The sequence below is a fragment of the Heterocephalus glaber genome, unplaced genomic scaffold, assembly GCF_053883595.1.
Source record: "Heterocephalus glaber isolate CG9 unplaced genomic scaffold, H.glaber_assembly_v1.0 deba00001781, whole genome shotgun sequence".
Classification (NCBI taxonomy): domain Eukaryota; kingdom Metazoa; phylum Chordata; class Mammalia; order Rodentia; family Bathyergidae; genus Heterocephalus; species Heterocephalus glaber.
In genome coordinates, this window is record NW_028258467.1 from 9,544,971 (window position 1) to 9,833,328 (window position 288,358).

General features: G+C 44.0%; 2 protein-coding genes and 1 pseudogene across 5 annotated transcripts; 2 read left to right on the plus strand and 1 right to left on the minus strand.

Moving 5' to 3' along the window:
* The first annotated feature begins 55,397 nt into the window (after positions 1–55,397).
* Hapstr1 (HUWE1 associated protein modifying stress responses) lies at positions 55,398–82,401 on the plus strand. Its single transcript, XM_004864873.4, has 4 exons — positions 55,398–56,033; positions 56,740–56,820; positions 68,648–68,923; positions 81,497–82,401. The coding sequence occupies exons 1-4, from the start codon at positions 55,808–55,810 to the stop codon at positions 81,739–81,741; spliced, it is 828 nt and encodes a 275-aa protein (XP_004864930.1). The 5' UTR covers positions 55,398–55,807; the 3' UTR covers positions 81,742–82,401.
* Positions 82,402–86,016: 3,615 nt separating this feature from the next.
* On the plus strand, positions 86,017–187,930 carry LOC147820979 (uncharacterized). 4 transcript variants are annotated; one of them, XM_087202938.1, is made up of 6 exons: positions 86,017–90,478; positions 100,566–100,695; positions 109,788–109,902; positions 154,665–154,745; positions 187,415–187,478; positions 187,658–187,930. In XM_087202938.1, exons 2-6 carry the CDS (start codon positions 100,625–100,627, stop codon positions 187,663–187,665), a joined length of 339 nt encoding a protein of 112 aa, XP_087059064.1. In that variant the 5' UTR covers positions 86,017–90,478; positions 100,566–100,624; the 3' UTR covers positions 187,666–187,930. The 4 variants fall into 4 exon arrangements, 3 of the variants coding, with proteins under 3 accessions (XP_087059064.1, XP_087059066.1, XP_087059065.1); XM_087202940.1 differs by having other exon boundaries at positions 109,788–109,878; XM_087202939.1 differs by lacking the exons at positions 187,415–187,478; positions 187,658–187,930 and adding an exon at positions 179,026–187,405.
* Positions 187,931–214,519: 26,589 nt separating this feature from the next.
* Positions 214,520–216,757, minus strand: LOC101704892 (mitochondrial calcium uniporter regulator 1-like; annotated as a pseudogene).
* Positions 216,758–288,358: the final 71,601 nt, after the last annotated feature.

Consider the following 288,358-nt stretch of genomic DNA (forward strand, 5'->3'; position numbering starts at 1 on the left):
AGAGAAGCTCCTTTCAGCCCCTCTGGAATAATGTCCCCTTGATGAACTCAAAATAAACTCATTTCTGATGTAACTAGATTAGCAATGCCATATTCTATTGGCTAGAAGCAACTCTCAAGTTCTGTCTACACTCAAGCTTGCTCTGTATGTATTAGGCAGGGTGTGACCACCAGGTGGGAATGACTGAGGCTTAGTGAAGCTCTGTCCACAGGGACCAAAAAGGGGATCTTGGCTGCAAATCCAGGGCTCTGCCCAGCAAGCCTCACATCCTTCCAGGGCACATTTGTCTTGCTCTTCCTGCTCGGATGCCTCAGATAGCGATTGCCATCGCGTTTTTCTTTCAACCACGTGTGTCTTGGGACTGACAGGTCTGCAGAGTGAATGAGCTATTGGTTGGCCATGGTTGCTCCTTTCTTTTCCATCTCTGACCATGGAGGGATCCTGGACAGGGCATTACAGTGGGAGGACAGCCAGCCCTGGGGCAGCCATTGCCTTGGGGCCCAAGTTTGGCCACATCACCAGGCCCCAGATAGAACCAGGACACAGTGTGCATGACACAGGGTGGGACCTACAAGAGGAACGCTGGGGGATTCCCCATCCATGCGTCTCGGCCAGTGGAGGGACAGGGCAGGACATGTGAGTAGCGCTTATCAATACTTCCTGTAACTCAGATACCATGCTGAGCACTTCCTATGGGTTATGTCATTTAACCCTTGAGAGCAGCTTCCATCACTGTTCTTGTTTTACAGAGGAGAGCATGGAGGCCCAGAAAGGTGAAGTAACTTGCTCTTAGTCACACACCTAGGTGTCCTTCCTGGCTAGTGCCCACCCTGCTGCATGCTGCTGTGGTCTGGGTCTGGATTGAGTGTGTTCCCCAAAGGTCGTGCAAGGAAGGCTTGAGGTCCAGTGTGCAATGCTGAGAGGTGGTGGAACCTTTAAATGATGAGGTTTAAGCTGGGTGTGGTGGTATGTACTGGCAATCCCAGCACTCTGGGAGGCAGAGACAGAAGGGTTCCAAGTTCGAGCCCAGCCTGGGCAACTTAGTGATTTAGTGAGACCAAGACCTTGTCTCAAAATAAAAAATAGAAGAGGGCTGGGAGTGTAGCTCAGGGCAAAGGCTCTGGGGTCAATCCCCAGTGGGGAGAGAGAGAGAGAGAGAGAGAAGAGAGAGAGAGAGAGAGAGAGAGAGAGAGAGAGAGAGAGAGAGAGAGAGAGAGAGAGAAACTAGCTGGGTATGATGGCACATGCCTGAAATTCCAGCTACTTGGAAGGCTAAAGCAGGAGGAGTTCAAGTTTATGGAGAGCCTGGGCAACTTAGCAAGACCTTGTCTCAAAATAAAAAGGGGCTGAGGGATGTAGCTCAATGTGAGTTCCTGGGTTCAATCCCCAGTACAAAAAAAAAGATAAGGTACACTGATTAAAAGGTATTAGGTCATGGAGGTATGCCATTGGAAGGGATTAGTAATGCTTTTGAGTGACAGGTTAGTTCTCACCAGAGGACTGTTAGAACAAGAGGAAGCCTGGTCCCTGGGCCTCAGTGTGTTCCTGTCTCCCTATGTGATTGTGCGGCCCTCATCAGAAGCCAACAGAGGAGGCAGCCTGATCTTGGACTTTCAACCTCCAAAACTGTGGGCTAAATAAACCTCTTTTATTTATAAAGTACTCTGCATCGGGTATTCTGTTATAGCAACAGCAAACAGACCAGTATACAGTCCCTTCTGTGTCTTCAGTGAATGCCTTTGCAGGTCCCTCTCTCTTCACCTATTCACATTTTGGGGCTTTGCCCATGAGGCCCTGAAGGTGTAATCCTCAGCTCAACACCTTGGGGCTCAATGCTGGGGAAAGTCTGTGACCCCTGAGAATTGTTCTTGGCACTTTCTTCTGAGCAAGAGTCTTTTTCCTGCTACTGTATGCAGTGGTGGGCTGGAGCCACCAAGGCCAGCTGTGAGAGCCGATTGGTACATTTTCAGGAATTTTGTTCTATATTATTTTTAACAGCCAAAACGTGAAAATACAGAAATGTCCGTCAACTGATGAATGGATCAAAGTATAGATTTTCAAACAATGGAATATCCCTTCGTCATTAAAAGGAATGAAGTACCAATTCATGCAATAATGTGAAAAAAGCCCATTGCAAAAGACTGTATAATTGTATGATTCCATTGATGCGATATACCCAGGATAGGCAAATCTATGGGCAGAAAGTAGACTAACTAGCCAAGTAGCCCGTACAGTGGTACACAGCTGTAGTCCCAGTTATTCAGGAGGCTGAGGTAGGAGGATCTCTTGAGTTCAGGAGATCAAGTCTAGCCTGGGAAGCATAGCAAGACCCTGGATCAAAACAAAAATGAGAACAAAATAAATTAGTGATGACCAGGGACTGGGGGTGATTATGGGTAGTAACATATGAGGAGGGACTACTAATGGACATGGAGTTTCCTTTTTGGAGTGATGAAAATGTTCTGAAATTAAATAGGTGAATATACTAAAAAAAGACAACATTGAATTTAGCATTTTGGAAGAGTGAATTTTATTGTTTATGTATTATATATATCAATAGAGCTATCAATTGGGTTTTTGTTTGTTGTTTGTTTTGTTTTTTGAGACAGGGTCTTGCTGCATAATTCAGGCTGGCCTTGGACTCACGTAGCCCAGGTTCACCTTGAACCTGCAATGATTCTCCTCCCTCTGCATACTGAGTGCTGGAATTACAGGCAAGCACCCCACACTCAACTTCAATAAAGCCTTTGTTAAAGAATTATGTCATATAAATTTATAGTTAAAGTATATTAATTTGAAGGCCCACCTCACCATAAGGCTTTGTGGATTGTTATGTATTATAAATGTTCTATATGAGACAGACTACTGTGCTTCTTCCCATTTGTTAAAAGTCAAGTAGAAAAAAAAAGGTAATGCCAGGCATAGTGGTACATGTCTGCGATCCCAGCACTTGGGAGGCTGAAGCAGGAGGATTGCCATGAGTTCCAGGCTAGCCTGGGTTACATAGTGAGTTCAAGACTAGCAAAAAAAAAAAAAAAAAAAAAAAAAAAAATACTAGTGTCAACTACACAGTGAGACCTTGTTTCAAAAAAATGAAACAAAACAAAACAAAGGTGAAGGTAATAAACATTCAGAACTCATCACTGGGCTGGGCATGGTGGTGCACGCCTGTAATTCCAGCATTCAGGAGGCTGAGGCAGGAGGATTGTTGTGAGTTCAAGCTGAACTACATAGCAAGACTATCTCAAAATAAAACAAAACAACAAAAACAAAAACAAAACCCCCACATCATCATGTAATTATTTTACTACATTATCTTTTTTTGTTCCTTTGTTTTATTTATTTATTTATTTTTGGAAACAGTGTCTTGCTATGTAGTTTAGGCTGGCCTGGAACTCACAGTGATTCTCCTGCCTCAGCCTCCTGAGTGTGGGGATTATAGAGGTGCACCACCATGCCTGGCCTCTATTGCACTTTCATATGACCCATCCTTGTTTGTTTTTTTTTAATAGTTTTGAGGAAGGTTCTCATTAAGGTACCAAATTTCCTAGCTGGGATTGAACTTGGGATATTCCTACCTCAGCCTCCTGACTGCTTGGGATTATAGGTGTTTGCCACCACTCCCAGCCCTGACCCATGCTTTTGAGGTTAGCTAGATCTATAATGGGTGAAAAGACTATATGATGGTAGTATGGCTTATATCTAGAGGTTCCCCCAAAGCCTCATGTATTCATAGGTGGAGCTTTTTTTTGGTACTGGGGACCGAACTTGGGTCCTTGCGCTTGCGCAGCAGGTGGCGAAACCACTGAGCTAAATCCCCGGACCTAGGTGGGGCTTTTGAGAGGTGACTGGATCATAGCTGTGTGATACTGGATCATGGGTGTGTGGTACTGGATTAGTCCACTGATTTATATAGCACAATTCTGGATGTGGGTGGTACATTTACCAAAGAGAGAAGACCCAAAGGGAGGTGACACCAACCAATAGGCTTGTAGCCTGGATGGAATAAAAAAGGAAAATAGAAAAAAGGCTCATTGCTTTCTGCCTTCCCTGATATGGACTGTTTCTCCTCTGCAACACTCCTCTGCCATGTGCCACCCTGCCTTGGGACCAGTCAACTATGGTCTAAACCCTCTACAAACTGAGCTAAAATAAACCTTTCCTCCTTTAACTTGTGGGTGTTGAGTACTTTGTCCCAACAAAAACAGAAGTAGCTAGGACACATGGCACGGCACTGGCATCTCTTCCCAAGGTCATGGTCCCACCATGTCATGTTGGAGCTTAAAATCAGCCATGGTAGGGGCGGGGATTTAGCTCAGTGGTTTTGCCGCCTGCTATGCAAGCTCAAGGACCTGAGTTCAATCTCCGGTACCAAAAAAAAAAAAAAAAATCAGCCATGGTAGGAGTATTTACACAAGAGTAATAAGCACATGCTGCAGATGCACCTTCATTTGATGTTGTGTTGATTGTCTAGGTTTAAAAAAATGGTAGACAAAATGCAAATAGAGCAGATTAAAGTTAAAATGTGTATCATCTCTGTAATTATTGCATTGTGAATAGCGCAAGAAATTGAGGCAATTTTGCAGAATTCCAAATCTATCCCCCGGTTCGGCAAAGAAGCTGTTCACGTGGACAAATGAGCAGATCCCAATCCACACCTTCATTGCTGCACTTTTACCTTGCCTGTTAATACAAACTTAAATATCAGCTAGCATTTGTCTGAACTCTGTGGAAGGCGGGTGGTACACACTTACTAGGGCACCATGAGCAGTGTGGCCTTCGCAGGCTAATAGTCCCTGAGATAAAACCATCACCTAGAACTTGTTTGCAGGAGGACCATGAAAAATCCACTTAGTTCTTTGAACTCCTTCTTCCTTTATTGTAACATTGACCTTGCAGAGTTAACATTTACTGGAATTAATATTTACTTCATCCTATCATATGCTTAGTGTGCTAGGCATTCCACACCTACTGCATTTTTGCATTTTCTCAGTCATCTCAGGAATGAGCCCTTACTGATCCCACTTCGACATGAGGAAGTGAAGGCACAGAAGGACTCCTAGGCTAGTAGTACCAACCTGAGAAGTCTAATTACTGGGCCCATTGCTGCAATATATTGGCTGCAGGCTCAGGTGTGTATGCGTAGACTTTCTTAGCTGTCTAGAGGTCAGGTTCCTACCTAAGCTGTCACCGAATGGTCTAAACCTACACCCCAGTCCTCCCTGGGACTTCCACCCCTTTCCACGGTTGTGTTGTGCTCCTGGAGTTTTGTCTAATACAAAAGTATTTATCACTGGACCATAGCAGTTGCCATGGAAATGTCCCATCTTGGGCTGGGGATTTAGCTCAGTGGTGTCACACCTGCCTCACAAGTGCAAAGTCCTGAGTTTGAGCCCTGGTACTGGGAAAAAAAAGCCCCATCTTAGCATATGTGGCCTCTTAGGTTCTCAGATTCTCTGCTGCTTCTATATCCTGCTCAGGGGTCGAAAAGCCAGGGTACAACCTTAGCTCAGCCCTTTGCCAGGCCCATCACAGCTCCTGACCTGAAGGCACTGAGTGCTCTTACTTGGATACACCTTCCAGCTGGGCCCCCAGACACCATGCTGCCTGCTGGGGAACACTCGCTGCTCAAGGTGCAGTCTCGGCTCTAGGTCACAGACATCTCTGCCCTGCTTTGCTCTTCTCTACCCTCAGCAAAAGGAACTCTCTATCCACTCTGTTGGGAGAAGCCCTTCTCCTGCTTCTGCCTATGGCAGTGTGACTTCACTGGCACATTTCGTCTTTTTCATTGTTGTTTTTTTAGTGCTGGAATTTGAACCCAGGACCTTTATGCATGCTAAGCAAGACCTCTACCACTGAGCCACATGCTAGCCCTCCTTTCACCTAAAAAGATGAAGGGAGGACATTCATCGGCTTGAAGGAAATCACATAATATGCAGTGAAGTTTCCTCCTTTGCCAGTCTCTCCCCCTATTCCTCCCTTCAGATGCCAACCTGGTTACTGGTCCCTTTGTCCTGGCAGGGAGTGTTTATGTGTATCCTAGCAACGAGTTCTATATATTCTCCCCCTTCCCACATAGACACTGCTTTTTAATTTTCTGAAGAAAAATTCCAAACATATGGCAGGGTAGCAAGCATAGCATGATGGCTCTGCCTGTGTGCCGCCATCCGGCTTCCACGCCTGTCAACTTGTGATTCTGCCCGAATCCACTCCGTCCCACTCTCACTGGGTTAATTTGAAACAAATCCCACACAGTTGTATTATTTCACGCATAAATATTTCAAGATGTACCTAGAACACAGAAGAGTTGGTTAGAAAGCATGGTCACAACATCATCATCTCATGCAACAATTTTAGCAGTTTGTCTTCATCGGTTTGTGCTGCTGTAACAAAATGCCACAGATGGGGTAATTAATAAACAATAGAGGGCTGGGGATTTAGCTCAGTGGTGCTTTGCCTGTCTCACAAGCACAAGGTCCTGAGTTTGATCCCCGGTACCAGAAAAAAAAAACCACAAAAAACCAAATAATAGAGATTTATTTCCTCCCACTTCCAGAAGCTGTGAAGTTCAAGATCAAGGCACCAGAAGTTTTGGTGTCTGATGCAGGCCTCTTCCTCAAAAATGACATCATCTAGGTTTCTTCACTTGGCAGAGGAGACCAAAACCCAAGTGTGGTGGCACACATCTGTAACCCCAGTGTTCTGGGAGGCTGAGGCAGGAGGATCACAAGTTCGAGCCTAACTAGAGCAATTTAGCTATTTAGTAAGACCCTGTCTCAAAATTATATATATATATATATATATATATATATTTTTTTTTTTTTTGGTACCGGGACTTTGAGCTTGTTAGGCAGGCAGTGGCACCTCTGAGCTAAATTCCCAGCCCTCAAAATAAAATATAAAAAGGGCCAAGGATATAGGATGTAGCTCAGTGAAATCCCCAGGACCACAAATCACAGACACACACACACACACACACACACACACACACACACACACCAAAATTAAAAACAAAAACTTAATCCATTCATGAAAGGAATCACCATTGGGATTAAGTTTCAATATGAATTTTGGAGAGGACACAGTCGAACTGCAGTACAGTGTCTTAGTTACTTTCTCATTGCTGGCACAAGTTATCCAACACCCACAGGAAAGGTTCATTTTGGGTCACACTTTGTAGAGGTTTCAGTCCATAGTCAGCTGGCTCCAAGGTAGGGCAGCATGGCAGAGGGATAGAGCACAGGAGAAACAATCCATGGTGTGGCCGGCAGGAAGCAGTGAGACTTCCTTCTTTCCCTTTTTATTCCATCCAGGCTACAAGTCTATCAGTTGGTGCCACCCACACCAAGGGTGGGTCTTCCTTGTTTAGTAAATCCATCATCCACACCCAGAACTATGCTAAACCTATTAGTAGACTAATCCAATATCACACACCCATGATCCAGTCTCTCTGAAAATCTCCATCTATGAGCACGTGAGGCTTTGGGGGAACATCTAGATATAAGCCATAACACACATTGACATAATAAAATATCCAACTAGGGTTTAAATCTCTCAGTTGTTTCAAGTAAGAGCTGAGCATGGTGGCACACATGCCTATAATCCTGGTACTTGGGAGGCCGAGGCAGGAGGATCAGAGAGTTTGAGATCAGCCTGGGCTACACTGAGTACAAGACCAGCTTGAACTACATAATGACATGCTGTCCAAAAAAAAAAAAAAAAATCCAAATAAGGCCAGTATATTACAATTGGTGTTGCTAAATCTTTTTAATATTGGTTTCCTCCATCTCTCACCCTGTACAATTTTGCTGATTGAATTCTTGATTGTGTCATTTCCTATGTTCCTCTGCCCCCTGTGCTCCTGTGGCATTGACGCTTAAGAACTAACCTGTATGATGAGGCCCCTAGTATTGTAATCCATCCTGGGCTCTTGAACTTTATAGATCCAATGCTGGATCAGGATCATATTCCACTGTTTGGGTTAGATACTTTCATTGGGGTGTTGTGTATATTTGTATCACAAGAACACAATTTTGGATTGTGATGTTGGCTGCCCTTCCTCCTTTTTGTAGTACTGGGGATTCAAACTCAGGGCCTTCACACTGAGCAACACACCCAACCCTTTGTCTTCATTTTTTATTTTGAGACAGGTTCTCACTAAATTGCTAAGTTCACTTGATCTTAGCCAAAAGGCCGAGAAGCGATGCTAAGTTCAAATTTCCAATGATGAATGTCGTTATACTGTATACCTAAAATGTACCAATAAAATAAAATTTCAAAATAAATATATAAATAAATAGCTAAATTGTCCAGGCTGGGCTCAAACTTGTGATCTGCCTGCCTCAGCCTTCCAGAATGCTGGGATTATAGGCCACACCACCACTCCTAGCTTGTTGGTTGCCCTTGATGCTCATTACTTCATTCTGTTAATTCATTAGGGGTTGCACTGTGGTGATGCTCTAGTTTAATCTATTCCTATGTGTATTAGGTGGGATTATCCTATAAGGAGAAACTTCCCTTAATCAACTCTCTGGTCACCCATAGGCACCGTGCAGAGAAGAAAGGCAGAGTGCAAATCCTTGCTGCTTTCTTTTGATGGACTGGTTTGCAAAATTTGCAAAAATATTGCAAAATAACTAACTTTTTCTCTAGCATCCTCCAAGGTGACTGATGAGATTATTTTTAAGTATATTTATGAGTTCATAAATTTATATATGTTTCAACCTATTTCAATTATTATCTTTATAGATACTCAAATTAAGCCCTTTGGCCAGTGGAAGCTTCTTCACACTGGCACCTAGCTTATTAGATAAGACTCCAGTAGTCTTTTTTTCTTTTAAATCCAAAATGTTCCTATGCGAATGTTCCCCATGCACCTTCGTTCAAATGCTTCGGTGTGATCTACTCCTGCAGGAGCATCCTTCTGGAAGCCTGGTGTCTTAGGCACTTTCCCAGCCGCTGGAACCAAATACCAGACACCTGCAACTTAAAGGAGGTGAGATTTATTTTGGCTCACATTTCAGCCCATAGTTGGCTGGCTCCAAGGCAGGAAGAGGTAGAGGAATGGTCTGGCAGAGGAAAGCTGCTCACTTCATGGCATTGGGGAAGCAGAGAGTGGAGGGAGTTGGGGAGAGAGATGCACCCTTCTGGGTCAGCCCCCAGCGACCCACCTCTTCTGACCAGACCCCATCTGGTAACAGCAAGCCAGCTATACAATCCCACAAGCCAATCGCCTTCCACAAGCCCTACCTTTGAATGCAAGAGGCTTTTTTTTGGGTGGGGAGGGGGACATCCAGATAGAAACCACAGCACCTGGATTTCCCTCCTGCAGACTGGCAGAGGGCAGTGGAGCCCTCAACACTCACAACTACTGTGTGCACACGTGGCTGAAGACCTGGTGATTTTCTAGCATCTTGAACATTCCAATTCAATGAAGTAGGAATTAGGCTCTATACCAGGGGCTCCTTCCTGTATTTCTTCTCCTCTTTTGGGGAAGGAAGAAGGAGAGCCATTGTATCTTGGTTGGTAGCACATACCAGTAATCCCAGCACTCAAGAGGCTGAGGTAGGTGGATTGCAAGTTTGAAGCCAGCTTGGGGTATATGGTGAGTTCAAGGCCACCCTGGATTATATAGTGAGATTCTCCCTCAAAAATAACGAAAACAAAGCAAAGCAAAGCAAAACAAAACAAAACAAAACAACGACAACAAAAAAGGAGAGCATTTGAGAGAGGCATGTTCTCGTGGGGAGGTCACCACTACCAGGTTTTTTTTTTTTTTACATTCTGCTCCTTTTTCCCCATGCCGCCTCTCCTCTTAAGGACTACCAGGTTTTAGTAGACTTATTTATTCATTTATTTTTTATAGTGCTGGGGATTGAACTCAGGCCCTTCACACTGAGTTACTTCCCCAGACCTTTATAGTTTTTTGTTTTGAGACAAGGTATTTCTGTGTTACAAGTAGCTGAGGCTGGGCTTGAACTTGAACTTGTAATCCTCCTGCTTCAGCATCCCAGAGTGCTGGGATTACAGGCATGTGCCACCCTGCCCAGCAGGCGCTAGTAGTCTTTGATAGCTGCTGGTATTGTTATTGTGGTTGATGGCATCCCAGGACAGATTCTCCAGTTCTTGCGCATGGCAAAGAATGGGACAAGGAACAAGACGGTAAGAAAAAAACAGGTAAATTTTGTGAAGTTTAAAGGACAAAGGACTGGGTGTGGTGACGCATGCCTGTAATCCTAGCACTCAGGAGGCTGAGGTAGGAGGATCACTGTGAGTTCGAGGCTGGCCTGAACTACATAGCAAGACCCTGTCTCAAAAAAACTCCCCTAAAACAAGCAAATAAATAAAGGGCGAAGGTACACTCAAATGAGTAGGTTCGCACTGGCACAAAGGAATATGGCACCAGTGCTGAACACTCTATGTTGAATTTAAGAATTTGAAATGTTGCAGTGGGACTAAGGCGCCTCCCATTGGGTCTTTAGAGCATGATTGACAGCGTGATTGACAGGGTGTTGAGTCATGTCAGTTGTGTCTACTGTGCATGTCATTTCCCATAATTCACTCTGTTATAACTGGATATATGAGAAGCAGTCAATATGTATGAATTTTGTTTTTTTTTAGCTTTTTTTTTTGGTACTGGGGATTGAACTCAGGTCCTTGCGCTTGCACAGCAGGCGGCGAAACCACTGAGCTAAATCCCTGGCCCAATATGTATGAACTTTGAATAAGCTCCAAGTGAAGAAAGGTTGTTGTAGGTCATGCTGACAGATATGGTATGCATATGTCTTGGTTTGGAATTTCAGAATTTCCAGGGTTCTTTGTTGTTCTTGTCTCTGCCTCTAGGTATTGGGCCTTAGGATAAAGGTCAAGGGGTTGACCTTGGGGCATTGTCCAGGTTCAGGTTCCAGAGCCCCAAATACACTATCTGTATTAGTATAGTTTGGATCTTGAATGTCTCCCAAAGACCGATGTGTTAAAAGCTTGGTCCACAACTTGGTGCTATTGACAAGTGGTGGAACCTTTAAGAGGTGGGGCTTGCTGGGAGGTCTTTAGGTCACTGGGCTCTTGAAGGGGATTGTGGGATCCCGGTCCTTCCTCTTCCTTTCATGCTCTGCTCTCCCTCTTCTTCCTTCCCGGACCTCAATTTAAACATTTCTCCCAGGGCTCCCTGGCTATCAGGGCTGCACAGTTCTCTTTTTATCCACCTCATAAACTTTGGCAAACTGAACAGGGCATTCTGTGTGTTTCTTCCTGTAAATTCCTGTCTCAGATGCCATTCCATACAATGTGCTTTAGACCATTGAAAGCAAAGCCCAAAGATGATTTCTACTTTATCCTCTGCTCCATCCCTCCACTGCAGCAATGAGCACTATGTGACTCCTAGGTGCAGAGAAGGTGGGCGAACTACAGGGAAGATTTCAATAAACATGAAAACACAAAGCACAGCAGCTAAGGAATCGATAAATCAGAATCTATTTTTCATATTTTTTCTTTGTTCATATCTTTTTTTTCTTTTTTCTTTTTTTTGTACCAGGGATTGAAATTAGGACCTCACGCTTTCCAGGCAGGCTCCATATGTAGCTCAGCAGCACAGTGCCTGCCTGGCCACTGTGAGGTACTGAGTGTGATCCCTGGTACTAAAATAAACAAACAAACAAACAAACAAATAAATAATAATAATTTTTTAAAAAACCCCACCTAGCCAGGTGTGGTGGCCTGTACGTGTAGTCCTAATACTTGGGAGGCTGAGGCAGGAGGGTTGCTTGAGCCCAGGAGTTGAAAACCAGCCTAGACAATATAGCAAGACCCCATTACAATAAAATAAAATAATCTTTTTTCTCTCTGTCTCTTCTTCCTTCCTTTCTTTCTTTCTTTCTTTCTTTCTTTCTTATCTTCTTTCTTTCTTTGCACCAGGACTGAACTCAGGACCTTGCGCTTGCAAGGCAGGCACTGTGCCACTGAGATAAATCCCCAGCCCATTCTTTTTTTCTTTTTTTCTTTTTTTGGATCAAACTCGCGTCCTTGCGCTTGTGCAGCAGGCAGTGAAACCACTGAGCTAAATCTCCAGCCCTCTTTTTTTATTTTTGAGATAGGGTCTCACTATGTAGTTCAGGCTGATCTTAAGCTCACTGTGTAGCCCAGGCTGGCCTTGAACTTGTAGTGATCCTCCTATCTCAGCCTCCCAAGTGCAAAGATTGCAGATCTATGCCACCACATCTGGCTTAATTTTTGTTTTTCTTACTTTGTGTATGAGTGTGTGTGTTTTGTTTGTGTTTGTGGTTTTGAGACAGGGTCTCTCTGTACAGTCCAGGCCAGCCTTGAACTTGCTACGGAACCCAGGCTGGCCTTGCATCTGAGATCCTTCTGCCTCAGAATCCTGGGTGTCGGGGTTACACGCAGGCACCACCATGCTCAGCTTTGAATACCTTTTTTTTTTAAGGCAGGATCTCACTATGTAACTGAGGCTGACTTTGAACTCATGGCAACCCTCCTGCCTCAGCCCCCCTCTGAGTATCGGGATTACAGGGATGTGCCACATGCCTGGCAAAAGTAGTTGTGTTACTACTCCTAAGAATTATTGAATTGAAAGGTGCTTTTTAAAAAAAAGGTTATCAAAAAAAAATTCAGGCTGGGGATTTAGCTCAGTGGTTCCACCGCCTGCCTCACAAGTGCAAGGTCCTGAGTTTGATCTCTGGTACCAAAAAAAATTTTAAAAAGGTTATTTTAAGAGATCAAGCATGGTGGTGCCTATAATCCCAGTACTTGGGAGGGGTAAGGCAGGAAGATGGCTCTGAGTTTGAGGCCAGTCTGGGGTACATAGTGAGATCCTGTCTCAACAATAAAAAACAAACAACAATAACAAACTACTTTTTTTCTTCCTCTTTCAGTGCCAGGCATCCTAGGCAAGCATTCTGCCATGGAGCTATACCCCTAGTCAGATCACAACTGCTGCTTGCTTGGTTGCTTGCTTTCTCTCTCTCTCTCTCTCTCTTTCTTTCTTTCTTTCTTTCTTTCATATGGAGACAGTGTTTCACTAAATTGCTAAATTATCCCTGCTGGTCTTGAATGTGCATTCCTCCTGCCTCAGCCTCCTGAGAGCTGGGATTAACTTCATTTTATTACAGACAGAAACAGATGGACCAACATAAGTAGTTACATTTTAATGCACATTGCTCAGAAACCCTTCTCTTGTCTTACAGAAGCCTTACTTGGGAATTCAAAGAAAACTGCAGGGTATCCATCTCCCTTTTCCTGGAGCCTCATGGGGCTGTCTCTTCCCTGAACCCTGGGACTGTAGAGAAGGTTCAACCTTTGCTAGGATTCCAGAGACTTCTGTCCTCCACCCTCCCCTGCCACAGCCAGCCCCGCCCTTCTCCCTGTCAGCAGCTGACAGGTTTCATCAGGCATCTAAAATTCAAAAAGTTAAGTTCTTGAAACTAAATGCCAGGAATATTTGAGCAATCTTTCTTTGCGTAATACAGTACTCCATTTCACATGCCACAAAGCCGTTCCATCTCTCTTTCTTTCTCAATTTTGATAGAGACGTGGGTACTGAGAAATACTGCTTTGCTGAAACCAATAAAAACCAGTAGGTCTAATGCCTTGGCGTGTTTCAATTTCAGCCTCAGGCTAGGCATGGTAGTGCACATTCCTCTGATCTCAGTACTCGGGAGGCTGAGACAGGAGGATTGCTGCAAGTTCCAGGCCAGTCTGAGCTGCATAGTGAGTTCAAGCCCAGGTTTAACTACACAGCAAGACCTTGCCTCAAAAAAAAATTAACAACAACAGCAAAAATTCGGGGATTTAGATCAGTGATTCCGCTGCCTGCCTCACAAGCACAAGGTCCCGAGTTTGATCCCTGGTACAAAAAAAAAAAAAAAATTCGGCCTCAGTTTTTGGAGGGGTGAGTAATAGGGAGGGAGGAGGAGACTGTGGCAAAATAGAGTCCTATACCCTTTCTTTTTCTTTTCTTTTTTTTTTTTTGGTGGGGGAAGGGTCTTGCTATGTACTTCAAGCTGACTTTGAACTCACTATGTAGCCCAGGCTGGCCTCTAACTCATAGCAATCCCCTGCCTCAGCCTTCCAAGTCCTGGGATTATAGGCACGTGTCACCATACCCAATGATATCCCTTTTTTAAAAAATTCATTAATTTGTTGGTACATTTTAGGTATACAATATGCTGGCATTCATTATTGCGAGTTTGTACTTTTACATGATGTATGTTGGTTCTTATTTTTTCCTCCTTCCCCTGTCCTCCCTTCACCCCCTCCACCCCTCCCTATTTACAAAGACTTTGTTTCCATTTTTTCCCTTTCTCATATTTATTCCTTTCCCCTACTCCTCCTACTTCTCCTTCCCCTTGGACCTTTTCTTCCTATTATACATTTTGATCTTTATTTACACTTTCAGTTTCTCACACACCAGAGAAATTATTCAGTATTTACACGTCTGACCTATTTACTTCACATAAGACTATGGCCTCATTATGCATCCATTTAGCTATAAATGTCTCTAGTTTTTCATTCTTTATGGCTGAATAGTACTCCATTTTATTAAAAAAAAACCCTCACATTTTCTTTATCCAGTTTCCAGTTGATGGGTACTTGGGGTGTTTCCAGGTTTTAGCTGTTAAAAACTGTGCTGCTATGAACATGGGTGCACATATATCGCTGTGGTATGATTCTTTTAATTCTTTGGGGAAGATACCCAGCAGGGGAATAGCTGGGTCAAATGGGACTTCCAGTTCTAGTTCTTTGACGTATCTCCATACTGATTTCCACAGTGTTTGCACCAGTCTACACTCCCACCAGCAGTGAAGCAGGGTTCCTCTTTCCCCGTATCCCTGCCAGCATTTATTATTGGTTGATTTCTTGATAGCAGCCATTCTTTCTGGGGTGAAGTAGAATCTCAGTGTTGTTTTCATTTGCATCTCTCGAATGACCAGTGATGTTGAACATTTTTCCAAATGTTTATGTGGTTTTTTTTGGTACCGGGGATTGAACTCGGGTCCTTGCGCTTGTGCAGTAGGCGGCGAAACCACTGAGCTAAATCCCCGGCCCCAATTTTATGTGTTATTTCTACTTCTTTGTCTGAGGATTGTCTGTTCATTTCAGATGCTCATTTTTGAATTGGGTCTTTAAATTTGGGAGGTCTGATTTTTTAAAGTTCTTTATATATTCTAGATAGTAGACCTTTGTCTGAGGAACAGCTGGTAAAAATTTTTTCCCACATTGTGGGTTGTCTCTTCACTCTGTTGGTGGTGTCTCTTGCTGTGAAGAAGCTTTTTAATAAGAAGAGATCCCACTTGTTGAGTGTTTGTCCTAGTTCACATGTGACGGAGGTTTTGTTCATGAAATCTTTTCCTACATTAATGTCTTCAAGAGTTCTACCTAATCTCTCTTCTAGCTGGTTTAGTATTTGTTTTAATGTTTTGCTCTTTAATCCATTTTGATTTTAGTTCAGTACATGATGAACATACAGGTCTAGTTTTAATCTTTGGCAAGTTGAAACCAAATTTTTCCATCACCATTTATTAAAGAGGCTATCTTTCCTCCAGTGAGGATGTTTGGCTCCTTCGTCAAAGATGAGGTGGCTGGGCCAGGGATTTAGCTCGGTGGTTCCAACGCCTGCCTCACAAGTGCAAGGGCCTGAGTTTGATTGCCTGGTACCAAAACAAAACAAAAAAAAAGATGAGGTGACTGAGTGTGTCTGGAGTTGTTTTTGCATCTTCTAATATGTTCCATTGATCCTCAGGTAAGTTTCTTTGGCAGTACCATGCTGTTTTTATCACAGTAGCTTTGTAGTATAGTGTCAAGTTGGGGACTGTGATACCCCCTACCTTGTCTTTGTTGCCTCTAATTGCTTTTACTATTCTAGGGCTCTTCTTGTTCTAAATGAATTTTTGAATTGTTTTCTCAAGGTCTATGAAGTATGCTGCTGGAATTTCAACTGGGATTGCATTGAATCTATATAGCAGTTTTGGGAGTATGGGCATTTTCACTATATTGATTCTTCATACCCAGGAGTCTTTCCATTTTCTGATATCCTCTTTGATCTCCTTCTTCAGAGTGCTATAGTTTTCAGAGTAGAGGTCTTTGATTTCTTTCATTAGGTTGATTCCTAGGTATTTCATTTTATTGGATGCTGTTACGAAAGGAGTTGTTCCTCCAGTTCATGTACAGGAAGGCTGCTGATTTTTATTTGTTTTTTGGTACTGGGGATCGAACCCAGGACCTTGTGCTTGCATGGCATGCACCAGAACCACTGAGCTAAATCCCTGGTCCAGGCTGCTGATTTTTGTATTTTTTGTATCCAGCTATTCTACTGAATTTGGTTATTGAGTCTAGCAGACTTTCGGTGGAGTTCTTGGGGTCTTCTATATAGAGTATCATGTCATCTGCAAATAATGACAATTTAACTTCTTCATTTCCTATCTTTATTCCTTTTATTTCTTTCTCTTGTCTAATTCCTGTGGCTAATGCTTCCAAAACCATATTGAACAGGAGTGGTGATAGTGGCCATCCTTGTCTTGTTCCTGATTTTAGTGTGAAGGATTTCAGTTTTTGACCATTAAGTATGATATTGGTTGTTGGTTTTTCATAGACAGCTTTTATCAGGTTGAGATAGAGACTGTCTATTACAGTTTTCTGTAGGTTTTTATTATGAATGGGTATTGGATATTGTCAAACACTTTTTCTGCATCTATTGAGATGATCATATGGTTTTTGTCCTCTATTAATATAGCATATTACATTTATTAATTTTCATATGTTGAACCATCCCTACATCCCTGGGATGAATCCCACTTGGTCAGGATGTATGATCTTCTTGATGATCTTCTGCATTCTGTTTGCCAGTATCTTATTGAGGATTTTTGCATCTATGCTCATTAAGAAGATTGACCTGTAGTTCTTTTTTTCGGTTGGGTCTTTCTCTGCTTTGGGGATCAAGTTGAGGCTTGCTTCCAAGAATGAATTCAGGAGTATTGCTTCCCTTTCAATTTCACTGAAGAGTTTAAACAGTGGTGGCAACGGTTCCTCTCTAAATGTCTTGTAGAATTCAGCAGTGAAGCCATCAGGGCCCAGACTTTTCTTCGTTGGTAAGTTTTTAATTACATTTTCAATTTCATTGATTGATATTGTGTTGTTTAGAATTTTTAGGTTTTCTTTGTTCAACTTTGGTAATTCATACATTTCTAGAATTCTGCGCATTTCTTCTGTGTTTTCCATCTTATTGGTATATAGCTTCTCAAAGTAGGTATTGATGATCCTGTGGATTTCTGCTAGGTCCATTGTAATTTCACCCTTTTCATTTCTAATTGTGTGGATTTGGGTCTTTTTTTGGATAAGGTTGCCTAAGGGTTTGTCAATTTTGTTTATTCTTTCAAAGAACCAACTGTTTGCTTCATTGTTTTTTTGTATCGTTCTGTTAGTCTCCACTGGATTGATTTCTGCTCTGATCTTTATAATTTCCTCCCTTGTATGAGCTTTGGGTTTGCCCTGCTCTTCTTTTTCTAGAAACTTGAGGTTCAGCATTAGGTTGTTTATTTGAGCTTGCTCTGTTTTCCTATAATGAATATTCACTGCAATGAATTTTCCTTGTAAGACTGCTTTTCTTGTGGCCCATGGATTCCGATATGTTGTACTGGCATTATCTTTTAATTGTAGAAATGGTTTGATTTCTTCTTTAATTTCCTCTGTGACCCATTGGCTGCTCGGGAGAGTGTTATTCAATTTCCATGTGTTTGTGAAGTTCTTGCAGTTTGTTATGCTATTGATCTCCAGTTTCACTGCATTACGGTCTGATAATATACACGGGATAACTTCAATTCCTTTGCACTTTCTTAAATATGTTCTATGAGCAAGTATGTGGTCTGTTTTGGAGAATGACCCATGTGAAGCTGAAAAGAATGTGTATTCTGATTTTGTTGGGTGGAACACCCTGTAAACATCTGTTAAGTCCTTTTATTCAAGAGTTTGATTGAGTTCTAGCATTTTGTTGTTTATTTTTTGTCCAGTTGTTCTATCTATTTGTGACAGTGGGGTATTGAGGTCCCCCTCTACTATTGTATTCGTGCTTATTTGTTTTCATGTCCATTAGTATTTGTTTTATATAGTTGGGTGCACTAGTATTTGGTGCATATATATTTATGATCATCATCTCTTCCTCTTGGATTATTCCCTTTACAAGGATGTAGTGGCCTTCTTCTGACATCCTTTCTTAAAGGACAGATGTTGCTGCTGATTTACAGCTATTGGTTGCCAGGGGACATATGGTACAATGTTGCCCTATCTTAACAGTTACCTACCTCCTCACATATGAGACAGTACTCTCAACCCTTTAAACCATATACCTGATCAACTCTGTGGCCAAGAGGAAATAAAAGGTGGCATGGTAGTACACACCTGTAATCTCAACACTTGGGAGGGTGAGATGTGATAAAAAATATGGTGAGGGCTGTTGCCAATCGCCATGCAATGGAAAGGCAAGCTCATAAAAACATAATTGTGTGTCCCCTTCCACCTTATTACTGGATCTGGCACCATGTGACTTCTGGCTCTTCCCCAAAGTCCAAATGACTGTGAAAGGTAAACATGTTGAATCAGTTCAGGACACCAAGGCAGGAACAACATGCTATTAAAGACATTTACGAAAGAGGACTTCCAGAGCTCCTTCCAAAAGTGGCAAGAACAATGGAGTAAGTGTGTTTGAAGAAAGGGGTACTATTTTGAGGGGGCATTCAGTGAAAAATGTCTTTTATTATCAATAATTTATTTAAATATCCACCATATATTTCAATCATGCTTTGTATATTCTGTACAATGGTCCACAGTGAGTAGTTTTTTGAAGTTATTTATTTTGAATAGTTAAGATGGCACCCGGGCCACTTGTATGCTAAGCATGTGCTCAAAACACCGAGCCATATCCTTAGCACCAGCAAATAGTTTAAATCATATTTATGACCTCCCAAATAATCTACAATTACTTTTAAATCCATAAAGTACACATTTTGTTTTGTTGAACAGGGTTTGCATCCTGATTGTGGTAGTGTTCCCAGTTGTGGCAGGACTCAGCTTGCACGGAAAATCTGGCAAAAGTGAATGAGATTTGTGGTCTAGTTAATTTCATTGTGCCATTGTTAATTTCCTGGTTTTGATAATAGATTGTGTTTATTGTGTAAGATGTTTTCAGTCGAAGAATCCAGGTTAAGCCAGGTACAGTGGCACTCTCGTCTGATCCTAGCAATTTGGGAGTCTGAGGCAGGAGGATTGCAAATTTGAGCCCAGCCTGGGGCCACTTAGTGCATTAGGAAGACTTTGTCTCAAAACAGCAAAGTAAAAAAAAGGGATAAGGATGTAGCTCAATGTGAAGGCCCTGGGTTCAATTTCCAGTGCTAAGAAGGAGGAGGAGAGGAGAAGGAGGAACAGGAGGAGAAAGAGGAGGAGGAGAATGAGGAGGGAAGGGGGAAGGGAGGAAGAAATGGAGCAGGAGGAGCAGAAGGAGAAGATGAGGAGGAGGGGGAGAAGGAGATGAAAAAGAGGAGGAGAAGGAGGAGGATGAGGAGGAGGTGAAGAAGAAGGGGAGGAGGAAGAAGGAGGAGGAGGAGAAAGAGGAGGAGAAGGAGGAAGCTGCCATCAGGTGGGTGAAACATATGGGAGCTCTCTCGTTGTGGCTGTGTCTAGACGTCCTCCCAAAGCCTCATCTACTCATAGGTGGGCTTTTCAGAGGTGGTTGCATCTATGGTGTGTGATGCTGGGATTGATTGGTGGTGCATGCTAGGATTAAGGCTGCCCCACCTTGGGTGTGCATGCTACCCAGCCTAAGGATGGGTACCTTGGATAAGATATAAGGGGCAGAAAGAAGGTCTTCACTTGTCACCTGCTGCTTGCTACTTCCCTGCTTTCCTGTCTTCCTGAATTCTGCCCACCATGAACTGCTTCTCCTCTGTGATGCCAACCCTGCCTTGGAGCCAGCTGAATATGAACTGAAACCTCTACGAAGTGTGAGCCAATGAAACCTTTCCTCCTTTGACTTTGGGCGTCAGATATGCTGTCTCAGCAGTGAGGAAAAGTAATTAAGACATCTCTACTGCTTCTCCTCCTCCTCTCGCCCCTGCCTCCTAACCTTTGGCAACCAGCAATCGGTATTCTCTCTATAGATTTACCTATTCTGAGTATCTCATGAATGGAATCAAATATATGTGATCTTTCACATCTGGCTTCTTTTACTCAACACAGTGTCTTGCAGGTTCACCCTGTCTAGCGCGGCCACACCTGTGGCTGAGTAGGGCCCCATGGTCCCCGGGCCGCATGTCCTGTGTATCCAGTTTCCCTCGGTAGACATTTAGAGAGTTTCTACCTAGAGGCCATTGTGCATGGTGATCTCTGAACATTCATGTGCATGTGTTTGTCTCAGCGCCAGCTTCTAATGGCTTTGAGCACACACCTAGGAGTGTAGGAGCTGGGTCCGGTGGCTGTTGTTTCCTTTTGGCAGAAGTCACTGAGCTGAGCCTCCGCAGCTGGACCCCTTACTTCCTGCCAGCGAAGCACAAGCACGCCAACTTTCCCACCTTCTCGGCAGGACTTTCTTTCTTTCTTTCTTTCTTTCTTTCTTTCTTTCTTTCTTTCTTTCTTTCTTTCTTCCTTCCTTCCTTCCTTCCTTCCTTTCTTTCTTGTGGGGGGAGCATATTGAACTCAGAGTCTTTGCACTGAGCTACATCTCCAAATTTTTTTATTTTTATTTTTTGAGACAGGGTCTTGGTAAATTTCCTAGGCTGGGCTAAAACTTGTAATTCTCCTGTCTCAGCTTCCCAGAGTGCTGGGTTTATAGGCATGTGCTATCATGCCCAGCTGTTGTCTATTTCATTTTATTTCTTGTATTTTGTATTTTTAAATAAAATTTGTAATCCAATGGACACACAAAACACAACTGTGCTGAGAAAAACAGTTCCCTAAATTAATAAGTGTTAGGGAGTGTGAGAGAGGTGTGGGTCACAGAAAGGAGGTTGGCCGGTCTCTGTGTGCAGGTGCTGCAGGACACTTCTGTGTGGCCGTGCTGTCATGCAGGGCACTTGTACAAACGAGTGACCATACCAAGTCTGAGTATGAAAGCAAGATTTTCTCTGAAAACACATTTTTGGGACATATTAAAAAAAAATGTACATCAGGGAAATTTGATTTTTCAGTGAGTATTATATATATTTATGTATATACACATCCCAAGTTCTGCATATCCCACCAAGAAAGGAAATTCTGTTTGCTCCTGTCCCACTGTAAACTGTACATCCTGGTGCGTCAAAGGTGGTGGCGGCGGGAGAGTGAAAGGTGACATCCAATGAGCAAGGGAAGAGAAGGTGGGGCCAGAAAACCCAGTGAAATGTTCCTTGACCTCAGGGTTTCAGCAGAAGTTCCGGGTCCTGCGTCAGCTGGTGTTCACACACACCAAGATGTCTGCCAGAGTGTCACAGAATGTCTTCACTGTGCAAAAGGCCAAGTCACTGATTTAGTGCAAAGGCAGTCCTGTTTTCTTATTTCTTAAAAGCAAAAACAAAAATTCCACTGTCCTATTTCTTTCCTCCAGCCCCAAGGTGTCGGTGAGTCACTTGGTCGGTGGCATGTCCTGGGAGGCAGCGTCGTGTAAATGTACAAGGCAGCAGCAGCTGGGTTATTGTCTATTCTAAAATATTGCAGTCACCCTAGTGGGCATGAAGTGGTACCTCACTGTGGTTTCGATCTGCATTCCCCCCTCTTTCTTTTTGCAGTACTGAACCTAGGGCCTTGCACATGCTACACAAATGCCCCATTACTGAGCTACACCCTCAGCCTAATCATAACTCTTTGATGACAAAGTTTAAGCCTTTCAGGGATCAAGCCTTTGTGTTCCACAAACAGACATGGAGACTGTCCAAGGCGGCTACAGGTCCAACTCCATCCCACGTCTCACTTTCTTGCTTAGGAAGGGAGAGTCCCGTCCCTCTCGGGGCTTTGGCTCAGCTTTTCCCATCCAGTCTGTGGCCCTGGCCAAGAGCCTGAGGTCTCCAGAGATTTTGTTAGTGTGTCGAGCGAGGTCAGGCGACCCTCTCGCAACAGGGAGGAGAAAGGAAGGAGAGATTGGAGATGGGTCTCTGGGATCCCAAGAACCCTGGTTCCTTCAGGGCCTGATTCAGCAAGGGAAGCAACGTTGAGTCTCAGAGCATCCTGGGGAGGCCCTGAAGCTCTGGGGCAGCAGCCGCTGACCAGTGTCCCCACTGTGGATGGTGATGGTGATGATGATGATGAGGTACTCACGTGAGAAGCTGGGAGCCTGCCAGGAGTCATAGCGAGCAGACCTCTGTCGAGAGGAGAACACCTTCCTCTCAGGAGACAGGCTCTCTGACCCGGGGTCAGGGGACGGGGTCCCCCAGCTGTGCTACATCACCACTTTGTATGATGCAATTTGTGGGAGCCCAACAGGGAGCTGGAATGGCACACAATGAAGCCGGATGTCATGTGCACACCTGTAATGCCAGCACTCTGAGAGGCTGAAGCAGGAGGTTCTTGACTTTGAGCCCAGCCAGAGCAACTCAGTAGTTTAGCAAGGCCTTTTCTCAAAAGAAAAAAGCTGGCCGAGGTGGAACACACCTGCAATCCCAGCACATGAGAGGCTGAGGCAGGAGGATTACTGTGAGTTTGAGGCCAGCCTGGGCAGCATAGTGAGTTCAAGCCCAGCCTGAACTACATAGCGAGACCTTGTCTCAAAGAAAAAGAAAGCAAACAAACAAAAAACAAAACCTCTGTGGTTCCCCCAGGAATGCTTTTCCCACCTTTGTCTGTCTGCTGGGTGAATTCCCAGTTGTCCACTGAAGCTCTGCTTCAGAGCCTCTTTTTCCAGGGAGCATCTCACAAGCTGTCTGGCTGCATCTCCAACCTCTAGTGCATTTCATCTGTTCAGATTGTCTTTCATTCGTCCATGGTTTATTTGAAAACCTACCATGTTCTAGGCCTTTACTGGGGATGAGCAAGAACCTGCCCCTCAAAAACCATAAAGCCTCAGGGCTGGGGATTTAGCTCAGTGGTTCTGCCACCTGCCTCACAAGCTCAAGGTCCCAAGTTTGATCCCCCGGTACCAAAAAACCAAAAAACCAAACCAAAACATAACCATAAAGCCTCATCAGGGAGACAGATGCTTACATAAGCTATCAAACTATAGTGTGAAGAGTGACAAGAGAGACAACCCAGAGTGCTAGAAGAGAGGAGGGCAGATCTGCTAACCTGGCCTGGGGAAATCAGGGAAGGCTTCCTGGGGATGTAAATAGGTTTGAGCTGGCTTAGAAGGAAGATGTAAGAGATAACCAGAGGAAGGTGGGGAAGGATGGAGAACGAGATGTTGCTGGGAGGGGCAGAGTGCTGAGACAGAGGGTAACAGGAGCACTGCTTGGGAAAAGAACCATGGAGTTCAGAGGACAGGGACATGGGTCTTGATTATTACTATTATTATTGAAAAACCATGTAATCCCAGTGCACTAGGAGGCTGAGGCAGGAGTATTGAAAGTTTTAGCTCATCCTGAGCAATTTAGCAACTTAGGAAGACCTTGACTCAAAAATGTAAAAGGGGGTAGGGGGCTGTGGATGAAGCTCATTTCAAATGCCCGGGGTCCAATCCCAGTCCCGTTAAAAAAAATAGAATAACCATGCTTGGTTAGTATACATCTGCACAAAAGTCTGCATATGTAATGTCTTGGTCTATGTTGTGCTGCTGTAACAAAGCACTATAGACTGGGTGATGTTTAAAAAGTAGAAATTTAGGGCCAGGGATTTAGCTCAGTGGTTTCGCTGCCTGCTGCGCAAGTGCAAGGACCCGAGTTCGATCCCCGGTACCAAAAAAAAAAAGTAGAAATTTATTTCTCACCATTCTGAATGCCGGGATCTTCAAAATGAAGACATTTGGTGTTTTGAAGCCCTTCTTGTTGTGTCCCACATGATGGAGGGCAGAAGGGGCCATGGGGACAAATATTGTGTGTTCGTGTGGCACAAGAGCTAGAGTGAGTCTATTCCTACAAGCCCTTTTCACAGCAGCACCCCTCCATTCAGGGGGCAGAATGCTCAGGACTAAACTCCTCTCATTAGGCCCCATCTCCCAGGGAGGACAAATCTGGCACTAAGGTTCAACATGAGTTTTGGAGGCAACAAAAACATTCAACTCCCAGCAGGCAAAAATAAGGAGGTAAATCTCATCTGTGTTCCCACTCTCCCGAGATAAGTGTTAATGTTAAAACATATTCATTCCAGGCTTTTTTCTCTCTACAATATGGCACTGGATGTTCTTGTATTTCTCCTGTTACCAAGGAGAGTCTATTGTATGCGAGATTGTATTTGTATTATTTGCATGCCATCCGATATTCCTCCATGACAGGGGTCAGCCAACATTTTCAGGAAAGGATGAGATAGGACAAATATTTGGCTTTGCAGGTCATAGGATCTGTGTAGCAACTACTGTGTGAAAGAGGCCGCAGACTAGACGTACATGAGTGAGTGTGGCCATGTTCCAGAAGTTTATTTATGGTGCCTTAGATTGGAATTTCAGATCGTGCCCACATGTCTTTTCATTTTCCAGCCATTTGAAAATGTAAGAATCATTCTTAGCTCACAGGCTGCGTGGAAACAGGTGGCGGGCCACATTTGCCTCTAGGATGCTGTTGGCCAGCCCCGCCCTGAAACGATGCTTCCGGCTGCGTTGTAGTGCATTGCATCGATGCACCGCTGTTTACCAAAGAAGCCCTTCTGCCAGATCATTTGAATCGCCCCAATATCTTGTATTTCTAGAAAGCTAGGGCAACAAGCACCTTTGTATTTAAATCTTTGCGTACATCCTTGACTATTTACTTAGAGCTAAATTCCTGCATGGGTAATTGATGCTTCAAACAGTAAATACGATTTAGCACAGTTTTGATGCCATCATCCAAACTTGTGTGTAGAACAGATGTCCAAGATTTGCAAAATGAAAAAAGACCTAAGATCCCGGAGCTCAGCAAATGCAGGGAGGGACTTCTCATCCGAGGCAAACTCCTTGTAGTCCCTTGGCTCCCCCTCGAGCACCCCCTAGTGTCAATCAGCAAATTGGACCCCTCCCTCCTCCGGCATCCGGAAGTGGGGAAAAGTCCTTCACTGGCTGGCTCCATCTGTGGCCGCATCCCTGGAGTCGTAAAGACGTAAAGACGTGACTCATCATTGCAGCTCTGCTGTGGTCTGGGCAGCCATATTCCAACAGCGCTGGCCCCTCCAAGGCGTAGCAGAAGCCAAATTCCTTTGCAGGACAAGGGAGCTCATTGTGCTCAGAAGGAACTTGCTCTGCGATTCCCACTCACACTTCCTCTGAGAACAGACAGAACTGTCACCCTGCCACCTTGTACTGGGCCTCTGCTAAACTGCCTGCAGGGGCACGGATAGATGGATGAGAGATTTTTCTGCCACATAGGTGTCCAGCCAAGGATCTACCCAGAGACACTCATTTTACAGTGCTCCCTACAGTCCTACCCTCTGCATTCCTGCACCTCAGTGGCCCTTATCTGGTCCCTGAGATTTGTTAAATGAATAAGGCAAGTAGTAAGAGTGTCCACAGTATGATGTCAGAGATGAAAAAGACACACTGTGCATTTATTTTGAAGAACATGTGCATATGCAAAAAGTATTATTGAACATGTTCAGAGAAACACGTAGAAGGGTAGATACCAAACTATTAGTGGTGTTTATCATGGCAGAGTGGGATTGGGGATTGTACTTTTAAATTTATACTCTTTGGTCTTGCTTTTTGTTTTACTCATAATCCTATATTGTTTTTGTTATAATAATGTAAAAGTAATGTTTTTGACCAAGAAGAAAATTAGTTGGGAGAAACTGAAGGACAGGTTGGGAACGCCCCTCAGGACCCAAAAACTTAAAAATGAGGTTCATAATTAAGGGTTATGTTGGCATCACAGACTTGAAACATACAGAAGACGATGGATTTTTTTTTTTAATACTGAAAATGGAATCCAGGCTTTTTGCATTGAGCTACACTCCCAGCAATTTTTTATTTGAGACAAGGTCTTGCTAAATCACTGAATTTCCCAGGCTGAACTTGAACTTATGATCCTCCTGTTTCAGTCTCCCAGAGTCCTGGGGTTGCAGGTGTGCACCACCATGCTTAGCTATGTATTTTAAAGTCTTGTTATATGTAAGTAACAAAGCATCATCTCAGGCTGGCCATGGTGGTGCATTCCTGTAATCCTGTAAGCACATGGGAGGCTGAAGCAGGAGGACAACTGCAAATTCAAAGCCAGCCTGGGTTACATAGTGAGTTCAAGGCCAGACTGAACTGTATGGTAAGGTCTTATCTCAAAACAAAAAACAAAAACAAAAAAAATTTCTGCCTAATGAAACACTGCCCATACCTCCTAGTGATTATTCCCCAAAATTCTTGTTTTGCAACAAGGGTCAGAGAACTTGCAATTTTTTCCACAGGTAGGGTGAATTTAGGTTCTCTAACTCTGCTTTGGAGACCTCCTTGGACCCCATCTGGTGACAGTGAGAATGATAGGATATGTCCATTCAAAGGGAGAGGGAGTATTTTGAGAAGGATTAATGGCAATGTGTCTTTCCCTGTGCTGATTTTAAAAGATTTAAACACACACTGTATTTTTCCATCACACTTTATACAATCTCCCTGGATTCTAACAAGGCCTTCTCAAAACTGAGGCTGGGGCCATGCCTGCCTGGCAAGCACAAGGTCCTGAGTTTGATCCCTGGTACTGCAAAGAAAAAAACAACAAAAAACTAAAACTGAGGCTGCTCCAGCCAGGCATGGTGGCACAACATTTGGAGGCTGAGGCAGGAGGACTGCCATGAGTTTGAGTCCAGCCCAGACCACATAATGAGGTCAAGGCAAGACCTTTCTCAAAAAAAACCAAAACAAACAAACAAACCAACCAAAACCAAAAACAAAAAAAAAAATCAAAAGTGAAAAACAAAACCCAAAAAAAAACCCAAAAAGAAAAAACTGGAGACTGCCCCAAGCAGAAGCAAGCATCTTAAGGCGCCTGGAGTAAGTGATAAGGGTTTTGCATAACCAGAATGAGCTAATAAGTAAGCAGACACCCACCCACCACAGCTCGTCCCAAAAGCTGGTCCTGCTCCCCTCTGAGGGCTCAGCCTGGTCCTGTCCCGGAGCTACGCTCCCTCAGCTGCTCCAGCTGAGGCCTCTTCCCACGTTCTCTTCCTTTCTGCCTCTTAATAAATCATCCCTTGCCTCTCATGGGCACACCCTGAAATGCTTTCATACAGCGACACACCAAGAGCCTACTGACTGCAGTAAGGTCCCCAGTGCCTCTTTGGGGACCTCCTCGGATGCTGTGCAGTGACAGTTTCATTCAGGTCAAAGGCTATGACTTTGGCTCTACAAGAGGAGGGCACACAAGTACCGTAAGGGCCTGTTGTCACACGAATGGGAAGAGGACTTGGGCGGCTGTTGCAGGATGCAGTTGGGGTGCACTGAGAAAGTTCATTAAATACCCACAGCTCTGGCAGGCTCTGGCAGGCCATTTGAGGAGAACATATACAAAAGGTCACTCTAAACATCTGAAAAGTTGTGTGAGCTCACTGGTGATCTGGGAAATGCAGAATGAAACATCTATCAAGAAATAACTTTCCCAGGGCTGGGGATTTAGTTCAGTGGTTCTGCTGTTTGCCTCACAAGCACAAGGACCTGAGTTCAATCCCTGGTGCAAAAAAAAAAAAAAAAAAAAAAAAACCCCAAAAATGTTTGATGATCTAAAAAAAGAAAAAGAAATAACTTTCTCATTTTCCCTTCTGAGTGGGAGAGAGTGAAAGTGATGTCCAGGGGCAGGTGTACAGGTATTGGGGGTCACACAGGTCATGGGGTACAAGCTGTGGCATCTGGGTGGAAAGCTAATCTCTTTCATAGAGACTGAAGCCCTTACTTCTAGAAATCCCTGGAAAATGGTGAACAAGCATCCAAGGATGTTACGTGCAAGTGATGACTGACAAGGGACAGTTCGTAAAAGTGAAAAAATAGAAAAATCCCCAATGGTCCATCGATGATGGTGTGGACAAATAAATGACAGTAACTTTGCCCTGTGGGATGTCACACAGGTCCCTGGCTCAGTTAAAGCAAGAGAAGTAGTCCTGCTTGGACAGAAGGGATACTTTCTGAGATAAAATAAATTCAATAAGCAACATGCCAAAGATGCACAAAGTATGATCTCCATTATTGAAAAAAGGAAATATGAGAGAGAGAGACAGAGAAGTGCAATGGTTATTAATATGGATTCTGGAGGGCTGGGGATTTAGCTCAATGGTACCGCCTCCTGCCTCGCAAGCACAAGGTCCTGAGTTCTATCCCCGGTACCACCAAAAAATATATATATATATGGATTCTGGAGCCATGCAGCCTGGATTTTAATTCTAGATCTTCCTTTCTGATGCTATGTGGCTTTGGGGAAGTTACTTCATATCTATAAGTCTGAGTTTCCTCCTCTGTAAAATAGATATCATAATAGAATTTGATCCATAGGATTTTATGAATATTAACCACATTAATCTATGCAAAGGGCTTGCTTGGAGCAGTGCCTAACATGTAATAAGCACTCAATTAGTGTTAGCTATTAGCGTTGTGTGTGTATATATGTCAATGCAAAGAAAAGAGACTGTAAGGATGTGCTCCAAACTGTGGATAGTAGGAGCTGGTGAAGGAGGACTTCACACTTTGCATACATGCAGACTGCTAAACTCGTGTATAACTTAAGTAATATTTCTAATTTCCTCCACATGAAAATCCCCAACCATGAGGTGGATTAACATTTTCCTTTTGTAGACTATTCTTGTTCTCACAAGACGCCATATTCTAATTTCTTATGGGACAGGGTGGGGTCTAACATTAAGCCAATGGAGAAGGAAAAAGAGAAGCTACCAAAGGTTAAGGCATTTGTCCATCCTCAGCCTCAGACTAATTGTCTTTTTTTGGTGCCAGGGATCGAACTGAGGTCCTTGGCTTGCAAGGCAGGCGGCAGAACCACTGAGCTAAATCCCTGGCCTAGGACTAATTGTCCTGCAGCCCCATACCCAGAACCTTGTTTTCCTCCAACCCCATCCCTCTCCCATCTTCACCACGGGGTTCAGTCCTTAACAGTCCACTGCCTTTAAGAGTCTAGAGCACGTTTTCCTCTTTCTTTAGGCTGTTCAAAGAGCTCTCACCCAAAATTTCCTGTTCCTTTCTTTTGCCAGCCAGTGAAAGGCTCATCTCATTTCCACATGAGAACACTGAGGCACAAGAGGGGTGAAGAGGCAGCTCTAAGATCACAGAGCTAATAAGTGGCAGAGCTTGCCTCTTTCTGATGCCAAGGAATGTCTCCTTTCCTTTCATTTTCCCTTTCCTTTCCTTTCCTTTTTCATTTCCTGGGCTCAAGCAATCCTCCTGCTTCAGCCTCCCAACTGCTGGGATTACACGTATATGCTACCACACCAGACCATGTTTTTTCTTAAAATGGAAACGTGGTGTTTTAAGTAAATTGGGTGTGCATGGGGTTACTCCTGGTGTCCATCTATCTGAGAAAACCTCACTGTAGAAGACCTCCATGAGGTCTCATTGCTGTCAATGCTCAGATTTTGCAGCAGCCTCAGACTCTTGCATCTGGGCCTGCTGGCCTGGACCACACCTGCAGTTGTGCCTGGGTCAGACTGTCCCAGCCAGAAGGGCAGCCTGCAGGGTCAAGAGGGAAAAGGAGCCAGGGATAAAGCAAGCCCCTGACCTCACCACAGCAAGGAGCTCCAGGAAGCCAAGAACAGAGCCCAAGAGTGAGTCAGCATAGAAGGAAGCAGAAATGACGACTGAGCTCTGATCATGCTTTGCCTCTTCTTTGCCTAAGAGATGAATCATCACCTTTATGACTTTAATTTTCAGACTGTTACTCATCCAAGCAGGATATAGGAAGGTGATGAAGGAAAACTCCTTGTAGCACGGGCCCTGCTCATGGAAGGCCCTGAGTTCAAATTCAACCTCTGTTGATAGTCTTGGCAGAACCTGGAATCAAGACAGCTGGAAAACAACAATGTAGTAAAGTGAAAAAGAAGTGGAGCTCCAGGAGTCAAGAAAGAGCTAACAGGAAAACTCAAAATCCACAGAGAACCTGGAGAAACTGAAGGCAACACCGAGAAAAGAAGGAAGCAGTCTGGACTGCTAAGGCTGGTTCCTGGGTGGAGGTCCCCTCTCTGCAAACAACCGTTTCCTTCTGTCTGAGTGGTGCTGGGTATCCAGCACCAGGAGAAGGTTGGACACAAAGAGCCTCAAATATGCTGAATAGGCCGAAAAGGGCATAAATGCCAAAACACAATCAAACTCCAGGACACCTCACAGGGAGACAGAACCTAACTAAAGAGATCATCACAGTAGTGGCAGAGCTTTTCTACCCTAACCGATCTTCAACCACAGTGAAAAAGTAATGAAACCACAATAAAGCAAGGCAACAAGATGCCCCCCAAAACCATCCAAAGGCTGATCTCATGGGCAGTGAAGTACAGCAAACTATAGGCAAAGAACTCAAAAATAAAATGGTCAAAATGCTTGAAGTGATAAAAAGACATATAAACAAATGCATAAGATGTTTAACAAGCTCAAAGAGAATTTAATTAAATACATAAGGGATTTTATTAATAAAAAATTCTATGAGCTTAAAGAAGAAACAAACAATAAATAAACTAATTGAGTTAAGTAAGACAATACAAGACATGAATGATCACCTTAGTAAAGAATTGCTGGGTGTGGTGGCTCATCCTTGCAACCACAGCACTTGGGAGGCTGAGACAGGAGGATCAATTAAATTTGAGGCCAGCCTGAAAGACTCTGTCTCAAAACAAAACCAAACCGGGGGGTGGGGGGTGGGTGGTGGTGGTGGTGGTGCGGGATTTATCTCAGTGGTTTTGCTGCCTGCTTCGCAAGAACAAGGACCCGAGTTCTATCCCTGGTACCAAAAACAAAACAAAACAAAACAAACAAACAAACAAACAAAAAACAAAACCAAGAAAGAAAGAAAGAAAGAGAGGGTTGGGAGCCTGCCCAATGTGAGGACAGAGTGTCAGACATAGACAAGGTGGATGTAGTAGATCATAAGCTCAATGATACCCTAAAAATGCAAGCCACCATGCAAGCTGGATACAACATTTGCAAGATGACTCAGAAAAAAAAACCCCTCAGAATTATAGGATTAAGGGAAAAAACTGGAATATAACTCAAAGGATCTAAAAATTGCTTCACTGAAATTGAGAAAAAAATTCCCAATCTAGAGAAACAGTTCAATATTCAAGTAAAAGAGGCATATAGAACCTTAATTAGCCATGACCATAAAAATTCAACAAAAGGAGAGAATACTAAAGCTGTTAGAAAAAAACAGCAGTAACTCATAAAGGTAAGCCCATCAGAAAAATTGCGGATTTCTCAGCACAAATCCTAAAGACCAGGAGAGCTTGAAGCAACGTTTTTCAAGTCATAAAAGAAAATAATTGTCAACTCAGACTTTTATATCCTGCAAAATTAGCCTTCAAAATTGAAGAAATAAAGATTTTTCCATGACAAAGAAATCTTAAAGAAATACATAACCACTAAACCAGAATTACCGAAAATACTTAAGGGAATTCTAGACAGAGGCAGGGAGGGCACAGCACCAAAAAGCTCAAAGGAAAGTGTACATTTAACTGAGAGAGTAAACAAAAGGAAAAAAAAGAAAAGAAAAGAAAGAAATCAGCACTGGAAAAACAATGCAGTTATAGGATTCAATAAACACCTTACCATAATAAGTCTTAATATCAGTGGTCTCAACTTCCCTATCAAAAGACATAGACTGATAGATTGGATAAAATAAATGTAACCATATATTCCCTGCAAGAGACACATCTCATCCAAAACAATGTACGTTGAAAGTGAAAAGATGGAAAAGGATACTCCATTCCATCAGAGCCCCAAAACAAGCAGACATAGATATCTCACTTTCAGACACAGCTGACTTCAAGTTGAAGCTGATAAGAAGAGAAAAAGAAGTTCCAGGAGCTGGTAAAGGGAACAATTCAACAGGAAGAGATAACAGTTGTAGATATCTATGTACCAAATGGCAGCACATCCAACTCCATAAAACAAAAACTACTGGACTTAAAAGGACAGATAGACACAAATACAATCATGGTGAGAGACTTTAAAACTCCACTCTCACAATCAGACAGGCCAACCAGACCAAAAAACCAACAAAAAAATATCAGAGTTAAACTACTCCATTGAACAAGTGCACTTAACAAATATCCACAGTGTTTCATCCAACAAGAGGACACACATTTTTCTCAACAGCACAAGAAACTTTTTCCAAAATAGACCATATCTTAGACCAAAAAGCATGCTTAACTAAATACAAAAGAATTTAAATAATCCCCTGCATACTATTGCAGCATAATAGAATGAAGCTAGAAATCAACAGCAAAAGAATCCATAGAAACTATACAAACACATGGAGATTAAATAATACATTATTGAACAATCAGTGAAGAAAATGATATAGACAGCTAAGGTAGGTAGAAATATTGTGGGCAGTCAGACAGTCAGACAGGGCTGGGCCCTGAGGAAGTCAATGCAGAGGATGAGAACACACGGTAGCTGTGGCTGGAGGTGCATCAGAAGAAGGTTAGAATCACATGGCCAGATTTGCACACTTCCCTAAGGGATGAATAGAAGCTTGAGATTATTTGAACCCCCCCTTTTGGGTATAGACAGACTATTATCTCATTGAGGGTGGGCCATCTTCTCCTACCCAGTAAGACCAAGACCACTAAGACTAAGACTACAGATTATGGACCAATGTTTATGATGTCATCCACATGCCCTTGTTTCTACTGGATCAATATTACCTAAGCGACTATACTTGTAATCTTATTGGTTGATTATAGTTTTTACCCACATTGTACCCACCACTCACAACTTTGCTCTATAAAAGTTCCTTTGAGAAGTGGTCTCCTTGGTAACCCATTTGGGACCCCTCCTGTCTCTCAGGAGCTATTCTTATTCTCCATTCCTATTCTCCATTCATATTCCCCAGTAAATTTTCATACTCTTAACCTCTGTTAAGAGTTCCTTCGAATTCATTCTTTGACGTTGGGGAACTTGAACTCAGTGTATCTGACATGTTGGGAGTTACATTTATTTCCCTTATATGATTCCTTCATCAAAATCAGAGAAGAAATAAAAAAGTTTCTATAACGAAATAATAGAGGCACAACATCCCAAAAACTTGGAGACACAGTAAAAGCACTTCTAAGAAGGAAGTTAATAGCTATAAATGCACACATGAAAAGAATAGAGTGATCCCAAATGCCTAACCTAATGATGCATCTCAAGGTCCTAGAAAGACAAGAACAATCTAACTCTGAAACTAACAGGAAGAAAGAAATTATAAAGATCAAAACCAACTAATGAAATTGAGACTTCAAAAGCAATACAAAGGGTCAATGCACCAAAGAATGACTTCTTTGCAAGGGCGGGAAGAGGATGTGGGAATGGTGGAGATAATCGGTGGAGACCGGAGGGAGGGAAGGGAAGACAAAGTGAAAAGCATGGCGATGTGATAGGGATCTGGTTAGATCCCCACAGTGGATTAATTTACTATGTATTGCAAACTTAGGCGAATCAGCAAATTGAGAAAAAGAATCCAATCCCCACTGCTTACTGACGTAACAGTAGGACAAAGATGTAGGATTGTTGAGCCCTGCTTTCTGGATCGGTACCCTGGGAGTGTGTGTGAATGCCTGTTCTCCAAGGTGCGTTCGACATTTCCAACTCAGTGAGGCATTGAGGACGCGGATGCGGCGGTAAACAGAGCAGCAAAGTGAGGTGTGTGAGCTCTCTGGGCAGGAGGATTGTAAATTTGAGCTCAACCTGGGCATTTTAACCACTTAGATTCTGTCTTAAAATAAGAAATAAAAACTGAAAGTGTTGGTCCCGGGATTTAGCTCAGTGGTTCCGCTGCCTGCCTCGCAAGCGGAAGGACCCGAGTCCGATCCCCGGTACCAAAAAAAAACTAAACCAAAGAAACCTGCAAGTGTAAATAAGGATCAAAATGTACAATAGATAACATGAAATAGGAAGAAAAGGTCTAAAGGGGAAGGGGAACTGGGAGGGGTAGCGGAAAGGAAAAAAGGGAAGGAATAAATATGAGAAAAGGAAAAAATGAAAACAAAGTCTTTGTAAATAGGGAGGAGTGGAGGGGGTGAAGGGAGGGCAGGGAAAGGGGGAAAAAATAAGAACCAAAGTACATCATGTAAGGGTACAAATTCCCAAAGATGAATGTCATCATATTGTATACCTAAAATGTACCAATAAATTTAATGAAAAGAAAGAAAGAAAGAAAAGAAATTTTTATTTTCACTCAAAAAATAAATAAATAAATAAATAAATAAATAAATAAAGAGCGGGGATGTAGCTGAGTGCAAAGGCCCTGGGTTCAATCCCCAGTCTCACACACACACACACACACACACCAAATTCTTGCCCTCCTGAAACTTACATTCTAGTGAGGGAAAGGGACAATGAACAAAGACATATGTGTTATGCTTGGCAAGTGCTCTACCATTGAGCCATTTCCAGCCTTTACATAGATACTATGTGACATTAGTTGGTGACAAGCAACTAACTAGTTGGTAAAGAAAAAATTAAATGATGAGCTGTAGAGGCCACAAGGGTAGGAGGATTTGGTAGAGAGAAGCCCTATAAAGGGTCTAGTACAAGGACCAACACAGAGAAGGGCCTCAATAAAGAAAATATGTGAGCTGGGCATGGTGGCGATGCCCGTAATCCCAGTATTCTGGGAGACTGAGGCAGGAGGACTGCAAGGTTAAGCCTAGTCTGAGCAATTTAGCAACTTAACAATATCTGTCTCAAAATAAATAAATAAAAATAAAATAAGAGCCAGGTGTAATCCCACCACTCAGGAGGCTGAGGCAGGAGGATCAATGCAAGTTTAAAACCAGACTGGGCTACATAGTTCAAGGCCAACTGGAACTATATAGAGAGTCCCCACTCCCAAAATGAAATAAGAAAAACATCTGGGGATATAGCTCAGTGTGAAGGCCCTGGGTTCAATTCCTAGTACTGGGGGGAAAAAAGAAAATATGAATTCTTCTCCTCTCCCTGTAGTTTAGGAAGGAAGGACCAGGTGTTTTTTAAGACTGAACAGATCTCCGCTCCCTGGGGGACAAGCGTATGGCTGGTCCCTCCCAGGTTTCCAGACTGGGCCAGCATTCCCAGCCTCAAGGCAGCAGAGAAGACAGCCAGTTTAGGTTTTGCAAAGAAACAAACAGGTGAAATTCACATAACATGAAATTAATCATTGCCATGTTAAAATGAACAATTCAGTGGCACTGAGCGCAATCATGATGGTGTACAATCACCACCTCTGACTAGTTCCAGGCATTCTTAGCGTCCCAAAAGGGAGTCCTATACCCATGAAGCAATCACTTCCCATCCCCTCCCACGTCCCTGACAACCACTCATTCACCTGCTATTCTGGGTGTTTCATACAAACAGTGTCAGACCGTATGAGACCATCTCTGTGTCTCCTGTCACTTGCCATCTGTTTTTGAGGTTCGCTCACATGGCAGCATGGCATGCATCTGTGCTGCCTTTCTTTCTGCAGCTGAATCATAACCCATCATCTGGAGACTGCCTGTTTCTCCACCCACCAGGTGAGGGGCCTCCTTAAATATTACCATCTCAACCCTCTGCTTTCCTGTCCCAGTCCCAGGCCTGGGACATGACTCTAGGAATCTCTCAGAGGAAATGAAGTGGGACGGAGAAGATAAAGAAGAAATGAAGTCCGCCTGGTGGAGCAGCATATAACCCTGGCACTCTGGGAGGCTGAGGCTGGAGGAACCCAAGTTTGAGCCCAGCTTGGACCACTCAGTGGCAGTGCTTCAAAATAAAAAATAAGTGGCTCAGGGATTTAGCTCAGTGGGGCTGCACCTGCTTTGCAAGCGCAAGGTCCTGAGTTCGATTCCCCAGTACCTCAATAAATAAATAAAATAAAAATAAAAAAGATAAAAATAAAAAATAAAAATGTCTGGGAACATAGCCCAGAGCAAAGGTCCTAGGTTCAATCCCCAGTACCTCTGGAGGTGGGGGGAGGGAAGTAGCCCCTTCTGCTACTTCCTTTTGTCTTCTCATAATGTGTAACACTTTGGAATGCTTTTCTGTTTACTTATCTATCATCCATCTCCGCACTACACTATATGCTGCACCAAGGCAGGGCCCCTCTTCCATATTGTATTCCTAGTCTCTGCCTCAGAGCTGGCTGATGGTAGGAGGTTACTTAATAAATGTTAAGCGTGTCTGGAGTGTAGTTGAATAATTAAGTAAATCCACCCAACATACAAAAGATTCTGATGTCATGCTTCTGTAGGCCTGACGTACACAAATTATACTGTTTTCCAAATATCAATTAATGAAGTCTTTGAAATTTCCCCTAGGGTTGGCTGAGGGTGATTTCATATGATAGATCCAAGACACAAATAGAGCAAAATGATTTATTCTGGGTCACTGTTGACTCAGAGTCTGGGAATAGAAACATACTCCAAAACCTTTGCTCTAATTAGTCAAGGTAATTATTAGGAACAATAATTAGGCACAAATGACCTCAGCCAGGCTGTTGTGTAACTTCCGGAATTTAAGACCTATACTAATTTTGCTTTAATGACACTATTTGTTGTGGCTTGCCACCCCAAACCCTTTTTACCTTTTCTGAGTAATCAAACATTTGCCTCAAAATACAATATTTTCAATAATAGGTACTTTGATTCACTCATTATCATATTCTGGAGTCATTCCTCCAGTTACTTCCCGCTAACATAGCTCTTGTTTTTGTGGGGATTTTTAATTGTTGTTTTGGGTTATTTTTAGAGGTAAGTTCTGGTTCCATTAGGAACTTCTCACTTGGCCTGCTTATTGATTTATTTGTTGTGCTAAGGATCAAAACCTGGGGCTTCCAGGATGCTAGACAAATGCTCTACCACTGAGATACAGGCCCAGCCTCTCATATTTTTCCTGAATCAATTTGTGTTGTGCCCTCTACTGTGAGTGGAGCTCTATGCACCGAGCTGAGGACAGGAGGAATAAATAAGACCCAGTTCTCTTGCCTAGCATGCCCAAGGCCTTGGGTCTGATCCCTAGCTCAGCAAACAAAACAAGACAGGACAAGACGAGACAAGACAAGACACACAGTTCTCCCCATGAGAAAAACTCTCTCTGTGATATTAGTAGTTCAAGGAGGGTTTGCAAATTTTTTTCCTTCTTTTTCTTTTTTTCCCTTTCCTTCCCCTCCTCTCCCCTCCCTGTTCCCTTCCCTTCCTTCCTTCCTTCCTTCCTGTGGGACTGAGGATTGCCCAGGGAGCACCGAACTACATTTCCATCTGTAGTTTGTTTGCTTGTTTGTTTGCAGTACTGGGGGTTGACCTCAAGGCCTTCACACTGAGCTACATTCCCAGTTCTTTCTATTTTTTATTTCAAGACAGGGACTCACCAAATTGCTAAATAGCCTGGGCTGGGATCAAAATTGTGATCCTCCTGCCCAGCCTCCCAGAGTGCTGGGATTACAGGCATGGATTACCATCATGCCTGGCTCCCTTTTTATTTTTTTGTTATTATTCTTATTTTGAGACAGAGTCTTGCTAAATTGCCCAGGCTGGGCTCAAATTTGTGAAACCTCCTGCTTTAGCTTCCCAGAGTGCTGGGATACAGGCATGCACCACCACAACCAGAATGAATTGTAGCCATGACTTTGTCTCATTCTGACCCCTAATAATAATTAGGGTTCCCCATGGTTTACTTGGTGTGAGGCAGAGCCTTACATGACGTTACTTGTGTAATCTCCAGCATAGGCCTAGGAGACACTTACTCTTTTTTGTGTATTGTCATCATCCCCATCTATAGATAATGAAACTGAAATATGGGGAGTTGGGTGACTCGCCTCAAATCACTCAGCCGGTAGGTAAGTGAGGGGTGGAATGGAACCTAGGGAGCTGACAGCAGTCTGTGCTCTGACTCCCTACCCTAGACTCGATGTAGTACAATTGCTGATTATCCAGGAAATCCCCCAAATCCTTTGCTACTGCTCATCCCCCGATATATTCACTCAGTAACATTTGTGGGGGCTGCTCTCGCTCTGCAGGGACCCATCAAGGGACATGGAGATGATGTAGGGCTAATTCTCGCTGAGTCAGAGGGACAGTCGGGAGGAAGGACTAGCACTTTGGAGCAAAATCCTGGACTAACTCCTGGCTTGGTCAGGCATGGCGGTTGCAGATTTGGGGAAGAAAAATAAAGATGACCCAGTTAGAGTTAAATGTCAGACCGACCAATAATCTTTTAGTATGTTTTATGCCACGTTTTATTGTATTTCATTTTAATTGCTATGTGGCCTTGAGTACATCCTTCAACCTCTCTGGTCTCAGATTCCCAGTATTCAAAATGAGAATAATAACCCCCTATCCTATTTCACTTGGGCATGATGGCACATGGCCGTAATACCAGCACTCTTGGAAGCCGAGGCAGGAGGATCACCATAAATTTAAGGCCAGCCTGTGCTACATAGTTCAAGGCCAGCCTGAGCTATATAGCGAACCCTGTCTAAAACAACAAACAAACAAACAAAACACCAGAAAAAAAAAAAAAAAGAAAGGCTAGGAATGTGGAGATGTAGTTCAGTGCAAAGTCCTGGGTTCAATCTCCAGTGTCGGCAAAACAAAAAAAACCCCAAACAAACAAAAAAACTCAATTCATGGGATTGCTTGGAGAAATTAAATGAGCATATTAATAAAGTTCTTGGAATGGCTCCATACCTCCTCTTTTCCTAGGATCCTCTTTTCCTAGGCAGCCCACTCTAAATGGCTGAATGCTAGCTGGGCTAAACTGGGCTTTTAAAACCAGTTCATTCTGGATATGGTGGCCCATGTCTGTCATCCCAGCGCTCAGAAGGCTGAGGCAGGAGGATCACTGCAAGTTCAAGGCCAGCCTGGGCTACATAGTGAGAGCCTGTCTAAAACAACAATAAATAAATAAATTAATTAAAAAAAAACTAGTTTAGGCTAAAAACCCTTGGAAGCTCTCATGTTGCCTAAAGTCTAGAGAGTACAGCAGACCCCTTGGAGGTGAAAGAGCCAGGAAGACGGACGGAGATGTAAGACCTGAGATGCTGAAATAATGGAGCAGGAGACAGCCAGCTGTCTCTGGAGTCCCTCCCTGGCTCTCCCCCTCCATCCCCTTCTACTCCCGCTGTCAGCAACCATCATCCTTCGCCTGCATGGCCAAAAGAACCTTCTCCCTGGTCTCCTGACTTCCATGTTAAAAGTAAGGTTTCTTGCCAGGTGTAGTAGAGCACACCTGTAATCCCAGCACTCAGGAGGCTGAGGCAGGAGGACTGCCCCAAGTTCAAGGCCTGGGGTACATAATGAGCTCAAGGATAGCCTGAACTACAGACCAAGACCCTGTCTCCAAAAACAAAACAAAACAAAACCAAACCCATAAAAGCCAAACAAAACCAAAAAACCCATCAGCTCGGTCAGTTCTAGTTTTACTCCCTCCCCATCCCTCTGGAATGTTGGAATTCCTCCTCTGGAGAGTTTATTCTTTCATTTTGAAAAAATTCTAGTCTTGGAATGGCTAATCTGACTTTTCTTCAGTTCCTGTGCAGCAGATCTGTTGGTTGTTGTGGTATAAACTTTATTCCAAGATTCCTTCAGGGCTTTGCTTTGAATCCAGAGTTTTGATACTTAAAACCAAGTTTAGAGAACTAAAAAGAAAACAGAAAGAAAAAGGCCAAAAAACCAAAAAACACTTCTCTCTTACAAATCAAAAAGCTCTGGCTTTCAAAATTATTATCTTTGCCATGAATTTCAAAAGCCTGGTGGGGAACTTGTAAGCGGCAAGAATTTGACTCTTTCTGTTTTTGAATTGGTTTGGGTCAAGCTTCTCCAAGGGGTTTCTATGGGATGATTCAGCCTCAATACATGATTTTACAGGAAGAGGAGGCAAAAGGGTTTTTTAGAAAAAGGAACAAACAGCATTTCTACCTATGCAAAAAATGGAACTCATTACTCTCTCCTTTCCTTCTTTTTTCCTTTCTCTCTCTCCCTTCCCCTTCCTTCCTTCCTTTCCTTCCTTCCTCTCTCTCTCTCCCTCCCTCTCTCTCTCTCTCTCTTTCTCTCTCTCTTATGCGGTGCCAGGGATCAAACTCAGGGCCATGTGTATGCTACATAAGAGGTCTGTATCTCCAGCTCTTTATTCTGTCTTGAGATAGGGTCTCACTACATTTCCTAGGCTGGCAGTCCCGGTGGGATTGAGGCAGGAGGAACTTGCAGCCCACCTGCCTCAGCCTGTCCAGTAGCCACTGCACCAGGTCCCGTTATTAGGAGGTAGGGGTGTAGCTTAGAGGTAGAGCATGGGCTTAAGCATTCTTGAAGCCCAGGATTCAAGACCAAATAAATAACAATCTTTAAAAAATGTAAAAAGAATTTTAGCTACCTCAAATTATTTCCTGGAATGTTCACGTTATTTCTCAGAAGGTTTTTGCTTGCACCTTTAACCTACAATTTCTCCTAATATAGTTTCTAAAGCTAACTCTCAAGTCTGGGGCAGTTACTTTCTATCTAATGTAGGACTAGCCTAGGTGCTTCTGCCAGGCAGTCTCAGCCTCTGCTGCTACGTGTATGGAATCCAGTGTTCCGGATGTCACCAAAACCCTTGGTCAGGAAGTCTGAAGTTGCTGCTTAGTCTGGCATCATCTGATCCCTTAGTCACAAGACCTGGCATTAGGTTCAGGCTATGACCTGTTAAATCCAAGCCAGAGTTTTCCTTCCAGGCACATCCATGGAACATTCCCAATGTTAATCAAACCTAACCTCTCTCCTAGAATCAGGATTCACCCAGGCAGCAAGACTGCCCGACGTGCTCCGGCGCACTGAAAGGGAAGGAAGGGTGGTTAGTGGTTAGAACCATGGACTGAGAATAGAATTGCTGGTGTTTATCCTCAGTGTGGCCAACCGCCTCCCTGGCGACCCAACAGGCCACAGCCAGGCTCAGTTTCCTCGTGAGCAGCTTTTCTGGTGATAAAATCAGAATAGCCTGTGTCCTAATAGCCAGAGGCAAGAACACTTGTGTTTTTTAAAAAGTGGCTGCAGTGATCATGATGGTGTGTACCCTGACTGTGGTTTTCAATGTGCAGTATTTTAAACTGCTTGTTTCCAGACAGGACCTCACTATATATTTCAGGCTGGCCTTGAACTCACTGTGTAACCCAAGCTGGCCTTGAACTCACAACAATCCTCCTGCCTCAGCCTCCCGAGTGCTGGGATCACAGGCATTCACCAACATACCCGGCCAAATGTACTTTAAACCTTAGGATGGTTTTAGAGGTACAGAAAAGTAATGCAGACAGTGCAGGAATTCTCATATCCGACACATCCAGTTTCCCCTATAATTTTTCCTATGTTATAAGCATCTTACATGATTATTGTACAGTTGTGGTTTGGTTTTGTTCTTTTAAAATCTTATTTATTTATTTAGTTATGTATTTATTTTTTAGACAAATCACTAAATTGCCCAGGCTGGGCTCAAATTTGTGATCCTCTGTCTCTACCTCCCAGCATGCTGAGATTATGGGAATGTGCCACCATGCCTGACTCTCTGATCAATTTTTATTCAGTGCCCATTGGCAGTCCCTACCCATTGCCCCATCCCATCCCTCGGCCTCTGGCAACCATTAATCTTGCTATGGATTTGCCTATTTTGGTCATTTCACATAAACAGAAGCACATAATCTGTGGCCTTTTGTGTCTGGCTTCCTTCACTCTCATGTATTTGACATTTGTCTGTATTTAGAGAGTATCAGTGCTTCATTCCTTTTTATGGCAGATAATATTTAGACCACACTTGGCTTATCTGTTCATCGGAGTGACCATAGCCACTTTGGGGCTATTCTGATTTTCCTTACTACTTTAGATCAATACTGGTCTCAGGCATTTGTAGAATGTCTTACAATCGGGATTTCTCTGACCTTTTTCTCATGGTGAGGCTGGAAATGCAGGTTTTGTTTTGTTTTTGGTACTGAGGATTGAACTTGGGACCTTGTGCCTGTGAGGCAGGTGGCAGAACCACTGAGCTAAATCCCCAGCCCTGGAAATGCAGGTTTTAAAGAGGAAGAACATGGAGGTGAGGTGCTCTTTTCTATTCATGTCCAGGGTAGACGTCTGGCTACAGCACCATGATTGATCAGTGTGATGTCTATGTATTTAGCCACCTGGGTAAACTTTAGGAAGAAATGTGACAGATAGCTGTGTCATGGAGCTAGGGTATTGCTGGCTCTGCTGCTTGTTATCCACATCAGCCAGGATCCCTGTAGGAGAGGGTCAGCCACTCCAACTAGGAGGGAATGTAGTCCTCCCTCTGCTCCCCATGGGCTGAGCCTGGGCAAACCAGAGGTCGGGGCAGTCAGTGGAAGTAGGTGAGATACTTTGGCCTCCTGGGACCAAGAGAGCAGAGGGGGCAGGTATGGAGGGGCCTGGAGGGATGGGTGGAGGACATCCCATGTGTGACCTTGCCCATGTTCTTTAACCTCTGTGGCAGACTGTTACCATATTTGATTTTTATCCTCAGTGCTGTTGCAGCTGCTGAAACTCTCTTATTGGGCTGAGGAGGTGGCTCAGTGCTAAGACACTTGCCTAGGAAATGTGGGGCTGTATATTCTGTCCCCAGTCAGAACTGCCAAAAAATAAAATAGAGTAATAAAAAAATAAAACCCTTGCATTTCCTGAGTGACAGATGTGGCCTGTCATTCATAGCCAGCCCCTTTGGATCACACATGAGTTATGCTAAGGGTGTAACTTGAAGTAGAGCCCTAAATGGCCTCAGGAGGGAGCTGGTCACCAGCAAGACCAAGGGAGCTGAATGAGAGACCTTGAGTTCCGCTCACTGATGGGGAAGGAAAAAGGTTGTTGGAGGTTAAGCTTTATAAAAAAAATTTTTTTGGTGGTAGTGGGAATTGAACCCAGGGGCATCACACTGAACTACATCCTCAGCCCTTCTTATCATTATTATTTTTTGTTTTGAGATAAGGTTTTCCCAAGTTGTCCAGGTGGGACTTTAACTTGGAATCCTCCTGCCTCAGCCTCCCAGAATGATGGGATTACAGGCTTGCACTACCATGCCTGCCTAAGGTTTTGAAACTGCTTGGACAGAACTCTTTCTTTCCCTCGGCCTCCAAACTCTTGAACATGGAGATTTGATGAGTCAAGGTGGCTGACACAGCTAGGTGCTAGAGAGGGCATGGAAGTTCTATGCCCGCCCCCTACATCTCTCCCGTGGGGCTGTCCCTGAGTTCCTGAGTTCTGAGAGATTGTTCTAGCAAATTCTCAAACCCTAGGAGGGAGTTGTGAGCACTCCTGATCTGTATCTGGACGGTCAGAAGTATGAGTCGGGCTGGGGCTCAGTGGCAGAGAGAGAGCAAGAGAGAGAGCGAGGGGGGGAGGGAAGGAAGGAAGGAAGGAAGAGGAGAGGAGAGGAGAGAAGAGGGCGGTCTGGACTTGTGCCTGGCATGTGAACTGGGGCCCTCTTGTGACCGAGCTGTCAGCCTGTGAGGTCTGAGGCAACTCAGGTAGATGTCATCAGAATTGAACTGAATTGTGAAACACCCAGCTGGTGTCCAGCGGCGGCTGGCGTGGGAGAACCCCACACGTTTGGTGTAAGCAGTGTCCTGTGGGTAGAAACAGACCACAGGAATCCCTTTGTGCCCTAATTCATCCTCTGTAAAGTGGAAATAAAAATATAGATCTCACTGGAAAAATTGTGAGTATCGGCCAGGTGTGGTGGTGCACTCTGGAGTCTGAGGCAAGAGTATTGCTGCGGGCTCAAGGCTAGCCTAAGCTACATAGCAAAACCCTGTTTCAAAAAAACAAAAAAAAACAACCAAAAAACAATGGTGAGGATCAAATGAGTCTTACCATAGATTATGACATGTGGAACTGTGTGGGTGGCAGGGGTACTTCCCGTTAAAATGTTATTTTTATTCATTTCCAGGCAGTCTGCTCCCCACCTGTTACACACTGATAAAGATACTTCCTCATACTGGGATCTATGTTAGAGCTCCTCCCTGCTACCTGCAGTGACTGATGTCTCCAACACGCACTGCTCTGCTCCTTTCAGGGTTTAGGTACTTACCCATCCAGTCCCCGGAGTTAGGCAGGGCCATGGGAGGCCTTCTGACCATGGAAGATGAGCAGCAGGGATGTGTCACTTCCTTCCGGAGGCAGCAAAATGCTCCCACAATATTCTCTAGGCTTCCAAGCTGGGTAAGGTGGCGCATGCCTGTCATCTCAGCACTTGGAAGGCAGAGGCAAGAGGATCACTGGGAGTTCGTGGCCAATCTGGGCTACGCAGTGAGTTCAAGGCCAGCCCTGTCTCAAAAACAAAACCAAGCAAAAAATTCTCCAGGTTTGGTCCAGGTTTGGCCCTCTCCCATGTTCAGGGTTCCACCCTCAATAACACACACACACACAGACACACACAGGGCTGGACAATGGGGGTGTATACTTCGGTGATCTTGGCAAGACCAGTTAGTGCAGACTGTCCTCCATATCTCTGTCTTCAGAGACAAGGACTCCTTTTCTGATGGTTACCTTTCTATGGCCTGTTTTAGAGGAAGGTCAGAAAACTCTTTTTGCGTTTTGTGACGTCCAGTAGAGGAAAAAGTAAGGAGAAGGTGACAGTGACCTTCCTGCTTCTGCTGTCTTTTCCAGTGCCAAGGTGCCATATATTAGGGTAAAATTGTGAACCCATATTCTTTTTTGGTAGGAGTTTCTTTTTTGTTTTGTTTTGTTTTTGTTTTGAGACAGGGTCTCACTATGTAGTTCAGTCTGGCCTTGAACTCACTGTGTGGCCCAGGCTGGCCTGGAACCCATAGTGATCCCCCTGCCTCAGCCTCTGGCCGGTTTTCATTTATTTATTTATTTATTTATTTATTTATTTATTTTTGGCACCAGGGATCAAACTCAGGACCTTGTGCTTCCGAGCCAGGTGGAAGAACCACTGAGCTAAATACCCGGCCCTATTTATTTATTTATTTATTTATGTACTAGGGATCAAACTCGGGTCCTTGCACTTGCAGGGCAGGCGATGGAACCACTGAGCTAAATCCCCGGCCCTCTATTTATTTATTTTTTATTAGTACATGTTTGCAGTACACAATAATTACATTCACCATGAGGAGTCGATACATGTACATAACACATGTTCATTCTTCCAGCACTGGGGATCGAACTCAGGACCTTGCATTTGCCAAGCAGGCAATGCGATGCTGAGCTACACCCCCAGCCCGGGAACTGGGGTTTAAATGCAGTGATGAATCACAGTGTGGTGGTTAGAGTAGAACCGGATGATCTGTTTGCTTTCTATTCTTAACTTTCTCTCTGGCACTGAGCCTCCCAGAACTTCCTTGGGGTAAAAATAAGTGGTGATTGTTAATCCTGAGCCCAAATGTAGTACTTTGGTCGAAAGCCCATCTGCACACAGCTAATTTACACTGATCACCTGCAACGGCGGTGCATCAGCCAGCAGGGAAATCCTCCTCCTGACATGTCCACCGCTGCACAGTGCAGGTCTACAGCAGGTGCGATCTGGATTTCCAGTCTCCTCCCAGGCCCCTAACACTGTAGTTCTCAAACTGGAGTGTGCATCCAACCCCCTCTGAGGGCTCATTAAAACACAGATTGCTTGTGCCAGCCCTGGAGAGTCTGGTTCCACAGGGCTGGAGAGGGCTTGAGAATTTTCTGTGTCTACCAAATTCCCAGATGGTGCAGATGCTGTGTGTTATGTCCCCCCAAAGCCTCATGCCAATGGGGTGGGGCTTTATTTTCAGAGGAGGCTGAATCTAGACTGTGTGGTGCTGGGATTAAGGCTGTGTGATTACTAAATCAGTCGACTGATTGGTTTGGCACCACCCTAATCCCAGTAGCCTGGATAGACTATAAAAGGGACAGAAAGAAGCTGCTAAGGTCCCTTGTTGCTTTTGCTACCTTCCACCCACCACTGAACTGTTGCCCTTCTGCCAGGTGCCACTCTGCCGTGGAGCCAGCCAACCATGGACTGAAACGTCTACACACTGTAAGCTAAATAAACCTCTTCTCCTTTAACGCTGGGTGAGTGTTGGGTATTTTGTGTCAGCAACAAGGAAAGTAACAAGACACTGTGGGTCCCGGGGTTGCTCTCTGAGCCTCTTCCCAGTTGGACCTTATACAGGGATCCCTTGGTATCTGCAGGGCTTGGTGCCAGGACCCCTGAAGGATGCTAAAATCTTCAAGTGCTCAAATCTCTTGTAATGAAATGGCCCAGTCGGGCACGGTGGTGCACACCTGTAATTTTGGCACTTGGGAGGCTGAGGTAGGAGGCTCTCCCCAAGTTCAAGGCCAGCCTGGGCTACATAGTGAGTTCGAGGCCAACCTAAAATGCATGATGAGACCCTATCTCAAAAAACAAAAAAACAACAAAATAAAAATAAAATAAAATCAAATCATGTCTGCCCAACGATAGCCGTGATCCTCAACTGGGTGATTCCCTCCTCCTAAGACACTTCTGGTTGTCATACCTGGCAGAGGTGGGCTGTAGATAGGGGGAGTGTTACTGGCATCTAGTGGATAGAAGCCACATCCCATAATGCTCAGGCCAGCTCCCACAAGCAAATCTTTGGTCCAAAATACTAGTAATGCTGAAGTTGAGAAATCCTGAACCACAGGCAATTGCTTCAATAAAGTAAAGATTATCCTAATAAGGAATAAAGATCACACAGTCCTTAAGAGTGCTCCTTGAAGCTGGGCGTGGTGGTGACACCTGTGGACCCAGGACACAGGAGGCCGAGGGTGAGGATCACTGTTAGTGCGAGGCTGGCCTGGGCTACATAGGGAGACCCTGTCTCAAAAAATAAAAATAAAAAAGAATGCTCTTGGCTAGGGATTTAGCTCAGTGGTGCCCACGCTTGCCTCACAAGCGCAAGGTCCCGAGTTCGATCCTCAGTACCAAAAAAAAAAAATGCTCTTTAAGTCTTTTTAAAGCTTGAGGAAAAATGCTTATGATGTAATGTGGGGATAAAAAAGGACAAAAAGTACATTCAACATGTCATCTATTTCACATATTCATACTCTATCGTTTTAGGTACTTTCTCATGGCTGAGACACAATATCTGACGTGTGTAGGGGCCGGGGATTTAGCTCAGTGATTCTGCTGCCTGCCTCACAAGCGCAAGGTCCTGAGTTCAATTTCCGGTGCCAAAAAAAAAAAAAAAACAGGTAATACCTGACGTGTGCAAAATAAAGGAGGAGAGGTTTATTTTGGCTCGTTTTGTAGAGGTTTTCGGTTCATGGTCGGTGGGCTCTAAGGCAGGGTGGTGTGGCAGAGGAGAAAGCAGGTGGTATGGCCCACAGGAAGTGGGAGGGGACAGACCCTTCCGGGCCACGCCCCCAGTGACCCAGCTCCTCCCACCAGGCTTCACCTCCCCACAGCACATTTAGCTATAACCTTATGTGTGGACTAATCCACTGGTGAGTATCACACACCCACGATCAATCATCTCCCAAAAGCCCCACCTATGAGGACATGAGGTTTCGAGGGGACATTAGATATAAACTATAACAATTATCTTGCTTTTTTTTTCTTGCTGGGGATTGAGCTCAGAGCTCAATGAACTGAGCCATACCCCCAGCCCCCGCCCCCCTTTTTGAGACACGGTCTTGCCAAGTTGCCCAGGCTGGGTTTGAATTTGCGACCCTCCTGCCTCAGCCTCATATTTTGCTTATTTATATTTTTGCTAACATTTCATCTACCTCCATTAAGTAGGGTGAAGCTCCTGGAATACTGGAGGGGCACATTAAATTGTTGGCACAGGCTATCATGCCTCTTCTTGATAACCCTCCCTCATGCTGTAGGGTGCATTTCTTCCTGTTTCTTTTTCTACCTTTCATAAAACTTTGCTACCATTAAAAAAAAAAGTTGTTGGGGTGGGCACAGGAGCGGGTAAACCCGAGGTCTTGTAAGTGAAATCCATGCTGTGTCAGTAAATGTTTAACAACTGACTCTGAAAACAAAATTCCTGATTTGTAACGTTCACCGGCTCCCATTGGACACCCACTTCCATGGTGGCTGATTTCAAGCCACAGCATGGCGGCCCTGGATGGGGAGTTGGGAGGGATATGATGGCTGTTTTGGCCCATGGCGGCAGCTCCAGGACAACACCAGGAATCTCTGTTTACACAGGAGACCAGAAGGCAAACTGCCTATATGTGAAGATAGCGCAGAGGGATCTTGAGTGTGTTAGAAACCATTAACTGTTAGCTTAATAAGAAGTGACTCTCAGGAGATGCTCCTGGGCTAGTTTATGTTCTGGAAGGGTGGGCAGAATAGTCTGGCTATTTATAGGACAAACCTTGAAGCTGGGATTGTCAGGACACACCTCTGATTCCAGTACTTGGGAGGCTGAGGCAGGAGGATCACAGTGAGTTGGTGGCCAGCCTGGGCTATACAGTGAGTTCAAGGCCAGCCTGAACTACGTAGGGAGACTCTGTCTCAAAAAACAAAAGAAAGCCAGCCCCAAAATCAATCAATCAATCAAGCAAGCAAGCAAGCAACACCCAATTTCCAGCCTCAATCCAAATTCCAAATCCATGGCTGAGAGAATGAGCTGCAGCTTCTGTGTCAACTGTGACAGCAGCAGGGAAATGACAAGCACAAGTGATCTGGGGTTGGAGGCTCCCTGGTGCAGGAGCCCAGGCTGTGAGCTGCAGAAGGAGCCACTGGGAGGTGCCACTGACGTCACAGACACGCAGGAGCACCTAGGAACGAGTGGGAGGGCAGGGAGATTGCTGGCTGCTCCACCACTGGATCCTGGGGCAGCGGGAACCCTTCCCACGGGCCCTGTTCACTTCATCTCATTTTTTTTCATTTTTTTTCTTTTTGGCTTTTTGAGGCAGGGTCCAACTCAAAATAGATATAAGAAAACATTTGATCCGCCACCTGCCTCGAAAGTGCAAGGTCCCAAGTTCAATCCCTGGTACAAAAAAAAAAAAAGAAAGAAAGAAAGAAAAAATTTGAAGCCCGGTGTGGTGGCATACATTTGTAATCCAAGCACTCTGGGAGGCTGAGGCAGGAGGATCACAAACTTGAGCCCAGTCTGGCAACTCAGCAACTTAGGGAGGCCCCGTTTTAAAATTTAAAAAATGGGCTGCAGATATAGCTCAGTGCACAGGTCCTGGATTCAATCCTCAGAACCATCACCACCATCACTAAAGAAAAAAAGGGAAAGAAAGAGAAAGGAAGAAAGCAGTTGACACCTTAAGAGATTGCAAACACAGGAGCTTGTACACACGTAGTAATGGTGCCCTCATTGGTAACAGCCAAAACAGGCGACAACTCCAACTTCTCTTGTGCATCAAGAGAAGAGTGGATAAACAAAGGTGGTCTCTCCAAATGCTGGGATTACAGGCATGCACCACCACCCCTGGCTGGAGGTTTTTTTTATAAAGGTCATGTGAATTGTGGGGATGTAGGTCAGTGCTAATTAGATAGTGATAGTTACACACTATAGTAAATTTATGCATTCTTTTTTTTTTTTCCATACCAGGGATTGAACTCAGGACCGATCCCTTGTGAGGCAGGCGGTGGAACCACTGAGCTAAATCCCCGGCCCACTATAGTAAATTTATTAAAACCACTGAACTAGCCAGGTGTGGTGGCATACGCCAGCGCTCTGGGAGACTGAGGCAGGAAGATCCCAAATTTGAGCTCAGCCTGGGCAATTCAGTGACTTCGAGCCTCACCCACTGACATTGCAAGACCCTGTCTCAAAATTAAAAAAAAAAAAAAAAAAAGGGCTCAAGGGCTGGAGTCATAACTCAGTGTGAAGGTTCTGGCTTCAACCCCCAGCACCACAAACCAAACCAAACAAAAAAATCCCACTTAGACATATACTTCAAAATGATGAGTTTTATGGTGTGTGAATTATGTCTGAATTTTAAAAAACAATTTGAGGAGGGTGTAATTTGTCTAGTTTGCCCACTAGCTTGAAACTTAATAGCTGGTGTCTGTTCCCACAACATGGCTCCTGGGGGTTCATCCTAGTGATCCTGGGCATGAGATTGTTAGCAAGCAGGCAGTTCCCAAAAGAGAGGGCGAGTTTCTGTCTGAGTCTGTTTTCTTCTCTTTTTCTATTTTTGGGTCTTGCTATGTAGTTCAGGCTGGCCTCAAACTCGAAGTGATTCTCCTGCCTCAGCCTCTGAGTGCTTAGGATTCCAAGTAGGTGCCACCACACCCAGCTTCGTCACTGCTAGTGTAGGGTGTAGGTGGTGGTCAGACACACTGTGGGTGGTAGGTAGATCTGCTCTCAGTGCCGAGTTGACCTCGGGATGCCCAGGCTGACTGGTGGACCTGAGCTTTTGCCTGTCTTCATAACCGTGCCTATTTGAGAACACACTATCTTCAGGAAAATCATTTGGGTGTCACAAGCGGACGCCTGAAAAACCATCATGAGGTGTGTGGCAGCAGAGCTTCCTCCAGCTCCAAGGCCACCTCCAAGTGGCCAAGTAGGGAAGGCCACAGGTAGGCTCAGAGAAATGCACTTAACTGCCCATGACTCAGCCCCCATACATCAGGCACTGGTGTTCTATGTACTGTCACTTCGCCAACACCCCGAGCTGCTACTGTTCTGGCCCAAGGACCTGGCATGGAAGGAACACACACCTATAATGGAGAAAAACTACATAGACTCCATGGGCAGAGCAGAAACAAAAACAAGCTGCAGCCTCGAACCTCTCCAAATTACGAAAAATCACATTTTTTTTTTTTTACCAATCTGCAAATAACCATGCTATAAAAAATAATTACACACTATAAAAAATAATGAACCACATTTAGTTACTATAGATACCTGACCACTGTTGCTTCTACGTATAAGGTTTATTGTTCTCTACTTAAAAAAGAAAATAAGTCTAGAGGTAGGTGGCCCGGGATGTCTACAGACTCGTTCATCAGGGACTTCCTCCTTTCTACTGCACCATTGTTAGCACACAAGTCCTTCTTTAATGTGACCTCATGACCAAAGATGGCTGCTGCAGCCAGGTGTGGTGGCACTTGCCTGTAATCCCAGCACTTGGGAGGCTGAGGCAGGAGGATCACTTCTAGTTCCAGGCTAGCCTTGTCTAAACATGAGTTCAAGGCCAGCCTGAACTTGAGACCCTATCTCAAAAAACAAAATAAAACAACAACAAAAAGATGGCTGCTGCAGCCCCAGATATCTTGTTTGTGTTCTAGCAGCAGGAAGGAGGAAGTAGCTAGAGCAAGAGGGCAAGCTGTCAGTTGCTTTTAAATACTTTTTCTGGAAGCTCCACCCAGCAACTTCCTCTTACTATTTCATCATCCTCCCTTAGCTGCAAGGGAAGCTGGGAAATGTAGTCTTTAAATCAGGTACATTGCCCACTGGAATAAAATTTAGAATCAGTTAACAAAGAATACTAGTGCAATGGATACTGTGAAGGAAGCAAGTGAGTGGACTCCACTAGTATATATCCCATTACATGGTCAGTCGTTTTTGTTTTGTGGTACTGGGGATTGAACCCAGTGCCCTTGCAGTGAGCTATACATCCCCAGTACCCACCCTCTCCTTTAAAAAAACTTTTTATTTTGAGACAAAGTCTTTCTAAATGGATAAATAGCCCAGGCTGGTCTCCAATTTGTGATCCTCCTGCCTTAGCCTCCTAGAGTGTTGGGATTACAGGCATGCACCACCATATCTGGTTTATTTTCAATTTTTTGGTTGCTGGGGATTTAGCTCAGTGGTTCTGCTGCCTGCCTCTCAAGCACAAGGTTCCAAGTTTGATCCCTAGTACCAAAATTAAAAAAACAACAAAAAAAGTGCGGTATTTTCAATTTTTTGACATAAGTCTATACTATCTTCATAATTTGACAAATGTTAAAAAAGAAAACATATATAAAAAAGAATAAAACAGGGTTGAGGGTGTGGCTCAGTGTTAAAGCACCCCCTAGCATGTACTAGGCCCTCTGTGCAGTCCTCTCCACTGAAAAAAAAATTTAGCCCAGTGGTGGTTATATAAAAAAATTGGTGAGCTGAGTGTGGCAGCACATGCCTGTAATCCCTGCGCTGAGGTTGAGGCAGGAAAATAACTGAATTCAAGGCTGGCTGGGTTACCTAGGGAGACCCTGTCTCAAAAAACAAATAAAAACAAAAACAAAACACAAGTTTCCATTTGAAACCAGGCATAGCCAGGCATTGTGGCACCTGTGATCCCAGCACTAGGGAGGCTGAGGCAGGAGGATCGCCATGAGTTTGAGGCCAGCCTGGGCTACATAATGAGTTCAAGGCCAGCCTGCACTACACGGTGGGACCCTGTTTCAAAAAAACCCCAAAAAACAAAAAAGGGCTGGGATATAGCTCAGTGGTGTTGCGCCTGCTTGTCAAGTGCAAGGTCCTGAGTTTGATCCCCTGTACTGAAAAAAAAAAAAAGAAAAAAAGAAAAAGAAACCAAATGTGGTAGCACAGGTCGATAATCCTGAGCACTCTGGGAGGCTGAGGTAGGTGGATCCCATATTCAAGCCCAGCGTGGGCAATTTAGGAAGATCTTGGCTATAAATATATAAATAAATAATAAATAAAATAAAAAGGCCTGGAGCTAGGTGTAATCCCTGCCCTCGGAAAACTGAGGCAGGAGGATCGCCATGAATTCAAAGCCAGTCTGGGCTACATAGTGAGCTCAAGGACAGTCTGAACTATAAAGCAAGACCCTGTCTCAAAACACCAAAAAACAAGAGGCTGGAGCCATGGGTATTGGCACATCTATGTAATTCAAGTATTCAGGAGGCAGAGGCAGGATTTCAAATTCAAGGCCAGCCTTGACTATATAGTGAGACCCTGTCTCAAACCAAACCAAACCAAACCAAAGGCTTGTGTTGCAGCTCAATGGAAAGGATTTGGGTTCAATTCCCAGTACCACACACACACACACCTGCACACACGGAAGAAAAAAAGAAAAAGTGCTGTTTTGAAATGTGGATCACACGGTGGTCTGGGAACCTCACCAAAGGCAGGAGAGCTCTCCTGAGGAGCAGTCATCATGGACAGAAGCCTCCAGACTGTGTCCTCTACTTGGTGACTGCTGGCTGTAGCATGTGTTGTCACTTTTTTTTTTGTATCCAGTATCAAACTCTGGACCTCACGGTTGCCAGGCAGGCACTGTGTGGCTGAGCTAAATCCCTGAGCTGTTTGTCATTTTAACATTATGCCATTCCCACGTGCCATTGGTAAGGTTTTCATGGGTAATAAGATAAGCTAGTAATAGCTCAAAGACTCTAAAGTTATCAAACTTCACAGTTCACAAGATTTGAGAGTTAAAAATAAAGATCTTTAATGCTTAGGGTCGTGGTAATGAAGAAGATAGGTGATATTTTTCAATGCTGATCACAGACCCAGAGAGGCAAGAAAGGCATAAAGAAAATTAAAAAAAAAAAATGACAAACTAGAAAGCTACTCAGCATAACCACAAGAAGACACACTTTCCCCCCTCTAATTAATTTGATCTACAGAGGTGAGTTTTTGTAATACTATTGACAAGACTGGAAAATTTTTTTTGGACATCTTGCTGTGTAGACCAGGCTGGCCTCGAATTTCATATCCTTTTGCCTCAATCTCCCCAGTGCTGGGATTACACGCATGCACCAACAGACCCGGTTTAATTTTTCATATTACAATTTATTGTTACAATTTAGTATTTTTTTGGTATATTCGGTGCAAAATAGGGTGACTGTAAAGCTGACTGAAGTGCCCTGCCTTCCATCTCCTATTTTGGTCGCCTGCCGGGCTTAGGATTCTATCAGACCACTCCCTGCCTGCATACCCCTGCTCTGGCTTGGCACGTCCTTGGCACCATTGTCTCTGTCCCCCCCCCCCCCAACCCCCTTTTGGAGGCAGGGTCTCCCTGTGTAGTTCAGGCTGGTTTTGAATTCATTTTATAGCCCAAGCTGGCCTCAAACTTGCAGCGATCCTCCTGCCTCAGCCTACCGAGTGCTGGGATCACAGGCATGCGCCACTATGCCCGCCCATCCTCTCCTTTCTTCACTTCACCTATCTTTGATGATCCTGCTAGGAACAAGACTGATAAGACCGCTGCCCTCTTAGAACCGATTAGACGCATAACGGACAGTCAATAGCGGACCGTCGCAGGCAGTGGTAGACGCTGTTTTGGAAACACAGCAGCGACAGAGTGGGCTGGGCCTGCGCTGGGCCCGGTGTCCTCTAAAAGCACGGGGCAGGCCGATGCAGGTGGGAGGCACGGGGCCAGGGCCTGCGGGGAGGCGAGGTCGTGCGTGACGCGGACCGACCGTGCCCGGGGCCTCTGTACGGTCAACTCTTACCGCCAGCCGCCCTCGCAGAGCCGGGCCGGCCCGGGCGGAGACGCGCGTGACGGAGCACATGCTGGCCGGGCGCGTGCTCGGGGCACAGGTGCAGGCGCGGCCCGGCCCTCTCTCGGGGCTCGCCCGGACCTCTCTCGGGGCTCCTCCGGCCGTCCCACAGCCGGCGGGAGGAGCCCTGAGGGGTAGCCGAGCCGCACCTCGGCCTCCCCTTCAGGACCGGGCTCCCGAGGTGCTTGTAAGAAACAGGCAAAAACCACTGGAATAAAAAGATGGGAAAGCGCTCTGCAAATCTGGACACAACCTGAGGGGTTTATTCACCTTCTCCAGCTCCTCTCCCGGCCTTTGGAAGCCCAGGGGGTCGGACTAAGCGCACTGTGGCCCAACCTCCCCTCCCCGCTTCCCCCTCGCGGAGTTCGCGTCCCCGGGGTCTGGAGCTCCCCCGATCCGCACTGCATCTCCCGTCCCTGGAGCCTGGAAACAGCGGAAAAACCCTCGCCGGGCGCGGTTGCCCGGTCGCATCACATGACTCTGGCCCAGCGCCCCTTGCCGGGCAGACAGTAATACGCATGCGCTTAACCTCTAATCCCCGCCCCCCCCCGCCCACACCCCTGCTTGGCTGGCTCCTCCGCGACCGCTGTCAACTCCTCCCTCTCCTTTCTGTCTTCATCCTTCCTGACATTTACTCCCTTCCCCCGCCCCTTGGTGATGTCAGGCAGACAGCCTTCCCAGCCAATCAGCATGCTGTGTTCAAGGGTCGGCACGCGGAACCGGTCGGATCGAACCAATGGGTGCCCTCAGAGCGAGGGGCGCCCCAACCGCCCCGAGGAGCCGCGGCCGAGGGGCGGTGCTTCCCAGTCAGCATGTGGGCGGGGGAAGGGGGGGCCAGCAGCCGCAGAGGCGTAGACGGCGGCGGCGGCGGCGACGTCGCTCAGTCTTCGGGGTGGGCTCGGCGGCTCAGGCCGGGTGGTGCGGAGGGCACGGCGGGCTACAGCTGCCCCGGGGAGGCCACAGCGCCATGGGCGGGCGGTAGCAGAGCTCCCGAGGCCGAGGCGAGGGACGGCAGCGCTCAGTCCGGCTCGGCGACCGCCGGCGGGGCCCGGGGGAGGGTAGGCCCGGGGCGGGGGTCTTCCGGGGCTGCGTGGGGCCTTGGGGCGGGGTCGTAGGAGTCCCAGGCCGCCGCGAGGCGCTGCTGCCGGCCGCCGCCGGGTTCCTCCTCTGGGCCGCTCGAGGACGACGCTCCCGCGGAGGCCTCGCCTGAGGAGGCCGCGGCGGCGGCGAGGCCGCGGGAGGCCGCGGGGGATGGAGGAGCGGAAGGAGGAGGGCGAGGCGGAGATCCAGGAGCACGGGCCAGAGCACTGGTTCTCCAAGTGGGAGCGGCAGTGCCTGGCCGAGGCCGAGCAGGACGAGCAGCTGCCCCCCGAGCTGCAGGAGGAGGCAGCGGCCGCCGCGCAGCCCGAGCACAAGCAGCAGAAGCTGTGGCACCTCTTCCAGAACTCGGCCACCGCCGTGGCTCAGCTCTACAAAGGTGAGGCCGCGCCGCCATCTTGCCGCCGCCCGGCCCGGCCCGGCCCGACCCGACCCTACCCTACCCTGTCCCGACCCTACCCTGTCCCGTCCCTACCCTGTCCCGTCCCTACCCTGTCCCGTCCCCGTCCGGCCCGTTCCTGCCGCAGCCTCCCCTCGCCCTACTGGAGCGCGTGCTGGGGGCGGCGGCCTCCGGGTCTGGTGGTCGAGCTGCTGCACCCTCCTTGCCCGGAGGCGCCGCTGGGGAGATCCGGGTAGGGCCCCCCTGGGGAGGGGAACCCCCGACGGCGCAGCCAGGGAGGAGGGGGGTGTCTTGGATCCCCGGGCAGGGCTACGAGGACCGGGGAGGAGCCCCCGCCACAAAATGGCGAAGAAGGCGGCCGGCCGGCCGCACTGTGCCCCGACCTGGCCTCGGGGCGGGGACTGCGAGGGGCGCCTCCCGGTGCCGGCCAGGCCCTCTGCGCCCCCAGCCCCGCGCTGCCTTCCGCCCCGCCGCGACCCCTTGATCCTGGCCCCCCGCTCACTTTGGGATCCCGAAACCCTTGAACAAAATGGCGAAACCTAATATGGCCGTTCCGGAGTGATTGACGCCCAAATAACATTCTCTCTCCCTGTCTCTGTCTGTCTCTCTCTCTCTGTGTCCTTGTGCGTGCGTTTGTGTCCATTCTGTCCCCCCGCCCCCTCTTTTTTTTGATGTTTGTTTTCAGACCGAGTGTGTCAGCAGCCAGGACTTTCTCTCTGGGTTCCCTTCCAGAACGCAGCCACCGCTGTCACCAACCTCTACAAAGGTAAAGATAACCTTGGTGTATTGCTGGTGAAGGGGAGGGGCAGGGTGTGTGTCCTGCGTTCTGACCGTGTTTTCTGCTCCCCAGTGTAGCCGCTAACCTTGAATGCTTTGCAGCCTGAGAATCTCAGTGATGTTCTAGCTAGATCAACTGGAGGCGATTTTGATACCCGCAGCTCCTTCCTCTTCCTAAGGAAACACATGGCAATGTCTAGGGACATTTTTGATTGTCTTGATTAAGAGGGGGGCTGCTATTGGCATCTAGTGGGTGGAAGCTGCTCCTTATCCTTCAGTACCCAAGACAGCCCCTCCCCACTCAGCCAGGATTTACCCAGCTCCAAAGTGTTAAGTACCCGTGTTAAGAGGCTACGTAGGAACTGGAACTGGAAGATGGGTGAGACCTGCTTCTCTTGGAAAAGACAGCAAGAGAAAAAGTTTGTTTTTGTACCACAGAAGTGGAACAATCTCAGGGAAGATTTTTGGGTCTAGCCGCTTAGAGCATGGTGTGCATATTAACATCTGCACTCCTTTAACGATTTCATCATTTTCCTCCTTACTCCCTTGTAACTGGTTGTAAGTTGTTGCTAGGAAATCTTTAGTTTTGAATTGATGTATATGTGTTTCCTCCCGGTGCCTTCTGGGGTTTATTTTTCCTCCTCTGTGATGATGAGAGATGTGTTTAATTGTTCTTTGCCCATTGAGCTGTCTTGCCAACATAGGTTGAGATTTTGTGCCATGCAGATAGGGAAGATTTGGAAATCTGGGTTTGATTTTTGGCAGGGTTTGTATGAAAAAAAGATTTGGACCTGACTGTTAATCTTAATAAAACATGTAATTAAATGTTTTAAGAAACTTAGGAGCTGTTAACAGTAATGGAATTTTGTGTGAATCACAAATATCAAAATAGGTTGAAATGAACTTTGCAATCTCTCCTTGATCTTAGACCCCTATTTTTGGTTAAGAATATGCAAATGGCCGGGCTGGGTAACACAGGCCTGTAATCCCAGCACTCAGACTCAGGCTGAGGCAGGAGGAGCCCTGAGTTTGAGACCAGCCTGGGCTACATAATTGAGTTCAAGGCCAGCCTGCACTACAAAGCAAGACCTTGTCTCAAAAAACCAAAACCAAACAAACAAGTATGTGCAAAAAAGTGGCAGCATTCTGTAAGACATATCCCTTATGAGATTTCTTGAATAAACTGTACTTTTGGGGGGAGGGTTTTTTTTTGGCGGGAGGACATAGGGTCTCACTGTGTTGGTCAGGCTGGCCTCGAATTCATGGCAACCCCCCCGCCCCCATGCCTGGCTGGGGGGAGTAATTTTGAGAACTGTTAAATTGGTGTGAATAAGAATGCTAATTTAGGGAATGAAGAACTAATAGTTCCTCCTTATTGAGAAAAGGGAAACAGATTAAATGGTGCCTCAGTGGTCAGCTTTGATTTTTCTATGTGGCTGAGTTTATTATATATTATAAATGACTTTTTTATGTCATAGATGTTTTTGGGGTTTTTAGCATTCTCTTTGAAGTGGTTTTAGGGAAATAATACTTGAGAAACTCAATTTTTTACAGACTCAAGTTTCTTGGAGTATATATACATTAAAAAAATCACTTTTTTGGGCCGGGGATTTAGTTCAGTGGTTCTGGTGCCTGTCTCGAAAGCACAAGGTCCCGAGTTCGATCCCTGGTACCAAAAAAACACGAAAAAAAACACACACACAAAAATCACTTTTTTTTTGGTTTTGTTTATTGTTTTTGGTACCTGGGAGTGAACAAAACAAAAAAATCACCTTTAAGATGTATAGTTTTTTAAAAAAGTGTAGTTTGATTTTGGCATATACTTTTAAAAGAATGTTATCTGTCTCCCCACTTTGTTCCTGTCAACCACTGATCTGACTGCAGTGTACTGTATGTAGGTTTCCATTAAGAGTTTGTGGTCTGTATCCTTTTGTGTTTGGCTTCTTCCCCTTAGCATGATGTTTTTGAGGTAGATTCATGGAGTTCACACTGCAGGTATTAGTGCATTTTAATGCTTTGTAGTCTGTTGTATGGAGGTACAAGTATAAGGTTTATCCTTTTGCCATTGTTGCAGTTGTTTGAAGAGGAAAGCAATATATTTTTAGTGTTTTTTATGTGCCAAGATTCTTTAGCCATGTACAGTACACATATAAATGTCTTTTAGTTTTGGTGCTGTTGTGTATTAAGTAGATTATATCCCTCTAGGATTTAGCAGTTTTTTAGTAATCCTAACTCTTTAAAAGAAGGTAGGTTTAGAAGCTGAATTCTGAAATAATCCTTAATTTGACTATTTCATTTGAGATGTGTGTACTAGTTTTCTTTGTTCAGAAAATTTAATCAGGGACATTTAAGTGTTACATGTAGTTCTTGGATTGTATAGTCTGGTCTAGTTTTTGTGTTTGTGTTTTTTTAGCAGGAAACATCCCTTCTTAGCTAATAGGAATGGATAAATTGTGTTCTGTGGAATTTGGTAGTGTTGGGAGAGCTTATTTCTATTCCTATCTTTTTTTTTTTTTTTTTTTTGAGACAAGGTCTCACTAGGTAGTTCAGGATGGCCTTGAACTCACTATGTAATCCAGGGCCTCCCAAGTGGGATTACAGGCATGCAGCATGGCCGGCCTCAGTTCCTATTTGTTGTGAGGAAACTAAATAGTATTCTGCAAATCCTTATACCCTTCCTCCTTTTCAGGGTGTGGTCTTTAGAGAACAGAAGTACAACTGTAGGAATAATAGGTTGTCTTAAATAGAGCCAATGAAATTAGCAAGTGCATGTGGCATTAAGTAGTGCTAAGTTTTTCAAAGTTCTGATGAAATATTTAAGTGTAATTTACAGAGGGGAAGATTTTGGAGGATCCTTTAAGAGGGAAACACATCTGTATTTTGTATATGTGAGTACTTAATCTGGAAAGCTAAAAATGACAAATTTTGCAGTCTGGGGATTGTTTAGCACCCATATCAGCCTTTTGATAATTCCTGAAATCAGCACATCGGAAGGTCAGAATTGAGGTAAAAACCTAGCAGAGGGCTCCTTTAAATTGCCAGTGGATTTTTGGAGAGTAGAATGGTGATTGACTCAGTTAGAAATGTGACTGGAAAGAGTTACAAAAGAATATAAGTTGACGTTGTTTTCTCAGTGGGAACAGGATTCAGAAAAATGGAGTGCATGGTCCTCCTGTTTAGATAATACGGGTCAAACTTTGGCTTCCTTTTTTGGAAGGGAGAAAAATCCTCGATGCTAGTCATGGATTTGATTAATACGAAGAGGATGGTATTTCTTTGCATTGTTGGGTCCCTGCCTGAGTGTGTGTGGTTTTTTTGTTTTTTAGTACTGGGCATTGAACTCAGGTCCTTGTGAGTGTGTTTTTTGATGCCTCTAACCAAAGAAGTGAGTGAAAAGTTACTGAGGTGGTTTTAATCTTAGTCAGGGTTGATGCTTACCTGGGAAATACTTGGCCAAGTCTGCACCTTTCCCTCGCCCGCTGGATCTCTTGCATGGTTGGCATGTGCTTTTTAAATTTTTTTCTGGTACCCTGGATTGAACTCAGGACCTTGTGCTTGCCAGGCAGGCGAGGAGCTACTGAGCTAAATCCCTGGCTAGGCATGTGCTTTCTACCATTGAGCAGCACCTTTAGCGCCAGATTGGTTTTATAAATTCACCTGTCATCTCTGTTTTTCTTTTTGGTACTGGGGATCAAACTCGGGACCTTGTGCGTGTGAGGCAGGTGCTGGAACCACTGAGCTAAATCCCCGGCCCACCTGTCATCTCTCTTTTTTTTTTCTCTCATCTCTTGGTGACTGGTTTCCATCATGGTCTCTTGATTTCTCCTAGGAAAGCATTGTGTACTTTGAATGCTCCTGAGAGTTGGGACTGGTGGTTGTCCTCCAGGGCAAAGATAACCTAGGTAGCCTCACAGGGCAGCCTGAAATGGGAGCTGGTGCCCTCATGGAGCCAGTGCTTGACCATCTCCCTCACCCCCCCACCTTTGGTATGGGATTGAACCCTGGGCCTTCACATTGATCTGCATCCCCAGCCCTTGTTTTATTTTTTATTTTGAGACAGAGTCTTGCCAAGTTGCCCAGGCTGGGCTCAAACTTGTGATCCATTTGCCTCTTAGCATGTGCACTACACTAGCTTCATTTCTTTTCTTTGTGGTTTTTTGAGACAGGGTCGCTGTGCAGACTGGCCTTGAACCCACTACGTAGCTGGGATTATAGCCCCCCCCCCCTTCATTGCTTCTCAATGGCTCTTTCTCAGCTTTTTAATGTTTTTCTTCTTTGATTCTTGTTTTTTTTTGCTTTACGTTTTAGCAGTGCAGTTGAACCATTGGTTGAATGGAGCCGAGAGCTTTCCCTTAATACTGCACACACTAAAAGATATTTCTCAGATTCTTCTAGAAGGGTGATGGCAAACCTTTTAGAGCTTTCAGTGATAAAAAAGCCGACTATGCATGCTGTAGGCTCACCACCCCTGCCCTAGAACATCATTTGCCTCCAGGTGTCTGCTCTAGTAGTACTTGCACAGGCCTAGTTTCATTGTAGTCAAGGGTCTTGGAATCTATTGCCAGATCATCCGGTTTCAGACCTTGATGCTGTTACTGGTTACCTGTGTGGCTCTACAGGCGTATTGGAGCCAGGTGCCAGGTGTTTTACCATTGTGCTTCTTGGTTTTCTTAAGTGAGTTAATATCCACTAACTTCAGTGCAAGCTTTTAGTTTTATGCCTAGCATATAGTGAGTTCCCAAGTGTTGATTGTGTTGATGGTCAAGTTTTAACTATTTTTTGCATGTTTTTTACTATAGGCGGTGCTTACTATGGAGGGAATAATTCTAGTTTAGTTTTTGTTTTTAAATTTTTTTGTGTTAAGTAAGCACTATGATATGTACTTTTCTTCCTTACCTTCCTAAAAGGGGGCAAACATAAATACAATTGACAGGTGAGAAAAATAGTGTGATGTCACATTTGCTTCTTGCTATGTTGTTTCACTTTAGTGTGGCCATTTTGGACCTACATAGAAGCTAATGGTGGATTGATCATAATGAAAATTGTTGAACCAAATGGGTAATTGTAAACAAATGGTGAGAGAAAGCATAGGATCAGAGATAGATGGCACTGGGTTATTACTCTCCATGGTACAAAAAATTATTCCTGAGCATTGAAACTGTTAAATACCTCAGTGTAGATTATAGTTAGAAACCCTAAGACTTAAATTTTCTTCTTCACCTTCAATTATAAGGAGGATTAGCCCTGGTTTTTTTTGTTTGTGTTTTACTTTTTGTTTCTGTTTTGAGACAGTCTTGCTATGTAGTTCAGGCTGGCCTTGAATTCAGTTTTGTAGCCCAGGCTGGCCTCAAACTCACAGCAATATTCCTACCTCAGCCTCCCCAGTGCTGGGATTATAGGTGTGCACTACCACACCTGGCTAGCCCATCATTTGTAATGCCCCATTTATAGATTTAGTCTGTAAATTTTTATAGAAAATAATCATTTTCTGCTGTATAACTTTTCTGTAAAAAGGATATTTTGTTCTAAGCATGGTGGCACGTTATAATCCCAGCTACTTGGGAGGTTGAGTCAGGTGGATTACAAGTTGGAGGTTACCCTGGGTGATTTAGTTGAGCTCCTTTTTCAAAAAGAGGTTTGAGATTGTTAGAAATGTTGCTTAGTGATATAAAGCCTCTATGTTCAATCCACAGTTGGGGTGGTGGTGGTGGAGTCCTTAAGAGGAGGATATTTGGCTGCAGGACAAGTCAGGCTGTCTTGAGTGGTATGGACTCCTTTCTAACTTGGATGCTGGAGATAGGGATGGATTTAATTTGGTGGTTCAGGCTCCTGCTTTGCAGTTCTCTCCCCTTTGCATGTTCATATACATGTGTGCACTTTGTGTTCAGACTGGTTTTATCATGGTGACAGGACAGGTAGCTCACCTCTTTGAGCTCACCTCTTGAGATTGCTCCTGAAGCTTAGAAGAACCCAGTTTCTTGCCCAGAATAGACTCATTACTTACCTAGCATAAGTACCTTAATCAGAATGTGGGAATACACAGAATAGTTGGAGGGAGTGTGGAGCAAGCTTCCCTCAGCATGTGCTTGGCTATCCAAACAAAATACTTGAGGCCAGGGATTTAGCTCAGTGGTTTTGCTGCCTGCTGCACAAGCCCAAGGACCTGAGTTCCATCTCCAGTACCAAAAAAACCCATAATAATAAAATAAAAACAGATCCAAACAAAATACTCTAGAGCTTTGTAGACAGGGCAGGACAGGGATTCAAGGCTGGGCAGGCAACACACAGTGGCTGCTATGATCTTCCTGGTGGATGTCCTTTGTTCTGTGTGCTAGGTGAAGATTAAGCTCACATATAAGAAGTGAGAAGGTAGTGCTTAAGTTTCCAACAATTCCTTAGGGGATACACAGACATTATTAAAACAGTTGGAATACAGTTTTGTTGGCTTTGACTCAGATCCTCATGTTCCTAATACAATAGTACATTTTTTGCTTCGCCAGACTGGATGATTAATTATGATCAAGTGTTTTGTAAACAGCAGTATTCCTTAAAAATGTTGCTCTGGTTTAGAAATGTGCTCTAGGGCCAGGGATTTAGCTCAGTGGTTCTGGCGCCTGCCTTGAAAGGACTGGAGTTCGATCCCCGGTACCAAAAACAACAACAACAACAAATGTGCTCTAATGACTTCTGGATTTTCTTCAGGAGAATGAGAGACTTTGTTTTGTGGGGAAGAAATGGCTTGCAGGAGAAACTGTCACTTACCCAAGTTTGGACAGACCTTTGAGCCTTACTTTCTTGTTTACAAAATTGGAATACCTTCTCACATAGTCTTTTTTGTGAGACTCAAGAAACATTGCCAGATGTGGTAGTGCATGTTTGTAATCCTGGCACTTAGAAAGCTGAGGCAGGAGAATTGCCATGAGTTTGAGACCAGGCTGAACTACGTAGTGAGATTGTCTCAATAAAATAAAAAGAAACATTGAGTAACTCGGTGGAGTACATGGAATCTTAAGTTCCATCCTTAGCACCAAAAAATACAGCATTTTGATTAATTTTGTCTGTATGTATCGCTTAAGGTTCTGCGTTTGGTTTTCACCTCAGAATCAGTATGATTCTGTGTATTCTCCCGACCCCCACCACCACGAAGAGTAAACCTAAAATTTTTTGAATACAATTTTAGATTTATACAAAGACATTAAAAAATTAAACATGGATATCTCGTGTGACTATTGCATGAATCAATTTGCTTTTTTGAAAAAGATTACTGTTGTGGTTAAAGGTTAGATCTAACATTTCAGTGCACCTGGGGACTCATTTGACCTTCACGTTTATGACCCTTTTCCAGAATAGCTTTGGTTTTGGTAAAATAGTGTTGATCCCAAGACTGTCTCACAGTTTCTGTACCTAGGTGTTTTGGGCCAGGGGCCCAAATTCCAGAATTTGGGTGTCTAGTTGTCAGGGTTCAAAGCAGTGTTTGGCTCAGAGCCTTCATGAGGCTGTGTGTGTGTGTGTGTGTATGATTATTATTCAACGGACACTATGTTGTTCAGAAATTATATTAAAATGTAGTCTCTTTAGCTGGGCTAAAGGCTGAAGCAGGAGAGTTGGAAGCCAGCCTCGGCTACAGATTAAGACTGTCTGAAAAAAACAAACAAAATGTAATCTCTTCATATCTAAGGTTTTCCAGTAAGCATGCAGGTTTTTCCTACTTAGTTCAAGGTTTGAGGAAGGCTTTACTTTTTTTTTTTTTTTTTTTTGTACCGGGGATTGAACTTGGGTCCTTGCACTTGCGAGGCAGGTGGCCGAACCACTGAGCTAAATCCCCGGCAAGGGCTTTACTTTTAACCCAGCAGCTAGAAAGTCCTACCTGTAAGATGTGTGTTTTAAATGCCCTAGCAGTAGTAGGAGACTTTCTTTTTAGGGAAGTAACTGAGGTTGTATTAATTTTGTGATACATTGGACCTGGCTTTCAGAGTAGGTTATTAATGGTATCAAACCAAGCTATGCTCAGGTCATGGGAAAACATGTACCTGAAGACCTTAAATGTATCTACTTTTTTCCTCTTACTCCTTCTAGTCTGTAAATTAGTGTTTGCAAATTTCCCTTTTTTTTGAGACAGGATCTTACTATGTAGTTTAGGCAGGCTGTGAACTCACTGTGTAGCTCTGGCTGGCCTCCAACTCATGCCAGTCCATCTCCTGCCTCAGCTTCCTGAGGAATGGAATTACAGGCATAGGCACCATGCCTGGCTAAAATACCTGATTTTTATCAAGCTCTTAGTTGTTTCTGATGTTGAAACTTGGTCAGAAATTCTGAGGTGTGGTTATTGGTGAGCTGCATATTTTTTTTTTATAATTTCTTAAAAGAGGTTCACAACTTGTGTAACTTTCTGCCTTCTAAAACAGTATGTATTGAGTGTCCCAATGTGTAATTTAAATGTGTGAGAGCATTAGTCCCTTATGTATCTGACTGTTGGGACTACTTCTCCATCCTGTCCTGTGTCTCACCCCACAAGGACCAGTCAAACCAGGGCCTCCTGCATGCTGGGCAAGTGCTTTTCCTGCTGAGCTACATCCCTAGCCCTGTTGGGACTTCTTGTGTCCTCAATCAAAACCACTCGAACCTTAACCAAGCTCCCCCGCACCTGTAAGTTAAAAAAACAATCACCTCATATGATCCGTTGTCTAAGGTGTTTTGTTTCTGGAGGTACTGGGGATTGAATTGAACCCAGGGAACGCTTGAGTTTCACCCACAGCCTTCCCTTTTTTTGTGGCACTGAGAATTAAGTCCAGGGGCTTTTGACCACTAAGCTACATCTTATCCCTTTTTATTTTTTATTTTAAGGCAGAGGTTTGCTAAGTTGCCAATGTGGGACTTGCAATTGTTTTTTTGTTTTTTTTTTTTTTGGTACGGGGGATCAAACTTGAGGCAGGTGGTGGAACCACTGAGCTAAATCCCTGGCCCAGGACTTGCACTTGTATTCCTTTTGCCTCAGCCACCCTCTGTGCGACCCAGTCCTTTTTTTTTTTACTTCCTGTTGAAACTTGGGCTTGCAAAGTTGACAGCATTGGCCTTGAGCTTGTGATCCTCCTGCCCCAGCCTTCCAACTAGCTTATATTCCAGATGTGTTGCCCACCTTTGTTTTTTTTAATAATTTTTTTGATCTTTTATGTGCGCATTTTTATTTTTAAATTTTTATTTATTTATATATTTGTTTTTTTGAGGCAGGGTCTCCCTTTGTAGTTCAGACTGCCCTTGAACACTGTGTAGCCCAGGCTAGCCTCGAACTTGAGGTGATCCTCCTGCCTTAGCCTCCCTAGTGCTGGGATTACAGGTGTGGGCCACCATGCCCGGCTCCTCTATTTTTTTTTTTTTTAATTCTAGCCTTACCTTCATTTAGCTCTAGAAAGATAAAATTACCTCATTATGTTTGGAAACAAATTACCCCAGTTATGACTTTGATTGAAAATAATTCTTTTGGGTAGGGAAGATTTATAAAAACCACATTGCTTCTAGGTTTGTACATTTTACCTTTATCTTTTAAGCCCATGGGATATAGGCTTAGCTTGCTCATGACTTGATTTCCCTTAAATGACTTCAGCTCTTTTAGAATTGAAGATCTAGATACAACTTTTCAAAGTTACCTTAGGTTTATCTACCCTCTTAAAGTTGACTTTCCTGAAAGTCTTCTGCAGGACAGGAAAGTGGTGTATGGTATTGTCCTTATAAATGCTGTTTAATTTTAAAATGGAGTTCATGCCTGCTTTGTGTATGATGAAATGAGAAGTCAGCAGATACTGACTCATTTTGTGTGACTGCCATTATCTAATAGTGAGATACTGCAGAAATGACTTCACTTGACCTATTTTTAATAAATCTAGCTGCAAGATTAGACTAATCTGCTTTCTCAAAATTATAGTGGGATTTAAATGAGAAGATAGGAATACACTGTATGGCCTACCACAAGTTCTCAATGGATGTTGAATTTGAGTCCTAGTCCTTTTTATTTTAAAGTATGTTTAAGGGAAATGACCTATTCCCACATTCAGCTTCTCATTTTTCTATTCTTTGGCAATAAAGACAGGCCATTCACCAAGGAGTATTCCTTGTTTTATAGTTCTGTTTGTGCACCTGTACCCTTGCCCTTTATTTAAGGGTGGAGGTGGGAGAGGTACTGGAGAGTGAACCTAGGGCTTACTGAGTGCCAAACACAAGAGCTATGGAGCTGCTGCACCTGTAGTCTGTCAGTTTTTGAATAAAGCAGATGCAGCTTGGGATCCTTGGGGGACCAAGCTCATCATTCATTGTTTGACTATTGCTTTTCCTTTTTGAGTCTACTCTGGATGTAACAGACACAGAATTAAAATAATCACAGCCAGTAGTGATGATAATGTATCTCACTGCTTTTTGTTTTGTTTTATGTTTTTGGTACTGGGGATCGAACTCAGAACCTTCTGCTTGCAAGGCAGATATGGTGCCCCTGAGCTAAATCCCCAGCTCCTGTTGTTTTCTGAGACAAGGTTCCGTGAAGTAGTCTGGGCTGGCCTTGAACTTGTGATCCTCTTGCCCCACCTTCCAAGAGGTGGGATTACAGGCATGCAGCACCATGCCTGACCTTCCCATTGCTTTTATAGAAGGTCTAGGGATAAAGATGTACTAGTGATTTTCTGCTAGTATGGCAGCTAACTAAAAATAAATTGCAGTGACTTAAATTTTCAAATTTTTTCCAACTAGATAAAACCACTGAAGGGCGGGGATTATTTTACTGAATTCTGATTCAGTATATAGGAGGAATCTAGTCTGGGGAATTTTAAGTTAAGGGAATGGTAGTGAAGTACAAGAAATTGTTCAAAATTAGAAACAATGGAAATAAATTCAGGGAAATGAATGAAGCACCTGTTTGTTTTTCATGTTGTATAGAATTGATTTTCCCTTGTTAATTTCTAAAGTTTGCTGCAGCCTTGTGCATTTTTAATTGTTGGTGCTGAAACTGTCAGTAGGCGTGCGTCTCTGAAATGATAGGGTAAATGCAGGTAAGCATGGCCTGAGTCATGCTCAGTATTTAGGCATCTGTTGAATGATGTGTTGTGTCTATTTTAGAATTTGTGAGAATTCACCTTTCTGAAGGAGAGTGATATGGCTTAGAGGTTAAGGACCAGCAGGGTGTGGATAAAATTCCAGCTCTTCTGTAGGTACTGGGACCTTGAAGAAGTTAACTCTCAGTACCTCAGTTTCCTCACTTGTAGAAGAGAGTAGTAGTACCTGTGTAAATGTAGATGGTTACTTTAATCTTGAATCTTCACTTGATCTTAGCCAAAAGGCCGAGAAGCGATTTTAATCTTGAATCTTAATAAAGCAGTAATAAACACTTGATAATTTAGCTACTGTTAATACCATTAAGTGTAGCACCTTATTTTAGGGATTTGGCTAATGATAAGTAGCTCCTCTGTATGTATGTGTGTAGTTTTTTTTGGTACTGGGGATTCAACTCGGGACCTTGCATTTGTTTTTTTTTGTGGGGGGGCTTGCATTTGTGAAGCAGGCGGGAGCACCACTGAGCTAAATTCCCCGCCCTATGTATATTTTTTTTTGAAAGGACAGATAGGCTCTAGGACTATGTATGAACTCTGAATTTAGACCACTAAGATTAAATGTATAGTATTTCTAACAGGTTTCAGATTATTAGATTACTTAAAGACTTAGAGGCCTTATATTAATGGTATAATTATATTTGGTAACTTGTAAAATAATTTTCTTTACAAGGGAATAGTATGGCTCTACTGATCATGTATCTTTTTTCGTTTTCTTTCTAACAGAAAGCGTGGATACCCATCAGCGAAGTTTTGATATTGGAATTCAGATTGGCTATCAGCGACGCAATAAGGATGTGTTGGCTTGGGTTAAAAAACGCAGAAGAACTATTCGCAGAGAAGATTTGATCAGCTTCCTGTGTGGAAAGGTTCCTCCACCTCGAAACTCTAGAGCTCCCCCAAGACTGACTGTAGTGTCCCCTAACCGAGCTACTTCAGCGGAAACTAGCTCCTCTGTAGAGACTGATTTGCAACCCTTCCGGGAAGCCATAGCTCTGCATGGTAAAGCCGTTTAAACATATTTCTTTGGAAAGATGGTTAAGAGTGTGCCTGTGGACTCATTTTCATGTTTAGGCATAGATCCAGATATATTGTCTGCTTTTTGTCTATTACAGTAAACACTCTAGAAATGTTTGAACTAGAATGTAAGTTAAGGGCAATTTTTGACTGTGAGCTAGGCCATCCTAAAAATGTTTTTAGAAAGTTAGCTCAAGCATATTGATGTTATAGTAACAGTCTTTCTGCAACATTAACTAGAATTTGTTGCTTTGCATTATATGATGTACATGTCTTCTTACTCTTCTGAGTTAAGAAAGTTCTTGTGTCTTAAGAATTCTGTTGCATTTATAGCTGCTTGGAGGGCAGCCTGGTCCACAAGAGGCAAGTAAAGCAGGTAATTGTTGGGTTAGTTCTCGGGAACTGAGAACTGCTGTTGGGACCCTTCATTATCTTCTTTGCTGTAGAGGATGGGCATTGATGACCAAGGGGTAGAGGCGATAGGAGGTCCTTTTTCCTCTGTCCTGCTGTCCTTTTGGTCCTTCTTGCTTTGATAGGATGATCAGAAGTGCAGCTTGTGGGCAGATCCATCACTACCTTCCCAGGCTAGACTTGTCATCAGAAGGCATTCTTGGATGAGGGGCTTTAGGATTAAAGGAGAAGCCTGAGGAACAGGCTTCTTGTCAGGGATAAGTCTATTGTTGCTTGCTCTCTAATACAGACTTCCATGTAGAGAACTGGGAGAGTTGTCTGTATGACAGCATACAATATTGGAGCTAAAAGAAAAAGCAACAAAATAATTAAGAAATGATTGAAACCAAGTTGAAAACATGGGTCAAACAGATGATTAAGCAAGAAGTGTAACTACTGAGAAGTAACTAGTGAGTTAGATTATGAATCCTGTTAAAAGTTAACATCTGTAGGCTATAGAATAGGTCATCTAAAAGTTAACCTGGTAATAAAAATGTGACAGATACACATGCACACAAACACACGTGGTCTTTTATATCATTGAAACTTTAATGCCTATAGAAATTCTTACTCTCTTTTGGCATACTTTGATTCTTTCCTATACTCCTAATCAGAATATGGAGTTGGAAAAAGTATTTTTGTTTTTTGTGGCTTACAAGTTTATGGCAAGTTAAAAAATTATTCCCAAGAAGGCCCATGTTACACGGACACAGTATTTAAGACTCTAGACTATTTTTAATATGTTAGAATAGTTAAGCTGTTCAGAACTTTTGGAACTCAGGCAAAAATATGATTGGTCTGCTCCTACTGAATTAGAGTTTGAAATTTACCCCTTAAGTTTGCAAATAGAATTATAAGAGGTACGCCTATATAACAGATTTAGTTTATGGTAGCATGTCTCAGGTTTATGATTCATTCCATACTTATCTTTTCTGTATTATACTACTGTCTTGTAGAAATAGTTTTTAAGCAACAAATGCCAGCTTGTTAGATCATAATGTACTTGTGTACATAGTAAAAACAACAAGCTAGTCCCTCTCTTTGGGAAACTACTCTAACTCCCAGTGTATTTTCTCAAGTTGAATCTTTTTAACCTGTGTTTTATTATTTTGAACTTTGGGAGTTTTAGTGATGATGTAGTTGCACAAGGGACTATTTATAATTTTGACATACATTTAAATTGTTAAGAGTTTTGCAAAGCTTAAATACAATACTTTGTTGAAAAATAATTTTCCCTCAAATGATTTATAACAGCACCAATTCGGTAGACAGGAAGTACACTTTACTCTTTGGAATCATACCTATAATTTATGTTAAGTCAGTGTTGCATGAATAATAGGGCCCCTTGAAAGAGTCTATTGAAACAAATTGCACTGAGCTTTATGCTCTAGTGGTTTTCAGGAACATAAGTGTATTGAGAATACAAGTCTCATGTGAATCTGTAAAAAAATTTGAATTGTAGTAAGAGCATTATTAACTAGTATTGTAGATTAACTACCTTATGTAAATTCAAGTAAAAACTGTCAAGGTGATCTTTTAAAATGTACTTGGAAACATCTTAGGGTAAATACTAAGCAAGATTTCAGTTTTGCATATAATTTTTTTTTAAGTCAAATCTGTAGTTAGAAGTGAAGTCAAGGGGTGGGGGATTTAGCTCAGTGGTTCTTCCCCCAGCCTCGCAAGTGCGAGGGCCGGAGTTCGATTCCTGATATTCCGCCCCCCCACCCAAAAAAAGAAGTGAGGTCAAATAGAAGTTTTTGTAGTTTTGCTTTGGAGAGTGAGTTTAAATTTGTGAAATTTTTGTAGAGCAAGAGACATGGGAAAAAGAGTTTGTTGAGGCAAACTTGAGTTTATAATTTAAGCAAACATCATGTTCTCATGTCCTGTCTTTATAAATAGGACACTTTTCCCCTATATTAGTTTTTTTCTAATCACTTCCTAGACACCCACCCCTCCAGTACCTCCACCAGATACACCCATGGATACCTAAAATGTACCAATTTGAGGGAAAATGGCAGACTTGGGACATTTGCAGAGCATTTCAGGTAGAGGGTGTGACAGATGAGTAAGATTCAGTGTTGGATAAGCCTCACTAACCTTGAGCCCACTTTAGCAGGAGAGATTTAGATAAACAGCTTCAATGAAAAGTACATCAACTAATGGTTATCCGAAAGTTTCAGTCAAAGGTCCTTTAATAGCCAGGCTTAAGACTAATCCAGTGCTTTATTTTGACCCTTGTCTATAATTTATTGTTTGTTTTTCTTGTACTATGGGAGCTAGCCATTGGATGTTAGACTCCCACACACATGAATTGATTTTAGTCATTTCCTTGTCTTAATGCTGAAAATCTACTGAGAGCCAAATTAGCAACTTGTTTTTTGTGTAAACAGTATTTTAGGTGGACTAAATCACCTGGACTACATTATAGTTCTCTGCCTACCTTTCCATTGACTCTTTTAGTAGTCCTTTCTCTTCCAGAGCCTTTTCTATTCTGCTACTTTGGCTCTAATCTTCCCTTAGGTTCTTTCACTGATCTGAGTTAGATGTCCCAGCTATCTAGCCCTACCTGCTGCTTTCAGTAGGCCCTGCAGGGTCATCTCTTAATTCTAGATGGCTACTTCTCTTTTAGACCTTCTCTCCAGGGTATCAAACATAAGTGTCCCGTACATACTTGTTTCAGAATATGGTTCAAACCAGACTTGACCTTCTGCTCCCAAAACAGCAAATACATGGCATCTTTTATAGCCATTCAGCAGTCTGTGCAGTCTCAAGAAATAGATAAGCCAATAAAGAGTGCTTTATTTTTTTTCTGTTGAGGCAAACATATAGTAGGTTGACTTATTCTATTGTCTTGAAGATGACATGTGTAAGACATTTGGGGGATAGAAAGAAGCATCTCACAGTGCAGGTTAGCATGGGCTGAGGAATGGCCCTTGGTAGGAACTGAGCTTGGGCTTGGGATAGTTTGTGCTTTTGGTTCTTATTTCTGAGCTGACTTGGTCACCAGTCTGTCTTTGCATGAGTCCTCTGTATCTACTGGAGCAAGTGCAGACTCAGCAGGGCACTGCAAGGCCCTTTCTTGACCTGGGGTCCAGTATCCTAGCCATACTGTTTAATTTTTTGAATAACTTCATGCTGTCCTTACAAGCCCTCCTACCCTACCTCTTCATCCTGGAAGGTTGATGAAATGCCACTTCTGAGTCAGCTTTTCTACAGTTTTTCCTGTGGTTTTTCCTATTTGCAGTCTTCCTTGAATGGGGCTTGTTTATTTCCATGACTGTCTTTTGGCTGTTACTTCAGCAAAGGCCCTCTCTTGTTCCTTTAGGCTTTTACATAGTTTCGCAAAATATCTGATACAGGTGTATTCAGAATTTACTACAGGGGTTAACACAGAGTTCTGAAAAGGGAATATAGCACAGTGAAGACTGAGAAACCTCTGGAAATGGTAACGATTATTGTCCCCAGATGACTACAAGTATAGAAGACTACAAGTAGGGGAGAACGCAACCTGTGTGTCTAGAGGAACTAGCAGGAATCTTGTGTTAAAACAACTGGGATTTGCTGGGACCTGAGGGTGATACCATTAGAACTATTCTTTTATGTATACTTTTGTACCATGGTAAGGGGAGTCTCATTTAATCCATACCCTGGATTATTACCATTTTATTGATGAAGGCTCATTGGTTAAGATGGTGCAGATTAGTAAGTAGTAGAATAGATTATCTAGATTTATCTGGCTCAAAAAATTTATCCTCTTTACCGCTATACTGCTATGTTTGTAGATTTAGGGTGTCTTTACTCCCACACCCTCCTTTTTGTATAACTTGGGGTTGGGGTAAGAGGAGAATTTTGTTTAAAGACATTAGGATCCTGGTGGCATGGTGGCACATGCCTGTAATCCCAGCACTCAGGATGCTAAGGCAGGAGGATTGCCGTGATTTCAAGGCCAGCCAGGGTTTACACAGAGAGACCCTCAAAAAAACAAGATACTAGGAAATACATGAGATTTGTGTGTGTATAGGGTGTCATGTCATGTGTGTGTGTGTGTGTGTGTCCCAAATCTGGATAAGCAGGCTTGAAGATGGATGATTTGGGACTTGCTGTGAACCCTTGGCTTGTGTGGTTGGAAGAGTGGCCAGACTTTGCCATAGGCCACATTCCCTATATAGTCTTGGGCAGTGTTCTTTAACCTTTCCAAGCCAGTGTCCTTTGTGCCAGTGATGCATTTTGTTTATAAGGTGATATGGGAAAACCTAAATAGAACACGTAAACACAGTGTGTTTTTCCTGGAGGGAAGGAGGATTGCTGGTTAGAAGTCCTGCCTGTGAGTGCCATGCCCTTTTTGTCCTGTGGCAGCCCAGGTGCAAAAATAGACCTGTGGCCCCAATCTCATGGTCCTACATGGCCTTTGAGGATCCTTCTTAATTCCCTGTTTAAATTGGCAGATATTTACTCCAGAGAGCAAGTTAATTTTAAACTTGATTGTTACTTAAATACTGCTTGTCAAGATTTTGAGCTTGTTTAATGTTGATAAACTGATGAAGTTGGTTACATTCTCCACTGCCTAGAGAGAGGCTCTGACTTGGCTTCCCCAAGCTAGTGCTGTCTGGAAAGCCCTGTATTTGAAGTCTGTTCTCCTTGTCCTGAGTTCCGTTGTCATTGTGAGGATTGATTGGTGGCAAGGGTTGAGTAAGAAGGGGTGTATCCTCTTGAGTGGCAGAGCCAGGTAACAGGTGTTACATGTGACTCACTTGATAACTTCATTCAGAACCTCATTCATTGTCACTTCATACGTGGTCTCTGTAGGTTGCTCACCCTGTCACACTGTCCCATAAAAAACAAAGATACTTGGTTTCAGTTGCAACCAGTGACAACTGATGACATTCTTGACTGCAGTACTTGGAGTCAGCCTCATTGGGCCTGGGTTATCCCTCTGTAAAAAATTATGCATCATTTCAGACTCAAAGGTTGTAGCGTGCAGGTCCGGTGACACCATAGGCACTGGTTGGTGGGAACCATCGCTGTCATTGGCAATTGGCTTTAAGATACCATCTTGTCAATTTTAAGTGTCTCTCATGTTGAAAGCAGATTTACGGCATAGTGGGCTGTCACATTTGCTAGCATAAGTGCTGAGAAAGGACTTGCATTCTTAGGCCTTTAATATGACACTAGAGAATTAGAAAAAGCAAAGAATCTAAAGGAAAGATAATCTTTTATTTATTCTTTTGAGATAAGGTCCCACTACCTGGCCATCCTCCTGCCTCAGTTCTCCACCCTGAATGTTGGGACTAGAGGTGCAGGTTTGACTCTGGTGGTGCTGGGGATCCAACCCAGGTGGAGAACTTGTAATTCCAGCACTCAGGAGGTTGAGACAGGAGGGTCCTTGTGAGTTCATGGCTAGCCTGCGCTACATCTAAAGGACCTCTCCCCCGCCCAAAAAAACACAAACACACAAAAAAGAGAAAAGTACTTCAGGAATTAAGACAGCAGCTCCTTAGTATTGGAGGCTGAGCACTTTTGGTTTGAAAGCCCCTTGTTTTCTTGGATTTGGTGTTAAGAGGTCTGATTTCTGCAGTTAAGTCCTGCTGAAGTTGTGGTTGGTGTTAAAATGAAGGTATATACTGTCATTCTATATTCCTTCTTAATAGTTCATTACTTACTGAACACTGCTAATTGGAAGTAGAGGCAGGTGACTAAAAGATGAATAAGTAGTCTCAGGCCTAGTGGATTTATTAGACAGCCTAAAGTATATACATCCAGGTAGGGCTGGGGATTTAGCTCAGTGGTTCTGCCACTTGCCTCTCAAGCGCAAGGTCCCAAGTTTGATCTCTGGTGCCAAAAAAAAAAAAAAAAATGTATATACATCCAGGTAATTGGGTTGGGATACAGTGTTACTGCTTGGGCAATTCATAAGCTCTATTTCTAGCATTTTTCCCCTTGTGCCTAACAGTCTGTGGGCTACATGGGAATTCTTACTCGGTTAAATCCTTGACAGATTCTTGGGTCTGAAGAAGCTGGATGTAGGACCCTATAAGAAAAATGTAGTCATTTGAAAATCAGGTTCAGGAGGGGGGGTATAAGGTCAGAAAGTAATTTTTACCTAGAAAAATAAGGTAAATTGCGAATTTTTCAAAGTATAAAATGGTTACCTTCAACCCACAGTTTATAGAGAGCTGTGATTTTAGGTAGCCTGAACCAGTGTATTTCATCTGAGCGCAAGCTTTTGAAGTGTTAATTCCTCCCTCAAAACATTCTTTGCAGTGTGCCAGAGTGATATTGAAGGGAAGTTACCATGCCTAGACAGTTGACATTTAGCATATGTAAGGAGGAATTTAATTACTTGTATTTTGTCACCCTTCCTCCCCTGTCACTCCTCTGTCCCTTACATTAGTATAGCTTTATGTTTAGAAATTTCTTCTGACAGCTAACACAGGTGTTAGGTTAAGGATTCTGAAACTGATGGGATAGTATAGAAGAAGGTCCTTGCAGTTTTCTGTGGCTGGCTGATTGGAACCAGCCTGTGAGGGTTTAAGTCCATCCATCTTTTAGAGTTATTTTCTCCTTGGAGGAAACCCATACTCAGTGGTGTGTGGAACTCGGTAGGTTTTTAGGAAATGCTTGCTGAAAGTTGCAGTCTGCATCTTGAAATAACAACTGTTGATGGCTTTTTAGCAGTAAAATGTTATCTAAAAAGCTTCTTTGGAAATTAAGATGTAAGAGATTAATGCACTGAAGCAATCTCTTAGTTGCTTAAAATTCACTGTAATATCCCCAGATCTGTAATTAAATTTCTTCTGAGGCTGGAACTTTTAAATTGTGCCTTTTCTTCAAAACAGCCTCTGAGAACAATTAAAGCAGTTATAATAGCATTAAAATTTCTGATGAAAAGTTGGTGTTTTCTGCATATGAAGGTTAGATATTAAATGCTGAAGTGTCTGGAGGTAAGGCTTTAAGCATCAGGATTGCCTTGGATCTGTGATAAAATTTTGTTGGACCTTTATTATTTTTTATTGCAGTGAAAAAAGAGGCTATGTAGCCACACCTCAAAGCCAGTTTACTTACCTAGGATTTAACTAATAATCTACTGGTGGTAGTTGTGATGCAGTTTTACATCTGAATTTAATTTTCTCTGACTTAATATTAATTTCTTGGAAAATTTGAAAATTTCCAAAAAAATAAAAAATTAAGTATCTTGTGATTCCATTACGTAGACATAAATGCAGTTAAATGTTTGGCACATTTTCATTTTAGTCTTTTTCAATGTATAAATATTAAAATTATTTCATAGTTGAGATCATTCTGCATATATGGTAACTGTATTTTGCATTTTTTTTCACTTTTAACGTCGTGAGCATTTTTTCCCATGGCATTAAAAACTGTCTTTGAAAATGGAAAGCACTTTGGGCTGTCAGCATAACTGAAAATGTTTTCTTGGTGTGACACATGTATCTTTGTAATTGGTTTGATTTAGTGTGCTTTACTTCAATAAAAATTCAGTGTTACATTTTACAGATTGGGGTGGGGAGTGGTATCTACTTCAAATGACAAATCTTTTAGTAGAATTCCTTTTTAATTGATTAAACTCCCCTGGTACATCTGAAACACTCCGTTGACACTACAAGTGCTTGCCTGGCACCTCAGCACATGCCTTGGAGAGTGCTGCACATCTGGATAGTGAAATGCATTTCCAAGGCAAGAATGCCAGTTCTTAGGGCTTCCAGACAGGAGGTTACCCATTTTGTTCCAGTTGGGTTTTCAGATCCGCCCCTCTCCGGGAGACGGTGACATTGGTGGAGCAGATCTGCAGAGGGCCCTGAACTGTGCTGGTGGATCAACAGTGTGCCTTCTCACCTCCAGGGCTAGCCCTCTTCACAGGGGCGCAAGGTGCTTGGAGCCAGTAGAGAGTGTAGGCGAAGCCTCAGGCCACTGGCTGCTGGACACGGCAGTGAGATTGACTGAGCCAGCATTTGCTCTTTCTCTGCCTTTGTATGACCAGACTGTGTGTTGGGAAATTGGAATTACATGTAATGAATTTTGCAAACAGCATTTTCTTATTACTCTAAGCATGGACTTGAAATGACAATAATAGCTGTGTGCTACTTTTAATAATTTGCCATGTAACTTGGATTCCTATAACCTGGACTGTAAACTTGTTTTAGTTCCAGTGGGAGTTTTCAAAGTATGATTAAATCATCTTAAACCTTTTCCCACTCCTGCACTAATTTTAAGTGAATGCAGAAACTTTAAAGTTGATGAGTTAATTTATCTTGTATTAAGTGCTTGAGACTTCTCTGTCTAATCATGCTACTTGTTCTACTGCTTTTTGTCAATTGATATTCCCTTTGAAAAAGTGTTTTTGGTAGAAATTAAGTTGTATGCCCCCTGGACATACAACTTAGTTTTTTAGTTCTGAAGCATGTTTAGATATTCTGTACTTGTATAGGTCTGATTGTTCATGTGGCTTAGCTAAGGTTTTCCAAAGCATCTTTAGTAGCTGTCATTGGTTTATAAAATAAAATTTGGGCTGTTTAAAATGCACATATTTTTTGGTTGTTAATATTTTTTTGACACTTGTGAAGTTTTGGGGGGAAGATGAATGAATTCAAACTTTGAAAAGATTCTCACAGCTGAGAGTAGGTAATAGATAGGTAATGTTGCACATTGTGATTTTACTTGTGCTATTCAATCAAACAAGTCCTACACCCAATGGAGGAAGACTCGTTCTCTAGAAGTTACTGGGGAATTTTCAGATTGGCCAAATAGATGCTTAATGTATTTTCTTTCTTTCTTTCTTTTTTTTTTTTCCCTCAGTACTGGGGATTGAACTCAGGATCTTGCGCTTGAGCGTGGTGCCGCTGAGCTAAATCCCCAGCTTAGTGTATTGTCTTTTTAATGGAGAAGTTGAAACTGTAAGAAACATTGGCTACAAGTGCCTAATCCACTTGTGATGGAATGCTTTATGAGCCTTTGGCATTGGTCATTACTGCCACAGGACCCTATAGTTAACTGGAAGGGAATCTGGGATGAGGTTTGTTGAAATTTTCCTGTAGTTTTAAATGATAAAGGGGATCCTGAATTTAATGAGATAGACCGGTTAATTGCCAAATTCCAGGTTTTGCAGTATTACAGAAAACGATGACCTGGTAGTATGTTATGGGCTGTGGAATTAGGAAAAAGGAGGGTACAGCTCTCCTTGCAAGTTCAGTTTATGTGTAGAGCTTTAAAAAAAACTGCCAACAACTTGGGGATCATGGAACTGTAAATATGATGGTATTGATTTTAGGTGAAGTGAGCTGCCAGCAGCCTGAATTCATTTCTTAAAATCCACTGATTTCAAAATGTGGGGTGGGACTTTTGAGACATTCATTTTCAAAATTCAGTTAGTGTTATGTACAGACACTGTTCAGTCCATTGGAGATTAAAAAAAACCTGTCTATAGGAAGAGATGGTTGATAGTGTTGTATAAGAATAGCCCAAGGTGTTTAACTATTTTTTTTTTTTAAAGAAGTCAGTGTGTTGGGGAGGAGGAAGTATGGTTCTTCTGATGATAATTCTGAAATGTCCAGTAGGGAGCTAGAAATACAGGTCAGCCTTGAAGTCCTGGGGCTGGGTCCATTTCTAAGGTCCAACCTTGGAAAACATTGCCTGTGGGCAAACTAAAGCAGTGGAGAAACTCACTCTTGGTAACAATTGGCTGTCCGGCAGAAGAGAAGCTGGGCAGAGGAGACTTGAGGAAGGAGCTGGCAGGTTGGAGAATAGGAAGGAGTAGGTTTCAAGCAGGAGGGAGAAGGAGCCAGTGAGAGACTTGACGAGGAGAGGTAGGAGAAGCAGGCAGTGGCCTCTGTGGAGGTGCCAGAGGAACTTGTGAGCCTCAGGCAGCTGCAGTGAGCCTTGGAAGAGAAGCCCAGACCTGGTTTTGGAAGGAACTGCAAGTTATTGGTATTGGCAATGAATGATTTAGTCTTAAGTTGGGTGAAGAGGACAGAAAGGGAGAGCAACTAATTAGACTAGGCCTTAAGAGGCAGGCTGGCCCTAGACCAGCGGTGGTGAACCTATGGCACACGTGCCACAGCAGGCTATTTTTATCATTGGAAGCTCTAGAAAGTTCGCCATCACTGCCTAGACTCTCAGTCCACTTCCTCACTAAACCAATTCAGTCTTTAAGAGGAGGCAGCTTACAGTGAATAGGAGTGTAGATTGCGCTTGAGTGCTTGTCTCAGCTCTTGCTTACTACCTGTTGAGCTTGGGGTGGATTAGTCACCTTTTAAAATTTGGCTTTTCATCTGCAGAATGGAGTAATATAGATGTCATAGGGTTACTTCAAAGATTAAATTAAAAAGTACTTAGTATAGTGGCTGATGTAGGAAATATTCCAGCATTTTAATTTTTTTTTAACAGGTGCTGGCCTTTGAAAGGTCAAGAGGTAAAGAAAGACTAGTTAGAATTTCTCAGACCGAATGGGAGTGGGGTGCCTCCTTGTCAGGGAAAGCTGTGAGGGAGCTGGTTGGATTAGTGCAGATAGGGGTGTGGGGGGCACCTGGAGGCGGGAGTTGAGTTCCAAGCAGTTGATCCAGGGAGATGTGGGCATGGAATACTGTCAGTGATGAAAGGTAGTTGGGGTCTATGGGTTGAGAACATTGTCCATGGTTGTTGATGAAATGAAAATGATGTCCAGGGGATTTAATAAATTTGATGTGGTATGAGTTAGCATATTTTATCAAGATTATATTTATATTTATATTATGTATTTTCAGAACTCAGAATGGGTCCCCACCAAATCAAACCTCTAAGCTTATTTTGAAACCTAAGATAGAAGTCTTGTTCTTTGGAAACTTTGATTAAACTAGATCATATTATAAATTTCATCTAATGGGTGAGGAACGTGTAAGGGAGGGGAATAAATGGGATGGATGTGATGAAAATACACACATTGAAACCCAGTGTTCTATAAAATTGACATGCACTGATAATAAAAGCAAAAAAAGAAAAATGTCAGTTTGGTGTTAGGAAAATACCTAGGTGAGGCTAGAATAGTGTTAGGCCAAATTGATGTCAGAAAGTCCAACGTCAGTGTCACTAGGTTTTTAAAATTTTATTGCTGATTTATGTGTGCTGCCCTGACTATGCCTTTCCCGGGTTCATCCTGAACATTAAGAAGTAGAATACAAAAAAAAAAAAGAAGTAGAATACAAATTGGTTCCTTAACTGTTCAAGATTTAAACAATGAATATTCAAACCATAAATGCTGGAGTATGTTCTAGATTTAATAGCTTGGAAGCAAAGCAGAAAGATTTTTTACCACACCCCTACATTTTCCTTCTCTAGGGATTAGAAACAATGTTGCCCCAGGCTGTCCTTGGGAATCTACCAAATATATATATATATATATATATATTTATATATATATATATATATTTTTTTTTTTTGGTACCAGGGATCGAACTCAGGACCTTGCACTTGGGAGGCAGGCAGCGGAACCACTGAGCTAAATCCCCGGGCTGAATCTACCAAATAGAGTCCAGATCTTGGGTGATCATACTGCCCCATGTGTCCAGGGTATATCCACTTTGGGCTCATTGTCTTGGGGTAATTTTTAACAGTGACCCCCTTTCAGGCTTGACACCTTATCTAAAGAGGGGATGTTGGACTAAGTCTACTTAGGCTTAGAAATGATGTCCTGCCTCCGGTACGTGCACCATACACAGACGTGTACCAGAGAGATCTGTTGGAATGATTTGGATAAACAATGTCCTGTTTAAAGCAAGCATTTTTTGTCTTTACTATGTGTAAATGATGTATGCTACCTACCTAGCAGAGAAGTAGATGGGAGGATTTCTTGAGATATTTGTACACTTGGCACAGTGCTCAATACACAGCATTCTGTGACTGCTAAGCGACCAATATCGTAAGTATCAGTAGTATTACCAATAAAACATTGCCAAAGCCAGGTGGTTTTTTCAGAATAAAATTTAATTACTCAGTGGTGGCCTCTTGCAAAGAAAATTGGCAGACACCCTTTTACACTATGGCAACATGGAAAGTAAAGTGGGTTGCTTTCAAAAGGGTTAAATAATTGAGCAACTCTAAAACCTCTTTTCTTCTTCCTAGGTCTTAGTGGTGCAATGGCTAGTATAAGCGTGCGTTCGAGTACCCCAGGCTCTCCTACACATGTAAGCAGTGGATCGAATGCTAGTCGAAGGAGAAATGGACTCCATGATGTCGATTTGAACACTTTCATATCAGAAGAAATGGCACTCCACTTGGACAATGGTGGAACTAGAAAGCGTACCTCAGCCCAGTGTGGCGATGTCATTACAGACTCACCAACCCATAAACGCAACAGAATGATCTAAACTGCAAACATTTTCACACCCACCATGCTGCTTGAAAGCCACTTGATCCTCAACATATACTATTATTGCAAAGGAAACATGAGGCCATCTTCCCCTGTTCACTGTTTAAGACAAGTGAATTCTATAGTGGTTGCCATAAAAGGAAATTCTAGGAATTTACAGTAGACGCCTCTTGTAACTATGGCTTCCTCAAAACTATAACCCTAGCAGAGGACATCAGATACCGTGTAGTCATTAGCGAGATCATCATAGGCAAACATACATCCGTTCCAAGGCTAAAAGTGACCTTAACTGTATTTATTCTCAAAGGGAAAGGAAATAATCAGATTTTTATTTGGTTATAGAATGTTTTTTTTTCCTGGTCCATTTCCTGCTGTGTTGAGTAATTTGCTTCAACAGTATTGCCAGGTTCCTAAAATTGTCTAAAAACATGATTTGGCTCCCTTGTCAAATCTGCAGGCTTCCAAATTTGGCAGCTGCACTCTACCATGCACCTGGTTTCTATTTAGTAACAGTGTGCAACTTCTAATTATCAGATTGTGCCCTGTTTTTAGTTTCCAAAGCAGTTTCTAATTCTGGTGATTGTGTGATGTAAAGAGGTGCTATGATGGTCATGCAATTAATACTTAATATTGAAACAATACACAGAACTTTATTGGATTCACTTTGTGTGTGTTTGTGCTCTAAAGATAGCAATATTATTAAACTGCCCCCAAGTTAATCCTGTAGGCTTCAAATACTCAATTTTAAGATAAGTACTACTTTCTGAGGTACTTTCCTTATGGTAAATGTAAACGTGTAGACTGTATTCAAGGTGACCGGAAGGAGGTCCTAACCTGTGAGAATGGGCTTCCTGAATTTCGATTCAGTATTAGGGAGGTGATGGTGGGTAGATATTCTAGTCCTTCATATCCTGTGTTAACATTTTTCATGGTTGCCCTACTTCATGCAGTTTTCCTTATAGTGGGTGGAAGATGATAAAGCTCTGTTTTATCAACTAATAATGTGATCACAAATAGCAAAACCGAATTATTCTGTCCCTCCATTCCCTCTCCTAAGAAGTGGTTTGGAATCTCATTCTAAAAAGGATGGAATCGCATGGAGGTTCTCTAGATGTTAGGTAGACCTAAATAAAAGTTCTCAATAGAGTCCTCTGAGTAAAATATAAGACCTCTGTAGCTACAACTTTTTAGAGCATGTTTCATCCTCATTTTTAATATCTTGAACTGAATGATAGTCTTAGATGAAGAACTGATGTCAGCCTGCCAGGTACTGTAATTTATTCTATCCTATTATATATCAAGTAGGACAGTGAAAAATGTTTCCTTGCAAACTTGTAGTCCAGTATCAGTTACTTTCTATTTTTATCCTTAAATGACCATTGCAAATCAGTGTAAGGGTTTTTCCAGTAATTACAGCACTTTGTTAAAGTTTGCAATTTCTTCAGCTATTTGATAATATGTTTCTGTGAAGAAACTTTGCTAAGTTAACCATTATTAACTGGGTGGGATGTGATGGAATGTTAGAAATGTGTGAATTGAAGTTCTGTATTCTTTATAGATATAGCCCTTATTTAAAACAGTGAAATCCATATTCAAACTAGGAATGAAAGTGAGATATTTCTAAATTCTTGCAGAAGTGGATTTTTGTTTGTTTGTTTGTTTGAATAGCAGGAAGAATTATAGCAATCTGTCATTTTACCTGAAATGGGCAAGCCTATGTATTATGAATATTTTCCAGCTTCCCTTTGGAATATACCAAGAAATGCACTTGGAGTTAATCTTTGCTTTTCTATCATTGTAAATTTAGATTCTGGAATTGGGTTTGGTGGTGTGAAGCATTGCTCACGAGAGGCCAGAACTCGGATTTTGAGATGGAGGAACACATTTAATCTCCCCTTTATGCTTTGGTTCTAGTTCCTCTTTCCAAGTTGAATAACAATATTTTTGGTTGTTTTGTTTTAGTTGGTGCTCTGAAGCTTAATCTTAATACCCTTTAATCTCAGTTGTCAAATTTTGATAACACATGTGCCATTTTCTTTGGTAAGAGAAAGCAGGTCTTAATGTCTGCCAGAATACAATTTATATGCCTTATTGGCTCCATTAAACTTTTTAAAAACTTTAGCATTTGGTACGTTTTTCCATTGCATTGAATCTCAAATGCTACTTGTCACCTAACCCTAACCTCCTCTCCCTCCTCTGACCCATTGCTCTCTCCTGTGTCCTCCAGAGACAAAGGGAAGTGATTTCTAATCTTAGGAAAATGTAGTTTTCAACTTAGTTCAATCTTTTGGAAACTTTTCTGTGTGCCAGTTTAGATGTGAAACAAATCATAGAAGATTGCTTACCTGTATGGTACTTAAAAAATTACATTTTTCAGTCTCTTGAGGACAGTGTAAGCTGAACTTAAAAACCTAGCAGTTTAGTTCAGGGGAGCAGAACCTTTTAGTCTTAAGATGGAGTCTGACTCTTTCAGGCCACTCATCAGCTCTGTTCCTATTGCCCCCACCTTGGTACAAGCAGGTTGAATTGATCCATACACTGTTCTGAGCATGGCTGAAATATTAAAAACTCTATTATAATGTTTAATATTTTACAGACCAAAATTAATGGGGACAGTATTTGGCTAAATCTAAAGATACAAAGTCACGTTCTTCAATGTGGCTTACCCAGCTGAAGTAGTGATACACACCTTAAATCATAAAATGAATAAATCATTTTTAAAAAACCCAAAATATGATGGGGCTTGTCTGCAGTTTTGTTTTGGTCATTACATCTGAATAATTTTGTCTTTTTTTTTTTTTTGGTGCTAGGGATTGAATCCAGGTCCTCAGCTGAGCTAAGCAAGCACCTGTACTTTACCACTGAGCTACATCCTCTACCCCTGAATAACTTTTTGATAGAATTGTCAATGAAGTTTAGATTTTTGAAAAGCAGACTTTTAGTTTTTTCCCCCCAAGGGCTACTAGAACTCATTCAGTTTGCGTAATTGTGACCGAGGGCCTGAAGATTTTCGTTCAGCAGTGTTTATAGCAAGGGGATGGCTACCACCTGACCAAGGTGCAAGATACAGAGAGATGATTTTGAAATAGGCCCTTTAGCTGGGGATATGGGCCACACAATTTTAGGAAATTTTTATGAATGTGAATCATGTTTTTGGCATGACTGTATTGCCTGCAATTTTTGAGTTACATCGTAGTGACTGTTAGATTAATCTCATGGGATTTCATTTCATACCACCTGACTGTTCATCCATTAGATTGATTACTGAGGTATCTGGATATGGTGAGGTTGGGAATCTCCAGAGGTATATTTTGCTTGGAATGAAGTGCCCTGAAGCAGTCTGCCACAGGAAGCCCATGTTCAAAGTTAAACAAGATTATTTAACCAAAGGAGGTTCTAACCAGGTGTGTATAGCACCCATTTTCATCCCCCTTCTTGAAAGTGGTCCCAGCTTTGACCTTATCTCATAAAGCTGGCTTCCATACTCTATTCTGCAGCATTTGAAGTGTGTAAGAAGACTTGGGCCAGAGTCATACATACTATATGAAACACCAGATGTGGCGAGATTCTAGGTTTGACCTGTGAGGGACCTGGTTGTTCCTTGGGAAGTGCAGTAGATAGCAGTTTGTGACATGAGTGAGTTTTTAGGTTCTAAGGTTTTGAGGCTCTTAGCAAAAGTTTCTTTGGGAAGTTTCTTTGATGCTTTTCCAAGTTTCCAATGACCCCCGTTTTATTGGCATTGATTCAGTTCCTTAAAGATTTAAAACTGCAAAATTCTAACCACATATGTTTATACTGTGTGAAGTTCTGTCTGCATCAGAGTATGGTGAATTTGACTGAGTAGCATTCCTTTGAATATATGGGTCTTTATTTAAGTCCTTGTTTTCTATAATTAGTAGTAGTGCAGTGGTTACTATTTTTTTTTTTTCTTACGGTATAATTTTCTTTAGATGAAGTAGCTGGTGCAAAGGAGTTCATATTTATTTATTTTTTTTGGTACTGGGGATCAAACTTGGGACCTTCCACTTTCGAGGCAGGCGGAGGAACCACTGGCTAAATCCCCAGCCCAGGAGTTCATATTTAAAATACTGATAGGACCTACCAGACTACCTTCTACAAAAAACCAGTTAATACTTCCATGGTCATGCCAGGTGTGGTGGCACATGCCTGTAATCCCAGCACTTGGGAGGCCAAGGCAGGAGGATCACCACGAGTTTGAGGCCAGCCTGGGCTACACAGTGAGTTCAAGGCTATCCTGGGCTATTAGTGAGACCTGTCTCAAAAACAAAAAAACAAAAGAAAAAACCCCACAAAACTTCCATGGTCGTAAGAGCATGGGTCAGTCTGCAGCTTAGCCTGTGTTGGGTATAACACTTCCTCAGAAGTGATTAATTTGCTTTTTGCTTTTTTATAGGAAGAAAGCTATTTTTCTTATACGAGGGTCTGAATGCTAGCTCCATCATATAGGTATGAGAATCTGAGTAAGTTTGCCTATCTGGCCTCAGTTCCATCATCTGTAAAACAGGTACAGAGAAAAAGATGGGAGCTTTAGCGGCACGAATTAGTTGACAGTTGGATATGCCTTCCTATGAGTGGAGCAAGCCTGAGAGAATTCTGGAATGTGGCTGAGAATTGATTTCAATAATGTGCCATCGATTTCAGTGTGCCATTGAAAAATTAACACTCGGATTTTTGTGAAGAAAATGAAAATGTCAGTGTAAAGGTCCTTTTAACTTGCCCCTCTTGCCTTCCCTTCCACAAGGGCAGAAACATATTTGGAGAGTAATCTTTCAAACAATGTTCTATACATTTACAAGTCTTTCATATATGTAGCTATTGAAATAGGATACTTGGTGGTTAGGTAGGAGTTAGTGTTCAATGAAGCACTTTAGTATGAAAAGTCATCATGGGAGACTGGAACTTAGGAGCTCTAGCCTTGAAAACTGCCTTCACTGTATCCTGGGGGCAGTTTGAAAGTGGCAGTGGGTGGACAACAAACGTGGAGAAGTTTGTGTGTGCTGCAGAGTAGCTAGATTTCAGAGCACAGGTTTGTGTACAGGTGAGTGAGATCTTTCAAATTGAGCTCAAGCTACCTTGGAGATGTCACAGGTGGGCAAGTCCAAGCTGCCCTGCCCCTCTTTGTTGTTCTTCATCTCGGGAGGGAAGCCATGCCTCTGACCCAAGTCGTGCCTGTTGGTGGGTTGGCTGTGTGCTGCCAGCCAAGCAGCAAACAGGTTTTCTTGTTACTTGAAAACCTGCACTTGTTTGTGAGGGCTGAGGCGTTCCTTTGCATCAGGTCTGGCAGGCAACAGCGTGTGGAGAACTCTCTGATCATTTATAGAACTGCCTTGGAGATTTTCAGGAGGCCTGGGGTTTATCTAGCTTTTGCTACCAGAAGAGCTCTGCAGGTTCAGAGTGGAATTTTGCAGCCTGACCCAGAAATAAGGGCTTGGAGTAATTGGGCTGCTTTTAGCACCTGCAGGACCCAGTGGAGTCCATACAGAAAGAGGTCCTCGTAAGTCCACCAAGGTGTGTGCCATTTGTAAGTTGGAGCTTTGAGGAAGGATTCTCAGACTGTTCCTATGTGTTTCTTAGGATTGATATCCAGGGTGGAATCCTGGAGGAGAGCGATCCCTTGTCAAATTGTCTGAGCTTGGAAGGAGGCTGATGGAGCTTTCCCAGTCTCTTCTCCCCATGCTGAATTTCAAGATCACACTGGTGGTGTCAAGTGAATGTGTATCTATCTAATGCTTGTAACCACCAAGGGGTTTTGATTTGCTGTTTAGGGCCACTCAGGCTAGTATAAATGCTGTGTAGAACTGTGTTTTCACACAAGGTCTTGTGGTTTATGAGGGCTGGCCTCTTGCCCAACTTGGGGTTTCTCAGACATTTTGGATGACGATCTATGAGGAGAAATAACTCCCATCGAGACCTGTTGTGAATGTATACATACACAGACACAAAACTGAATCAGGAAGTCCCCACAGTTCCTACCTTTTTGCCTATGATGCACTCCATTTTATGATTTCTTGGTGTTTTACTAAACATACTTTCTGTGACCATGTTCATCTCACAACTACCTTGAAAAGTTGGGCTCTGAACTTCAGCTTCAGTCACAGGATAGGTATCTATCTATCTGTGTCTCTTGAATGAGTATAAAAAGGCTGGAAAAAGTTTTCACAAAATCCCTTTTTTCCTCCTCCTTGGGGCTTAGCCTGAGGAGTAAGGGTGTGATGGGGTTGGGACATAACAGATGAGAATCCCAGTTCACCACTGTTGCCTGACTCCCCAGCCCTGACTCAGGTCTGGAGTGACGAAGATGACTGACTCATGGTTAGCACTCTGTTGTAGATTAAATGTGGTTTTTGTCACCTGGCTGGGTAACATTCCTGGGTTCTGTGCCAGCCTTCAGCCTCCATTTTTCCCTATCCCCTCCATCCTGCAAATTGCACCGTTTTTACCCTTCCCACATATGGAAAGCAGCCATAGCCAGGCTGTACCCCAGAAATATAGGTGGGACTCCTCGGGATAGAGGTACCATGATTGGGATCCAGGTACCATGATTTTTCAGGTTCTTGGTAGAGAACCACTGTCCAAAGGCCTGTGGTACAGTTTGTTGCTATAGTGTCACTGGCTTTGGGGGCCAGCCCTGAGGCAGAGGGCAGCTGGTGCTATCAGAAGACGTGGCTCCACCCTCAGGCCTCCAGGCCTTGAGGAAGTCAGCGTGACCAGCAAGTTCTCTGGGGCAGGATGTTTTACTGGGCTTGGCAGGAGGAACTTGGCACCCACAAGCTGTAGGGCATAGTGAGTCATGGCTGACCAGGAGTGACCTGGCCTGGTGGAGCTGTGTCACCCTGGGGTTGGCTTCAAACAGATTCCTAGACTCTCCACCTACACATGCACTGAGTCTAAAGGTCTGTGGTAGGACAGGCTATTTTCTTGTTTTGTTTCTTTTTTTTTTTTTGGTACCGTGGATCAAACTCAGGACCTTGCACTTGTGAGGCAGGCGGTGGAATCCCCGGCCTGGCAATTTTCTTATTTAAAAGGTAAAGTAAACAACAGGATTCTGAGTCCCACCATTCATGCACTGTTTACGTTTTTAGTTTCATTCTTTCTGGGTTTTTTTGTCTTCTTTGGTACCGGGTATCGAACTTGGGACCTTGTGCTTCACAAGGCAGGCAGCAGAACCACTGAGCTAAATCCCTGGCCCCTGCTTATGTTTCTAAATGACACTAGTAATCATGTACCAGAGTGTGGGGTTGTACAGAAAGGTACTGTTGCTGCCTTCCTCAACTGTCCTGCACCTGCGTGTCTGCTGTGCAGGTAAACGCGGAGCCACCCAAGCTGCGTGCAACGATGAGGGAAGCTGGAGCAAGGTGAATGCTGATGGATGCAGCAGAAATTGCAGAGACCCTCTGCAGCATGTCACCCATGGCATAACTGGAACCTGTTAGCTGGAGGAGTTTCCAGCCCATATCCCCCCAAATCTTCCTTTAATCATGACTTAGTAGTTGCACCTAAAGCGTGCATACAACATTTCCAGAAGAACAGTGTACAAAGGTCATATACACTGCACTCAAGCTAGCCTGCCTCAGTTTCCCCCTTCTGAACAGGAGGGGATAGACTTGTAGGAGGGAATGAGGTACTGTCTGAAAACTCAGGTACCGGTGAAACACTATTCAAGCTGCCAGGCCTGGTAACCTGACTGCTGTTGGCCCATGGTAGTGGCTGATGCCTTAGTGAGGGAAAGGAGTGGAGTGTGCTGAGGTCAGCAGGAAGCTTGATGGGTCACCCCAGGAACTAGCTACGAAATGCTCACTCATTTTGCATGCTCCTACCCCCAAGGAGTTGCTTGTCCCGAGCTTAACCCGCGCACAACCTGAGCGCAACAGATGGGCTCGAGAATCTCCCTGTGGCCTGAGATCTGACATGGAGACACGACACCAAAGCAGGCGGATCCGTCCTCGTTTAAGTCAGTTCCTGAGACTTGGTTTCCGTCCTTGCACCGGCCCACGGCGGGGGGGCGGATTTCCAGGGGCCAGTTCCAAGAAACTATCTCGCAGGACCTCAGGTATATAAAACGTTGAGCTCAGGTGAGCTGTGGTGTATGCTCACCTTTTGCGGCCCTGGTCTGGCCCTTGAAAGAAGCCAGAGGGACCTGGTGGACCTTGGTCAATTCAGACGCACCTGGATTGAGCCTGTGACCTTCCCACATTCACCCTTCTCCCCACCCACAAAGGGGTAATCCTCACGGGGGCTTCCGAGGTTGGCCTTGAGCCCCCTAAGGCTAGGAAGCTTACATTCTCTTAAGGTGACTCACTTCCTGTTTGGGCTGAGGAATGTGGCGCCTGGGTACTCCGAGCCGGCTCCTTGGAAACGGCTGGACCCGCCCACCAGAGCCTTAAAGCAACAGTGCTCCCACGACGGGCTTGTCCTAGTGGTCCTGAGGAACGGTCCCAGAATTCCTGAAGGCAGAGGTCGGCTGCCAAGTCCCACAGTCCACATGCTCCCTCTTCCTCACTCGACTTTAAGTTCCCTGGAGGAACGACAACTCCACTGCTTTTAGCCAGCGTGCAAGTGGTTCCCAGGACCATTTCAGAGAAAGGGATTGTGTGGTGAGACCTTACTAACCTGGCCTAATCCTCCCTGGGCCTGTCATGTTTTTGTCGAAAACTGGGAACAGTACTCTGGGCTTCTAAAGAATCCATGAGACCATCTATCAGTGTCCGAGGCAGGTAAGTGATAGCCGGCAGTCCCAGGAGCATAGTGGCTTGCACGGCGCGCTGCGTAGGGCACACACTGCTGTGCTTGTGTGTAAACCAGACAAGAGTGTCTTGGGCCCAGGTGCCCGGAAGGGAGTGTCTTCCAGTGCCTGCAGACAGCGGCTCACCCTTTGGGGCCTCGCCTGCTCCGCTCTAGAAAGGGCGGGGGGCCAGTTCTGGATGTGGGCTTCTGGGTTGGGGCGCTCAGGAGTCAGTGAACTGGACACACAGGTGATTACTCCCTGGGGTTAGGTCCTGCCTCCCCATCCTCCAACTTCCTCGTTCTTTGACTACCAGAAGAGGGCTGTAGTCCCCTGGCCTGCCTTCAGGACTTTGCCTCAGAAGTCTCCCGAGGTCCCAGTTGTGGCTTTGATCCTTGTGCCAGCCTCTGGCTGTGCGCAGGAGGGTGGGGCTGAAGCAAACAGGAAGCCGGCCAGACCTGCCGGAATCTCTGGTGCCCACGGTGACCTGGGAGGGGCCGGAGGGGCCGGTCGCAGCAGTCGTCCTGATAGCAGCCCAGTTCTCTACCGTCCCCTGGTGCTTTGCATGCATACCCTGCTTCACAGTTTCCACACAGGAGATGCTTAGACAGCCTGGTGTCTGAGGACAACAGCTGGAGTGCCGAATTTTATCTCTTAAATCCTGGCTCTCTCCTGTGGGTCATTTCCTTATCTGATTCCATGCAGGTTGAGATGGAGGGGGGCAGTGTGACATTTGGGATCATTTTATGTGTTTCATGGTCTACGTAGAGAATCATTCCTCAATTACGCCGTTTCCCACCAAATTATGATTTTAGTTTATGATAAAAAATGGAACTTTTTTTTGGTTGTTGTTTTGTTTTTTGAGACAGGGTCTCACTTTGTAGTTTAGGGTGACAATGAACTCACTATGTAGCTCAGGCTGGACTTGAACTCACAGTGGTCCTCCTGCCTATGCCCACTGAGTGCTGGGATTACAGGTGTGTGCCACCACACACGGCTTGGCACTTTTTTTTTAAAGATAGGATTTAGACTTGCCTTCCTCCTGCCTCAGCCTCTGAAGTGCTCGGATTACAGGTATGTACTACCATGTCCGGTTTAAAAATTGAAGTCTTGCCGAGGATGTAGCTCAGTGGCACCGTGCCTACCTGGCAAACGCAAGGTCCTGAGTTCGATCACTGGTACAGGGGTGGGGAAAGGAAGTCTTATTAAAACAGCAGACTTAAAATGTTAACACTACTGATTCGAGAACAGCATGGCAAGACAGGCCTAAGCAAAATGATTCTGAGGTTCAGGCTCCAGAGAGGCCATCTGAATTGAATCCTGGCTCCAACACTAAAGCAGTTGTGTGACCTTACATACTGTAAATCCAGTGAGCTTCCCTGTGCCTCAGTTTCCTCATCTATAAAATGTGGATAATGCTTTCTATTTCAATTGCTATTACAAGGCTTGCATAGGTTTGTAAGGGCCTTAGAATTGCACTTGCTGTACAGTTAGCGCCACTTAAGTGTTAAATACAACTTGGAGCGGTCCTCACAACCCAATTCCGGGTATCCTTGCAGACACTCTGCTAGCAGTTTGGCGTCTATCTCAGCCATGTTCCTTGGCCTTCCCCGGCTCTGTTTCTGGCTGGGCACTGCCATCTAGAGGCTCCTGGGCCGCAGGGCATCGGGCCCTTCCACCCCCTTTTTCGGTCACTGGGCTTCTCTTCCCCTAAGGAAGAGAGAGCCCTCTGGGTACTGCATGCAGGACCCCTTGGCAGGCTGCTTGTTTTCTGAAAGCCTCTTTGAGCACAGTGCAAGACCCTGCAGGAGGCCTTATGTCGATCTTCTTGGGGGATTGAGGAAGCTTTGGGAGCAGTGATTCTTAAAACATGGGCCATGCATGAAGACTCAGTGGATCAGAAGGCTCAGTGGTTCCCCGTGGAGGGGCGTCCCACAAGTTTGCACAAATCACTTAGAATGAGGCGGGATGGTTGGGTTATACATGAAAGGTATTCAAAACCACTGTTAGAAGCATGTGAGGGCTGAGCAGAAGGAAACGTTGCTGTGCCCTTCACTGTCACACTCTCAGGTTAGAAAATTTCTCCTAATCACCCTGGGGTCTTGTCTTGGGATGAGGGTGGTGATCCGACTGCTGTAGTTGAGTGTAAAGTAGGAATTCAGCTTTTAATCACTAAAGAGGGCTTTCAAGTCTGAAATAAGTTGGTTGCACTCAGAGCCCCTTTCATTACTTTTGGAATACACGTGTATATGTCTACCCTTCCCTCTCCAGGAGCCCACTGGCCCCATGGCTCTGGTCCTCCTACTTAATTCTCCTGCTCTAGCCTCCCAGAGTGCTGAGATTACAGGTGTATGCACCACTGAGCTATAGACCTAGCCCTTTCCTTGAAATTTATTTTTGGGCAGATCTGAGCTTCTTGTCCTGTACAGCCTGGATTTTTCTGATTTTATCCCAGGATGTCGTTGATCACATTCCTTTGTTTTTGCTTTATTCAGATTGACCTTTGGATATAGATGTTTGTTCAGATTCAGATTTGCTTTATTTGGCAAACAGCTTCCTAGACTGGGTGTGGTGAATGCCTGTAATCTCAGCACTTCGAAGGCTGAGGCAGGAAGATTGCCATGAGTTGAGGCCAGCCTGGGCTACAGAGTGAGTTCAAGGCCAGCCTGCACTACAAAGTGAGACCCTGTCTCAAAGAAACAACATACAAACAAACAAGCACACACTAGCTTCCTAGGAGGGATAGCGTCTGATCCTTGGGAGATGTTAGCCACTGTTGATGAGCACTGTCCGGGCCCACTGATTCTTTTGGGCTTGCAAAGGGATGGTGGTCTAATTGTATCATCCCTTCTGTGTTTATTAGATGGAATAGCTCTGCAGAGAGAAGCTTCCCTTGTCTCCATTTCATTACCCAGTGATGCAAGAAAAGGAAGGATAAAGACTCGGGCTCCATCCCATTTTAAATGAATTCATTCACTGGCGCACTCCAGAGGAGGCTGATGAGCATTTAGAGACTACTTTACCCCTTTTGGATAGAAACGTAGATAGTGTGGGATTATTTTCCTCACTGGTGCTCAGGTTATTTCATCGTTGGCTAGTAGGAACCTCTCAGTTGTTTTTGTGGCTTTAAAAATTATGACAAACTAACATAAGTGTTATCATTTTTACCACTTGAAAGTAGTCAAGGGCAGTAAGTACATTCAGAATGTTACACAGCCATCACCACCATCTAACTCTGGAGCTTTTCTTCACCCCAAAAGGAGTCCCTGTACCCATTGGCAGTCACTCCCCATTGTCCCTCCTGCCAGCCCCTAGGCATCATTAGTCTGCGTTCTTCCTGTTCCAATGGATTTCATATAAAGGGAATCACATAGTATGTGCCCTTTGTGCCTGTGCTTCATTCCTTTCTATGGCTGAGTAATATTCCATTGTATAGATAGATCATATGTTCCTCATCTGTTCATTGGTTGAGAGACATGGAGGTTGTCCCATGTCTTCTTTGTGATTGTGAACAGTGCTGCCATGCGTAACTTCTGTTTTGTTGGACATGACTCAGAAGTCTGTGGCAGCTCCTCAGTCTTGTAGGTGACAGACAGCCCAGTGGGCTCCTCTGGTCATTTCCCGCCACACACCTGGCAGCTCACACTCAGTCTCTCACACCCATTCCTGCCCTGCCCACCAGTCCTCCAGCTTCCAGGGCCGAGACTACCCTCAGACCCGCCTCCTCATGTAGCCTAAGCAGGGCAATGTTCCCTCTCCTGGAGATGTGTGATGACTTCCTGACCCGGAAATGAACACCCCACCCCATTTGTGAGAACCAGCCCCAAGGAGCCATGGCCCCAGAGAAGAGGCCGAAGATCCAGGCCTCCACAGGTTATATTTCACTGGAGACTTTCTGACAGAAGCATAGTTCCAGATGGCAGCAAGACCAATTGTGTGCCCTCAGTTTGGGTCAGGAGGAGGGGCTTATACATAGGATAAAACTTGACTTCAATCCAAGCCAGAATGATCCCGGTTTATCTCATGCTGATGTCAAAGAGCCAGGCAGAGTGCCTGGTGCCAGGGTCTGGTGGCAAAGCACTACCTACCATTCTCATGGTTCTGTTTACTTATACTTTGCTGGGGACCGTGCTCTGGGGCAGTCATGGTAGCTGCAACTCAGATTGGCTGCAGGCTGGTCCAGCTGGATCCACACATCTCCTGAACCTTCACTCTCCTCCTGCCCACTTCCAGTCTGAGTTCCACCCCAAAGTCACACACACCTAGATCTAAATCTGCCTGTATAAATCGGATTGGTCACTCCCTGCTCAGGACTCCTTATGCCTGTGCTGTGCCAGCTACCTGGGGCTCCTGCCCTGCGCACGCAAAGTTCAGCCCTTTCTCATGGCAGGGCCTTTCCACCTACTGCTCTCCGGCCCTGAGGGCTCCTCCTGCCCCATTACCTGCCCATGCTGGTCCTCTTCTTTCAGTCTCTGATCCAAACCAGGCCCATCCCATCTGCCCCGCTTCTTGCCACCATCATGCTACCCCTTACTGTTGTTCACTTATTTCTGGACAATTTTGTTTCTTGTCCACATACTTTTTTTTTTTCTCCAGTACTAGGGATTTCAACCCAGGGAACTCTCCTGAGCTACATCCCTGGCCCTTTTTATTTTGAAACAGGTTCTTGCTAAGATGCTAAATCGCCCTGCTTGGGCCCACACCTGCAGTCATCCTGCCCCCACTTCCCAGAGTGCTGGGGTTGCAGGCTTGCGCCACTACGCCTGGCTTCAGTTCCATTCTTGGAGGTGTCTTTTCCCTGCTTTGTCCTCCATTCCTGGCACGATGCTTGTTATGAGACGGGCTGACTGGAGTTGGGGGATATTAGTCCCACTGGGGCCTGGCTGGGCTGGGAACTGTGAGGGCTGTGCTCTGGCTCCCATGCCGAGTTCCAGATGAGCTGTGGAGGGCAATGATGTCACAGCTACAGCCACAGTGAGCGCTGGGCTGGAGAGGAGGGGCGGGAAGCTCCCAAGCCCTTGAGGACCTGAGCAGGGCTACCTCTTCCTCTTACTCTCTCCAGGGATGGAAGAAACCCCATCTCTTTGTTAGTCTGTATGTCCCCTGCCATGGGGACAACTGCTCTTTTTAAAAGTTTGTTTGAAAAAACCCTAGCAAAATTCTGAATGCACCACTCTTTCTAAATATATACATAAAATTTCTCTCTTCTGAGCAATGCAGAGGTTCTAACTCATACCTCACTAATGCAAAGTGCATGAGAACAGATGTCAGAGGATTTTGCAAATCCTAGCTCATCACCTGTTAGCTCTGTGACCTCAGTCATGTTGCTGCCTTCTAATCTTTTTCCGTCTGTGAAAAGGGGTTAACAATAGTATCTACTTATAACAGAGACTGCTCACTGTCCCTTAAGATCTATTCTGCCGTTTTGGGAGGTGTGTGGCAAATGGGTACACTTAATGACTGCATTTCCAGCCTCCCTTGCAGCTATGGATAGTCATGTGACCAGTGCTGGCCAATGCGCATAGGTAAAAGTGGTTGGGAAACTCCTTGAGGATGTTGCCCATTTCTCCCCTTTCATACTTCTGCTCAGCTGTATTGCAGGCATAATGGCCGGGAATGAAGCAGCCCACCTGGAACATGATGTTGTTTTGTGAATGGAGAATAGAAGACCTCTATAGTGGACCAAGGAGACAGAAGAAAGTCTTTTCCCTCCATCCAGGATTCACTGTGGCTGCAGATGGAACATCCAACCCTAAACAACCTAATGCCAGATTTTTGTGTCATGGAAAAAAGCAAACTTGATCTTATTTAGGCCACTCTTTTTTTTTTGGTACCAGGGAATGAATTCGAGACCTTTTGCTTCCAATGCAGGTGGTGGAACCACTGAGCTAAATCCCCGGCCCAAGGCCACTCTTATTCTGGGTCTCTGTTACTTGTAATTGAATTTAATCCTAATAAATGCACCACTTCATACATTTTTGGGGATAATTAAATGAGATGTTGCATAACTTGCCTATCAAAGTAATGACACATTGTAAACACTTAGTAAATGGCTTTTTATTATTAGCTTCTCTAGGATCTAATTATAATAACTGTCCCTCATCCCCATTAAGAACTCTAGAGATGAATTCTTCTGGAAAGAAAAATGATCAAGAACATGTTGTTAACTTCTTTTTTTGTCCCAAACAATTATAAAAAGGAAAATCATCTGATCATAAAGAACTAACTCAACTAGAAATGCTATCATTTAAGCTGTTCTGTTTTCTCCCATGTATGTACAAGTTTTAGCTGACAAAACTTGGTCTTACAAATTTGCATGGTATTTTAATTGGATGAAAAGCCTCACATTCCTTTAAATAGCTGTGTTTACAAACACATAGCTCAATTGTTCCACATTTGGAATCTGGCCTTTCGAAAATAATTTAGTCACATTCTTCTCTTGGGTTTCTGTTTTCAAAAACATGCCTGAACATTTTTCTTGGAGCCAGTGGTCCCAGGTCATCTTGGTGCCGTGTAACCTATGGGTGATGCATTTCTCAAATATTCAGTGACACCTGCTGCACACAACTAATGTTTGTGGACAAGACGGTTTCCAGGATCGGGTGTGGCTCTCAAGTTCTCTGATGCTGCAACATATCGCCAGTCTTTGGAACATAAAACTTGATTACTAAGGAATCCCAAGTGGGAAAGAGCAAGAGCAGCAAAAGGGAAGAAAGAAAATTGTTACAAAGTTCATTATCAAGGGATGAAGGAAAGAGAAGACAAAAATCAAAATGGTTACTCTTTTTTTTTTTTTGATACCGGGGATCAAACTTGGGTCCTTGTGCTTACGGTGCAGGCTGTGGAACCACTGAGCTAAATCCCCGGCCCAAAATGGTTACTCTTTAACATTAAAAAAAAGACAAAATTTACCAGTATTAAATATATGGGTAGAAGATAATTCCTATTATTAGGAATGGGAAAAGATAATTCCTACTATTATTTAACATTGCTATAATTAAACAAACAGTACAGATGTGGGTATGAGATAAAGCAGTATTTTATATGCCAAATGTTATGTTAGTTATGTAGCAAAGAAAATAATTTTCTTACAACTGTGGAGAAATTACTATATAGATAACTTCAATTTAAATGGGATACATTTTATTTATTTGTATGTAATTTTTTTGTGTGTGTGTGGTGCCAGGAACCAAACCTAGGGTCTCATGTGTGCTAAACACGTGCTCTTTTACTGAGCTGCATCCCCAGCAGTTGCCTTTTAAAGTTCATTAAGCTAGGGATGGTGGCCCATGCCTGTAAGCACAGGTACTTGGCAGGCTGAGGCACTGGGATCTCAAGTTTAAGTCCACCTGGCAACTTAGACCCTATCTCAGTATAAAGTTTAAAAAGGGCTTGGGATGTAGTTCAGTGGTAGAGCACTTACTAGTGTGCAGAAGGCCTTGGGTTCAATCTCCATTACTAAAAAATAAAAGTTTTTTTTTGGTACTGGGGATCAAACTCAGGACCTTGTGATTGCAAGGCAGGCGGTGGGAACCACTGAGCTAAATCGCAGGCCCTAAAAAATAAAAGTTGATTGAATTGTTTCATATATAAATTGGAAAATATATTCTGTATAGAAAATGGGAAAATGATAAACATTTCCCACACTAACCCAACAATCCTAGTCAAGCCAAATAGTAGGTAACTTATGCATTTATAAATATGGTCGAGTTCTGTGGTGTAGGAGAAACTTAGGTTTCATTTATTGAAATGGGTGTTTTTCTTTCAATTGTGTGAGGTGAAATTCCTACTGACTTTCCCATTTATTTGTGATTTGCATCGGATTACTTTTGCTTATGCTAATCCAGATCAAGGTCGTATTTATCCTTTCCTCAAGGGCAGAGCTGAATACTTTTTTGTTTTGTTTTCTGAGACAGACTCTTACTATGTCGTTCAGGCCAGCCTTGAACTCAGCAGTCCTCCAGCCTCAGTCTCCCAGGTGCTGGAGTTACAGGTGTGCACCGCCACATGTGGTGGGGATTGAATACTTTTAATTCGCTTGAGAAAGCACTTATCCTTTTGCAAACTGAAACATTTATGGTTTTTATTAAGTTTCCCAAGTGTTTGAGTGAAAGGCACATCTAATAAGTTATAATCCAGCTGGCACATGGGTTAGTGATCACATCATTGTGTCCTCTTTTCAGGGGAGACCATGAAGAATAGGGGGTATGTGACAGAACTGCCCAGTGGATCAAGCCAAGTGGATTCCTTTTCAGACAGGGTCTTGCTATGTAGTTGAGACTGGCCTTGAACTCACAGCTATTCTGCTGCCTCAACCTCCTGAGCACTGGGATTACAGACATGTGCCACCGCACCTGGCTTTGTTTTTTGATTTCTAGAGTCAAGGTCTTGTATTCCAGGCTGGCCTTGAACTTTCAGTCCTCCTGCCTCAGCCTCCTAGACTGCTGGGATGATGTGTGCCACTATGCCTGGCAAGCTAAGAGGATTTCTGAGGATAGAGTGCAAGAAACATCTAGTGAGGACTCAGATATGGAACAAATTCAAATACAAGAAGGACCTTGCCTCAGGATTCAAATTGGGTGTCTGAGTGGACAGGAATTCCGCATAGAGGTGGTCTGTGTTCTTGGTGACCATTTCTCTTCTTTGCTATCCACAGAACCCCAAATCTATTCAGTTTCCTAGGGCTACTATATTCATCAACTTACCCACTGCTGGGACAAAATACATAGCCAACTTAAAGGTGAAAATCATGGTTTGAGGGGTTCAGTTGTTGGTTGGCTTGTTCCAGGGCAGAAGGACATGGCGGAGCAGAGTGGCTGCGGGGAACACAGGGAAGAGCAGCAGGGAGAGATGTGCCCTCCAGGGTGACACCCACTGCCCTTATCCGCACATGCACCTGTGCTCTCATGAGGACAGCACCCTCCTCCTCCAAGCCCTGCAGGAGCCTCTGGATCAGTCAGTCGGAAGTTAGGATAAGCTGCATTCACCCCAAAGAAGTACAGCAGATGAGGAAGCTTACCCGGCTGGCATTTGTCCTGTTGAGTTTCTGGGAGCCAGACCTTTGAAATCCAGTGGTGAGCAAGGCAGGGTCCTTCTGAGGTAAGGAGACCCTGTATCAGACTCTGCTGGCTTCTGGTGGCCCCGGGCCTTGCTTTTGCTGATGTTCTTGGTGTGTTTACTCCACTTGGGCCGTGTAACAAACATTAAACCTCGGGTAGCTTATAAACAACAGAGATTTGCTTCTCTCCATTCTGGAGGCCGGAAGTCCGAGGTTAGGACACAGGCAGATTCAGGGCCTGGCAAAGAAGGCTCATGTCTGGGTCAGAGAGTTCATCTTCTTAGTGTTCACCCATGAGGAAGGGGCAAACAGGCTCCCCTGGGCCTCTGTTGTTTTGTGATACTGGCATTGAAGTCAGGGCCTTCACACTGAGCTACATTGCTAGCCCTTTATTTTTTCATTTTGAGGCAAGGTCTTGCTTAGGTACCCAGGCTGAGTTCGAACTTGTAATCCTCCTGCCTCAGCCTCCCAGAATGTTGAGATCACAGGCATGTGCCCCTATGCCTGGCACCCGGGACCTCTTTTATAAAGGTGCTAGTCCTATTCTTGAGGGCTCTGACCAATCACCTCCCCGAAAGCCCTACCTCCTAGTACTATCACAAGGGGCATTAGGATTTCAACACATGGATTTTGGGGGGACGCAGACATCCAAATCAAAAGCACGCCGTGTGTCCATCATCTCTCCTTTGAGCTTATCTTATGTCCAGATTTTCCCTTCCTGTAAGGATAGTGGTGCCAAACAAGTTGAGGTTGGCAGACCACACTGAATCATTTGGCAGAATCTAACAGTGATTAAGAGTTGTGAGGACTTCCGGGAAGATGGTGGAGTGGTGAACAGCAGAGAAAGAGCCTCTCTGAGATTTGGGGTTCTGACACTGGAATATAGCAGCTCGAGGAGGAGGAGGAGGAGGAGGAGGAGGAGGAGGGAAGTGTGTCCCTGGGACCCAGGAAAGATCAGAGGGGAGAATTGAAGCCTACAGAGAGAGAGAAGAGGAAGGTACCAAGCAAGGCTTTCTTCCAGGGCCCGGACTCTCTGCAAGGGAACAGCGGGCCGAACCTGCAGATCCACAATGACTGCTGATGACCCTAGAGGCCTCCACAGAAAAACCCACCAGTGGAACAGAGCAGCGGACACAGGACTGCAGCAGCTGGTGAGTCATCCAGGTTCAGACCTCACCCAGGAGAGGGTGCTTGGCTGGTAGCCATCTCGGAGAGGAGCCAACTGAGCTCAGAACTCAGAACAGCTGCGGGCAGACTCCAACTAGTGGCTCCCAGTGCCTCGGTGTTGGGGAACTGAGTTCAAGTCAGCAGGAGGTCAGGGAGCGGAGTTCAAGTCGGCAGGAGAGACACATAGACTGTTGTAGACTCAAGGAATCCATTTCCAGCCTTATAGCCAGAAACTGGCCTGACCTTCAGAGGAACTAAAGGGGCTGGCTGGCTGGGATTATCCACTACCCCACCACGAAGCTGCCGCTAGCTTGCTAGGATTAATCAGTTTGTCTCTGGACTCCATTTACCCATATTGCCTAACAGTGACAGCAGAGACACACCTCGAATTGGACGTTTTTGGATTTTTAAAAACTTTTTTTCTTTTCTTTTTTCTTTATTCCTCCTTCCTAGTCCTTGTTTTGTTTTTTCTTGATTGTTTGAACAGTTTCTAGTTTTTTGTTATTGTTGTTGTTCTGTTCTTATTTTTCCTGTTCTCTTTCCCACCTGTCTTCTTCGCCAATTTCCTAGTTTGTCCTCCAGCCTTTCTTCTGATCGCTTCCTCTTCTTCTATTTCTGTTTTTTTTACCCACTAACCCCTTTAAAGTCTTGTCCTCAAGGGTAAAAATGCCATATTAAGGGCTATAATTTGTCATTTTCTAGGCTGTATTTGATGCTGTTGTTAATGTTGATTGTACCACTTTAGCCAAGGTGACATAATTGTGCTAATCAGTTGTTCCTTCTGGTATACCAAGACTGAGATTGCCTAAGGGTCTTAAAAAAAAACCCCTGCAGGCCAGGGGCAAAGAACTGGCAGCTGGGCCAAGTAGGTAGGAACTTCTTATCCCTAATAAATTGAAGAGGCAGGCTCCTGCAACAGACTCAAAACCCCAAAGCTAATACAGCGGGGAGACGCTTCTGAGAAGTAGTCATCTCCTAAGGGCTCTGTAAGGATAGTGGTCATATGGATCAGGGCTCGCCTTAGTGCTTTCATTCGAACCCTCACCCGATTGCTTTTGTAAGGAGCTCAGCTCCCAGTCAGGCCACATTCGGAGGTCCTGGGAGTTAGAACTTCAATACCTTTATTTCAGTGGGACAATTCAACTCAAAACAGCCACATTCCTCAAGGAAGGCCCCACAGCAGCTACTCAGGGCTGGAACCTGGTTCTGTGAGTTTGTCTTATCCACACAGGTCACGGTCCCTTACAAGCCTGTGTTCAGTATTGCTGGATAGGACGGGGAGGGGACAGAATACACACGACCTTTCAGAGATGTCAGCGCCGGGAAGAATTCTTTTCTTTTTTTTTTCTCCTGCTGCTGCTGCTACTGCTCTCTGCCCCCCCCCCCCCCCCGTCTATCTCCTCCTCCCCCTCCTTTGCAGTATTGAGTAACCCCAGGGCCTTTGTACTGAGCTACATCTCTAGCCTCTTGATTTTTTGAGATTGGGGTCTCACTAAGTTGTCAAGTTGCCCAGGCAGGGTTCAAACTTGGTGTGCACCATCCCTGACCACTGCCTGGGGGAGTCTCTGCATCCAGATGCACCTCTCCAGTGAGCAGGCTGAAGACAGGAAGCTGTCCAAGGCTGCACCTGGTGTGCACAGGACAGGGCGAGATGGCACTGCCCGGGAGGCCGTGTGGCAGCTTGGAGGAGAGAAGGCCTCAGGTGCCCGCCTGGGCTGGAAACTGGGTCGGAACGCAGCGCCTGTGTGACCTGGAGCAAGTCACGTGGCCGCTGTGTGCCTGCCTCGGTGTCCATCAGGAGAGGATATGCATTTAGGGAGCTTGGTGCTGTGCTTGGCACTTGGGAGGCGTTTACTGAGGGTCACTGTGGTTGCTAATTTTTGTTTTGTTTTTGGTACTGGGGATCGAACTTGGGTACTTGCGCTTGCACATCAGGCAGCGAAACCACTGAGCTAAATCCCCAGCCCTGTCGCTAATTTTTGAAGTCCTCCAAATGGCATGCCGTGATCCTTGTCCTAAGCTACTGCCTTGGTCCTGACTGGGAGCTGAGGTTCTGTAGCCAGGCACACTGTGTTTATAGGCCTGGCCTCCTCACTTCCAGGATGTGTGATCTTGGGCAACTCTCTTCAGGTCTCTGTCTCAGTTTCCCCATCTTCAAATAGAGTACGTGATATTACCAATCATACAGGGTCCTTATGAGGTATAGACACTATTCATTCATTCAGCCTGTAATTGTTTCTGTCCTCCATGTGCCAGGAGTCTATCTAGAGATAAACATTAAACAGGTACATGAAGGAAGCCTGAAAGGAGAGGGTGAGTGAGTCATGAGAGTCTGAGGTGAAGGTGCAGGAAGTGCAAAGGCCCCGGGGGGCGGGGCATGTCTGATGGGTTTGAGGGACAGGATGGAAGCCAGTGTGGAGGCAGCAGAGTGAGCAACAGGAGAAGGGAGGAGGTGAAGACGGAGAGGGGCTGAGGCTGCTGGAAGGAGCTTGGAAACTCCACCTGGATTTGTTTTGTGCTGCCTTGGTCCTGCACTGCTGGGTGTTGGGAAAGCCAGGCTTTGAAGAGTGAAGTCCCATGCCAGGGGCAGTTGGGAGCCCACAGACAGGCTTTCTGGGTGGCCCTTGGGGCCAGAGCTGGGGCTATGTGTGCAAGGAGAAACAGGTGTTCCGAAGCCTGGCAAGCAGAGCAACACCTCCGCTGCTTACTGGCTGCATCGGGTTTATTGGAGCTTGTTTCCTGGGGGGAATAAAGCCCTCCTGCCTGTGTCTCTTTCTCGCCTGTCCCCACTGGCAGTTGACTGTTCATTTGCTTTCTCCTCTGGCACCCCAGGTAGAACCTGCCAGCCTTCAGGAGGGTTGCAGATAAAATATTCTTTTGAAGTGCAAGTGTTTTCATTATTATTCAAATCTCTAAACTGTTACTCTATTGAATTGGGAAGTTCAGTCTGGTGGGGCTGTGGGACCCTGTTCTTTCCCTTCCTCCTTTCCTCTCCTGGGGTTCTGTTGGCTGCAGATGGTGTTTGTGGTGTGTGTGTGTGTGTGTGTGTGTGTGTGTGTGTGTGTGTGTGAGAGAGAGAGAGAGAGAGAGAGAGAGAGAGAGAGAGAGAGACTTTCTGATTCAGTTTCAGCAGTATTGACACTTGCAGCTGGACCTCTCTCCTCTCTCTCTCCCTCCCCCTCCCCTCCCCCTTCCCTCCCCCTCCCCTCCCCCTTCTCTCCCCCTCCCCTCCTCCTCCCCTCCCCCTCTCCCTCTCTTCCCTACTCCTCACTTAGGACAACCAAAATGTCTCCAGAGTGGCCACGTGCCCCTAGGCACAGCCATGCTAGTCTGTTTCCCTGGGTGTCCTTCATTAACTCCATCTATCTCACTAAACAGGGGCTGGACTGTCCCCGAGACAGGGAACCTGGGGCCACACCCCGTCGCCTTGTGTGTCTTCCGTCAGAGGCTGCTTCCTAGGCCTGTCCTTCCTTGAGCTCTGAGCTGGCAGAAGGAGTGGGGAAAAGGAGCGGGGAGAAGTGGGGGCAGCTGTCCTGGGGGCTTGTGAAGCCTGGTGACCGTGGAGAGCCATCTTAGGGCTTCGGATAGGTCTGAGCCACAGTGTCCTGTTTCCAGGCTTCCAGAAGGAGCCTCAGCAGCTGGCCCGAGACTGTGTCCCGGGGCTGCCCAACCTTGCCTGGGTCCTGAGTTTGAGACCATGGATTCCACACCTGCCAAGTGATTCTTAGTGCTTCTGGCCCAGGTCCTGGTCCACTTCCTGCTCCGGAGGCTGATGCAGCTGGGATAAGTCACTACTGAATTCAAAGCTGTTAGGTTGTAGGGGGAGAAAAGAAAGTTAGTGTCTTTTTGTAAGACCAAGGGCCTTACCAAACGCTCCGAGGAGCTGACTATAGTGAAGCACACCCAGGGATCCCAGCGGTGCCTCCAGAATGTAAGACCAAGGGCCTTACCAAATGCTCCAAGGAGCTGACTACAGTGAGGACCACCCGGGAAGGAACACACCGGCCATGGTGGGAAAACAGACCTTTATTAGTCTGGCCAGATGGCACTCCCGAAGCAAAATAGCTCAGAGAGGCAACTGGCTCAGAGTCCGAGGCTGTTTTATAGGGGGTTGAGGGGGGCGTTTAACATGTAGATTCACAGAAAAAAAGAACAAAGGTTAGTGGCTCACTGTCACATGCTGATGGTCAGCAGACATCCTGACTAATAGTCACGACCACCCTGTGTGGATAGTCAGCACATTTACAGATTGTCCTATAGATACTGGGCCCCGGGACATTTGGTTTTAGGGCAAATAGATGGTGAGTAATCTCGCCCTATTACTGATTGTCCATTGTCCCGAGGCAAACACACTCCAACCATCAAATTTACAACAGAACCTAGGGGAGTAATTAACTTTTGAATCACACAGTCCCACATTTTTTTGTCTTTTTTCTTTTTGAGGTACTGGGGATGGAATTCAGAGTCCAGTCCTATTTACTTTTTATTTTGAAACAGAGTCTTGCTAAATTGCCCAGGCTGGTCTCAAACTTTTAATCCTCCCGCCTCAGCCTTCTTCGGTGTTGGGACAGCCAGTGTGTGCCACCACACTTGGCTGAAAATCCATTTCTTTTAGCCATCTTGGGCTCCCTGTTGGGGCCTTGTAAATGAGACAAACAAAAGCCAAGTTCACAAGAGAAAACCCAGCAAGTGAATGATCATGTAAGCACTCTGCCATGAGATGCATTTTTGGAACTTGGGCTGGTATAGCACCTTGACGAAAGAAGAGCTGGGCCTAGTGGTGCACACCTGTGATCCCAGCACTCAGGAGGCTGAGGCAGGAGGACTGCTGTGTGTTTGATGCCAGGCTGGGCTACATAGCGAGACCCTGTCCACCCCCCCCCCCCAAGTGGGTTTGCAGAGAAGTGGCAGGGATGAAGGAGGACCAGGAACTCCTGGGGTGGCAGACGGCAGGAAGGTCGAGCTGGTAAGGCCTGCTGTGTGGAGGCCCCTGGGCCGAGCAGTGTCTAGTCTTGTCCTTGTGACCCCTGATGGACAGGGAAGGGGACATCTCTATACATTCACGTTCTGCTTTGGGGGAGCCCGGGTGGGGGAGCAGTGAGCTTACATCTCTTCTTCTTGGTCGTCTTGGGCTTAAAATAACCCTTGGGTCCCAGAGGCGTATTTTGGAGTGGCCTATTCTGTAGCCACTGGGTTACCTCTGAAGCCCTTGTTCCTCCTGTCCCGGTGCGTGTAGGCTTGATGTCCTCGATGTGGTCACATCGCTCTCACTGCAGCCGGACGCTTCCCCAGTAGATCACCCCACCCCACCCCAGATGGCCGCGTCCAGCCCTGTTGCCCTTCCCTGGGTGGGCTGGGACGTGACCCTCGGCTGTGACAGACTCAGGTATTGGCGTTGAAGGCGGCAGAATGGCAGGCTGGAAAGGGGCCTCCTGTTAGTGTGCATAGACAGACTTGGCTCTGAATCCAGATTCTGCCATTTAACAGCTGTGTGACCTTCATCAGGTTACTTTACTTCTCTGAGCCTCTGTTTCATCTACAAAATAAAGATAACACCGTCCAGAGGCATACCAGCTTCTATGATGCCCACAGTGGATCTTTAAAAAATATTCCTTACAAATATATATATAATTCACATACCGTCTAGAGTGCAATTCAGTTTTGGGGGTATGGTATATTATTCTTTGGAAAATTTGTAGTAAAACCCTTATGAGACCCTTTCCTTCCTCCCTCCCCCCTTTCTTTCCTTCCTTCTTGTCTCTTGCTCTCTCTTTCTCTTTCCCTCCCTCCTTTCTTTCTCTTTCTTTGTTTTATGAAAGATTGAACTCAGGGCCTTCACACTGAGCTATGTCCCCAGCCTCCCCCCTTCTTTTGCTACCGGGGATCCCTTGCGAGGTGGGTGAAACCACTGAGCTAAATCCCCAGCGCTTCTCCTTTTTGTTTTTTGAGACAGGGTCTCGCCATGTGGCTCAGGCTGGCCTTGAATTCACTATGTAGCCCAGGCTGGCCTACAACTTGCAATGATCCTCCTGCCTCTGCCTTCCAAGTGCTGGCATCACCACCACACCTGGCTTATTTGATCCTTTTTAAGTGTACAAATGAGAGGCATTGATTACATTAACACCTCTTCTATGACAAATGACATAATACTGGAAGTCATTTTCCTGTTCTTTAAAGCCCATGGCTAACAACAAGAAAGAGAATAACAGACGTCAATTAGAAATGTTATTTGAAGTCAGTAAAATATGTCCGGTGTGAACTGAAATCTATACCGGGCAGACAAAAGCGGCCCATCTCCCTGGTCGCACTGTTCTGCTGTGGGTGTGAACTCCAGACACAAATGGAACTGCCAAGTTTCTGTTTGGAGACAGGCGAGATGGAGCAGCTGCCTGTCCGGAGCTGTTCCTCCTCTCTGTGCTCTTCTCGCTTGTATTGAATCCTGCTGTTTGCTGGCAGGGCGAGAAGCTGCATGGGAGTCAGACCCTCACCCTGTACCCAGAGCCCTGTGCCCAGGAGAGCCCTGGCCAGCTTGGAGCTTTCCACAGACATCTTTGGTGCTTGTCAGGAGCCGATGTGCTTCAGGTTTCCAGGTGCCCCTCACTTAGCATTGACCATATGTCCCTTCTGAAATCCTTCTCCAGGAGGATGGGAATATGGGATTTTCCACAGTGATCTGCAGGTTCTTCTCTGTGTAGCTTGCTGGGAAAGAAAGAGTTGCCGAGAGCCTATTGCTCTGGGAATATCAGTTGGAACTCATATCAGATCCCCTTATTATTAAAATCCTTAAAGTAAATTCCACTGACAAAGTGTCACCATACAGGAACAGCCAGGCATTAAGGGTGGGCAGGGGGTGGTGCTGCGGGAGTGAACGTGTCCAGGCTTCGCCCAGCCTTGGAGTAACATGGGTGAGAAACTGACAGAGCCCCCAGCCTGTCCCTGCCCCCCTGTCCTCCCCTCCCCCAGAGCTGTACCCCACACCTTTGGTGTTAGTCTGTTTTCTGTGGCTATAACATTACACCCGAGGCTTTTTGCATAAGGAAAAGGGTATTATTTACTAGCTCACAGTTTTGCAGGCAGAACACCCATGGTTGGGTGGCCCCATCTGCTTGGCCTCCCATGGGGACGCCCTTGGCTGTGCTGCAGCACAGCTGGGCCACATGGGGGAGTCGGCTGGAGAGGCAGAGGTCATATGGTGAGACAGGAAGTCGGAGACTGAGGAACAGACAGTGTTGTACTTTTATGACAACCTCTTTGGAGCCAACTGGGTCCCACAAGAGCTTCATGAGTCTCTTCCAGGGGCAGCACCTGAATGACCACCACCTTCCCCTGGCCCGCTTTGCACTCCACAAATCACCATGCCATGAACAAAGTGGTTTGAGCAGCTTTTCCTCTGCCCCTTCATAATCCTGTTTCTGCCTTGGAGGCAGCTGACCACGGACTGAAACTATGAGCCAAAATAAACCTCCCTCTTTTAAACTGTGGGTGTTGGGTATCTTGCCCCAGCGAGGGGAAAGTTACCAAGGTTCACCCTTTCTCAGGGTGAGGATGCTGAGGCCATCAGGGGCCCCAGCAACCAATTCACTGCTCTGCCCTGGGACTCCTGGAGCCTGCACTGAGCCCCCCGGAACTGGTTTCCTTAAGTGTGTGTCCTCTTTTCCAAGTGAAACCTTACCCTACAACATGTGGGTGTGCCAATCAGAGAAGCCGGCGTTCTGATCGTTCAGGCTGCCCGGCTCTCACCTAACTTCTGCAGCCCTGGCGCTTTCCATGGAGCACAGTTTAAAACCCCCTGACCAGGGCTTTACGGCCACTTGGCAGAAGGAAGAAGTGATGCCTACAGCTGAGCAGGAAGCCTGAGGATACGCTTCCTTTCCTCCTGGAATCACTCTTGTTTCGGGTTTGGGTATTATAGAGAGACAGTTCGATGAACTGATTCTCGACTAATTAGCCTAGAACAGAATGGTGGGTTTGTAGTTGATGCAAGAGTTCAAGTCCTTCCTTCACCATTCACTAGCTGAGCAACTTGGGTAGGTCCCCTAACCTCCCCAAGCAGGGCTTTCTTATCTGAAGAGTGGAAGGCTGCTAAGATAGCAGGGGGGCAGTCTCTAGGAGTTGGATCAATGTGAATTTCGGAGTCAGGGGCTTGAACCCAGCTTGCTTGCCTCTTGAATGTGGGACCTTGGGCTTTAGTGTCTTAAACCGTGTCTTACAGGTAATAAAGACACTTTGGGCTGGTCCTGGGATTAGTGAGCTCATGTCTGTCAAGTGCCTCACAAACAGATCGCCTGTAGTAAGCAGTGGGTGTTCCGCCACAGCCAGTTCTTTTGTAAATCCTCCCTTTCCCCAGTAGACTATGGATCGATATACTCTGTCTGTAAAGGGACAGAGAGTAACTATCAGACTTTGTGTGCCATACAGTCTCTGCCGCGAGGACTTGGCTCTGCTTTCATGCCCCCAAAGCAGCTCTGGAGGATCTGTCAGCATGAAGGCGACTGTGTTCCAGTAAAACTTTGTGATATTGAAAGCTGAAGTTCATACAATTTTCACAAGTTAACAAAGTATTATTTTTCTTTTGATCGCTAATTTTTTTAGACAGGATCTCGGTATGTAGTTCAGGCTGGCCTTGAATGCACTGTGTAGCCCCGGCTGGCCTCAGGCTGGCCTCAAACTCTTGGTAATCTTCCTGCCTCAGCCTCCTGAGTGCTGGGATTGCAGGCATGTGCCACCACGCCCAGCTCTTGAGTTTTTAAATGTAAAAACCCTTTCATTCCTTCTCAGGGGCTATCCAGTAGTGCAGTGGGTGGAATTTGACTGGTGGCTGTTTGACAACTGCCTTAGACTGAGTGTCTCCAAAGTGTGCATAATTTTCTTTACCTGTCTCCTGCCCCTCACCACTTTGCTCAATTCCTGTTGTCTTCTCTGTCAACCCCAAACTCGGCCAGCAGGGGGCATCAGGGGACCGCATTACTTGGGTTGTTCTGGTACGGAAAAACCTGGCCACCCTGCCAGGAAACGGGAGTTTCTGGGAGAAGGCAGGGATAACCTTCGAGTGTCTTTTTTGCCTATTCAATCCTAGGTCACTTTGGAGAGGGAGACATGGGAACGAGCTGTCCGGAGCAGCACCTGGCAGTGCAGCGGGAGCAGCCCCCTCCCCTGGGAGACAGAAGGTGACGCTGCAGACAGTGTGGCAGGTGGCCGTCGTCCTGGGCTTCCAGTGTGTTGTGTAGCATGTGTGTTAGTACAGATCCATGGAGGGAAGAGGCCAGGGCTTTCTTTAGTAAAAGGCAGGCCCAGGAAGCACAGGAGAAACCAGGCAGAAGGGAATGGTCTTGCTGGCCTGGGCTTAGGCGAAGAGGGCCCAGTGACCTTCTCTTGGCTTTGTAAACCTCGAAGAAAGCCATTAAGTGAGACCATCTGTGCCCACTGGCTCCTCCTGCTTTCGTGGATGGTGAGGACTTGTTCTGCTTAATTCTTAGTGTTTCCATCTGTAAAAGGAGGATGGAAGAAACACCACAAATATGTCCATAGTGCTGCATACCTGGAGATTCATATTCTCTCTCTCTTTCTCTCTCTCCCTCTCTCTCTCTCTCTGTCTCTCTTTTGCTGTCAGTGGCACTAGGGGTTGAACCCAGGGCCTTCACACTGAGCTGCATCCCTAGTCCTTTTTACTTTTTATTTTGAGACAAGTTCTTGCTAAGTTGCCCAGGCTGGGTTTGAACTTGTGATCCTCTTGTCTCAGCCTTCCAGATGCCCTGGGTTTGGACTATAATTTCTTTTTTATTTGTAAGTTTCACGTGTCATGATGATTTTATCCAGCCAAGGTGAAGGTACGTAGTGTGGTAGAGAGGAGCCAGGTTGGAACGCCAGCTCTCTCTCTTACTGACTAGGGAATCGTAACATTTCTCCGACCCACAGTTTCTCCTCTGTAAAATCAGGGTCATCTCTCCTCCTTGCAGAAATGCTTAGAGGTGGAGTGAGGGGTGTATGCAGAGTTTTAGGTGTGGAAACACCCAGATCAATTTCTGGCACCCAGTGGGCATCATTTAGCACATGATATTTCCTGTTCCCTGGCCCCTTCTGTTGGGCTGGGGGGTGGTTCTGGGCCAGGAGATGCATCATGGTTTTCTCTGCATCCAAGAACAATCTCATCCCTTGTGTGTACCACACCACTGGGGAGAGCTGAGCCGAGCTGCTGCCTTCCTTCCCAGAGTCTCGCTGCAGTCGGCTAGGGAGGATCTCTCTCGGCCTTGTCCAACTCAGGTCAGCCTTGAAGCATCTTTGAGCCTAAAGACACCTCAAGGCTCTTGGCTCTGAAGAGTCTGTTCTTATACAAACAGAATCAGCAAGGTACATATGTCGAGATGTGTGCAAAAAGATTTTTTTTTGTGCTGTGGTGTTTGCTTTGAAAAAAATGAAGCAAAAATTTATCAGGCAAATAATAGAATAAATTTTGACATTCAGTAGTATGGGACATCATGAGCAATTAAATAGAATCAGGTAGAGCTATATGTATTGATCTAGAAAGAGATGTGCTATATATTGTGAAGTGAAGAAGCAAATTGCTGAATCATGCCCAGGACACATGACTCTTCTTTTCTCTTCCCTTCTCTTCTTTTCTTCCCTCTTTCTCTTTCTTTCTTGGATGAAAAAAGCTTCTATATTATGTGTATGCTCATTCTGTGTGTGTGTCTGTGTGTTTGTGGACATAAAGAAGAGCTTGGAAAAATATCCTCCAGGCTGTTTGAATTGGTTAACTCGTGGGACTGGAGAAAGGGGGAGACTCATTCACTCATTTCCACTCACGTAATGCTCTTAATAGGAGTGGTAGTGGTAGCTGTAGCAGTAGTACACAGGGTCTCACTATGTTGCCCAGGCTGGCCCCACACGCCTGGGCTCAAGTGGTCCTCTTGCTTCAGACTTCTGGATAACTGGACCTACAGTCATGTCCAGCTTCATTCAGAGAATATCATTGAAGGTCACTATGCCCCTGTGGTAGGCCTGGGGATGCACTCACAGATACATCCGAATAGGTTCCTGCTGTCTGGGAGCCACAGGTCTAGCTGCCCTGGTCTTTCAGTGACTCTTTCAGAGTTTTAGCCCTGAAGGCCCAGGATCCCAGGGGACCCCTCAGTTATGGGCAAGCAGGAGTGACTTCCACCTTGCATGTTAGCAGGGGAGAGGGACAAACGTCAGAGTGTGGCAGCCATCTTGGAGCTCTTCATTCTAGATGGTGAGGTGTCCTCGTGCTTTGATTCACCTGATGGCCTTCCCAGCATGACTGGGCTTCAGCTGGAGACATGGCTGGAGATGATCTGAAGGGCCATTAGGAGCCACTTCCTGTCACAAGGCAGCTCATCTGTACTCATGACTGCTTGGCAGGTGGGTGGCTGGGGCCAGGCCCTGGATGAACACTTGGCTTTTGCTTTTAAGCCATGACTCTTAATTGTTTAGTTGTGCTTGAGGGGTTGCTGGCCTTTTTGGCTTTAACTCAATTTGTGCTGTGTGGGAGGCAGCCTGAAGAACAGGATTCATGAGCTTAGAGGTTACAACTGGAGCCACTGGTGTCTGGCCTGCTTTCCCTGGTCCCAAGGTCTTCCACCTGGGAGCACCCTTGGGCACCTGCAGCTGGGGCTGGACTTGCCTTGCTGGAATGGGTGTAACCGGAACAGCAGGGAGTACTGGGGGTGGTGGTAGTGGTAGATTGAAGTCCTAACCCTGGACCTCTCAATGTGACCTTAGGAAACAGAGTCATCGCAGATACTCATGTTAAGATGAGGCCATGAGGGTCAGCTCAAATCCAAGATGTCTGATGTCCGTATAAAGGGGAAATTTGGACACAGAGACAGACACACACGCACAGGACAAAGGCCTCGAAGACCAGGAAGAGGTAGGGATGAAGCACCTACAAGCCAAGGGGTCCTGGTGGCCAGAAACTCGGCAAGAGCAATGAGACAGACTCATAGCCTGGACTCATAGCCTTGGACTTTCAGCCTTTGGGATGGTGACAATAAATTCCAGTTGTTTACCCTATTTGATTTGTAATCATCGGTTGTGCTGGCCCTAGAAAATGAATGGGTGTTACCCAGCTCTCCCATCCCCGGAAGCACCCTTCCATTAGTGACCGGTGGAGGAAGCCGGCTCGGCCCCAGCTTCTGGCCTCCCAGGTGGGTCCCCCAGGAGACCCTGTGGACAAGCACACCCTGCATGGACCGCCTTCCTCCTTTCATTTCTCTCCCTCTACTTGTGATTCCTGGGATGGTGTCCCAAGTGGGCAGCTCAAGCTTGGCTTTCCTTCTTGCTGTCTGCTTCTGGAATGGAGGCACTGGCAAAGCTTGGCCGCGGTGTGCATGTGTGAACACATGTGCGTGTGTGTGCAAGCTCACACCCTCTGGTGTGCAGGACAGGAAACGTCATGCATCTGTCCTGGGCTGAGCCCTCAGCCTGTGTGTGTGTGTGTGTGTGTGTGTGTGTGTGTGTATGTGGTGTGGCTGTTTCTCTTTATGGATCTCCCTCTTGCTCCTTTTCTGTCTGAATCCTAGCAGAAGGGGCTCCTGTGCTCTAAGTCTGACAGGGTCACAGATGTGTTTGTCACCTTCCCAGGATGAGACGTCCCCGTTTCTTTCTTGCTGTGGGTTTTGGAAGGGCAGTAGTGGTGAACCTTTTACACACATGTCCAGAAGGCTGTTTGTATCATTGAAAGCTCTAAAAGGTTTGCCATCTTTGGTTTAGGGCAGTGTTGCATCATCTTTCTGTCCCAGCTCTAACTCAGCTGCTGCTGTCTTTTCTGAGCTGTTTGATCACCACACTTGGGGCCTGAGAGGTACCTGGAGTGCTTGGAAGCTGGGTCCCACTTCTGGGTTCCCTGAAGGAGCAGATGGAAAGCACTACGCACTCTGTGCACCTGGTGGGGGTTTCCTTCAAGGGGAGAGCTCAGAGCTCAGGGGCAGCATGCAGGGCAGGCCCCCCCAGAAGGAGGCCCTATTTCTGTCTCTCCTGTGATGTGGCCAGCATGACCGCAATGGCCCAGGGACACTGCTGTGGTTTGAATTTGTCCTCCGGAAGCCCGTGCATTCGAAACTTAACCCTCAAATTCAGATATTGATGATATTTGGAGTTGGAAGGTGATTAGGGTTAGATGAAGTCCTGAGGGTGAGGCCTCCATGATGGAGTTAGATGAGGAGGAGAGACCTGAGCTGGCCCGCTCACCTGCTGTCACCAGGTGATGTCACCTGCCATGCTGTGGTGTAGCAAGGAGACCCTTACCAGACACTGGAACCTTGACACTGGACTTCCTAGCCTCTACAGCTGTGAGAAATAAACTTTCTTTTTTTCTTTTTGTTTTTTGAGACAAGGTCTTGCTATGCATTTGGGCTGGCCTTGAACTCACTGCGTAGCCCAGACTGGCCTTGAACTTGGGGCGATCATCCTGCTTCAGCCTCCATAGTGTTGGGAGGCATACTGCCATCACACCTGGCTGCAACTTCTTTTCTTTATAAATTATTTTGTCTGTGGTATTTTGCTGTAGCCACAGAAAATGGAGTGAGACGCTGGGGCAGCAGAAAGACTTCCTCCCAATGAGGGATGACAGGCCTCAGGGCCACTTGGTTTGGGGAACTTACATCTGTAATATATGAACATATGAAAAAACTCAAACAACAGAAACACCTGGAGTAAAAAATGAAAGTTTCCAGCTGGATATAGTGGCACACACCTGTAATCCTAGCACTCTGGGAGGTTGAGGCAGGAGGATGGAAAGTCTGAGCTCAACCTGGGCAACTTAGGGAGATTCTGTCTCAAAATGAAAAGTAAAAAAGGGATAGGCACATAATTTAGTGAGAAGGACCTGGGTTCAATTCCTAGTACTGAAAGAAAAAAAGTGAAAGTTTTCCTTCACTTTGTCTCTTGGTGACATTTTCTTTTGCAGAATATTACATAAATATGCATATACTTAAAGACACAGAGAAATATAAGTAGATGTAGGTAATATGCTATAGATACAGATCAGATATGGATTTCTATATCTACCTGATAAAATAAGTAGATATGGAAATTATACATATGTAGATTTGGATACAGATATATCCATAAGTGTAAATGGATATAGCATATTATATTTAAATTTATATTTAAAAAGATACTGTTATTGTATGGTTTGGTGGTTTTCTGTTACCACTGCACCATTGGGTTAGAGAGCTTCTGAAACAAGTATGTTTCTCCTCACTCATTTATTATTTATTTACTTACTATTTGCTTGAGACAAGGTCTTGCTGTAGAGTCCAGGATTGCCTTGAACTCACTGTGTAGCCCAGACTGGCCTAGAACTCATGATCCTCCTGCCTCAGCCTCCAGAGTATAGGATTACAGGCCTGCACCACACACTGGCTTTGTTCTGTGTAACTATTCCCTATTGACTGCCAACCAAGTTGTTCCTCTTTTGTTTTCAGCTTTCCCCCAGAGCACTGGGACCGACGCATTTTACACTTACATTTTTATATATTTGCGGAAGCATTTCTGTAGGACATATTCCTAGAAGCAGAGTTTCTGGAGTGAAAAAGGAAGCATTTTTTAGATTTGGGGAGGGACTATCCAGTTGCCCTCCAAAAAGGTTGAACCAATTTGTGCTCCCAGAGTAACTTAATTTGAATATTAAAAAGGACTGTGACCTCATTCACCCTTGGGGCTGGTGAAGTGGGACAGATCAGTTACATGTAAATAGGTTACTGCTGAGCAAACAGGTCTGAACCTGCTCCTACCAGGCAGTGGTTTGTTGCTTCTTTTACTTGAAAGGGAAAGCAAAGTGCAAACTTTAAAAAATTTATTGGTATATGTTTGCCATGCATAATAATTACATTCACCCTGGGCCATTAGAACATACACACTTCACATCTTGTTCCTTTTTACTTCCTTTTCCTCTCCCCTTCCACTTGTCTCCCCCTCCCCAGATCCCCTTCTATCTCCCTGTTTCTGTCATCTCTTTTATTTTGCTCTTTAAATTATTTATAATTGGGGTTTCTCATATAAGATAAACTATTCAGTATTTGATTTTCTGTGTTTGATTTATTTCACATAGCATTGTGGTCTCAAGGTACATCCATGTTTTTTTACAAATGGCTCAAATTTATCCTTCTCTATGGCTGAATAGTACTCCATTGTGAATAAATACCACAGTTTCTTTGTCCATTCGTCTGTTGATAGATGTACAGGCTGTTTCCAAGATTTAGCTATTATGAGCTGTGCTGTGTAAACATGGATCACTGTAATATGATGCCTTTAACTCTTTTGGGAAGATATCTAAAAGAGGAATAGCTGGGTCAAGTGAAATTCTATTTTTAACAAACTGCATTTCTTTAACTCATTTTAGAATTTAGAATTTCTGGGATATATGGGTTTTCCTTCTTCTCAAGCAACTGCAGAACTAGTGAGCTTTTCCTGATTATGATGGTGGATTGGCCAGTGCTCACAGCCTTCAGTTTAGAGATGAGGAATTTGGGCTTTTGATCCTGTTTGATCTGTACCCCCCACCCCCATGACCTACTCTTTAGACTTCTCCCTGGAGTTATGAAAACGCAAGGCCATCTTACACTTTAAGGTTGGATGACTCTGCAGTTGTTGTTCCTTATTTCAGTTCTTCTCAAGTTTTTCCTAGTTGAGGGAAAATGGTGCCAGCGATTGGGGTCGCTTTGATCTAGGGTGGGGCCTTGGATTCAGAAGTTTTAGGAAGCATCCAGATGATGCTAGTGCAGATTGGAGAGAAAGACCTGGCTTGGGCTAAGACAGAGGCCAGAAAGCTGGAAGCAGACCCTCTAGTCTGGGTGGCTTCACAGAGGTGCTGGCACAAACTGGGGGTGGTCTGGCTCGAGGAGGTGGGGCTGTGGCCAGAACAGAGAAGAGCTGCATTTCTGGTGTAAAGTGGATTGCAGAAGCCAGGCGTGGTGGTGCATGCCCATAATCCTAGCACTTGAGAGGCTGAGGCAGGAGAATCCGTGCATGCTCAAGGCCAGCCTGAACTACATAGCAAGACTCTGTCTCAACTTCCCAAACCTCAAAAAGTAGATAAAGAATGAGAACAAAGAGGTGATGTCACCTGCAAGCATCACTGTCTGGTCCTGATGGTCCCAAAGCCCCTGGCTGCACTGCACCCCCATCCCCATGCAGCCTCCCACACCGCCTCACATGTTCTTCCTTCTGCAGGGATGCCCCCGTCATCCTTCTTCGTCTGCCTAACTCCCACCCCTGGGGCCTGTGCTGTGATGGTGTGGATCGTTCCTCCTCCAGCCTTTGTTCCCCTCTCCCTCTTGTGGGGAGAATATATTCCCTGCACTATGGATGCTGCACTTGCTTCTGGGACTGGCCCTGACCAAGGGGCTGTTCTCTGATGTGGTCTGAGGGGAGGCTTCCAACAGACTTGCTCTCTTGCTGCCACCGAGGCCCTGAGAACAGGACTGGATAGCTGCTGGTCCCCAAGGAATGAGAGACTTGTGAGCAGTCACCTTAGCCCTTATAGTCCTGCAACCCAGAAGCCAAGGGTGGTAATAGCCACCTACCCTTTGCCAATTTAAAAAATTGGGTGAGGGCCAGGGATTTACCTCAGTGGCATTGCACCTGCCTCACAAGTGCAAGGACCTGAATTCGATCCCTCATACAAAAAAAAAATTGGGATAGTTTGTGACACAGCAGGAGCTGACCGATGCAGTGCTTTCCCTAGGCTCTCGCTACCTGTCTGTGTGTGCTCCACTCGCACACCTGCTAAGAAAAATGAAATGGTCTGTTTATGCCTCTAAGATCTTTCCTAGACTTTGCATTCAGAGTGGGCAGAAGTTCCAAGCATTCACTACTTCACCATGAGGCTGCATTTGGAGAAAGCACTGCTAGGTGATTTTGTCTGTGTGTAAAATCATGGAACGCACTCAGGAAGACCTAGATCATAGAGGGCAGTCACCTGACAGTGCCTTCTGGTACAGTTAGGAGCGCTGGTAAGACAGATGGAGGAGCTGTAATACAGTTTGCTGTCTTAGAGGGTTTCTGTTTTATAAGTTGAAGGAGTACGCTCTAAAATAGTGATAAAGGGCCAGGGATTTAGCTCAGTGGTTTTGCTGCCTGCTGCGTAAGCACAAGGACCTGAGTTAAATAAATAAATTAAATAAATAAATAAAATAGTGATAAAAACTCATGGTATACAGGGTGGACACCTGTAATTTGGGCACTTGAGGCTGAGGCAGGCTGCACAAGTTCAAGCCCAGCCCGAGCAACTTAGCAAGATGCTGTCTCAAAATAAAAAATAAAAAAGGAATGGTGATGTAGCCCAGTGCAAAGGCCTGGGTTCAATCCCCAGTACTGCAAACAACAAGAACAACAACCAAACAACCTCTTCCCCCACAACATGGTAAATACACAAACTAGCAACATAGTCATTTATTATTGCTACCACTATCAAGAATTATGAATTGTCTGTGATTGTGTATCCTGTATTTTTTGCAAGTGCAATAGGTCTGTTTTCAGCAGCATCACCACAAATGCATTGTGCTGTGATGTAATTGTGGCCCTGTTGTCGGAGGTGAGAGGGACTTTTCAGCTCTGTGATAATCTTCTCAGGCTCACTGCTGTGTGTGTTCTGTTATGCGGTGACCACCTGTGTGTTCATCTTCTTCGCTTCTCCTAAAATTCCACCTGACACAGGTAGGAGCTCATAAAGTACTTATTAGATGGGTGAAAGAATGAATGAACGAATAAATGAACTGAGGTTGTCCCAATTCCTCTACTGCTCTTGGATTCCCTAATGACATTTCCTTTCTTTTTGAAAAGTTTCTCTAATTTTAGCTAGAGTCTTTCTTTAATCCTATACTGGGGATAGAGTCTAGGGCCTCACACATGCTAGGCAAGTGCTTTACCACTGAGCTACATCTCAACCTTTTTTATTCTATGTTGAGATACTGTCTTACTAAATTGTCTAGGCTGGCCTCCAATTTGAGATCCTGCTGCCTCAGCCTCCTGTGTAGCTGGGATTACAGGTGTGTACCACTATCCCTGGCTCAGAGTCAGTTTTTATTATCTGCCCAAATCAAACACACAGAGACACAAATCTTTTTATTTTTTTTTTGGTACTGGGGATCGAACTCAGGACCTTTTGCTTTCGAGGCAGGCTTCGGCACCACTGAGCTAAATCCCTGGCCCTTAGAGACACAAATCTTAATGAATGTGTATGAGGTCAGCACTTTTTATTAAGTGGGCCCCTCCTCTTTGGTTTATTTTACATTTACAGCAGTCCTGTGATGGTCCAGGGAGGACTGAGGACCAGAGAGACCAGTGACTTGCTCTTGGCTCTGTGATCACCTACAGGTGGTCTGATGGGGAATTTTGTCTAAACCTCAAGTTCCTGGTCCAGGTCCTTTCTTCCCTTCAGCCACCGCCTTCTTAATGGTCTCCCTTTCCCTGGAATGGTCCTTGAAAAGGGACATGTCATAGTGTTTGAGTCTGGCCCTCTCTCTGAGAATGTGTCTTTGTCCCCAAGGTGCAGGGGAGTAGAGTATTTTTTTTTTTATGGCTAGGAAGACATTAATGAAAAATGAACCATCAGTGAAATTAATTTTAAAGATTTATGCATTCAGGGTGACTAACAAGCCTGTACCTGCTTGTTTGACACCCTCTAGCAGCTCCCCCTTCCCCCTTTCCGTTTTCTTCAAATTTTCCTCCTTCCCTGAAGGCACCTGGTTGGCACACTGAGCAGTTAAAATCAATGTACAGTGGGATAGAGACACGATTTGTTAATTAAAAACACTGCGGTGCCACTTCAAAGTTACAAAGAGGCGAGCTAGTCCGAACAGAAAGTCTCTGTTGGGGAGATGCTGTTTGGGTTTCTACGTGCTGTGTAAAAGGGCTCCAGTTAATGGAATGAGACAGACATTTGTCAGCTTCCCGGTGAGCACCCTGTCTTGCCAGCAGGGCCACCTTCCCTCCTGTCCTTCCCTTCTCTCTCCTGCAGGACAGGTGCCTCTGTTTGATAAATAAGTGCAGCAGATGCTCATCCATCCATCCCTCCCTCCCTCCTTCCCTCCCTCCCTCCCTCCACTCACTCACACTGGCTCCAAGTGTTTTTCTTTTCAAGCCACAGACCCCAAATCTTGCCATTATTTCCATGTGTACTTTGATAGATGAAGTCTCTAGAGAGTGTCTCCATGAACCTGTGCTGGCCAGCAGCTCTCAGAACTTCTTAGAAGTTCAGCAGTTGGAATTTCCTAGTAATAGGTTACAGGGAAACCTCAGATTTGGATCTGAGACAACAGGGCTTTCTCTGGACCCGGCCACCCACTCACTTCCAGCGTCATTCTTGCTTACCCCACCTTCATTCGCCTCCAGAGCGCCAGGTGAGGAGGTGTATAGACTCCAGAATGGGCCTCACTCTTTCTCAACTTCTAGTTTTTGCATGACCTTTCTTAAAAAAGCTCTTTTCAAAAAAAGTCTTTTTTCAGTAGGTATGGGGATATAAATACAGAGGTGGAATTGTCAGGTGAGGGTCTCACCTTGTGTGAAATTCGTAAACCAGCATCTGAAATACCAATCGAGACTCCCACCGGCATGGGATGAGAGTCCAAGGTTCTTCATATTTCCCCCGGCACTTGGCATGGTTCACCTCGAATTCTACCATTCTGCTGTGAGTGCAATAGTCCTCACTCTTTCTTTTGACTGGCTTAGGGTTATTCACCTTTCAGATGGTGGCTCAGAGGTTATTTTCAGGTTATTTGGAAAAGAGAGAGAGAAAGAGAAACATGAGTATCCACTGATGAGCATGGCATCCCCATGATCCAAGCACCTTCCAAAAGCCTCTGCAACTTCTGGAAAAATGGCGGTAGGCAAGAACAACTTAATCTCTCCAAGATTCAGAATGCAGACACTGGGAAATAACAACCTGGGGAAGGACAAAAAGAAAAAAAAAAAAGAGAAAAAGAAGAAGTTGGTAGTAGATCCCTGGTGGAAACTAGGAAGAATCTGATAGGAAAATTACAACTACAGAGAAATGAAAGGGCAGAACACAACACGGATAAGGCAAGGGACAACTTGTACTCTTCCCAGTCTCCTGACTCATGGCTCACAAGAAAGGAAGACTTAATCTACAGAGACAAAGTGAAAGCAGAGGACTGCGGAGGGTTTCAGGGAGAAACACAGTGGTGGGATGGACCTATAGATGCTGTGACCTACAGCAGCTGGTGAGCACCTCCAGTCCAAGTACCCACCGTACTCCCGGGAGAGGGTGTTTGGTCCAATGCCTTGCCAGGGAGGGGTTGAGTGTTTCAGCTCAGGACTCAGAGCAGCCATTAGTTGGCTTCAATTCAGGGTGCCCAATGTTATGTTCCTCAGAAAGAGCTATGGGAAAGAGCTGTCTGGAAGCCTTAGGCTGGCAAGAGACGCCCTGAGGGGTTTAAGCTAAAGGACACAGGTCCACCCCATGGCCAGAGGCCGGGCTCTGCCTGAATTGCTCTGGATTTGAGAGTTGCTCAATTGGCATCCTCACCCTAATCCTACTGCCTGCTGATGCCTACATCCAGCATGGATTGGTCCTGACTGCCTTTTTTATCTGTCAGCCGGATGAGCAGGGACAGGTCTTCTTCGGGACCTTGCGCTTGCAAGGCAGGTAGCGGAACCGCTGAGCTAAATCCCTCGCTGCAGGGACAGGTCTTGACTTGGAAACCGCCTTAAAATTGGAGATCCTGGGAGAAAAACCACATGTTCAAAATCACAGAGAAGTTTCTTTGTTTTTTCTTTTTTGTGTGTATGGATGGTTTTTAGTTTTTTTCCCTCTTCTTTCCTCTTTTTTCTTCACTGTTTATTGGGGCTTGAGGAATTTTCCTTTGTTCATCTTCCTTGCTTCTTATCTCTTTTTCTTCTTTTCCTTTTTTCTTTATTTTTTCCTTTTCTCCCTTTTAATCTTTCTTTCTTTCTTTTTTTTTTTTTGAGGCAGGGTCTTGTTATGCAGCTCAGGGTGGCCTTGAACTCACTTGTAGTATAGGCTGGCCTCAAACTTGTGGTAATCTTCCTAACTCAGTTTCCTGAGTGCTGGGATTACAGGCATGCGCCACCATGCCTGGCCCCTTTTAATTTTTCTCCATTTAATTTTTTCTCTCTTATTTTTACCGACTATATAATTTCTTTCTTTTTCTCCTTTTGTTTTTATCTTATATTTTCCATCAGTTTTTCTCTTACTTTAACCTAATGCTAAAACCATCCTTCTATACCCCAATAGAATCTTTTGTACCTTTGCTCTCTCCTCACAGAATTTAAGGTTTCAAAGTTTTCCTCTTGCATTCTTGAAATAAGCAACAGGAAATTAGTGAAATGACAGGAATGTCTACCTCTTCTTACTAAATCTCAATGTGAATAGGCTCAATTTCCCAATCAAAAGACAGACTGGCAGAATGGATAAAGAAACAAAACCTAATGGAGCCAGACATGGTGGTATATGCCTGTAATGCCAACACTCAGGAAGCTGAGGCAGAAGGTTCACCATAAGTTCAAGGCCAGCCTGGGCTACATAGTGAGTTTAAGGCCAGTCTGAACTACACAGTGAGACCCTGTCTTAAAACCAACCGACTAACCAGCCAACAAACCCCAATGCAGTATACAAGAAACACATTTAATTAAAAAAGAAACTCGCAGATTAAAAATCAAAGGATGGAAAACAATATCCCATGCAATAGAAACCCAGAAAAAAGCAGGAGAAACTATCCTAATTTCAGACAAAGTTGGATTTCTAGCCAAAAATAATCAGAAGAGATAAAGAAGGTCACTACATATTGGTTAAGAGAACAATTCAACAAAAGAGATAACAGATATAAATGTATATGCACCAAATACTAGCAAACCCAACTTCATAAAACAGACACTAATGGACATAAAAAAATCAGATAAACACCAATACAACTGTAATGGGGGACCTCAAAATCTGACTGTCACAAATGGACAGATCAACTAGACAAAAAATCAACAAAGAAATATCAGAGTTGAACCAAATCTTCAAACAAACGGACCTAGTAGATTCTACAGAGTGTTCCATCCAAAAACAACAGGATACACATTCTTCTCAGCAGCATGTGAGAGTTCATCCAAAATAGACCACATACTAGCCCATAAAGCATGCTTAAATAAATGCAGAAGAATCAAAATTATCCCATGCACATTATCAGATCATAGTGCAATGAAACTAGAAATCAATGGCAAAGGACATCACAGAAACTACACAAACACATGGAAATTAAATAATCAATTTAAAAAACAAAAACAACCTTCCCCTCTAAAGTCCTACCTCTGAGTACATCGGACTTTGGGGAGGGCATTTTAAATCTAAACCTTAACAAAGTCTTTGCTTAAAACTCTGACTTCTGGGGCCAGGGATTTAGCTCAGTGGTTCCACCGCCAGCCTTGCAAGCACCAGGTCTCAAGTTTGATCACTGGTACCAAAAAAAAAAAAACCAAAACCCAAAAAAACCTCTGACTTCCTGGGGCCAACCTTCTGGTGCCTCCATATCACATTCAGCTCAGCACCAAGGTTAGCGAACAGCTTGTCATACTGTATTGTTTACTTCCAATTAGCTGAGAGGGTGGATCGTAAATGTTCTCACAGACTCAGATGTAACAATGTGAGGCGATGGATATGTTAACTACCTTAGTCCTGGTGATCATTTCATATACTTGTATCCAAACATCAAGTTGTCCGCCTTGACTAGAGACAATTCCTATTTAATAGTTACTGTACACCCCCAGCAGAGCTGAGAAGGGAAGTTAATAATCATCATAGCAACAACAACAATAAATCACCTGTCATGCTGTTCCCCAGTTGGTGGACCTGCCCTGATCTGACCCCATCTCAAGTCCCTCTGCTGTGTCCTCAGGGCCTCCATCTTTTATCAGTAACTCACCTTTCATCGTCAACCTGTCCTTTGATTGTCCCCTTCACTTACTTCCTCTTCCTGAAAGTAGCTCATCCACCAGTGACGCAGCTTCCTGCTTTCCCCTCAGGTGGACCCAACTTTTCTCCCACTTCTGCATCTGGGCCTTGGGAGAGGGCCCCGAGGCCCACACGTAGCCCACTTGTGTGCTCAGTGCTGCTCCCGTCTCCTTCCTCGCACTGCAGTTCTCCTACACTCTTGTCACCCAGTGTTACATCTCAGCCCACTCTGCTGTGGAGCCTGCAGACTTCCAGGTCACTCTTCTTTCACCTGGGACTCTGCCTATCTCCCCGTCAAGCTCACTGCTATTCTTGGTGACGTTCACACCCACTCAAGTCAGTATCTTTCTATCCTGGTTAGTGTTAGAGTCCCTTAAAGCCTATACGAAACCCAGTAAGTCAGAATCTGTAGAGTGGAACTCAGGAATTAAAATACAACATCTGCAGAAGATCTTTCTGTGTGGGGAGTGCTGAGAACTGCTGAAACAGAGGACCTGCTCAATGTCTCAGCCTCTCAATTCTTCGGGCCTTTAAGTACAAAGTGTGATCAAAATATACGTTGAATGTTAGAATAAAAACATTACTACACTAAAAGATGCATTGCCATTAATCCCTCTGAAAAATATTTTCCCTCTCTCTGACTGCATTCATCCCATTGCTCTTGCCACTTTCTGAAGCAGTTCTGGAAGTTTGCTTTCATGAGTGTCTTCATGAGATGTGATCAAAAATATGGTGAATAAAAAACATATGGTGAATGCTGCTACCAAGTGCCATCCAACACAAAGGCAGACTTGTAAAAACACTAGGGTAGTAATAAAAGATAAAAATTGAAAAAAAATTAGGGGGTGTCCTCATCCATTTTACTCACTGGGTCTGGCACTGTGTGACTTCTGGTTCTTTCCTGAAACCAAAATGGCTATGAAAGGTCAATGTTTTGAATTGATTCAAGGCATCCAGGCAATCATGACAGCACAACTAAAGATGCAAAAGAGGACCCCCAGACCTATTTCAGAAAGTGTAAGAATGATGGGGTAAGTGTTTGAAGGCAGGGAGAATATTTTGAGGGAGATTAATGGCAATCTGTCTTTTAGTGTAATAAATTTAAAAAAACGGAATCATTCATTTTATTTTTGAATCACCCTTGTGTTTTGCTACAGCCCACTTAAGCCATGAACTGCTATGGTTGAACCATGGCATTCACTGTCGTCCCTCGCTTATCTTAGCTCATTTGCCTTCAGCCTCCCCGAGCTGCTGGTCCTCAGATTTTCTACTTTTCATCACCACCCTCGTGTCCTCTCCTTCCTCCACGGTCCAGCAAACTGGGGTCCCACAAACCCGAAGTGAGCCCTCTAAATTGCTCACAGTCCTACATGTGCCTTGCTGCTTTCTTGGAGTGATTATTGCAGGGTTTTTTTTCTCCCCTCAACTCCTCAACATTACCATGCTTTCCCTCCTCCCCACAGCAAAAGGCATCACCAAGTATCGTACAGAGAGAACAGATCACAGACACACTCAGTAGGACTCCCTCCTTTCCCACCAGCCAGCCCACGCCTGCACCCTGCTCTCTGCTGTCTCCTCTAAGAAGGAGAGATGTGTCCACACTCCTGTTGGATGCCAGCCACGTTGTTTCAGTGCAGCACACATTGTGTCATTTTCAAGTCAGGGTAAACATATTTATCCCCTCAATGATCATTTCTTTATGGCGAAAATATTCATAATCCTTTCGTGTATCTATAGTCACCCTGCTCTGAAGCAGAACACCAGAACTTCTTTCTCCTATCTAACTCTAACAGTGTCTGTTAGTCTTTTCTCTGCAGACTGGAAGAACCTGAATGCTTACAGTCTGTGAGTCAGAAGTGAGAGCTTCAGCCCTCTCGTGACTGTCACTTGTCCTGTGTCAGGTGGATTGGAGTAAGAAATGCTTAGCATATTAGTAAAACACAGTTCTGGGGGCATCTGTGGGGTGTTTCCGAAGATGACTGGTAGCTAGGCCAGCAAACTCAGTCGGGGGAGACCCACCTTGACTGGCTCAAAACAATTTTGGACGTAAAGCGTAACCACTTTCCTGGGTGAGAGCCCTCCCTGGGCTTCTAAGCCCTCTTCCTCCCTGCTCCTCCACATGCCCACCAGCCCAGAATCTTCCAGAAGCCCTTCCTCCTGGGTTTTTATGCAGGCTTAATTGTGTAGGCCACTCAGTTCATGGCTGGGAAGCAGAACACCAGGGAAGAGTGCAGCAAGGGATCTGCCCTCCAGAGATGCCCCAGGGACCCACCCCCCACTGGCCTCATCTCCTCACCGGCACTCAGCTGTAAACATCAGTGGGTCCTTGAGCAGTGTCCTGCCCTGGAGGAGCCGCCTCTCCAGCAATCCCTTCATTCAGTGAAGTTGACAATTAAGATGAGCTGGCACAAGGGGTTAGCAGGATGCCCTAGACTCATTCTCTAGACCAATGGAAGAAAGCAGAGTCTGGAGGGCAGATGTCTGTGTGTTCAAACATTCTGCCCAAGGTCCTAGCTGTGAATGGAGTATAGCTGCCAATTGTAAAATATGGTTGTTGACCTGCAGGGATAATTTTTAAAGTTTGAAAATTAAGCTTTTGTAATTTTAATAGAGGTTTTAGCCTTGAGGCATGGTAGGAAGTGAGACCCAGGACGAGATATGAAAAAAGAAGAAAGGATGGAAGGCAGGAGGAAGGTGGGAAAGAGCCAAGGACAGGAGCAGATTTCTTCTCTTGGCTTCCAGGGAATCAGTTTACATAGGGATGGCCAAGCAGAGGGGAAGGGCGACAGGGCTATGGCATGGTTTCCCTTGGTGACTGTTTACTTGTATCTTAAACTATTGGGCTGCTATAACAAAATAGAGACGAATGGGCACATTCAGGGTGGTATGGCCATAGACTGCTGTAACAAAATGCATTGAGCTGGGTGGTTTATCAACAACAGAAATTTATTGCTCACAGTTGAGGCTGGAAGGCCAAGATCAAGGTGCTATTTGGCTGTCTAGTGGGGACTGCTCTCTGGTTCATACATGGTGCCATCTAGCTGTGTCCGCACAGGGTGGAAGGGGGCAACAGGTTCTTTGGGGTCCCATTTATATGTACACTGACTCGATTCACGAATGCGTCACTTTCATGACCTAATCTCCCCACAAAGGGCCCCACCTGGTAATAGTGTCATCTTCGGGGCTAGGATTTGGGCAAATTAATATGAAGGGATGGAGGACAGGACACAGACACTCAGACCAGGCACCTTGCATAGAATCACTGCTTTCTCACATTCCTCTCCTCAGTGTGGGTGACTGAGGCCACCTTCTTATGGCTTTGGAGGCAGAGCCATGGACATGGAAACCTCCCTAGACCCTGGTTCTGAGGAGCATCTTGCTCTGTGTGTGGGAGGGACCTCAGGAGGAGGAGGAGAAGGAGGAGTGTGCCACATGGCCAGGAATACTGGCTCTGGAGCCAGAGTGCACAAGTTAAAGTACCAGCTTCTCCACAGACTTGCTGCACCTTGCTACTCAACCCTTCTGTGCCTCATACTCTTCATTCATAAATTGGGATGGTGATAATAATAGCAGGATCTATCTCAGGGCTGTTGTGAAGCTGAAATAAGCTAATGTGTGCCAGGCCCATAAGCTTCTATTTCCGTTATTAAGCTCTGGAAGAAGAGAAGAAGATAGACTCGATTTCAGTTCCAGATCACAATTTATGAGACAGATTAAGCAAGTCGCAGAGCCTCAGTTTCCTCTTCTGAAAAGAGGAAATAATCATATGATCTCATAGGATTGTAGTCAACAATGTAAACCAAAATAACATAATAAATGAGTGCATTTTGGGTACTTAAGAAGTATTACCAAACACACCAGTGGGCTGAGTTCTAGGAATGTTCCTGGCATGTGTTTTGAACTAGAAATGCCTTTTCCAATAGAAATCATGCTTCTGTCTATTGGTAGTGTCCCAAGATTGCCCATTACATTGTTTTTTTTTTTTGGTACCAGGGATCGAACTCAGGACCTTGCATTTATGAGGCAGGTGCCAGAACCACTGAGCTAAATCCCTGGCCCTTACATTCTGTTTTTAAGGTTGAGAACATTTTTGTCATGAAATATTTCAAACCTTCAGAAAAGCACAGGAAATTATATGACACCCATGTTTCTACCTATGGAGTGAGCAGATGTTAACATTTTGTCGTATTTACCTCAGAGCCCTCCTTACTGGAGGAAGACAGTTTTACAGACACACTACGGCAAAGCTATTAATTAAAAATGTAGGGTCCGGGGATTTAGCTCAGTGGTTCCAGCGCCTGCCTTGCAAGCGCAAGGTACTGAGTTCATTCCCCGGTACCAAAAAAAAAAAAATGTAGCTGAATTCTGGTTCTGATGAATAATTCTGCCCTGGTCCTTTGTGGATAGTGGGGATAGTACTATGAGTGAATTTTCTGGCTTTTGTGAGCTCATAGTCCAGCAGAAGAGGCAGACTCATGAGCAGATAATTGTCTTTCTTTGGACAAGTGTTGTAGCAATGAGATATACAAGAGCACTCATGGTAGTAGGGAGCATGGGAGGTCGGAGAGGGCTTCCTGGAGGAAGTGATATCTGAGTTGTATTTTGAAAATGAGGTCAAATTTTGTTGCCTAGAGTAAGAGAGACACAGGGTTTGTAGGTTGAAGAAAATGAATATGCAAAAGGCCAGGAGGCAGGAAAGGGTGTATGAGCTGGGATTGTGATGGATTATGATTTACACAGAGTGGTGCAACTTGTGCTGAACTTTTTGTTTTTTGTTTTTTGAGACAAGGTCTTGCTTTGTAGTGTGGGCTGGCCTTGAACTCACTATGTAGTCCAGGGTGACCTTGAATTCACAGCGATCCTCCTGCCTCAACCTCCTGAGTGCTGATGGACTTTTTGAGCTGTGAGATGTGGTACCCATTTCCAGTGGCTACCACGTAAATGACCACCAGCTGAGTAGCTTAAAACGACATCATCGCACCTGGAGGCTGAAAGTCTGAGATCAAGATGTTGGCAGGACTATCCTCTCTCTGCAGCCTTAGGGGAGAATCCTTTGCTGCTTGCTAGCTCCAGGTGTTACCAGCAGTCCTTGGCACTCCCTGGCTTGTGGATGCACCATTCCAGTCTCTGCTCCTGGATCTCAAGGCCTTCTTCCCTGAGAGTCTCTGTATCTCTTCCTTTCTTCTTCTGATGCTGTCATATTAGATTCAGGGTCCATCCTTCTCCGGTAGCAACTAATCTTAACTCAACTAATTATATATGCAGAGACCCCATTTTCTTATAAATAGTGTCACATCCTGAGGTACTGCAAATAGAGCTTCAACATACTGTTGTGCGTGGATGCCATGCGATCTGTAGCAGATGTTTTATATTTCCACTCAAAACTCTCCTGCACCACAGACTTCAATGAAGATGTGGCCTCCTCACCTCAGGCCTGCTTTGTTGGAAGAAATTTCTAGAAAGGAGCTGGGCTTTGGGTTCTGGAGCCATTTTGGGGAAGGCTGGTTGTTTCTAATAAGCTCTTCAGTGAGCCCTGACATTGGGTTCACTAAGGTGAGAAGCAGGAGACAGTGGAGGATGTGGATAGGAGTGTCAGAGAGAGAGGATGTCACAGGGGCTATATTGACATCAGAGTGAAGAGACAGGATGGTTTCCTTGGTGGTTTCTGGCTCTGCATCTCTCTCGGAGACAAGGATTCTCTGTGCATGAAGCAGAAAAAGGGATGGAAAGTGGAGTCAGGATTTGGGCTGTGTCCAGAGGGTTGAGCCCGTGGGGTCTCCAGCACCATCAGCACCAGAAGCCAGAGGGAGATGGCCTGGAATTTTTGCATGGCAAAGATGGTGGACTGGGGAGGCACAGCTCCCCACTAGAGGGCCGGTAAGAAGAGCAAGGCCAGAACTTTACATTCACTTGTGGCATTTACAAAGGGTGATTGAAATACACATGAAGGTTTAAGTTTAAACAATGATTACAATAAATGACACATTGCCATTAATAGCCCTCAACTCCTCCTTGCTTAGAACACACATTCTTGCCACTTTCTGAAGCTGTTCTGGAAGTCTGTTTTTGTGAGTGTCTTTATGAGGTGTGATTGAAAATACAGTGAATGTTGCTGCTATGTGCCATTCATCAGAAAGGCAGACTCATAAAAACACTAGGGTGTATCCTATCCACCTTATTTAACAGACCTGATACTGTGCAACTTCTAGCTCTTCCCCAGAGTCAAAATGACCATGAAAGGCAAATGATTCAGAATATTGAGGCAGCCAGGACAGTGCAACTAAGGAAACTCACTAAAGAGGACTTTGAGCACTGCTTCAAAAAGTGGCAAGAATGATGGGATAAGTGTGTATAGAAGAGAGGGGCAGTATTTTGAGAGCAATTAATGGCAACATATCTTTTACTGTAATAAATTAAAAAAAATTAAACACAATGATGTTCAGTCTTAATGAATGATCCCTGCAAGGGAGAGTGAAAGTAGTCAGGCCAGAGCTGAGCTGTATGTAGCATTAATACACTGGTTGGAAGGGGCTAGGGCGCGCACATGGGCTCTGGCCTTGGTTCTGGAATATATTTTCAAGCCTGGAGACATCGTGGTTCCTCCTGACTTCTTGCTTCTGGTTATTCCCATCCAACTGCTCCTAGAAACTCAGAATCAGGTTGAAGAAGAGGTCATGACTGAAGGGACTACAGGGTGACAAGGTGAGGAAATAGGGGAGAGAGAAAAACAAAAGCCATAGACAGCAGCCAAAGGAGGTGAATAGACAGCAGAGTTATAAAATAATCAGACTTTCCAAGAACAAAAACCACTGACCACAAAGTATCAAGCGAAACTGACAGCAAATCTGAAAATATGCATTTCAACGAATGAAAATGAACGTGGTCCCAAAGCTTGACCTAAGCATGTCAGTTAGGAGAGTCGACTCACCATAGGCTGACCAGGACCAAAATGCTCAGAGCTTCCTTTAAAAAATTTTATCTTTCTTGTTGAGGGAAAAATGTATATTTTATAATTAGTATGACTTGTTGCACAGTATACAAGATATGACTGAAAAATACAATAAATATTCAGAAAATTTACAGCAAAAGACACATTGCCATTAAACCTCTCCCCAATAATTCCTGTCACTTTGGACACACTTATCCCATTGTTCTTGCCACTTCTGAAGCAGTTCGGGAAATCTTTCATAAGTGTCTTTAGTTGTGGTGTCATGGTTACCTCAGTATCCTGAATTGATTCAAAATGTTTAACTTTCATGGTCATTTTGAATATGAGGAAGATCTAGAAGTTGCCCAGTGCCAGATCTGGTGAATGTTTTGATGAGTTGGCCTTTCTGTTGGGTGACACTTGGCAGTAGCATTCACTGTATTTTTGATCACATCTTGTAAAAACACCCATGAAAGAGGACTTTCAGAACTGCCTCATAAAGTGGCAAGAACGATGGGATAAGTGTGTTCAAAGCAAGGGGTAGTACTTAGGAGGGGGCTAATGGGGTCTTGTACTGTAATACAATTTTTAAATTTAAACACTATATTTTTAATCACGCCTGTATACAGCTCTTGCTACCCTTTTGATAGTTCTGTCACATTGTCAACAGTTACAATGTTCATCTTCTTTGTGAAAGTGTGAGGGTATCATTTCCTCCTTGCTGAATGGAGAATCAGAAAGGTCAGCCATAATTTGCATTTCTCTAATGGCCAGTGATGTTGAGAATTTCTTCATGCATTTATTGGCCGTTTGTACTTCTTCTGTTAAGTGTCTATTCATTCCACTTGCCCATTTTTTATTTGACTTTTTATTTTGGGGGGAGTCTATTTTTTGAGTTCTTTATATATTTATAGATATTAGTCTTTTGAGGAATAGCTGGCAAAATTTTTTTTCCCATTCTATAGGTGATCTTTTCACTTTTTGGTTGTTTCTTTTGCTTTGCAGAAGCTTTTTAATTTGAAATGATCCCATTTGTTAATTATTGGTACTATTTCCTGTGTGAGATTTCATCTTACTCCAGAAAGAATGGCCATCATCGAGAAATCAAATAACAGATGCTGTTGAGGCTTCAGGAAAAGAGGGAACTCTCTCATATTGTTGGTGTACATTAACTCTTCCATATTGTTGGTGGGAGTGTAGACTAGTGCAAGTATTGTGGAAATCAGTATGGAGGTTCCTCAAAAATCTAAAAGTAAAAATTCCATTTGACCCAGCTGTTCCCCTTTTAGGTATCTTCCTGAAAAAGTTAAAAACATCATATTACAGTGATACATGCGTACCCATGTGTATAGCAGCACAATTCATAGTAGCTAAATCTTGGAAGCAGCCTATATGTCCACTAACAGATGAGTGGATAGGGAAAATGTGGTATTTACACATAGTGGAGTACTGCTCTGCCATAAAGAAAGATGAAGTGGAGTCATTTGTAGGAAAATGGATGGACCTTGAAACCATAATATTAAATGAAATAAATCAGACACAAAAGCTGAAATGTTGCATGGTTTCTCTTATTTGAGAAACGCAAATTATAAATAAGGAGCAAAACAAAAAGTAGACAATAGGAAGTAGAGAGATCTTTCTCAGAGGGGAAGAAGGTTAGGAGATGCAGGGAGGGGGAGGGAGGGGAGGAAAAGGGATGAAAAAGTGAGGAATAAAGATGTGTACACGTTCCAACTGCACACAAGGAGTGTAAGCATTATGTACTGCGAACATGTGCTAAATAAATAGTCATGTCCTAAAAGCCATTCGGCTGCTCAGTGGTGGAGCTGAGCTTGGCACTTAGAGTGCCTCAAAGAGCAGAGGGTTTTCCCCCAGGATCTCCCTCTCTATGCATCGGGTATGTATGTACATCTGCATGTACATGTGCACATGTGTGGATGTATGTATGTAAATATATATTTTAGGAATTTTGCTTTGGTCTCCATTAAATTTCACTGTTTTGGTTGTAGGCACAAGGAGACATTTGCTGTCCTTCTAAATCTCTTGTTTGAGACAGCACATTGCCCAGGCTGGCCTCAAACTTCTGGGTTCAAGCAGTCCTTTCCTCTCAGCTTCTGAGGACCTGGGATTATAGGCACACGTTATCGCACCCAGACCCTAAGTTTCAAGGACATAAAGTCTTATTTTGGTTCTCGTAATTTATTTTTTTAGAAAAGAAATTCCCTCTGTAGATCTTGGCAGCCAAGCCAAAGCATCTAATGGATCACTTGAGAGTTGGCCCTGTTATTGTGCTATTTCCTGGCATCTGCTGGGTGCCCCATGATTACACGGTGGCTGATTTCTTGTGCCATTGCTAAGTGCCTGTTGATGAATATTCCAGGTGTTAGAAAGACCTAATTCCTAAAAATGGGCTCAGGATATGGCCTGGAGAGAAACAGGTGCCAAGCCTGGGCAGATGGTTTCTGGAACATTTATGGGTCTGAGCCAGTGCACATGAAAGACAGTTGAATTTTAGGGTGCTGAATTAAGTTTACAGAACTGCTAAAACCTGAGGATGAGCTAGGGAGAGCCGATGACAGGGACTGTTGTGCCCTTTCTTTTATATGGCATTGTGCAGTTAGCAGAGACATCCATGCCACACCTCTTACCCCGAGCCCTGAGGCAGCTCTGTGACATAAGCAGTTACACATTGTGCATCCCACTCGAGGGTGAGAAAGCCAAGGCTCAGAGAGGCGCTGTGGGACTTAGAATCTCTCTTACATGGGAAGGGAAAAGTCAAGGGCAGGAAAGAGGTTTTATGGGCGTTTGTTCCAGCCACAGTGTGAGTCAGGGGCTCCTGTTTCTGCAGCCAGGGCTCCTTTTCAGGTCCTAGTCAGATGGGCCTGGGCCCCTTCTCCCAGCCTGGGAGCTGATCTGGGCTGGGCTCACCAGAAGGACCCTTCCTTTGATACAGATTCAGAGCATCCCAGGGCTCCACTGGCAGGCAGAGGAGGCCTGGGGGTGGGGAGGTCCCTGCCTGCTGTGCCTGGCATCTCAGGAGCCCCTCACCCATCGGCGGGAGAGCCTGTCCCCCTTTACTATTCTTCCTTTCTTATGTCCTCATCCCGCAGTCATCCCTAGTAGGGCCCTGGGGAACTGCCCCCCCCACCTCTCCCGACATGGTGCCGGGCACTGCATATGCATTTTAGACCTTGCAGTGCTACCAAGAGGAAGAGGCTGTTGCTTCTACTTTGCAAGAGAGGAGACTGGGTTGGCCAAAGCCACTTCATTAGAATCCAGTTCTTGCTACATTCAAAGGCACTTTGTCCACACTTGTCAGTGGCCTAGAGATAGTCCCCTGGCAACTAGCAGTAAGAAGCACCTTTTTTTTTTTTAAATTTTGATTTTTTTTTGGTGTTTATTTATTTATTTATTTATTTGGTACCGGGGATCAAACTCGGGTCCTTGTGCTTGTGAGGCAGGTAACGGAACCACTGAGCTAAATCCCTGGCCCCAGAAGCAACTTTTTTAAGGTCTATGAATAATTATTTTCTCTTTCCACCTCTCACTCCCTCCCCTCTACTCTCTTCCTCCCTCCCTCCATCTGTCCTTGCTTCCCTCCCTTCACCTCTCCCTCTCTGAACTCCTCCTTCCCTTCCTCCCTTCCTCTGTCTTTGTCTTTTTCTGACTTATCAAGGTATCATTGATATACAAAACCTACACATATTTAATGTATATAATTGGCCGCTTAGGCACATGCTCATGAAACCCCTCCCTGTCTTGTGATATCCACGGGGACAGCTCTCGGTGCTGGGCTCAGCCTCAGTAACTGGAGGTCTCTGATTAAAAAACATAATATGCTGGCTGAATGCACCATAACAATAATAATGAATGGACAAAGAATATGAAAACCCTTGAATTCTTTGTGACATCTCTTTTTCCAGGGCTTAGAGCCAAAGATTGAAAATACTGTCAGGCAGCAGGACTGTAAATCACACTAGGGACTTTGTATGCCAGAAGATCAAGGGCGAGTCCCGGAGAATTTGTCCTGCCGTGGTTCCTTGAGAGCTTGGTCATTCTAGCAAGGATTGGCTGAGCAGCAGAGAAAGAGCAAAAGGCTGAGTGGGGAATGAGAGCCTGCAGTAGAATAATCAGCGCATTTGCCTCACTTCTTACCCTATGTCTCTGAGTTGGGTGGTGATAATGACAATAAGAGTTGACATTTATAGACCTCTGGTTATGTGCCAGGGTCTGTGCTAGGTACTTTCTGTGTATTGTGTGTGTAATTCTTAGAGTGACAATGCAGTAGGCATGATTGTCATCCCCATGGTACAGAGGAGGAAACCAAGGTGCAGAGAGACAAAGACATGCAAGCAGCAATTGGTAGAGATGGGATTCAAACCCAGGCAGGCTTATTTTGGAACCTGAGCATTTAACAGATGAAAACCGAAGGCTAAAAATTTAAGTGATTCATTTTCTTAAGGCTGTGGTTCTTAGCCAGGGTTGATTATGCCACCCGGGAGAATGTAGGTCATGATAGGGAAAGTCTGGTTGTCACAACGAGGCGGGAGGGGTGCTCCTGACATCAGGTAGGTAGGGGCCAGGGATGTGGCTAAGCATCCTGAAGCGTACTGGAGGCCCCACTGCAAAGAATGATCCAGAATGAAATGTCAGAAGTGCCAAGGTGGAGAAATCCTGCCTCCAGTTCACACTCTTGGAGCCAGCCCAGGACCTGAGTTCTAGACTCCAGACTCCTGGTACAGTGCTCGTCCCATTAGCAAATGAAAGTGGTCATTCGTTTGAGCCAATGCAGGTCATGGCTCTTCACCTAAGGATGTTCCCTGTTCCTCTTTCAGGTTAGCTTTCCCTCCTGGGTTTCTAGCTTCTTGCTGGAGGTCATAGTGCTCACAACTCTGCCTGTGCTCTGTTTGCCTCACTGTCTTCTGAGCTGGACAGCGACCCCTTGAAGGGAGAGGTCAGCATGATGTTGATGTGCTGATAATTCTGATGGTGATGAGGAGGATGGAGAGGGAGACGCAGGTGATGGAGATGATGACAGTAGTAATAAAATGATAATTCGTCCTGGATGGCGGAGAGAATAGTGCCAAGGTGAGGAGCGGTTGGACAAATTCTCCCAAGAAGTCAAAGCCTGTGGGTTGTGGCCCAGGGCATTCCCCAAATGTGATCTGGTCCTTCCTCTCGTGGTCCTCCTTGCCCACCTTCAGGCAAGGCCGATGCTCCCTTTCCCCCTGGCCTGAACCCCGTAATAAGTTCTAAGCCAGTGGCACCTGGTGGTAAAGGAGGCCCTGGCTCAGAAGAGGTTCTGGGCTAGAAAGTGGCATTGTGAGCTGGTTCATTTTCCACTGCATGAATATTAATAGGAGACAGTTGGCTCTGCGTTCAGATGCGGGGGAAGTACAGTACGTGGGAACAAAGGTTGCTGGAAGTTCAGAAGGCTGGGGGGGCAGGGATCTGGAAGGGCCTCTGCTTCCTCACTCTGGGTCTCAGTTTACCTTTCTTTGAAGAAAGAGGCTGAAATTAGTGATTCAGAAGATACTTTCTTCCCCTGCATTCTGCTCTGACATTTTATACCAGCCTGGACCTTCTCCATTCAAAGTGTGAAATCCTGAGATGAGCAATCTTCAGAATGTAACTTGGTGCCTTCTAATGACAGGGAGCTCACTACCTTGGGGGACAGCTGATTCCATTGCTGACAGTGGTGAGCTTTGGTGCTGACAGTAATAGTAGCAGGGCCATGTATGGGACGCTGAGCATGGTGCGTGTACTTTCACCTTCTGGCTTTACCCCGAGGCAGGTGTGATTAGCTCCATCGACAGATGATGAAGGCAAGGGCAAAAGAGGCCAAGAAACTTTCCCATGGTTCCCTGGTGAGGACACGCAGAACTGGACCTGAGCCCTGGCTGGTTTTACTTCAAAGCGCATGGGTATTAAGTGAATAACTGCAGGATAGATGACCGACGGGCCAGACCCCATCCTGGAATCCTCGTGGGAGGCACGGAAAGGCAGAGAACACCTGGCCTTGGCGTGAGATGGCTAACTCAGGGGGGGCCAAGCACTCACTGAGTGGCAGCCCTGTGTGAGCATGAGTTCATTTCATTTCTCCAACAACCCCATGACTGAGGTGCTATTACTTCTTGTATCGATTTCCTGGTTACCACAAAACTTAGAGACTTAAAACAGCATACATTTGTCATCTTACAGTTCTGAAGGTCAGAAGTCTGGAACGGTCTTGTTGGGCTGATGTTAAAGTGCTGGTAGGGCTGACTCCTTCTGGACACGTCAGGTGAGAGAGTCCATTTTCTTGCTTTTCCCAGTCTGTAGAGACCCTGCATTCCTTGGTGTGTGCCCTTCCCTCCATCATCAAAGCCAGCAAAGCAGCATCTTCAAATTTCTACCTCCATCCTGATTCTCCAGCCCCCCTTCCCCTTGTAAGGACTTTTATGACTTGATGGGTCACCTGGATACTATAAGATAACACCCCATGGTAAGATTCTTCACCCAATCACATTGGTGAATTCTCCTTTACCATATAAATTAACCTGGTCACAGGTTCTGGGGATCAGAATATGGACATGTCCAGGGGGCATGATTTTTGTCTACCACATCTATTTTACAGGCATGGAAACCCAGGCTCAGAGAGGGCACATGACATTCTCAGAGATGCAGCACTTGTGGGTATTAGGGCTGGGGTTAGAACACAGGCAGTCTCAAACCATGAGTGTGTCACCTCCCTGGCATCTCACTGCTCCTCCTATGGGGACAGTTGTATTTGTGGAGTGATAGCCCCAGTTAACCTGCCTTCTGGGTGGGAGCAAGGCGGAAATTTCTGGATGTATACTGCCCAACCCTGGTGTGCTAGTGGAAATGTAATTCAACCAGAATATATTCAGGAGATGTTGTCAGATAGGCATGTCAATGAACAAGGAAGAAGCCCCTGCTGCGGTGGAACTGACGGTCTAGGGATGGACACCAGACCCCACCAGGTAAACAGGAAAACTCACCAGCCAGTGGGAGGTGATGTGTGGTGGGCGAATGCTGTGGAGCCAAGGGCTCAGCTAGGGGCAGGAGAGGGACTGTACCTCCAGAAGTCAGAAGTCTCAGGAGTCAGGTGCTTTGGGAAGCAGCAGGGCTCTCTGACAGTGCCTGAGACCGATGTGGCCATGTGCGGTGAGGATGGACGCAGCTGTGGCTTCTACTTGTCAACAGCTGCCACTGAAGGAAGCTGGGCCAGGCAGAGGCCGCTTTCCTGGGAAAGGGAGAAAGTGATGACATTCTCTAGAGCTGCCTCCTGCAAGCACTGAAGCTACCCTGCAGGGCTGGCACTTACTTTTCATTTTGCAAGTGACAAGAGAGACATACAAAGTGGATGTGCTTTCTTGCTGAACATGTGTTGGGTCTGACTGAAAATAGAAAGGGCTTGTCCTTTCTGAAAGGGACTTTAGGGAAAGGTTTGTGCTTGGGGACAAAGAGACCTGAGTTTGAATCCTGGCTCGACTGTGGGTGCTTAGTAATTTTCTTACCCATTCCTTTTCTTGCCTTCCTTCCCTCCCTCCCTCCCTCCCTCCCTTCCTTCATTGCTTTATTCCTTCTTTCCTTCCTTTTGTTTCACAGTTCTGGGGGCCTTCCTACTGAGCTACATCCTCAGTCCTTTTTATATTTTTGTTTTGAGACGGCTTCCTGCTAAGGTACCCAGGCTAGGCTTGAATTTACAATCGTCTTGCCCCAGCCTTGAAGTGGGCTGGGATCACAGGCATGCTCCACTACACCCTGCTTCCATAACCTCTCTGAGCCTCAGTCTTCCCGTGTGTACTGCAGGAGGAGACTTACCCATTTCACAGGTGTGGGAAGGGCTTGGCAAGGCCCTGTGTGTGACATGGCCAGCGATGTGACAGGTGCTGGGGAATATGGTGCGGTGACAAAGCCCTGCATGAAGCAGCTAGTGCTCTAGTGTGGAGGACAGATAATAACAAGAGAATGAGCTAGGTGTGGTGGCCTACACTTACTATCTCAGCAGCCTGGTGGGCTGATACAGCAGGTGGACAAATTTGAGCCCAGCCTGGGTAACTCAGCAACTTAGCAACACCCTGTCTCAAAAAAGGGGGCGAGGTCTGGGGATGTAGGTTGATGGGAAGACCCTAGATTCAATCCTCAGTACTGCAAAAAACAAACAAAACAAAACAAAACAAACACGCCCCGCCCACAGAAAAACAGTAAGTTGTGACAAGTGCTTTTTTGGATGTAGCACACACTGGTAGAGCCGGGGGTAGGGACTTGCTTCTGTTAGGGGGTCGGGGGCTCTCTTCATGAGGAAGATTCACAGTGAACCCTGAGGGTGAGGTGTTGTCAGTCTCAGGCATTTTGCAGAAGGGGGAGCAGTGTGTGCAGAGGTCCTGGGACTGGGAAGAGATGATCTTGTTCTGGGCAGGCATGGAAAGCAGTGAGTAAGGAAGAGCAGGATGTGAGATAAGACAGCACAGGAAGTAGAGTGTCGCTCGTGGTTTGAGTCACGCCTTTAAACGACCCAACTGGCTGCTGGGTGTTGTGTAGATGCGGGTGAGGCCGGAGGTGGCAGAGAAGACGTCCTGCAGCACAGGTGAGGGGAGACCGAGGCCGGGCCTGAGTTGGAGGTAGTGGGAATGTCCTGGACACCCCTTGTAGCCCAGTTTACTAGCAGGCTACAAGTGGCGCAAGCTTCTTGCTTCCCCATAATCCGGCTGGATTATACTGGGAGTCTGACGGAAGCCTTTGAGACTCGCGCGCATGTCAGATGGCAGAGCTGGGCGAGCACAGCTCCTCCGCCAGGGGTTGCCACGGTGACCTAAGTCCTGGCCTGTGAAGCGGCAGGGCCCTGAGGAGCTAATGTCCACCTGAGGTCAGTGTGACCCCAACTAAATTCCTTTCCTGGAATTATGGCCCCTCTTACTGTCCTGATGGGTTACTGGTTAATTACGACCCAGTCCCTGTCTCCGTTTGTTTCCTGCAAGAAAGCATTGCCTCCCTTTTACAGCCTTGCCTGTGATAACTCCCATCAGCAGATGTCTCATGCATACCCTGCCCTACTTCCCACACTTGTAATCATAAATACTGGCAGTCTTGGGTGCCCTTTGTCTTTGTTGCCCAGAGCTGCTTAGACTATCCCAGCTCCCCACTTTCTCTTTAAGACTCATTTCTTTTTTTTTTTTTTTTTTTTTGGTACCTGGGATTGAACTCGGGACCTTGTGCTTGCAAGGCAGGTGGCGGAACCACTGAGCTAAATCCCTGGCCCCTTCAAGTCTCATTTCTGTGTCTTTTGTTCTTTCTTTCACCTTACGTTGTCGTATTGCCTGCAGGAGATCCAGTCCACAGCTGGGGTCCCCGATATTTAAGTAGACAGGGATATGCAAGCTCAGGGTGCAGGCTGTGAGCGAGGCATGGTGGTGCACACCTATGATCCCAGCACTCTGGAAGGCCAAGAGGCAGATCACAAGTTCAAGCCAAGCCTGGACAATTCAGTGACTTAGTGAGACGGTGTCTCAAAATAAAAAAATAAAAAAGGGCAGAGGATATAGCTCATTGGAAAAGTCCTGGGTTCAATCCTCAATAACAACAACAACAACAAAAAGATACCAGCCACGTTCTAGATGTAGAACCAGTTGGATCTGTGTGCCTTTCTTTCAATAACAATTTGGTATTTATTTTATAGTATAAAAAAGTAAGACTTGTGGAGCTTATAATTTAACAGAAGGAAGAAAACACACAAAGCAAAACAGCAACAAAACAATCACACAAACAAGTAAACAGAGGTGACCAGAAATCAGTAAAAATGAGATACAGCAAGAGGCTGGGACTTCTCTGGGGTGGTAGATTTTAAACCAAGCTTGCAGGAGGAGGAAGATTGAGGGAGGCATTTCACATCAGAAAAAAAATCTTCTCTGTAAAGAACAACTTGGAAAGTTCTGGAAGGAACAGGAAGCCAATGTGGGGGTGAGCGGCATAGGGCCAAGGAATTTAATTTGCAAAGTGTAAGGAGAAACCATTTGGAAAGTTGTGCTGTTCTCTCACCACTCCAGCTTTTGGCCCTGGGAATTGAACCCTGGGCTTTCCCACGGAGCTACATCCTCAGTCCTTTCGATATTTTCTGGTTTAGAGACAGTCTCCTCACTAAGTTGCCCAAGCTCAAACATGCAATCCTCCTGCCTCGGCCTCTCAGAGTGCTGGGATTACAGGTGTGAGCCGCCACACCCAGCCCTTTGGAGGCTGTAAGCAGGAGAGTGTTGCTATTTTTGGAGTTAGAAGGGGGGTCTCCTGATGCTATGTGAGAATGGTGCCATCCCCATTAGCAGCTCAGGGCCAGGGGGATGTGTTCTGCAATACAGGGAGGAGGAGGGAGTTCGGTGTAGGCGGGAGTGCCAGGCTCCCTGCAGCTTTGTCAAGTAAGCAGATTCGGCCTCAGACTCCAGGGCTACCTAGAACAGCAAACCCTTCCCACCTACAGGATCCCCAGGCTGGGGCTGCAGGCAGCTGGGGCACCTGGAAAGGTCTCCAGCTGCGAGGTCACCTGGCCTCTTCCGCCAGGCACATCTGCTTGGTGCAACCCTCCTCGCCAGTGCTATTTTTGCTCCCCTTGGCTGCTCTGCGGAAATTAAGAGGCTATTTGCTATGACTAATCTTGCTAATTCTGATCAGACAATTTAAAATTCATCGTTTGCCACATCAGAAACCCGCTAGGAAGCAGAATGAAGACATCATTTGTGGTGATTTCTATCATGGTTGGTGGGAAACAAACAAGACATTGGGATTGGTCTCCATTCAAACCACTGCTCATTCCACTGTCTTGGTTAAAATGTCCCATCTCAAGCTGCACAGTAGCTCTCCTCGGTTCCTGGCTTATGAACGGAAAGGAAGGACTTCGGTGAGCTGGGTCGGCTCCGAGGGGCTGGGGACCTTGCTCTGTGGCCCTGCGACGCCTCCCTGCACCCTCCTTGGCTCTTTGCCACCTCTGGCCCAGCCGCCTCTGAGCTTCCCATTTTGAGAGAGGATGTGGCTCACATCTTCACGAATTAAAATTCAGGAAGCCAAATATTAAAAAAAGAATCAAACTTCTAACATTGCCTAACCAAACTTGAGTCATTCACAATACCACCTGTGTGATTTTTTTTTGCTATATCTATATCCATGTTCTATTTTTACTTAATATACAGCCAACTCATTCTGAAATTAAATCAATGTATTTTAAACAGGAAACTTTATATCACTACTATAAATAGAAAGCAACATCACAGAGATGAAATAAATGCTAAGTGTAAAAATAAATACAATGTTTTTAAAAAACATTAGGTAGGTTATTTTTCACTCTGGGTTTTGTTCCATACAGGTTTGCTTACATAGTTTTATATTATCTTGGTAAAATATACATAAAAATAGTAAGCAATTAAAATGCAGTTATATACAGATTTGCAAGACTTTTAACCATTACATAAATATTAAAGAGTTAAAATGTGTTGTGCACATGTACAAGGAATGTAAATATTATATACTACATATATGTACTAAATACACTAAAATAAAAATAATAATTTGGAGAAAAAAGTGAATTGCCAATTGGAAAACAGAAGCTTATATGTAACTACAACAAGAACAAAATAAATAGAGTGGAACAGAAGCAATTCGGCTGTGACCCAAGAAAGGGTTCTCTGAGTTAAGAGAGAGTAGGAGCCAGAGAGGTCCAAAGATGTCTTCAACCAGGGGAGATTTGCCCTGCGCATTAACTGGATGGGTGGAAAAGGGGGCAGAAAGGAGTGATCTTTTCACCATGTGACTGGATGGTTGTCCCCCTGCTGCCTCAGTATTGGGGATTGAACCCAGGACCTTTGCACTGAGCTTGCTAAATTGCCAAATTGTCCAGGCTGGAATTAAAATTTCAGTTCCCCTGCCTCAGACTTCCATAGTACTGGGATTACAGGTGTCCACTACCACATGCAGCATGATTGGATATTTTGTGTTGCTATGTTGATCTCAATAATTTTGTGTGCCACCACTTTGAGAACTACCAATGTGATGTGGGGCAACAAACCCTTACAAATTCTCTCCCTTTCCTCCAGGGATTTGACAGTTATATTAAAGCCATATTGGTTTGAATGACTGGCCATCTGCACGTAGAATTTGAAATTGTCTCTGTAACTGTAGATGCTCCTCAAATTAAGATGGGGTTCTGTCCTATAAGCCCATTGTAAGTTGAGAATATGGTTAAATTGAATTTCATTTAATTCACCTAACCTACTGAACATCCCAGTTGTGATGGTTAAGCTTGAGTGTGTCAGTTTGATTTGCTTTGGGAGCCACCTAGGGGATTGGTGAGCACACTTCTGAGTGTGCCTGGGTGAGTCACAGAGGGATGACATTGGGTACTATATCTGGTCTCTTGCCCCTTCCTCTCTAGCACCATTCCCCTGCTCTGCTTCCTGGCTGCCATAAATTAGGCAACTTTGCTTCACCATGCCCTTCTGCCATGATATTTCTGCCTGGAGTCAGCTGACCATGGACTGAACCCCCGTAAAACATGAGCTAAATTAAAGCTCTTCTCCTTTAAGTAATGGGTGTCAGGTAATGTGTCCAACAACAGGAAAGCTGACTAATGTACTAGCTTAGCAACATAGTGCACTACAGAGTGTTAGCTGTTTCGTCCCCTGATTGTGGAGCTATGGTTCACTATTGCTGTCCAGCATCTTGAGAGCGCATCATACTGCATATTGCTAGCCTGGGAAAAGATCCTGATCCAAAATTTGAAGTACAGTTTGTTCTGAGTGTGTGTCACTTTTGCACCACCATAAAATGGAAAAATCTTACATTGTTATAAACTGTGGACTATGTTTAGAAAGTTTGTCTTAGCGATGCTATGCCTTGCTCTTCTTTTATTACACATTTTAATTGACAAATAATACAGTAATTGGTTAGATTTTTGGGGTGCAATCTGATGTTTTGATACATGTGTACAATTCTAGGATGAATAAATCAAGCTAATTAACACATTCATCTCCCCACATCCTTACATTTTGTGCCCTAGATTTTAAAAACTTATCCTTCCTGTCAAGTTGAGATTTGTACTCTCTTAATTTTCATAGTTGTGCTACGACCTCAGCTGTCTCCAGGGCATGGAAGTTAGACCTCTGGAATCTTCAGAATTGTCACATCTGGGTCCCTGAAGATGACCAAGAAGGTGTACAAGTGCTATTTGTCAGGGATGCCATCGAGGAGATATATGAATTAGATTAATGATTAGACTAACGAGAGAGAATATTTTTAATGATAGCCTTCACCATCTATAACTGTTAATCATGAAATGTCAACTTGAATGGATTAAGAAACAATTAGCAGATTAGTAAAGTTCTGGGTGTGTCTGTGGATGATTGACATTTAGGCCAGCAAACTGAGACTTACCCTAGATGTGAGTGACACCAACAAATAGGCTTGCATCCTGGAGAGTAAAAAGGGAAAGAGATCCAGTCTTCACCACTCTTTTTGAACACCAATCTCCAATTTCTTCCGCCTTTCAATGCAGACTTGCATGAATGACTACAGTGAGCTTCTGGGCCTTTGACCTCGGACTGGGGCTGGATCCTCGATCCCTCTTGTTTTGCAGCTTCTGTCTTCTTGGGCTGAGCATCTACTGAGTTCTTTGCTCTCCTGCATGCAGATGGCTATGGTGGAGCTTGAGTTTTCTCAACTGTAAAATGGGGGAGGAAACCATGGGGGGTTCTGAATCCCTCTGTTGGTCTATAACCCTGCTCTTTGCTCACGTGACCTCCTCTGCCTAGAATGTCCTTCCTGCTCCTTGCTATTCCTACACACTGGGGATCAGGCTTATTAACTTCTTCTGTAACCTTTCCTGAACTCCTCTTTCCTCTGCGGGTTTTGTCTCCTCTCTGTGCTCCTAGTACCTTCTGCATCTGCACTGAGGTTGCTTGTGAACTCAGTGTTCGTCAGGATATGTTGAAATTCGTCAGGGAAGGACCTGCCGTGGATTGATGTTCATTCCCTTGAGGCCCAGAAAGATTTAATAGATGGGGAATGTGGGCTGGGACAGGGCCTTGGGGAAGCAATGGGCCCTTCCCTCCTCCCCACCCCTCTGTGGAGTTGCTTCTGGAGGCCACCTTGCAAACACGCTCCTTAAGAACCCCTTCTTTCCTCCCCACAGTGAAACGAGCCACAGAAGAGACATTATAGCATCCACTTACTTTGTTTCTCTTTCCCTGGAGTTTCCCAGCCCCACTCTTGTGCTGACCTTATCAGCTCTGAGCCAGGAGAGGGACCCCAGCAGGGAAGTCAATATGCCTGCCATGTATGGAAGGAGAGGTAGGATGGACATGTGGGAGGCCTGAGCTCAGGGTGTTGGTTCATGCCCTTGCCCAGGAGTGGGCAGCCCTGCTGTGTAGGACATTCTATTGGTGCCTGCCCAGCTCCCCTTCATCAGCTGGTGCATCCCTCTCCATGGTGTTGTGCATGGGGGCCGTTAACAGCTCTCAGCTGCTCAGGGAATTGTCTTCATGAAATTATTCTTGGTGGCAGGAGCCATCTCCCCTAGGAGGTCATGCTATCCCTATGTGGGACAGCACAGCTAATGACTGACGTCCCAGGTGTGTCAGATGGAGAAGATCCTTGTGGTTTAGTGAATGCTCCTAGAGCCTGCACCATGGATCAGGCCTTGGGCTCACATGACCTGAGGCCACACCCTTGCTTGGTCTTCCATTGGCCCAGTTGTTTCCTTCCTGCTTCTCTTATGGGCCCTCCCTCAGTAAGCCATGGTCTGCAATTCCTATCCTAACTCTGCTTCTAGGGGGCCGAGCTTTAGCCTCAGGACTAGTGCCACTGGGGAGATCCATGCAGCAGTGTGGAAACTGGAGGTCACTGAAGGGCCTCATGTGGATTATTATTTTAGTCAGTTTCTTGTTGCTAGGACAGAATACCTAACACTACAATTTAAAGGAGGAGAAGTTTATTCTGGTCCATGGTTTAAATTCGTGGTCTACTGACTCCAAGGCAGATATGAGTGTAGAAAGACCTTGGGAATAAATCTGTTCCATTTGTGGCAGTCAGAAAGCAGAGAGAGAAGGGAAAAACTGGGAACAAGAACACACACTTCCAGGCCATGCCCCCAGTGACGCACCTCCGACCAGGCCCCACCTCCTCATGGCACATTCAGCTATGAACTCATCACTGGACTCATCCACTCATGAATATCGCACCTCCATGATCCAGTCACCTTCCAAACACTTGAGACTTTTTGGGGCACATTTTAGATATATACCCTAGCTGTTGTTGAAAAGAAGAGACCTGCATTCTCTATGGGTAACACGGAGAAGGAAGGAGATGACATTTGTAGGCTGCTGTGTTATGTCCAAGTTTGAATCCTGGCCAACTATCTTTTGGCTATGTGTGTTTGGGTAAGAACAATTTCTCTCAGTTTCCCTGTCTGCAAATAGAGATAATAAAGTGCTTTATTTATAGGATAGTTAAAAGGATGAACTAAGATAATTCATGTCAAGCGCTTAAGAGGATACATGGGGAGTGTTATATTATGTTACTATTATTATTACAGATGTTTTTACTATTAGTACCATAGCCATTTAAAATGCGGCTACAGAGAGAAAATTGCCTCCTTTTTGGAGAACCATTTTCTGTTTTGAATCAAGAGCCTTCAGTATGTTCATATTCTTCTATTCAGTAGTTTCCAAAGTTGAAATTTAGCTCCAGGGAATAATCTGAAGTGTAGATTAGGTTTTATTCATCTGTGTTTCATGACAACATCATTTACAATAGGAAAAAAAGGAAATAACTGTCCAACTACAGGGCAAAGTTAAATTTGTGTGTGTACTACAACCTTCATCCTCTTCTGATGTTCCTGAAGGCTTGAAGACATGGCAGGCCAAGCTTGTAGTCCTAGCACTCTGGGAGGCAGGAGGATCACAAGTTTGAGCCCAGTCTGGGTAATTTAGGGACTTAGGAAGAACTTGCCTCAAAATTAAAAAAAGAAAAAAGAAGGGCTGGTGATAATGCCCAAAGCAAAGGCCCTGGGTTCAATTCTTACTATGGAAAAAAAGAAGGGGGGTGTGATAAATTGACAAAAACACTGTAGGTAGAAAGAGGTGGAGATAGCTCACTTTTACAATTTAGAATGAGCACCTCCCATGTGACTAGGCATTGTCCCCTGTGCTGGACTTCTCACTTGGAAGACCATGAAAGACTTCCCAGAGGAGGCTGCTGTCCCAGGAACTGTGTCTCTTTGGGTGCCTGGGTCATCTAAAAGAAAACAGAGGACTTCTGGCCAGAAGAACCTTAGGAAATGTAATTCAGTTGTTTTGATTTCCAGTCCTGAGCTCCAGCATTTACTGCACACCTGAGTAGGTGTGTGTGGGTGACCTTTGACATACCTTATAAGCTCCAATATTATGATAATTTCTCCAAGTGCTTCTCAAGTCTAGCCTTTCTGTCATCATGGTAACCCACAAGTCAAAAAGGGCAGGAGGACAGGTTTTTTTATCTTGGTAATAACTTTTTCTTTTGGTACCAGGGGTCAAACTCAGGACCTTGCGCTTGCGAGGCAGGCGGCGGAACCACTGAGCTAAATCCCCGGCCCAAGGTTTTTTATCTTATCTTGCCTGGGGCTTGGAGGGATCCTTTGATGTTTCCCAAGACCCAACATCATCATGAAGTCCACCATGGTGCCCTCAGTATCCCAGCTTACCAGGTTCTATGCCTCTGTGGTATTTGTACCTATCTCAGAGGTGTAAGAAACAGCTGGAAATTCTAAATCAATCAGCAGGGGATCACAGGAGACCCATTATGTGAATAGTGGCAGATTATAGTTTTCAAAGATGGCTGCAACAGTATCCCTGGCCTGTGTGCCAGAACCTTACTGCCTCATGGACACTTGTATCTCTTCCTTCTCCTTGTGAACCTGGATGGCCTTGGTGACCAATGGCTTTGGCCAACTGAACAAAGCAGAAGTGATGATATATGCCTTTCAAAGCCAGGTCATGAAAATGTCACACACATCTGCCTTGTATTGACTCTTGAAAACAGCCACCATGCTGTGAGGAAGCCTGAGGGTCCCACTAGAGGAGGGATAATATCCCCAGCCCAAAGCCCTGGCCAAGCTTCCAGCTGAGAGACTGCTTGGACTCGCCAGCATGGGAGTTATGTTCTTGCCCTTGATCTAGCTACTCCAGCAAGAGCTGCATGGAATCTAGATGAGCTGCTTCTGCTGAGCCCTAACTACATGTGTGTCTGTGAGTAAAATAAATCATTGTGGTTTTAAGCCATTAAGTTTTGGAATGGTTTATTACTTGGCAAGAGATTATCAAAACAAATGTATACCCCTAGAAGGCTATTTTGCTTTGTGGATGGAGAATATTCACCAAATTTCTGCCCTTCTGCATGCATTTCTTTTTTTTTTTTTTTTGGTACTGGGCATTGAACTCCGGTCCTTGCACTTGTGCAGCAGGCGGCAAAACCAGTGAGCCAAATCCCTGGCTCTGCGTGCATTTCTAATTGTTTTAAAATTAGACCTCTTTATGATTCTAGATACCATTCAGCCTAGAGACTTAAAGACTGTGTTGAAGTGAAAAATGATGAGAAAGGTGGTGGCGGCACTAGGAACTATGTTGGCAAGGGAATTTTGGGGACACAGAGAGTAGAAAGAGATGGATATTTCTGGAATGTTAGAGGAAAACATGCAGAGAAGCAGAGGGTGAACAGGACAGGTCAGTTGGAAACATGTCCTGGAGACCCTCGTGCGGATATAGAATTTCACAGGAGCTGGTGACTTGTCCTAACCATATAATCAACTCAAGCAGGACTAGTTTCTGATTCTGGGCTCACTGATCCCAGCATAGAACTTCAGTTACCATTTGTGGCTCCAACATAAACTGCATTAGCTGGCACCTTCCTGTAAGGCCCTGAGGCAATGAGTGAAAAAAGTAACCCTGGATTTCTAGGTTAAAATGCTGCCTTCCCACTGTGTTGACCAAATAACATATTTGTCCAGGTCTCAGTTTTCTCATTTCATGAATAGGGGTGATGGTAACACCGTATGCCTTATGGGGCTCTTATGGGACAGTTTAGCAGATTCCAAAAACAATGAACATAAAACATTATCATGTAGTAAATGCACAATAAATGTAGCTATTCTAACACTTGGAAGTAAGGGTCAGAGAAGAAAGGTGCTGTGGCTGAAAGTGAGAATGATTAGCTTTATAGGGGACCCTGTGAAACAGGAAGCAATATTATTTTGATTCTTTGGGGAAGAAGCTTTTCTAGGTTTTAGATATATTTCAGAGTTGAGAATAAAAGAACTGTGGCCTTTCATATAGGAAATGAACCATATTCCCGAACCCTAAACCTAACCCTAGCCCTAAATTTAACCCTAACCCAAAACATAATCCTAGGCCTAGTCCTAAACCTCAAGCTAAACCTAACACTAACCCCTAAAACTAACCCTAATGCCTAAAACTAACCCCATGCCTAAAACTAACCCTAATGCAACCTTAAACCTAACCTTAGCCCTAGCCAAAACTTAACCATAACCCTAGCCCATGAACTAAATCTAATCCTCTACCTAACCCTAGACCAGGCCATAGCTCTAAACCTAACACTAATCCTAAACCATAACCCTAAAGTTGTACCTAATTCAACCCTAACACGAACCCTAATTTTAACCCTCTTGCTAACCCTAACCCTAACATTAACCTAAACTTAACCCTAACCATAGTCCTAAACTAAACCCTAGTCTTGCTAACGTTAATCCTAACCCTTAAATCTAACCCTAACAGTGGCCCAAAGCCAAGCCCTAGCCCTAGATCTAGATTTAGCCTTAACGAAAACCCTAAACATAATCCTAACCCTAACCAAGCCCAACCCTAAAACTAACCTTATTCCTAGCCCAAACCCTAATGATAAACCTGAACCTAAGCACTAACCCTAACCCTAACCCAACCCTACCCCTAGCCCTCACTCTCATACAACCCTAACCTTAAGACTAACCCTAACCCTAACCTAGACATAACATTAATGCTGTCTAAACGTAGCCCCTAACCCTAACCTAAATATAACTCTTTCCCTAAGACTAAAACTAGGTCTGGTCTGAGTCTTAGTCCAAACTCCAAACCTAACTCTACCCTAGTCTTCATGCTAACTCTACCCATAATTGTAATCCTAACCCTAACCCTATCCTAATGCTAACCCTAGTGCTAGCCTTAGTCCCAGCCATAGTCAGAATCCTAAAATGAGTTCTATCCCAAAACATAACTCTAACCCTAAACACAACCCTATCCCTAACCCTAATTCTAATCATGAAACTAGCCATGGTCTTCACACAAACTCTCCCTAACCCTAGCCCTAGCCCTAGTCCTAGCCCTAGCTCTAGGTGGAACCCTAACCATAACCTTAAACCTAACTCAACTCTAACCATAGCCATAGCTTTAATGCCAGGTCTATTTTGTACCCCTAACCCTAAGCCGAAATCTAACTCTAGCCCTAACCCTAGCCCTAGCCCAAATAATAAACCTACCCCTATCTCGACCCTAAATATAACCTAACCCTAACCCTAACCCTAACCCTAAGTCTAACCCTAACCCTAACCCTAAGTCTAACCCTAACCCTAGCCCTACTCTTCATGCTAAATCTAACCTTAACCCTAAACTTAGTGCTAGCCCTAGCCCTAAACCTAGCCATAGCTCTAACACAGACCTAACCCTAACCTTAAAACTAACCCTATTCTGAACCCTAAAACTAACCATAACACTTGCCTTTGAGCTAACTCTAGCTCTGACCCCTAACCATAACTCTAACCCTATCACTAAGCATAGTCCTAACCTTAGCCCAAATCCTAAAACTACTCCTGAACCAAACCCTGGTCCTATCTCGAACCCTAACCCTAAGTCTAACTGTAATGCAACTCTAAACCTATCCTTATCAGTAACCCTAACCCTAACACTATCCCTATCCTTGGCCCTAGCCAAACCATACCTCACCTAATGCTAACCCTAGCCTAAGCAGTAAACAAACCCTCTATGTAACCCTAACCCTAGCAGTAGCCCAAACCCTGAACCCTAACCTTAAACCTAAACCTAACTCAATTCTACCCCAACCCTATGCTTAACCTTAAATTCAACCAAAGCCCTAGTCCAAACCCTATCCCTAAGCCTAACCCTAAAATCTTAACTCTAGCCCAAGCCCTAAACCTAACCTTCAGCTAAACCATAGCCCTGCCCTAGCCCTACGCCTAATGCTAACCCTTAAACCCTAACCCTAAAGCTAATCATTACTCAACCCCAACCTGAGCCTATCCTTAACCCTATCCCTAGCCTAACACAAGTCCTAACCCCAAACCTAAACAAACCTAGCACTAGTCCTAACCCAAACCTAAATTTAATCTTAACCCTAATTCTTTTTTTTTTTTGGTACCGGAGATCAAACTCGGGTCCTTGCACTTGTGCAGCAGGTGGGGAAACCACTGGGCTAAATCCCCAGCCCTGACCCTAATTCTAAAAATAACCCAAACCCTGATCTAAGCCTTAGTGTTAAATCTAACTCTAACCCCAACCCTAACCAAAACCCAAACTCTAGCCCTAGTCCTAGCCCTAGCCCAAACCCTGACCCTAACCCTAACCCTAACCCAAGTCTTAATGTAACCCTCAAATTAGCCCAAGCCTCAAACCTAGCCCTAACACTAATGCTGACCCTTAACCCTAAATCTAACCATAACTCAACCCTAAGCATAACCCAATCCTTAACACTAATTCTAACCTAACCTAACCCTAACCCTAACTTTAACCCAAACTCTAAACTTAACCCTGAACCTAATCCTAGCCCTAACTCCAGCACTTGCCCTAACCCTAAATCCTAACTCCTAATCCTAACTGTAACAAAACCCTAACCCTAACCTGAATCCTAGCCCTAGCCCTAGCTCTAACCCTAACCCTAACTCTATCCCTAACCTTAACCTTAACCCTAATTCTAGCCCTAGCCCTAGCCCTAGACTTGGCCCTATCTCTATCCCTAACCCTACCCTACCCCGACCCCTAGCCCAAGTCCTGCTAGGGGGCTGTGGGAGGATGGCAGTGCTTGATTATTTAATGGAAGTTAGACATGCCATTTGGGGCTAAGCGGCTCCTCCAGGTATCTGGCTCTCTCCGGGTGGGTGACCCCTGGGGAAGTGTACTTTTGGGTCACTCTATTGAGACGCCTTAATGGACTCCTTACTGGATGTCCATTGTCTTGGAAGTACAATGGAATTCTTCCTGCACAAAAGTAGAGGCATGGTGCTGAGCTCAGGGGGAGTGTGTCCTCCAGTGACAGCCCATTCTTAGAAGTTGGGGGACACTGACTGCTCGGGGGTCGCATAACTAGTTAGCATCTCGGGTGGCTGAATGCCACTTGGCCCTCTATACAGCTCATTCTTAAGAGAATAGAAAACAGGACAGGATAGTCTCTTTTCACCCTTCCTGGACCCGTCGCTATGGAGGAATGGAGAGAAGGATGAATGTGAGGGAATGAATGAGTGAGCAGTCAGGTGAGCCCAGGCATGGTGGAGTATGTGTGAGCGAGTGGGTAAACAATTTTGGTGGTGCCCTACTGTTGCTTTCCTGTCTCAATAGTCTACCTCCCCCTCATCCGTCTTGAGGCAGAGAGTCAGGCACTGGTGGGTTTTGGGAAGTGACTCCGGTAAGCAGCAGTGAGGGGCTTGGAGAGGGAAGGAGACAAATCCCCAAAGTGGGGGTGTCCTCTGAACTGGTTACTGCTGCTGTAGTGGAGCTTGGTCTTGCTGGGTGGGGGACTGTATAGAAAATCCAAAGAACACCGGTTGGGAGCATCTATCCATCCATCTCCTTCTCCCATTGATGGAGGCATTGTCCCAGATGCATGAACTCCACACTTCTTTGACGTGCAGCTCTTTAGGGGCTAAGAGAACAAATCATCTCCTGGGACAGGAACAATGGGAGTGCATGGTGGGAGAAGCTGACTGAGTCTGGGATCACCTGTGGGAACTTTTGCTGCCCCTTCCTGGGCCCACCTGATTCTGCCAGGCTGCAAGGGGAAGACATGACCCCTCAAGATTGCACCTGGCTTCATCAGGGCCTTCTTTCTCCTACAGGTCTTCATCCCCTCCCTGTTGGCCACAGAATTCTCTTGTAGCTGTTGTTTCTTAGGGACAGCCTCATTTGTAAGGTGTGTTATAGGTCAGCTTTCCTGTTACAGGGACTGCAATTTAAAGGCGGAAAAGTTTATTTTGACTCATAGTTTCAGGGGTGCAGTTCATGGGTGGCTAGTTCTAAGGCAGAGACATCATGGTAGAAGGGTGTGGCAGAGGAAAGCTGTTCAATTTATGGCAACCAGGAAGTAGACAGCAGGGAAAGAGTGAGAGTTAGGGGGAGAGAAAAAGGGAAAGGGGTGGGGGTGGGGGGAGAGAGAGAGAGAGAGAGAGAGAGAGAGAGAGAGAGAGAGAGAGAGAGAGAGAAAGAGAGAGAAACTCTGCTGCTCCGGGACTGTTGCAAAGGCACACAGCACACAGCACACACCTACCCTTCCTCTGTATTTCTTCCCTTTTTCCTCTTGGTCTCTTCTGGTGCCCGGAAGGAAAGAAGAGGCCTCCAGGGATTGAGACGATGTGGTTGATGATCATGAGGGGCTGGGTTTTCACCCTGCTTTCTTTTCTTTCCCTCCTTTGCTATCGATTGCAGCAATACTTGCAAATTTTGCTTCTCAAAAAAAAAAATCAATACTCCATTAGCTAACACCTTTCGTAGCTTCCTAACACAGGTGGCTGGTGGGAGCTCAGTGGGCTGCAGGACCAGAATGCAGCTGGGCCCTAGCAGAAGCCACCTGTCTCTGAGACATGAGTTGCCAATGTGAGTTGATGAGCTCTGGGCTGCTGCTGGCGCTTCCTCCCTTTGCCCCTCTGCTGGAACTCTTGCCAGCACAAAAAAACAGCTGCAGAATCAAAACCCCCAGAGAATTCATTCATTCAACAAGTATTGATCCAGTTCTTCCTCTGAAGGAGAATGGATTTGGTGTGAAGCAGTTTGGCTCCTAGACCATCCTTGCCCAATTGAATGTCTATTGCGTATGTGCCTGGCATGCAGTAGGCCCTGTGATGGGATGTACTCTTATGGCTGGCCAGGTGCATTGTGTCTGTGAAGCTCAGCTTTTAAATCTCTGAAATGGGCATACGAAGTCTCTGTGCCATGGTCTTTCTGTTAGAGATGCTTAAAATGCTGTGCAGAACTGCACATCAACTGGTTCATCCAGCTCTCTACAAGGAATGGCCATGATGGGGATTTGAAATCTGCCCTGATTGGCAGCAGAGAGCTATTTCCATCTGGAATTGTACTATACCTTCGTCTTACCACTTCTGTGTCCAGTAATCCAAATTGTTCTTTCTCCCGCCCAATTACATCCATTTACTTTCTCTTCCCTTTGTTACATAAGCTGAGAATTCAGTGAAGGCTGAATTCTCTTCTAATTATAAGAAAAATAGCTTTTTCTTTCTTCCACTAGTCCTAATGGAAATTAGCTGCATAAATCTTGCAGTGTTGGGGCGAATGTCTAGGCCTCCCAGCAGCACTGGAGCACACAGGCTTTGCCAGGAAGCCCATGTTCCTCCTTCCACCACGTGGAGGTTGCAGTGTGGCTTTGGAGCAGGGTGGATCTGAATTTGAACCCAGTAATGAGGGCTGACCTGGGGCAGGCCACCACTCCACTTTCCTGGGGCTGGTTTCCGCATCTGCAAAGTGGCCTGATGACTCTCCCTGCATGGTGTCACAGTGAGGTTTCCTGCTCTTTTGGGATTACAGGGCTTGGAGGGGGATTCTTGATGTGAGAGCTGCTGCTTTTCTTTCCCAGCTGTCACAAGCTGCATTCCTGTGATGCCGCCTATCTGGGAGAAGGGGCCATTCAGATGTATTCCCAGGAGGCTGCTATTAGGACTGCCAGAAGGGGACACAGCCCTTGGTCACTACTCAGCTGTCCCCTTCCCCCCATGGTGTTTGGGTGGATAAGTATGGGCACTGATTTCTGGATCTGATTCATTCTCTGTCGTTTTCCGTAATCCACAGTGTCATTCCTTGTGCCTCCTTTTCTTCATGGCAAAGCGATCCTCTCAGAAGAGAAACCAGACCTCCAAGGACACGTTGAAGGTAGGGCCCTTAGAACCAAGAGCTCATTGCTCACCTTAGACTCCTGACTAAACACCAAGGAGAGAAGTTTCAGTTCCAGCGTGGGTGGAGGGGAGAGAGGGGGTGCGCACGGTAGATAAGAATAGTCAAATTTCTGCCCACCCCCTTTGAACTGTCAGACTACGGGATGCCACATAAGTCCTCCATGTGTAATAAGTTTTGTCTCTGGGGTCCTATGGAGCATCCCAGCCCCTGTTCCCATCCTCTGGACTTTGAAACAGAGGCAGTGGTGCAGAGGGGACCTCAGGAGGCATCAGGAAGAGTCCTGGGGAGTTGTGATGTCATGGGTCTGCAGCCCTCATCTCCAGCACCACACTATAGTCTCTGCCATGGGAAGGTTTGATGTCACAGGGCCCTAACCATGGCCTTCAGCCAGGTCCTGCAGCATAGCTGGAGGCAGAATGAGCAGTTGGGTGGGTGAGGCCTAGACTCCCAAGCGTTTCCTCCGGTGCCGTTGGGGAGGGAAGGGCTGGGGCCTCTGAGCTCCATGGCAGCCCTTCTTGGGCTCCAGCATCTCCTGGGCCTCCATCTCTGTCTGCAGCCGGGCTGCCTGGCCTCAGTTATAGAGACTGTGTGTGCGTATAAAGGAGGGGGAGAGTGATACACACAATGTACAACAAAGGAGAGAAGAAAGAAAGAAATGAGGGGAGAGAGTGCTAAGAAGAGGAGGGTGAGGGGAAGGAGAAATGGGGAAGAGCATCCTTTACTTTGCTGTGGTTTCACAGAGGGATCTGCCTTGTGCCCCACCGCTAGGTGTACGGAGACTCTGGACTCCCTGGCAGCTGTGCATCTGGTCTTGTAGGTGCTGGTGATAGGACCTGGTCATTGCTGTTCTGCTTAGGATGCAGGATGCTGCAGACTCTGTGGAAAGGCCTTTAGGTCGAGGAACTGCCCACTGGGCTCAAAGCCAACAACTAGGCACTCTGCATCCCTGGCCCTGGAGCTTCTGAGGGACAGAAGCGGCTTTGTGTGCACATCAGGGACAGTGGGAGGCAGGGCTGAGGAGTGAGCGCCATCTTTGCTAGCTGCTCCATCCATGCCCTCTCGACCTTTCCCACAGGCCTCCGGGAAGAGGAAATGAGATTCTAATGATAGGATGGTCTTGGTGGGGAGGTTTGTGAACCTCCTGTAGGAAGTCTGAGCTAGAGGCAGGCAGAGCTACTGTGGGGGAAATGCAACTTCCTTTGATTCCAGCAGGCTTCTGGTGGGAGAGGCTGGTCTGGGCCATGGGAAGAGCAGAGTTTAGAGTCAAGGAAACCTAGGACTGGGATCTTGGCTGTGCCACTTTCCAGCTCTGTGGGACCCTCTCTGAATCTCAATTGCTTCACTTGTCAAATGGGAGCATAGCAAAAGTATATCTGCTGACATGAATGGAATAATCACTGTTCCTGTTGCTTAAGGGCATTAATTCTAATTTAATTCTCATAACAGCCTGTTCTGGTGCTGTGAAACTTGGTGGCTTAAAATATCAGCTGTCTTAGTTACTTTCTTGTCACTGAGACACAATACCCGACATCCACAACTCTAAAGAGGAGAAGTTTATTTTGCCTCACAGCTTTTAGAGATTCCAGTCCATAGTCTGTTGGCAGCATAGCAGAGGGGGATGGCAGAGGAGAAACAGCTCATGGCATGGTGGTGGGAAGCAGAGAGAGGAAGAGAGAGAGAGAGAGTGTTGAAGGGAATATGGAAGGAAATATACCCTTCCAGGTCATCCCCCAGTGACCCATCTCTTCCAATCAGGCTTCACCTCCCAATCACATTTGGCTATAAACTCATTGGTGGACTGATCCACTGATGAGTATCCTGTCCTCATGATCCAATCACCTCCCCAAAGCTCCACCTATGGACTCATGAAGCTTTGGTGGGACATCTAGATATAAACCATAACACTCTGCCCCTGACCTGCAAAAGATTCATGCTCATCCTTTTATGCAAAATGCATTTAGTTCATCTCTAAGAGTTGCCAAATTCCTAATAGTTTCACATTATTCATAAGTCCAAGTCCAGAGTATCTTCTGAGATTTAAGACAAAGTCTTAGCTGTGAGTCCCTGTAAAAATCAAAAAAGAAAGTTAAACATTTCCAAGATGCAAAGGCGAAAGGTAAACATTTGCATTCCAAAAGGGAGAAATAGGGGGATATAAAGGGATGGGATTAGAGCAAGACCAAAATCCAGCAGGGCAAACATTCTATCCCATAATTCCTGGGAAATTGTGAGATGTGAACCCCAAAGGGTTTGAGTGGCCCTGCCCCTGTGGCATTGCCAGTAGTGGCAGCCTTTGGGGCCTCTGTCTTGGGCTGGCTTTGCTCACTCCTTGCAGCATTCCTCAGATGTTCCACATTTCTGGACTAACAGGGCCTTCTTCTGAAATCTGAGTGGAATCCTCCCTTACTCCACAACTCTTGCATTCTACATGCACCTAAAATCAGCACTGTGTAGGTGAGACCAAGTCTACAACCAGAGTTTGAGCAGTAGCTGAGCCCTTTTGCATTTTGCTGGTGGTTGCAGAGGCCTCTGAGTGCCCGGATGGCTGAGCATGGTGAACTGAATCCTGGGAAATCAATTATTGTTCCATAGGTTGCTGCCATTCTGGCACATGGTGTCCTGGGGTTCTCTTCTCAGATAAAAGTCTTTCACCTTTGTAATTTTGAGCCTGCAAAGGTTGAGGCCTTGCTGGTTCCTCACATTCCCTCAAACTATTTTTCTTGTTGACTTGTTCCAAAGTACTTGGCTGTATTTAATGTGAATCTTTTTATCAACCAACTTCTCCTCTGTTCCATCTTTGTAGGCCCCAACTTTATGGAACTTCCTTTTTGGCCAAACTGAAAACTTTTAAAATCATTCTCCTGGTCCATTTGCTCCTGGATCTTAGCCAGGTAGAGATGGCTAAAAGCCCCCAGCAGTACCCAAGCCACAGTCTGAATGTTTGGCTGCTTTGAAATCTTCTCTGCCAGATTAATTAGTCTGCTGCCTTTAATCTCAGTCTCCTGCAGAGTGTCAAGACAAGAGCAAAATATAGACAAGATTTTTTCTTGGAGCATAACACAAATAGCCTGGAGTCCAACTGCCGATGGAGTCCTCGTTCCCACTGGAAACCTACTGAACTTGGTTTTTACTGGCCTCACCTGCTCCTTTCTTCTTGCACTGGCAGGCACACTTATGGTGTATGCCATAAGTGATTAATGCAGCTCTCAGTAGCTGGTGTCATTTAGCGTCAGCCTTACAGCTGTTTCATTGGTCTCACCTGTCACCATAGTGTGGTTCTCCTACGTGGGGGAATGGGTGGAATTGCAGGTAGCTTGGATCATGGGCTGTGGCGATCTCCCACCTGACCTTCTATGGCAAGTGTGACATTTGGGGCTCACCCTTTCTTTAGGTTTGGGTCTTTTCCAGGGTCAATCTCTTCATTTTCCGCAATGGAGAGATTTTTATTAAAAAGTATATGTTAGGTTCCCATGGCTGCCACAGCAAATGACCACAAACTTGGTGGCTTAAACAAAAGTTTACTTTCTTCCACTTCTCTAGGGCAGGAGTGGGACATCAGGCATCAGAAGGGCTGAGCTCCCTTCAGAGACCACAGGGGAGGACCCCTCTTTGCATCTTCCAGCTGCTGGTGGCTCCTGGTGTCTTGCATCTGCTGGGAGTGGTTGTGTGTGTCCTGAAGGTACAATTCTGATCCAACCAGGTCCTGCCAAGAACTATTTACCTGGTGCAACACCCATGCTCTGTGTCTAATTGCCATAACTACCTGATCTAAGCTCATGTTGCCTCCACTATAGATGGTCCAGTGAGTGCTGAGGCTGACACCAGCTCTCCCCACCATGTGCCCATCAGTGTCTTGGTCAAGTGCACCATGGGGCTGATCTAGTGTGACAGTCCAATGGGGGCTGTGACCAGGATTCTGGATTCTCCTAAGTAATTCTTGATCCCCCCCCCCCCCCCCCGGCCAATGAATGAACCCAAGGCTTTTGCACTGAATCACATCCCAGGCCTTTTTTGAATTATCTTGCTAAGTTGCTGGGTTGCCCAGGTTGGGTTTGAACTTGTGATCCTCCTGCCTCAGCCTCCTGGTGTGCTGGAATTAGGGATCTCAGTGGAGATGGAGGTGTCCTCAGGCTGAGGATAGTCTGAGCTGGTGGCAGAGAATGCCTGGCTCCTGCAGGATTGCAGTGTTGCAGGTCAGCTGACCTCAGGTCACCACCTGGAGAGCTGACAGCCTCAGGGCATTGGCTGGAGTTTGGCATCCAATAGCTGAACTCCAGCCATACCAGCCTCCTAACCCCAGCCCTGCAGGGATGTGATGAATGAGGCAGGCTGCAGCATCTGAGGCCGTCCGTGAGAGCTCTCAGCAAAGACCTCTGAAAACCCACTTCCTGTGGGCTTGTCTTTCTCTCTGACCATTCACCCTTTCATTCACTTTTCTGCTTTTGTTGAGCTAAAAAAAACGCCCCCCAAAACCCCAAAGCGCTGCACTTTGGCATATAGAGTGCTCGGTACTGAGGGAGCTTGAGTTCTCTCTTACCTCCCCCTGCCCTTCCGCTCTGCCCTTCTGTCTCCCCGTAAGCAGAGATGGTTTCCCTGACTTTCACTTATCTGCCTAAAGGCAGTTCCTCTAGTGGAGGATGGTTGTCCTGAGCCTCCTGTCTGCAGTTCTGTTAAGCAGAGCAGATGAGCTTGCATTCTAGGAAAGGAGACTGAAGGGTGAAGTCCAAAGCCCAGAGAGTCTGTGGCATAGTCTGCCAGTTGCCCTTCTGAGGGCAACTAGGAGAGACTGTGTCATGAATTTGCATGACCTTTTTCTTGTTATTCCATTTATTGTCAGTTTATTCTAGAAGCTCAACTGATTCAAACTTCAGAGTAAAGGCAAAGTTTATTTATTATTTAATTTTATACCGGTACATTTTTGATATACATAATGATAATATGCATTGTAGAGAATTTGTACCTATACATGGTATATCTTGATTCTTCTTTTTTTTTCTCATTCCCCTCCCCTCTTTTCAACCCTTCTTCTCCTCCCATTTATAAAAGCTTTGTTTCCTTTTTCCCTTCTCTTCTTTTTCTCCTTTTCTCTTCCTTCCCTTCCCTCGCCCCTCCCTTTCTTTTTTTCCACTGTAAACATATTTTATTACTGTACATATGTAGATATTTTATGTATTTTCTTTTTTTTTCTATTTCCCCATTAAGTTTATTGGTACATTTTAGGTATAAAATACAGTTACATTCATCATTGGGATCTTGTACCTTTACATGAGTATCTTGGTTCTTATTTTTTTCCCCTTCCCCTGCCCTCCCTTCACCCCTTCACCCTTCCCTATTTGCACAGACTTTGTTTCCATTTTTTTCCTTTTCGCATATTTTTTGTTTTCTCTTCTTTCCTTTTCCCTACCTCTCCCACTTCCCCTGCTCCTTTAGACCTTTACTTCCTATTACACAATATCAATTATAGATTTTTAAAATTGAAATATCAAGACCTAGGAGACATTACCACAGATTTTACAGAATTTAAAAGGATATAGAAAGCATATTTCAAAAATCTGTTCTGAAATAAATTCTAAGAAGTACCTTGGAAGACAAATTAATGAAACTAACTCTGGAGGAAATATAAAATTTGAATAGCACCTATTAAAGAAAGTATATTCCTAGCTTGAAAACCTACCTATATGACAACAGCAGGCTCATAGACATTTTAACTGATGAATTATATCAAACAATTAAATTAGAAAAAAGAAGGAACACTTCTCCCCTCATTTTAGGAAATCAACATTGTGCTAATCCTAAAACTGGATAAAGATAATAGAAGAAAAAAGTATGAACATAGATAGAAATTTGTTTAAGAAAACAAACTATTAGAAGTCAGATCTGGCAGTATGTAGAAAGTGGTTTTGTTATAGGGATGGCAGTGTTGGTTCAGCATTGGAAGATCCACCCCCAAAAGTCATCATTTTAACAGAGGAAAGGAAAAAGCCATATGATCCAGTCACTAGTTGGAAAAAAGGTATTGGACTAAATTCCACAGCTGTTCATGGTAAAAGCTATCAGGAGAAGTAGAACAGAACCTTCTCAACAGATTAAAGACATGTACTCCATACTTCCAGTGAGAATGCCTTATATAAATGGAGAAGATACAATGCTTTCTCCTTAAGGTGGGGAACAAGGGCAGAAATGCTTACTCTTTATCTGTTCATTAAACTTTGAAACCTAGGCCCAACCAAAATAATCTGGGAATAAAATGACACAATTAGGATAGGATTGGCAAGGTAGAAGCAAAATCTTTATATGTGGATGAAATGATCATCTACAGAGAAAATACTAAGAAATCTCTACGAGCCCCTAGAACTTATATTTGAATTTAGCATGATTAGAAAACACAGGGTATATATAAAAATTCAAGTCTATGTATACTTGCTCTAAATGAAGAATTGGATATTGAAATTTAAAAGTTATGTAGGAGTACAAAGGACCTAGAAAAGTAAAAAGAAAAAGAAAAAAAAAACAGTGTTGGAAGATGTTTAGTACCTAATTTTAAGACTTGTTCTAAAGCTACAGTAATCAAGGCAGTGTTGGTGTAAGGAAAGACATATAGATCATTTGAATAAAACAGAGAATCTAGAAATAGAACCACACATATATGGTCCACTGAATTTTGAAAGATTATTTAACATTAACATTTTATAGAATATAAACTCAATTCAAGAGCCAAGGAAGAGATAGTGTTTTCAGCAAAAGGCACTAGAATACCTGGTATCCGTACATAAAAAATTAACCTCAACCCTTTATTTCCACACATAAAAATAACTTGAAGGGATCTATGAACCTAAATATGAAAGCCTAAAAGGATAAAACTTTAAGAAGAAATTATAAGGGAAAATGTTTATGAATTCAGGGTAGGCAAGAACTACCTAGGATACAAAAAACATGATGTATAAAAGAAGAATATTGATAAATGAGATTCCATCAAAATTTAGAACTTTAAATGACGTCACTAAAATGAAAAGTAGTCCTTAAACAGACAATATTTACAATGCATATAACCTATGATCAGAATATATAAAGAACTCTTACAGCTCATTAATAGACATCCCAATTAAAAAGTAGACACAAGAAGATGATAAATAGCCAGTACAGCACAAGGAAAGGTGTGCAACTCTAGAATCAGAAAAATACTAATCGGTACAATAATAAGATTGAATTATACACTCACTAGGGAGATGAAGTTAAAAGTTTTAAAAGCCTTGTCATGACTTTTTCTTTTTGTTGGATTCTCCCCCTTTGCGTTTAATTTGTCATGCCCAGTGGATTCATTCTGCTGGGCTTCTGGGGTTGTGATCCTCATTGTCTTTTCCTAGGATATTGTCTAAAATTTTTTGGAGTGGTGGTTTAGTATTCATGAAGTTCCTGAGGTGCTCTTCATCATGAAAGTATCTTATTTCTCCATCAATGTTGAAAGATAGTTTTTCAGGGTACATCAATCTGGGTTGGAGGCTGTTTTCCTTTAGGGCTTGAAATACATCACTCCAAGCTCTTCTTGCCTTGAGGGTTTGCACTGAGAAGTCTGCTGTGATTCGGATGGGCTTTCCTTTGTATGTGATTTGTTTCTTTTCTCTCACTGCTTGTAGAATTTTGTTCTTCTGTTGGGTTTCTGGAATCTTAACTATTATATGCCTATGTGTAGATTTTTTTTGATCAAGGCTAGCTGGAGTTCTATATGCCTCACTTATCTGTATGTCAAGTTCTTTCCCCCTCCTTGGGAAGTTTTCTGCCATCACTTCTGTGAACAGTTTTTTTATGTCATCTGCACTCTCTCCTGTTTCTTCATTGACTCCAGTCAGTCTTATTGTATACTTCTTTGCATCGGCTAGCAGCTGCTGGATTGATTTCTCATGTTCCCTTACAATTTTAAAGCAATTTTTTTTTTCTGGTCACTAATTGTAATCTTATCTTCTATATCTGAAATTCTATCCTCACATTGGTTCATTCTGCTGCTCAGACTTTTGATGGAGTTTTTAATCTCCTGGAAATCTGTTTGCATCTGTTTTATGGATTCCATTTGTTTCCTATGTTGGGATTCCATCATGTTCCTCAGATCCTCTATTTTTTTATCTTTGTCCTCTCTAGATTTATTAATCATGTCTTGCACTATGAGCACAATCTTTGCTGTTATCTGAGAAATTATTTCTGATTTCATTTTTCCCAGATCCTCTTTAGTTGTCAGTTCAGGGAGTCCAGGCAGTTGAGTATTAGATTGTTCCATCTCGTTTCCCTTTGGGGTTGCTGTAGGTGATGTGGAAGTCTGTTTTTGAGGGTTGTTTACGTGTCTTCTCATTTCCATGGGGTGGGATGCTTTTGGCGCCTGTGCGGCTCACCTTCTCTGCCCTAGGAGGGTGGAATGGCGGCAGGGGAGCTTCCTTGCAGGTGCTGGGACTGGCTCAGCTTCTCTACCCCCTCCCTTTCTTGAATGACCAATGATATTGAACATTTTTTCATCCATTTATTTGCTTCTTCATCTGAGAAGTGTCTGTTCACTTCTGATGTCTACTCTTGGTTTGGATCTTTAAATTTAGGGGGTCTGATTTTTTTTCAGTTCTTTATATATTCTAGATATTAGTCTTTTGTCTGAAGAATAGCCATTAAAATTTTTTTTCTGTTCTGTGGGCTATTGCTTCACTCTGTTGGTTTCTTTTGCTGTGCAAAAGCTTTTTAATATGAAGTGATCCCAGTTACTGATTCTTTGTAATATTTCCCATGCAATTGGGGTTTTGTTCATAAAGTTTTTGCCTGTACCTATGTCTTCAAGTGCCTTACCTACTCTATATTCAAGCAGATTAAGTGTCTGTTTTAATATTTCAATCTTTGATCCATTTTGATTTTAGTTTAGTGCATGGTGAGCGATATGGATCTAGGTTGAATCTTCAGCATGTGGAAAGCCAGTTTTGCCAGCACCATTTATTAAAGAGGCTATCATTCTTCCAGTGAAAGTGTTTGGCCCCTATGTCAAAGATAACGTGGCTGAGTGTGTTTGCAATCATTCTTGCATCTTCTATTCTGTTCCACTGATCCTTGAGTCTATTTTTTTTTTTGGTACCAGGGATCAAACTTGTGACTTTGCACTTGCGAGGCAGGTGCCGGAACCACTGAGCTAACCCCCCAGCCTAGTCTGTATTTTTTTTTTCTTTTCCTAGTACCATGTTGTTTTTATCATGGTAACTTTGTAGTATAATTTCAAGTCTGGGATTGTGATGCCCCTTGCCTTGCCTTTGTTGCCCAGAATTGCTTTTGCTATTTTTAAGTCTCTTCTGGTTCCAAATACATTTTAAGATTGTTTTCTTTTTCTCTAGTTCTGTGAAGTATGCTACTGGTAGTTTGATCAGGGTTGTATTAAAATCTGCATAACAGTTTTGGAAGTATAGTCATTTTCACTATATTGCTTTTTACTACCCTGAAACAGGAGATATCTTTCTATTTTCTGATACCCTCTTTGATCTTCATTTCCAGAGTAGTGTAGTTTTCAATGTAAAGGTCTTTTAGTCCCTTTGTTGGATTGATTCCTAAGTATTTCATTTTTCTTGATGCTATTTTGAAAGGTATTTCCCCCCTAATTTCTCTCTCAGTGAGTATGTTATTTGTGTATAGGAATGCTATTCATTTGGGAGTAATGACTTTATATCCTGTTATGCTACTGAATTTGATTATTAAATCTAGGAGTCTTTTGATGGAGTTTTTGGGATCTTCTATCTGGAGCATCTTGTCGTCTGCAAATAATAATAATTTAACTTCTTCCTTTCCTATCCTTATTCCCTTTATTTCTTTCTCTTGTCTAATTGCTGTGGTTAATGTTTCCAGAACTATATTGAATAGAAGTGGTGACAGTAGGCATCTTTGTCTTGTTTCTGGTTTTAGAGTAAAAGCTTTTATTTTTTAACCAGTTAGTATTATGTTGGCTGTTGGTTTGTCATAGATAGGTCTTATCAGATTGAGATAAAGACCTTCTATTCTAATTTTCTGTAAGTTTTAAAAAAAATTATGAATGGCAGTTGAACTTTGTCAAAGGCTTTTTCTGCATCTATTGAGATGAACATGTAGTTTTTGTCTTTGGCTCTGTTAATATGGTGTACTACATTTATTGATTTGTGTATGTTGAACCATCCCTGAATCTCTGGGATGAATCCTACTTGGTCATGGTATATAATCATCTTCATTTGATGCATTCCAATTGCCAGAATCTTACTGAGAATTTTTGCTTTTATGTTCATTAAGGAAATTGGCCTGTAGTTCTCTTTTTTGGTTCGATCCTTTTCTGGTTTTGGTATCAGGTTAATGCTTGCTTCCAGGAATGAGTTTGGGAGTATTGATTCCCTTTCAATTTCATTAAAGAGTTTGAGGAGTAGTGGCATTAGATCTTCTCTAAAGCTCTTGTAGAATCCATCAGGACCTGGGTTTTGTTGGTAGTTTTTAAATTATTTCTTCAATTTCATTTACTGATGCTGGGTTATTTATAATTTTTATATCTTCTTGATTCAGCTTTGGTAATTCATATATATCTAGGAATCTGTCCATTTCTTCTGTATTTTCCATCTAATTAGAGTACAGATTCTTGAAGTAGGTATTGATGATCTTCTGCATTTCTGCAGGATCCATTGTGATTTTGCCCTTTTCATTTCTAATTGCATGGATTTGGGTCACTACTTTTTTGGATAAGGTTTGCTAAGGGTTTGTCTATTTTATTTAATCTTTCAAAGGAGCAACTCCAATTCATTGATTCTTTGTATTGCTTTTTAAAGTCTCAATTGCATTAATTTCTGCACTGATCTTTATAATTTTCCCTCTCATGTGCACTTTGGGTTTAACTTGCTTTTCTTTTTCTAGAAGCTTGAGGTTCAACCTTAGGTTATTGATTTGAGCTCAATCTGTTTTTCTGATGTGGCAATTCACTGCTATAAATTTCCCTCATAGGACTCTTTCATTGTATCTCATAAGTTCTGGTATGTCATATTGGAATTATCATTTAATTGTAGAAACTGTCTAATTTCTTCTTTAATTTTATCTGTGTCTCATTGGTTGTTCAGGAGGGTGTAATTTAATTTCCACGTGTTTATGCAGTTTTTGTGATTTCTTTTGTTATTGATTTTGAATTTCATTGCACTATGATCTGATAATAAGCATGGGATAATTTCAATTCCTTTGCATTTACTTAAGCATATTCTGTAAGGTAGTATGTGGTCTAGTTTGGAGAAAGTGCAGCTGAGAAGAATGTGTATTCTGTTGTTGTGCAGTGGAACACTCTGTAGATATCTACTGTTTGTCCAAAGGTTTGGTACAATTCTGATATTTCTTTGTTGATTTTTTGTTCAGTTGATCTATTTGTGACAGTGGGATATTGAAGTTCCCCATTACAATTGTATTAGAGCTTATCTGATTTTTAATATCCATTAATGTTTGTCTTATATAGCTGGGTGCATTTATGTTTATGGTTGTTATTGTTCTTATATTGTTCCCTTAACAAGTATGTAGTGATCTTCTTTGTCTCTTCTGATCAGTCTTGGGTTGAAATTCACTTTGTCTGCAAACAGAATAGCTACCCTTGCTTTTTTTCTGGGTTCCTGTGTCATGGAGTATTGTTTTCCATTCTTTAACTTTCAGTCTATGCATTTCTTTTTGAGTTAAATATGTTTCTTGTATGCAGCATATTGTTGGATCTTGTTTCTTGTTGATTCTTTTTTTTTTTTTTTTTGGTACTGGGGATTGAACTCGAGTCCTTTTGCTTGCGCAGCAGGTGACAAAACCACTGAGCTAAATCCCCGGCCCAGGATCTTGTTTCTTGATCCATTCTGCCCATCTATTTCTTTTGATTGGTGAATTGAGACCATTTATACTGATGGTTATAACTGATATGTATTGACTTATCCTTGTCATATTATTTTCCTGTTGTTGGTTCCCTTTCTTTCCCCTCTGTTTAATTGCTTGCCTTACCTGGTAGATTTTTTTCCTATAATATCCTCAGAACATTTTGGAGTACTGGATTGGCGGTCATGAATTTCTTCAGTTGTTGTTTATCATGGAAGTATGTCATTTTTTCATCAATTTTGAAAGATAATTTTGTTGGGTACATCAATCTGAGTTGGAGGTTGTTTTCTTTTAGGGCTTGAAATGGTTTGTTCCAGGCTGTCCTTGACTTAAGGGTTTGCATAGAGAAGTCTGCTGTGATTCTGTTGGGTTTTTCTTTATAGGTGATTAGTTTCCTTTCTCTAAGAGCTTTTAATATTCTGTTCTTGTGTTGAATTTCTGGAATCTTGATGATCATATGCCTTGATGTAGTTTTTTTCTTTCTTTCTTCTTTTTTTTTTTTTTGGTACCAGGGATCATACTCTGGTCCTTGCGCTTACACAGCAGGCGGTAAAACCACTGAGCTAAATCCCCGGCCCAGGTTTTTTTTTTCTGATCATGGCTAATTGGAGTTCTATATGTCTCACTTACCTGTATGTCAAATTCTTTTTCCATGCTTGGGAAGTTTTCTGCCATTACTTCTGTGAATAGGGTTTTTTTTTCTTAATGTCCTTTGTGCTATCTTCTGATTTTTCATTGATTCCAGTCAATCTATGCTATTCTTTCTTGAATTATCTAGCAACTGTTGGATGATTTTTCATGGTTCCTTGATATTGTTAACAAGTCTATCCTTTGGGTTTGGGGATTTAGCTCAGTGGTTCCGCCGCCTGCCAGGTCCTGAGTTTGATCCCTGGTACAAAAAAAAAAAAAAGAAGTCTATCCTTTAATGATTGCTAACTGCAAACCTGTTTTCTAAATCTGATATTCTATCTTCACATTGGTTGTTTGTGCTGTGTATACTTTCAGTAGGATTTTTAATATTCTGGATATCTGTTTGAATTTGTTTCACGGAATTCAGTTTTTTCCTACTTTGGGCATTCATGGTTTTCATAACTTTCTTATGCTCCTCTATTTAAAAAAATCTATATCTACTCTAGATTCACTAACCATGTCCTTCATTATGGTCATCGTCTCTTTAGTTATTTGTGTAATTATTTCTGATTTGTTTTTTCTAGAGACTAATTCCTTCTGCTTTGTTACTTCCACTGCTACCATTTCAGAAAGTTCAGTTGGGTAACTATTGATTTCTTCCACCGCAATGCCCCTGGGATTTGCTGTTGGTGAACTGGAGGTCGGGGGTTGCATCTTGCTTCTGGCTCTTATTTTCTTTTTATTTGTTTTCTGCATTGATGCTTGTAAGTTGCTTTTGGTAGGTAGCTTTATTAGTAGCATTGTGACCTCTTTAAAAATGACTACTTTTCAGAGATGTCTTCTAGGTGTGGCTGGCTTTTGGGTTTTGAGTCTGTCCCATGATCCTGCCTCTTCAGTTTATTGGGGATTAGAGAGTTTGTTTCCTTTTTTGCCTAGCACCTAGTTCTTTGGTACTTAACTATGGTATTATTTATGACCCTCAGACAATCTCAGTATTGGCATACAAGGAAGAACAACTGATCACAATAACTATGTCACCCTGGCTAATGTAGTACAACACATAATTATAATAGCATCAAGTACAGTCCAGAAAATGACAAACTCTGGTAATTGTTAATTTTCCATCTTTAGCCATAGGTACATGATTTATAGTTATATAACAAAATCTAAAACACATCAGAAAATTATATACAGTGAATATTCCCTCAACAGAGTGATTTTACCTGCAGGGGAGAAAATTTAAAAGGGATAAGAGGAAAAAAATAGAGAAATAAAAAAAGAGAAAGAGATTAGAAGCAAGGCTGAAGGACAAAGGAAGATTACCCAGGCTTTGGGAAACTGGTGAAGAAGACAGGAGGGAAGGAAAGAAGGAAAAAGAAAAAGAAGATCTAAACAAAACAAAAAACCTGAAATCGATGTTTATACTCATGAAAAAATAAAGACAAGAAAAAAAAAACAAAAGTAAGGAAATAAACAAAAGATTTCTCTGTTATTTTAAGCTTGTGGTTACCTCCTGGGGTTTATAGTTTTATGGTAGTATCTGTGCTATCATTGGTAGACAAAGGAGGCAGACAGAGCCCAGATCTGTGCTGAATAATCCCAGCAAGTCTGCAGTAGGAATAGGGCAGGCTGCCAATTCTGGTGCTTTCAACTCCATAAAAGTTCAGGCTGATTCTGGCCTCTGGTTGTTAGAGCCTGAGTCATTTAGCCTACATTACTCTGGTGTCTCTTGCCAGCCTGATCTTGGCTCCCTGACCCTTGTCTTCTGAGGCTGTCCCTTACCCAGTCACTGGAAGCCCTGAGATGAAGTCAGCCTATAGCTGCTCCAAGTCCTGGTTTGGTTGGGTCCTCCATAAAATGGCATCTGGCCAAGCTCCCTCTCCAGGAGTCTTGGCAGATGCTTGGGCTGGAGTCACTCAACAGCTGTTGTAGCTCACAGCATCCACTGCTGCATTCCACTGGCGCATCTCTTCCTGGAGGCTTCTGGAGTTACCTGCCCTTGCTTTGTCTCTGTAGATTCGAGCCTCCTCTCTCATGCCACAACCTAGGAGTCATGGAGAAAGTACAGTTTGCCACCTCCTTTTTCTGCATTGAGGTCTGTCTCTTCACTTTCCCTGCGGGCTCCATTTCTCCCTTCAGACCCTTCCTGGGTCCTTGGGATCCACCTCCCTCCTTCTTTTCTTCACTAAGTTGTTATATTCCAGTGTCTGGATTCCAAACCTCAGAGAGGCTGATTTACTGCCCCACCATCTTCCTGGAAGTCTAAAGGGAAAGTTAAAAACTCCTCTATTGCTGGGTATGGTGGGCACACGTCCGAAATCCCAGCATTCTGGGAAGCCGAGGCAGGAGAACCACAAATTTGAGTACAGCTTTGGCAACTTAGTGAGATTCTCAAAATAAAAAATAAAAAAGGGCTAGGATTGTGGCTTGAGGCCCTGTGTCCAATGCTTAGCATTGAGGCAAGAGGTAGCTAAGGAAATGGCTGTGGAAAGAAGGGAGGTTCTGTTTGGGAGCCCGTTTTCAAGACTAGATTAGTCTTCTGAGTTAAACATTAGCCCAGGACCAGGATATCCAGGTCTAAATACAATGGGGGAAAGTAACCAAGTAATTTGGCTTATATACAGTAAGTTTTCCTGGGATGGGCCCAGTGATCTTCTGTAATCCTTGGCCAGCCCCACCCCTCACTACCATTTTTGTAATTGACTAGGCACATCCAACAACCCCCATCCCCAACCCACACTCCCTGGGCTCTGATGCCATGACAGTTCCTGCAGGGCTAATCCAAGTTGAGAAACTTCACTGCCCAATGCAGAGGCCGAGCCAAGCCACTGTTTGGCAGGAGGTAAACCTCACCCCAAGCCCTAATGCTTAAAAGGCTCAGCACTGAGCCCTCTCGGGGCCTAAGCTCTTCTCACTGGTTCATTCCCACCCTGTGGAGTATACTTTTAAGTTTCAAATAAATCTTTGCTCTCTCTCCTCTTATTGGGTATCCTGCTCAGTTCTTTGTTCAGGCCATCAAGAACCTGGACAAAACCCCGATCTGGTAACAGTGCCACACACCACCATTACCAAACAACAACATCGACAACGACAACACTGGCACCAGAGTCTCCTATACTTTAAAAATCCTTAAAGCAAACCTCCACAAGATGTGACAGTTTAACGTGTCATCTTGGCCGGTTGTAGCACCTGGCTATTCCATCTAACACAAATCTAGGCATTGCTGCAAAGGCGTCTGTGTGTGGTGAGCATGACAATCAATTCACTTTAAATCATGTGTGTGATTATTTTCTTCTCTTCACTCCAGAGGCTCCTCCAGCTGATTACACATTCCAACAGTGGTTCTGCCTCAGGTCCTATGGATAGTAGAATTTGGCATCTGCATTTTTCTAGGAAGAGGGTTCATACATATCCTCCCTCCCCCATTCTCAAACCATAAAAAAGGTTAAGCCCACTTGTCCCAGGATCATCTAATTTTACAGATGGTGTTTGCATGGCTAAAGCAATGAATATTGAAGGGTGGAATTAGTATCCAGGACAGCACAGATGCTATGCTGGGGCAGATGGGAGCCTCCTCAGTTGGCTCTATGCAGACTGTGACTCCCTGACAGCTGTGTTAATGCAGCTTAATGTATAACTACTGACTTTATTATCCTAGAGGGGGAAACAAAGTCTGAGAGATTCATGTAGGATTATAAAGAGGCTAGATTTACTGTTCTCTAAAACTTGTCCAGAGTGCAGAAGAAAGAAAAACACTAATAACAAATGATGTGCAAAATTAAATGGACCAAGGCCAGGTGTGTAGCTCAGCGGCACCATGCTTGCCTGGCAAGCGCAAGGTCCCGAGTTCGATTCCTGGTATACTGGAAAAAAAAATTAAATGGAGCAGTGAATAGAATTTTAAAAATCTTGTAACCTAGGAGGGTTGGCAGGCTAATGTTGGCTGGAGAATACGTAAGAGGTCAAAGATGGATAAAGAAAAGGAAAAGGAAAGTTTCCTCGTCTTTTCTTGGGGTAATCCAGTCTCTGTCTTTAGGAACTGGAAAGTATCTGTTTCTTAGCAACAGCAGGTGGTCCAACATCAGGGGTGTAGATCTTGTGGGGATGGAATTCTTCTACCCACCCCCTTCTCTCCCTCTCCCTTCTCTGTCTCTGCTCTTTGTGTTCATTAAGTCCCAACAAGATGGTGGGGATGGTGGTAGGCAATTATCTCAGATCTGTGACTCATCAGCAATGCGACTTTGGGTATATCACAATCTTGCTGAGATTTAGTTTCTTTTGTTTGAGGAGCAATTGTGGGGATTGCATGAAATGCTACATCGAAAGCTATTAGTGCAGTGTCTGGCAGTAGCAGCCCATTAATAAATGTTAGCTCTTCTTTCTCCTTGCAACAAAATTAGCCAGCCCCTGATGTATCTAATTAATAAACGAATGTGCATTTTAATGATAGAGACATAATGAGCAAGGAACTGTGGCTCCCTTTGTTGCTTTAAGTACTTGGGTATCTGGATATTGAAGTTGACTGTTTTTAAATATTAGGATGGGAATCCTGATTTTCTTTCAAGGTGTAGAGTAAGCAGGGGTAGTTTTTGAAATGCAAATGTGCATTGTGTTGCCATGACGAAGATGCTGCAAAGAAATAGAATATTACAGAACTTCAGAGCCAGAACAAATTTTCAAACAAAATAACTCTACTTTCTAAGCCCAAATTGGGACAGAAGGTCAGAAGGGTACAAACATTCTTATAGGGACACCAGGACAAAACCATATCATTTAAAAAATTCTAAACATACCTGAAATTAGAGTGCTTTTTGGAGACATGTAATGGAGTTTTTCTTTTTTAAAGTCTGGAGAAGATGTTATTATATCCAAGGTGCATCTTACAGACAATGATGTTATAAAATCAAGTAAAATCAGGCTTTGAAATGAGAGCTGACACTGGCCTGGATCTCAAACAGGCCCCCCCCCCCCCCGTATGCTCTTCTGTCCCGTGACCAAGTGGACCAGCTGGCCACTCTGCATTTTGATCACTGATGTGCCTGTTCACCCGACAGCATCTTCCTTTCCATCTTTCCGTGCCTCTGTCCCCAGGCCTTTCAGGAAGCAGCCTCGGCCCCCAGGCCCGGGACGTGCTGGCTGACACTGCTCATCCCTACCTCCTTAGTGGGAAAGGGAGCTGTGTTTTGCGCAGTCTGCAAAGTCCCCCGGGGGACTGAGCTCCTGTCGGCACACAGAGTCTCTTGCTCGCTCTCCTCATTGGTTGCTGCCCCTCCTTCCCTGTTTCCTTCTCCTACCCCCTCACCAATGCCTCCTGGGTTCCTCTCTCACATAAACAAGCACTACAATTCTTGTCTGAGGAGCTGCTCCTGGGCCCCACCCTGAGACAGCTGGCTACCTGTGACTTCTTGAAGGCATCTCCACCTTAGGGACAGGTGTGGTGAGGCCTTTCTCTAGGGGATCCTGTCGTATTGAATAGGTGGCAGCTCTGGAGTGGTGAAGGAGAGCCACCTTTAGGCCCAGACAATGCTGCGTTCAAACCCCAGCATCATCTCCTACCCCCTATATAAGCCTAGACCTTCTGAGCCTCAATGTCCTTATGTGTAAAAGGTGAGGAATGATCTCACCCTCACAGGACCCGAGCAAGGCTCAAAAAGACAATGTCCTTGTACATGAAAGGGCTTTGTAAATTGTTATGCCACATGCAGTTTTATTCTTGTAAGTGGGAGGCAACATGATTAGGAGGAGGAAAACAGACTCTGGGGTCAGATGTAGCTCGGTTTGGACCCCTGACGCACTGTTTCATCTGAGTGTGCTTGGCCAATAATTTCACCACTTTGAGACTCAGTTTCTCCTCTGCCAAGTGGACCCATATCCATTCAGGTCCTGAGGATGTGTTATTGGTTAGGACACTAAGCTATAATGAAGATGCCCCGAGGCATGAGGCTTTTAATTTTATGGAAGTCTTCATATAGCTTTTTTCATGAGAAAGCTCACTGAGAGTCGAGGCTGGCATCTTTATTCTGTGAAATCACCCGGGGATCTGGACTCCACTGCTTTGTTGCATCAGGGCACAGTAGAATATCCAAGGAACGAAGGCCTTAGCCACTATTGTTTGGTCCCGGGGGTTAGATTTAGTTCCTGGGTCCCACTCAGCTGCAAGGGAGGCTGGGGAACAGAATCTTCACCTGGGCAGCCATGTGTCCTGCTGAGATCTGGAGAGAGTCCGCCAGTCACCTGCAGGGGAAGGAGGACTGAGCAGTGACTAGCAGTCTCTGCAGCAGCAGGAGTAATTTCCACCTTGCCAGGTTGCTGTGGAGCTTAAATAAGATCTGCTAAGAGCTGGCACTCACCACACCCTGAGTAATGTAATTGCTATTTGTCTTTATCGTCATGGCAGCAGACAGGAGGCTCTGAAGCCTGAGGAGCCCTTGTGATGGAGCATCTAGGATCCTTCAGAGGTGCTTTGCTAAGCCTGGGCCTCCTCGGTTCTCTGGTTCTCAGTTTGGCGGACCTGTCCCTGGGGCGGCTGACTATGAGTACCCCAGCCCAGGCTCCCCAGTGACCCCTGAGTCAGGGAATCTACTTTCAAGCCCAGTTTGGCAGCACAGTGGGAAGTCAGCATTGGTTGGGCCTCACCAGGAGAAGAGACAGGCAAGACTCGCTAAATTCAGGCTCAGCTTTCCGGACCTGCAGGAATGCTCTCCGAACTTCCCTACTGCTGTAAAACTCCATTTGGGTGGGGTGTCTGTCCAGGGGGTTGCTAAGGGAGCGAGAAACCGGACATCTCAAAGCACGGATCCCCCACTCAGTATTGATCTGGGCCTGCTAGGGGATAGGCTACACAGTAGGAAGTGAAGGAGGACAGAGAGGAGGTGGAGCTTCACCTGCGTTTTCATTAGCTCGCCAGTGCTTTCCTCACAGTCTGACCCCCACCTCCTGTCAATCAGCAGCCAAGTTAGATTCTCATAGGAGAGGGAATGCTACTGTGAACTGCGCATGTCAGGGAGCTAGAGTCTGCCACGTTGAATCACACTGGACCCATCTGCATCCCCACCCATCCCACCCAGTCCATTGAAAACATCTTCCATGAACCTGATCCCTAGTGCTAAAAAGGTAGGGGACCACTGCCCCAAGGGGAGAGGAGAACATAAATAAGCAGTGAGACCCTCTCGTAGGCTCCAACTTATACTCCTCGGACCTGTTGTGTGACCAGACGCAGATCTCTGCACCTCTCCTTCCTCCCTCTCCAAATCTTATCCTAGTTTTCTATGGCTTTAAGGCAACGAACCAGCAGGTGTCCATTCACCTCAAATCATCTGGCTTTTCCTGAGCTAACTGGGGAGAGACCATTCTAGCAGCGTGTGTTGAGTCCATGCTCTAGGCTCAAGGGTTAGAGGGCAGTAGAGTGGAGAAAGGAATTCAAGCCGGGGACTGGAGTGAGGAGTGGGAGGAGGACACAAGGGGTGGATGTACCCAAAGGCTTGAGAAAGGAGGTCGTGGGTTTGTAATAACAAGTGATCACATTTATGGACTCCTTTTGTGTGTGTGGTAGTGAATTTGTCAACAGAATCTCATTAGTCTTCCCTTCAGCTCTGGGAGGCAGACTGCTCACAGGTGAGAAAGCCACGGCTCAGAAAGCTTAAGTATCTTGCTTTAAGTCCCACAGCTGGGAAGAGGCACAACAGGGATTGGAGGCCAGAACTGGTGCTAGCAAACTGCAGTTCTACAAGGCCAATGCTGGCCCAAGGGCTGAGGTTGTAAATGAAGTGTTATTGGAGCATGAGTCTGCCTGTCATCTGTACTTTACCTATGGCTGCCTTCGCACAACAGGGTCAGAGTTAATCAGTGGTAACAGAGCTCATGTAGCCTGAAAAGCTGAATATGTTTTTTATTTTTATTTTTCGAGACAGGGTCTTGCTCGTGTAGTTCCGACTGGCCTTGAACTCACTATGTTGCTCAGGCTGGTCTGGAACTCACAACTATCCTCCTGCCTCAGCCTGCTGGAAGTATAAGCACTTGTGTGCCACCACACCCATCAAAAACTGAAAATATTTACTTACCTTGGCCTTTATGGAAAAAGTTTACAAAAAAAAGTTTACAGAGCCCTGCTTTATTATATTAGGTCATTTGATTCTCACAACTGATTATGGCCCCCATTATACCAGACAGAGCATCGAGCCACAGAGAGGCAAAATTGTTAGCCTGAGGTCACACACAGAGCTGGGACCAGCACTCTGGCCAGTCCATCCCGAGGCCTTGCTCTAACTGCTGTCCTCCATCCACTCCTTATGCTTAATTTCCATGTTCAGAATGGAGCAGAGAGGAAAAGGCGCTATTAGGGCTGGAGTATGAGTGGAGTCAAAATATTTTCTGTGGTATCAGAGATGTGTTTCGGGAGGGAAAATCAGTAAGTACCAGGATTTCAATATTTGTCTTTGTGGTGACCACGCAGCAGGGGCTTTGGCAGCTGGCCCAAAATGCTTCCTCTGCCCAGGCTGCAGAGATGGGCCGGGATAATAACTACACCAAAGTGGCTAAGAACAGGATCACTGTTTTAGTCAGCTTTTGTGGCTGTGACCAAATCCCTGAGAAAAACAACTAAGAAGAAGAGGAGCCAGGTATGGTAGCACATGTCTGTAATGCCAGCACTTTGGGAGGCTGAGGCGGGAGAATCCCAAACTCAAGCTCAGCCTGGGCTACTTAGTGATGTAGTGGGACCCTGTAAGGAGAATGGGGAATAGCACCTCTCTGCAAACTCTGTCTGCCTGGCCATGGAGTCGCCTGTCCTGGACGCTGTGACACAAGTCCTCTCTGTCCCAGATGTATTCACGTGGACATGTCTGGACACAAAGGAGGTGGCGGATACAATCTTTCATGCAGGTGGCCGGATCTGGTCAAAAATAGGGACTTTTCATTGTGTGTAAGAGGAGAGAGGCTACTGAGGGCCGCTGGGGCTCTCACTGCTAAGGGAGAAGAGGGCGAGCACCAAGGCAAGCCAGAGCCCTTGCACACTCTCAGCCCCTGCACTCCCGAGGGGCTGAGCTGGCTGCGTCCTGCTGGGCTGGGCACACAGACCTCCTCTGCTCCTCCCTTAGGTTTATCCAAGAGCTTCTCAGCACTGGGACTTCTGACATTGTGGCTGTTGCTTCCTTGGAGTGGGCCTTTCTTGCGTGTGGTGGGGTGTGTAGCAGATCCCTAGCCTCTTCCCACGAGATGCTGTGGCACCACTGACCACCTCCCAAATTGGAGCAACCGAAAAAGCTCTCTGAGCATCGCTGAACACCCCCCAGGGGAAGGCCATTCTCAGATACCCACAGCATAGCTCACACTTAAAAATTACTCTGTCATGTGTTCACCAAAACCTCTGCTTGGCACACTGTGTGAAGGCTTCTCTAGAATAATTTTGATTCTCTGTGGTCTCTGAAAGTCTTTTTATGATTATTATTTTGGAGAAAGGGTCTTGCTATATAGTCCAGGCTGGCCTCAAACTCACTATGTAGCCCAGGCTGGCCTTGAACTTATGGCAATCCTCCTGCCTCAGCCTCTCAAGTGCTGGAGTTTGAGGTTTGTGGATTCTCTGTGGTTTCTCCCTGCTCCCTGGGTTAGAATTTAGCAGTATCCCAGCCCACTGTGGAATAGAACAGTGCTTAGGAATGTGTTGCTGCAGCCAGGCTCCTGAGTTTAATTCCAGCTCTGCATTATACTTGGCTACATAACTGCAGGCAAGTGATGGGGGTGCAGTGAACCTCAGCTTCCTCATCTGTAAAATGGGGGTAGTTTAGGTATCCACCAAGTGGGCTGCTGTGTATTGAAATGACTAAGTGTGTAAAGGGCTTATGAGGGCTCTTGGGTTGTAGTAAGTGCTCAATAAATAGACACCATATAAAGGAGAAAATCTTGTCCCTTGCAGCAGCATGGATGAGCCTGGAGGACAGTGTGTTGAGAGAGATAAGCCAGGAACAGAGAGAGAAGCACCACAAAAGCTGACCTCACAGAAGCCTGGAGCAGCACAGTGATTACCAGAACCCAGGGGCAGTGATGTTGGGGTGGGAGAGAATGGTCAGCGGGTACAGAATCACAGTTAGATTGGAGAAACACATTCCGATGTTCTATTGCACAACATGGTGGCCACAGTTAACAATATTGTATTGTAGACATGAAAGTAATTAGCAGAGATGATTTTGTTTAAAAATTTTTTAAAAAACATTTAAAATTTTTATTAATATGTTTGCAGTACACAGTGCTTACATTCATCATGGGGAGTTGGTTGGTGCACGCACAGAACACATCTTAATTCTTCCTTCTGTTTCCCCTCCTCTCCCTCTCCCTATTTTGTTCCCCTTCCCATTTGCAAAAGATCTGTTTCCTATTATCCATCTTATATTTTGTTCTTTATGCTTTTGGATTTTCATGTAAGAAAAACCATATGATGTTTAAGCTTGTGTGTCTGATTTATTTCACTTAATATTATAGTCTCAAGGTGGATTGATTTTCTTACAAATGACACAAATTTATCCTTGTTTATGGCAGAATAGTACTCCATGTGTATAAACACCACATTTTCTTTATCTGTTCATCTGCTGATGGACATAAAGGTGACTTCCGAGATTTAGCTATTATGAATTGTGCTGCTATAAATGTGGGTATGCATGTATCACTGTAATATGACAGAAGAGATGATTTTGAATGTTCTCACTCAGAAATTATAAATATTTGAGGCAATATATTAAATATCCTGACTTGATCACTACAAAATACACACCATGTATTGAAACATCCTACTGTATCCTATAGATATGTACAATTATTATGTGTCATGGAAAACAAAATAAAACCAGGTATGGTGGTATGTGCTTTTTATCCCAGCTACTTGGGAGGCTGAGGCAGGAGGACTACAAGTTTGAGGCCAGTCTGGGTAACTTAGTAAGACCCTGTCTTAAAAAAACACAACTGCTGAGTTTAATTCCTAGTATTCAAAAACAACCAAAACTACGGCATCAACAACAAAGAAACAAGATAAAAATAAACGCTAGCTGTCATTTTTGCTGATGTTATTACCTAATTACTATTGCTTCTACTTGGCACCACATGTTGTTGAAAACCCCCAAACTTCAAAAGATTTTGTTTTTTAAATTGTGCTTCTCCCCCATGGGCAAACTCCACACCTAGCATGATTAAAGGGACTTTAAAGAAATAAACCAGTTCACTTCTGAAACCTCGTCCCCTGCAGAATGGAAGCTTGGGAGAAGATAAAAAGGATGCCTCTTTTGAAGCAGGCTATTACTTACATCCTTTAAAGTGATCAAATTATGACTCATCAAAGCAGAATGGGCCGGAGTGGGAGGCGGGTGCATGCTCGCCTCCCTTGTCAGACGGGCCGTTTATTAATTCACATGTCATTGTGCTGCGGCACTGAGGGCCTGGGGAAATGACAGCCACATTTTCATACGCTGAGATGGAACAAATTGTGAGTGGGATAAATGAGCTAATGGGTGGAAATCACCCTGCACAGTGTCTGGTCCATGCTAAACGCTCTATAATGTTAGCTCTGCTCACTGCGCAGCCCCTGCCTGGGTCACTGGGCTGGACACCTGTGCTGTGTTAAATGGTGGCCTCCCACAAGATATGTCCCTCCAGGTCCAGGGAATGGGGCCTTGTTTGGAAAAAGAATCTCTGCAGATCTAATTCAGTCAAGGCTTTTGAGGTGAGACAGGCCTGGACTATGTGGGTGGGCCCTAAATCCAGTGATTGGTGTCCGTAATTATAGACAGAAGAGGAGACACAGACGGAGAAGAAGCCATGTGATGATGGATACAGGTTGGAGTGAGGCATCTATAAACCAAGGAACACCAAGGATGCTGGAGCCTCCGGAAAGTGGGAGAGGGATGCGGACCAGGGTCTCTCTCAGAGCCTCAGAGGGAGCCGAGCTTGCTAACATCTGGATTCCAGACTTCTGGTCTCCGGAACTGCGGGACAAGCAGTTTCTGTTGTAATTCTTCCAGTTTCTGGTAATTTGTTATAGCAACTACAAGGAGCTAATACAGTTTCCCATTTGAATGGTGTGGTTTTCATTTCCAAAAACCTACTTCCTGTTCCTCCTGGGTCACAGTCACACAGGTTAGATGTAGGTTTAACGGTATAAAAACCCGAGAGGCATGTTCCTTAGCCACCTCTTTTGATAGATGAGGAACCTGAAGCGTAGAGATGTTGGGTAGGATATCTGAGGTCATGTGGCTGGTAAGTGATGAGGCAGGATTCGAACCCAGTGGTCCAGCATCAAAGTTCATGCTATAGCTATTCAGACATGCTACCTCTCGCCCTGTGAGCCTCTCAGTGGTGCCCTGACGTCTCCTAGTTCTCTTTGTTCCTGCATTGGAGGATCCAGAGTCTCCACCTTCAAAGCCAAGCTCTCCACAGCAGACTCTCACCCTCCCTGAGGTAGGAAGATGTCTCTGTCCCCCGTCCCTGAGCTGGGTATTTGAGCCCAGGGCCTTGCACAAGCTAGGCCAGTGCGTTACCACTGAGCTGCACCCCAAGCTCTGCTGATACACTTTCTGGTCCCCTTCTTCCCTGATGGTGAGGTTCCTCTCACGCAGCACAGTGGAAAGAAGTGTGACTGTGGCCTCATGTCTAAGCTGTCATCCAGGCTGCTACATCAGCAGCTTGACCTGAATTTGTCCACCTCCTTCTTGTCCTTCTCAGTTCGCTTTCTTTTCTGGAAAGGAAGAGAGGAAGCCCCTCCCCAAGCCACATGGTGGCCCCATTGTTCGGAGCTTTTCAAGTCGTGCTGTGGAGTTTTGACTGGGTCTAGAGGACAGTGGAGGGCCTAAAAACTACACTGAGTAACTTTGGGCAAAGTCATGATATTGCATTTATTTTTAGAAAAATCCTGTGGCTGCCTTATAGGCAGAGGGAGGTTAGGACTCAAAGTGTGGGGACATTATAGGAAACCAGGCCCTGACCCCAGTGAAGGTGGTGGTAACCCAGGGTCAGGTCAGCAAAGGGAAGGAAGGAGGGAAAGGGATGGAGTCGGGGACACTGCGGATGGAGAATGGATGAGAATCGGCTTCATTGGATGCGGAAGTGGGAGGAGCATCCAGGGTGACCTCCAGATTCTTACATGGGTTCAGGGGAGGATGTTGTTCTATTTACAATAAGAAGAAACAAGGAGAAGAGTCTGGCCAGGTGAGGGTAGGTGAGGTGGTCATTTAGACTTGGTTCCTTCCCCTAAAAATAGGGCTTTGGGAATTGGATGAACCAGAAAAAGGGTGGACAGAACTAGACTGGGATTGAAAAACTTTCCGTAAAAGGCCAGAAGTGATTGTTTTAGGCCAGGTAAGTCTCTGGAGCAAATCCTCAACTCTGTGTTCTGATAATACTGAATTTATAACACAAGCTACAATGGAGACAACCAAGATGTTCATCAGTAGACAAGTAGAAAAGTAGCAAGTGGTATGCCCCTATGATCAAATACTAGACCCAGTGAAAAGGAATGGAGTTCTGGCCCATGCTTTGATGCAGAGAGAGTGCAGAAACTGCTCAGTGAAGGAAGCCAGACCCAAACGTCACAGATTGTGTGCTTCCGTTTGTATGAAGTGCTCGGCAGAAGGAAATCTGTAGAGATGGAAAGTAGAGCTGGGATGGGAAATGAGGAACGAACTGCATCCAGAAGGAGGGTGAGGTCTCCTTCTGGAGCAAGGAACGTGTTTGGGTAATTTAGTTTTTTTTTTTGTACCCGGGATCAAACTCAGGACCTTGCGCTAGTGAGGCAGGGGTCAGCACCACGAGCTAAATCCCCAGCTAGGAACATGTTTGGAATTAGGTCTTGACCTCTGTGATGACTGCACAACATTGTGAGTGTATGGATATCACCAACTGGTACATTTGACAGTAGATAATTATATGAATTTCACCTCAAAACAGAACAACAAGTGGAGGGCTAGATTTGGCCTGTGGGCTGTAGTTGGATGAATCCTGAACCAGGTAATCATTAACATATCACGCACAGCTGATTCTTTGACTCAACGGTGGGTTGGGGTCTAGGAAGTGGGTGTTCTGAGATATTTTCTTTTTTTCTGAGATATTTTCTAACCTTCATTACCTTTTTTCATTTCTATGGACTCTGACTTGGGGACTTGTGTCACTATTTAGAGAAGCAACTGGGCTTGGCATTTGTGATTTTAAATTTCCTAGTAGCCACATATAAAAGTAAAAAACGCAGGTGAAATTATTTTTTGCTATGAATATTTACATAGCATCTGACAGTGGATACCAGCTCCATTTCAAGTGCTGAAAAGCTGTTTGTAGGCTCTATGATGGGCAGAGCAGATCTGAGGCTTTGGCTAATCCATTACCCGTCCAGGCACACAGTCACCGAATGACCCGGGAGTCTTTGCTTGAATATATCCTGTGCCATACAAAGTGTGATAGAAAACTATGGGGACTGTTTGAATTAAAAAATTATTACAGTGAAAAGATAGTCATTAAACTCCCTCAGAGTAGCCCTCCTCTCTTTGAACAGACTTATCCCATTGTTCTTGTTATTTTCTTTTTTTGGGTACTGGGGATTGAACTCAGGACCTTGTGCTTTCTAGGCAGGTGGCGGCACCACTGAGCTAAATCCCCGGCCCCTCTTGTTATTTTCTGAGGCAGTTCTGGGGGGGCCTTTCGTGAGGGTCTTTGTGGCGCTGTCATGGCTGCTTTGATGTCCTGAATCCATTCAAAACCTTTACCTTTTATGGTCATTTTCATGTTGGAGGAGAGCCAGAAGTTGCACGGCACCATATCTGGTGAATAAGGTGGATGAGGACATGGTTTAGTGTGTTTTTATGAGCCTGGCTTTCTGCTGGATGGCATTCAACAGCAGCAATCACCATTTTTTTTTTTTTTGGTACCTGGGGATCGAACTTGGGACACTGCATTTGAGAGGCAGGTGGCGGCACCACTGAGCTAAATCCCTGGCCCAATCACCATATTTTTTGATCACGCCATGTAAAGATCACTAAAAAGGACTTTTAGAACTGCTTCAGACAGTAGCAAAATGGAATATGTGTGTTCAGAATAGAGGGGAGTATTCTGAGGGCATTAGTGGCAATGTCTTTTACTATAATACATTTAAAAAATGTAAACACCCACTGTAGTTTTTGATCACATGGGTTTTTCCATACCAGTCAGCAGGCTTAAGTTTTGGACACTCTTGGCATTAGAAAGTGTTGCTTTCTATAGGATCCAAATTACTTGCCTGGAGGCCCAGCCAAGGGTCCTCATCCATCCTTTGGAGCTGAGTAAGTCCATGTCCTCTTCTCCCTGACAGCCCTGAGATGGTGATTTGTGATCCTCCCGCTGCTGTACAGAGTGGCTCAGCTCAGCAAACATTTACCCAGCTCCCGCCATGTGCAGCTCAGCCCCTGGGAGAAGCTGATACCAAGGCAGGCATGGCCCTTTCCTTCTCCAAGGCCCCGAGGAGCTTCCTGTTGTTTACAGTTTCTCAGGGAAACACGGTCCAGACCAGCGTTAGAGACACATGGGATGCCACCGTGACTTTTGTGGAATTTTCCTCTTCTCTGGGTACCCATTTTAGTCACAGCTCCCTGCAGTAGGGAAGGCAGCTCAGAGGTGAAGTTGTGGATGTAATGCTGCTTGCAGGGACAGCAGAGGGGAGCCAGGTCTTTCTAACAATGGCTACAAAGACATTGGAAGCGAAGGTAAAACACCTCTGCACACACTCACCTTCTCCCAGCAGCCCGTGGAATGGATGTTATTTTCTCCTTTTAAAGATGACCACATTGTGGCCGAGAGAGGTGAAGTAGCATGTCCAAGTTCACAGCTAGGCTGGGGAGGAAGAGGGAACTGAATATTCACCCTTCTGAACTCAAAATTCATATCTTTCCCACAGAGCTGCCGCATGTCTGCCACAAGAGAAATTCGCTTCTGCATTCCGGGCCCCGGTGTTCTTACCCTTCCTTACCTCCCTTCTCTTCTTCCACCTTCCCCTTTTCCTCCTCTCCCCTTCTCCCTCCTTTCTTTCCCTCTTTCCTCTCTTCCTTCTCCCTCCCTTTCCCCCACCTTTCTGCTATTCTCACGCATTTACTCATGCAGGGCAGTGAAGTTTCAAATCAAACAACTTCTGGCTGTGAGAAATTGTCAGTCCAGCAGGAAGAGCTTACAGAAGGGTCATGACTAACTTTGAATCCCTGTTCCTTGCTGAACATTATGTATACAGGATCTCCTCAGGCATCTCTGGCTGGCCTCAAACTCGTTGTCCTCTTGCCTCAGGCTCCCGATGGAGGGAGGCCTCACACCCAGCTCTAACACTGAACTGGTGGCAGTAATTTAGGGGAAACCCACAGTGGCTGCAGTAGAGAAGAACCTGGATCAGCCTCATGCAGTTTAGCTCTGGGACCCCACTAACACCCCACAGGACTGGGAACCTTTACCCTCCCTGAGAGGAATTTTATTCTCTGGAAAAGGATATGATGAGAAAGAAAGAAATCGATCTGCATCAACATTTCCTGTTGGGACTGAGAAGGCGATATTTGTGCCTGTATTTTGGAAGTGATGCACACCACCGGTGAGGCTGATGGCTGCTATCATACTACATTACACGAGATTGCTGACAGGCCATTTTCAACCAATAGCAATGGCAATTTCAATATACAGGCATCTCCCTTTATGTGCGAGGGTTGTGTTCCAAGATCCCCAGTGCACACCTGAAGCTGTGGAGCGTACCAAACCCTATGCAGACTGTCTTTCCCTATGCACAGATGCATGTGGTAAAGTTTAATTCATAAATTAGGCATAGTAAGAGATTAACAGCAATACCTAGTAATAAGCTAAAACCACTGTAACAATCACTGAAATAAAAGTTATTCCAAATTTATAAATTGTTTGCTTCTGGAATTTTCAATTTAATATTTTCAGGCGGATATGGGTAACTGAAATGCAGAAAGCAAAACCTATGGATGAGGAGGGATGATGTAGCTCAAAGTCAGCTCTTGCTGAAGATTTCACCAGCAAACGATCCCCCTGGCATGACATGATAAGCAGGTTTTCAAACAGAACACTAGGGCGAGTCACTCAACATAAGGATTGATCTTTCTGCATAGTATTGAAAAAAAGAAAAAAGAAAAAATACCTCAGGGAAACAAAATTCCATGATTCCAGAGTGCAGAGTGTGGGCCAGTTTGAGGGCCCATAAAGCTGATATCAAATAGTTTTGAATGTTGTACTGGAAAATCAATCCCCTTTCAATTTCCTCTGATTCCTCAAAGCCAAAGCCTCAATTTAGTGTCCTCTGTGTTTGACTCTTATTGATCTTCCATTAAATGGGTCAGAGCAGGCTCAAGCTCAGAGCCCTGAGCATCTGGATATCCAGGTTTTTATTTTATTTATTTTATTCATTAAGTTTATTGGTACATTTTAGGTATACAATATGATGACATTCATCATTGGGAATTTGTACCTTTACATAATATATCTCGGTTTTTATTTTTTTCCCCATTCCCCTGCCCTCCCTTCAACCCCTCCACCCCTCCCTATTTACAGACTTTGTTTCTGTTTTTTCCTTTTCTCATATTTTTTCCTCTCCCTTCTTTCCTTTCCCCTACCTCTCCACTTCCCCTTCTCCTTTGGACCTTTTCTTCCTATTTCACAGTATCTGTTATACATTTTGATCCTCATTTACACTTTCAGTTTCTCACACCAGAGAAACTATTTGGTATTTACACATGTGTATACTATTTATTTCACTTAACAGTATGACCTCAGTGTGCATTCATGTAGCTATAAATGTTTCTAGTTTCTCATTCTTTATGCCTGAGTAATACTCAATTTTATAAAAAAACCACATCTTCTTTATTCAGTCACCAGTTGGCGGGCATTTTTTAACAGGTGATTATGGAAAACATGGCCAGTTTTTCATTCATAAGAATAATAGGTTTTATTGAAAAAGTTATTTAGGTTAAAAAATAAACTTGATGTAAAGAAAAATATTGTGGCAAGTAAGGTGGAATGGCAAGTTGAGTTTGGGCTGCATCGGGGGGATTGGTGGAGCATACTTTGGGTGTGTTTGGGTGGGTCATGGAGGTGTGGCCTGTGGTCTACATTGGGTCCCTTGCCCTTCATCTCTGGCACTGTTCCCCTCCTCTGCTTCCCAACTGCCATGAATTAAGCAGCTTTGCTCCATCACACCCTCTGCCTTGATATTTCTGCCTTGGAGCCAGCTAACCATGGAGGGAACCCCTCAAACTCATGAGTCGAGTTAAACATCTTTAAATTGTGAGTGTCAGTTATTGTGCTGCAGTGATGAGAAAGCTAATACTGCACAGATGTCAAGTAAGTACGCATAGGGCCAAAATGGAGAAGGTGACATGAACTGCCTAATGAGGCAGTATTGGCCCAGTTAACAGTGAGCACGTGTATGCTAGGCTCACACAGCTCACATGTTTACTTTTCTTGTTGGGGAGGAAGTCCCTGAAATGCAAGTGTTTGTCAAGCAAGTTAAATAATTTTGAACAGCAAACAGCAGTGTAAAAGCAAAGTCCCTCATCAACTAAAGAGCAGAGCTGTCACCTGTTGTGAAGTATCCAGTGGAATTAATAAAGGAGCAAGAAAATCATTCTAGAAAGGCATCAAAACCATCAGCAGCCCCAGCCCAACCAAATTTTTCTCTCCCTAGTGGGCAGGCAGTTGTAGGAACTAGCCTATGAGCTCGAACTGACGAAGGGGTGACGAGGATGAAAAGTGAAGAAACACAGAATCAGGTTAAAACGTGGAGGCCAGGAGGCTTTTGTCTCCCTTTGACAGAGAACCCTAGAGACTGGCACACCTTGGCTTTATTCACTCAGACACAGGTACAAGCAATTAGAGTTCCACAGGATCCATCTGTCTCTTACCCTCCGTGGTACTTGTCTGGGTAAACAGCATGATCTCAGCTGTTTTCACTTTTCCCTGCAACACTTGCATGCTGCCTTTCTTCTTAGTGCTCACTGAGAGGGCCAGTTAGGCCTCAGTCTTCCTATCTGGTCTTCTTCAAGCAGTGGCCCACCATCTGACTTAACCTTGAACTAAACTCAAAGGCCTTCCCTTGCCATCAGCAACCACAATAATGAGGGAAATTAGGGACGAGCTGGGTGCCTTGGATCTATTCTTAGGTGAAGAGCCAGAATTAAATCTACCATACACAAGCTGTGCACTACAATTTCATGATTACAGACAGAAGGTTGGGGAGAGTCTGATTTTGCAAAGAAACCTAAACGTTAAAGGCTTTTTGAAAAGCAGGGTGTTTCAGTCAGCCTTCCCATTGTTGGACTCAATAACCAATACCCACAGTTTAAAGGAAGAGGGGTTTAATTTAGCTCATGGTTTCAGGGGGTTCAGTCCATCATTGGTTGGTTTCAAGGCAGGAGCATCTCGGTGGGAGGAAGTGATGAAGCAAAGATGCTTAGTTCATGCGGGTGGGGAAGCAAGTAAGTGAATAGTGCTAAAGAGGAAGAGGCAAGGGACCATAAATAGTACCCAAAAATCACACCTCCATGACATGCACAGATATATACAAAAACATGCTTTACTAACCCCCAGGTGTTTCTTAAAACAATCAAATTGACACAATTAAGATTAACTGTCACACAGGACTTCTTTCAAGATGGGGTTCCTCAAGCTGTGACTTCATCTGCAAGGGCACCAGGCTGGACTCTGAAAACTGTCAATAATAAAATGAAAATTTCAATGAAAATTAAACAAGGCAGTGGGAAGGTTCTAGATCGAAGGAGACCAAAGAGGCAAAGCAACTAAATGACATATGTGACACCTGACTGGATTCTGGACTAAGAAAAAAACAAGTAGCTGGAAGAACATTATTGGGATGACTGGGAAGACTTTAATAGACAGCATAGAAGATGGTATTATTGTCTAACTTAAATTTCTTGGGCACGAGAGTTGGATTATTTTACAATAAATTATGTTGGAGAATGTCTTTGTTCTTAGGTCATAAACGCTGAAGTATTTAGAAATGAAATGTCATGATGCTATAAGTTATTTTTAAATAGTTCAGCAAAAAATCCCCAGACAGATTCAAGCAAATATGACAAAGTGTTAACAGTGGGTAAATCTAGATGAATCTCATGTTCACTGTGCTATTATTTTCAACTTTTCTCTAGGATGAAAAAAATTCCAAAGTAGAGTTGGAAAAGTTTTCCCAGCTGCATGGAGAGGCTGTAATAGGTAATGGAGCCAGACGTGTTGCTCTGTAATTTTTCTTGCTTCGACAGAAAGTAGAATTTGACAATTTAACTTTATCAGTCAAGCTCCTTAGTGATCCTGGTTTTAATGAATGATTGTTTTTAGCACATCATCTATACTAATGAGTCTCTTAGAGAAAAATATTTTTTTCTGCATTTCAGAGGCATGAAGAGAACACAGAAGGCCCAGCTGTATCATGGATTTTGTTCTCTGCTGGATCCAGGGAAGCTTCTCCTGCTCTCCCTGCCTCCTATGTGCTCCAGGCTTATGCCACCTCCATCTTGTACCTGGGCAATGATTTTGAGTATCTAAACAGGGTTAGTGAATAAATAGCAGATATGCTGATGCTCCCACTCCTCTACCCATGGAAGACATCACTAATTGATTTCAACTTAATGCTCCAAGTACTCACCAATAAATAATTGGAGACAGTCTGTTGACATCCTAGTCAGTACTTTTCTTTTCTTCCCCCTAACTTCCTCCTAGAGTTTTCAAGCAAAGCAAGTGTGAATCTGAGTGGCTATAAGTCTTAATACAAATTCTGTCCTTGTCCTCATGGTAACTTATCCGGACCATTGCCAGCTTCCACCAGCATAAGGAAATACGATCTCATCTTGCCTAAAGTCCCTTTGAAGCATTGAGTGGGACTCCAGGACTCCACAGGGACTCCTGTGTGCTCAGCAGGAAGCTGGCTCCTGCTCCTGGGGCTCTTCAACATCATGGAGGCTTCTGTGTTCTCAGGATAGCCCCTGTCCATCCCAGCATTCCATTTGGCCCTTCACACCAACATTTAAAAAGATAACTTTACTGCAGCATATTTCACCTGTCATATAATTCAAGTGTACAATATGTGGGTTTTTTCTGTGCCAGGACTAGAAGGCCTTAAGTATGCTAGGTAAATTCCCTACCACCCAGCTGGACCAACTCTTCCTCTCTGGGCTGGGATTTCCTCATCTGTAAAATAAGAATTGGTTGAATGCTCTCCAAGGCTCTGTCTCCCACTGCCGTGAAGAACCCCTCAAAAGCACCAGTTCATGCTGAGGAAACCACTTACCACTTCTGCAGGGACCCAAGTACTTTTCTAGCCTTCTATTAGAACAGTTTGCTCTGTGAACTCTGACAAGCCCCTTACATTTCTAGTCTTCAGCTTGCTCATCCAAAAATGAATTTAACAGAATACAGAAATTAACACTGAAAAATCAGTAGCTTTCCTACACATTGGTGATGACCTCGCTGAGAAAAAAAGGGGAAAATACTTCTGTTCAAAATACCTTAAAAAAATAACAAAATAACTAGGGATCAACATAGCCAAAGAGGGAAAAGACCTCTACAATGAAAATTTCAGAACACTGAAGAAAGAGACTAAAAGATAGGAAGACTTCCATCAATGAATGACTATATTTTAAAATGTGGTGTATATATACACTGGTGTATTATTTTGCTGTAAACAAAAGATGTCATTTTTCAGGAAAATGGATGGAACTAGAGAGTATCATGTTAAGCAAAATAAGCCAGACTAAGAATGAGTATTAGATGCTCTCTTTAATATGTGGAACCAAAAAAAATAGCACAAAAGTAGAAGGGAGGCTACTAATACACAAAAGGAAGGGAATAGGGGGCAGGGAGGGATGAATAAAGGAAGGTAATGGGGAGTGTGGAGAGTTATTAATTATATCATTAAGAGAGCATGATGTTATTTACTTAGTATTTCCATCGTATCAGGTTTTATAAGTAATACAAAGATGATTTCAAGTGTACAGGAGGATGTGAATAGGTTATATGCAAATACTATGCCATCTTACATAAGGGACTTTTAAAAATTAAGCTTTTATTTTTATTAGTACATGTTTTCAGTACATGATGATTACATTCATTGTGAAAAGTTGGCATTTGTAAGTAACACATCTTCATTTTTTAAATCCCCCTCCCCTCAGCTTCTTCCCCCTCTCTCCATCACTTTGTTCCCTTTTTTTTCTTTTGGTAGCAGTAATGGTCTTTAATCTTCAGAAATGTTTTGCACTAGTCTCACCATTCACTATGCTGTTTTTAAGTCTGTAATGCCCAGTACATAACCAAAATTTGAAATCCAAATGAATCCTCAATACACAGAAACTCACACTGGAGTGCTCTACTTTAGTATCCTAAGCAATATAGAATTATACACAAGATAAAAAGAGAAGAAAACATCCCTGTAACCCTCCCTTAAATTAAAATGAGACAAAGTGCACATGTTGCATTTGAATTATGTCAAAAGACAATACAGATTTGTTGGTTAAGTAAGTATATCTCTGTTCACTGATTAATGTGATTCACCTTTCCCAATTTTAAAAAAATCTTAATGTTTCTAGTGCCAGGCAATAGATTAAAGAGCGCCTATCCACAAATTAACTGCATCCACTTTTACAATATGTAAAAGATACTGTAAGTTCCTTTTATTGAACCAGTGTACAACATTCCACTGAAAAACTGAAGGATTAACATGACAATCCTTAAGAATTTTACGTATAGAATGATGCACATACTTTGAAATATTTTCTTAGCTTCAAAAGTTACTTTAAAAAAGGAATTCAGAAGACTGACCTGACTTGTAAATAATTATCTTAGATTTTAAATCTGCAGAAATCCATCACATTGCTATTAGGACACATTGAGATAAGACTGAATTTTTTTTCCAAGTTAATATATTGAGAAAATAGAAGCATAATTCTGCAATAAATCAGTTTTTGTATTTTTAAAAGCAAACTGGTGAAGGAAAGGACAAAAACCTTTGGTTCACTTATATATTTATGAATGGAAAAATTTATAATGCAAATTCACTCATAAAAAAACTTAGGTACTGGGCCGGGGATTGAGCTCAGTGGTTCTACTGCCTGCCTGGAAATCACAAGGTCCCAAATTAGATGCCTGGTACCAAAAAAACCCATATCAAAACCAAAAAACAAAACAAAACAAAAGAAAACTCAGGTACAAACTACAATATTACAGATAATCCTTTCTGTTTGTTTCACATGGAGACTTTAGTGACTCATCTGAGTACTCCAGTGAGTAGTACACAAATTGGAAGCATCTTGGAATTTTTAAGTATATTTCAATACATAAATTTTATGCAAGCTTTAAACAAATGGTTTTTATTTTTAAATTTAATTTTATGATTATTTTAAAACATTTTAGACTTTATTAAGCATTTTTTTTTTTTGGTGCCGGGGATCAAACTTGGGACCTTGCGCTTGTGAGGCAGGTGGTGGAACCACTGAGCTCAGTCCCCGGCCTAACAAACAGTTTTTAAAACTGAGAGAATCTAAACAAAAAATATGACCACCAGCACCAGCATTTAAGTTTTCTGATTTTAATATTAGTGTGACATAGTATTAGTAACCATGCTGCTTTGAAACATGTAATGGTACAATCTGAATCAAGATTTGTTAAATATTATACCCCATTTCCCCAGAATATTTAGGCTGGTCATAAAGTTAACAATGTGTAAGTACATAAGCATAATTGTTTACGGGCAGCCTCTTGTATAAATTGCTGTTGAGCAATACACAAACTGCCACAAAGATTTATGCTTACAGGTAGACATTCAAATATACCAATAAACAGCATGTCCTGAAAATATGGGCACATTTTAAAACATTAAAATAATTCTGTTAACCGTAATAGTCCTCAGTATGACTGAGTAATAAGAATCTACTTTAAAAGCAAAAAAAAAAAAATTAATCAGTATAGTGCATGATAGATGCAACATAGTTCCCAGGGAAGAGGCCAGTCACTCGACTGCAGACTCCTTCATACCAGCCATCGAAATTCTTCTTTATCATGTAAATGATTGCGCCCTCCATAAATGACAGCTCATCACCCTTGTCTTTTGTATAATCATATACTGCAACAATCTTTTCAATGTAATTCTTGGGGGCCCAGGCAGGATCCCCCATCTGCGTATGGATCATTATACTGAACTACTGCAGCTTCCTCATGTTCATAGTCTACTGGGGGAGGGGGCTGTGGAGGTGGGGAGTCTTCAAATATGGGAATGTCATCTGGTGGAGAAGGTGGTGGTGGAGTTGGGCTATCAGCAGTGTTTTCCTGCACCCTGGCCACAAAGCCTGTGAGAGGTCTCTTGGTTCCCTTCTTTTTTTTTTTTTTTGGTACTGGGGATGGAACTCGGGACCTTGCGCTTGCAAAGCAGGAGCCGGAACCGCTGAGCTAAATCCTCGGCCCCTGGTTCCCTTCTTATACAAGGACCCTTGGGAGGGTCCTGGGACCGATCTCTCATGCACACCAAGGGATGAGTCTACTCACAAGAAAGGAGAGGGGGGACAGAAAGAAACCTAGCTCTCTGGTGCTTCTTGTTATAAGAGCACTAATCCCATCAGGGGAACTGCACCCTTTTGATCTAATTACCTCCAAAAACTCTGTATCCAAATATCACCTAACATTGGGGATTAAGGTTTCAATATCTCAATTTGGGGGGGACACAAACATTCAGTCCATAGCAAGGACATTCACAAAATACTCCATGTCCAGAGTTTACCAGCTATCTAGTGTTGGGAAGAATTGATGAGTCTCTCAGTGTTTCCATTTCTACATAAGATGGAGATGCTGATACTGATAGTCCTCTTCATAGGGTTATTGGAAAGACTAAGTCAATGTACGGTGCTTAGAATAGTGCTTGCCACACAGAAGGTACAGTTTAGATATTTGTCCTTTAAGCATCTAATATGAAAGTGTCAAGGATCTTAGATTCTGTAACCAGTAAGTTTCTTAGGTGTGTAGCTCCTGTCTCTCCACCTTCAAGTGGTGGCCATTCTTAGAGGTCGCTGGTGAGAACTGCTCATCTTCTGCTCCTATTTCTGTGAGTAAATAGAAGGAAGAACAGCTGTGACCAAGGCTTGTGTCACATGTCACATGGCTTCAATATGCAGAAGGGTCTGGGGCTGGAGTGAGTAGCTGGTGGTGTCAATAAAAAGTTCTGTTTTGCTTGTTTTTCTTTGGCTGATCCTGGCAGCAGAAATGGTAAGAGACACAAGCAGATGAAAGAGGAGATGTCAGCAGAGAGCAATACCTGGAGAGATGCTCTGCAGAAGGGAATCCAAGTCCCCTTACCCAAAGCAGACATCAAAGAATTACAGATGTTGGAGCTGGTATACACGTGAGGTACATGGGAGAAACTGCACGGGCCTTTATTGAGCTCCCGTTGTTTGCTAGGCCATTTTGCTTTCCTGCTTTGGAAAGGTCATAACTTATGCAGCCCTAGTTCAGATTCCAAGGCTAGGTCACCTCTATAGCATCCTTGTAGGATGATCCTCTTCCCTTAAGTTGACTGTCACCAGGGATGGCATGCTCACCCCCTCACCTGGGTCAGGGGAGCTGAGACGATGCTCTCATGCCTAAATATCACCATGTGCAGAAATGACACCTGCGTTTTGATACAGAGCAGAAGGAGAAGTGCGTGTCCTTTCCACTTACCTTTTCTAAATGCCAGGCTCCTCTTGGGTGAGTATGCAGATGGCAGGGTTTGGATCTGTTTCCTTTGGCTATGATTTTTTAAAAAAAATTTTCATCAGAAGTTGTTTCTGGAGCAATCTTAATTTTGGTGGTGTTCTTGCTTATTATACCTTGGGTTCTCTTCTCACCTCTCCAGTCAGGCTCCGGCCCCTCTTCTGAGACCACACTTGATATAGTGGCCTGGAGGTGGCCAAGCCAATGGTCAGCTTTGCTGTTGTTTTGTGCTTCATCCAGCAGTGTCCACACAGGTGGTCACGCTGTCATCTGGAGACATGTTGCTCTCAGGGGTTATGTGTGCTCACTCTCTCGGTTCTCCTTCTGTACGTGGACAGCTACTTCAAAATCCCTTTCATGCTTCTCCTCTGCTGCTTTGCCCTCTTTCCCATGTCATTTCTCCCCCTGGATCTGTTCCTTTCTTCCTTCTTTTCCCTCCCTCCCTCCCTCCCTTCCTTCCTTTCTCTCTCTCTCTCTCCCTCCCTCTCTCTGTTTTGTATGTTCTTTCTTTATATTTTTATTTTGATTACTACATATTTGTGGTACATAATGATTACATTCCTGATGGAGAGTTGGTCCATGCACATAATACATCTCAATTCTTCTTACCCCCCTCCACCTATTTCTTTAAGTGCACAATGGCACATAGAGGCCAAGTGTGGGTGGTAGAAGTTTTCATTGTTCCAGGGGAGACATTGTTTCTAGTCCTTCTATTGACTAGAATCAGTAACTTCTTTTTCTTTTGAAAATAAAATACACATTGAATTTATACCAAAGCTTCCAATTCAAATTCAGGGCCAGTAAATTTTCCTCTAGTCTCTTCAATCTTATATCATTACCTTCCTTCTACACAAGAATTCTTGATCCCAGTGCTGGTGAGGATATGGAGAAAAAGAATACCTCATCTAGTTTTGGAGGGAATGTAACTTAGTACAGCCACTGTGGAGATCAATATGGAGGTTCTTCAAAGCACTGAAAATAGATCTCTGATATACTCCAGCTGTCCCACTCCTGTTAAGTATCCAGAGGAAATGAAATCAGCACACCAAAGAGGTATCTGCATGCTCATGCTTACTGCAGCACTATTCACAATAGCTAGGATGTGGAATCAACTTAGATACCCATCAGTGGATGAGTGGATAAAGAAAATATGGTTTATATGCAAAATGGAACATTATTCAGCCACAAAGAATGAAATCCTGTCATTCGTAGCAAAATGGATGGGACTGGAGGACATTATATGAAGTGAAATAAACTAGACACAGAAAGAGAAGTACCCCATGTGCTCTCTCATATACGGAGTCAAGAAGAATCAACCTGAAAGCAGAATAGTGATTCTTGGGGACTGGGAAAGGGGTGCATGCGTGTGGAGGGTGGGTGAAGGAAGGCAGGATTTAGTCAGTGCATACCATATGCATGTGCTGTATTCCTACATCACACTGAACCCCATTAACATGTACAATAAATACATGTTAATTAAAAATAAAAAAGAAAAGGAAAAAGTCCTGATCCCTCCCCCACAACCAATGTAGGTAGTCATTTGCTTTATATCACAATACACACAGCATAACTTCAGGAAAATAATGACTACGCTATCATCAATGATATGATTAATGAATGATATTATCAATATGATATGATTATCAATATGATTATGATTTAAGACTTTATATGCAGTTAATCATTTTTTGTCCTTTATATATATATATACTACTAGAGATCAATAGTCTAATTCTATGTCTTAAAGTCACTTGACTAGTTAATTCTTTTTAAAAATTTTTAAATTTTTATTTATTTATTTTTTTGACTAGTTAATTCTTAAGGATTAAAATAATTTAAAATTAAAATTTAATTTTTTAGAAATTAATATTTTTAATGTAAATGCCATTTAAAGTCAGTTTTACACTGTGTATTTGGTGAAATCTAGTTTCTATTACTCTCCTCCTCAACTGTTTCCTTTGTCCCCCAGCAGGCAGCTTTTGTGTGTTGTTTCTGATTTCTTTTTCCATTAAAACCATGTGCTCCTATCCCCCTCCTTCTTAGGTAAATGTCAGTATGGTGTACACAGTTTGCTCTGCCTTGCATTTTTATTTAATAATGTTCCTGGTGATCCTGGCCCAGCAGCAGGTAGAGACTTCGCACTTTCTGTGACAGCTGGGGAAAGGATGGCATCCTGTCACTGTAGAATATTCTTTTAGCCAGGTGCCTCTATGGGCGCGCCAGGCTTTGCTGTCATCTGGTTGCTGCAGACACTCCACACACTTCTTTTTGTCTTTTTGCCAGTGTAGTTTCAGAACAGATTTTTTAGGACTGGGATGAAAGAGTCAGTGGCTAAGTGTGAGCGTAGTCTTCCTGCATACTGCCACACTCCCTTTCGTAAGAGTTATGCCATTTTGCACTCCCACTAGTAGTGAACGAGAGAGGCTTTTCCTATCACAATAGGCCGTAAGGCTTTGGAGGGAGTTTGTTCCTGTAGGATAGGAACAGCAGCCCTGTACTGGGTCCTTGCTCTGCCAGAGGACTATCACAAGATCAGCAAGATCATGTTATTCCCTTGCCTAAAACCCTGCTGGCTTCCAGCGACACAACACAGCCTCTCCAGCTGGCAGTAGAAGAGCCCTACCTGACCTGGAATCCTCCACCTCTTTGACCTCGTCTTGTCTCTCTCCCCTGGCCCACTCCCTCATGCTTAAGTTTGTCTCCTCATTTTTCCCCAGCTCTGAGGTCTTTATATTCATACATCAGCTCCTCTCCTTTTACCAATCAACTTATCATCTATGGTGGCCTTCCAGTCCTTCCTCATCCTCTCATGATATTCTCATACTGAAATTTTTGTATTTATTGATTGGTTTGTAAGCTCCTTGAGAATAGAGTTCTTCCTGCCTTTTTTTTTTTTGGTGGTATCAGGAATTGAACTCTGGACTTTTGCGTTGAGCTACAATCCTAGTTCCCCACCCCTTCTTTTAAAATGCATTTTGAGTCACTGTCTCATGAAGTCACTAAGTTGCTCAACCTGAAAACTTGTGATCCTCCTGCCTCAGCTTCCCAGAATGGCAGGATTATAAGTGTGTGCCACCATTCCTGACTTCTTTTGTGTCTTTTTTTTTGTGGTACTGGGGATCGAACTCAGGACTTCAAGCTTGTAAGGCAGGTGTGGTGCCACTGAGCTAAATCCCTGGCTCTTTTGTGCCTTTTTATCTAGAATTCGTAGTGCCTGATACACATAGTTGCTCAACACATACTGATTTAATCAATGAAAGGACAAATAGATGATTTTGCATATAAAATCATCCTCCTTCTCATTCTCAGTCCCTTTCATAGGCGATGTATTAGTCAGCTTTCTGTTGCTGTGACAAAATATCATGGCAATCAATTTACAAAGAGGCAAATTTCATCCTGGGAGGTTGAGACAGGAGTAATGCAAGTTCAAGATCAGCTTGGGCAACTCAGAGACTTACGGGGACCCTGTCCCAAAATAAATAAAAAGAGGCTAGGTATGTAGCTCAGTGCAAAGACCCCAGGCTCAATCCCCAGCACTGCCACAAAGAAAAAAAAAAAAGGGAAATTTTTCTTTCGGCTCACAGTTTGAAAGGTTTCAGTCCGTGGTCACTCGGGCACAGGATGTCATGGAAAAAGCATCGTGGTAGAGGAGGACTGTTCACTTCACTGCAACAGGTAGTAAACAGAAAGCAAGACAGGAAGGGGTTGGGATTTTAATATCCCCTGAAGGACATGCCCCAGTGACCCAACTTCCCCTCAGGCCCCACCTTCTAAGGCTCATCACTTCCCAGTAGTGTCACAGGCTGGCAACCAAGAACACATGGGCCTTTGGGGAACAATCCAGATCTAACTCTAGCAGGATGCAGCCCCTGGAAGGTAGGGCCATTTTCTTTTATCTGATTTTTGTGGCATATGAAAAAGCATATTTAATACATACAACTTGATGAATATCCATCCATGAAAACATTACCATCGTTACGCCAGGAAGATGTCCATTGCCTCCCAAAGTGTCCTCCTGTCTTATTTATTTTCATATTATTATTATTTTGTGGTAACACAACCTAGGATCCACCCTCTTAGTGGATTTTTTTTTTTTTTTTGATACCAGGGATCGAACTCGGGTCCTTGCGCTTTCGGGGCAGGCGGCAGAAACACTGAGCTAAATCCCCGCCCCCTCTTAGTGGATTTTAAAAGGCACAACACAGTATTGTTAGCTAAAGGCGAGGAGCTGCTCTCTGGACTGACTCTTCTTGTGAAACTGAAACTTGGAATCACAGGACTTATGTTTATTTTTCATTGAACCTTCAGGATCTCTTCTCCCTGCACTTAACAGGAGTCATGGGGCCAAACTCAGGCTTTCTGAAACTGGAGGCTTGTACAACATGGGGGTCTCCTCTAAAGAATGGAAGATGGAATTACAAAGATCAAATTAGGTAGAAGGCCTCAAAAGGGACCCATGGAAGTGAGAACCTTTGATGCTTAAGCCTTGTTATCTTCAGGGAAAATCCTCCTCTAGGGCTCATTAAATGCCTGTTGAATGGATGAATGAGCTAAAGGTAGATTTTAAACATCTGATTCTGCCGGTTTCCTTTCTGGTGAATAGGAACAGAAGGAAGATTCACTTCAGAAGTAGGGTAAGATGATCTGCTCCATTGTGTTCTTGCACGTAATTAGGAATTTTTATCTTGCTATTTAAGGCAGGTTCAACCTTACATTTGTATTTAATGGAAAAAAATTATCAGGTATTGTGGCACTTCATCAAGGTCACTCTGTTAGACAGCAGCTGAGTTGGGTATTCTCCTATTTTCCAGGTCTCTGCCAGCAGCACACCCTTGTAGAGAACCACCCTTTACCTCCTCATCCCTGCAGCTCATGTGGGAACAGCCAGGTTTGAGGTGAAACCATTCATACCAGGCTTGTTTACCCCAAATTTGAGAATTTAACGCCACTCATCTCCATATACTGTGTGCTATGTGGTAGTCACCACCGTAAGTGTCTTATAAATAAATATCACCTCATTGGCTCCCCATCATGGTCTTTTCAGGAGAGTCTGATCATCATCTCTATTTTAGGGATGGAAAATGGAGGTACAGAGGGGTCAAGGTGGTTGTCCAAGGTCCCAGGAGGTAAGCAACAGATCAAGGATTTGAACTTAGGCAGAATGGCACTTACTGTTTGGATGTGTCTAGTCAATCTACCTGTTGGAAATCCAATCTTAAAATTCAAAACAATAATGGCATTTGGAGGTGGGGACTAAGAGGGGCTATGGTGTCAGGAATAGATGAATCCATTCATGGATTAATGGATTATCTGGGGAGTGGGTCTGTTATATAAGCCAATTTGGCCGTGTCTCTTGCATATGCCCCTCTTGTGAGCTATCTCAGAACTCTGCAGAGCTCCACCCATAAAAAGGCTGTCCCTTGATGCCACCCTTGATCCTTGGGTATCCTAACCTGCAGAATCATGAACCAAATAAACCTTTATTCTTTATAAATCACTCAACTTGTGGTATTCAGTTATAGCTACAGAAAATGGACTAATGTTGCAACTTACTCCAGGTAAGAGAGAAGAGTGCCAAATCTGTTCTGTTTCATGAATGTCTCTACAAAGTGTGATAAAAAATACAGTGAATGCTGCTGCTGAGTGCCAGCCAATGGAAAGTCAGGGTCGTAAAAACATCACTGTGTGTCCTCATCCACTGTATTCACTGGATCTGGTACTATGTGAGTCTTCTGGCTTCAGGATGTCCATGAAAGGTAAATGCTTTGATATGATTCAGGACATCAATGCAGCCATGACAACACAACTAGACGCCCATAAAAAACTTCCAGAATTGTTTCAGAGAGTGGCAAGAACAACGGAACAAGTGTGTTTAAAGTGAGGGGGAATATTTCTAGGGGGATTGATGGCGATGTGTCTTTTACTGTCATAAATTCACTGTATTTTCCAATCACACTTTGTATGTGCACAGGTGTGTGTGTGTGTGTGTGTGTGTGTAAGGAATCACCTCACACTATCATGGGGGCTGCATCATGCTGGAGGTTGAGGAAAGGCTGACGCTCAGTCTTGAGCCTGAAGTCCATGGCTAGGCAGCCAGGTAGGAAGAGTTGTGTCTCTGTCTTGAGGTAGAATTTCTCTTTCTTGGGGAAGCCTCAAGTTTTGCTAGTAAGGCCTTCAAATGATCAGACAAGTTCTGCCCACTGATGGAGGGTGATCTCCTTGGCTGAAAGTCAACTGATTAGGGATGTTAGTCACATCCTCTAAACATTTCCCCAGCAACATCTACACTGATGTGTGACCAACCAGCTGGGCACCACAGCCTGGACATATTGACCAATACAATTAGCTATCACTCTGGCTGATCTGGTCTCTGTGGGGCCTCAGTCTCCCCTTCGGTGAAGTGGACAGAACTTTTCCTGCTGTTTGAGTTTCTCCTCTATAAAATGGAAATATGGAGTAGGAGCGTGTTGAGGGGTGAGTGGGAAGATGATTTCCAGACACGGCACCCTTGCTGCCTGAAAATTGAGGTCTTTTGTTCCCGGAACTCCTGAGTCATCACAGGAGGAGAATGTGACACTGGGACTTGAAGGTGGTGGCTGGCAGGCACTAGAGCTAGTTATATGACTTTTAGCTGTTTTCAGAGGCCAGTTTCAGCCCCAGAAGGTATAATGTACAGCCCACCTGAGGGGCTTCTCTGGGCATACTTGGATTGGGGTCCTTGATAACCCTGTAGAGATGACCCCTTTCTTTCTTTGGATGTCCAGGATGGAGGGAGGGGACGAGGAAGAAGGAAAGGAAGAGGTGAGATGGATGATCCCTTGTTTTTTGAGTAAGGGTACACACAGACACGCACACATTAGCAAAATGAAGAAAGGCCACAAATCAGGGCCACGTATCAGAGGGACGTGAAGAAAAGTCTTTAAAGCCCCGGATGTGTTGTAATGAGGTCAGGCAGAGCAGGAACTTTCTTCTTGGTTCTGATATTTTGAGCAAGTCAAGGAATTGCTCTGACCTTCAGTCTCTTTGTCTGTGAAGGGGATTCAAGGTAATAATAGAACCTGGTTCGCAGGGATGAGGGAAGGATGAGACATGTATGGTCCTTTTCTTTTCTGCTGTCTTCCTGTGGCCCTGTGGGCAGTGGGTTGAGGAGTGGCCCCAGGCTGGGTCTGGTCATGACCACTGCGTATTGGCCTTCATGTCCCCCTGCTACTGCTACTGGCCGTTCTGTGGTCAAGTTCAGTTCTCAGTCATCTTGGGTCTTGGTGTTTATGTTTATTTTTAGCGGGGGAATATTATGGCAAAGGGAGAGAAGAGCTATTAATGAATATATTATTAAATAATGGGAGATAATAAGCAGCTGCTCTAATTGCATTATGAGCCTGTCACTTGAAGTTCATACTGTGACTCAAGCTCAACATTTAAGTACTTTTAAGTGGTTGCCCAGGTTTTCAAGAACAAGGGGGGAAGGAAGGAAAAATTACCTAAAAGTGGTAAAATTAACATCCCTTCATTCTTGGCCTTCTAAAGAGCTTTCTGATTATATATTCTCATGGTTCCACGGGAAGGAGATGGTTTTCACTGTAGTGATGAAACGCTCCCACAAAGTAATTCTTAGTATTAGAAAAGGCCAGATGGTGAGCAGGACTATTTCTTGAATGTTTGGAGAGCCACAACATGTGTTTGCCTTTATCCTACCTGATGCTCTTAGTGACCTGGGAGACAGGGATTATTCTGTCCATTTGGCAGGTAGGGTACATGGAGGCTCAGTGGGGTGACTTGTTCTAGGGACAGAACCAGTACCAAGGAGTTGCTCTACGTCTAACCCTAACCCCAATCCTAACTGTAACCTGCGTGATGAGGACCAAAGTAGGTGAGAGGGGGCAGTGGGTGTACTTTAGATGTGTGCTTTGGGAAGGGCCACGTTAGCATCTCTCAGAGGCCCTTTCATAGTATCCTCAAAGCATCTTGTGACCAGTTTAGATCCAGACTGGTCCTTACATCAGGGTTCTGAGCCCCGACCCCACCTCGTCTGTCCTTGTTTCTGAGTCTGCTTCCTTTGGTCTAGAATTCCATGTCCCCAAAGAGTGTCAGCCTCCCATTAGTGGGGCAGGAGCTGCTTCTAGTTGGTAGTTATGCATGTATGCTTGTAGTCACCTGTTATTTATGACTAATAGGACTGGCTTTCCAATTAGGATAGTGATTTAATTTTGTAATAAATATATTTAAACCCTTTAGGAGTATGTAGATCTAAAAGCACATTTCAACACACACCAGAAGTGGTGGCAGATGTAATAACAATAATCTCAAAAGACTATTGAGTGCTTGCTGTGGGGTACGTGTGATTCTCAGCACTTTCCATTCATTTGGTCTCCACAATCACTGAAATTGTTCTATTATCAGCCCCAATTTACAGGTGAGTTCATGGAGGCATAGAGGCCTCGATATCCTGCCCAGGCTGTGGAAGAGCTGGGATTTGAATCCAGACCCCTGGCTCCAGAGCGCCTGTTCTAGGTGCTCAGGCTCCTAGGGTGGGGATGAGTGGTGTTTGGGTGGCCCGTGGCTGGGCTGTGCAGAGTGACTAGCTTGTCTTGATCTGTCTGAGGCTTTCTCAGCTAAGAGTCCTACAGAGAGCAGCCCGGGACAGTGGGTGCCTCTGGCTGTGTCTTCAATCTTCACCAGGTTCGTCTGAGACTGTGTCACTGCATATGCTGGGGACACGAGCCAAGCATATGCAACCAACCCAACATTCCAGATCTGTAGGGACTGTGAGGAGTAAATATACACATCTCCTAACAACACCATAACACCCAGAAACACTTGCTTAAAAATAACAGAGTAAGTGCCTGATCGTGTCTATGTAACCAACAGTGACACTTGCCTTGCCCACATAAATAACAGAGGGAAAAGGTCCCACAGCTCTCTCTGTAGCAGAACAACAAGTGTCATGTCAAAAACCCTAAATCCTGGTGTGCTGGCACATGTCAGAGGAAGGGAAGAGACCCTGTCGGTGCTTCTGAAATAGCAGTAAGGCCGATAACCACAATGACGACGGCGACAGCGATGATGGTGATGGTGATGACAGTGGTGATGACTGCTGCCCTGTTTGCACACTTTGTTCCAACACAGGGCTCAGCACTTTATGTGCATTATCTTAATTCATCCTTAGGCAGTCTTCATCGGGGTATTGTTATTATTATCATGTCCATTTGACAGACGAGGAGACTGAGGCACAGAAAGGGTCTAGAAATCACCAAGTTCATATAGCCGGGAAGCTAGGGAGCAGAGCTTCCTAATTCAGGCAGCCTTTCTTTCTGAACCCCAGGAGAAGACACAGCCTGCTAGCGATCCGGGGGAGTGCAGTAGGAATAGGTCAGGACGGCCATGGCACCTAGTCCCATGGCTCTCCACCTCTGCGCCAGCTCCTGATAGGCTCAAATTCACTGTGTGTGACCAATGGAATTACTGAATATCAAGGGCTCAATTTTCTAATTTGCATCCCTGGTTTTCCTGGCTTCTTTCCCTCAGGCTTTGCCCCAGGCCGCACCTGTGTCAGTTACACAGAAGAATGTGAGACATTTCCATGTGTGTCTCACAGGGCAGGGAGTGCAGGGCAGGGGTCTTTCTATTAAGTCACTAGGATGTCACACGTAGATGCAGCCCTGTGCCTGCTGCAGCTGTACCTTCCCTCTGTAGCTCTCCCACTGGAAAAGCCTAATCAAAATGCAGGGAGTGAAAGCGATATTTTGTAGGAATAACCTTGAGTCTACTCATACATATATTTGCAATGTTTGGCACTGTATTATCAGCAACAGATTACTTGGTAATACACCTCACAATTGCTTGCAACACACCATACCTGGGGCTGAGAAGTGCTGGCAGAACATGGGCAGTGGAAGAGGGTGTGTGTGTGTGTGTGTGTGTGTGTGTTGACTCAGAGCGAGGGTCCAGCATATCACTGCTCTCTTCCCTTGAAGCCTTGTGGTGCCTTCTTGGGTACAAGCTATTTCAATCTGCCCCATTCCATACTTTAGAGATTCTACAGCATTCAAGGTCAAGTCCTCTAGGGCCTAAATTTAGGGACCTGTGGGGCTTTCCCTTTGGTGCCAGTTGGGTCCTTTCTTGGCAGGACTCCTACCCCAAGAAGGTCTTTGCCAGCTGCCAAGAACCTCAGGACCCAGGCCAGGCCGGGGCAGGGATAGACAGGACTATGAAACCCTTGTGCCATGCTGGTCTCAAGGGTGAGTGCATCAAATGGGCTACCCGCTGCATCCTCCAGAGAATGGAGGCGCTACTGCCCCCTCACACAAGTGGAAGTCTGAGCCATGGTGGCCTGCTGAGTTGAATGGTGCCCCTCCCCTCAAATTATATTCATGCCCTCATCCCTATAGCAGGGCATGTGACCTCATTTGGAAACAAGGTCTTTGCAGATGCAATCAGGTGAAGATGGGGTGATACTGGATTAGGGTGGACCCTCATCTTAAGACTGGTGTCATATAAGAGCAAGGACAGGGATTTGGATAAGTAAGTCCCTGATTTAGGAATAAGTTCTGTTCTGGGAGAATATTTGTAAGTTGGATTCGTTGTAAGTCTGACAAAGTGAGTCTTATACACCTTTGACACAAATATACAATGTAAAGCCTTAAAAAAGCCAAGTACGCACACACACACAAATACTGTAAGCAAATCATTTTTACTCTGACAGTTACCTTAAGATGGTAGTATAGTACAGCACAACAACTGACGTACAGGGAGCTGCATGGAGTGCACTGACAAAGAGAGATTGACTAATGGGGAGGGAGGGATGGAAGAGTCATTTATGAAGAGAAAAAAGCTACTACTCAAATGCTCTTTTTTTTGTACCAGGGATTGAACTCGGGACCTTGTGCTTGTGAGGCAGGCGGCAGAACCACTGAGCTAAATCTCTGGCCCGAAAGCTACTACTTAGACATCACTGGAGCAGTTTTTCAAGAGGGTAAACAGAACTGTATCCATCAAAAACCTGTGCCATCCACATCAGGCGTGAGGGAAATTCCACCTTGCCCTCCATCTCCTATTGCAGATGATCCTTCAACTCCCCTTCCCGTTCCCCTCCCTCCCTCCCTCAAGGAGTGACTGTCGCATTGCACAGTAAGCACACAGCAGCACTACTGTGACAGAGTCCGGCACGTGAGCTATTTCCATGATTTGTTAGCATCTACAAGCATTGGTATTTCGAAGTCTGTTGGTATCTGAAAGTTCCACAACTCGAAGGTTTGTAAGCTGGGGACTTACTGTATAAAGGTACAGCCACACAGAAAGAAGACAGCTATGTGAGGATGGAGCAGACATCAGAGCTAAGGAGCAACGTGGATTCCTGGAGTCACAAGAAGCCAGGAGAGCGGCCCAGAGTAGCTACAGAGCCCCCAAGGAGCCAACCCTGTCCACACCTTGAACTTGGACTTCTGGCCCCTTGAATTGTGAGAGCAAAAGTTTCTATTTGTCTCAAGCCACCTGGATTATGGTCCTTTGTTGTGGATGGCAGGGCTAGGAGACAAATTCACCTGCCCAAGGTCACAGGGCTTGTAGACCTGACCCAGGTAGGCTGATCTCAGTGTCAGACTCTTCCCATGGCCCACAGTGGGAGAACCTGTACATGCAGCCTCTCAAAGCGGAGGCTTAGCAGGACTTGGGAGAGTTTTGGGAGCCTTCCAGATCCTTCATTTTCCATTCCTGCTTGCAGTGGGCTGAGCTAACCCAATTGTCCTGCGAGTGTGGGCAGACAGGTGCCGATCTCACCTGTTAACACTGTGTTTTGAGGTCCTTAGTTAATTCAGTCCCGGAACACACAGAGATTTATCAAATCTGTGCCTGACCCAAGGCTGGGAAGAAGTTGTTAGTGCCTCAGCGGGGAACGGGAGTGCCCATGGCCTCTGGGGTAGGGGTGGGCATGTCAGGACAGCCAGATGGTAACAAGAAGGATACAGAGTCATCCTCTCAGCTCCTGCATCAAGAGCTCACTGTGTGTGAGAGCCAGAAATAAGGGACACAGAAGTAGGGTCTTGGACAATGTCAGGCACTCCTGTGAGGAGTTGGGGGAACAGGGGTGAAAAGTGTTTTATTAAATTCCACTTACTATGGGCTGGGCACTGTTCTAAATGTAGTGACTCATTGAACTCTCCACTCAGGCACTGGGATAGGTAGTATTGTTGCTTATGCTTTTCAGATGGGGAAACCGAGGCACAGAAAAGGTGAATTCATGCAGACTACGTGATCTCAATTTCTGCTTGTCACCCACACTCTGCTGCAGAGAAGGAAGGGAAAAGCCATTCTGCTCTTGGGGCCTGGGAGTCACTTCTCAGCCCAGGTTCCCGAGAGTGAAAAGGACCTTGTAGAGGACTAGAGGGGAGGCTGGAGGGAACAGGTGTGGAAGTGAGAGTGAGCACTGTGTAACTGTTGTGGGCTGAATTGTCCCCTGAAATTCACATGTGGAGTCCTAATCCCAGTTCCTCAGATTGCTTTTACTTGGAGATAGAGTCCTTGCAGACAAAATTACTTAAGATGAGGTCATACCAAAGCCAGGTATGTCCCTTCCCCAATTGTCTTGTGTCCTTATGAAAAGGGAAGTTTGGACAGAGAGCCACAAGAATATCATGTGTAGATGAAGGCCAAGATGAGGGCTCTGCGTCAACATGCCAAGGAACATCAAAGATTGCCCAAGACCCACCTGGATCCAGGAGAGAGGCCTGGGACTGACAGCTCCCCAGGGAGAAGCCCTGCGACATCCCCATCTTGGACTTCTGGCTTCAGAACTTTGGGAGAATGCATGCCTGTTGTTGAGGCCACACAGTTTGTTATGACAACTCTAGGAAAGTACACAGTGACCTAAGGCAGTTTGGAAGAGTAGGGTGTAGACTGGGGCGGGGCATCTCAAGGACGAACAGAGAGAGAGTTAAGGGTCTTGCATAAGATTAAAAACATCAACTACCCAATCATAGGATGGAGAGTTATGGGGTAAGAACATTTGCAGTAGGAAATCTAGGACCTTGGGTTCAAATTCCAGCTCTGCTCTATGACCTTCAGCTGGTTACTTAACCTCTCTGAGGTCCAGAGCTCCATTCTTCCAAAAAGCACCATGCTATCAAGCCAGGATTTTATTCATGAGGCTCATTTTATAGCATAAAATGCTGTAACTGATCCTGAACATGGAAGCAGGCGGAATTCCTTTATATATTTTTGCTGATGTGTGGTAGGAATGTAAAGCGGGGCACTTACTATAAAAACTGCAAGGTGATTGTTGCCTTTAAGGCATCATTTCATTTTTTTCTTCCATGAATAGGATGGACAGAGGCATCAAAAATCAGGAATCCAACGACATGGGTGACAGAGCCATCTTCCCTCCCTGGTGACTCATTCCAGCCTGGCCAGCAAAGTCATTGCAGACTGCATTCAAGGAGTCCTTCCAGCTTTGTTCAGAATGAGGGTCACCTGCCTGGAAAAATATCAACATCACCCTGACATTTCTGAATGCCACAAAAGTTTTGAATGGCAAGAGCTGGGGGTGGAACTGTTTCCATGGTGATGGAGAAGCCAGTGCCAGCACTGAAGGCATGAGGAGTGGGCAGCGTGCACATTTAGTGTTTGAACTTGATGCTCCCATCTGCAATGAGAATGGATCTGAGAGAGAGAGAGAGAGGGGGATTGATTTCTCCTTCCAGGGGTGCAAATTGGGGGATCTTTTGTCCTCAGGACCTCATGTGATAAACACTAGTGTCTCTGTACATGCATGTGTGTTTGTGTGTGTATGTGTCCTTCAGTGTCTGTGTGTCTCTGGGTGTGTGCATGTCTGTGTAGGCATGTGTATACATGTGTGTGCCTTTGTGTAGATATATTAATGTGCATATGTGTGCATGTCTGTGTGTGCATGCATGCATGTATTTTTGGTCTGTAAGTGTGCCTCTATGTATGAATGCACTTATGTGTGGCTGAATGATGTATGCATGTGAGTTTCTTGTGTTTACATATGTGTATCCACAGGTGTATGCATATTTATGTTATGTGTACACAGCTTTGTATGCACCTATCTGCTTCTGTGTGTAAGTGTATATGGTGCAATTGTGTTTGTGTGTGCATGTCTGTATGTATGTGCACTGAGAATGTCTGTATATATGTTTATATTTGTGTACATGTATAAAAACTGTATATGTACCTGTGTCTCCATGTACTTTTGTGTGTGCATATGTGCTGTGTGTTGTGTGTGTAGATGTGTGTGTCAGCTTTAACTCTGGTAGGAGATGAAGTGAGATGTGACTCCCAAAGGGAAAATGTAAGCCAGGTGTGTTAGCATACTCTTGTAATCCCAGCATTTGGGAATGAGTTTGAGACTAGCCCGGGTTACATAGCGAGACTCTGTCAAAAAACAAATAAAACAACAAAACAAAAAAACCCAAAACAACGACAACAACACCCAAAATTTGAGTCTGGCTTGGGTCAATAAACTAGAAAACAGGTGGTAGCGAAGTGCTCTGTCTCCTGCCCTGCATTCGAGTCCAGTGCTGACCTTGAAGTGTGATGTCAGGAAGCTGGGGCCCATCCAAGAGAAAAGGAAGGGGGAAGCCTGCAGACCACGGTATCAGAGGCTACTTGCTGGAGTTCACTCTTCTCAAGCTGGCTTTTTCTCTGCCTTCCCCAAATCCCCTCCCAGCCTTGTGGTAACATCTTGTGCACTGGGAGCATCCTCCCCTTTCCTCTTCTAAGCAGCAGCACATTACCCGTGCCTGTTCATGAGGGCTCCCAGCTCCTTCGGCCAGTGTTGGTCAGAGAGAGCATGTTACCCATCATCAAGGAAGAGCCACCTGATATAAAATGGTGTAATTAGCTGCAGAGATGCTGTGTAAGCCTTGAGCTGTCAAGGCCACATTTTCTATGTGGGAAGAGCTTGCCTGTGAACACTAGGATTGAAGAAGAGAATGAAGAAAGGAGAGATGGTGTCCTGATGATTCATCCCGTGTGTCCCCCTCGATCCAGCCTTGCCTGAATCCAGTGCACTCTTATACCACATCAGATAGAACAAACTCAAGTGCTCATCCAAGCAAAAAGAAGGCTCAGTCAATGTGTGTGTGTGTGTGTGCATGCACAAGCACATGTGTGTGATGTATGGGGGGAGGCATTCAGGTCGCAAATGCATATTACACAGATGTCAGCAGAAATGTCTTCAGATTGAGACTAGAGGTCTCTGGGGAGGAACCAGGACGCAGGGTGCGAGGCTTTGTGAAGTAAATTTTGACTCCTAAGGAAGAGAGTTCTGATGAAGTGCCCCAAAGCAGAAGGGTTACATCAAGATGGGAGTCCCTGTAGCTGGAAGACATCGAGTCGGGGAGAGAGAGCCAGAGATAGGGTATTAGAACTCTTCTGGAAAGTGAAATAAGTTCCATTAAAATGGGCAAGGGAGGAAGTGTATGGTTTACATAGTCAGGAAGAATTCACAGATAGCTCACAGAATTGGAGGTGGAGCTCCAGGATCCTCTACTTTGGGGATGGAACCAGGGCCATCTGGTTTTCCCTGTCTGGCTCTATCTTCCACTCCATCCTCCTGGGGGCCAAGATGGCTGGCATTCCTCTGGACCTTACACCCTTCCTCCTCCAACCCCGGCTACAAGAGAGCATCTCAGGGGAGGACTATGATTGGCTCTGCTTGAGTCATAGGCCCACCTCTGAAACAATCAGTCAGTGTGCCTGGCCATGTCTGGCTTGAGTCCTATGTCCATTTCAGTGGTTGGGAGTAGAAATTATTAGAAGTTACTAGAAGAAGTTGAATAGGGGAAAACGTGCTGGGCTTCTGAAACCATTAGTTCCCACGATGCACTGTGGATCCAGCATGAAATGGAAAGATGAACCAAGCACTTCTGAGGTACATAGTACATTTCTTGGGCACATAGTAGGTATGTTTAAAACACATATTGAAGGAATGTGTAAAGATTCATTATGATTCTACTCTGCCTCATTAAAACCTTGTGGTTGACTTTGAGACTCAGAGTCTGTCTCTGATCAGCAGAGGAGTCAGTTGGCCTGGGTGTTGCAGTCATGCCATGGATGTGGCCACAGGTTTTGTCCCACTTCTCAAGTAAAGCACCCCTCAGAGAAAGCCTTCCATGCTGGAACACCACGGTGGGAATTTAGAATCAACTAGGTGGTTATTAAATCATTTTTGCTTATTCTAGTTATTCCTTGAGCCTTCCCCAAGTAAGCTCACAAATCCAAGTTATGTCAGAAGAAAATTATAATGAGGGATATCTGGGGAACAAAAGCATTGACTGAGTTCCTCGGAAGTCTTGAGTGAGTTTATTAGAGTTGCAACAGCCATTCAGGGAGTGGAGATGACTATGAAAATATTTCATCAAGACTGGTGAAGCAGGTGGCCTTTTGCAGGTTTCATATTTTGAAGAAAACACTGCTGACCATGGAACTCAGGCTCTCCGCTTCTGGTCCAGCTTGACACATCACACCTTGGTAGTCCTTCGGCAGCACTCTGATGTCCCCTCTAAGACTCAGTGAAGTTTAACTGCCACTGTAAAATTAGTGTGAGGTGGAGCTGGTAAAAGGCGATTAGGTCATGAGGATGCCCTCCTTTTAAAGGGGTCAGGGCTGTCAACTAAGGAGTGCGCAGTTATTGTGGGAGTAGGTCCTGAGAAAAAAGATGAGTTCAGTCCCATTTTTCTCTCTGTCTTGCACACTCACTTCTGCCTTCCACCATGGAATGGTGCCACTTGAAGGCCTTAGATGCCAGATGCCAGTGTCATGCTCTTCAGTTTTTAACTGTGAGCCAAATAAACATGTATTGTTTATAAATTATCCAGTCTGTGGCATTGTAGCATAGCAACAGAAAACAACACAGAAACTTGCAATGGATTTCTGCTGCTCATAGCAGAGATGCAACTCTAGGTTAAGTATGCTGCCGTTCTCCACTTCCACACTCAAGGCAGACCTAACTAATCAATCAAAGCAAGTCTCAGCTTCTCGCCACGGTTAGCCATTGACTGGGGAACAAGAGGAAACCAGTGTAGGGCCGGGGATTTAGCTCAGTGGTTCCGCCACCTGCCTCACAAGCACAAGGTCCCGAGTTTGATCCCCAGTACCGAAAAAAAAAAAAAAAAAAAAAAGGAAACCAGTGTGTCTCCCTGATTCTGCAGTGTCAAAGGTCAACCACTCAGCCCAGCATCTGATGCTCTCCAGGGCTGTCAAGTTTCCTTCCAAGACACTCTCCCTCTGGCAGTTTCCCGAGCTCTCACATGCTCATCCCTCCCTGGGATTTTGAATGATTTTCTTCCCAAGCTAACAGGGGAGTTGTTGAGTATATAGTTTTTAGAATTAGACCCCACATAGATCCATTCTTGCTACTTCCAAGTTGAGTAACTGAGTAAATCATGTAACTGCAGAGAGCTTCCTTATTTGCAATCTCTAAATGATAATAACAATGTGGTATTCACAGCATTGATGTGAGGGCAAAAAAAGATATTTCATGAAGGCCCCTAGAACACAGCTAGCCCTGAATGCTAAGGTGCTATTGGAATGTCTGCTGTCGTGGTTTGTAGCTGACACGTTCATTGGTATTTATTTCTCTATTAGACATCTATCTGTCCATTAATTCCACTCTCCATCCATATCATTTGTCGTATGCCCTTAGCCTTCCTGAATTCTGTTCGAGTCTCAGCTAAGGCTTCTCCTCTCCACTTACCAAACATTTCCCATTTTCTAGCATTTTATCACCCAAGATGCTGGTCCACCTCGGGGAAGGGTGAGAAGCCCCCTGGAGTTGTGACCCCTGGTGTCCTGTTCCCAGTAACATACTGGGGCCAAATCTTGCCTTTCCAGGAGAATAAATAGTGCTGAGGGAAGAAGCTGTGCCTTAGTTGCCACAGAGTGCCTGCTGCCTGGCACAGCACCTGGCAGGCAACAGGTAATCAATGTGGGTGGAACAGAGAGCAGGGAAGGGCTGGGCACTGATCTTTGTGTCTCAGAGTTAGTGGCTGGTGGTCTCTTTTGGTTCCTTCTGTGGTTGACTAGGATGCAGAGTCCTCAGTGCTGTTGATGTTGTGGACTGGGACATTCTCTGTACTGTCCTGTGCATCATAGGATGTTTAGCAGCATGTGTGGTCCCTACCCACTAGATGCCAGTAGCAGCCTACCAGCCCTCCAGCTGTGACACTCAAAATGCCCTCAAAACACTGCCAAATATTCCCTGAAGGACAACACTGTCCTGGTTGAAAACCACTGGGTTATGATGTACCCACAGGCCCTAGCCAGGTGACAACTATAGTCAAACAAGGTGAAAGATAGGAAAACTGAGTCTGCCATCTTCTCTCTGCATTAAATGAGCAGTTTCCCATTTCTGAGGCATGGCCTGGGGGCAGGAGGGAACCTGACTTATCCAAAATCATAAGCATGAAATTGGACCTAAAAGAACAAGGAGACAGGCTAATGTTCCCTTTGAGTTATAAGGTGAATAGGAGTGGGTTACACTGGCAGGGAGAAGAAAAGGAAGGAGTGTGGGGAGGTTTCTTGAATTTTAGAGATTGTTCAATTTGGCAAGGCCTCTGTCTTTTCATTGGGTTGACATTCTGGGCACCAGGCTTATCCTGTGACCAGCATGACCTCTCAAGAGTCTTCCTTTATTTCCCTTGCATTCTGATTAGCTCAGCTTTGCGGGATCTCTCAGGTCAGACCTTTGAGGAAGGTTCCTCTGAATCCCTTCCTCTCCAGGTGTGTCTGGGTCTTGCCCTCATATTACCCCATCACAGTCCCCCATTATTAGGCTCTGCTTGGCCACTTGTCAGCCTCTGTCACACAGCCCTGACTTGGGCATCTTATTCATTTTTGTATTTTCAGTGCTTAGCAGGAAGGCATGCACGTAGTAGGTGGTCATCTCTTCATTCAGTGCAGTTTGCTGATCACCTGCTAGAGCAAAACCCTGGACTGGGCACAATAATGATCAAATAAGATGTCCTGGACTCATATAGTACAGGGAACAATGGCCCACCAGGCTCCCAAGTCTATGTTGGTCCACTTTTGGACTCTGTAGAAGAGTCTGAGGTTCTAGGCTGCTCCCAAGAAAGGTAATAGAGTTACTAAGTCAATGGAGATCAGATTTCTACTTGGATCCTCATGCAAGCTGTGAAGCAGGATCTACGATCTCACATCCACTTTCCCAGAGAGGACACTGAGACCCAGAAGGGTCGAGTATGCTCAGGGTCACACAGTAAGTTGGTGGCCAAGGGTCTGTGCACCCAGGACTTTCAACGCATACATTGCGTTGTTTAGGTTCTGGAGTCAGAGCTCAGGCTGACTTCAGAGTTGATATCTTGGCTCTGCTAGTTTCCAGCTCTATGATGCAGGCCAAGTCACTTAACCTGTCCATGTCTTGATTTCTTCACCTGTAAAATGGATTTAATTCTAAGCCTTATTCATTGTAAGGTTATTTTAAAGAATCAATGTGACGATCCAGGCAAAGAAAAACTCTTACTAATACATAGTGAACCTCCCAGGCGATGGAAGGTGTTGCCTCTGAAATCCCGAAGTTCACATCCCTCTGCGGGATCGATGATTTCACCCCCTTCGAGGCCAGAACAGCCTCCAGGAAGAGGCCTAACTTCCTGGGAACCGTACATCTCTTCTTCTTCCTTAGTAGCCCAAATTCCAAGATATGTAGCTAAAACTAGCTCTCAAACAGCTTTTGCAGAGCACGTCGCAGCTTTTTTTGGGGTCTAGAGAGCCAGTTTCCATGATGAAAGTGGCACAGAAGGAGAGACCCAGCTAAAAACAGCCACCGCCCAGACGGGTGTTAACAGGATGCAGCCTCCCCGTGGTTTGGGGGTTTAGACACTTCGACTTCCGCAGCAGCTCTCAGCGTCACCACTAGGTGGCAGTATCACAACGCGCCGCGACAAGACGCCCCGGATCCTGCCAGAGAAGGGCGCCGCTTCTGGAAATGATGGCCATAAATTAGCGCCGGCTCCAGCGTTCCGCACTAAATTTTCTCTCTTTTATTTGGGGGACATTTATTTGCATCACAGCGCTTCATGGAAGCACCTCTTTTAGGGGCTGTCTTGGTACCTCCAAAGCAAAGTTGAAGAATTGTCCGAGTAACCCCTTGTCTGTAGCCCAGGGGGGTCCCTGCTGCAGGACTCCTCTTCCCTGAGGCCCCATCGCTTAGGCGTTCATCACACCTTGGATCTGATGGCGTAGATGAACGGCTTGCCTTGGGTTTGAATTTTCCTGGAGAGATGGGCTAGATCAGGGGCGGGCGCCAGTTTGGGACCCGGCTCTTCCCATGCGAGGCCTGTTGCTTTCCTCTCTGGAGGTAGAGATGGTGCTTTGACTCCCCGTGTGGCTAGCTTGTGCCCAGGTCGCTGAACCAGATGGAGAATGGGACACTAATGCCACTTGGCTCATGGGCCACAGTGAGGGAGAGCCTCAGATGGGAGTTCTTAGAACAGTTCTGGCGTCCACATGTTGGTTACTGTCACAGTCTTCTTAGTCTCTCCAGGGCCTGGTATATATTAGACATGCAAGAATGATATTCTTATGCAACCCTTATCCAAAATGTTTGGGACCAGAGGTGTTTTGGATTTTGGACTTTTCCAGATTTGAGAATATTTGCATATACATAGCGATATATCCTGGGGATGCAACAAGTCCTAACACAAAATTCACTTTTGTTTCCTCTATCCTTTAGACACTTGGCTGAAGGTAACTGTATGCAGTAGTCTTTATTGTACCTGTGTTTTGACTGCGACTAGTCACTTGAAGTCAGGTGTGGAATTTTCCATGTGTGGTATCTGCACTTAAGTTTCTGATTTTGGAGCATTTGGATTTTGGAGTTTGGGATTACGGGTGCTCAGTGGTGGTGCTGTCGTTGTCTGGGGGACCTCAGAGGAAGTGGGTCTGACTTGGGGACCCTGATGGGCCAGAAGTGTGGGCACCGCTGGGCGCTCCTTAGGAGTGTGAGCCCTGGGCAGAGCCCTCCTCGAAGCCTCTCAAGGGGCTCACGGCATGGTGAAGTCTGAGGAGCTGTGTGCTGAGGCTCCTTCTAGCCCCCAAGACCTGGAATCTCCCCAGGCCTGGGTGATTTTTTTTTTGAGGTATAGAAGTTCAGCTGTGTTATTAACAAACCAACCCACTGCAGCTGAAGCACTCGGGGTATGGGAGCAGCTGGGCTGAGGATGGGGTCTCAGGTCAAGAGGAGCCGGTGCTTTTGGTTGAATTTCAATGATTCTTCAGCACTTAAAGTCACTGTGTCCTTTCAGTGGAGACCTCGAATCCTCAGTGTGACAAAAGATTTAAAACTGCAGAGAATTATACCAAAATTTCTTGTTGGTTTGCACCACAGGTTAGGCCAAGTTCACCAGCTCAGCAGAGTGGATCTTCGATGTCTGGTCCACACCACTCAGCTATAGTCAATTAAACAGGAGACAGAAGGAACGATTGAGGAATTTCTGACCTCATTATGTTGGTTATGTGCTCACAATTTTCATAAAAATAAATAATATGCATTAAGTCAAAATCAGGATTCAAATTTGAAACAAGAAAAAAAGGAACAATTTAGCATTCTTAAGGGAAAACAATAGAAATCTCTTTAAATAGACATTTTATTATACCCACAGGTGATAAAATCCCAGAGCTACTGTTAGGCAGGTAAATATGGACCCTGTAAGGAAAGACAATGGAGACTGCTATTAGTTCTCCTAACTGCTACTTGAGGAAGTAGGTTTTTACATTGTATTAGGCATCATAAGTAATCTACAGATGACTTGAAGTACAGGGTCATCTGTTTATTAAGAATACAATGACACCTACTCACCTAAAACATTTTTTTAAAACTCTAGAAAAATTAGTTTGCTTAATGATGTACCGTATTCCATAAAACACCTGCCTATTAAAAAAGAAACCACACTCCTTGAAACCATCATTGTCAAAGTAAAAATGTATCCAATATTCCAGAAAATTTTTCAGTACAAGTTTTGAATCACAAAAACTCCACTGTCACAAACTATATGTATTTGTAGTTACAGGGACACATACTTTAACATAAAGAACAAAATCTCACTGTAACACTGCTGTAACTTAAAAATATTAATCCAAAACGATAAAACTGACTTGAAATAATAGCTAACTTAAAAAAAAACATTTAAATCTTCACCCATCTCCTGGACCAAAAATTGCAAAGGCAAAATAACTCCTTAAAAGTAACATCACCAACTGCCAGACATGGTGGTGCAGGCCTGTAATCCTAGTACTCTGGAGAGGCTGAGGCAGGAGGATTCCAAGTTTCAGCCTGGGCAACTTAGCAAGATCCTACTTTAAAATAAATAGCTGGGGATGTGTCTCAGTACTGACTGAACCACCAAAAGAAAAAAAAAGTAGTGTCACCAATTGAAGTAGAAAGATCATGACTCAACGGGCTTCATTTCACTCATAATATATTCCTTGCATTAAGTTTCACTATAATCTGAAGTATCCACAGCCCAGTGATAGTATCCTCTCAAATTTATGATTTTACCAACTGTAAACTCTACCGTTACTTTTATTTGCTACTAAGAAAGAAAAAATGCCAATTAAAGTATGATACCCCATCTAATGGAAAGTGTTTTGTTTTGTTCTTTCTGAAACACAGCCTCACTATACAGCCCAGGCTGGCCTCGAACTTGCAACAATCCTCCTGCCTCAATCTCCTGAGTACTGGGATGGAAATTGAAAAGTCTTTCAGTTTAAGAGATGTTAAAACACACGCATGAAAGTGCTAGACTCAAATAAATCCAGTAGTTGTCTCGGCGAGTTTGTAAATCCCGGGTACCTCCTTTCCAGGTTGCCTGGAGCGCCTAGACACCTAACGGCCTTACCTGCTAGATACTTGATCGTGTGGAGCTTGTGTGCCTCCAGCATGGTCTCGAGTGAGGCCAGTGACCTTGGTCTCGATCTTCCTGTCTGTCTGTGTCAGGGCCCGGTCCTGCTGGGCATGCAGTTCCACTATTTCCGTCCTCAATTCCAGCAGCTTCCTTTCCTTCAGTGAATACAATTCTTTTACTCTGCTCTTTTCTAGATTGAAGTCTAACTTGGTATCTGTTCGGACTTCGATCACTTCATCCTTTACTTGTTTTAACTGATGTGGTTCAAGTTTTATTTTCGCATTTTCTGCTCCAAGGGCTGAAAATTCGCTCTTCTCCAAAATAATCATATCCTTTTTCACATTTGCAATCTTAGACGTTATTTGCTGACGAGTGACCTCCTGCTGCACCTTGGTGTCCCTGTCTTTGTAGACGACATCCGTGTTGGCCTCCACCATCTTGGCCAGTGCAGACACAATGCTTTCTGCTTGCTGAGTCGTAAACCCTTCTTCTTCCAGTAAGCACCGTAAGGCTGGCTATCCAAGTAGAATTTCTGATTCCCGGGCGAGGTGAAGTTTGTCCTCTTGTGCTCCAGCTGCAGGCACTGCGCTGACAGGGGTAGCTGTCTCCTGGAGGCCCGGGCCACGCGAGCTCCTAGTCGGCCAGCGGGCGGCCCGCGGAGGCCTGGGTGATTTTGACCTTCAGAGTCACATCTTCGGAGACAGTAGTCATGAGGCCAGCCCTGCATTTCAACCTCTCTCCTTGCTTTCCTCAAACATCCCCTGCTGCCTCAGGCTCATGTGTGCCAGGATGACCCGGCCCTGAATTCTGCTGTGCTCCATGTGCTTCCTGGAGTGCTCAGCCCCAAAAGATTTCAGCCTAGCATCTTCCCTGTCATCTCTGATGGCCAAGCCAACCCTGACTATCCCTCACTCTCCCCTCCCTGGCCACCAAAGATTCTCCCACATCCCAGCTCTGCAGTTCATGCTGTTTTCCTGGGTCTCCATGCCATCACCGCTTCTCTTACCTGGTCCCCTTCTTCCACCTCCCCCAGCTCCTGGTCTGATCTTTCCTGCTTCTGCTTCATTGTTCCTTCCAAGCTGACCCCTGGCTCTCTCACTCAACTGCCCCAAACCCAGCTCTGCACTCTGGGTTCAAGGACTTCCCTCCTTTGCCCAGGAGCCAAGGCTGCCTCTGACCTAACAGTGTCCGATTCACCTTTGGAGATCCATCTCCAGCAACTTTCTTCTCCTATTTCAGGTCAGGGTACGCGAGCCCAATCTGGTCTGCAGTCTTTTTTTCTCTTTTTTTGTTTGTAGGTTGAATCGGCACCCATTCCCGCCCATTTGTTACTCACCTGAGTCTGCTCTCACTGCAAAGCAGGGCTGAGTTGTAATGACAGACTGAGATATTTACTCTCTGGCCCCTGACAGGAACCATGTACCAACCTTTATTTCAGTACCAGCCAAATGGCACTGCAGGGGCACCTTACACAGAGCGGGGCCTGGCTTGAGGCTGGGCCTCCTCCCACTTGCAAACTCCTTGTTCTTTTCTGCCCACAGTGACGCTTCCTCCCTTGGGAGGTCCAGCTCCAATGCCAGCACATCCAGCCTCCTTCTGCAAACACCGATGGAGAGCCCAGCATGCCTGCATCCGAGTGCTGGGGAGACATCTTTGCTCTTGGGGAGCTCACGCTGGTGCTGCTGGCCCCGCTGCTGCCCACATGTGTTCCTAGAGTGCTGGTCCTCTCATCCCTGTCATGTCTTGGTCTGGAGGCCTGGTGCCCGCCTCATCTTTCTTTAGCATCTGGCACACTGCATGTCAGTATAGTCTGTCAGAATAGATGAATGGATGGCTCTCCTCCCCAGGGTCCACTTCTGGACTATCTCCATAGCTCCTGGACTCCCCCTGCCCTATGATTCCAGCTGCTTCTGCAGTCCCACTTCTGGCCATACGCAGTTTATATTTGAGCTTCTCAAACTTTCCAGTGCAAAAGGCTGCTGAGCCGTCATGCTAGAACCCAAGTAGCTGCTTCTGCAGATGTGGGATGGAGCTCTGCGTTTCTAACTGAGTCTCTGATGCTGCTCCTTCAGGGATCATTTTGAGTAGTAAGGGTTGATTTTTGCCCCTAATTTTACCCTAGAATCACTTGGGGAATGCTTACATGCTCACACCTGGATCCTTTCTCCTAGAGATCGAGTCAGTGAAGGCATGCGTGGTGCAGCCCACTCCCTACAGGTGATTTTAATGTGTAGCCAGAATTAAACCTTAACCAAGAACCCCTGACCTAGAACTATGTCCTAGAGATGCCTGACCTTGGGTCCACCCATCTCCTACGAACTGGTCTTCCTGCCTCTGGTCACACCTCATCTAGTCCATTCTTTGTTTTGTAGTGAGAATGATTTTGCACAAAATGTCAGCCTGTCTGGATACTCATTTACTGAAAATATACAAAGGCTCCCCATTGGTCTCAATCCTGTGACAGCATAAAGGCTCTGAACCTCCCACCCGTCTCCCACCAGAGTCTCACTGCAGGTTCCAGGACCACAGAGCCATGGTTGTTTCCCAAGGCCCTGAATGCTTTCCCCCTCTTCCTTCTCTATGTTCTCATGTGCAGAGTCTTGAAGACAAAATGATCTATCTGCACTAAAGGTGGAGGGCATTGACTTTCTACGAGTTGTTCTTTTCCGTGGATACTGCAACTTATAGAAGGAAAGGTTTATTTGGCTCACAGTTTCAGTGGGTTCAGTCCAAAGTTGGCTGAGTCCAAGGCAGAAAGGGCATGGTGAGGGCATGGCAGAGGACAGCTGTTCACCCCAAGGCAGCTGGGAAGCAGAGAGAGAAGGGAGGGTCAGAACAAGGACATACACCTCCAGTTCACAGCCCACAACCGACTTCCACCCCAGCCCTGCCTCTAACAGCACATTCAGCTATGGACTCACCAATGGATGAATCCACTGATGAGTATGAGGCCCCCATGATCCAATCGTCTTCCAAACATGTAAGACTTTGGAAAAGGCATTTTAGATCTAAACCATAACAGGCAGGAAGTGAAATCATATGTTCTGATCTTTGCTCTGCTGACTAGAAGGTCCATTTTCCACTGCTTTCTGTTACCTAGCTAATGGAAAGTTTTTTGTAAAAAGAAAAGGAAAGAAAAAAGAAAAACCTTTGGCCCATTACCACTTGTTCCTGTTACTCCTCAAGCTGCTGCCAGTAGGTATAAGTATAGGGCAAAACTGCCTGTATGACTGCATATCCTCTGGGTTCCTCTTCCCTGGATGTTATTAGCGCCATGGGTTCCCAGCCAGGACTATTCAGTGGAATGACTTAGCTGGAAGCTTTTAAGAAAAACATTTTTTTTATTGTAGTGAAAAGCACCTAACATACAATTTATTATTTTAGCCATTTTTAAGTGTCCAGTTCAGTCGTGTTAAGTATATTGCTATAGTTTGGGTACAAAATGTCCCCCCAAAATATCATGTGATCAGAAGTGAGACTTTTAGAGTGAAATGGTCTTGAGGCTCTAACTTGGCGAGTGGATTGATCCATTATTTTATAACTTGATGGCATCATTGGAAGGTGATGAAGACTCAGGAGGTGGAGTCCAGCTGAAGGAATGGGTCTTGGGAGCATGGTCGTGGGAACTGTATCTTGTCCCTGGCCCCTTCTCCTTGGCTCTATCGGTCTTCGCTACCTGGGTGTCTTAAGGTGAGCAGCTTTCTCCTGCCACAGTCTTCCGTTATGTTTTGAATTTATCTCAGGTTAAAAGCAATGGAATGGGCTGTCTTTGGCCTGAAACATCTGAATCCATGAATCAAGAAAACCTTTCCTCCTTTTTTAAAAAATAAATTTTACTGGTACATTTTAGGTATACAATGTAATGACATTCATCATTGGGAATTTGCACCTTTACATAGTCTCTCTTGGTTCTTATTTTTCCCCCTTCCCCTGCTCTCCCTTCAACCCCTCCATCCCTCCCTGTTTACAAAGACTTTGTTCCCATTTTTTCATTTTCTCATATTAATTCCATTCCCTTCTTTCTTTTCCCCCACCCCTCCCACTTCCCCTTCCCCTTTGCCCCTTTTCTTCCTATTTCACGTTATCTATTATACCTTTTAGTCTTTATTTACACTTTCAGTTTTTCACACTATTTGGTATGTACACATGTGTGTCCTACTTATTTCACTTGAGTACAGCCTTAATGTGCAGCCATTTAGCTATAAATGTCTCTAATTTCTCATTCTTTATGGCTGAGTAGTACTCCATTTTATAAAAAACCCACATTTTCTTGATCCAGTCTCCAGGTGATGGGGAATTGGGCTGCTTCCAAGTTTTAGCTATTACAAATTGTGCTGCTATGAACATGGGTGCACATATATCGCTGTGGTATGATTCTTTTAATTCTTTGGGGAAGATACCCAGCAGGAGAATAGCTGGGTCAAATGATACTTGCAGTCCTAGTTCTTTGAGGTATCTCAATCCTGATTTCCACAGTGGTTGCACCAGTCTACACTCCCACCAGCAGTGGAGCAGGGCTCCTCTTTCCCCACAGCCTTGCCAGCATTTGTTTTTTAAAATTTTTTAAAATTTTTATTTATTTATTTATTTTTTCAGCATTTGTTATTGGTTGATTTCTTGATAGCAGCCATTCTTTCTGGGGTGAGGTGGCATCTCAGCATTGTTTTCATTTGCATCTCTCAAATGACAAGTGATGTTGAGCATTTTTTCATATGTTTATTTGCTATTTCTACTTATTTGAGAAATGTCTGTTCATTTCAGATGCCCATTTTTGGTTTGGGTCTTTAAATTTGGGAGGTTTGATTTTGTAAGTTCTTTATAGGTTCTAGATAGTAGACCTTTGTCTGAGGAATAGCAGGTGAAAATTTTTTCCTACATTGTGGGTTGTCTCTTCACACTGCTGGTGGTTTCTCTTGTTGTGCAGAAGCTTTGCAATAAGAAGAGATCTCACTTGTTGATTGTTCTAGTACACAGACAACTGAGATTTTGTTCATAAAATCTTTTCCTACACCAATGTCCTCAAGAATTCTACCTAACCTCTATTCCAGCCAGTTCAGCATTTTTATTTTAGATCTTTACTCCATTTTGATTTTACTTTAGTGCATGGTGAGAGATACAGGTCTAGTTTTAATCTTTGGCAAGTTGAAACCCAGTTTTTCCAGCACTGTATATTAAAGAGACTATCTTTCCTCCAGTGAGGGTGTTTGGCTCCTTTTTGGAAGATGAGGTGGCTGAGTGTGTCTGGAGTTGTTTCTGTATTTTCTAATCTGTTCCACTGGTCCACAGGTCAGTTTCTTTGCCAGTACCATGCTGTTTTTATCACAGTAGCTTTGTAGTATAGTTTCAAGTTGGGGGTTGTGATGCCCCCTGCCATGTCTCTGTTGCCTAGAATTGCTTTTGCTATTCTAGGTCTCTTTTTGTTCCAAATGAATTTTTGGATTGTTTTCTCAAGGTCTGTGAAGTATGATGCTGGAGTTTCAATTGGGATTGCATTGAATCTACATAGCAGTTTTGGAAAGATGGCCATTTTCACTATGTTGATTTTTCCTATGCAGGAGCAAGGGATGTCTTTCCAATTTCTGATATCAACTTCAGTGTCTCTTTTCAGAGTGCTATAGTTTTCAGAAAAGAGATCTTTGATTTCTTTTGTTAGGTTGATTCCTAGGAATTTCCATTTTTTGGATGCTACTGTGAAAGGAATTGCTTGCCCTATTTCTCTCTCAGTGAGTCTGTTGATCCTGTACAGGAAAACTATTGATTTTTGTGTGTTGACTTTGTATCCAGGTACTTGACTGAATTTGGTTATTAAGTCTAGAAGACTTTTGGTGGAGTTCTTGGGGTCTTCTATATAGAGTATCATGTCATCTACAAATAATGACAATTTGACTTCTTCATTTCCTATCTTTATTCCTTTTATTTCTTTCTGTTGTCTAATTGCTGTGGCTAACATTTCCAAAACTATATTGAATAGGAGTAGTGATAGTGGACATCCTTGTCTTGTTCCTGATTTTAGTGTGAAGCATTTCAGTTATTGACCATTTAGTATGATATTGGCTGTTGGTTTTTCATAGATAGCTTTTATCAGATTGAGGTAGAGACCATCTATTCCAGTTTTTTGCAGGGTTTTTATCATAAATGCATGTTGGATTTTGTCAAATGGTTTTTCTGCATCAATGGAGATGATCATATGGTTTTTGTCCTTGGCTCTACTGATATAGTGTATTACATTTATTGATTTGCATATGTTGAACCATTCCTGCATCCCTGGGATGAATCCCACTTGGTCAGGGTGTATGATCTTCTTGGTGATCTTCTGCATTCTATTTGCCAGGATCTTTTTAAGGATTTTTGCATCTATGTTCATTATTGAGATTGGTCTACAGTTTTCTTTTTTGGTTGATCTTTCTCTGCTTTGGGGATCAAAGTGATGCTTGCTTCCAGGAATGAATTTGGGAGTATTGCTTCCCTTTAAATTTCATTGAAGAGTTTAAACAGTAGTGGCAATAGTTCCTCTCTAAATGTCTTGTAGAATTCAGCAGTGAAGCCATCAGGACCCGGGCTTTTCTTAGTTGGTAATTTTTAAATTACATTTTCAGTTTCATTGATTGATATTGGATTGTTTAGAATTTTTAGGTCTTCTTTGTTCAACTTTGGTAATTCATACTTATCTAAGAACCTGTCCATTTCTTCTGTGTTTTCCATCTTATTGTCATATAGGTTCTCAAAGTAGGTATTGATGATGTTCTGGATTTCTGCTGGGTCCATTGTAATTTCATCCTTTTCATTCCTAATTGCATGGATTTGGGTCTTTTCTTTCCTTCTTCTGATAAGGTTGGCTAAGGGTTTGTCAGTTTTGTTTATTCTTTTGAAGAACCAACTCTTGGCTTCATTAATTTTTTGTATCATTCTCTTCATCTCCATTGCATTGATTTCTGCTCTGATCTTTATAATTTCCTCCCTTATATGAGCTTTGGGGTTGTCCTGCTCTTCTTTTTCTAGAAGCTTGAAGTTCAGCATCAGGTTGTTTAATTGGGCTCAGTCTGTTTTCCTAATATGAGTATTCACTACTATGAATTTTTCTCATAAGACTGCTTTCATTGTGTCTCATACATTCTGATATGTTTTATTGTCATTGTCATTTAATTGAAGGAACTGTCTGATTTCTTCTTTAATTTCCTCTGTGACCCACTGGTTATTAAGAAGTGTGTTGTTCAATTTCCATGTGTTTATGAAATTCTTGTGGTTTCTTTTGCTATTGATCTCAAATTTCATCACACTATGATCTGATAACATACAGGGCATAACTTCAATTCCTTTGCACGTACTTAAATATGTTCTATGAGCGAGTATGTCATCTATTTTGGAGAATGACTCATGTGCAGCTGAAAAGAATGTGTACTCTGATTTTGTGGAGTGAGACATTCTGTAAACATCTGTTGAATTCATTTGTTCAAGAGTTTGATTGAGTTCTAGTATTTTGTTGCTTATGTTAAAAAATTATATTTATTTGTACATTGTAGGTATACAATATGTTTACATTTATCATTCGGTGCTTGTACCTGTACATGATGTATCTTGGTTCTTATTTTTCCCCCATTACCTGTGTGCCCTTCACCCCCTCCACTCTTCCCTATTTACATAGATTTTGTTTCCATTTTTTTTTCTTTTCTCATAATTTTTTCTTTCCCTTCTTCATTTTCCCCTTCCCCTCCTGCCACCCCTACACCTTTGGACCTTTTCCTATTTAAATTATCAATTATTCATTTTAATCATTTTCATCCTTATTTAGACTTTCAGTTTCTCATACTAGAGAAACTATTTGGTATTTACACATGTGTCCTATTTGTTTCACTTAAGAGTATGGCCTCAATATGCATCCATTTAGCTATAAATGTCTCTAGTTTCTCATTGTTTATGGCTGAATAGTACTCTATTTTATTAAAAAACCCTGACATCTTCTTTATCCAGTTTCCAGTTAATGGGTATTTGTTCTATTTCCAAACTTTAGCTATTACAAACTGTGCTGTTATAAACATAGGTGCCCATATATCACTGTGGTATGATTCTTTTAATTCTTTGGGGAAGATACTGGTAGGGGAATAGCTGGGTCAAATGGGACCTGTAGTCCTAGTTCTTTGAGGTATCTCCATATTGATTTCCACAGTGGTTGCATCAGTCTGCACTCCCACCAGCAATGGAGAAGGGTTCCTTTCTCTCCACACCCCCACCAGCATTTGTTATTGGTTGATTTCTTCATACTAGCCATTCTTTCTGGGGTGAGGTGGAATCTCAGTGTTGTTTTCATCTGCATCTCTCGAATGACCAGTGATGTTGAACATTTTTTCATATATTTATTTGCTGCTTTTACTTCTTTGTCTGAGAAATGTCTGTTCCTTTTTCGATGCCCATTTTTGAATTGGGTCTTTGAATTTGGGGGGTCTGATTTTTTTCAATTCTTTGTATATTCTCAATAGTAGCCCTTTGTCTGAGGCATAACTGCTAAAAATTTCTTTCCACATTGTAGGTTGTCTCTTAGCTCTGTTGGTAGTTTCTCTTGCAGTGCAGAAGCTTTTTAATATGATGAGATCCCAGTTGGTGATTCTTTGTGCTAGCTCCCCTGCTACTGAGGATTTGTTCATAAAGTCTTTTCCTATGCCAATGTCATCAAGAGTTCTACCTAATTTATCTTCCAACAAGTTTAGTGTTTCTATCTTAATATTTAGATCTGTAATCCACTTCGGTCTTAGTTTAGTGCATGGTGATAGGTATGGGTCTAGTTTTAATCTTTGGCAGGTTGAAATCCAGTTTTTCCAACACCATTTATTAAATAGGCTGTCTTTCTTCCAATGAGGGTAGTTGGCTCCTTTGTCAAAGATAAGGTGGCTGAGTTTGTCTAGAGTTGTTTCTGCATCTTCTAATCTATTCCGCTGATCCTCGGGTCTGTTTCTTTGCCACTACCATGCTGTTTTTATCACAGTAGCTTTGTAGTATAGTTTCAAGTTGGGGATTGTGATACTCTCAGTCATGTCTCTGTTCCCTAGAATTGCTTTTGCTATTCTAGGTCTCTTCTTGTTCCAAATGAATTTTTGGATTGTTTTCTCTAGTTCTGTGAAGTATATTGTTGGAATTTCAATTGGCATTGCATTACATCTATATAGTAGAATTGGCAGTATGGCCATTTTCACTATATTGGTTCTTCCTACCCAGGAACAAGGGATATCTTTCCATTTTCTTACATCCTCTTTGATCTCCTTCAGAGTGCAGTAGTTTTCAGTGTAGAGGTCTTCTGCTTCCTTTGTTAGGTTGATTCCTAGATATTTCATTTTTTAGATGCTATTGTAAAAGGAGTTATTTCCCGAATTTCTCTCTCAATGAGTCTGTTATTTGCTTATAAAAAGGCTATTGTTTTTTGAGTGTTGACCTTGTATCCAGCTACTCTACTGAATCTGTCAATTAGGTCTAGAAGACTTTTGATTGAGTTTTTTGGGTCTTCTATGTAAAGTATCATATCATCAGCAAATAATGACAGTTTCACTTCTTCCTTTCCTATCTTTATTCCTTTTATTTCTTTCCCTTTTCTAATTGCTATGGCTAATATTTCCAGAACAATATTGAACAGGCGTGGTGATAGTGGGCATCCTTGTCTTGTTCCTGATTTTAGCATGAAAATTTTCAGTTTTTGACCATTTAGTATGATGTTGGCTGTTGGTTTTTCATAGATAGCCTTAAACAGGTTGAGATAAAGACCTTCTATTCCAATTTTCTGCAGCATTTTTATCATGAATGGGTGCTGGATTTTGTCAAATGCCTTTTCTGCATCTATTGAGATGATCATATGGTTTTTGTCCTTGACTCTGTTAATATAGTGTATTACATTTATTGATTTACAGATGTTGAACCATCCTTGCATCCCTGGGATAAATCTGACTTGGTCAGGCTGTATGATCTTCTTGATGACCCTCTGTATTCTGTTTGCTAGTATCTTGTTGAGGATTTTTGCATCTATGTTCATTAGGAAGTTTGGCCTGTAGTTCTCTTTTTGGGTTGGGTCTTTCCCTGATTTTGGAATCAAAGTAATGCTTGCTTCCAGGAATGAATTTGGAAGCCTTGCTTCCCTTTCAATTTCCTTGATGAGTTTAAAGAGTAATGGCGATAGTTCTTCTTTAAGTGTCTTGTAGAATTCAGCAGTGAAGCCATCAGGACCTGGGCTTTTCTTTGTTGGTAAATTTTTATTACATTTTTAATTTCACTCATTGTAATTGGGGTGTTTAGAATTTCTATATCTTCTTCATATAACTTTGGCAATTTGTATGTATCTAGGAATCTGTCCATTTCTTCTGTGCTTTCCATTTTATTAGAGTACAGGTTCTCAAAGTAGGTATTGATGATCCTCTGGATTTCTGCTGGATCTGTTGTGGCCTCACCTTTTCCATTCTTAATTGCATGGATTTGAGCCTTTTCTTTCCTTTTTCTGATAAGGTTGGCTAAAGGTTTATCGATTTTATTTTTTTTCAAAAAAACAATTCTTTGATTCATTAATTTTTTGTATCATTCTCTTAGTCTCCATTGCATTAATTTTGGCTCAGGTCTTTATGATTTCTTTCTTGTACGAGCTTTGGGTTTGTTATGCTCTTCTTTTTCTAGGAGGCTGAGGTTCTGCATTAGGTTATTTAACTGAGTTCTCTCAGTTGTCCTAATATGGGCATTCACTGCTATTAATTTCCTGCATAGAACTGCTTTCATTGTGTCCCACAGATTCCTGTATGTTGTACTCGCATCAACATTTACTTGTAGAAACTGTCTAATTTCTTCTTTAATTTCCTCTGTCACCCGTTGGTTGTTCAGGAGGGTGTTATTCAATTTCCATGTGTTTGTGGGAGTTTTGTGGTTTCTTATGTTATTGACCTCCACTTTTATTGCACTATGGTCTGATAATATACAGGGGATAACTTCAATTCTTTTACATTTACTTAGACATGTCCTATGAGGTAGCATGTGATCTATTTTGGAGAATGACCCATGTACAGCTGAAAAGAATGTGTATTCTGATTTTGTGGGTTGGAACACTCTTTAAACATCTGTTAAGTCCATTTGTTCAGTAGCTTGGTTCAGTTCTAGAATTTCATTGTTAATTTTTTTTCTAGATGATCTGTCTATTTGTGATAGAGGGATGTTGAGTTCCCCCAGTACAATTGTATTAGTGCTTATTTGGTTTTTCATGTCCATTAATATTTGTTTTGTATAGTTGGGGGCATTCGTATTTGGTGCATATATATTTAGGATTGTCATCTCTTCCTCTTGGATTGTTCCCTTTACAAGGATGTAGTAACCATCTTTGTCTCTCTTAATTAGTTTATGTTTGAAATCTACTTTGTCTGCAAAAAAGATTGCTATGCTTGCTTTTTTCTGGGTTCCTGTCTCATGGAGAACTGTTTTCCATCCTTTTACTTTCAGTCTATGAATTTCCTTTTGAGTTAGGTGTGTTTCTTGTATACAGCATATTGCTGAGTTTGCTTCTTAATCCATTCTGTCAGTCTATTTCTTTTGATTGGTGAATTGAGGCCATTAACATTGATAGTTATAATTGAGAGGTATTGACTCATCCTTGTCATGATGTGTTACTTTTGCTGGCTCTTTTATTTCTTATTTTCCCCCCTTTCCCTTTAGTGTCTTACCTTGGGTGGTGTCTTCTCTCTGTTGGGTCTCATGGAGTTATGGCCTTCATTGTCTTTTTCTAGGATATTGCTTAAAATTTTTGGAGTGATGGTTTGGTGTTCATGAAATTTCTCAGGTGTTCTTTGTTGTGAAAGTACCTAATTTCCCCATTGATTTTGAAATATAATTTTGCTGGATACAACAGTCTAGATTGGAAGTTATTTTCTTTTAGGGCTTGAAATACTTCACTCCAGGCTCCTCTTGATTTGAGGGTTTGTCTTGAGAAATGTGCCGTGATTCTGATGGACTTTCCTTTGTAGGTGATTTATTTATTTTCTCTAACGGCCTGTAGAATTTTGTTCTTCTGTTGGGTTTCTGGGATCTTGACTATTATGTGTCTAGCTGTAGATTTTTTTGGTCACGGCTAGTTGGAGTTCTATATGCCTCACTTATCTGTATGTCCAATTCTTTACCTCTGCCTGGGAAGTTTACTACTATTACTTCTGTGAACAGTTTTTTTTATGTCAATTGTACTTTCTCCTGTTTTTTCATGGACTATCAGTCTTATGTTATTCTTCTTTGCATCATATAGCAGCTGTTGGATTGATTTCTCATGGTCCCTTACTATCTTTAAGAAATCTCTGTTTTCATAGTCCTTAACCACAATCCTGTCTTCTATATCTGATATTTTGTCTTCAGATTCTCTTAGTCCGCTCTGCATGCTTTCAATGGAGCTTTTAATCTCCTGAATATCTGTTTGAATCTGTTTCATGGATTCCATTTCTTTTTTAAGTTGAGCGATCATGGTTTCCATTTCTTTCTTATGCTGGGCATTCATGGCTTCCAGCATGTTTCTGATCTCATCTATTTTCTTATCTGTTTCTGCTCTAGAGCCTCTAATCATGTCCTTCACTCTGCTCACCATCTCTGTATTTATCTGGGGGATTATTTCTGCCTTGAATTTTTCTAGAGCCTCATGCATCTGCTTTGTTACTTCCTGTGCTATCAGTTCAGGGTGTCCAGGTGATTGATTATCAGACTTTTCACCTTATTTGCCCCAGAATTTCCCTTTTGTGGCATGGAAGCCTGCATTTGTGCCTTGCTTAAATGTCTTCTCATTTTTGTTTTTGGTACTGTCCTTGGTTTAATTCCTGGGTTGATATTTCAAAATTGCTTAATGCAGGTATCTTTGTTGCTTGTGTTTAAAACCCTTGTGGAATGATTGCTTTTCAGAGATGTCTTCCAGATATAGCTTGTGTTTAGGTTTTGAGACTCTAATGACTCTGAGGCTATTTTATTTTCATTGTATCAGGAAGGAAAACTGATTAGATCAATCACAACATGTTAGCCCCAATGATACAATCAGCAATACCATAGCATCAAGCGCTGCTTAGAAAATGACAATTTGTGGTAGTTATTAATCTATCATATTTAACTACGTGAATTATATCAAAACCGAGGACCAACCCAACATATGTTCATAGTGAATAAACTCTTCAATATAGCATCTTTCCTCTTCGGGGTGGGGAGTTAGAAGGAGTTGGGGAGGGAGGGACAGGTAGAAAGATCAGGAAAGATTAGTGGTGAGGCCAGAAGACACAGGAAGATCACACAAACTCTAAGAAATTGTTAAAGGCAAGAGGAAAAGGTAGAATGAAAGAACAAAGATGTGAACAGAGTCACCTAACAGCAACAGGAAGGCTAGATACTGTATTTACTTTCCTTTAAAACTAATGATAATCATGAAAAGGAAAAAGAGAAGAAAAGAAAAATCAAGGAGAAATCTGAATTCAGTGCAGAAAGGAACAAATAGGGAGATGAAGAGCAATGTGGGACAGAGAGAGAATGAGTGAGAGAGAGAGAAAAGATAAAAGAAAAAAGAAAGAAAAGTAAAAATTTGAAAAGAGTAGAAAAAAGTAAAAATTAAGATTAAAAATAAGAGAAAAAATTTTTTTTCTTTTTTGCAAATAGCAAAAAATAAAAATGATGGGCCTCCTTCAGGGTATGTCTGTGCTGTCACAGTAGGCAATGTAGGTATCTGTGTGCATATACAAGTCAAAGAGTCTCAGCAAACCAGCAGCAGACCTGTGATATTCAGGCAGATTTCTGGCTGCTAGTCCCAAGTTGAGCTCTCTGTCCTCCTGCAGGGTTGAACTCTGCAAAGTTCTACTGCAGGTTCCAGTTGCCCTTCCCCTGAAAATAGTGCAGGTTTTGATGGGAGGTGTTGATCCCAGGTGATGATCCCTCCATTACCAAGTACGGTGGTCTGATGTGCCTTTATTGTAGAGATTCTCTTTACTTTTCTGCTGAGCTTCAGTTTTCATTGAGGAGCCTGAGAAGCTCTCTTTCTGTTACTAACTTCTGCTCTATCTTGTGTGCTCAGGACAAGGGCCTTTATAATCCCCTGTGCCTCTGTATTGTGGAACCAGGTAGCAGAAGAGACTGGAGGCCAGAGGCGGCGGCGGGTGGGGGGAGTGGGACTGGGCCTTGCAGGCGCCTACACGGCTAAGCAGAGAGCCAGATGGGGCTGGGGCTCCAAGCTGCCCCTGGAACCTCACTGTGGCATGGGTGGGGCTGGGGACAGAGTCAGGGAGGGGGGCTTCATGCTGCTTGGCTCCCCCACTTGTGGTTGTGGGTCGCACAGGGCAGAGTGCCAGATGGGGCCAGGGCTCCAAGCCGCGCCTGGGACTATTGCTTATTTTTTGTCTAGTTGATCTATCTATTTGTGACAGTGGGGTATTGAGGTCCCCCACTACTACTGTATTAGTGCTCATTTAATTTTTCATGTCTATTAGTATTTGTTTTATATAGTTGGGTGCACCAGTGTTTGGTGCATATATATTTATGATTGTCATCTGTTCCTCTTTGACTGTTCCCTTTACAAGGATGTAGTGTCCTACTTTGTCTCTCTTAATCAGTGTTGGTTTGAAATACACTTGATCTGCAAAGAGGATAGCTACTCCTGCTTTTTTTCAAACTCCTGTCACATGGAGTACTGCTTTCCACCCTTTAACTTTCAATATATGAGTTTCTTTTTGAATTAAGTGTGTTTCTTGTATGCAGCATATTGTTGGATCTTGCTTCTTAAGGCATTCTGCCAGTCTATTTCTTTTGATTGGTGAATTGAGACCGTTAACATTGATGGTTATAACGGATACATATTGATTTATCATTGTCATGAGTTTTTCTTTTTGTTGGATTCTCCCCCTTTGCATTTAATTTCTTGTCATCCCTGATGGGTTCATTCTGCTGAACTTCCTAGGGTTGTGATCCTCATTGTCTTTCCCTAGGATATTGTCTAAAATATTTTTGGAGTGCTGGTTTGGTATTCATGAAGTTCCTAAGATGCTCTTTGTCATGAAAGTATGTTATTTCTCCATTAATTTTGAAAGATAGTTTTGCAGGGTACATCAATCTGGGTTGGAGGCTATTTTCCTTTAGGGCTTGGAATTCATCACTTCAAGCTCTTCTTGCCTTGAGGGTTTGTGTTGAGAAGTCTGCTGTGATTCTGATGGGCTTTCCTTTGTGTGTGATTTGTTTCTTTTCTCTAACTGCTTGTAGAATTTTGTCCTTCTGTTGGGTTTCTGGAATCTTAACAATTATGTGCCTACATGTAGTTTTTTTTGATCAAGGCTAGTTGGAATCTTTTTTTTCCCATTGTTTATTGGTACATTTTATGTATAAAATACAGTTACATTCATCATTGGGATCTTGTACCATTACATGAGTATCTTGGTTCTTATTTTTTTCCCCATTCCCCTGCCCTCTTTTCACGCCCTCCACCCTTCCCTATTTGCAAAGACTTTGTTTCCATTTTGTTTCCTTTTCTCATATTTTTTTTCTCTTTTTCCTTTCCCCTACTCCTCTCACTTCCCCTGCTCCTTTAGACCTTTCTTCCTATTACACTATATCAATTATACACTTTTAAAATCACAATATCAAGACCTAGGAGACATTACCACACATTTTACAGAATTTAAAAGGATATAGAAAGCATATTTCAAAAATCTGTTCTGAAATAAATTTGACAACTTCTAAGAAGTACCTTGGGAGATAAATTAATGAAACTAACTCTCTAGGAAATATAGAATTTGAATAGCACCTATTAAAGAAAGTATATTCCTAGCTTGAAAACCTACCTATATGACAACAGCAGGCTCATAGACATTTTAACTGATAAATTATATCAAACAATTAAATTAGAAAAAAGAAGGAACACTTCTCCCCTCATTTAAGGAAATCAACATTGTGCTAATCCTAAAACTGGATAAAGATAATAGATTAAAAAAGTATGAACATAGATAGAAATTTGTTTAACAAAGCAAACTATTAGAACTCAGATCTGGCAGTATGTAGAAAGTTGTTTTGTTATAGGGATGGCAGTGTTGTTTCAGCATTGGAACATCCACCCCCAAAAGTTATCATTTTCACAGAGGAAAGGAAAAAGTCATATGATCCTGCCACTAGTTGGAGAAAAAGTATTGGGCTAAATTTCACAGCTGTTTATAGTAAAAGCTCTCAGGAGACTAGAAGTAGAACAGAACCTTCTCAACGGATTAAAGACAGGTACTCCATATTCCAGTGAGAATGCCTTATATAAATGGAGAAGATACAATGCTTTCTCCTTAAGGTGGGGAACAAGGGCAGATATGCTTACTCTTTATCTGTTCATTAAACTTTGAAACCTAGGCCCAATCAAAATAGTCTGGGAATAAAATGACACAATTAGGATAGGATTGGCAAGGTAGAAGCAAAATCTTTATATGTAGATGAAATGATCATCTGCAGAGAAAATACTAAGAAATCTCTAGGAGCCCCTAGAACTTGTATTTGAATTTAGCAGGATTAGAAAACACAAGGTATGTATAAAAATTCAGGTCTATGTATACTTGCTATAAATGAAGAATTGGATATTGAAATTTAAAAGTTATGTAGGAGTACAAAGGACCCAGAAAAGTAAAAAGAAAAAGAAAAAGAAAAAAACAGTGTTGGAAGACGTTTAGTACCTAATTTTAAGACTTGTTCTAAAGCTACAGTAATCAACGCAGTGTTGGTGTAAGGAAAGACATATAGATCATTTGAATAAAACAGAGAATCTAGAAATAGGACCACACGTATATGTTCCACTGAGTTTTGAAAGATTATTTAACATTAGCATTTTATAGAATATAAACTCAATTCAAGAGCCAAGGAAGAGATAGTGATTTCAGCAAAAGGCACTAGAACACCTGGTATTCATATATAAAAAATTAACCACAACCCTTTATTTCCATATATGTAAATAACTTGAAGGGATCTATGAACCTAAATAAGAAAGCCTAAAAGTATAAAACTTTAAGAAGAAATTATAAGGGAAAATGTTTATGAATTCAGGGTAGGCAAGAACTACCTAGGATACAAAAAACATGATGTATAAAAGAAGAATATTGATAAATGAGATTCCATCAAAATTTAGAACTTTAAATGACATCATTAAAATGAAAAGTAGTCCTTAAACAGACAATATTTACAATGCATATAACATATGACCAGAATATATAAAGAACTCTTACAGCTCATTAATAGACAACCCAATTAAAAAGTAGACATAAGAAGATGATAAATAGCCAGTACAGCACAAGGAAAGGTGTGCAACTCTAGAATCAGAAAAATACTAATCGGTACAATAACAAGATTGAATTATACACTCATTAGGGAGATGAAGTTAAAAGTTTTAAAAGCCTTGTCATGACTTTTTTTGTTGTTAGATTCTCCCCCTTTGCATTTAATTTGTCATGCCCAGTGGATTCATTCTGCTGGGCTTCTGGGGTTGTGATCCTCCTTGTCTTTTCCTAGGGTATTGTCTAAAATTTTTTGGAGTGCTGGTTTGGTATTCATGAAGTTCCTGAGGTGCTCTTTATCATGAAAGTATCTTATTTCTCCATCAATTTTGAAAGATAGTTTTTCAGGGTACATCAATCTGGGTTGGAGGCTGTTTTCCTTTAGGGCTTGAAATACATCACTCCAAGCTCTTCTTGCCTTGAGGGTTTGTGTTGAGAAGTCTGCTGTGATTCTGATGGGCTTTCCTTTGTATGTGATTTGTTTCTTTTCTCTCACTGCTTGTAGAATTTTGTTCTTCTGTTGGGTTTCTGGAATCTTAACTATTATATGCCTATGTGTAGATTTTTTTTGATCAAGGCTAGCTAGAGTCCTATATGCCTCACTTATCTGTATGTCAAGTTCTTTTCCCCTTCTTGGGAAGTTTTCTGCCATCACTTCTGTGAACAGTTTTTTTATGTCATCTGCACTCTCTTCTGTTTCTTCATTGACTCCAATCAGTCTTATGGTATTCTTCTTTGCATTGTCTAGCAGCTGCTGGATTGATTTCTCATGTTCCCTTACAATTTTAAAGCAATTTTTCTTTTTCTCATCACTAGTTGCAATCTTATCTTCTATATCTGAAGTTCTATCCTCATATTGGTTCATTCTGCTGCACAGACTTTTGATGGAGTTTTTAATCTCCTGGAAATCTGTTTGCATCTGTTTTATGGATTCCATTTGTTTCTTATGTTGCAATTCCATCATGTTCCTCAGATCTTCTATTTTTTTATCTGTGTCCTCTCTAGATTTATTAATCATGTCTTGCACCATGAACACAATCTTTGCTGTTATCTGAGAAATTATTTCTGATTTCATTTTTCCCATATCCTCTTTTGTTGCCAGTTCAGAGAGTCCAGGTGGTTGAGTATCAGATTGTTCCATCTCGTTTCCCTTTGGGGTTGCTGTAGGTGATCCAGAAGTCTGTTTTTGAGGCTTGTTTATGTGTCTTCTAATTTCCATGGGGGGGGCATGCTTCTGGTGCCTGCGTGGCTCACCTTCTCTGTCCTAGGAGCATGAGATGGTGGTGGGGGAGGTTTCTTCCTGGTGCTGGGACCGGCTCAGCTTCTCTGCCCTAGGAGCATGGGATGGCAGTGGGAGAGCTTCCTTCTGGGTGCTGGGACTGGCTCACCTTCTCTCAGTTGGAGTCTTATACCTCACTTATCTGTATGCCATGTTCTTTTCCCCTGCCTGGGAAGTTTTCTGGCATCACTTCTGTGAACAGTTTTTTATGTTGTCTGCACTCTCTCCTGTTTCTTCATTGACTCCGATCAGTCTTATATTATTCTTCTTTGCATCAAGTAGCAGTTGCTGTCTTGATTTCTTGTGATCCATTAGAATTTTAAAGAAATTTTTCTTTTCCTGGTCACTAATAGCAATCTTATCTTCTATATATGAAATTCTGTCCTCACATTGGTTCATTCTGCTGCATAGACTTTCAATGGAGCTTTTAATCTCCTAGATATCTGTTTGCTTCTGTTTTATGGATTCCATTTGTTTGCTATGTTGAGATTCCATCATGTTCCTCAGCTCCTCTATTTTTTTTATCTGTGTCCTCTCTAGATTTATTAATTATGTCTTCCACTATGGGCACAATCTCTGCTGTTATCTGAGAAATTATTTTTGATGTCATTTTTCCCAGGTCCTCTTTCGTTGCCAGTTCAGGGAGTCCAGGTGGTTGAGTATTAGAGTGTTCCATCTCATTTCCCTTTGGGGTTGCTTTAGGTGATCTGGATGTCTGGTTTTGAGATTTGTTTCCATGTCTTCTCATTTCAAAGGAGGGGGGTTTGAAGTATGTGTGCTACTGGCGCCTGCTGGCTCACCTCTTCTGTGCTGGGGGCGGTGGTATGGCAGCCCAGAAGGTTCAGCTTCTCAGTGCTGGGAGCAGCTCTGCTCCTTGGCACCACCTTTCCTCCTTTAAGTAATTTTTCTATGGTAGTTGGTCACACCGATCAAAGCCTGACTAATGCATATGTTCACATTACTGCAAAACAATTTCATCTTCCAAATCTGAAACTCTATAGCAATGAAACAATTCTCCTTGTGTTCTTCTCCAAGTCCTGGAAACCCCCATTCTTCTTTCTCTCTCTGTGAATTGGACTGCTTCAGGAAATTCTTAAACATGGAATTTCAGTATTTACCTTTTTGTGACCAATTTATTTCACTTAGCTTAAGCCCTCAAAATTCCTCCATGTAGTAGTATGACTCAGAATTTCCTTTATACAGCTGAATAATGTAGCACATTTTTTTTGTCCATAATCCTGTAATGGACATTGGGGTGGCTTTTACCTCTTGGCTATTCTGTATAATGCCCCTATGAATATAAATATAGGCATACAGGTATTTTGGGGGTCCTGATTTTTCTGTTCTTTAGGATATATTACAGAGATGGTTTGGCTGGATCATATAATAATTCTGTTCTTATTTTCTTTTGAGAAACTGCTATACTGTTTTCCACAGTGACCATACCATTTTATATTCTTGTCCGTAGAGCACAAGTTCTCACTTCTCCTCATTCTTGTCAATACTTGCTACTTTCTGATTATTTGAAACTTTTATTTATTTATTTATTTATTGGTACTGGGGATTGAACTCATGACCTTGTACTTGTGAGCCAGGCGTGGTGCCACTGAACTAAATCACCAGCCCTTTATTTATTTATTTTCACTGTAGCCAGCCAGATGGATGTCAGGATGCTATTTACTTGGCTGTTTGAAGATCATTATTGGAGAAATGTTTACTTAAGTCTTTTCCCCATTTTATAATTCAGTTAATTTTTTTGTTGTTGTACCTCAGATTTTTTTTACAAATACTGACATTCGCTCCCCATGCCCAGACTTTCTGAAGTGGTTTTGGGTGCATCCTGGGCATTGAGGTTTTTCAACCTTATTCCCACCTTTGACAATCACTGTGAACCAAGCTGAGAACTTCTGAATTGCACCAGAGATATCTTCTCTAGGTCCAGAAAAGTCTATTTAGTAAGAAAGAGAGAGGACATATTTCCTATGCTTGAAGATCTGGATATCTTAGTCTTATCTAGGCTTATCTTGAAGATCTGGATATCTTAGTCTTATATCTAGTATGATCCAGGGCTGGGGGATTCAGGTCTTGAAAGGGATTTCACACCAGCTACCCAAAAGTGTGGAGTGGAAACAGCAGTCATTGCATTTCACATACATCTATTCTTTCAGTCTTTAGGATGTCCTGGACAAGTAGGTATTAATACCTTACTATCACAAACAAGTTAACTGAGGTTTGGTGAGCTATAAGAAAACTACTGTTCACTAATACCTTGAACTTCTGTGAAGTGTTTTACATCTATTTTCTTGTTAAATTCTCATGTGAAATATAGGTATTATAGATAATGAAGTGGAGGTGTCAGGGTTACACAGCTCAAGGACACAAATGATTTGAATCCCTAGATTCCTTTTAAAATAACCTCAAACTCCCAGATAAGTTTCTCAGCACTCTCCAGCTTTCCTCTCCAACATAAACAAACATTAGAAAAAACCCTAGTATTGTATTTTATATATATATATATATATATATATGCAAATTTTTCCTTATCAACATTGGCTGTCACAGAAGATATTCTAACCTTCATTGGAAGGCACATTCAAAGTTATGTTAGTAAAAATTACTTTATGTAATGAACCTTTAGATCAATTCTTATTGAAATGAGCTGGAATTACATTTTTGCTCTTCCTATATGTAATGCTTTTAATTCAATGATGAATTACGGGAGTCAGCAACTCTCTGACATTTCAGTGCTGGGCACGGCATGTGATAGCTTTCTTGTTTGCTGGCCCTTTGCAGACAGAAAGCAAACCCATTGGAGTGAATTTTTTAATTTAGCTGAGAGTTTGATAGAGGTCTTTTTCTTTATTCAGGGAGAATTTGCCATTTTAACATTTAAATTCATTTGTTTTCAAAATCTCCCTTGGGTCACTGTATGAATATTAATGACTCTGTACATACACAAATAAATTATTTGTGTGACTGTAGGCTAATAATTCTATGTGTTTTCTGTTTGCTTGTCTTTGAGAGGATCAAATCTTTTCCTGCCCAAATCATGCAGATCTTATCAGATATTAAGAAGATAAAAAGAAATAGAGAAATTATGTTCAGCAAAGACAGGACTTCTGCCTTTTCAATGCAAATTGTTCCTTTGTTCTTCTCTGTGTTCCCAGCCATACAGTAAGAACCATTTCTATCATTGCTGCCTTCTGCAGAGAGCTTGGGAAGCAAGATTTGGCTCTGACCTCCTTCCTCCTCATGGGAAGACCAACTCATGTAACTGGGGAGATGGTGTTATGATTTTGATGTGAAATGTTCCCCAAAAGTTTCATACGCTCAGAGGTAGGGCTTTTGAAAGGTGACTGGATCATGGGGGTTTATACTCATCACTGGATTGATCCATGGATGAGTGCCTAGATGAAGGAACTGTTAGGAGGAGGAGCCCAGGGGAAGGAGGTGGGTCACTGTGGGCATGCCTTTGGAGCGGATGTTTCTTCTGGCTCTTTCCTTTCTCTCTACTTCTGGCCACTATCATGTGTGTGCCTTGAAGTTGGTGGATTATGGACTCAATGCTCTGAAACTTTAAACCAAAATAAACCTTTTCTCTTAAGTGCTGTGTATGTCTCCTCCTCCCTTTGTCATTTCTTCCTGAATCTTGATCTTCTTACCTGTGATTATTTATTCTGCCTTAACTACATCCTGCAGAAGTTCTTTCAGTTGGAGGATCGGTGGTTAAAGCCTTTAGTTTTTGTTAGTCTGCAAATATCCTTAGGTTGCCCTTGTGAGATCTGCTATTCTAGCTTGACAATTGTGTTTTCTTAGCACTCTGAAGAGATGATTTTTGTGCTTCTCTTGTTATTGTTGAAGATCCAATTGTGGCTAGTCTAATTGCTTTTCTTTCTAATTTTTATTAGTACGTGTTTATTTGCTGTATTTGGTTGTTAAGCCCTTCCACCTGCAGCTGCTTTTCATGCTTTGTGCTTGCCTTTGATGTTCTGTAGTTTTACCACAATGTATGTTGGAACAGGCTTCCTTTGATTTACTCTGTTCTGTAATTGTGCTTCTTATATCTGTGGATTCATACCTTTATCAGTTCTGGAAATTTCTCGGTCTTTACCTCTTCAAATATTCTTGTTATATTTTCTACAAGGATTGAAATTTGTATCTCAACATCTTATTCTCCTCTTCTTGCCTTGGTATTTCTACCTTCTTTGCTTCTAGGTTCTGGTTTACCAATTCTCTCTCATTTTTTCAGTTGTGTGTAACTTTTTTGACACATCTACTGTGTTTTATTTTAACGATTATAGTTTAGTTCATAGATTTACTTTGTTTTCAAATTTATCTGGTCTTTTGTTTTGGTACCGGGGATTGAACTCAGGACCTTGCGCTTGTGAAGCAGGTGGTGGCACCACTGAGCTAAATCCCTGGCCCTATCTGGTCATTTTTAATCATGCCTTGTGTATTAATTTGTGAGCTCATTTTGAATAATCCTGATCTGCAAGAAACCTGAGGATGAACATTAATAATGTTTTCCTCCGGAGATGACTCGCAGTTTTTCCTTCCAGGATTCGAAGGCAATGTCAACCTGGACTGTTTTAGCCCCTTTCCAGATACTTGGCCAAATAATGGAGGATCAGGTGCAGTCTCCCTACCTTGCTGTTGGCTCAACATGTCTTCCTTGATTGTGGCATTCATAGTCCCTCAGGAGTGTTTTGCTTCTCCCTACTCTAACTTCAACTCGGTGTTTTTGTCCTCCAGGATAGTTCGTTTAGTCTTTGTGATCTCAGTAATGAAAATGTCTTTATCTTGAGATCTAGTTGTCTTGTGCGGAAGACATCCTCTGAGTATCTGATCTGTGCATTGCCTGAAGAAGCCTGAGTCTGGACTTTAGACTCCCTTGTGAAGTAACACAAAGGCTTCCTTGGCCTCAGATCATTTCAGTTATACCAGAAACTCAGCTCTGTAGGATGCTTGCACTTTATTTCAGTCCTCCTCTGGTTCGTGAGTGGTGCAGAAACCATGTGGGAGTAGGAGTGAGGTTAGCTGATGCCCCTTGCCCCCCACAACCCACTCCCTGTGCATTTCTGAGAGGAGGTTGTAGAGTTCACATTTGCAACAGGTAGCTTCCTATAGACCTCTGTGCACAGAGGGTCTTTTGGGCTAGTGTGCTGCAACATATTCTTTTAGCTTGGAAGGCTGGATAGAATACTTTCTAGTGATCTTTCTGGAAGTTTTTGGTACTATTGTTTTATATTAGTGTGCAATTCCTTGATTCTATTAGATACCTGTCAGGTAAATACAGATAAGATGGCCCTCTTCTCCTTGGTAAATTGCTCTTGTTTAATACATGAGGACAACTTGGAGATAAATGATAGGGAGTAAATACTGTGTTTACATTTCTAAGATATCTTCTATTTATACTGGATGTTTACCCCGCCCCCCCAATCCTTCTGGTTCCTGTAAGACAACCACTTACACCTAAACACTGACTGCAGTTTTGCCCTCTTATCTACCGGAGACACAATCTGAGACCCTACGTGGATACCTGAAATCACAGATGGTACTGAGCCCAACATGTGGTATATTTTTCCTCTTCATACATACCTACGATAAAGGCTATTTTATACATATATATTTTTGGCATAGTGGGCAGAATAAGGTTAATTTATATTAGGCACAGTAAGGGAGTGACAATAATAGCTAGTAATATAATAGGCAATTATAAAAATAAGCCTATTATAAAATAGGCAATTATAAAGAATATACTATAGTAAAATTGTCAGCAATTTTTTTTGTGATTTGGGGCCATGATTAAATTGACATAAAGGTTACTTGAACACAAGTACTGTGACACTATGATAGTCAATCTGATTAATTGAGATGGATACAAAGTTGCTAGTGGGAGGGTAGTGTATACAAGGTGGATATACCAGACAAAGGGATAGTTCATGCTCAGGCAGGATGGCATGAGATTTCATCATATTACTCAGAATGATGCTTAATATAAAACTTATAGATTTTTTTATTTCTGGAATTTTTCATTTGATAGTTTTAGACTGTTGTTGACCACAAGTAATGAACTTATAGAAAGTGAAAACCAGAGATATAGGGGATACTTATATAACAAGGTGAAAGTGCAAGGGAAGGGAATATTATGGGGGAAGCTCTGGAGGACAAGACATCTCAGTGTGTGGGAGGAGGAGGCTGTGGGAAGAGCAAAGGATCAGCCAAGCACTGTCCCATTTGGGGACAGAGCCCAAAGGATGGTTAGAGGTGCAGGTGCTGAGGCACGGTGGGGATCCTGTTCCAGAACAGCCATCTTCACCAGAGTCTGGATGTGGAGAGGGCTTCTCTTTCCTTGTCTGCATGTAACACAGACAGATAAGATACCATCTCCGGTAAGATACCATCTCTGGTGATGGGATGAGAGTCAGAACACAGAGACAGAATGAACCTGCTCTGCATAGTGCCTGAGGAAGTGTCCTGGGCAGAGATGGCAGCCTGGAGTGTGGTACAACCGAATAGTAGAAAGGAGAGCCGCGTGTGGCTCTTTGTTAGTAACTTGTCAATGAAGAACAAATCACCCAACTGTGGCAGCTTGGGAAAACCCACATTCAGTACCTTACTGTTTCTGCAGGTCAGGAATCTGAACACAGCCTAGTTTCGGAACTCAGTGGGCCTCAATCATATGGTGGCAGCATGGTGTTTCCATTTCAAGGCTCTGTGGGGGAAGGACCTTCTGTTAATCTCCTGTGGATTGTTGTCAGAATCTACTTCTTGATGGGCACATGCCCAGTAGCCATGGCTTTTTGCTGGCTCTTGGCTGGAGGCAGCTGCTGGACCTTAGGGTCTGATGTTTCTGCCATTGCCTTGAAGACCTTTGCCACATTGGCCACTTTAAGATGATGGTGACTCCATGAAGCCATGAGGGGGTCCTCAGCTCAGGGAAAGTCTTCGGACTCTTTTAAGGGTGTTCACCTGGTTAATCCTGACTGATCCCCCTCTGGATTAACTAAAGCAATTTATCTGGGACCTTACATCTGCAAAACCCTCTTCATTGTCGCTGTCTTCCATTCACAGATTCAACATCTGAACCCCTTTCTTGCTTGTAACAACGTTCTGGCCAATGACTTGTAACCTGCAGTCTAAAGAAAAATGATCACTCTCTGAAAAAAAGAGGCAGAACCAACTAGCATGTGATTTTGCCCTTGGTTTCTTTCTCTTCTTCTTGCCTGGAATGTGGACACTAAGCTCACTATTTTGTGACCGTGAGGTTTCCTATTTTTTGACTAGAGCAGATTAGGAAAATGGAGAGTCTGGGTCTCCAGTGGGGTTCTCTGGACCACTCATGGGCTTATGTGAGAAAAAAATCTTTCTTTTTGGTTATACAAATATGCTGGTTTTTTATTACATCCACCCAAATGTATATACAGCCATATACAATCATGTAAGGCAAAAGTCACATCAGCAGTTCTTATGGGCCACATGTTAGAGTGTGGGATTTATTCTAAGTTAAATGAGAGGATATTGAAGACTTTTAATCAGATAGGCTCCAATGTTGATTTATGTTTTGGTAAAATCTCCTGGCTGCTTAACAAAGAATGAACAATGAGCTGGTGCGTGTGTGGTGTGTGTGTGTGTGTGTGTGTGTGTGTGTGTGTGTGCAGGACAGGAAGTGGGGACTCAGAGAAGGTAAGTCATCCAAGGTAACACAGATAGAGTGGGACAGTCAGAAAGTTCAAAAATTTTATTAGTACGCAATGATTATGTTCATCACAGGGAGTTGATACATGTACATAACACATCTTAATTCTTTTTACGTCTACTTCCCCATTGCCTTCCCTCTCCCTCCATCTCTTGGTCTCTTTTCCATTTGCAAAAGATCTAGCTTCCTATTACCTTTCTTTTATTTTTTTCTCTTTAATAGTTAGGATTCAAAATTCATATTTGTTTGACTCAACAGCATTGGCTTTGGTTGTTGTCTCTGATTTTAATCAAAGCCTTTGTCCACCTGTTATTGCTGTAGGAGTCCCGTACTATCCTTTCACTCAATTTATTTCTAAATTTCCATTTTCTGGAAAAAAACTAGTGATTTTTCATAATCATAAAAGAGAAATTAATTCTGGGTCTGGAATTTTTTATATCAATTTGGGTCAACCTAATTAAAGCTGAGAAAGGAAGGATGTGTGTGTATGTGTGTGTGTGTGTGTGTGTGTGTGTGTGTGTGTCTGTGTGTTGGAGGGAGTGCAGATCTTTCCTTTCTGGCATGATTTGCTTACAATTGCTTTTAAGTCTCTACTGACTAATGCTCATGATACTAAATTATTAACACTTGCAAATAAAAAGGATTCCAGCATCATAATCGGAGCTCCAATCAGCCCCAGCTGAATGCTAAATGAGCTTGGACGTGATGTGGAGTTTCATCCAGGGTCTCCAAGGGAGTCATGCAGATTTGATGTATTAAGGCAGTGCAGTGGCAAAGCACACTGGACTGTGAAGTAGGAGATCCAGGCTCCTGCTCCTGGTCCCCTACTACTTCACTGGGTAAACTTGGGGTCATCACTTCCCCTCGCTGGTTCTCAGTTTCCCCATCTTCTAAGTGTTACTTTGCTAATCTAGAGCAGAAGCTTTCAGTTTTTCTTCCTTGGAGTCCTGAGGCAACTCTGGCTGGCTCTCTGAATCAGATGAGTATGGAATGGAAATATGAGGAAAGAACTCCAGAGGCAAATTACTCGCAACCTTGTCCCTGACAGACCTCACTCTCTGCTTTTGTCTGCCTGTTTTTCATTATAGTGGAGGTGGGGTACTAAGTTCTGTAAATCATTGAGATAAAATCTGTAATTAGACACATCATGGGCAAGCAGGTGGCTTCCCCCCATCCTCCTGGGGGCTGGAAGCTGGCTGTCTTAATTACTTTTCTCATTGCTGAGACAAAATACCTGATGCCCAAAGGGAGGAAAGGTTTATTTGGCTCAGAGTTTTAGAGCTTTCAGTCCATAGTCAGCTGGCTCCAAGGCAGAGGGGCATTGCAGAGGAGAAACAGTTCATGGTGGGCAGAAGGCAGCAAAGCAAGCAAGGGGAAAGACAAGCCTCTCTTTGTCTCTTATATTGTATCAAGGCTACTGGATTTAGAGCAGTGCCAAACCAATCAGTGGACTGATTTAATAATCACCCAGCCTTAATATTAGCAGCCTTAATCCTAGCATTGCACCATGAACCATTCACACACTCTAGATCCAGCTACCTCTGAAAAAGCCTGCCATATGATTGCGTGAGGCTTTGGAAGACATCTAAACATAAGCCAAAACCCTGGCCATCTGCTTGCTTCCCATAAGGAAAGTCCCTTTACCTTCTTTCTTCCTGGACAAAGCTGACTTGGTGAAGCTGGGAAGGCTGGGGCAGCCCTTAAAGGAAAGAAACAAAGCAATGATGGAAGTATGCAGTGAGGAAACTGGGAAGAAATAACTGGGCTTGGAACCATTACACCTGAAGGAGAGATGCCTAAGGAGTAAAGTGAAGTAGATGTGTGCTCTGTAAGACACCAGCTGTTCAGGGTCCTGCGGATATTATTTACTTCTGTCATAAGTTCAATCTGGGCACCTTTATCCAATCCAATCCTTCTAACCACCCATCCACTCATCATCCATCCATCTGTCTATCCATCCCCTCAACCACCCAACTTCTCACCTGTCATCTAACCCATCATTCATCCAATCATCCATCCATACATCCACTGATCCTCTATCCTCCCCACTCACATCTAGCCTACCCATCCTCCACTAACCACTCCTCTAGCCATCTTTTTGTTCAGTTATTTGGTTCAACCACTTCCTTTTTCTTTCTCTCTCTTATTAATTTATTCTGTCAATCACTTCATACACATTTGTTGAGCACTTCTTATGTATTTGGGAAGACAGGAGAATGAACTCATCAGGGAACTTGTAGCCCCAAAGCTGCTGATGGATGTGCAAGCAGTTCTGAGAAGTGATTGTCATATAACAAGGGGCAAAGTGCTCTCAGGGTTTGGAAGAGGGAGGAGCTTGGGGAGCAGACCAAGGAGGCAATGACAAACACTTCCGAGACAGGAGTTTAAGTTTACCAGCTGGATAAGTGGGGAAAGGGTTAATTTTTTGAGGTTGGGGTGACGTTTCCAGTTTAAGGTGCTGAGGCCATGCTTATCCTTTACATTAGCTTTTCTTTCTCTTCCCATTCCTTATAAGCCTCAAAAAAATCTAGATTATTCATCTCAAATTTCTAGGCTGATGAAATACAAATTTAATTCAACAATGGACTGTTCTTGTTCAAAATATTGGATGAAAAAAACAAAGACAAATCATAGCAGCTCATGGCAGGAAGTTACCTTAAATCTTACTCTGTGTGGCTTCCTTTGCATGTGAGAACCCCATACACCATTCACCAGTGATTCTTTTTGCTGAGAGGCCAGGTGTGTGTGTGTGTGTGTGTGTGTGTGTGTGCATGTGTGTGTGTTTCTGGCTGATTTTGTTTCAATCAGACCATTTCTTCTGATTTGGAATCATCTTGCTGAAGGAGTCTTTTATGTGCTGGCATTGTGACATCGTCACAGAGCCTGACACTTATGCACTCAACATTCATCAAATATTTCACTCATCAAATATTCATTAAGCTCCTTCTGTCTTCCAGGCCTGGCACAAGATACGGATGTAATATAATGGAGAAACAGACTGGTACTTGCCCTTAGGGGCCCTGCAGTCCAGTGCCCAGGTCAACAGGAGTGTCCTTCTGCAGAGGGATGGGAGCAAATGCTTCAGGCTCTGTGAGCCATGGGGTCTCTGCTGCAGCTCCCATGGTGTGTAAGCAGCTCCAGCTCCAGCTACTGTGTAAAAGAGTGAGTGTGGCTGTTCTCCCAAAGACTTTGTTGACCAAAACATATTGGGCCCCCATGACCCCTGGACTAGTTGATTAGACACACAAGTCACTAGACAATTATAAAATAGCATTTTCTGGGAGTACAGAGTGGAGGCCTGAAGTAGGTGTGGGCATTGCATGGAGGAGGTAAGTGTAATCTAGATGAGACAGGTGAGCTGAGCTGGTAAAGGGGCTGGGGCGGGTAGTGGCTGTGTGTGTGTGACTCTGCTGCTCTGCTGGCTGTGTGCAAAGCCGAAGGCCAAAGGAGACCTGTGGGTTGGTGGGATGCAGGATAGACGAGGTGGGTGAGGTAAATGGTGGTGGCAGGGAGAGTAGAGGCTTCTGTGTGACCAAGGCATGGTGTGCCGCTGACAGGCTCAGCCTCCTGCTTTATTTGTCTTGTTTAAAAGACTCAACACTGCCATCTCAGCAGGCCCCAAGCTGTAGGAAGTGCAGTTTCTCACTGGGTGGCTTGGTCTTTTTCCCTTATGCCCTGCGGCTGGTCCAAGAGGCAGGTCACTGGGGAAGAGGCTGCAGAACAGAAGCCACTGTATAAAAAGAAACAGAAGCAAAAACAAAATAGGAATCAACACGAAGTCAGGGTAATGAATGATGCCCCCTGAGGCCAGAGCTCCACACTCACAGGCATTGTGCAGAGGATCAGAGGCTATCCTGGGTGTGACGTCAGCCTTGTAAACGCATTGGCACAACAGAAGCGAAGACAAGTAATGCTTCTCTCTCCCTGGATCCCTTTGCCCCTTGCCTCATTTCCCCTCTGTCTTAGTTACTTTCTCATCACTGGGACAAAATACCTGTCACCTGGTTATTTTGGCTCACTGTTACCATCCCTGGTCAGCTGGCTTTCAGGCAGGAATGGCACAGTGGAAGGGCCTGGGGCGAGGAAAGGTGCTCACTTCATGGCAGTCAGGAAGCGGAGACTGAAGGGAGGATTTGGGGAAGGAAACAGACCCTTCCAGGTCACACCCCCAGTGCCCATGTCTGGCCAGGCCTCAGCTCCCCACAGCACACTCAGCTACTGCTCATCAGTGGATGAACTCACTGGTGAGTATGGTGCTGCCATAATCCAATCATCTTCCAAACCCAAGAGGCTTTTGGGGGACATTAGATCTAAAGCATATCACCCTCTCTTTATGCTGGCCTTGTAAACCAGGATTATGGAGTGTTGCTGGCTGTGACATATCGCAGGAAAAGGCAGGGATGTTGCTAAACAACCTCCGACGTGCAAGACAGCTTTGAATGTCAATGGTGTTGCGGTCAAGAAGACGGGTCACATCCACCCGACCTCTGTTCACCTCACACCGTCCTCACTCCTGTTAGCTTCGGGACATGTCTGCATCTTTGCATCTTTGCTTCCTTTTGTCTGGATCACTCTTTGTTTCGCTGTCTGCCCTGACTCCCTTATAAACCACCCGCACCCTTAAGACCCATTTAATACATCTCTGCTTTCTGGAAAAGTTATTGGGGTCCCCTAGGTTGAATTAATTGCTTCCTTCTTCTGCAGCCTACAGGAAATAATTCATATCTATCACAGCCCTTACACCATTAGAGTGTCATAAGTGTTATTATTATAGTATATGTGTTATGTCCCCCGTTCATTTATGAGCTTCTTAAGTATCCAGACTGTGTCTATTGAGTGAATGAATGAAATGTTGAACATAATAAATGTTCAAAGCATTCCCTCTTGGGTTATGTGCTCTTCAGAGAGCAATACTCTACTGTCATGACCCAGATATTTCTCTGCTTGTTCCTCACCTCGCTCATCTTCCAGGTAAATTTTATGCAGACAACCTTCAAACTTTTCTGAAACTCAGAAATGATTTGTGTTCCTGATTTCATTTCAATTCATTTTTCCAGCATTTTCGCATTCAGTAACATTTTCCATTTCACAGTAAATCCATGGATTCAGTTTGAGCATGACTTTTGTCTGCTGTTCCCCCGTGTACAATTACTACCACCCATCAGGGGCTCCCTTTTGTGGGAACGGAAGTTAGCACTTCCCCTGTGTGTCTGCCAATGTCACATCGACATCTGAGCCATGATTGTACCTCCCTGGAACCGCACTGTCCCCCACAGAGAGAGTGACAAAGGTCCTGTGAACCAAGGACCTGTTACTCTCTGTTCTTGCCGAGTCTCTGGTGGCTCAGGTGGTACCTGGCTTGTAAAAGGTGCAGAGTGGCTACCTGTTGAATGCACCTAACACAAGCTGTTCTGAAGCTTGGGTTTGCTGAGCCAAGACCATTTGAGGATTAGAGAAGTAGTGGAGAAAACACAGATTTTGGGTCACGTGAGCTTGAAATCTGGTCCCAAGGGTACTTAACTAACCATAGGCCCTTGGGCTTGTGAACCTCGTTTCTTCATGTTTTTCTTTCTTTCTTTTTTTTTCTTTTTGGTGTCGGGGATCGAACTTGGGTCCTTGTGCTTGCGCAGCAGGTGGCGAAAACACTGAGCTAAATCCCTGGCCCTCTTCATTTTTTTCTGATGGATCTGAGTTACGTCTATCTCTCAGGGTCATTGTGTAAGATAATTATCATGTATAGGGCATCCAATTGGGGGCATCTCTGAATAGTGAGAGCACATCCAACTGGGGCAGATCATTCCACGAAACTGATCAGATACCGAGGGCCATTCAGATCAGCACAACCACCACCCCTCAGTCAGGGACTTTTCTAGATTCTTCTCCTGAGTGCTTTTCTTGGTTCCTGCCCCACTGAGGTGCAGCCACAACAGGTTTGAATGTCTTTGTGCAGAGGGGAGTGCAAAGCAGTTTTGATGTGTAACTCCTCCCATCTGTGGGCGCAGGAGCCTGGATGTCGGAGGAAGAGGAGAACTTAGACATACCCTGATTCATCAGACTCAGCACACACAGGAGCTGGGGGTGCAGAGAGCTCACACAGTGAGTCAGTAGCAAAGGCTCCAGTTGACACAAGCTCTCCTGACTCCAAGCCCTTGTTTCTATACTGAGAGGCCAGTGGTTGGTGATTTGTGCTTTAGTGACCAAAGCATAAGTGCTATTAGAGTTGAGCCTATAGAGACTCACACAGCACCACTTTCTGCAGCATTAAATTAAGTTTCTGATTCAGCTCTTTGGGGCATGATAGGCCCTCATGAGAATGGAGTGGATATGGGAAGCATTTTCAGAAAGCGTTTCTTGGTATAGGAGCCAGCTCCAGCCTGGCTGAGATGTCCTTATACTCCAAGGTTGGATGCTGACTCACAAGCCTTTGATGGTGAAGCTGCTTCCCTGCAGGAAAACACAAGCACCTATAATCCACACAGCCCTCAGCATCTGGCCCCCTTTCCACAGCCCCTCTCTGAGTGCTGAGAGGGGCCCCTCTGTACGCCCATAGTTGACCTGGAACTTGAAATCTGGTCCAGGTGGTACTTAACAACACATCTGTCCTTGGGCATGTGAGCCTCAGTTTCTTTGTTTTTCTGGTGGGTCTAAATTATACCTATCTCTCAGAATTGTTACATAAGATACTGATGCATCTCAAAGGGCCTGGCACATCAGAGGGAGGCTTGAGCTCTCTGAATTCAGTGTGGCTCCACACTGAGAAATTATGGGGAAATCATTCAGTGTCTCTGCCTCTCAGTTTCCTCATCTGTAAAATGGGAGTTCAGTACTCTTCATAGGATTCTTGAGAAGATCAAGTAACTCAAAGACAAAGAACACTTAGAACAGTATTTGGCACACAGTAGATACTCAATAAACATATATGGGTGTGATTAAATATACAGTGAATGTTTAAACAAAAAATTATTATAGCGAAAGACATGTTGTCACTAACCCCCTCAAAATGCTCTCTCTCACTTCAAACACACTTATCTCATCATTCTTGTCACGTTCTAAAGCAATTCTGGAAGTCCTGTTTTCTGAGTGTCTTTATGAGGTGTGAGAAAAAATACAGTGAATGCTGTTGCCATCTAACAGCAAGGCAGGCTTGTAAAAACATGATGCTGTGTCCTCGTCCACTTTATTCACTGGATCTGGCACTGAGTGACTTCTGGCTCGTTCCAAAGTGAAAATGAGGATAAAAGTTCAGTGTTTTGAATCAATTCAGGACATCAAAGCAGCTACAACAGCACCACTAATAACACTCATGAAAGAGGACTTGCAGAACAGCTTCAGAAAGTGGCAATAACAATGGGATAAGTGTGTCTGAGGTGGAGGGGGAGTATTTTGAGGGGATTCATGGCGATGTGTCTTTTACTGTAATAAATTTTAAAAAAATTTTAAACATTCACCACGTTTTTTGATCACACCTCATTATTGTTTATTATAGGTTCTGGATTCCACTTTGGTTCATAGCCCAGCTTTTATCAGCTGTGGGGATTTTTATGAGTTATTTGACTGTTCTGAGCCAAAATATCCCATCAGACAAACGCATATCATGAGCACATTGGCAGGTTCTGTTTTCACATATCCATCTTTGGGATAAACTGCTTTTGGCGTATTTATACTGATGCCTGTGCACTGCTTCTTATATGTGAATTAGGTTTTTGTGCACCAGTTGATGCCTGCTGGCCAAACAATTCTTTTCTGGGAGGGTCTCTACCTTTGCCTGTGCAGCAGTGCTTGTGCCAAGGAATTTAATATTTTATGACATTTTTGCGATTACCGTGTAAAAGCAAGCAGAAAGAAGAAGTGCTGATCCTACTAGTAAAGGCACATGAGTCTCATAAACTAAACACAACTGAGCCAGAGAAAGGGAGGAAAAAAGACAGAAAATAAAATCATAAAAGCCACAGAGCACAGCAGATCTTTAACTTGAGCTGAAGGCTCTTTGGGCTTATCTTGCTATGTGCCACTCAATTGTGAAAATTCAAGAAATACTTGATCAAAGATTGCATCAGAAAAAAATGAGGTTTAGTAAAGATTGTTTGCAAATTTTATCTTTCCCTCCTTCAATGTAGAAATTGGTTATTCTGATTTCATACCCATTTCTCATTGCATACCAACCCCAGGTAAGAGGGCCAGTGAAAGCCCTACCGTGCTGCATGGTGCACAAAATGCCTCGTGAGTGACTATCATCACCATCATTATTGTCCAGGTTGGCTTGGAAGATTCAGGCCCATTGAGTTCATACTGAGGCATTATAGCATCAGCCAGCATCTTAATGACTCAGAAAACTGATCATAGTATCCCAACCAATATCCTCTCTGCTTCTACGTGGATAACTCCAGCTCACTGCCTGCTGAAGCAGCCCATTCTCTTTTTGGATATGGCTGAGTGTACCTACTTTGTGTCAGTGTATTTCCCTGGTAGTCCCCATCTCCCAGTGTTCTTTGTGTCCCACTTGAATTAGTGGAATCCCTCTTTCACATGGAAACGCATCCAGATTTGTACTCATCGTTCAAGAACACATTCATTCACTTGTTCATTCATAGATTTCTTGAGGTCCTATTATGTGCTTAGCTCTAAGTTGGACCTTGAGGGTATTCCAGGACCCATTCAACAGGAAGACCATTGTAATTTGAAATTGTAATTATCAGGCAATTACAACCTGGAAAGATAAGGAAGGGAGCAAGTGAGTCACCTGGCCCTGCCAGGGGTGGGCATGGTCCTGAGAGGTTTCCTGGAGGAGGTGACACTTGGGTTGAGTTTCAGAAGATGAGGGTGGTGGGGATGGGGTGGGGAGGCATTCCAGATAGAGTGAAGAGCATGTGTGGACAGGTGTGGAGTTCAAAAGCTCAGTGAGTGTGAGTGTGTGTGTATATGTGTGTGTGCATGTGTGGTACCCGAGGAAGAACCTAGGGAGGTTGGGACTAGGGGACTTCTTGCCAAGCTGGAGTTAGGACCATACTCTGGGCAGGAGGGCTTCCTCAGCAACTCTCTGGGTCCCAGGCCCTGCTGTGGGGCCTCTCCTCTGTGTTAGAGATGCTCCCCAGACTCAGTGCAGTCTGCTGGGCTGCTCCTGGCTTCTTGTGCTGCAGCTGCCTCCAGAGTCCTAGTTCCCTTGTGTTTCCTAAGAGCTGTCGTGGCATACTGCATGACCTTATCCCTCCCCCGGCTTTTCATGATCCAGCGGTAAGAACTTGGCCCTGGGATCAGACAAACCAGAGTTAAGTTCCAGCTCCATTGTGGACAACTTTTGAGCCTCAGCCTGGTCCCAATTCCATAAAACTCAGTCTCTTTGCTTGGAGAATGAGGGTAAAAATGAAAGCAGTGAACACTTGTAGCCAGTTACTACGTGCCCAGGACACTATTCTCAGCACCTTGCAAATATTAAAACATTGTGTCTTCACAATTCTGTGCAGCCTGTATTATGGTGGTCTTCAGTTTGCAGATGAGAAGTCTTCTAACTGGCAGGGGGCAGGAAGCCAGGAGAGCCCCTCTTCTAGAGTTGACATGAAGATCACAAGAGCTAGGACATGCTGAGCCCTTGGTGCATAGTCTGGCACATAGCAGCTTCTTAGTAAAGCACCATGGTTATCAGTGGTTCCAGGAACACAGATCAGCTTTTCCAGGAGACACCAATTCCCAGAGTAAGCCACCTTCCTTCATCTAGGGAAGCCATGGAAGGAAAGTCTAATTCAAAGTAACTCATTAACTCCAGACAATAGAAACTGACAGATAAAGCCTTTGATGAACGAGATGCGAGCAGTCACTGATTAGGAGACAGTCTCGCTCCTGTCTTCTCCAGCTGATTGACGGACTTCTGAGGGCGCTTCTTTCTGTGTAATTAAAGAGCTAACAGAACTGTCAAGCACGTTTCCTTCATCATTCACCATCGTGGGGTGGGACATGGATGGCCGATAAGCCATAGATTTCCTCCTGACCAGTCCTGTGGATGCAATTCTAGCAAAGCCTTGGGTTTCCAACCTGCTACTCTGCCCAGTCTTGAATCTCTGATGGCATATGCCATCCTTTCTTCTGCCATCAAAATAAAATATTGACAACCGGAGTCAGCAATTGTATAAGAAAAGAGGATGGTTGCAAAACGGCTAGATGTGCAAGTTGCTTGTCAGTGGCTGGAGCGGGCCTTGGGCACAGTGGAGGTGAGGAAGGAAGCTGGTGTGAGTGGGTGCAGTGGAGTGTGTAAGGGCTGGTGCCTTGGAGCCAGCAGCCCCAGGCTTGGATCCAGGGCTGGCCACTTCCTGGTGCTGTGACTTACAGTAAGGGACCCAAGATCTCTGAGATCTTAGCTTCTTCATCTGTAAAATGGAAATGATTGATTACTTCTCAGGACACTTGTAAGGATTAAAATGAGGTAATACTTGCAGGTGCCTGGAATATGGCAGGAACTCAAGAAATTCTACTGTTGTGAACTCAGAGGGGCTCTGTTACGGGCATCAGTGCTATTTACATCCTCATTATTCCCCATCCCATGGGAATCAAGGGGAAGAATTTACGCCCTGGGAATTAGACCTGGGCTTCATCACAACCATCATCATGACAGAAGTTCTTGATAAGCCACCAAAGACTGGGCCTGGTCATGGGTATAGAAATGAATTTTTCATAGTTCCTGCCAAAGTTAAGGCCAAGTTTTGGTTCGGGCACCCATGAATGATTCCTCTTCAAAGCAGATGCCGCATGGTGGGTCGAGAGAGGCTTGGCTTGGGCCCTCTACAAGCTGTGTGACTGAGGGGGCTGGCCTCCTGCTCAGAGCTGGTTTTCAGGCTAGAGATGGGTGGGACTTAAACAGGCAAATGGGACAGTTTGGCTTCTTGAGTGACACTGGCCGTGTCTGGAGAGTTTTGCTGTCATGACTTGGAGGAAGTGCTACTTGCGTGGAATGGGTAGAGGCCAGGGATGATGCTTAAAATCCCACAACACACAGGATACTCCCATAATGAAGAATTTCCTGGCACCAGACACCAAAGTGCCGAGGTCAGAAAGCCCTGCTCTATTGCCTCTAGCTTGTGAAGTCACTGAACCTGGCCGCGACTGTTCACTCACTGGTGGCGTGCAAACAATAATAGTACCTGCCTTGGGTGGTTGTTATAAAAACAGAGCCAAGAGGGCATGTGGCATAGTGTCAGGCACCTGATAAATATGAACTTGGGTTTTCTGAGGGGTTGAGAGTCAATGCATATATGAACTGCTTGCAGGGAAGGAGTCTGCATTAATGGTAGGGGTCTGATGGTGGTGGTGACGTTTTTCATTTTCACAGGACCTTGCAGTTCCTCTGAGCACTTTCTTTAAGCCTGCATGTCCTCCACACAGCTGTACCCTTACGGGCTGTTCAAAGACATTGTCAACATTTAAAAGGCAGCAAACTTATTCCTGGAGGTGCTGATAATAGATCTTGGTTCAGCTGACACAGAGAATGGAACCAGCCGCCACCCTCCTGGGGTTTCCTCTGAGCTGGCTTTCTGAAAACTGTCACCAACCTGAGTAGTGCTTGTCATTGGAACTTAGATTTATTTTCCTGGAGGTGAGGGCTCCTTTCCCTTCTCTCCCATGCTCTATCTCGGTCCTTAAAGTAGAAATTATGTTTTCTGTTTCTGAGGGACATCCAGGGGAGGCTCCCCTCTCTGTTTGCTCCTCACTCACTCTTCCCAATGGCAGGAATGTTGGCTTTTCCAGTGGCAGGAGCTGGATTTCCATAAGCTACGTTGGCATGTTGTACGACAACGTACCATAACTGTCCAAACAGCTGGAGGACAAGAAGCAAAGCAAGAAGCTGGCTCCCTCAGCCTCCTGTTCCTTGCCTAGCACTGATCTAGTGGGCCACCAAGGAGGGTCAGGGCTCTGCATTAGTCTGGCCACACAGTGAGCAGTTTGGGGAAAGTCTGCAAATGTTCATCTTCTCTGCTTGTAGTAGGTTCTGGGGATCAATTTGACCCTGTGAGTTAGAGGCTCTGACACACTATCTCTTTCTGTTTTTTAGACAAGATCTTGCTATCTAGCTAACCTTGGAGTCACAGTCCTCCTGCAGAGGCCTCCCCCCTTGTGTTGGGATATCAGGCATATGCCAATATGCCCGGATTTGGATTCTTTCTTCATATCTGTTTATTCCATAACCAAAGTATATCCAACCCTCATTATTTGCAGTTTCTATGTTTGTGAATTTGTCTATGTTCTAAAATTTATTTGTAACCTCACACTGAATATGCATAGCCTTTCATAGTTGCTCATGGATGAGCACGAAGTGGATGAAATCTGAGTCACCCAACATGCCCTTCTCAGCTGAGGTTGAACAGGGAGGAGCTCAGCCTTCTGGCTTCAGCTCTTATGCTCCAGACAAGCATTGTTTTTGTAGTATAATTGGTGTCACATTTTTTGCATTTCCTTGTGTAGTTTTGGTGTCTAAAAAGATCCAGTGTAGTGCTGAAGCACGGTCTAACTTTCCTAAACCCAGGGAGCCTGTGATGTGCCTTCAGGAGGAAATACACATGTTGGGTAAGTGCTGTTCTGGTGTGAGTGTAGCACTGCTGGCCATGAGTTCATCACAAATCAAAGATACATATTAAATAAGATATCTTTAAAGGGAAACATGGATCAAGCAAGGTTATGCGTTGGCTGGTTGACAAAATCCAGAGGCTCCCAAGCAAAGAACCTTAAATGTCCCCAAGAACAGTGGTTCAGGGCCTGGTATTTTATCGTTCTTTTCAATTTCTATAGAACACAACTGCTCTGAATAAAGAGAATTGACTATATTTGAATGTACACTCATCTCACTGTGTGCGCTATTCTTGGGTAGAATCCGTGATGTGTGTTGGGTAACCCCTAAATCCTAAACTTCCTGGTTTTCTCCTCAGTGGAGCCACAGATGGATGCTCCGCCCTCCATCTCTTGGCAATGAGTCAGCCCTAGGAAGACATTGTGGGGTCTTCCATGGGGTGGGATTCTTACTCTCAGATCAGCTGCCCTCTAGAAAGTGGTAGGAGCCTGTCAGAGTCGAAGATAGAGAGACAGGTCCTAGGCTCGAGTCCCACCCTTCCACTTACCCCCTGTACAATCATGGGTGAGTCACTTCCCTTTGTTACTTGTCATCTCCGCATTTTGGGGGATAGCCAATTCCTACATTCTAACATTGGTATACAGAGGAAAAAGATTACCCAGTGAAAACATAGGTACATAACATCGTCTATTTTGAGTCTCTCCCCTCTGGAGGCATTGGAACAGCACCAGAAAAATTTAAGCTCATTGAAAACACATGGAAAGCAAAGACTGAGAGGTCTATGAGCCCACTGTTCATGAATTTGTCAGCCATCACTGCCTGGCTTTGGTCATTGGTGCTGCTAGAAAAGTACTGGATTTTAGTAGGAAAACTGGGCCTGGCCATGGGACATCTCCTCTCTTTTTCTGTGCCATGGTGGCTCAAGCCTTGAGGTGGGTATCACCTTTCTTGAGAGGCAAATTTCTATAAAAATAACTGTGATTGTTACTTTTATGTGTCATTCTTGTTAGGCTGCAGTACACAGTTATATAATTAAAATATGAATCTAGATGTTGTTAGAAAGCATTTTGTAGTTGTGGTTAATGTTCATAAGCAGTGTACTCTAAGTAAAGGAGGTTACTCTCAATTATGTCCTTGGCTTCCTGAAATCAGTTGAAGGCTTTAGGAGCAAAACTAAAATTCTAATGATATATCGATTCCTGGGAAAATTCCTCCACATCCACGGTCTCATCTACCATCTCTGTTCATATGTCTCAGCACTTCCAGGACACAGATCCACTTGAGAAACTGAGGCACAACTTGGATCTTCTCTCCAGAAAAACATGCATGTGTAATACATAGTATCACATCCAATCTTGGGGGATTGGGAGACCCCAGGTTTAGAATCCCAGGTCCAGATGTGGACCTCTTCACGCCAGCTGTTCTTCTGAGCTCCAGACTTTTTGGCTGCTTTGCAAGCCTCAAAAGCAGCTGGTACAAAAAAATTCTTTATTTTTCTGCCATGTTCATTTCTCCTCTTTTGCTCCATTTGCCAGTTAGTGGCACCATCCCCCATTCAAGAGAGACATATGAGATCTTCTTTGTATTTTCCCTCCTTTCCCATCCAAATGTAATCACCAGGATGCCTTGAGTCTACCCCACAAGCAGGCATTGATTTCAGGTCTCTATTCCCTTCCTGTGCTGGATACTGAGTCAATCTCCTCACTGGGATCCCAACATCCAGCCCTGCTCCTGTCTAATCTATTCTTCATTTGGAAGACAGGCTGGAACTAATAAATGAATATTTAAAAATTTATTTCGGAATGATAGCTCTCTCTGATTAAAAAAAGTCTCAGTGGTTCCCCTTGACCTCTGGGTACTGCAGGGTCCTCTTTGGTGTATGATCCTGATTTTGTCAGCCCATGACTTGTTCATTCTGTTTTAGTCACTTTTCTGTTGCTGGGACAAAATACCTGACATTCACAACTTCAAGGAGGAGAGGTGTATTTAGGCTTTAGGTTTTGGTCCATGGTCGGCTGGCTCCAGGGCAGAAACATCAGGACAGAAGAGCAGAAGGGTGTGGTAGAGGAAAGCTGCTCGTATCATGGTAGCTATGAAGGAGGGAGAGAGGAGAGAGAGAGAGAGAGAGAGAGAGAGAGAGAGAGAGAGAGAGAGAGAGAGAGAGAGAGAGAGAGAGAGAGAGATTCATAGAGTCTAACAAATGCGGCCATTCATCTATGGATTCATCAGTAGAGTAATGGACTGATCCACTGTTGGGGTTAGTGCCTACACAATCCAATCCAATCACCTCTCTGGGTGGCTTTTAGTCCATTCAAGCTGACAATCAAGAATAACCACTACACTTCCAAAAGTGTTCTTTGCATATCTCTGTGTGCCAACTTCTGTGCTGGAGATGCATATGGAGGAGAGGGTCCAGGTGTTCAAGGTCCTCACAGTTCTAGCCCTGCGCTTCCCAGGCCTGCTGAGCCGATTTCATTGCCCCGATAACATACATCTGGGTGGAACGTCTGCTGCCTTCACTCTTGCACACCAATCTCTCTTTCTCCCCCTTCCCCATTGCGTGAGCTCCTCTTCATCCTTCAAAACCTGCGCCCAGCTCTCCCTCTCTGGAGATTGCTGTATCTTTGATGACAGTCTTTAAACTCTGCATAACATGAGAGAGAGGAAAAAGAATTTATTGGAAGACAACAGGGTGGGAAGCCTAGAAAGGTGGAGCTAGGAGCGCTGTCTTCCAACTCCCAATTGTCGATGGCTGCTGTATCACTTTGTTTCATTACTTTGTTTCCTGTTCCTGGGAATAGGACACCATGGGCCAGAGTTGAGTTAGTGGCCAGCCCTGGGTAATCCCCCAAAGACTGTGTGCAACTGGAAGGGAGAATTCCCCACAGGAGTTCAGAATTAGTTACAAATATGGAGAAGAAGGGATTCTGGTAAACAGAAATAGTACATCTCTCTCACTTTCTTGACTTGTCTGCTACAGAATATTCCTTCAGCTGTGTGATCTGTACTTTTAAAAATTAATATTAAATGCTCTAAGGGAATGAATATGCCAGTTTCCTTTACGCAAACATTACGCATTGTATACATATATATGAAATGTCATACTGTACTGTATAAACATGAACAATTACGTGTCAAAACAAAGTTAAAAACCAAAAAAACCCCCAACAAACCCTCACATCTCCTACTGTGTTGAATTATGACTATCTGTGTAATTTTGCACTGGCATGAGCCTTATTTCCAAAAGGAGGCCAACAGTGCTGACTTCACGCTTAGCCCCATTAGTCAGCCCTAGGGCTCTTTGAATCCTTCTGGGTCAAGACTGGCACTCAGGTCCAGGGGGAGCTGAGCTTTCTTGCTGGGGCCAGAGGATCCCCTGGAAGGCTTCATCTTGGCAGAATGTGCAGGGGGATGTGCTCCCACTTTAAGGGCAGTGCTGGAGGGGAACCACCCCCCTCTGCCTTGGGGTTAATGTATGCGTGAACACCATAGTTAATGTGTTTGCCTGTGTGTAAGGCCTGGCACTCTGCATAAGAGGCTTGTCTCTCTTTCAGAGTGTATTTGTTTCTCTGTATGTGTATTTTTGTGTGTATCTGGGTTTTGTACATTTTGTGCCTCTGTGTGTGCATACATTGTGTGTCCAGATGTGTGACTGCATGTGCCAGTGCGTGCATGCATGTGTTCTGTGTAACGTAAGCATACAAGTATCTGTGTGTGCATTTACCTACATCCCATATGCATAGGTGTGTGTGTGTGTGTGTGTGTGTGTCTGTGTGTAGAATGACTTGTAACAATAAGGGAATGTGTTCATCCACATTCCCGACTTCCTGCCAAGCTGTTTAACAGGTTTCGGAGAGTGTCTATTTACCTCTTATTGAAACTACTCTGCAATTTCACTTTCCACTTGATCAAACGGGTTTTATTTATCTTCCTTAAATCTCACTTTGGCAACTCCAGCTCTGCTGATTCCCACATCTCTCATTGTTCTCCACACTGTTGTATCTTTTGTGAGGATTGATATTCTGCCCCGGCCTTTATGTGATGCTAATTTCCTACTGGGCGGTGATCTTGTTCTGCTGGCTTGGACACTGAGGTATCTGGCTTTGGTAGCCGATGTCCAGACCTGTCCTGTTAGCTCTGCTGAAATACAGAGATGACCTTGGAGGTTGGCAGATCTGGCAACATCCTAGGCAGCAAAAGAGGAGGCACACAGAAAGAAGGGTTTTGGATTAGATGGAACTAGTCAACTTGGGCTCCAGAACTCACCAGACCAATGACCTTGAGCAAGTCCTCTGGTTTTCTCCCTGTCATTACAAATTCCCAGTTGCAAGGTTAAAAATAATACACTCAAAACAATGGTTACTCAGCAAGTGTATAGGTGGATATTGCTGTGCAATAAAACCATCTCAATGGTAGTAGCGTAAAAGCTGTGAGCATGTACTTTTGCCCATGATTTTGCATGTTGGCAAGTTAAGGTGAATCCTGCTGGGTAGCAGTATTCCTGGCAGAGCCCCTGCACATGCCTGTGGTCAGTTGAAGGTCAATTGAAGGTCAGGTGGTGGCTTTGCTTCTTGGCTGGCTTGCTTTACTTAAGGTTCTCTTCTCTGTGGTTTCTCAGCCCACAAGGTGAGCCCAGGTTTGTTCTTATGATGGAGGCAAAAGGGTCCAAGGAGGCAGTGGAGCCTCAGAGCCTCTTACGGCTCAGCTCGGAACTGGGGCGCTAGTGTTACTGCGTTCTGGTCACTGGATCTGGTTCTAAGGCCATGTCAGCACACATGGTAGGGAAGGAGAAGACTTCCCCCTCTACCTTTCCCTCCTCCTTCTTTGTCCCCTTCTTCCTCTTGTTCTTCCTCCTCTTTCTTCTCCTTCTTTGACTCTTTATTTCACTTGTCTTTCTCCTCTTCCCCCTCCTCCTTCTCATTCTTCCTCCCTTCCACTTTTCTTCCTCCTTCTTCTCCTTCTTTGTCTCCCTCTTTTCCTTATTGCCCTTGATTTACCTCTTCTTCCTCCTCCACCTTTCACTTCCTCCTCTCCCTCTCTGCTCTCCCTCTCCATCCCAGGGCCTTCTCACTGAGCTACATCCCAGCCCTTTTTATTTTTTATTTTGAAACAGAGTGTCATTAAGTTGCTACATTTGCCAAATGTGATCCTCCTGCCTCAGCCTCCCAGAGTGCTGGGATTACAGGCGTGCACCACCACATCTGGCAGAGATTCTACTTGGTGGGAGAATTGCAAATTCACACGAGAAGAGCTGTGGAAGTAGAGAGGCTGTTAAATGTGGATGATCAGTGCAATCAGCTCTCCACGTGTGGGGACCTGTCTGGAACCCTGGAGACATGGAGTGGATATTAATCGATTTCTACAGCCTGTTTAAACCAGGATCCCAGTGTGGTCCTGGCTCAGCACAATTCACATTAGAGAAGTTCCATGTTGGAGGAAAACTTAGTTGAAAGAAGTTGAAACTTGATTCAATTTCTCAGTCACCTTGGCAAGTCTCCATAGTTCATCTCTGTCACCTTAAATTTCCGCTAAAATCTCTTCAGTGGCCCGAGGGACAAGACAAGCCCATCCCTCCCCCCTTCCTTCTCTGTTACTGTCTCACATTCCAACTTGCAGTCCCAACAACTTCTCTGCTTCCATTCCACCTCTTGCCATTGGTTTTTATTTTCAGTTTTACATTAAAAAAAATTTTTTTTACACTTAAATTTTTATTTCTACCTTTATTCTTTGTTATGTACTTCGACTTGCCTTTTTGGCTTTTTAAGAGTATCTTTCCATTTTCCCTTTTATAGCACACCTGCAAAGGAGAGCCCAAGAACTGAGGCAGAAAGAAAGAATTCTTTTGGTTTAAAAGGCCATGAGGAGTAAGAAGGGAAAAAGAAGGAAATTTTACAGATTTATAACAATATCATTTCTTTTATTTCTGTCACGCTGGGGTATTGTTACATTTGGAAGACTCCTGTCTCAAGCTCCAAGTTATTTGTCCACTTCCCTCCTTCTTTCCAGCTGGATTTCCTCTTTGTCTGAAGAGAGCCTTGTCAGCTCCTTGGGAGCCATGATCTGAGGGGCCATTACCCAGAACGGTCAGAGAGGACCATTCTGTGTGATCGTTAATTCTGATATGACAATTTACTAGACTAAGAATGACCGAGCAGATTAGTAAAGGTCTGGGCGTGTCTTCAAATGGTTGACTTGTCAGCCACAAACTGAGGAGAATACCCACCCCAGATGTGGGTGGTATCGGCCAACAGTGTTGCAGCCTTGAAAAAAGAAAAGGAGAGAGAAGAAGGAAGTCTTCTTTTTTGTCTTTGGAGGAGCTCAGGTCTTTGCCATTGCCTTTATTCCTGTAGATGTTCACCTCCAGTTCCTTCAGGGCTGCGGGGCAGCCTCTTTAGCCTTCTGATGCAGACCCTTCAGCTGTCTGACATGGACTCTGCACTGGGCTCTGCAGTGAGCTCCAGGCCTTCAGCCTTTCACTGGATCCTTCTGCCCTCATCACGAAGATGGCCATTTTGCAGTCCTCTACCCCTGATTCTGTAGGTAGCCATTTTAAGTCTACTTAATAAGTCCTTCACATTGCCCACATGCGAGTGTGACACACACACACACAGGCGCGCACGCATGCCATGATGAATTTGTTCTTCTCCTGAACTCTAACTGATACAAGGAGGGTGGGAAAGGGTTGGGGGACTGCACAATACCACCAGGATGCAGACATCTTAGGGCGCGTGTTTCTTTCTGCCAGGCTTCTAGCCTTCCTTCATTCAAGAGGGAGCCCTCACTCTGCCAAGCCCCTGAGTCTTTAAGCACATAATACAGAGTGTGAGAGACTCCTCCAGAGCCTTCCCCAATTCATCCCCAGCCTCATTTCCTCCAGATTGGCCTCTATGTGGCCCTCTCTGATGCTTTCCATTGGCTTGAGTCAAGAATGCCTGGTCTTTTAGTTTCTCTGTCTCTCATTTCCTCGCTGTATCCCCCACGGAGGCCTGCTCCTTCCTCCTCTGGCTTGGTGATATCCAGAGGGTACCTGGGTGACTCGTTTCTTCAGAATGATGAGAATAAAACCACTCCAGGTGCCTGCTCTAAGCCAGGCACCATGCGGTGAGGTTGGCACTGTGATCTCCCCATGTTACAGACAAGGCGTGTGAAGCCCCCCGGCTCAGAGTCGTTTAGGAAGTGCAGCCAATGTTCAAATCCAGGTCTGTCTGATTTTAGTCCATGCTGCAGAAACGATGCTAAACTATCTGTCCAACCTAGGAAGAGCAACAGATTCCAGTTATCTGGGGTCTTTTCTCATTTTAAAACAGAAAGCCTTGCATCCTGGGAGATCGCTCTCTCTCAGGAAAGTGGTCCAATTGGTCACTGTACCCCCACCTGAGCATTCTCATGTGACAAGCCCCGACAAGCAGTCTCATTAGGTTGGTCCGACACCCCTCTTGCTCCCCGAGACCTGATGGGAAAAGGAGAGTGTCCAAACCCCCTGCAGCTCATTTTCCTCTCCAGTCCCTCACACCTGTCTCAGACGTGCTTCTTGCTGGGCAGTCCTGTGTACTTCAGTGTCTCCTCTGTTCCACTTCAAAAACGCACACGGCATTGCTGGCTGCTACTGGTACTGGGAGTCCCCGCCCTGCCCTCAGTAGCTGAAGCTTTCTTGGGATTTCTGGGTGATGTAGCAAGTAGCAATCCCATTTGGTTTGTGGGGTCTCAGGACAGTTACTGGCCTCACTGCCTTCCAGTGGCACCTGGAGGACAGGCACAGCCTTCTGGTCACTCAGACATTTCCTACCCCTTCTCGGCATAGTTCAGCCATCATGAGAAGCAATGAGGCATTCGCCACGAAGAGGGGAGAAGTAACCATCCAAATGACTTCTGCCCCCAAATCAACCTTGCCTGCCCTTAGAAGACATGGTCTTTTTAAAAAAGAAATTAATTTTATTGGTACATGCTAGGTATACAATCATTGGGAATTTGCACCTTTACATAATCTCTCTTGGTTCTTATTTTTTCCCCATTCCCCTGCCCTCCCTTCAACCCCTCCATCCCTCCCTATTTACAAAGACTTCATTTCCATTTTTTCATTTTCTCATATCAATTCCATTCCCTTCTTTCCTTTCTGCAGCCCCTCCCTCTTCCCCTTCCCCTTTGGACCTTTTCTTCCTATTTCACATCATCTATTATACCTTTTAGTCCTTATTTACACTTTCAGTTTCTCACACCGGAGAAACTATTTGGTGTTTACACATCTGTCCTATTTATTTCACTTAACAGTATGGCCTCCATGTGCATCCATTTAGCTATAAATGTCTCTAATTTCTCATTCTTTATGGCTGAGTAGTACTCCGTTTTATATTAAACCCCCCCCATTTTCTTTATCCAGTAGCCAGTTGATGGGAAGTTGGGCTGTTTCCAAGTTTTAGCTATTACAAACTGTGCTGCTATGAACATGAGCACACATATATCGCTGTGGTATGATTCTTCTAATTCTTTTGGGAAGATACCCAGCAGGGGAATAGCTGGGTCAAATGATACTTGCAGTCCCAGTTCTTTGAGGTATCTCCATACTGATTTCCACAGTGCTTGCCCCAGTCTGCACTCCCACCAGCAGTGGAGCAGGGTTCCTTTCTCCCCACACCCCTGCCAGCATTTGTTATTGGTTGATTTCTTGATAGCAGCCATTCTTTCTGGGGTGAGGTGGAATCTCACCGTTGTTTTCATTTGTATCTCTTGAATGACCAGTGATGTTGAACATTTTTTCATGTGTTTATTTGCTATTTCTATTTCTTCTTTTCTTCTTCTTTTTTTTTTGGTAGTGGGGATTGAACTCAAGTCCTTGTGCTTGTGAGGCAGGCGGTGGAACCACTAAGCTAAATCCCTGGCCCTATTTCTACTTCTTTGTCTGAGAAATGTCTGTTCATTTCAGATGCCCATTTTTGGATTGGGTTTTTAAATTTAGGAGGAGACATGGTCTTTTTGTGCTTAAAAGTCTTAAATAATGGAATTCTTAAGATAAAATGCTATGATGATTGTCATTTAAAATTCCTTTTCAGATCAAGGTACTTCAAATATCTAGGGGCTAGAGGTACTGCTCAGAACCATTTATGTCTATTTCAACATGCTGCAAAGATGACTGCCTAGTAAATATATGGAATGCTGAGAAGGAGAAAAGGGAATGCCAGATGTCCCTGAGTATGGATTTAACCCGTGCAAATGCACAAAATAGCAATACATCAGAAATACAGACCTGGACAGGTTTGCTACCTGAGCAGAATGATGACCGAGTCTGTCCATTCCAAATGAGCAACTCCGTCTTCACGCATCTCCAAGCTTGACCTCCATGGGACTTTTAAAACACCCTGGAGTGCACAGGTGGTCCTGAATCATTTAACAGCCACAGAAATTACTTTTATGTATACAACATTCTTAACTCATACATCTGGGAGAACAACAGGTGGAGGAAAAGAAAACAAAAATATTCCAGTGCTTGTGTTGCTCAAAGTTGAATATTAAACAAAATTCCTCAGCACCCCAGATTTCTGGAGATTGGTGTGCATTTATGATATATAACAGAAGTCAAATCAATATTCACTCAGAGAAACAAATTAAGAATGAGCAGTTCCATACTTAGCCAAGTGTGCCAAACTCTCTTAAGGATGTAGACATGAAAGATTTCCTTAGTCCTCTGTACATGCCCAGAAGAATATCTAAAAGCTCCCCAAGGTTAACTCCAGAATAAAAAAGACCTTTGTCAATTGTGATATTGTAAGAATTTCCATTAGATAAAGTTAATGAGATTTTAAAAAGTATTTCTTGGTTGCTATTAAGTCCATGCTGGGAAAATAATGGAAAAAGTCCAGTAATTATTTTTTCAAAATTAGTGGAAAATAATATAGGGAAGGAAAGAGTTCTGTGTGGATAAGGAACAGTCTACTTTCTGGGAATGACCACTGAGTTGGGTAGAGTCTCTATAATTCCAATTATTAGTATGGTTAATATTGACAGTAATTAAGATGGGCAACAGGAATTTCAAGAGCTTTCTGGTCACAGAGCCCAGAAAGTGGGAGATTGTTAGTAAGGCTTTTTATGATTTTTTTCTTCTTAGAGTCTCAGGTTGTCTTCTCATTTCACTCAGTTGGCAGATTCTATAAGGTGAGGGAAAGGAGGAAAATATGTGTTTCTAGTCAGTGGGCATAGTCCCCTATGTCTGAGTGACTCCAGAAATGGTGTTGCCTTGTGGGGCTTCTGCTGGGACTGTGGTGGTGGTCCTGGGTGAATAACTGTTGGGTGGACAGTTTGGAAGGCAGACTTAGGCATTGAGATGCTGTGTCCATCATGAAAGCTAGGGTAGAGCATCACGCTCTTTACATTTTTGCTCAAAATCTGGAAAACTTTATTCCCCTAACTACAGATCTCTGGAGGATCCTTGCAATGGAGGATTTGAAATTGTATTGGGGAGCAACAACAGTCACTCCTCCAAGTCACCAGGTGTCGCTGGTGTGCCAAAGCGGCGAAGTGTCAGAGTCAAATTTTCCAGCTGGGTGTCTACTGGAATCCATCAGTCCTGTTTCTTCCTCAGCCTGGCTGTTTTGGATCTACTAAATCTTTTGAATTTAGGCTCAGAAATCAGTGTATGCAAAAGTTCCTACATAAAACCATTCATTCTTTGGGGTGGGGGGATTGGTGTGTGGGGATTGATGCTGCAGTTTGTATCTCAATTTTAGTGAATGTTAAGGGTGCTTCTATAGCTGCAGCAAGTCTTTGGGAAGTGGGACCATCACTGTGTCTAATAAAAAAAAAAGATTGAATCCCAGAGTGGCAAGGAACGTAACATCACCTAACACAAAGCTGTGTCTAGGGGCTGGGTATCTTAATTCTGTAGCTCATAAAGTTCTGGAAACTTTCAGGAACGCTTTATGCATCTCCCTCCAAAGACTGAAAGACATGCGTACCAAGGAACTGGCTTATTTATCAGTGTACAATCCCATTTGTTACCAGCTCTGGGGCAGAGGTATTCCTACTCCTCCAGCTGAGTGGTCTCCACAAGCCACTGAACAAGCCTGGTTCTCCCACAGCTAATGGTTTAACCTGTAACAATTACCAAGCACCTACTATGTATCTAACATCTTTCCCATCCCCTTGAACTTCTTTTTTTTTTTTTTCCCCCCTTGAACTTCTTATCATTGTACTGAGAACTGGGCATTATTATCTCCACCTTATAAATAAAGCAACTCAAAGAAGTGAAGAAAGTCAAGGTCATAAAGCCCAATAGGACAAAGATTCAAGCCCTGATTTTTCTGGCTTCCAAGTTCACATTCCCTCTCTGCTTATATGGAGACCCTTGTAACTCTCCTATTGTACTTAAAGATTTTCAGTGACTCTCACCCACTTTAGACATCAGCCTAAAAAAAAAAAGTCCCGGATGTTTTTCAAGTCAAAGTAAGCTCTACTAATATTATTTAATACCTTATAAAACTCTCCAAAGTATAGAGGTTTGAAGGAAACAGACTATAGAGCAGACTCGATGCCCAAGCCATTGCTTTTTCTGCTGGAACTCGAAGAACCTTATATACATTTGCCTGTGAGTAGGTCTTGGAGGTCAGCATTACTGTTAACGAAGTCTTTCATGTTCCTGACATTGGAGACATTTACCAGCGTATGGAGGTCAAGTTCGGGCATTTGTAATCAGCTAATAAAAGACGTGTGTGCTCAGCCACATGGGAAATCTATGAATATTATCAAATAACAATGTAGAGTATAATTAAGGTTGAGCTATTAAGTACTAATTAATTAAGCTGTCAGATTTTAATCAAGGAATTGATTGTTTCTGTACAGAGTCTCTGATGGTTCTGCATCTTTGTAAAGCTCTGGAACCCCGATTTGTAAAGATTAACAAATTAAAGGGCTACGCTGCAGCTCTTATGGCCTTGGCAAGAGGAAGTGAGTTTTTCTGCCTTCTAGACAGTGTGGCCCCAACACATTTTCTGATGCTTACAAAAAGTCAAAAAGGAAAGTGGGCTATGTGGGGTGGGGCCACACTCAAAGTTGTAATTATGCTGGTCACCATTCATATTGAAAATAAAATTCTTGAGTACCTACTCTGTGCTTTTAAATAGATTGTCTCACTTTATCTTTAAAACAACCCATTTTACAGGAGGGGAAACTGAGTCTTAGAGAGGTTGATGGGTGCTACCCAGGGTCCTATCAGCAAGGCCAAACTTCCGCCGGGTCAGGAAGGTGGCTTTGAGTTTGTACTCCCTGTGTTGCCAACCTCTCTCCTCATTGCTTGGGAATGACTCAGCCTGTAGAAAACAGTCCTTGTGTAGGGACACACAGATCACAGTTAAATCCTGACTGTACTAGTTACTGTCTATGAGAGAATGAGTTATTTTCATTTTTCTGAGACTTGGCTTTCTCATCTGTTAAATGGGAGCAGTGCTGCCCATCTCCTCGAGGATTAAATGATACAGTAGTTACACTGTAGGCAGTACCTCCTGTTCTTTGGCGTGATAACCAGAGTATTATGTTAATTAGTTCTTTTAATCTTCATGACAACCCTCATTGACAGAGCTGCCCAACAAAACTTCATTTTTTTAAAAAAACCTTTCTGTTTAGAATTTTTTATTTTTTAAAAATGAATTTTATTGGTAAATCTTAAACACACATAATGATAATATTCATCATAGGGAATTTGTACCTGTACAAGGTATATCTTGATTCTTTTTTTGGCATTTCCCTCCCCTCCCTTCAACCCCTCTTCACCTCCTTACTTACAAAAGCTTTGTTTCCATTTTTTTCTATTCTCTTTTTTTCCTTTTCCTTTCCTTTCTTTCCCCCTCCGTGCTCCCTAGTTCCCTTTCCCATTTGAACATTTTCTTCTTATTTCACATTATCTATTATACATTTTGGACCTTATTCACACTTTTGGTTTCTCACACCAGAGAAACCATGCGATATTTGAACATGTGTTTCTGATTTATTTTTCTTAGGAGTATGGTCTCCAGGTGCATCCGTTTACCTAGAAACATCTCAAGTTTATCTTTCTTTATGGCAGAGTAATACTCCATTGCATTAAAAAAAATCTTCTTTATTCATTGGTTGATGGGTATTTGGGGTCCTTCCAAGATTTAGCTGTTACAAATTGTGCAGCTATAAACATGGATGTGCATATATCACTGAAGTATGATGCTTTTAATTCTTTCAGGAAGATTCCTAGAAGGGGAATAGCTGGGTCAAAGGGAACCTCCAGTTTTAGTTTTTTGAGGAATCTCCACACTGATTTCTACTCCCACCAACAGTAGAGAAGGGTTCCTTTTTCCCCCACGGTCCCTCCAGCATTTGTTATTGGTTGATATTTTGATAATAGCCATTCTTTTTTGAGTGAGATGAAATCTGTTTGTTTGAACTTGTATCTCTTGAATGACCAGTGATGTTGAACATTTTTTCCATATATTTATTTGCTAGTTCTACTTCTTCATCTGATTGGTGTTTATTCATTTCAGATGCCCATTTTTGGATTGGGCCTTTACATTTGGGAAGTCGGATTTTTGAGTTCTTTATGTATTCTAGATATAGTCTTCTGTCTGAGGAACAGCTGGCAACAATTTTTTCCCGCACTGTGGGTTGTCTCTTCACTCTGTTGGTGGTTTCTTTCACTGTGCAAAGGCTTTTTAATAAAATGAGATCCCAGTTATTGATTCTTTGTGATATTTCCTGTGGGATGGGGGTTTTGTTCATTAAAGTCTAGGCCTACACCTATGTTTTCAAGAGTTCTACCTAATCTATCTTCAGTAGACTTAGTATTTCTGCTTTGATCCATGTTGATTTTAGTTTAGTGCATGGTGAGAGATATAGCATGGGGAAAGCCAGTTTTCTCAGCATGGTTTATTAAAGAGGCTATCATTCTTCCAGTGAAAGTGTTTGGCTCCTTTGTCAATGATAACGTGGCTGAGTGTGTTTGGAGTTATTTCTGCAGTTTTTAGTCTGTTCCATTGATCCTTGGCTCTATTTTTGGTCAGTATCATGCTGTTTTTATCATGGTAGCTTTGTAGTATAATTTTAAGTCAGGGATTGTGATACCCTCTGCCTTGCTTTTATTGCCCAGGATTGCTTTTGCAATTCTGGGTCTCTTCTGGTTCCAAATGAATTTTAGGATATTTTCTCTAGTTCTGTGAGGTATGCTATTGGTATTTTGATTGGGATTGCATTAAGTCAGTATAACAATTTTGGAAGTATGGCCACTTTCACTATATTGGTTCTTCCTACCCAAGAACAAGGGTTATCTTTCCGTTTTCTGACACTCTCTTTGACTTCCTTTTTCATAGTGATGTTGCTCTCTTTTTTGGTTGGATCATTTTGTGGTTTTGGTATTGGAGTAATGCTTGCTTCCAGGAATGACTTTGGGAGTATTGCTTCCCTTTCAATTTTGTTAAAAAATTTGAGGAGTAGTGGCATTAGATCTTCTCTAAATTTCTTGTAGAATTCAGTAGTGAATCTGTCAGGCCTGGGCTATTCTTTGTTGGTAGGTTTTTTTTTTTTTAATGTACAAAACAGTTTTTATTTCCATGGGATGGAATCAAACAAGCACAGAAACTATAGAGCATACACTAGAAATCAGCAAATTCCAGGAACGAATTAGGAAAAAGACAAATGGGTGAGGCCTAAACACACAATACCCTTTTACTGGGATCTGCTGACCACAGCCAGAAGCAGGGCTGGATCACTCAATGGAGATAGGGTCTAGGACAGGAAGAAAGAAAGTGGGGTGAGGGTGGGGGAGGGGCCACACTGGGGTGTGGGTTTATTGGTAGGTTTTTAATTACATTTTACATTTCATTTACTGATACTGGGTTATTTAGAATTTTTATATCTTCTCGATTCAGCTTTGGTAATTCATATGTATCCAGGAATCTGTCCATTTCCTCTGTGTTTTCCATCTTATTAGAGTACAGGTTCTCAAAGTACGTATTGATGATCTTGTGGATTTCTGCAGGGTCTGTTGTGATTTCACCCTTTCATTCCTAGTTTCCTGGATTTGGGTCTTTTCTTTCCCTTTTTTTGCAAGGTTGGTTAAGGGTTTGTCAATTTTATTTAATCTTTCAAAGAACCAACTGTTTGATTCATTGATTCTTTATATTGTTTTCTTGGTCTCAATTGCATTAATTTCTGCTCTCATCTTTATAATTTCTTCCCTTGTTCCAGCTTTGGGCTTGACTTGCTCTTCTTTTTCTAGAAGTTTGAGGTTCAACATTAGGTTATTTGAGCTTGTTTCTAACAGAACTTTATGTGACAATGAAAATATTCTATAGCTGCTGCCTTCAACATAGTAGCCACTAGGTACACATTGCTATGGAGCTCTTGAAATGTGACTGGTGTGACTTTAGGGATAGAATTTTAAATTTTCTTTAATTTTTTTTCTTTTTGTGGTACTGGGAATTGAACCCAGGGCCTTTTCACTGAGCTATATACCTCCAGCCCTTTTTAATTTTAAAAAATTTTTATTTTGAGACAGAGTCTTGCTAATTCACAAAGTCATTTAGGCTGGGCTTAAATTTACAATCCTCCTGCCTCAGCTTTCAGAGTGCTAGGATTACGGGCCTGTGCCACTATGCCCAGATTATTTTCTTTAATTTTTTTTTTTTGGTACCGGGGATCTAACTCAGGTCCTTGTGCTTGCGGGGCAGGTGCAGGAACCACTGAGCTAAATCCCGGCCCTCTTTAATTTTTTTTTTTTTGGTACTGGGGAGTGAACTTGGGACTTTGAGCTTGCAAGGCAGGTGGTGGCACCACTGAGCTAAATCCCCCACCCTAATTTTCTTTAATTTTAATGAATTAAAATTTCATAGCCACCAGCCACATGTGGCTGGTGGCTACTATATTAGCAAAGATTAAGCATATGGGAGACTTAGCCTCATTTTATAGTCCAGGGCTCAGTGAAAACATGCGACTTGCCTGAAGTTCTATAGCTTGTAAGTAAGCAGGCTGGGACCTGTGTGCAAGAGAGATGACTCTTGAACTCACAAGCACTGTGCCACATGCAAACAGGGTGCAGCCAAGGGGTCTCATGGCACAAGTGTGTGAGCCTGATGTGTTGGGCTTCTTGTCTGGGGTCCCACAGAGGCCTGGGGGTCTAGCAAGGTTGAGACCAGCTTCTTGGATCCTGGCACTATCCCTGCCACCAGACAACAGGGGTGCATTGGACTTGACTTCATCTGCTCAGAGAGTCATCTATTTGCAGACAGGAGGGGGAATGCACTTGGGTAGTGGGGACCCACACAGCCCTGCAGACAGGACATGGTCACATGGTCTGTGTTTGCTTCTTGGCAACAGGGATCCCGTGCCCTGGCTTCAGATGTGCTGAAGAAGGGAGCTGGCAGGGAGTGAAGGTGATTGCTGTCAGGCCCCATTCGGAGTCCTTCAGGTGAAGGAGCTCGTCTAACCCCAGGAGTAGGCGCTGTCAGTTTCCTGGATGGGAGAAACCAGAGCCACCAGGGGCTAAATGACTCAGCCAAGGTCACACACATCTGTCTCATGAAGAATCAGCTTCTGGTGGGACAGTGCTTGGGGATCCGTCTCCGTAGGCAGGAGAACAAGAAGAGGACACCAGGGTTTTGCACAACTTGCCCACAGCAGCTGTGGGCAGGTTGGAAGAAGAGGGTAGGGAGCTGAGCAGGAATATGAACGATGGGGAGTGACACAATAGAAAATCATTATTAATGATTATTAGTGATTAATTATTATTAACATCATCATAATAATTATAATTGCACTCTCTGCCCCCTCCCTGGAATCCCTGTAATTTCCTGATGATGGCCTCCTCTGGAGCCATCTGGGATGTCGGACAGTCTCTGTCATCCTCAGAACAGGCTTCATTTGTGGAGCCAATGGAAACAACACTTAAGGAAAGCTGTCTGCAGTCAGTGCTTTGTTTCTTTAAAGAGCAATAAGGAAGCCAACATTTACATGTTCCAGGATTCCTAATTGAATTGTGTAAGTGTGGAGAAGGCGAGCCCTGGGAATCTTTGGAAAAGCAGGCACTTTGTCACTGTCAGATTGCCTGGCTTGCTCCTGCTAGGGCAACTTGGTAGCTGCCTGGCTGTCGAGTCCTCTGTACCAGAGCGTGTCTGTGCCGGCTCAGTGCCTTCAGGTCCTGCACCGTCCTCCTGCAGGGAAACTCTTAAGAGACAAAGGAAAACAAAACAGGCCTTCTGCTGTTTGAAGGTGCTGCCTGAGCCTTCTGTCCCTGGCACATCTGACTGTCAGGAGGGTGGCATTTTGAGATTTTGCAGTAGAGGGTAGGAAGTCAAGGTCTTGGGGCTTTAATCTTGGCTTTGCTGTGATCTAGCTGTGTAAACTTGTTCAAGTTACTAATCCTCCCAGAGACTCAAAGTCTGTTCTTATTAAAATGAACAGCAGTGTTTAAGGGTTGGTACAGGTTCAACTGCATCTCCCCAAAAGATGTGTTGGAGTCCTAACCCTCAGAAACAAAGTCTTTGTAGATGTAATTAAGATGATGTCAGATTGGAGTAAGGTGGGCCCTTAATCTATGACTGGTGCTCTGGGTTCAATGCCTGGAACTGGAGGCAACAGTAGCTGTTGTCCAATATGACTACTGTCCTAAGGACAGGCATAGGCCTGTGAACTTATTTCAGGTAAGTCACTTGATCCTTCTGATCTCAGTTCCAAGAAAGACAAAAGCAGCCCTGATTTCCAGAACAGGCTGACTCCCTTAGCACTGGTGTGGTGAGGCTGGATGCGGGCCTGGCACTCACAGAAAGGTCTTAGGACCATACATTAAGGACAATCGAAATATATGGTAAATGTTTACATTAAAATTATTACAGAACAAGAGACATTGCCATTTATTATCCTCAACATAATCCCCTTGCTTCAAACACACTTATCACATTATTCTTGTCACTTTCTGAAGCAGTTCTGGAAGTCCTCTTTCATGAGGGTCTTTATGAGATGTGATAAAAAATACAGTGAATGCTGCTGCTGAGTGCCATGCAATGGAAAAGCAGGCTTGTAAAACATGATAGTGTGTTGATCCACCTTAGTCACTGGGTCTTGCACGTTGGGACTTCTGGCTCATTCTCAAAGTAAAAATAACCACAAAAGGTAATTTTCTTTCTTTTGGATCGATTCAGGACATTGAGATAGCTACAGTAATGCAAAGAGGTAATGAAAGAGGACTTTCAACTGCTTCAGAAATTGGCAAGAACGATGGGATGTGTGTTTTTGAAGTGGAAGGGGACTCTTTTGAGGCAGGCTCATGGCAATGTGTCTTTTACTGTAATACATTTTTAATAATTAAACATTCATGCCTCGTACAATTTCTCCGACCATAAGCATCAGAGAAGGACACTCTGTTACTATGGGAAGTCAACATGAAAACAAGAGACCACTTCATGATCATGTCTGCACACAGAAGAAACATGGGCTTTGTCTTAACCACGAAATGGCCAAACAATCCCTTGCTCTGGCTAATGGGATTGTTTCTTAGCCAATCAAAGCTTCAGCCAAGCTTTATTGCTCCCACTGTCTAGGTGAGATTTATTAAAATAATAGTGGAATTATGCCCATTTCCCGACAGTATCCAATCTAGAACAAAACCCCACTTCCTGAGCCCTTTCCCAAATCTCCTAACAGGAGCCCAAATCTGAATAGTTCTTTCCAATGCCCCTTTATGGGGATGCCCTATAATTCCCCATGGTGGTTTCTCTCTCAAGTCAATAAACCCAGCTTGCTCACACGGTGAAACTCTGTTGGATCCTGCCTATCAGACAAGGAGAAGAGCAGACCTACTCATAGTACTGTAATGGGAATCACCCAGTCAGCATCTCTTCTAGAGCAGAGTTTGGCGCCTGCTGAGTGGAAGATAAAATGTCTGTTGAGATTGGGATTGTGGACTGACTCAGCATCTGTTCTCTTCCCTCTCAGTAACAACACTGAATTTCCTTGGGGTGGCATCTTTCCTCTATTATCACACTACTACTTTGGTTTTAGTTGAAGTCACTAATAGCTCCAGGAGTGGGCATGTGACTCAGATTTATCCAATCAGCACACTCTATTCCCTAAGTACAGTGATTGGTTCAGGGAAAGCATATGACACTAGTTAGTCTAATCAGATTGTATCCTGGGATGTATGTGGGTGCTTCTGGAAACAGATTCTCCCTTTGCCAGGGACACTAAGAGAGATGTGATCAGGGGCTGTTAGAGGCCACTGGAAGGAGCCAAAAAAATCAGGCTGATGAAGTGGAAGGCATAAAATCACTTCCTCTATAAGATAATGTCCTTTAAGATCTATTCCTATATAGCAATAGTTTCCGAGATGCTAACAAAAGTGGTTCTTAAACTTGTTTGTGATTATCTTGCTGTGGAAAAGAAATGAAAGGTACTAAATTTTGTATCACTTCTAGCAATGTTGGTGTGTGTGTGTTTTATTTTTATTTTGTTTAATTTTAATTTTATTTGTACATTTTAGGTATACAATATAATGACATTCATCAGTAGAGATATGCACCTTTACATACTCTCTTTGTTCTTATTTTTCTCCCTTCCCCTGGCCTCTCTTTAACCCCCCACCCCACCCTATTTACAAAGACTTTGTTTCCATTTTTTCATTTTCTCATATTAATTCCATTCCCTTCTTTCCTTTCCCCTATCCCTCCCACTTTCCCTTCCCCTTTGTCCCTTTTCTTCCTATTTAACATTATCTATTATACCTTTTAGTCCTTATTTACACTTTCAGTTTCTCACACTAGAGAAACTATTTGGTATTTACACACGTGTGTCCTACTTATTTCACTTAAGAGTATGGCTGCAATGTGCATCCTTTTAGCTCTAAATGTCTCATTTTTTATGGCTGAGTCATACTCCATTTTATAAAAAAACCACACATTTTCTTTATCCAGTCTCCAGTTGATGGGCATTTGGGCTGTTTCCAAGTTTTAGCTATTACAAATTTTGCACATATATCACTGTGGTATGATTCTTTTAATTCGTTTGGGAAGATACTCAGCAGGGGAGTAGCTGGGTCAAATGGGACTTCCAGTCCTAGTTCTTTGAGGTATCTCCATACCGATTTCTACAGTGGTTGCACCAGTTGACACTTCCACCACCAGTGGAGCAGGGTTCCTCTTTCCCCACAGTCCCACCAGCATTTGTTATTGGTTGATTTCATGATAGCAGCCATTCTTTCTGGGGTGAGGTGGAATCTCAGCGTTGTTTTCATTTACATCTCTTGAATGACCAGTGATGTTGAACATTTTTTCATGTTTATGTGGTATTTCCACTTCTTTGTCTGAGAAATGTCTGTTCATTTCAGATGCCCATTTTTGGATTGGGTCTTTAAATTTGGGAGGTCTGATTTTTTAAGTTCTTTATAGATTCGAGATAGTAGACCTTTGTCTGAGGAAAATTTTCAGCAGGTGAAAATTTTTTCCCACATTGTGTGTTGTCTCTTAGCTCTGTTGGTGGTTTCTCTTGGTGTGGAGAAACTTTTTAATAAGAAGAGATCCCACTTGTTGATTGTTTGTGCCAGTTCACGGACAACTGACATTTTGTTCATAATATCTTTTCCTATACCAGTGTCTTCAAGAGTTCAAGCTAACCTCTATTCCAGCTCGTTCAGTGTTTCTGTTTTAATATTTAGATTTTTAATCCATTTTGATTTTAGTTTAGTGCATGGTGAGAGATGTAGGTCTAGTTTTAATCTTTGACAAGTTGAAACTCACTTTTTCCAGCACCATTTATTAAAGAGGCTATCTTTCCCCCAGTGAGGGTGTTTGGCTGCTTTGTCAAAAATGAGGTGGCTGAGTGTGTCTGGAGTTGCTTCTGCATCTTCTAATCTGTTCCACTGGTCCTCAGGTCTGTTTCTTTGCCAGTACCATGCTGTTTTTATCACAGTAGCTTTGTAGTATAGTTTCAAGTTGGGGGTTGTGATACCCCCTGCCATGTCTCTGTTGCCTAGAATTGCTTTTGCTATTCTAGGTCTCTTCTTGTCCCAGATGAATTTTTGGATTGTTTTCTCGAGGTCTGTGAAGTATGATGCTGAACTTTCAATTGGGATTGCATTGAATCTATATAGCATTTTTGGAAGTATAGCCATTTTCACTATGTTGATTCTTCCTACCCAGGAGTATGGGATGTCTTTCCATTTTCTGATATCAACTTCAGTCTCTCTTTTCAGAGTGCTATAGTTTTCAGAAAAGAGGTCTTTTGATAGGTTGATTCCTAGGAATTTCTGTTTTTTGGATGCTACTGTGAAAGGAATTGCTTGCCCTATTTCTCGCTCAGTGAGTCTGTTGTTCCTGTACAGGAAAACTATTGATTTTTGTGTGTTGACTTTGTATTCAGGTACTTGACTGAATTTGATTATTAAGTCTAGAAGACTTTTGGTGGAGTTCTTGGGGTCTTCTATATAGAATATCATGTCATCTGCAAATAATGACAATTTGACTTCTTCATTTCCTATCTTTATTCCTTCTATTTCTTTCTGTTGTCTAATTGCTGTGGCTAACATTTCCAAAACTATATTGAACAGGAATGGTGATAGTGGATATCCTTGTCTTGTTCCTGATTTCAGTGTGAAGGATTTCAGTTATTGACCATTTAGTATGATATTGGCTGTTGGTTTTTCATAGATGGCTTTTATCAGATTGAGGTAGAGACCATCTATTCCAATTTTTTTGCAGGGTTTTTATCATAAATGCATGTTGGATTTTGTCAAATGCTTTTTCTGCATCTATGGAGATGATCATATGGTTTTTGCCCTTGGCTCTATTGATATAGTGTATTACAATTATTGATTTGCATATGTTGAACCATTCATGCATCCCTGAGATGAATCCCACTTGGTCAGGGTTTATGATTTTCTTGATTATCTTCTGCATTCTATTTTCCAGTGTGCTTTTAAGGATTTTTGCATCTATGTTCATTTGTGAGATTGGTTTATAGTTCTCTTTTTCAGTTGGGTCTTTTTCTGCTTTGGGGATCAAAGTGATACTTGTTTCCAGGAATGAATTTGGGAGTATTGCTTCCCTTCCAATTTCATTGAAGAGTTTAAAGAGTAGTGGCAGTAGTTTCTCTCTAAATGTCTTTTAGAATTCAGTGGTGAAGCCATCAGGACCTGAGCTTTTCTTAGTCAGTAAGTTTTAAATTATATTTTCAATTTCATTGATTGATATTGGGTTGTTTAGAATGTTTAGGTCTTCTCCGTTCAACTTTGGTAATTCATACATATCTAGGAATCTGTCCATTTCTTCTGTGTTTTCCATCTTATTGGCATATAGCTTCTTATAGTAGGTATTGATGATCTTCCGTATTTCTTCTGGGTCCATTGTAATTTCATCCTTTTCATTCCCAATTGCATGGATTTAGGCCTTTTCTTTCTTTTTCTGATAAGGTTGGCTAAGGGTTTGTCAATTTTGTTTATTCTTTTGAAGAACCAACTCTTGGCTTCATTAATTTTTTGTATCATTCTCTTCATCTCCATTGCATTGATTTCTGCTCTGATCTTTATCATTTCCTCCCTTGTATGAGTTTTGTGTTTGTCCTCCTCTTTTTTCTAGAAGCTTGAGGTTCAGTATCAGGTTGTTTAATTGGTCTCACTCTGTTTTTGTAATATGAGTAGTCACTGCTATGAATTTCCCTCGTAAGACTGCTTTCATTGTGTCCCCTAGATTCCAATATGTTGTATTGTCATTGTCATTTAATTGAAGGAACTGTCTGATTTCTTCTTTAATTTCCTTTGTGACCCATTGGTTATTCAGAAGTGTGTTGTTCAATTTCCATGTTCTTATGATATTTTTGTGGTATCTTTTGCTATAGATCTCCAATTTCATCGCACTATGTTCTGATAATATACAAGGGATAACTTCAATTCCTTTGCACTTACTTAAATATGTTCTCTGAGCGAGTATGTGGACTATTTTGGATAATGACCCATGTGCAGCTGAAAAGAATGTGTATTCTGATTTTGTGGGGTGGAACACTCTGTGAACATCTTTTAAATTCATTTGTTCAAGAATTTTCTTGAGTTCTAGTATTTAGTTGCTTAGTTTTTTTTTTTGTACAGGGGATCGAACTCGGGACCTTGCGCTAAGAGGCAGGTGCCAGAAACACTGAGCTAAATCCCCGGCCCTCGTTGCTTATTTTTTGTCTAGTTGATCTATTTATTTGTGAAGTGGGGTATTAAGGTTCCCCACTACTATTACATTAGTGCTTACATGATTTTTCATGTCTGATAGTATTTGTTCTGTATAGTTTGGTGCACTAGTGTTTGGTGCATATATATTTATGATTGTTATCTCTTCCTCTTGGATTGTTCTCTTTACAAGGATGTAGTGTCCTTCTTTGTCTTTCTTAGTGTTGGTTTGAAATCCACTTGATCTGCAGATCAAAGAGGATAGCTACTCCTGCTTTTTTCCAAGTTCCTGTCACATGGAGTTGCTTTCCAACCTTCAACTTTCAGTCTATGAGTTTCTTTTTGAATTAAGTGTATTTCTTGTATGCAGCATATTGTTGGAACTTGCTTCTTGACACATTCTGCCAGTGTATTTCTTTTGATTGGTGAATTGCAACCATTTACATTGATGGTTATAACTGATAGGTATTGACTTATCATTGTCATGACTTTTTCTTTTTGTTGGATTCTCCCCCTTTGTGTTTAATTTCTTGTCATGCCCAATGGATTCATTCTGCTGGGTTTCCTGGGGTTGTGATCCTCATTTTCTTTTCCTAGGATATTGTCTAAAATTTTTTGGAGTGCTGGTTTGGTATTCATGAAGTTCCTAAGTTGCTCTTTGCCATGAAAGTATCTTTTTTCTTCATCAATTTTGAAGGTTCATTTTGCAGGTACATCAATCTGGGTTGGAGGCTGTTTTCCTTTAGGGCTTGAAATACATCCCTCCAAGCTCTCGTTGTCTTAAGGGTTTGCATTGAGAAGTCTGCTGTGATTCTGATGGGCTTTCTTTTGTATGTGATTTGGTTCCTTTCTCTAACTGCTTGTAGAATTTTGTTCTTCTGTTGGGTTTCTGGAATCTTAACAATTATATGCCTATGTGTGGATCAAGGCTACTTGGAGTCCTATATGCCTCATTTATCTGTATGCCACGTTTTTTTCCCCTCCTTGGGAAGTTTTCTGCCATCACTTCTGTGAACAGTATTTTTATGTTGTCTTCACTCTCCTGTTTCTTCACTGATGCTGATCAGAGTTATATTATTCTTCTTTGCATCATGTAGCAGCTGCAGGATTGATTTCTCATGGTCCCTTACAATGTTAAAGAAAATTTTCTTTCCCTGGTCACTAATTGCAATCTTATCTTCTATATCTGAAATTCTGTCCTCACACTGTGTCATTTTGCTGCATAGACTTTCAGTGGAGTTCTTAATCTCCTGGAAATCTGTTTGCATCTGTTTTATGGATTCCATTTGTTTCTTATGTTGCGATTCCATCATGTTCCTCAGATCTTCTATTTTTTTATCTGTGTCCTCTCTAGATTTATTAATCATGTCTTGCACTATGTTCACAATCTCTGCTGTTATCTGAGAAATTATTTCTGATTTACTTTTTTCCAGATCCTCATTTTTGCCCATTCAGGGAGTCCAGGTGTTTGAGTATCAGATTGTTCCATCTCATTTCCCTTTGAAGTTGCTTTAGGTGATCTGGAAGTCTGTTTTTGAGGCTTGTTTATGTGTCTTCTTATTTCAATGGAGGTGGGGGAAGGGTGTGCTGGTGTCTCCTCAAAGCTCACCTTCTGTGTGCTGGGAGTGGTGCTTCGGCGGCCTGGAACCCTCTTCCACTGTGCTGGGAGTGGTGGTATGGTGGCCAGGAAGCCTCCTCCTCGTGTGTGTGTGTGTGTGTGTGTGTGTGTGTGTGTTTTAAATGTGCAGTGGATCAAAGGAGACTGAATCAGGTGAAGGAGCTTCACCTTAAGAATATTTTCAATGTGTAGATTCATTGAACTCTGCGTCCTTGAGCAGTTGAACCTCAACAAGCCAGGTGTCATCACCATTGCTACAGTGAGGCGTGGTCCAGGAGTGGGCGGGGCTAAGCACTCCAGGAGGAGTAGAGGCAGGTGGGGTCAGCCAGGCACTGTGTGTTCACTGTGTGTGCTGTTGGGTGGTCCCTGAAGCTCAGCCCTGCATCTGTGCTGTTCCTTGGATCTTGGATGGGTCACTGCATGGCCTCAGCCTCTCAGCCCAGCCATCTAGATGCGGCAAGGTTGGAGCTGGGGAAGTGCAGGAGGCAGTGTCTCTTTTTTTCTATCTGGGGAACGAGATCAGAGAGCATGGGTTGTGGGGCATGGGACTCCAGCGGATTCACATTCTGGCTGTGCTGCTTGCCAGTTCTTTGTCCTTGTATGGGTTTCTTAACCTCAATTTATGCCTTTGCAAAAGAGGTAGGAAAGGTAAGCTGGGGCTGGACTGGATGGCACCTCTGGATCCCCCCGCAATGTACCAGTGTAGCAGTGCTCAATGAAGAGCAGCTCCTGCTCCAGGTCCCCTGGGCCTGTTGCCTATGTGAACACCTGGGGACCAGTACAATGCCATGGGCTGAGTGCTCTGTGGCCAGCTCTGGGTATTCTCTGCTCCAAGGCAGTTGCTGCTCCTAATTTGGGGAGGGTGTGGTTGGTGTCTTTGTGCTAGCTGGTCCTACTCCTGCCCTCCCAGCTCTGACCCATCCTGTTATCCCAGGCCTCTGTTGCTAACCTGTGGGGCCACTGGGAGCTGGCAGGAAATGGCTTTGGAGCAGTGCAGCCCTCCTGGTGGCAGAGAAAATAGCCACAGCAGCAGGACTGGAGTAGCTCAGCACCTGAACACCCACTTGACTTGGCCTCTGCTGCATTCCTAGTGGCCTCTCCCCATTTCTTACAACACTGGAGCCACCTGGGCCTCCGTGCTTCTTCCAAGATATTCCAGTCAGGCTCTCATGCCTCTGCCTTTGCTTTTAAAAAATGCTTTTGATAGGAAGAAAAGGGACAAAGGGGAAGGAAGTGGGAGGGCTAAGGGAAAGGATAGAAGGGAATGGAATTAATATGAGAAAATGGAAAAATAGGAACAAAATCTTTGTAAATAGGGAGGGCTGGAGGGGTTGAAGGGAGGGCTGGGCAAAGGTGAAAAACAAGAACCAAGAGAGACTATGTAAAGGTGCAAATTTCCAATGATGAATGTCATTATATTGTATACCTAAAATGTACCAATGATTAGAATGAATAATCGATAATGTAAAATAGGAAGAAAAGGTCCAAAGGGGTAGGGGTAGGGGAGGCACAGGGGAAAGGAAAGAAGGGAAAGGAAAACATGATGAGAAATGGAAAAAATGGAAATAAAGTCTTTGTAAATAGGGAAGGGTGGAGGGGGTGAAGGGAGGGCTAGGAATGGGGAAAAAATAAGAACCAAGATGCATTATATAAAGATACAATTCCCAATGAGAAATGTAATTGTGTTGTATACCTACAATGTACCAATAAAAGAATTTAATACAAAAAAAATGCTTTTGAGGTTTTATTAAGTTATACTTTTATTTTTTAAGTTATACTTTTAAAACAATTTTTGTTAGTACATGTGTGTAATATATAATGATTTATTCATCATAGGGAGTTGGTACATGCACATAAAACATCTTAATTCTATTTTTTCCCCCATCTCCTCCTCTATCTTCCTCTTTCCTCCATCTCTTGGTCTCCTTCCCATTTGCAAAAAATCTATCTCTATCTTTTATTTTGCCCTTCAAATTGCTCATACTTTGGGCTTCTCATATAAGAGAAACCACTTGATATTTAAGCTTGTATGGCTGATTTATTTTGCTTAACATTATGTTCTCAAGGTGCATCCATTTTCCTACAATGGACTCAAATGTATCCTTCTTTTTCTCTGTCTTTGCTTTGGCTGTTCTCTCTGCCTAGAATGCTTTCCCAGTTCCTCCTAAGACTCACTCCTTCTCATTCTTTGCCTCTTAACTCTAACATCATCTCTTCACCCAAGGTTTTGATATCCTGTCTAAAGTTACTCCCCCTGCTAGACCTGCTTCTGAAACTCGTCCTGGCCCCAGGGCATGAAGAGGAAGACCTCTGAGAAGAGTGTGTTTGCTGCCAGCTGACCAGCTCCCAGCAGGCTGGAATTCAGTGAAGACAGGGGGTGTGCAATGGGCACAAAACTTGGGAGGAGGAAGGCATCGATTTATATTTGTTGAATGATTTGAGATTGGCAGAGCATGGCTTGTGCGCTAGCTGTTTTTACAAATAAAGTTTTATTGGAACACAGGCCCCTTTGTTTCCATATTGTCTAGGGCTGCTTCTGTGCTACAGGGTCAGAGCTGAGTGGCTGTGACAGAGACTGGATGGTTTGCAAAGCTTGGGATATTTACCATTTGTCCATTTGCAGGGAAATCTTGGTTGTGTGGGGCAGGCAGTGTAGCTCTGCCACCAGCTGGGCTGTGTTGGGGGCAGGAGGGCAAGCTGTGGCTATCTGCATCCCTGCCTCTGTGGTTGGCTGGGGCTTCAGAGGATGGTTCTTTAAGCCAGGCTGGGATATGCACCCAATGTGGCTTTGGTTCTGGTGTCCACAGGCTGATGCTGAGAACATGGAGGGCTCTCGCTGCCCTAGGAGGAGCTGAGTGCAGTGGTGGGGTGCAGAGGTGGAGTCAGGTTTTGGCATAGGACAGATACCAGTTACAAACCCACTATAGCTATGCAATTTGGGGGAGACTCAACTTCCTTCTCCCAGCTTCTCTTTACTCCATCACAGAATGAGAAAGATCACAGTCAGTGAAAGAACGTGGTCACCAGAAGCAATTTTGAATCTCACCTGTGACACTTCCTGCATTAAAATCCTTCAGTGGGGCACACAGGTGCGTTACACTGGGGTCCATGTGGCAGGACACACAGTGCTGAGACAAGATTAGAGGCTTTCATCCCAGGTGATGGTGCCCTTCAGGGATGATGGCAAAGTTGGGAGACAGTTTTGGTTGTGGAAACCAAGGTGGGGAAGGATTTGCAGCTGGGCAGCGTTGCTGCTGAGCCTCCTGCAAAGCACAGGGTATGATCGTGGCAGAGAGTGATCTGGCTCCAAATGTCAGTGGTCTGAGGCTGTGGGGCTTGGACACAGAGTAAAGGGACACATCTTCCAGTGCTGTCAGTTTTGCTGGGTGGAGCACATTTTAAAGCATCAGACTTACTACAACAGTGCAAAAAACCTAGGAGGAGAAAGCAACATTCACACAGTTTTTAAACAAAGCCTGATAGTCCCCCAGTTGCACTGGAACAGTGAACTGTTTTAGGCCCTGCTCAGTTGTTCCCAGCCCTAGTGCTGCCCTAACTCCAAACTCCAAATCCTTGCCACAGTGAGGATGTCTTGCACACACCTTCCTTCCCTCTGCTCCCCAGCCTGGGTTCTCATCAGGAATATTCTTTCATCAGCCAGGTACGGTGGCCCATGTCTGTAATCCCAGCACTCTGGGAGGCTGAGGCAGGAGGATCACAAGTTCAAGCCCAGCCTGGGAAATTTTGTGACTCATTGAGACCTTGTCTCACAAGAAAGAAAGAAAGAAAAAGAAAGAAAAAGAAAGAAAGAAAGAAAGAAAAGAAAGGAAGGAAGAAAGAAAGTCATGTGTTCACTATGTGCCAGGTACTAGCTAAGAACTTAACAGACATTCCCTTCAGTATCCAAACAGGAGTACCTCTCATCAGGAAGGCACTCCTCTGCTTCTGAGCACAAAAGTCCTCCATGTTTCCTTTCCCAAGCAGACAAACTCCTATTCATCCCTTAAAACCCAGTTTAGGCAAACCCTCCTCAGTCAAGGAGTTAAGAGTGTGGGACCTCAATCCAGATGTTTGGGTTTGCACCCTCTGTTGCTTCTTACTTCCTGTGTGTTCTTGGGCAGGCTGCTTTCCTTCTCTGTGTATCAGATTTCCCTGGGGTGCTGGCCGGGGATGTAGCTCAGCAGCACAGTGCCTGCCTGTCAAGCACAAGGTCCTGAGTTCGATCCCTGGTACAGCCCCCCCCCCCCCCAAGGATAGGCTGATCACAAGATTATTTCCCTCACAGTGTTCCTGCGAGGACTGAGTGAGGGAAGTATGAGTGCTTCCTTCGCAACAGATGGCTGGTGAGTGTTAGCAATCCTGATTATTTTTAGGCTTTTTCTGACCTCTCCCCACTCTCGTACTATCATATCTGCTGGGATCTGGGTCTCAAAAAGCATTTCTGGGTTTATTAGTGGATGTCTATAAATGTCTGTGGATGCAGAGGTGATCTAGAAGTGAGGCTTAGTAGCCAAGTTTGTAGGATTAGCCATTAAACTCTGAGAAAAAAAAAACTTCAATCCCCATAGCAACAGATTCCGTTGCCACTTAGGAAATTCTGCTCAGATTTCCTGGGTAGCCTGAGATCCCACATGGCATCAGGGCACCCTTAGGAGTTCAGGCTAATAAGGGGGCATAGGGATGGGAGATAGTCATACCTGGGGACTCTGAGCTGGGTGGCTCTAAAATTTCTCATCCTGCAGCTAGCTGGACCTAGAGTCCAGGTGCATTGGTTCTGTTTCTCTGGCAGCAATGGCAGTGGCAGGAATAATAAGCACTCATGTTTGGAGAGGGCTTTGTGAGTTCTTATTTCCACTCTCTCCCATGCTGTGCAGCCGTCACATGTGGTGACATTCCAGCTCTCCCCTGGCTGCTTTTCTGACCTCAGCCAGATGTATTCACCCCTTGGAGCCCCATTTTCCTCACTCTAAAATGAGGGTAATAGTACTGATCCTATGGGCTGTTGTAAAAGTCAGAGTGATATCAGAAGTGGCATATAGGTTGTGGCGTACTGGTAGACCAGATCTCCAAAGAAAAGGCCCTGACCTGTACGGTTTGCCCATCTCCAAGGTGATAACACTCCCACCATGGTCACTGGTAATGTCACATCACTGGACACAACTTGGACACAAGACAGACTTGGAAAGAATCTCCGACGTGTTCTGGCGAGCAGCTGCGTGTGGCTGCAGCACATCGGGTTAAACCTCTCATGCTAACTTGGGTCTGTTAGTCAGTGGCTTCCTGTAGTGGAGAGTTAAGAAAGAACCAGAGGCCGTGTCCAGGAACAGAGGAAAACAGCGGTGTAACCCACTCTGGCTGTGTGGCACGGGTGATGGGGAGAGATGGTGCACAGAGCAGAGATTTGTTAGTATGCGGGGATGTGCAAGGTGCTTTCAGGGCCAGACACAGAGCAGGCATTCAAATGACGATGCATATTCCAGCTGGGCGAGGAATGACAGGCTGCCTGGGTCTCTTCATGTGGTGACACATGCTGAACACACACATGACAATTCAGCACCCCAAAAGTCAGTGCTACAGGAGCAGGAGGCAGTGCAGTGCTGGGGACAGGTAGGGCTGCAGATGCAAGGTGGCCTGGCTGGTACTCTAGTCCATCATCAGTCTACGACCTTGTGGAAACTGCTGATCCTCTCTGTCTCTCGGTTTCTTTATCTGGAAAAAGGAGAAATTACGGAGAGGTTAGAATATCACAGGCACAAAAATACAACGTGAGACCCACTGCTAGGGTGGAGCTTTCCGTGTGCTTTCGTCTGAAGCTGCAGACCGATTATTTGACCCACAGCCAAGACAGCATCATCAACTCTGAGATCTCGAGACTGATATCACAGCAGCAGTAAAACTCAAAATCACTCACGTGACTTCTTGCTCCACTTAAATTTTACCTTGAGTTCTTTTCCTTTTGCAAAGAGAAAGAGAATAAGATGGGGAAAGAAAGCAACTTACTCAAACTCTGCAGACAGACACCCAGAAGTAGTGCAGCCTCTGAACAGCCCTCGTGAAGGAGGCTGGTTGTTTGTACAATAAGCTGGATTCATCAGAAAGCCCGGAGAAAGCCAGTCCACGGAGAAACACAGGCAACGTCTCTGTGCTGCTACGATGTTCACAAATACATTACATGCAATTAGATCCTGAGATATGGAAGACGAGCTTCACTTACAAAGTTCCCTGCCTGTCTTGGAGGAGAGCTTGTGTTACTGTGTCCTAGCTGCCACCTTTAGTTTTATTTCCTTTATGGATCATGAGAGTAATTGTCCCTTACAATTTCACTTCTTTCCATGTGGAAGAGGAGAGTGGGAGCAGGGGCTAGAGTTGAGGACATGGTCCCTTGATGGAATGGACTCTGGAGGGGAGTGATGGCCCAGTGTGCGGCCCGGTGTGCAGACCTGGGGCTGTGCTTGCTCTTTCTCTGGGTGTCTTTAGAGAAGTAGCTTAACTGTTCTGGTTACAGGGAGGACTTTCTCCTTGGCTGGCTTGATCAAAGTCATGTCTCTGGGCCACATGTACGCACAAATCAGAGGATGAATGTCTTGTTGTAATGCAGATTTAGAGTGAGGGGTTGGGGCAATGCCTGATTAGTTAGGTAATGCTATGGCCTTTGGAAGAACTTGGAGGAGCACTAGGTTCCGAAGTAGTGACCTGGATTATAACTCACTGTCACCTCCAGGGCAGTGAAGAGAGAGAGAGAGAGAGAGAGAGAGAGAGAGAGAGAGAGAGGGAGCTGGCCCAGACTGGCTTGAGTTGGAATTCTGGCTCTGCTCTTTCATAGGCATGTGATCATAAGTTGGCTCAGTTGTCTTGGCCTCAGTTTCCCCATATGTCACACAGGATAATGCCCTCCACACAGCTGAGAAGGTTATGCAAGATGAAGAATTCAAAGTGGCTGGCCCAGTGCCTGGCACATGATGGGCACTCCTTCAGCCCTGGCCACAGGCACCTTCTGCATAGCAGGGCCCGGCCTGGTGTCTGGGGGCAGAGGGTGCTTGGCTCTTCAGCTCAGCAGAAGGCTGCAGGGCCTCAGCACCCAAGTCCATCCGGGAGTTCATTGCCTGCCCTGCACTCCCGTCAGCACACAGAGCTCCGACCCAAGAGGACCAGCAGTGCTGCTCAACACCAGTCAACATTCCTGGATCTCAAAATTATCCAAAGAGATCTATCCTTCTCTTCTCTAAAATGCAGTTACTCCTGCCTCCTTGCAGAACTGTGGGTGGATCAAAGGAGAATGATAAGATTCAGAGCAGCCACTCATTATAGATGTGCCAGCACTGGGCTCCAAGCTTCGTTTGAAGCACCTGTGTCCCCAAACTATCACAAGCATGTGTTTCATTAAGATTCCCAATTTACAAGCCAGGCTCAGAGAGGTTAAGTAATCTGCCTGAGGGCACACAGCTTGCAAGAAACGGAGTCAGGATTTGACTCCCCAAAAACCTAACTTCTGGAAGTTTAAAAGCCCATCCCCTAGGCTCTACTGCTTCCTAATTATTTTTCCCCAGAATCTAACTTGGAGGCTTCAAACAAAACTGGGCTGAGGTAGAGCCAGTACCACTGTGTGATGGTGGAATACATACATGCAGAGGGATTGCCCAAGTCCTCTGGACTTTCTCTCATACAACTTCCCTAGCACCTTTTTATCAAACACAATGGATGTGTGATCAGAGGCACATTGACCCACCTGCCTTGGCCTCAGTTTCCTCATCTGTTCCATGGGGATGACATCACTATTCCAGGATGGGCTGTGAGGCTTAGGAAGCTTTATGCAGGGTTCCTGGCCCACCGTGTGAAGATGCCACCTTCACAGCCCAGGAAGATGCTCATGGCTGCTAGCACATCCTGCATCTTCACTCTGCAGGACCCAACACTACCTGCTACACTTCTTTTTGCTACATGTGTCTAGGACATAGTCTGGGGCATAGTTAGGACTCAGCATTTAGAAGACATCCTATTATCTGAATAGCAGGAAGTACACCCAGGGTGTCTCCAGTGCTGATTGGATCTTGTGTTGTCAGGGGAACAGATTCTGGGGTCCTGTCAATCATTCGAGCAGGGAAGAGCAAAAGCTTTGAGCAGTGCGGATGTGGACAGGGGAGGCAGGATGATAGGTGGCAGCCGCAATCAGCTTGCTCTGCAGCCAGCCCACGAGGCAGTAGCTACAGGTTCACAATGCTAAGGAGGCCTGGCTCCCGGAGCATCGTGGTGCATTGCACCAAGCCCTGACTAATAAAGCTATCAGGGGAATGGCTTCTTCCCCTCACTGCAGACACCTCCCTGGCAGAGGCTGACCGCTATGGGCATGCATCAGTCTCAGGATCCCCAGGCAGAGAATACACTCTCTCAGGGCCTCTGGGAGTCAGTAGGGCTGTTAGGCCAGTGTCTGGAGCAGCCAGGGTGCAGGGAAGAGACAGGTTTGGAGAGAGGTTCCAGGTGATTTAGAGCTTTCTCATCTGCAGAATGGGACCACTGCCTCAGGGTAGGAGCTCTGCAAGGCTGGATTTGGATCTTGGAGCAGCCAGATATAAGCTGTGCCTTTCTGGGAAAGTGAATTCATTTCTCTGAACCTTTGGTTGCTTTTCTGTAAAGAGTGGGATAATGATGGTACTTAGACCTCATAGAGTGATTGTGCAGGTTAAAGTGAAACAGCATATGTATAGTGCTCAGACTGTTGCTCATCTTCTTTATAGAGTCGTTCATTTTCCTCCCAGGCATTGGGAAGGGCTGGGGTGCAAAAGCAAAAGGCCAGCATGAGCTGAACAGGGACCTCAGAAGTAGTGAATGAGTCGGCTGGGATGATTTGTGTGAAGGATCCGGGCCCTGTGCTCAGCAGCCTCGGACGCTATCCTCACCCACTGTCACCGGCAGGCAGACTGATGATCATCACGGAGTGGTGCCAA

What these genes read in the sequence shown, in the direction of transcription:
- Hapstr1 (XM_004864873.4), top strand. Translation starts at nt 55,808, where the DNA reads ATGGAGGAGCGGAAGGAGGAGGGCGAGGCGGAGATCCAGGAGCACGGG. An exon ending in TGTCACCAACCTCTACAAAG is followed by an intron (nt 56,821 to 68,647) that starts GTAAAGATAACC and finishes TCTTTCTAACAG; the next exon opens with AAAGCGTGGATACCCATCAG. An exon ending in GGAAGCCATAGCTCTGCATG is followed by an intron (nt 68,924 to 81,496) that starts GTAAAGCCGTTT and finishes TCTTCTTCCTAG; the next exon opens with GTCTTAGTGGTGCAATGGCT.
- LOC147820979 (XM_087202938.1), top strand. Translation starts at nt 100,625, where the DNA reads ATGACCCTAGAGGCCTCCACAGAAAAACCCACCAGTGGAACAGAGCAG. An exon ending in ACACAGGACTGCAGCAGCTG is followed by an intron (nt 100,696 to 109,787) that starts GTGAGTCATCCA and finishes ATTCAATCCTAG; the next exon opens with GTCACTTTGGAGAGGGAGAC. An exon ending in CCTCCAAGGACACGTTGAAG is followed by an intron (nt 154,746 to 187,414) that starts GTAGGGCCCTTA and finishes ACTTTTCTCTAG; the next exon opens with GATGAAAAAAATTCCAAAGT.